Genomic DNA, 288,358 nt, shown 5'->3' with positions numbered 1-288,358 from the left:
GGACATGATAGTTGGAGCTGCATTATCTCAACTATCCAATGGACCAATCTTCTTCGATTTGCATCCTAATTATGTCATCTCAGTTGATGATCCTTATCTTCTTGATCTATTACTTCTCCATATTCGTACTTCTGGTTTGAACATGAAGGCTTCTTCAACCCATCTTGCTATACAGTATAGAATGGTTTTTAGAGCTATGTATTTAGCCATACCTAGAGTTTTAGAAGGTGTGAATAGTGATAAGGATAAGTGCCAAACTATTATAATGAAAGTTGATGAAACAACCCAAAGGTTTTTGTCAAAATGTATTAATTGGTTTGAGATTCAACTTCCTACTACTGAATGACAGTTAGATATTTTATCCATTCAGAAGAAAGAGCTTGTGCCTCCAAAGTAGATTTATGTAAGAAACATCAAGGATAAAACTTTGATGCTCCCTGTTGGACATGTTCAACTTGTCAAAGAACAAAACACTGTTGCTGCTTCTTCGGTCCAACCTACTCTAAGAGTTTCCCCTTCACAATGGGCTAACTCCTTAAAGTTCTTGACACAACAATGTTCACATTCTCAAATCACAAATGGTGTGTGTCCTCATTGTAAAAATTTGATCGAAAAGGTTGTTGTGCATATAGTAAATGCTGTCACTGAATTCAACTATGAAGGACATGTCTATAAAGCTGCTCCTTATCTCCGTACTCAAGATGATATAAATTGGTCAGTAGAGCTACAGACTACCAATTGGACACATCTTGCATTAACTGGCTTAATGAAAATAATTGATAAGCTTGTGTTAATTTGTGAAACGTTGCAAGATATATTTCAAAATGTTTAAAGAAAATTGGATATTGTGCATCCCTCTCCTATTCACACTACTCATGCTACTATTTTGACTACCCTATTAACTACTAGTGTTTCTTCTTTCATGACTCCTCCTGATATTACTTGCGATGCATTCTTCGAAAAACGTCTCAAAAAAGGATGGAATCCTCTCTTTAGTTCCTCACAATCTGGTTTTTTGAATGTGCATACTGTACTTCCTATAGACAAAGGTAAAGCCCCTATGCAAGAAAATGATGATGTAGATGTAGAGACTTTATTGTCACAGATCCAATAGATCTATATACCTCTCTACCAAGATCAAGTTGTCCCTACCTATTCTACTGAAACTGGTCCTTCAACTTCTCAAAGGCTTGTACATTCTGACTGTATTAGATATGCTTTTGGGGTACCTCTCTCTAATCAGTTTACAAAATCGACTAACCAGGCATTGCATGAATTTTTAGATCAAATGTATTCTACTGATTGGTATGATGATGAAGCTGAAGTAGAGCTGCAGGAACTCCTTCAAGCTCAACAACAAAAGGAAGATGCTATACTTAGAGCAATGCCCCTTAAGGTGGATCCAGAAAGAGCTGACATGGATGATGATAGCCGCTATATTAACAACAAAATGGATTCCAAAATTATGGGTGAGTCTGTGGAATTCATAGCTAAAAAAAGATTGCATGCATGGTACTATATAGATGCTAATGCATCCCATCATTGGATCTACACTATCTCCTCTCAGATGAAGATGGTGATAGTATCATAGATGATGATGTGGTGGATGATTCCTTCCAATCTATCAGTCCCCATCGAGGAAATCATAATGAAGCCCTTAATGCTCATACTTCCTCCTCCAAATCCTCCAAAGACTTAGATAAAAAGCCCAAGAAACTCAGTGTTCTGGAGAAAGTTGGAAACTTTCCTATTTGGTCAATAGATGGTAAGACACCTGAGGAAATTAAGCTTTTGATCTACATGATGTATGCATATGTAGGAAAAAAGTTATTGGATAAGCCCAATGCTAACTGTGTGGATGTGCTCAATGCCATGACACATGGATTTGTTGGTGGTCTAAGACAATGGTGGATGTCTATACATCCCCATATAAAACTGGCCATCGCTCAACAACCGGATCCAGTTAGTTTATTCTTTGAGTTATTACTTGGTGAACCTGTTGGGAACAAGTTAGATGAAGTTGTAGAGGCCCGTGAGGCTTTCTTTAAAAAAAATTATGTGACCCAAAGCAATATAAGGATTATCTTATTTACATGCGTGATTTATTGTATGAAGGCATGGGTGCACATGATGCCTCTATGAAAGAACATCTTGTGTGTTCTTTCTAGGAGCCTATCCCTTTCTTTTGCAAACAAAAGATGCAACAAGAGAAAAGAGAATTCAATGATAGTGTAGGTCAAATTATCCAGACCATTAAACAAACTATCAAAGAAGTGTGCCACCAATAGAAACTCATTACTCTTCAACAAAAATTCCCCTCAAATGTATGCAAACATAGTAAGAAATTCTATAAAGATTTTGGCTGTGATGATAAGTGCAAATGTTCCCCATGGAACAACTCTTCTTGGAAATCCTCTTCAAGAGATCCCTACAGATCTCATCACAGATCTTCCAGATCACATAGACATCACCATCAAAATAGATATTTTAAACAGTCAAGACTTGAGTCAAAAGATCGAGCCAAATACAAGTATAAAAGCTCTTGGTCTCATAGAAACCAAAAGGTTTTGAAATGCTATATATGTGGCAACAAAAATCACTTGGCCAACAAATGTCCACAAAAGGACAAAGACAATATCAAAGCAACCAAGAAGGATGATAAACCCAAAGTGGCCAATTTGCACCATTATTTGTCAAACTCTTCTACTTCTTCCAGTTCTTCCTCGAGCTACTTTGAGGATTCCTATGATTCTGTTTTACTGATACTGAATCCTCTTATGATGACACTAGATCTACCCTATCTGATGATGCTAGTAGTACTTCATGCTATGAATGGCATGACTCTCTTTCCTCTAATGATGATTTGACTTCAGATGATGAATATCAAACTACTCCAGCAAGCCCTAGTCGTTCAGATGAATCTATCTCACAAATGCAAACAATTAATGCTCATCATATATCATCCTTTTCGTCCAAAGGAAAAAAAAATATTTTTTGCTCCTTCCACATCTAATGGCCTATAGTCCTTGTCAGCTACAACATCCCTCCATGGCTTTCTACGAAGAAAGGACATCTCATCCTTAGCTTGCTCGTCCCATGCCACTACAAAGTAAAAAATATGGACGTGTATCTTCGTCCATTAGTCGATGTCTCATGTGGATGATGCATGACTTTCCGGGATTGGGAGAGTGCTCAGGTGAGCAGGCCTCCATTCTCGCTGGTAATATCTATATTTTATCTCATTCAATCAAGTATTCACTAGGTCGTGGTGTTGGAACAGGTCTGGTTACCTCAGGTTATCATGCATGTCCATTGTGTGAGCCACAGTTAGACTCCCGAAGGTCACGAACCATGAAGAAGATGGTATATCAAGGACACACTGCTTTCTTACCGGAGGATCATGAACTCAGGGAAGGTTTCCTTGAACGAGATCCAACACGTATTATACGAGTTGCCATATTGGACCCACTTACAGGTCAACCACTTGTTAGATCCCATGCATATTTTCAAGAATGTGGGCAACTTGTTATGGGACCACATCACAGGAAAGAGAGACACTATAGGGGCACGAATAGATTTGAAGGAGGTAGGTAAGATGGAGGCACTTTGGCCACAGTCGAGTGCTGATGGTCGCGTGCAGCTTCCTCGCACTCCTTGGGTTTTGTCCACTAAAGAAGAGCGCATTGCGAAGCAAGTAATCAAGTCTATCCGCTCTCCGACGAGTATGATGCGTTCTCTCAGGTCCGCATTTTCTAAAGACGACCAATTATCAGGGCTAAAATCCCATGATTGACATAAGATATGTCAGGTTTGTACTACTAATGGATTGTAATTAGCGTGAGCATTTTGCTATTTGGAATGTGGCCATTATTCATAATGCTTTCTCATTTGTGGCAGTTTGTACTACCGATCGCGATCGCAGGATGTCTTACTCCAGAAATTCGCGGGGCCATTTACAAGTTGTCGACTTTGGTGCAATGGATCTCACAGAAGGAGATTAAGACGTCCTCTATTGAATCCGCGAGGCGGGGAGCAGTGGAGACGGTCTATCTCTTTGAGAAATACCTGCCCACCATTATGCTCATGATACAAATCCACCTTCTTGTGCATCTTGTGGATGAAGTGGAGATTGCTGGACCTGTCCATACGCGATGGATGTTCTTCTTGGAGCACTTCATGAAAACCCTGAAAGGCTTTGTGCGACAACGAGCTCAGCCAAAAGGTAGCATGGCCGAAGGTTGGTTGGTGTCTGAGGCGCTAGTGCATATTTCACAATGGCTACCAACGGTGGAACCAGACAATGAAATGCTATGGTCGCGCTGAAGGACGATGATAGACTGACTGGAGATGTGGTGGTTGGAGATGGGGTAGAAAAAAGAATTGATGCCTCAATGGAAGAGAAGGTGAATCGCTTTTGTATGTTGCACCATGTCTCTATGGAGACGTGTCTCGCCAAGTACCAGATTGCTAGGCAAGATCGAGAGGAAGCACGTGCTGAATTCCGACGTAGTACGCATTATCGATCGATTTGATATCCCGAAGGCATGGAGGAGATGCCACGGTTTATGTCAACGCGATGGTTGCATGGAGCCTTGACCACAGCATCTCGCAAAGGGACATAGGTCTCAATGGAGGAGTGGGAATTCTCGAGGGGATGTAGTCCAAAGGTGATGAGGGGTTAGAATCTGTCGTATCTAAATTTTATATGCGACATCTAATTTGAGTGTTTCAATGTACAGTACAAAATATATAGTGCAGCGTGGTCGCGCGGACGGCATTTTCGTGTGGAGCGTATTGACAAAATGCACTCCACAATGGACTGTGGTGTCATGGCAAGGTTCGAGCAAGAGAGCCGGCGACGAGCAACAGATCCAAACATGGTTGTGGATGAGATGGAGTATTTTGGAAACTTACAAAGTATTATTACGGTGGATTACCGTAGCTTCTCCATGATACTATTCGATGTGGAGTGGTTCAAAGTGGTACTTGGAGGAGTTGGAGCAATAGTTCGACAAGGTCCATTTGGATTTCTCAAAATAGATTCCGAAAAAAAATGGGCGGATTTGCTTGACACCTTTGTGTTGCCGGCCCATTGTGAACAGGTGCATGGAGTCATTTGCTTGCTAATTGTATTACGACATGGTTTATGTCACAATGGTTTGAACTCTCTTATACGTGTTTGTGAATAGGTAATCTTCTATCCAAATCCCCGACAACCTCGATGGTGGTATGCTATACCTTCAACTCCCCGAAGTGCAAGAGTATATGATCAAAGCGATGTTCCGAGCATAGATGAAGATAATATGCAAATAGAGGGGTCGATATTGCAAGGGGTAGAGGCCGTCGAAATCTTAGAGCTAGCATAGACTAACAATGATGGAAATACAGGAGTCCAAGAATTCTTTGAGAACGAGGCAGACTCATTCTTTTGTGGTGACGTATCTAACGACCTTCCACTGTATGCGGAGTTGTGTCAGGAGATTAACATGGGACCATAGGATACTTCATACTTAGAGCATCCACTTAATCAATTCATTGACCAATCGCTTATAAGGGTACATAAGATATGTATTTTAAGTGAGATTTTTTTTAAATGATTTATATTACTGTGCTTTGTATGATTTAAGTTGATTATTCTAACATCATTTTTTGTCTGTGTAGGTGACATTTTCGGGATGAGTCGAGGGATGAGCGATGAGGAGTTACAGGACATCTTCTCACGCATGTCTCCAGACCAGATCGCCAGATTCAGAGAGATGGCAGACCAGGAGCTGTCTCGTTCTTCGTCAGGGGGCTCTGCTAGATCTGCTTCAGCGCGATCGGATGCTTCGGCTTCGAGCAGACGATCTCGACGCTCACGACTTGGACCAAAGTGAGGGAGTGTATCAGGATCAAGGGGATGCTGCAGAGATACAGAGGCAGTGAGCCCGCGATTGACACAGGATACAAGTGCGACTCCTCGCTCTCGTGGCTCAGGTAGATGCTGTGGAGACACGGATGTGGTGTCTCCATCTCGTCGTTCAGCTAGAGCTGCGTCACCTCCAGGATTTGTCACACCTATGGGGATGTCTACTCCAGTTACTCCGGCTTTTGTGCAGCCGTCAACAGGTGGCATCCCTTTGGGTGCCACTCCAAGATAGATTACCCCCGTCGGTACACCAGATGCAGAGGGGTCTCCAAGATATGCCCAGGAGCGTGGACATAGATGGGAGAGGTCCCATCTTAGGCATACTTCTAGGGGTTATGGATATCTAGTCGATAGTAGGTCAAGAGCCATCGTCATGAATGATGAGGGGAGGAGGGTGATGGCTCGCACGAGAGAGTTGTGCCAATAAGTTTTTCGGCACAACGTCTTGGATCATTGGAAGAACATACCGCAGGGGACCAAGGACTACATAGTAGCATCCTTGCATGAGGAGTTTTCGGTGCCAGCCGCAGTAGATAGATTCTCTGCAGGCTGGATGATGGATTGCATGCATGCATACATGTCACATAGATGATCTGACGCACGTAAGGCAATCAAGAGTGGGGCTGCAAAGCCCGAGTGGTTAGATGCAGACGACTGGCGCCGATTGAGAGAGGAGGCTACAGATTCTCCAGGATGTTGGAGTCAGCAGCGTGAGGCAGCGAGGGCATGACTCGAGGCCGGAGTGGTCCATCATCTTGGGAGTGGCGGTCACAGGACATATTTGGAGGACTTTGTAAGTTTTTATTTTGTTTTGCTTGTTTATTTTTTTGAAATATTCTTTGTACTGACAATCATGTTTCTAACAGTTAGCATTTTATTTTCTTTGCAGCACTCCATTACAAATCGCGATTCCTCTGGCCTTGAGACTCGATATGCAGAGAAGCACGGTCTCAATGCATTGATCGACTGATTGTATAGATGCGGCGGCCCTGTAAGTCACTCATCTTTCTTGTCCGTAGTTACCATGAGATATTTGAATGCATTATTGTATAGTGGACTGATGTGTTGTTTCTTTTTCTGCAGAGTCCGTTCGATGCTCTTTTGCGGTGGGACGAGCTTTCGGGGGACGAGGATGTGTAGCTCGCCCTTGGATCCCTGGAGCTCACACACCTTTATTTTTGAGTCGCCTGATCTATGCAGACATGTTCTATGTATTAGTGATATCCTGTCATGATTGTACCAATTTCTTTTTATGCGATCATGTATTTATTTCATGTATCAGTTTTATGATTTCAGTATACATTGTTTTTGTTTGCAAGCACATTGTACACAGTAGTGCAAAAACTATTTTGTATGGCTCTCATAAAGCACACAGTGCTATATCTGCCCTGCCACAAAAAAAAATTCCATGCTACCGTCGCTATTAGCGTCGCAAATTTTACTACACGCGTCGCTATTGGGGTCACTATGCACGCCGCAAACCGTCGCTATCAGCATCGGTATTGGTGTCGCTATACCGACGCTGATAGCAACGGTTTGCGACGTGCTCTAGCGACGCCAATAGCGATGGTTTGCGACGTGCATAGCGACGCCAATAGTGACGCTGATAGCAATGCCAATACCGACGTTTCTATGGCATCGTTAATAACGATGCTTTTTGAGACGATGGGGGAAAATTTTATTGTTTGTATTTTCGTCACTTTAAACATTGGTATAAGGCCTATATCTTGTAGTGGTATATGGATATAGATGGGGAAGTGTATATCGCCCTCAACCCAGGCGGCCTGGAGGGACGAGGGGATCAGGAGGTGTGGCAATTCTATTTAGAGAAGAGCTCCGAGATACAGTCCAAGTGGTACATAGAGATGTAGAGGCAAGACACATGTGGATCAGGTTACGTACAAGCAGAACTCGAGACATGTATATTGCCATATGCTATTTTCCCCCTGCATACTCTAAGTTTTCCCCTAAAGAGGCATCCCCGTATACACCACTATATGAGGACATAATGGGATACATGAGAATTGGGGATGTTCTACTAGCAGGAGACTTTAATGCACGCACAGGAAACAACCAATCCGCTTTCTTTGACACTAGTGATGAGATGTTCAGAGATATTGCATTAGATGAAGTGGGATTAGTTAGATCAGCCCAAGATAGAGAGATAACAGAATATGGAACACACCTACTGGCATTGGAAAGTGCACATGGTTTGGCCATCCTTAACGGGCTACCACAGTGGCCAAGATCTAATGGCTTCACATGTTGGAATAACAAGGAAGGGTCAAGCATAGTGGACTATTTGATTGGATCACCCAACTTGCTACCTGACATAAAAAGCTTTGAAATCTCAGACATACCAATTGGATTAGTAGTAGACCATGCTATTCTAGCTTTCACAATGCAATATGGGCATATACACGAAGCACAGTCACACATACCAAAATTACCACGCTGTGATTTTGTAGAAGCGACCTCACACATATACATCACTACTGTGCGAGATGCATTGAGGGAGCTAGACACACAGGCCTCTCTAGATGAGTTTACAGGACATTTGGCCGAGATAATACACACTTCAGCAGCATACGCTTTCCCACACTACACCGTCAGATAAACCTCCACGAGGTAATGCCCCACAGAATGGTTGGTATGATGATGAGTGCAGAGAGACACGAGCACCTTTTCAGCGAGAGATGGCACTTGGCATATGTACACATAAGCATGCTCAAACACTCTTCAGACTGTTGGTACGCAAAAAGAAGTGGGAATACCTGAGCAGACTAGAAATAGAAATGTATTCCATGTTCTTGGGGCAGGACAGCAAGAGAGCATGGAAAAAGATGCATGAGAACCAACCACCCCTACAAATTACTAGACTGGATGATTGGCATGGATATGCTTGCACACTCTATGATATTCCTGGCCAAGAGCCTATGCCACTCCCCTCAACCTCAAGACCAGCAAATTGCAGATTTTTCACAGAAAAAAAAGTGAGGAATGCCATATGGAAACTGAAAAATGGAAGAGCCCAAGATCATGATGGTTTAGTGGTTGAACACTTCACGCATGCCTGTGATATTCTGGCACCAACGCTGGCTCACATCTTTAATAGGGCAGTTTGTGAGGGATTTCCAACCTGTTGATCAGACCATATTATTGTGCCGCTCTTTAAGAGTGGAGACCCCGCGCTACCTAGTAACTACCGAACTATCATGATTGGACACATGCTGGCCAAGATATATGGCTCTATCGTGGAACAAGCATTGCATGAATGGGCCGAGATGCATGGCCTGAGATCAAAAGACCAAGCTGGCTTCAGGAGGGGATATACAACTCTAGACCATATCTTTACATTGAGGGCAATCATCAAAGAAGGCAAGGCATTCAAGAAAAAGATCTATTGTTGTTTTGTGGACTTTCGCAAGGCCTTTGACACAGTGCCACGTGCTAGACTCATGAGAAGAATGCAAAACATTGATGTGCCCGTAGAGATACAGTGGAGTATCTATGCCTTGTATGAGACCGTGACAAGGAGAGTACGAACACCTGAGGGCATCTCAGATACAGTCAATAGCATCATTGGGGTGAAACAAGGCTATCCACTTTCACCGACACTATTTGGGCTGTATATAGATGAAATTTCAGAATATGTGGATAGGATTGGTGGGGCCGGAAGCCTAGCTGGAGTGTTGATACCATTACTACTTTATGCCGATGATATTGTACTTATATCTGACTCACCTGAGGGACTAAATAAACACTTGGATGCATTATCAGCTTTTTGCAGAGATAGAGATCTTAAGGTGAACCTTGGGAAAACTAAAGCTATGGTATTTAGCGCTTCAGCTGCTTGGGTGACAAGAGTTGAGCACCAGTTTACTTTTGATGGAGAGCCAGTGGAGATGGTTTGGCAGTATGTCTATTTGGGGGTCACATTGAAGGGACCACAGTTCTCTTGGAGAGAGACATCAGAGGCTCGTTTGGCAAAAGCATATGCAGCCTTAGGTGCATTCGAGAGGCAATGTGCTCACATACAATTTCATGAGCCACGCACCAAACTGTGGCTTTTTGACACCCTGGTTACACCCACACTCCTATATGGGGTAGCTATTTGGGGTCCGAGTCTCTCTCACACAAGGAGACAGCCTTTGGGAGACCAGGATGGACCAGAGAAGGAATACTATGACGGATGGGAGCATATGGAAAGACCACTGGTCATGACGATCTCACGTATGATACGAGCGAAGAGCTCAACCCCACATGAGATTATCAGAGCTGAGTTGGGAGCATCACCCATGGTGGCTGAGGCCTTGGTCCAAGCAGTGACTTTCATACATAGACTATGGGAGCTCCCCCAAGATAGATACCCATGGCTAGCCCTGGCCTCTTCTAGACAACTAGCAGCAGACGGTGACAGACACTGTTGGTATGCTCAGATGAGTATATGGATGAGTCTACATGGGCTGCAGATTGACAGACTACCCCCCTTTGACTATAGCCTGGATTGCCCTACACTTGACCTAAGCCGATCAGAGCTAAACCATGTGATCAGAGCAGACATACTAAAGTTAGATACGGAGAAGGCCTGGATCCGACCCCCCTCCCCCCATGGCACGAGGATGGCACACTACCAGACCCACTTCCTTCAGGTATCTGAGGATGGTTTCATCACTCGACCCAATTACATGGACACACAGCTGCGTCATGGACTATGCACAGTTATTGGTCAGATCCACACCTCATCCCGCCACCTGAGGATTGAGACAGGCAGATGGGAGGGTATACAAACATAAGAACGCATATACCCACTATGCGACAGAGAGCCAGAGATAGAGGAACACTACATCTGCCGATGCACTGTATATTATGACATATGAGGTAGATACCACTGTCTGTTTCGAGAGGGTTTTGGACCCCTGAGACGGATCATGCAGTTTGAGGATCAGAGATGCTTGGGATTTTTCCTCTTGGAGCTCCAGAGGCGTAGAGCAACAATTCTACAGAGTAGGAGGCCCCCACAGCTCAGCTCATATAGATAGAGAGCAGTCACTGACTTTTTCACTGATACACGATAGAGCATGGCAGATACCACTACTGTTGCCACACAGCCTATAGGAGTACATCATCATTGGACCTCATCTTCTGTAGATGTCCCTTTGGATAGAGCAGTAGTACTTAGTCGGTCTAGGTGCCCACGTCCACCTGGACGAAGGCCTAGACATCCACACCACGGACAAATTAAAGCCATCATTGAGCACCACAGGAGACAGATGCCGAGACGCCTCAGCCATGCAGATATACACCTCCCTAGAGAATAGACATATCATTGATGGAGAGTTTTCCTTTCTCTACTCTCACTTTCAGATCACTGGCATGTTTCCCTTTTATAGGACACTATTTCATTCCTTTTCAGTCTTATAGGCATGTTTTTCATCTTTTTCTCGTTCCAGATGAGAAACACACCATCATTGTATGTACTACTTTGGTCTCATAGGCCACATTGGCCTTTTGGAGACGTTAATATTCTCTCTCTCTCTCTCTCTCTCTCTCCCCTTCCACCATAGCTCTTGCTCCCGCTCGTGCTTCTAGTTCAGGGCTCACCTCCCTTCAATTGGTATCAAAGCCTTCTTCTTCACGAGCTTAAGCTTGGTCCTCAACTTCCATTCAAATACCTACAATAGTCATCTCTTTGTTGGCAGCAGCCATAGCCACTTCGTTCGAGATTTCTATTAGTTGCATTCTTCTTGGGTACTCTTTGAGCCTTCTCGAGTAATGCATTCATGCAATCACAGGGCTATAGCCATAGTGTTATGGATCTGTGCTTGTACACAAAGAAAGCCCGTGATGGTTCATTATTGATTTTGGTACTCTATGTGGATGACATGTTTTTAGCAAGGAAAGCTTATGATGAGCTGGAGTATATCCATAAAGTCCTTGAGCGCTTCTATATGCAAGATGCGAAGCCTATTGGCTATCCATTGCCTTCTCATGTGAAGGTATCATAGGCCGATTGTCCATAGACAGATGAGCAGATGGCCCAGATTCCCTATGTATCCGCAATGGACAATCTTATGTATGCCATGATAGTCACCCATCCAAATATTGCATTTGCAGTTGGTGTTATGGCGCGTTATATGGCTACACCTAGCAAGAGGCATTGGGATGCCATGAAGGGTATCCTGAGGAACCTGAAGGGCACTGCTGATATGTGCATATGTTATGGTAGCCAAGATATAGGAGTCATGGAATATACTGACTCCGACTATGTAGGACATGCAGATAATAGGAAGTCCACTTTTGGCTATGTGGTCACTTTTGTTGGAGGTGATGTTTCATGGATGTCCAGGGTGTAGAAATGCACAGCCCTTTCTACTACAGAGGTTGAGTATATTGCAGCCACCACTGAGGCTTGCAAGAAGGCCATTTGGTTGGGTCGTTTGGTTGTTAACCATGGTATTGCAGATGCTATCCCTACACTACATTCAGATTCTATGAGTGCTATCCAGTTGGTCAAGAATCTAGTCTTCCATGCGAAGAAAAAACACATTGATATGAGGTATCACTTCATTCGTGAGGTCATTGAGGACAAGTCTATTGACCTTGACAAGATCTCAACTGATCAAAATCATGCAACTTGCTCACAAAAAGCCTCTCTACAGAGCGCTTTTCCTTTCTTAGGAGATTGATGTGGGTGTTGGATGAGATGTCATCTTTCCTCATCATGTTATATATATGTATATGTTGTACTGTCTTTTCTTTTTTATTTTCACTCCTCACTGAGGCAGATTCGCCTTTAAGTGGGAGATTTCTAGGTATAAAGGCACCTCTGCCTAGCTGCCCATGTATTACTACATTGACGGTACCCGTGCATGCATACTACAGGCGGAAGGTGCCCATCACTGTCACTTCAGTCTTTATTCTTTTAGTGACATTTGAATAAAGGGAAGGCTGAGTCACACATTGTATAACTGTTGGAGTTTCCACATTGTATGTGTCTCTCTCTCTTGCTCTTGCTCCTTCCACCATAGCTCTTGCTCCTACTCATGCTTCCACTTCAGGGCTCACCTCCCTTCAATGTACATGAATCTCCTTGTGGGTGCATAGACTTTAAGGATCCCAATGCATGAATCCCAAATGTAGCCTAATCAATATGACTCTACTTAGAAATATCATCCCATGATCTTGCATAGAAGATAGATGGCTCAAGTTATTTAAAGTGCATACTCCACCACTCCTACCATAAGTATTGATAGAGTATTTCGAATAGGTATGAAGTTTGTTTGGATAACTTGAGGTTCTTACTCACATGATAAACATGAAATTGATACCTTATTTGTGGAATCATAATAAGGCACAAGATCTTGAGATGTCAAGGTCCACATGAGCAAGCATCCACTACACATCTTGGAAATGTGGCACAACATTACTCATTGGGATGTTAGGTGATCGACATGGAGAATATACTAGTGATTCTATAGTTGGACTACACCCACGTAATCCACTTTTGGTTATCCTTAGTGATGGTATATACATATCTTTTAATACTTTCATATTAGTCTTTTTTCATGTTGTACACTAAAGTTCTTTTGTGTAGAAAAAGAAGATTTAAAACTTACTTCTCTGCATACTCAAGTCTCCATTATGTGTATGTGTATTAAAGTCTCCATTTACATGGTATTCAAGACATACCATGACTGCACATAGCTCAATCAAAGGCTAGGGTTAAGGCAACAGAGCATGAAAGTAAGTAAGCAAGCAACAGGTAAGAAACTCTTCCATCTTGTTTGAGTTTTTTGAGATATGGCCACAAGAGCTCTTGAAGTTGTTGTAATGAGACTTGATGAGCATGAAGATTAGCCTTTGTACCTCTAGATGTGACCTTTAGAGCATCCAAAAATGATTTTCGCCATCTAAGGTCACTTTGGCCTTTGTTTTGGCCTAATGAGTTGGTTGAAAGCAATTTTCTGAGTACAATATAGTTTCGGCTACACATGTATAGAGTTTGTATATTCTAAATTTAAGATTTTAGGTATTTTCTATGTTATAGACAGAGAGGGCATTTGCATAAAAATTGTAGTTATTGTTATGCAATTAGTAAAAAAAGGCTACATGTTTTGATTGTAGTACATCTATATTGGCTTGGTTGCAAATTGCAAGTTTTGCAAGGTTGCTTCTCTAGAAACATGTCCCACAATTTCAACTAGATTGTCATGGAGAAGCTTGATGAGAACAATTATCTTACATGGAAGTTTAGGATGACAAACGTCTTACATTTAGGAGAACCAACTCACCTTCTTGAAACTCAAAGAAAGCGCATTTTTTCATCATCATAAAGCTTCATGTGTTCATGGGCCTTCCCGAGATTTAAGTTACATTGCTAATGTAGGTCTTGCATGCAATCCAATTCTTCTCTTTCATTAGGGTTCAACTTCTTATTGAATATGACCATAGAAAGAGGCACCCCATATGCATACATGGCCTCAAAGGGGGATACTCCAATACTAGCATGAGTGGAGTTATTATAAACAAGCTCGGTCAAATGGAGCCACAAATCACACACATGCTATACTGCATGACAATAATGTCTCAAGTGGGTCTCAAGCCACTTGTTTACCCTCTCAATTTGGCAATCCATCTATGGGTGGTATGCTATGGATGGTACTAATTTGGTCCCTATGGAGCTAAAAACTATCTGCCAAAAATGGCTCATAAATTTGGCAACTCTATCATACATAATGATCTATGGAACCCCATGCAACTTAAAGACATGCTCCATAAACTAGTTGGTTGCTTGAGATGTGTTATATTGTGTCTTGGTGGGGATAAAATGGGCTGCTTTTGTGAGTCAATCCATTGCCACAGATATTATTCCAACCCTTTCTCATGGGCAAGCTAGTGATGAAATCCATCGTAATATATATCCATTTCCCCTCAGGAATAGGCAATGGTAGCAACAAATCCCCTAACTTTAGGGTGTTGTCCTTGTTTTATTGGTGTGGAACACATCTAGATACGAATTCCTTGACATCCTTCCATGGGCCTTCTAGTGGAAATTATTTTTGAATATTTCATATGTCTTAAAGATGCCCAAGTGACTTGCAATAGGCAAAGAATGCACCTCTTTCATTACTTTCTTTGTAAAAAGAGAAGTATGAGGGATTATAATCTTCCCATGTGACCTTATGTGGTCATTTTTGAGTTGATAATGGGAGTTCTCTTCCATAATACCTTGCTATAATTTCTAAAAGATAGGGTTGAAGTCATCACTTAGCAAGTAAGCCTCTTGAAACTCCTCTATCCAATCATTATGAAGCTTAGAAATAGATGATACTTTTCATGCCCACATACGAGAGAGTAAATCAACCATGACATTATCCTTTCCCCTAGTATGAGTGATCTCAAAATCATAATTATGTAAGGTTGCCACCCATCTTCTTTGTTAAAGAGTAGAATTTGGGTGTAATAGAAAATACTTGAGCACTGAATGATCACTTTTCACTCTAAATTATATGTCATAGGGATAGTGGTGCCACTTCTTGATAGCATGCAAGAATTGAATTCACACCATTTTATGGGGGCAAGGTGAGATCATGCCTTATGAGTAGAGAGGTTGATGTTCTACTCCCCCTCGTCTCTTACTCTCATTGAACCAAGTGTGGTGTTAGCTTACTTTTGACCACACAAGTGATCTATCTTAGATTGATACTAAATTGTTGTTAGGTGACTTAGTAGACTAAATCATATGAAACTCTCAAGTCCATCCCTATGGGTCAAGCTAGGTGCTTCTCCTCTGAAGTATATCTAGAAGTAACCTGAACAACTAAGTTTATGAAATCTAGAGGATTTAGGTGGTTTTGCTTAGGATGAGCATGAATTTTGGAGGATTTAGGTGGTGCCACTTAGGTCAAGCAGCTAGCCAACTACTGAATGATTCCTCTCTAGCCCCACTAGGGTGCAGACATGTCAAATATTATCTAATATGCATTTTAAAAATGATTTTTTTTTAAAAATAGAGAAAAATATATAATGTGATTAGTATGGCTTGTTATAAACCACTTTGGATAGGTTTAAAGGGCAAATATATCTCATGGATGTGACATGCAAAGAGAAGTCCAAAAAGGTGTCCAAGATAAATAATTTTTGCTCACCTTGCAAGTGGTATCCACTTGAATTTTGTGGAAAAGAGGGCTTGAATTTTTAGTTACACAAATGGAAAATACATAATTTGAGTCAAGAAACTCTCTAAAATTTCTAACTTAAAGATCTTTATATTTGCTACTAAAATGGTTTTGTGAATACTACTATGCATGGTGCTTGGTAGCCATTAATGAAATCATTCTATGAATAGTCGATGGGGTTGTAGTTGAAGTGGTCTAGCATATGGGGTGTGTACATAGGTACATGAGTTATAGTCTAAGATCCATTGAGAAAAACCATTCTATGAATAGCAAGACCAAAACAAAATATAATTTATTTGAATGCAAGATGATTTATGTATTGATTAAATATCAAGGGCTTACATTGATACTTGTAATTAGGGTATGCCCAACCCCTTGACCATGGATTTTACAATTGGTCCCATTACAACATCTATCTTGATGACTAGCTAAGTGGGGCTATTTTTACATCATACATTATACAAGATGCCATGCCATTGCCCATGAGAATGGAGCCCATGATGTTGGGTTTAGCATACCATTTCACTACAACTTGAGCTAACAATTCTTGGCACAAATGAGTCGTCATGTTGAAGTCATTAAACAAAGGTTAACATTGCAGGTAACCTGTTGAAACCTTATAAAGCGCCCTCCTCTTGGTATTTGATGCGCACCTTTTTTGTCATGACCCCACCCACACCATCATTTTCTTTTCCCAAGTCTGCACCCCTTCGACTACAAATACGTGAGTTTGCCTCTATCTCTCTCTCTCTCTCTCTCTCTCTCTCTCTCTCTCTCTCTCTCTCTCTCTCTCTCTCCCTCCCTCTCTCTCTCTCTCTCTCTCTCTCTCTCCATGTGTGCATGCTATCCCTACCATGACATGAAACCTATTGTGATCAGGCATGCATCTGCATGTTGGCAAAGGTATGCCCTCTCTCTATGCAATCTACCAGTGCCCCTAGAAAGAAAAAGTAGACTGATGTGCATTTGCCCTCCTTTCTCTATCAGTCTCCCTCACAAAATCTTTGTTTACTGAATAACCAAAGCCACTTTACTCCTACCCATCTTCATTGTCTCTAACATAAACCTTGGCAATATCCACTTTGGCATCAACACATAGGCTACAATCCATTGCTTCAAACAGCCAACTAGATACCAACTTCAACAAACTTCAACAACTCCTTTAACGACTCGACCATGCAATCAATTAATATAGATGTGACTATTGGTGTAGGCTCAAAGGACAAGCTTCATGCTCCTCACGTTGTTGCAAACCATGCTAGCATTGCTTGTTATTCTTGGCTAAGCTCTAGATATATGTACCCATCAAGCATGTGTCTCTTTGGATGATGAGCAAAGCAATGATGAGGATGCCCTCATGTAAAATTGTTTGATCTGGCTAGGAGTAAAGGCATTTGTGCCTATGCTACCCTGTATTTACTTCACACATCATGACCACACACCTATACACTGCAAGTGGTGGACACCCATCATTGTCACTTTATTCTTTTTACTTTGAGTGACTATTGAAAAAGGGAAGGCTGGTCACATATTGTGACTATTGGAGTTTCCACACATACTCTCTCTCTCTCTCTCTCTCTCTCTCTCTCTCTCTCTCTCTCTCTCTCTCTCTCTCTCTCTCTCTCTCTCTCTCTCTCTCTCGTGCTCCATCTACCATAGCTCTTACTTTGATCTTGCTTCCACTTGTGTGCTTCCACTTAGGCTCTACCTTTGAGCTAGTATTAGAGCCAAATAGTTAAGGAGCTTCTTCATCCTTTAGCCCAAATTCAAAGCTTTCAACTCAAGGTTTCATTGCAATCACTGTTTCTTCCTCCTAAGGCATGCATTGAGTCTTTTCTTCTCCTAGCTTGTTATTACTTCCGGCTTGTCAAGGATCTTCCATGGCTTAGCTAAGCTTTGTTTGAGTGATTATTAAACTAAGTAGTAAACATTCTATCCATTTTGAGTGGATACAGATCATGCTTTAGAAGTTGTGGACAACTATGTGGCAGCTTGACAACACTTTTGTACTTTGGCCATAACTTTTAGATATGGTATCAGATTCACGTGTTCTATAGCTAGAAACAAAAGAGTTCAACAAGAGCTACATCTAAGTACTCAAATTGTTGGTTTTATGTAGTTTTTACTTCTTTGTTTCACAGAAAAAATAATAGTTCTAGTTTGAACAACAAACAATAAATTCCATAATGCATGTTGGATGCTTTGAGGATGCTCTTTTGGTGCTCGAATGGTATGGTTATGCTTTGGGATGCTACTTAGATTGTTTAGCACTTGACTAGCTCAATTTTGCAAAGGTTTGTTGTTGTCATAATAGTTCATATAGCAAATATACAATAGTGAGCTTCATGCTTTGAATGCCTATTGTGCCTACATGGTATTTTGGGCATGCTACATGTCTAGGGTGATATCTAGCATTAATGTATGAGTGCGAATATGGTTGTGATATGCTTTGGCACTTGGGTTTGAGCTACATTTGATGTACTTAGGCTTTGGTCAGTTGCTTTAAGCTTGCATGCTTACTCACTTACAAGTATTGAAGCTTCATTGAATACGTATGCTCCCATATATATTTATGTACACTTGGGCTTGTCAAATGATGCTTTGATGTATATGTCTTGAGCTTTGCTTGCTCATTTTGTATTTTGATTCACTTTCAATGGAAGACACTTGTACGTACTTAGCAAAGCTTGGTTCTTTGAGACTATTAAAGGAAGTGTGCCCTAAGTGAAAACCCGCGAGCAAAAGTAAGAGCTATGGTGGAAGGACCAAGAGAGCAAGAGCAAGAGACACAAGATGTGATAACTCCAATGGTCACAATGTGTGGCATGCCTTCCCTTATTCTATTACCACTAAAAGAATAAATAATAAAGTGAGAGTGTGATGGGAGTACGCCACCTATAGTGTATAGGTGTGCGATAGGTGTGTGGGTATTATCAGCGTAACCAGAACCAAAATGTGGGAGCTTTCGCCCAACTGCCAAGACCCACGGACCGCTTATTGTTTCAAGCGTTCCAAGCCGAGCACTAATGGCTACCTCTCACATAGCCGATGCGCCATTCATATCTACGGGTGTAGTGAGCTTACCTCCATGCCGTTCGAGTTACCTCCTCTCCCGCACACTCCAGTAGCTCCACGATCCAAGTGCAAGCTTCAAGCAAGCTCCATCCTCAAGCTCCACGCTCCACGCTCCAAGCTCCATCACCGCGAACAAGAGAAGAGAAGAGAAGAGAAAAGAAGAGAAGAAGAGAGGAGAAGATGGAGAGCTTCTCCACCCCATGGTCCCTCACCCTCACACACTCACTCCCCCACACTCTCACACTCCCTCCCTCAAGCATGAGCTCAAGCAAGCAAGAACAAGAAGAAGAAGAAGAAGAGAGACACTTTTTGCCACACACAAGAATGAGCTTCTCATTCACTTTTCAACTTTATATACAAAACCCTAAATCCCTTTTTGGGCGGTCATCCCTTTTTCCTCTTTTTTACATAGCCGGCCGTAGCCTAGGCCCTTTTTCCCATTGTCCTTTTGTCTTCCTAGCTTCCTTTCCACCGCCCGTCTATATTTACAAATTGCACGGGTGAGAGCTCGGCACTCCTTAAATTGAACCCTGATGCGCTTGCACTCTTTTACAAAAGTTTTGACTTGCGCTTTTCCTTGTGTGCCTTTGTCTTCCGTTTCTCTTTGCCTTGGCCTTTGTCTTTGTCTTCTGTTGTTTTAGCTTTCCGAATTTTCCACTGCCTAGCACACTTTTACAAGATTTCAGGGTGCACCTTTATATTTTAAAATGTGTCTTTCCCCTTTTGCATTTGCCTTGGACTTTTTAAGGTTGCCCTTGTGCTTTTGGCATTTTCTCATTTTCTTTTTTCAGTCCGCCGGCTACCTTTTTTCCGCCTTTGCCCTGCGTCTTTTTTATTTCATTTTGCTTTCTTCATGTTGGGGTTAACATTACCCCCCTCCTAGACGAGTGCCAGTTCCATGGCACTCACCGTCATAGGTAGAAGGCGTTTAGCATGCACCGAAGATGTGGGTGGCAACAAGGACGTCTGTGGTTGCCATGGCTGAGTGTTGGTAGTGGTGGGGAGGAAGGTCGTTGGGGCACGTTGATGTGTGAAGTGGTAGGTGATAGGGCTGTGCTTTGGGGGGGTTGCACTAATGGAGTATAACAGTAGGTTTACAGGGTGCAACGGATAGGAATTGAGAGTTGAGTGTTGATGAAGAGCGAACGACACCCTCGTTGGAGTCTTCTGTACCTGCAATTGAAAACCTCTCATAGGTGATTTCTCCCTAGGAGGAGTGCTAGTCTTCTTTACCGTGCACATGACATAGTTCAATTAGTTTGGGAGACAGGTCGAGCAAGCTGAGAGTATTGTCCTGTACTTGAGGACCCAAACCGTGGATATACTTCGGTGCAGATATTATGTGAGTGCTCGTGCATACTTAGATATTACGTAGGTAGAAGACCGCAGGCTGGTTTCTCATAACGACGTGTGGATGAGGCAAAGTCGTCCGTGGTGGGAAGAAGTACACGGGAAGGTGGATGTGACCTCCTATGCATTGTGATTGCACAACGTAACAGAATAGACCGCAAGGATACTGCACTATCGATAGCTGGTAGACATGGGGCCTATGCGATGAGGACAGTGTACTGTTCATGGCCATTCATGCAGTGCTTCCACAATTGATTGCAATGGTATTAAGGCAGAGTGCAAGAGGGAATTGTGTGAATGGGTCAAGGTGACAGGTCTAACCATAAGTGAGACACTCTCCTTAGGTGTGTCCTACCCTTGATGTGCCTTGAACTATTGTGGGGAGTGTTAAGGGGTTAGGGGACTAGGGATGGAGCCACTCGACCAAGGTCACTGGACGCACCTAATTTGAGAACCCCTAGGTGCGGTGCTGTGATTGTGGGTGCTTCTTATCTTTCCATTCTTTTTTTTTTGCCTTGCCTAAGTACAACGATTGCAATATGTTGAGGCTATGGGAAATGTCAAGCTTTGAGAGCTCAAGAAATGGACATGACAATGATGATTGTGCCCTAGCCCCGTTGTTAGAGAAGCCGTGGTTGCGATGTTGGTACGATTGAGGTGACAATTGTCGTGAGCTCACTGTAGAGCTTGACCCAAGAAGAGAGTCTAGCCCATGACTATGCTTGGGTTCGTGCGATGTGGGCACTCGCAAGGATGATTTTTTACGTTCGACAGCGTGGCTTTGTTGCGGTTATTTGTGCGGTTGGTGGTCTTGCGGTGCTTGGGCATTGAACACGTTTGAGTGAAAACATGTTTCATCCTGCATCCACTTGTCACTTCATGAGAGTATATGCAAGTCGCATGCATCAAGTACAACGAACAAATGCAATCATGTCAAGATATAACTTTTCAAAATGCTATGATGCTGATTACAATGCCTATTTCAGTGCTTGTTGAAGACGTGGCATATATTAACGATAGGCAAAGGAAGTGTGTACAAGTGGGGAGCCTGCCCTTTTAATCATCAAAAGACAAAAAGTTAAGGCATGATGACTTGTCAAGTTGCTTGTACATCATAGGGGCTACTCGATTTGCACAAGGCAGGGTGAGTCTGGGTGGTCAAACGATTGAGGCTCTGCTGGTGCGGGGCTCCTGTGAGGTTGGGTAGGGAACATGTCGGCCGGGACATGAATGGTGTAATCTCTAGCCGCCACGGTTTCCAAGATGCCTTTGAACAATTCATTGAATTCTTCCTTGTCTCGAGCTGCCCTTTCTGCCTTTGAGCACCTGGTGCCCGAGCGTCCATTGGGGGTTTGTGCAACTAATGTTGCCACATCTTGTGTGCTTCTTTGAGCTTCGCCTCCCCTGGCTCGGGGATTCTTCGGCCTTCTTCCGGGGTGATGTCGCTTGGGACCTCGTTTCTTTGCATACCTTTTGAGGGTGGGCACGTAGCGCACCAGCGGAGGGGTGTGTGCTGCATGTTCCCATCATCCACGGAGGGCGTCTTTGCAAGCCAGCTGCCCTAAGTTCTCCATGTTTTTCTCGTAGGGGGACCTGCAAGATGTGAACCAAGGGTTAGGCCTTGATACAGAAATAAACCGTTCGCATGGGAGGGATTATAGTGTGGATTATCAAGAGCATATAACAAGAAGGGGAGAGGTGAGACGTGCGGTGCTTATTGTAGAGAGATGGCCCCCGTGATGATGTTCATTTAGCCTCAAACCATTAGCAGATCTTGGCTCACGCTAAGTTACGTGGATTGGTGGTCATGGATTGGGGCAGGGCTCATCCTCGGAAGGATAGACCAGAAAGGGAAAGGTGTATAGCAAAGGACTGCACCCTGCCTACATCATCAGAGATGCTGGTCAGGGCTTCCCATGGTGGCAACGAGAGTTGCATGCCGTCCACCTGGAGGCGAAAATGGTCACACCACTTTTAAAAGTGTGGTGAGAGGAGGACCTGAAGAGCTTAGCCTGTTGATCCCAACTCTTCTGCCTGCGCTTGACTATTACTGCTTGTGTGTGGTGATAGTGTCCATTCAGGGTCACAAAAAGTAATTGTTTATTTGTATATACATCCATGAATCCATGTCGCTTCATGAGGACAAAAACCAATTATAGAACTCTGGATTGTACTGGAGCGTGGCACACGCATCCAGTACTTGTGGCAACTTACTTAATACCGATAGATATTTTGCAACATCGAGTAGCATGGAACCTTGTCCGAGTCTACTGGCAACATGTAACTCCTCCTCAGTGAGAACCTTATCACATAGAGGGTTCTCTTGGCTAGGTTCAGCTAAGTCCATACCCCAAATGACAGTCAGCACTCGAAGGGAAGTTGGTGCCACATAGGTTGGGTCTCTTTGAGACCGCCATTTGGCCAATCGCTCCTCTGAGGCTGTCATGATCTGGGCTCTTAATTCGGCCATTGCAACGTGGTTTTCACACCAACGTTGTTCAAATTGACTTCGGCCCTTTGATAGTCGCTTTAGTTGCTCTATCTCTAAGAGATTTGGTTGGCAGAGTGCATCATTGAATGTGACCGTTAAGCGCAATTCTTCGGCTTCCTTGCCAGAGATGAGTCGCATGCATTCATACAGGAGCCTGTTATAGTGCTCGTCAAGATGTTCTTGCTCTTCCTTCCCAAGATAAGGAAAATGGCAAGTATTCTTCGAGCTGCTCTTTAGGGAATGCGCATATGTCTGCCAAGACATAGACACGTGCGAACACTTTGAGCTTAGCATCCAACTCAGTTAAGCATTCTGTGACACTTCTATGTTCAACAAGGGCTTGCTCGGTTGCTATCTCTTGTAAGGTTTTAGGGGTTTGCCTGGGCTTTAGCGTAGCTGGGGGCTCAGGCCTAGATGCGCAAGTTTGGCCAATGCTAGGATTTCTTATGCTCTTAGGGTTTCCATGTGTCTCCTGAGGCTTTGTTATTGCGTCATGGTTCTCCTTGGACATGATTGGTATAGGCTTGTCATCCTGTTGTGACAGCGTTATGTCCACTCTTGATTGGTCAATGCAAGTTCCAATGTTAGTGGATTGAGCATTGCAAGCAGCCATTGATGGTAACGACTGCTTTGATTTTCAGAGCACACCGATGTGTCTGAGGTTTCGTTGCCATTAGGGGAGGCATCAATGGGTTCATTGGTGGATGGACTCGATGCTTCATTCATCAGCTCTCCAGCGCTCTTCGTCTCGATGTTCTTGGGGTCCACAACCACCTCAATTGTCGTTGTTTTCGCTGTTTTCTCCTCTTTTTCTTGGTCAATGAAGGTGCATCTCTCAACAACTCAGGACCTTGGACTAGGTCAACCGTTGTTGTGCTTAGTTGGGCCTCAGCATTTCCTTTCTCTAGTGTGTCCTCATGGGACATAGCCATGGCTTGCTGATTAGCCTTGCCAGGTTGCGAGGGCACAACTGTCTCCCTTGTGGGAGAGTCTAGCTCTTCAGCCAATTCCCATGTGGTTAACTTCTCCAACCTAGGCTTTAGGCACTTTGGAAGTACTGGAGTTGTTAATGAAGTTGGTTGCGACACCTCCTCCATGGGTAAACTACTAGGGACACGTTCCGCAAGGGGCGCTGTCATAGCCAAGGGCCGTGACTGCTGTGATCCCTGATTTGAAGTACTAGCAGCTAGTTCAGAGGACTTGCTACTATTGGTGGATGGCGGTGTCAAGTCCTTAGGGAAATTGGAAGTGGTCGTGTCTTTTGTTGCCCTTAGAGCATTCACTTGCGTAGATCGAGTATCAATTGAGCTAGCCATTGCACAAGCATATCCTTAAGTTGAGAGCTAAGGGTGGTGTCATGTCCTGCCTCTCGGACATCTGGAAGCTTTGATGGAGGTAGAGATGGGGAGTGAACAAATGCCATTGACAACCGCTATTGTGCTTTCTGTGTTTGTCTGGAAAAAGAGGATGTAGAAGATCTAGGGCTCTCAGGTGGGCTTGGCACTGGTTGAATGATTTGCTCGAGGCTATTAGATGACTGTGCCATTTGCTTTGTTGAGCGATCAACCTTGCCATGAGCAATGTTGTGCCTATGATGCCTGTTATCCTCTTGAAAAATCAAAGGCTCTTTGGGCACTAATGGCTTTTGTGCACGCTCAATGGCTACATATGACATCTGCTTAGTAAGCATGCTAGGCTGAGGCTCTTTCTTTCGAACACTCGTGTCCGATCTCTTGCCTCGAGACCTAGAGTTTCTCTTAGATTTCCTCCTGTGCTTCATAGCTTTTGATGCAATCTTGCCTTCAGCTGTGCTGATAGAGATGGTTTAGCAGGGGATTTTGGTACCCACATCCATCGGTCACCTGCATAATACCCTTGAGCATGTAGCAACGCTTTGGATATCCATCTCGGTGTTGTGCTAACCTTCCATCGATGCCTTCTCTATAAGCCTTGGGCTTCTTTTGGGGTCTTCTACGATATTTATAAGTCCAAAGCCCTTCCTTGGCATTGTCTCTTGACCTTCTTGTTTCAAGTGTGGCCTCACTCACTGGTTCTCATTGTTCGACCTATGTGCTTGTATCAGCTCTTCCAACAAGTCCTTGCTCTCGATAGTAGGCTTGACTGTTACATTAGCACCTTCATTGCCTTTCCCTCAAGGTTCGATGAGGTCACCCTTACTAAAGGTTGTGACTATCCTCACACCCGATAGTGTCAGGTGTATCCTCTGTGCTACATAGTCAGCCTCACATTTGGTCACCCTTTTGAAGGATCTTCCTAGGAGGGTTTCCTTACCATATTTAGCACTATTTGGAGGAACATGAAATAGGATAGGCAAGCTTTCTGTTTCAATTGTTACAAGGATATTGCACTTCCTTATGAGTGCTTGTGAAGGTTCCCCATAAGGGCTAAGAGTTGCATTAGTCGGTGTCAGCTTTGGTTGGCCTAGTGGAGTCCATGCCTCACAGGTCAAGACATTAAAATCTGCTCCTTCATCAATCAGAGCATCGATAGTATGCTCTCTTTTCGCGGTGAATTTGACCCTAAGATAAGCAGGTGGTACTATGTCTTCATCTTCTGGGTCTTGGCTTGTAAATTTAAGCCTTTTGACAAATGCCCTCGAGTCATTCTCGCTATCATATCTAGTCATTCTCGCTATTGTAGCCTGAGGTTGTTGCCCTCTGCTTTGACTAGATGTAGTCTGAATGCAACACGTATGTGTTTTTGCAGTGTGGCCTTCTTGCCCTTATTGCTAGATTGGCCCATTGAGGTTCTAGGGTCTCTGTTTCTCTCAGTTCGGGTATGGGCTTTGGTTGTTCTTTTGTCAGTGAGGATCCATGTTCATGTAGAGCCATTACTACACTAAGGTCTAATTTGGGGGACCTGTCACAGCGCGCGTTTCCTTTCCAACCTAATTGGGGAAGGTGTGGAGGGGGCAGAGCCCCCTTTGCGGGGGTCCGGGGGGCAGTCCCCCCGGGCCCACAGGGCTGTTGATAAATGCCATATGTGATTTGAGAGACCGTTTATAGCCAAAATTTGAACTACCTGCTCTAAGATTCCACCCAGTGATCGATCTATGATATAGGTTTGGCTCTATGTGGTCTCTTGGTCAATTTCACTGTCTTCAGGTTAAAATTTGAGAAAGTCTAAATTCGCCAACAAGTCCGAATTACAAGGGCCGAATGCCCGATTCGGACCGTCCGAGGGCCGAGTAGAAGGGGCTGAATGTAATTGGTCCGAATGTCACATTCGGCCAGTCCGAGTCTGGACGTCCGAGGGCCGAGTGGGCCGAGAGTCGAGTCAGGAGGGCCGAGTCAAGTGGGCCGAGGGCCATTCCAAAGTTAGCCCAAGTGCTCAATTTGAACAAGCCGAGCGGTGGGTGTCCGAGTGGTAATGGGCCGAATGGTCTGAGGACCAAGTGGCCGAGGGCCGAGTCGAGTGGTCCGAGGTCCGGTCCGAGGTCCAGTTCTGGGACTCGGCCCAGAATCGCCGTCACTCGGACACGCCAAGCGCGGCCCGTTTTTTCACCAGACTTTACGAAATTCGTCGTGCTGAGTGTTGGAGGCCTTCCCCCTAGTCAAGCAGCTCCATATCCAACCTACTCATGTAGGGGAAGGTGTAGAATTACCTGGGCTGGGTAAATATCTTCCGGATGACAAGATCGAAGCGGATCTACTCAACGAAGCTTTCTTCTTCTCTCCTGCTCTCCTAAAACCCTGCAATGTACAATGTGGCCTTTCTTGCCACTCTTGGCCCCTTTTCACCCTGTCCAAGCCTGCACTCACCTCAACATTGCCTCCCTTACTAACATTTAACCCAAAATTTCATTTCTTGCCCTTCTTTTCCCTGTTTCAACCTATTACACAGCAACAAAAAACCCTACTGTTTGCTCCAAGTTTTGCTCCTATCCTTCCTAAATGCAGAAAAAATTATAAGAAACATACTTACACTACTCCATCATGCTTTCCCGAGTCCAAAACAACAAAAACCTACTTGCTAAGGAGATCGAATACCTCTTCAAACTCCCTCGCTTCCTACCTATCTACCTCAAGCACCGGTTCGGGGAAAACCCTACTTTAATGCTCGATTCGAAGCGCGCAAGTGCTCAAGGCTTGAATCCGTTGGTCCCGGCAATGGAACCAAAATGTGGGAGCTTTCGCTCAACCGCCAAGACCCACGGGCTGCTTATTGTTTCAAGCGTTCCAAGCCGAGCACTAATGGCTACCTCTCACATAGCCGATGCACCATTCATATCTACGGGTGTAGTGATCAATTGTCTCTTGAGTTGAAGCTACGACAACTTTCTATTGTAGATTTCTCTATGACAAGGGATTACATCCATAGGATAGAGGAGCTTTGGCATGAGCTTTCATTCCTTGGTACGGTCATTTCTTTGGAGGACCTAGTTGTGACACTTCTCTCACATCTTTCTACACTAGTATTCTCACTTCTCGTAGTTGAGAGACTCTTACTTGGGAGGAGCTAGTCCCATTGGTACTTAAGCAAGGTGCATATCATAGTGAGCTAGATTCTTGTGGAGCTTGTGTATATGGCTATGCTTATACTGCTTTATCTCCAAGTACAGGATAAGCCAAGTAGATGAAAGGGATAATGAAGAAGTTGGAATGACTTTGATACAGATTTTGTGGAGAAGCATAGAGGATATCCCGTGTATCCTCATTGTGGGAAGACCTCACACCCTCAGGAGAAGTGTTGGAGGATATACCCTCACCTTTGTTTGGGAGTGAAGGGCGGATCTACATTGGAGCCTTCATCTACCTCTACTTCATCACCTACTATTACCACCACGGAGAGTGTTTCTACACATTTATCAGGTGGAGGAGCCTTCTTTGATTGTCTCGTCTTCTTAGTAGCCTTGGGTCTCTGATGGTGGTGCATTGAGTCTTATGACTCCTCGAGGTGATCTATTGCAGGATCTCTATTCCCCAGAGGGTATGATCACTACTAGTGATATTTCTTTAGTGCATATTAGTGGTGTTGGCACCTTGCCTCTATTGTTTGATTGTACCTCAAGCTCCATTTCTGAGGCCCTACATGTTTCGTTCCCTCTCCTCTCAATTTTTGGTCTTCCTAGACTCAAGACCTACATTTTCTTCACCAAGCTGGTCGTCTTTGTTGAGGATTCATCTATTGAAGCCACTTTGTGATAGGTTGGTAGGAGAGAGGGCTATATATGCTCCATTCCCTTCCTTTGTGCATGGCCCTCCAAGGTAGCTTTCTATTGTTGTACCTATTCTCGCTTGTGCACCATTTATCCCACAAGTTCCATCCCATCTCCTGCTTTGGAGGTTCCCTTGTACCTCCCATTTCTTTTAGAGGGGAACAATGTTGTTGATTTGGCTATGTATTTCATGGCCCTTTATGTTTCAGAGGGGGTTTCCTAGGATCATGAGAAGCTTCTTGATTAGCTTTCTTCATTGATAGACTACATTGGCATTGACACTCTTCCTACCACCCTTAGATCCGCATCTCTTGTGGTCTTTTGCCACATCTAGGATCTGAAGGGGGGTGTTAGCAGTCATGTGTGTCTTGTGTGGTCATCTGCTACTTGTGGGTCTCAATCAAAGTTAAATGAGAACATCAGGAGATATGTGAAAGATAGAGCTTGAGTCGAAGCACACAAACAGAAGCAAGAGCAAAGCAAGTGCTATGACAGATAGAGCAAGAGAGCAAGAGAGAGAGACACTATATCTAGGAACTTCAATAGTCATAATGTGTGATTGGCCTTCCCATATTCAAATGTCATTGAAAGAATAAAGAACGAAGTGATAGGGATAGGCAACCACCACCTATCGTGTATAGGTGTGTGGGTATTGTCAATGTAATGAATATACAAGCTGTTAGGAAGAGGTACCTTTATCCCCAATAATCTCCCACTTAAAGGCGAATGTGTTCCTAGTGAGGAGAGAATAAGAAAAAAGAGACAAAGTACAAATATATATGAAGTATAATAGGATGAGGAATAGCCATGATCTCATCCTACATCCATTATCTTTCTAAGGAAGGAAAACGTTTTTGCTGAGAGACTTTTGGTTAGCAGATTTATAGGATTTTCGTTAGTCGAGATCTTGACAATCTCAACAAACTTATCCTCTATCACCTCCCTGATGAAGTGCTAGCACACCTCAATGTGCTTTGTTTTCATATGGAAGACTGGATTCTTGGCCAACTGAATGGCACTTATAGGATCCGAATACAGTGTAGGGACCACATCAGTAATACCAAATTTTAGAACGAGACAGTCTAACTAGATGGCCTCCTTGCAAGCCTCAATGGCTGCAACATACTCTTCCTTTGTACTAGATAGGTCCTTGCATTTTTGCATTCTAGACATCCAAGAAACAACGCCTCTAACAAAGGTAAAGACATAACGAGACTTCCTACTGTATGCATGCCCTACACAATCAGAGTCAGTGTACCCCACGACTACTATATCCTAGCTGAAAGGGAGCGACGGATTGAAGGTTGGACTCGAGAGCTATGGCGGGAGAGCAAGAGCAAGAAAGGGAGAGACTAGGGATAGCATCAATATCAAGGTCAGCAACTAAACGACCCAACCAAATGGCCTCCTTGCAAGCCTCAGTGGCTGCAACATACTCGGCCTTTGTAGTAGAAAGGGCCATGCATTTTTGCACCCTGGACATCCAAGAAACAGCACCTCTAGCATAGGTGAATACGAAGTCGGAAGTGGATTTCCTACTATCTGCATGTTCTGCATAATCAGAGTTAGTGTACCCCACGACTCCTGTATCCTGGCTGCCATAGCATATGCACATATTTGCAGTGCCCTTCAGGTACCTCATGATACCCTTCACGGCATCCCAATGCTTCTTGCCAGGTGTAGCCATATAGCGTGCCACAACACCAACTGCAAAGGCAATATCTAGACGAGTGGCTATCATGGCATACATAAGACTGCCCACTGCGGATGCATAGGGAATCTTGGCTATCTCGGCCCTCTGCTCATCTATCTGTAGACAATCAGCCTGTGATACCTTCACATGAGAAGGCAATGGACAGCCAATAGGCTTTACGTCCTGCATGCGGAAGCGATCAAGGACTTTATGAATGTACTCCCTCTGTGACAAGTAGAGGAGTCCCTGATGCCTGTCACGTCTAATGCGCATACCAAGTATGTGAGCGGCTTGTCCCAGATCTTTCATCTCAAAGCTCTTCTTGAGCTGAGCCTTAAGAGCATATAGCTCATCATGAGCTTTCCCTGCTAACAACATATCATCCACATAGAGTACCAAAATCAATAAAGAACCACCACGGGCTTTCTTTGTGTAAAGATACGGATCCATAGCACTCCGGTTGTAGCCTTGTGACTGCATAAAGGCATCAAATTTATGATACTACTCCCTAGGTGTTTGTTTCAAGCCATAAAGACTTTTCTTTAATTTACACACTAGGTGCTGTCTGCCAGGTTCTTCAAAGCCCTTAGGGTACTCCATATAAATCTCATCATGCAAGTCCCCATGTAAAAAAGCCGTCTTGACATCCATCTGGTATAAATCCAAGTCAAGCTGAGCAACCAAAGCCAAGACTAAGCGTAGGGTAGTCATCTTAACCACAGGAGAAAAGACCTTGTCAAAGTCGACACCATACTTCTGCTTAAAACCCTTTGCTACCAATCTAGCCTTGTATGCCGGCTTGGGGTGTCCAGGGGTACTTTTTAGCTTGTACACCCACTTGCATGGCAAAGCCTTCTTGCCCGTAGGCAAGGAAACCAAATCCCAAGTGTCATTCTTATGCAGGGAGTCTATCTTAGACTGCATAGCCCTCTCCCAGGAGTGACTGTTACCCCTGCGCATAGCCTCATCATAGGTGAAAGGATCTCCTACATCTGTAACCAAGACAATGCATCGAGGGTTGAAATCTATCAGGTGGATGTCTGTCTCTAGTAGACCGAGGCTCTGCTACCTGCCCAATTGTCTGTCCAATACCCTGACCATGAACATCTGCTGTAGCTGTAGGCTGTCCAATTGGCTATGCGGGAGCTCTCTGAAATATGACCCTGCGGATCTCAACAACTCTCTCAGGCTACCTATGCATTTTGTCTTCATGGAAGACTACATCATGACTGCGGATGACTTTTCGCACTTACGGATCCCAGAGATGATAACCCATCTCGCCTGCATCCCCATAACCAAGGAAAATGCATTTGACACTCTTGGGATCCAAGCTTACTTCTCTTATCCCTAGGCACATGGCAAAATGCCTCACATCCAAAGACACGGAGATGCGCATAAGAGGGAGGTTTCCCAGTCCATACCTCCTCTGCAACCTGGAAATCCAAACCACTAGAGGGTGATCTGTTTATGACATGCACAGCTCTGTGGTAGGCCTACATGGCTAAGCATACTGTGTACACGCTCCTGGATGGTTCTATTCATCCGCTCAGCCAAACCATTCTGGGGGGGTTTGTAGGGGGTGGTCAACTGACGCTTAATACCCCTCTCATCACATAACTGCTCAAAAGCACGTGAGACATACTCACCCCCATTATCTGTCCTTAGCCATTTTAGCCTACCAGACTGGTTCTCAACCAATGCAAGCCATCTCTGAAACACAGCCAAGACATCAGGATTTCAGCTTAATGGGATAAGCCCAAACTTTCCGTGAAAAATCATCTATAAACATAACAAAATACTTTGCACCACCCATAGACTGACAAGACATGGGCCCACAGACATCCGAATGTACCAATGCCAAGGGCTCACTCATGTGTGGCCTATCAGACTTCTTATGCGTAGACCTAGTCTGCCTGCCATAAAGACAATGCTCACATGAATCAAAACATGCATAATCAAGGGGCGGTAAGTACTGCAAACCAGAAAGCATTTTCATTCCCTTCAAAGACATATGGCCCAAACGGGCATGCCAAAGAGATACATGTGGGATAGAACCCACAGACAAAACATGATCAAGGGAAGAAGCTGATATAATCAAGGGGTAGAGACTGCTAGCCTTGGCACCTCTCGCAATCACAAGTCTGCCACGAGTGATCTTCCATGCAAAGTCTCCAAAACATTCATGATATCCTGTGCCATCAAGTTGTCTAGCTGACATGAGATTGCGTGTCAAAGCAGGTACATGACGTACATCCTGCATAACAAAACTGCTGCCAGAAGGAAACTGCAGCCTAACATCACCAATGCCCACAATATCAAGAGAGCTGTCATCAACCAAGCGCACAGAATCAGAAACAGTACGGTATGAATGAAACCACTCTCGGCAAGGTGTCACATGAAAGGACGCACCTGAGTCCAAGACCCAACACTGCGCATATATAGAGTGTATCTCTGTCATCTGCAAAGCACTAGAAGAAGCTGCTAGGATATAATATCAAGAGAGCTCTCATCACCCAAGCGCACAGAACCCATAACAGTACGGTATGAATGAAACCACTCTTGGCAAGGTGTCACATGAAAGGATGCACTTGAGTCCAAGAGCCAACACTGTGCATACATAGAGTGTATCTCTGTTATCTGCGAAGCACTAGAAGAAGCTGCTAGGATATAATCATCATCATCAACATTCTTAGGCTGTATAACATTGATCTCTTTAATTTTAACACTGGACTTTGCAGGTATTATGCTGCGATCAGAAGACTTATCTTGCACTTTGTCTTTCCCCTTATCTTTGCGCCTTTCATTGCGCAATTCATGGCATTATGGCCTAATATGGCCCTTTTTCCCACAATGGTGACAAGTGACATCTGCATTCCTGCCATGGGATTTGCTACGTGACTTCCCACGAGACTTAGACCGAGATTTCTGAGAATCCCGTCCACGGCCACTACCACTGCCATGCTTTCCATATCCATCATTCCTGCCTCTAACTGTCATAGCATGCGACACAGAGAGGCATCCAAATTCTTACGTTAACCTCTTCTTGCAGAAGAGTACTCTCAACATCAGATAATTTCAAGGTAGCAGTAGAGGCACATAATGCAATGTGGAATACATCCCATGACTCATTAAGAGTACCAAGCAAGAAAAGAGGAGTGACATCCTCTGCAAAAGTGATGTCCTGTGAAGTCAAGTTTTTGAGTATAGCATGGAACTGGCTCAAGTGAGCAGACATAGCCACATTCTCCTTCATGCGTAGATCCATAAGCTGCTTCAGCCAATACATTTGACTCATTGGACTTTTCTTGTCATAGAGATTTTTAATCTTTTCCCACAACTTTCATGCACTCTGTTCTTCCTCAAAGACATTATAGTGAACCTGTTCTGTGAGAGACAATACAATAGTGGACTTACATAACTCATCAAGCTCAAGCCATTCCTCATCTGGCATAGTTGCAGGCGGATGCCCGCTTAACCTCAAAGGTTTGATCTGCGATTTCTGCACCAACACGTGCCAAATCTGGCTCTTCCAATAAGAGTAATTCATAGCATCAAGCTTAGTGATGTTGAAAATAGCATGATCAGTGGACGAACTCGCCATAATGCAAGCTGAAAGACTGTAGACAGTTCAAAACCGCTTGCTGTTTACTACAGAAAATGACAAAAAAATCACAAAAATCGAGGGAAAATGGCAAGGAAAGTGGAACAAAGCTGCTGCCCACCAAGTACTAGTGAAAGTACATCATTTCAGAGTGTTTCAGCATGAAAAATCCATGTCAGTCCATACATATATGCTTGCTGCAATAAATTTCAGATTTCAGTAAAAGAGAGCTAACAGTGCCAAAATCGGATCCCAAGGCAATCAGATATTGCCAAGACCAAAGCCTGTATCATGCAGGCATAGCATAAGCATATGATGGCCGATAAGCATGAATCCAACACCCAAGTATGTCATACAAACATCTGCCAGTGAGTAGGCACACCCCCCAGGCAACGGGGCAAAGTGTTCCTGCCACTACCAAAACTTGACACAAGTAGGTGTCAATTCACAAAGATACGGATCCAAAACTGAGACTTAGCTCATAAGCATAGAGTGAACCAAGACATATGATGTATCATCCCAAAAGGTAAGAAGTCCCAAAGTCTCATGTGTCTGTAACTGCTCAATAGCATGTAATGGCTCAATGCATAAAAGTACCACCTGCTCAATGTCAAGAATGCTCCCACTGGCACAAAAGCCGTATGTACAAGCTCAAGAACTCAAGCCAAGGCAACGCACAGTGCCAATGACATAAGTCCAAGACAATACATCAATAGTACATCCCGAACATGTAGGCGATAGAGCATCCGTATGTAGCATCCATAAGCATGTAAGACATCAAGTACATCCCAAGATAAAACTCTGGCAAGCCAATAAATAGCTCAAGTAATCTTTGAGAATCCAAGGTCATGCTAAGACTGAGCTCCAGTAGCAACAGGCTCCAAACAATGTAACTAGCATGTAGTAATGGCATAGGCTAAGCATGTCAAGACCGGTCAGACATAAGCAACATACATGCTATAAGTACATCCAAGACGGAGCATCCAAATGCTTTGCAAAGAGAGATCAAGATCAACCAATGATCCTGAATCAAAACCAAGCTCTATGTCGAGCCCCAAGTGTCAATACATTACCATATATGTCCGAAACATAGCCCGAAAAGCATAGGCATAAGTATACATGAGTAAAATGACTTAAGCCCAACTGTGTACAGCAGTGATTTACTGTTCAAAACTGAGAACTTCAGCACCAAAATCAGCTCCAAATGGTTTCCAAACAATAGGCATACATTCCCCTAACATCCGGGCATCAAACGGGACCAACCGGGCATCAAATGGCAATACCAAACAAGCTGTAGCATCAAATGTTAGTGTAACATTGTTATAAACTGCATGTGGACTATTATGACAGTCCCAAAATAGTGTTAAATCAGTCCAAATACTATGCCAACACATCAACCATCAAAACCAAGCATCAAAGCATGTTCATATGCCCGAAATGGAGCCTTTTCAAGTGCCAATGGAGGGGGAGAGCTGCTGTTGTGACTGTCAATGCTGAAGACACATATGGGAGGGCTGCGTGATTCCACCAACTGTAAATGCTGGTCCTCGGGTTGCAAAAAATGGTGGCCAAGATTTGGAGGGGTCCGATTAAAGCCAAGGAAGGCCTCAAACAAACTCCAGTAAGTCTTGTTCAAAGGCAAGTGAGATATGAAGCAAGGGAGCTTCAATGGTGGCTACCCCAATCTTATTTATAGCTTGTGAGACCTGAGAACTGAAGTAAACCCTGAAGAAAATGATCAAATACCTCTGATGTAATGCCCTGAAGGTTCCCAACAATGCCGGGAAGGTGCTCGAGAAGCCGGGGAGTGACGAGAGCTCGAAGGAGTCAGATATAGCTGCTGGGAAGGAGACCCACTGCAAGTAGGGAGCCGATGGGATACCGAGAATGCCATGAACCAAGCTTAAGAGTTAGAAAGCAAAGCTTTGATACTAGTTGAAAGGGAGCGATGGATCAAAGGTTGGACTCGAGAGCTATGGCGGGAGAGTAAGAGCAAGAAAGGGAGAGACTAGAAATGGGAACTCCAACAGTCACAATGTGTGACTGGGCCTTCCTTTATTCAAACTGTTACTAAAAGAATAAAGAATAAAGTGACAGTGATGGGCGCCCACCACCTGCAGTGTGCAGTGGCGGTGACTGTCAGTGTAGTAATACACGGGTGGCTAGGCAGAGGCGCCTTTACCCCCAACACGAACCACCATAACATATGTATATATATGTAATGCCCTTAATGTACCTCATGATATTCTTTATGACATCCCAATATTGCCTACCAGGTGTATCCATATATCATGCCACAACTCCCACTGCAAATGCTATGTCCATGATGAGTGGCTATCACGGCATACATCAAACTACCCATTGTAGATGCATAAGGGGTCTTGGCCATCTTGTATAAAATCAGAGTTGGAAGCATGAGAGAGTGTGCACAAGAGAGAGAGAGAGAGCTCAAGTACAAGAAGAAGATCTTCCTTAGTAAGTTGTTCAAGGTACAACTAGTATATTCTCCTCAACTGTGAGGGTGTACTTTAGGCAGTTTATATAGCCTTTGGAGGAGTTAGGGAAAGGGTTTTCCCTTACTCCCTTTTCCTCCAATTCATTTACACCTAGCTACCCTTATCCTCTCCAATATAAGGAGAGTTCACATGCTTACTTCTCAACACCCCCCTCAATGCCAGATCGCATTGGATAAAGCATGATAAGATGTTCCCCCTTAATCCGCAATGAGATACCTTTATAAATCAGGGTACACAAAATGGTTATAGGTAGAGAGTGTTACAAGACTCAAAAAATTCGATCATCTATGGATTGGGAAGCAAAATTGGCCTCCAATTCCTTAGGTACTTCTGGAACACTAGGATACTTATACTAGTGATATGCCCTGGTCTTTTTGCATTTATTGCACTTCATTTTGTCAGGATATTTTTTCTAATATGCCCCTTTTTGTGACAAAAGGAGCACTTGGTAGAAGCTGTATGGACTAACACTTGCTCACAAGAAGTAAATGATGAAGTCTCTTCATTATGGTTCCTCTTCTCTTCATCTAGGCATGATTGGATGGTACTTGCTAAGGTTGGGTTTGGGATATTAGTAAAGGGTAGTAACAAGGGTTGGAAAGACCTTCTTCACAAACTTCAGAAGGACGGCAATGGCATCTTCATAATGAATGGGTGTTTCAACGGAGGCCAACTGTGCCATGAGCCCCTTCATATGTGAAATAGACTTGCTTAGATCTTCTTCTTGTTTATACTCCAAGCTAAAAAACTCAATCTTTAGAAAGATCTTGTAGTTCTTCCTTGTAGCGCCATAGAGCCTTTCAAGCTCATCCCACTTCTCCTTGGCAGTGGAGAGTTGGTCAATATGATGAATTAAAGATTCATCCAAATGAAGCATGATGATGGCTTGAGCTCTTTCATCATCTTCTACATCAAGGGGATTGGATGGGTCAATAATTTTGGTCCCTTTTATGAAGGGCAAGTAGCCTCGTTCCATCATTTTATATTTTACGAGGACTTGCTAGGGATGGAAATATGTTTCATTGAACTTGCGAATTTGAGGCCTTACATATGCATAGGCCATGACCATTATAGGAAGGTCTTACCTATTGCTTTAAGCAATGGCAGTGTTTAGTCCTTTACAGGTGGCCAAATGATAACCAACTTTAAAATTGTAAAGATGAAAAAGGTTGGAAATAATACATATGTAATATCTTAAGATAAGATTTTGGTGGCTCTATTCTGCGAACAACCCTTGATTTAAGTTTTACTGTTTTCTTAGGTTTCAATGAGGTGAACTTTGACTGGACTTCAGGCTCCTCCTGATAATGTGGCCTATTAGAGGAGTTCTTGGTGGAACACAGCTTATCAATCAACTCTATGCTATGGGATGAATCAGAGGAGAGAACAATAACACTCATTTCTCCAATTTACCAGTAGCAAATAGTAAGAAGTACTAGTTGAATGCATTAGTAGTGCTAAGAAGCACTCTTACAAACTTTCATTCTTGTACTCATAATGTAGGTTGATCTTTACGAGCTTAATATTGCCCATGGAATAAGCAAAACCTCTGCATTTAAGCTCCACAGGGCAGTAACAAATCTTGACTAGGGTTCTTTAGTGATTAAAATCACTATTGATAATGCCCAGATTGAAAAAAATGAGAATGAGTGAGCTTGAAGCTTCCTAGCTATGGCTGCTAGGAAACTCACAGTTAGGGTTTGACAGAGATCTCTTCCTAATGGATAGATATTTGAGGAGCCCTCTTGTGGGAGGATAGCCCACTAGGGAGGCTATCAAAGCCCTAAGGTAGCCACCATTGATTTGCCCTTAGCTGAGCACGCAAGTGTACGAATCTGCACGCTGCCCCAGATTGCACCTGCTTGCATTTTTTGACAATGTCGTCCTGCTGCGTGGCCAATGTTGGGGTTTGTGGTGCTAGGAAGGAGCATCTGATGCTAAGGAAGGTTTTTCCTAAAGAAATGGGAGGTTAATATGCCCTCTTTTTCTCAATATAGCCTTTGGAGGAGTTAAGGTTAGGGTTTCACTTACTCCCCTTTCCTCCAATTCATTTACACCTAGCTACCCTTATCCTCTCCAGTATAAGGAGAGTTAACATGCTTACTTCTCAACACATCTTGGCCTTTTGCTCATCAAACTGCGGATAATCGAGTTGACTAACATTCGTATGAGAATGTAAAGGACAACCAATAGGCTTAACATCCTATATATGAAATCGCTCAAGAACCTTTTGGATGTATCCTTTATTGATAAGAAAAAAAGACCCTTAGAGAAATCGTGTATGATATGCATCCCAAGATTATGCACTCAGTAATCAACATATCATCAACATAGAATACCAAAATCTCAAGGCTACAATCACGAGTCTTTTTTGTTTATAAACAAGGATCCATATCACTATGCGTATATCCTTGGAAATGCATGAAAGTATCGAACTTGTGGTATTGTTCTCTAGGTGCCTAGTTAAGGCCATAAAGACTCTATCTCAACTTGCATACTAGGTGTTTTCTACCTTTTTTCTCAAAGGCCTTAGGCTTCTACATATAAATCTCATCATACAAGCCCTTGTGTGAGAAAGATGTCTTGATATCCATCTTCTACCTTTTTTCTCAAAGGCCTTAGGCTTCTACATATAAATCTCATCATACAAGCCCTTGTGTGAGAAAGATGTCTTGATATCCATCTAATAGAGGTCCAGATTGAGCTATGCAACCAAAGCCAAAACCAAGCATAGGATAGTCATCTTGACGATAGGAGAGAAGGCTTCATTGAAGTCAACACCATGCTCCTTTTTAAAACTCTTAGCAACCAATTTGGCATTATAGACTGGCTTAGGGCATCTAGGGGTACTCTTCAACTTCTACACCCACTTCCATGGTGAAGCACACGAGAGAGAGAGAGAGAGAGAGAGAGAGAGAGAGAGAGAGAGAGAGAGAGAGAGAGAGAGAGAGAGAGAGAGAGAGAGAGAGAGAGAGAGAGAGAGAGAGAGAGAGAGAGAGAGAGAGAGAGAGAGAGAGAGAGAGAGAGAGATTGCACTAACTAAAGAATAATGTTGAATACAATGATGAGGATTGATCTGTCCTTGCATGCAGCCCGGAGCTTCAGTGACGGCACTATCTGTCCTTGCATGCAGCCCGGAGCTTCAGTGACGGCACTAAATTAGGAGAAGATGATGAAGGTAACATCAATGTCGAAGAGTGTTAGAGAGGAGTGTGGTGAAGACAACTTACACGAAGTAAATAAGCCATCAGTGAGGTGGCTATAAATAGACATCAGCCTCCAAATTTGGTGGATTGTTGTAGGAGGCCCTAAATCTGGTTGACTGTAGCACATGCATAAAAATAAGGCCACACATAATGATTGAAGTCATCAACAAAATTAGCATCAGATACTTAGCCTTCCCTAGGGAGGCTATGTCCATAGGTATGCAAAGGTTGGTGTGAACCACCTCAAGTGGTGAAGAAGCCCTCCATGTGGCAATCTAGGGATGTGGTTGTTGATGTTGCTTGCTACTCAAGAAACTAGGGCAGAGGGTGTGAATAGGAGGGAAATCAAGAAGTGCCTCCACCATCTTCCTCTAAGAAGACCGTCAAATTGTGTCTATGTTTAGATGACCATAACAAGCATGCCAAAGCAGCCCAAGCTTGTGGAAAGACCTCGCAACTTGTAACATTCCTCGCCCGCTGGAAAAAAACGCCCCCCTTTTATTCAAAATAAGTGAAAATATTTTTAATCCCCTACTCCCCTGTTGTCGCCAATAGGTGGCAGGGGGGAAGGACCAAATGGATGACGACGTGGAGGTCGTCAATGATGACGTGGGAAAGGAAGAAGGAGATAACATAGAAGATGACGTTGGAGAGGAAGAAGACGATGTCATCGCCAGCAATGTGGAGGAAGGAGACGTCAAAGAAGGAGAAGGAGTAGGTGATGAGGAGATGCGGGAGATGATGGAGAGGACCATGAGGAAGATGAAGTTGAGGGGGAGGCCACGTGGCCTACCATCCCATCGTAAAAATTTAAGGAGGGATATACCACCTCTTGTCTTCCCTCTTGCTGCCGTGAGAGAGAGAGAGAGAGAGAGTCTCCTTGCTGCTGGACTAGGGGAGAGAGAGAGAGAGAGAGAGAGAGAGAGAGAGAGAGAGAGAGAGAGAGAGAGAGAGAGAGAGAGAGAGAGAGAGAGAGAGAGAGAGAGAGAGAGAGAGAGAGAAGTAGAGGTGAGAAGAGGGAAGAGGAAGAAGAAGAAGAAAGAGAGGTGAGAAAGAGAGAGGAAGAAGAAAAAGAAGAAGAAGGAGAAGAGGGAGAGAGAGAAAGAGAGGGAGAGAGAGAGGGAGGGAGAGAGCCTTTTTGAAGGATCTCCTTCTCTTCTCCTCCTTAGAGGGTGATCACACGCAGTGTTCTTCTCCCCCTCGTTTTGATTGGATTATCTGTAGAGTATTTTTCTCCCTGATTGGCCCTACTAATCGAGCACAAGGTGTGAAAGTCTTGTGCGACTCGCATCCAGGGGAGACGAAGATCGGCGGGAATGGCCTTAAGTAGAAAATGTCACACACGAATGGTAATCCCTCTACGAGCAACGGAGCCTCAGGCGAGGACATCACTGGCAATCCAACTGCGGTACCGGTCGTAAGTGATGTATTTCCAAATTGATGGATACTTGCTTGATTTTCGCATGAGATACAATAGGGTCATACTATGTTGCACGAGAATGGGACACTGAAAATGATAAATTTCACCCCAAGTATTCGAAGATGGAGTTTGCGAAGTGCATGTATTAAGAGAAGTAGATTGCTTCTCGTTGCTATATGTTAAAATCCATGCATAGCATATAAGATTTTAAAGTACCAAGCATCAATAAGACTTCGATGACTATTTACCTAGGACAATATTGTTAAAGGTTCACAGATGCACATGGATTGTACATGCATGGGGGGGGGGGAGATTATGTGAAACTTACATCAAGATGATACGTGATTCCTTACCTTAGGAGAAAGGAAGATAAGGGCAAGTTAAAACGCTGCATAGTAGGGAAAGGCTAAAGGTAAATGCCATTTAGAGAAGAGGCATAAATGCTCTCGCCCTACCCAAAGGAAGGGAGTATTAAGTAAAATCGCTCTTTGATCCCAAGGGGGAGAGTGAATACACGATGTAAAGGTTATTGCGACTATTCTTGCAATGTTTGGAAATGAATATCATTGTTTTTGTTGATTGATCAAACAACGTCCTTAATGTTTTTGCATTAAACTGATTGTTGGATGTGGTTTGGATGATTATTTCAAGTACTTGTGTTTGATGGTAGATGCATGGCAGGGGTTAGTGATGACAAGTTGCCATGGAAAAATAAGGGAATGTTTTCTTGGAAGATGATATGAGGATGATTGCCTGCATTGTGCCTAATTCTTAATTGGATTAATTAAGGGAGGATATTTTGCGTGGTGGATCATCTCCAAGGTCACGCCGCATTTCAACCCGAGAGGGCATTGCTCGATTCACGGGTCGAAGATCGAGTGGTGAAAAGGCCAACCACAGAAGTTGTGTCTCACTCCTAAGTCGCTTGGGGTCAGTGGAGCTTTGGACACCCCTTGCCTAGTCTGGAACGGAGTTGTGGACTGCCGTGAGACCAACGTCCAGGGCGTTGGAAGATCCTATTCTAGATAATGGATGGAAATTATGGTGCCATGTGATTTGGACGACTAGGGACTTGTTTTGGACAAAAGGGATACATCATCTCTCCTGTATGGGCAGGAGACAAAGATTAACGTGAAGATAAGTTAAGAAACTTGTTTGCCAAAAAGGATTGCTTGCTCTGTTTTCGTGTCGGTGTTTTAAGTTACGCGAACAAACCCTGTTTCCTAAAAGGCCTAATTAAGGAAGCTGATTTTGAATGTCACACATAAATGTGATATGACCTAATTAGAAAACCAAAGCTATTAAGGGAAGCAGGTGGGCAGAACCCCCGACGGGTCCGTCTTATGGAAGGGTGGTCCTGGGAGGCTTCTCACAAGGTTTTATCGTTGTTTGACCTTTAGGTGTTGTCAAGTTAGAACCCGATTCATAGAATTTTAGGGGACCAAAATGGGACCAAGGCCTATGGACAGAGAGGTTGAGCGGCGGATTCCTCTTGTTTCCCATTCTCTTTGAACCAAGTGCAACATGGGTCTGCTTCGGCTTGGGTATCTTTGCGTAAAATAAGATGTCTAGGACTCAACACTAGAATGCTGTCATGAGACCTTGACCACTAGGGACTCAGATGTCGGGTCGATCTTGGTGGGTTTGGCCGCGAATGTTCCATTGCAAGGCGGACTCAAGAAACCCTAGGCAACAAACCCCGTAACATTCCATGGGAGTACTGGGCAACATCGCTTAGATTTGTCTCTGGTGGACCACTAAGAATGTGCTTGGACAGCCAATAGGTGGGCATGTGACAGTTGGTATCAGAGCAAAACTTTGTAATGATATGTGATAGATTTATGTATGGTTCATAGGCATATCCTAAACAAAATAACCTAAATGGTATGGCTTGATTGTCAGGCACCTTCTGCACCCATGAATGCTGACATGCAAGATAAGAAATTCCTTCTCAAGTAAATTAAGGCACCGAGTTTGATGGAGAAGGGATAGCAGAGGCGGAGATATGGATTGAGTTGATGGATGATTATTTCTCTGCTTCAGGATTTATCTCTACCAATCAAGCAATGATAGCTAAACTTAAGTTACTTGGCCAAGCTTGGATATGGTGGAAGCAATGGTGCAAAGATCAAGGTATTTTTGGAGCCGCTATCAGTTGGGTTGAACTGAAAGATGCTGTACGTGGACGATACCTTCAGCCAACTTATCAGACTTTGAGGATGAATGAATTCTTCAAGCTCAAGCAATTGGAATTAACCTTGGAAGTCTACTACTTGAAGTTTGTAATCCTATTAAAATACGCACTGCCTATGGATATTGCGCAGTAAGTATCCAAGTTTTGCCATGACCTGAACACTCCTTTAAACCACCGTCTTGAAGCAATGCATCCAATGGACTTGCAAGATGCATTAATTCGAGCAAAGCCAATCATCCAAGAATTTAATTTGGGCAATTATGACAAAGATGATTCTCGAGATCAGAGCAAGAGGAGGGCAAGAGATGCCACATGTGCGGAGAGATTGGGCACATCCGTAGGAGATGTCCCTACCGTCAATGCTTCCATTGCAATGAGCTAGGACACATCCAAGCAGAGTGCCCTGACCTAAGCCTTGAAGGCATTGAGCCTCCAAGTAAACGAAGCTGCACAAGTATAGTCTATGGATATATAGAGGAATCAGATGAAGACGAAAACCTAGAGCCCACTACACCTTTCCAGGATGATTAGCAATCCTAGAAGTTCTATCGACATGTAATACAACTTGTATTGGGAATAAATCCTACTCTTGTATCTATGGTTAATTTCAATAATATGAGTTGCACTACTTAAGTCATTACGAGTAGCGCAGCAGACGCATGGTGGGTCTTAACCCACAAGCCCTAAGCTCCATTAATGCTTGTCTTTTCTAGTTCTTCCGAGATGAGGACATCTCAATTTCTCTAAGGGGGAGAGGATGAAACATTCCCCACCCACCGCCCCCTGCCGTCATCGACAGATGGTGGGGGGCAAAATGACAAAAGTGGAGGAAGGAGATGTTGAAGAGGGAGAAGGAGTAGGTGATGAGGGAGACATGAGAGATGATGGAGAGAACCATGAGAAAGATGAAGTGGAGGGGGAGGCCATGTGGCCTACCATCCCCCCCCTCTCAACCAATTCGCAATGCATGGAAACAAGTGGTGGGTGGGGAAAGACCACCACCACACCACCACTCCACGTGTCCCCCCCTCCCCCCATTGTAAAAAAATTAAGGAGGGATATACCACCTCTTGCCCCTCCCTCTTGTTGCCATGAGTGAGAGAGAGAGAGAGAGAGAGAGAGAGAGAGAGAGAGAGAGAGAGAGAGAGAGAGAGAGAGAGAGAGAGAGAGAGAAAGAGAGAGGACAAAGAAGAAGAAGAAGAAGAAGAATAAGAAGAAGAAGAAGAAGAGAGAGAAAGAGAGGGAGAGAGGGAGGGAGGGAGAGAGCCTTTTTGAAGGATCTCCTTCTCTTCCCCTCCTTAGAGGGTGATCATACACAGTGTTCTTCTCCCCCTCGTTCCGATTGGATTATCTACAATTTATTTTGCTCCTCAATAGGCTCCACTAATCGAGCACAAGGTGAGAAAGTCTTGCGCGACTCGTGTCCAAGGGAGACGAGGATCGGGAATGGCCTTAAGTAGAAAATGTCACACACGAATGGTAATCCCTCTACGAGCAACGGAGCCTAGGACATCACTGGCAATCCAACCGCGGTACCGGTCATAAGTGATGTATTTCCAAATTGATGGATACTTGCTTGATTTTTGCATGAGATACGATAGGGTCGTACTATGTTGCACGAGAATGGGACACTAAAAATGATAAATTTCACCCTGTTTGCGAAGTGCATGTATAAAGAGAAGTAGATTGCTTCTCGTTGCTATACATTAAAATCCATGCATAACATAAGTAGCATATAAGATTCTAAAGTACCAAGTATTGATAAGTCTTCGATTACTATTTACCTAGGACAATATTGTTTGAGGTTCGCAGATGCACATGGATGGTACATGCATGGGGGGGGAGATTATGTGAAACTTACATCAAGATACACAATTCCTTACGTTAGGAGAAAGGAAGATAAGGGCAAGTTAAAATGCTGCATAGTAGGGAAAGGCTAAAGGTAAATGTCATTTAGAGAAGAGGCATGAATGCTCTTGCTAGAATGATTATCTCGCATTGAAATGATAGGACTTACACCTTGTACAGTGTTTGAAACCTTAGTGTATCTCATGTGGAAATCAAGCAAGCATCCATCAATTTGGAAATACATCACTTACGACCGATACCGCAATTGGATTGGCAGTGATGTCGTCACCTGAGGCTCCATTGCTCGTAGAGGGATTGCCATTCGCATGTGACATTTTTTGCTTGGGGGCCATTCCCGATCTTTGTCTCCCCTGGATGCGAGTTGCACAAAAATTTCGCACCTTGTGCTCGATTAGTGGGGCCGATTGGGGAACAAAATATACTACGGATAATCAAATCGAAATGAGGGAGAGAAGAACACCGTGTGTGATCAATCTCTAAGGAGGGGAAGAGAAGGAGATCCTTCAAAAAGGTTCTCTCCCTCCCTCCCTCTCTCTCCCCTTCTCTTTCTTTCTTTCTCTCTCTCCCTCTTCTTTTTTTTCTTCTTCTTCTTCCTCTCTCTTTCTCACCTCTCTTTCTTCTTCTTCTTCCTCTTCCCTCTTCTCACATCTCTTCTCTCTCTCTCTTTCTCGTTCAGTAGCAAGGGGGCTCTCTCTCTCTCACACGGTAGCAAGAAGGGGGGAAAGAGGTGGTATATTCCTTCTTAAATTTTTTACGATGGGGGGGGGGGGGGGAGTTTATATAGGGAGGGGTGGTTATTATTGGGGGGGGACATGGAGTGGTGGTGGTCTTTCCCTTCCCACCACTTGTCACTAGGCATGGCAGACTGATCAAGAGGGGGGGGGGGGGGGATGGTATGCCATGTGGCCTCCCCCTCCACTTCATCTTCCTCATGGTTCTCTACGTCATCTCCCACATCTCCCTCGTCACCCACTTCTTCTCCCACTTCGACGTCTCCTTTCGCCACGTTACTGTTGCTGATGACATCGTCTTCTTCCTCTCCAACATAATCTTTTGCATCATCTCCTTCTTTCTTTCCCACGTCATCATTGATGGCCTCCACATCATCATCCATTTTGTCCTTTTCCCACCCTACCACCTGTCGGCGACGAAAAGGGGTTAGGGGATTAATTTTTTTTCCCTTATTTTGAATAAAAGAGGGGGGGGTTTTTTTGTGGCGGGCGGGGAACATGAAAAAGGAAGATAAGGGCAAGTTAAACGCTGCATATTAGGGAAAGGCTAAAGGTAAATGTCATTTAGAGAAGAGGCATAAATACTCTTGCTAGAATGATTATCTTGCATTAAAATGATAGGACTTACGCCTTGTACATCGTTTAAAACCTTATTGTATGCCCTACCCAAAGGAAGGGAGTGTTAAGTAAAATCACTCTTTGATCCTTAGTGATTATGCGATGGAAAGGCTATCGCGACTATTCCTGCAATGTTTGGAAAAGGATACCATTGTTTTTGTTGATTGATCAAACAACGTCCTAAATGTTTTTGCATTAAATTGATTGTTGGATGTGGTTTGAATGATTATTCCAAGTGCTTGCATTTAATGGTAAATGCATGGCAGGGGTCAGTGTGATGACAAGTTTCCATGGAAAAATAAATGAATGTTTTCTTGGAAGATGATATTAGGATGATTGCATGGATTGTTCTTGATTCTTAATTGGATTAATTAAGCAATGATATTTTGCACACGTAGATTATCTCCAAGGTCACGCCACATTTCAATCCGAGAGGGCATTGCTCGATTCATGGGCCAAAGGTCGAGTGGTGAAAAGGCCAACCACGGAAGTTGTGTCTCACTCCTAAGTCACTTGGGGTCAGTGGAGCTTTGGACACCCCTTGCCTAGTCTCGAACGGAGTTGTGGATTGCCGGGAGCCCAACATCTAGGGCATTGGAAGATCTTATTCTAGATACAGGATGGAAATTATGGTGCCATGTGATTTGGACGACTGGGGACTTGTTTTGGACAAAAGGGATACATAATTTCTCCTGTATGGGCAGGAGACAAAGATTAACGTGAAGATAAGTTAAGAAACTTGTTTGCAAAAAAGGGCTGCTTACTCTGTTTTTGTGTTGGTGTTTTAAGTTACGCGAATGATCCGTGTTCCCTAAAAGGCCTAATTAAGGAAGCTGATTTTGAATGTCACACATAAATGTGATATGACCTAATTAGAAAACCAAAGCTATTAAGGGAAGTGGGTGGGTAGAATTTCTGTCTTATGAAAGGGTGGTCCCAAAGAACTGGGAGGCTTCTCACAAGGTTGTACCATTGTTTGACCTTAGGTGTTGTCAAGTTAGAACCCAATTCATACCATTTTAGGGGACGGAAACCGGACTATGGCCTATGGATAGAGAGGTTGAGTGGCGTATTCCTCTCGTTTTCCATTCTCTTTGAACCAAGCGCAGCATGGGTGTGCTTCGGCTTGGGTATCTCTTCGTAAAATATGATGTCTAGGACCTGACGCTAGAATGCTGTCAGAAGACCTTGACCACTAGGGACTCAGATTTTAGGTCGATCTTGGTGTGTTCGGCCGCGAACGTTCCGTTGTGAGGTGGACTCAACGAACCCTAGGCAACAAGGCCCGTAACATTCCATGGGAGTAACGGGCAACATTGCTTAGATTCGTCTCTTGATGGACCACTAAGAACGTGCTTGGACACAACCGATAGGCGGGCACGTGACAGTTGGTATCAGAGAAAAAATTTGTAATGATATGTGATAGATTTATGTATGGTTCATAGGCATGTCCTAAACAAAATAACCTAAATGGTATGGCTTGATTGTTAGGCACCTTCTGCACCCATGAATGTTGACATGCAATAGAAGAAATTCCTTCTCAATCAAATTAAGGCACTCAAGTTTGATGGAGAAGGGATAGAGGTCGCAGTAGCGGCGGAGATATGGATTGAGTTGATGGATGATTATTTCTTTGCTTCAGGAACCGCCTCTACCAATCAAGCAATGATAGACAAACTTAAGTTACTTGGCCAGGGTCAGATATGGTGGAAGCAATGGTGCAAAGATCAAGGTATTTTTGGAACCGCTATCACTTAGGCTCAACTGAAAGACGTTGTACGCGGACGATACCTTCAGCCAACTTACTAGACTTTGAGGATGAATGAATTCTTCAAGGTCAAGCAACTGGAATTAACCTTGGAAGCCTACTACTTGAAGTTTATAACCCTATTAAAATATGCACTGCCTACGGATATTACGCAGTAAGTATCCAAGTTTTGCAATGGCCTGAACACTCCTCTAAACAAGCATTTTGAAGCAATGCCTCCAACGGACTTGCAAGATGCATTACTTCGAGCAAAGCCAATCGTCCAAGAACTTAATTTCGGCAATTATGATAAAGATGGTTCTCGAGATCAGGGCAAGAGATGCCACACATGCAGAGAGATAGGGCACATCCGTAGGGGATGTCCCTACCGTCAATGCTTCCATTGCAATGAGCTAGGACATGTCCAAGTAGAGTGCCCTGACCTAAGTCTAGAAGACATTGAGTCTCCAAATAAACGAAGCTGCACAAGTGTAGTTTATGGATATATAGAGGAATCAGATGAAGACGAAAACCTAGAGAACACTACACCTTTCCAGGATGATTAGCAATTCTAGAAGTTCTATCGACATGAAATACAACTTGTATTGGGAATAAATCCTACTCTTATATCTATGGTTAATTGCAATAATATGAGTTGCACTACTTAAGTCATTACGAGTAGCGCAACAGACACATGGTGGGTCCTAACCGACAGACCCTAAGCTCCATTAATGCTTGTCTTTCCTAGTTCCTTCGAGATGAGGACATCTCAAGTTCTCTAAGGGGGAGAGGATGTAACGTTCTCCGCCCACCGCAAAAAAATGCCCCTCATTTTATTCAAAATAAGCAAAATATTTTTAAATCCCCTACCCCCCTGTTGCGCCGCCGATAGGTGGCGGGGGGAAAAAGGACAAAAGTGGAGGAAGGAGATGTTGAAGAGGGAGAAGGAGTAGATGACGAGGGAGACATGGGAGATGATGGAGAAAACCATGAGGAAGATGAAGTGGAGGGGGAGGCCATGTGGCCTACCATCCCCCCTCCTCTCGACCAATCCGCCATGCCTGGTAACAAGTGGTGGGTGAGGAAAGACCACCACCACACCACCACTCCACATGTCCCCCCCACCCCCCATCATAAAAAAATTAAGGAGGGATATACCTCTTGCCCCCCCATCTTTTTACCGTTAGAGAGAGAGAGAGCCGCTTTGTTGCTAGACTGGAGAGAGAGAGAGAGAGAGAGGTGAGAAGAAGAAGAAGAAGAAGAAGAAGAGGGAGAGAGAGAAATAGAGGAAGAGAGGGAGGGAGGGAGAGAGCCTTTTTGAAGGATCTCCTTGTCTTCCCCTCCTTAGAGGGTGATCACACACAGTGTTCTTCCCCCCCTCATTCCGATTGGATTATCTGCAGTTTATTTTGCTCCCCAATTGGCCCCACTAATCGAGCACAAGGTGCAAAAGTCTTGTGTGACTCACATCCAGGGGAGACGAAGATTGGGAATGGCCCCCAAGCGAAAAATGTCACATGAGAATGGCAATCCCTCTATGAGCAATGGAGCCTTGGGCAAGGACATCACTGCCAATCCAACTAATGAGAGCCACCTAGAAGAAAATGGAAAAGATAATGTTCCAGATGGGCTTCCATAGCACTATGATTGTGAAACAAACACTGCTAGATGATTGAGGGCCCATGGTACATGAATCTTAGTTAATATGGGCCGTGAGCAAGGCTATCATGTCACAGGAAACATTGAGACTAAGGGACATGATCTTGCATAGAGCAGAAAGATTTGTATGAAATGATGTAGATGACCTTGCAGGGAGATGTCTAAAAGAACTCAAGAGCATGTTTAGGGTACTTAGGCCCAGAGCTCATGAAGATAGCATGCAAGGCCTTTAGTAGGCTTTGACTTAACAACTCTTTATCTCACTCTATCATGGTAAGGGCTCTATTCCCGAGCTTATTCTTAGGAGGTTGTACATTTATCTTATCATAATTAATCACAACTTTTGGTTGCATTTTTGAAAAAGGTTTTAGAAGGAAGCACTTGTTTTGAAAGTACATAGACTTAGACATAATTTTGTGAGAGCATGAAGAAATGATATTGGATTCAAAAGCCTCCTCAATATGTGATGAGATAGATTCATGTATGGTTCCATACAAAATATTTTGTGAACCCCACCACATAGCCTTCTTTTAAGATAAAATCCATCAAATAAGGATAGGCCATCCTCTCATTGTTCTCAAGAAGCCTCTAATGTCACCCCTTGCCCCATCAGAAGTGTTAGTAAACCTCCCACTTTTTGTTTTGTAGTAAAAGAGCTTCGTGTTTATCTTGCAATAACATCATGCTACACTACATCTCTAAAGCTTTATATGACTATGGAAAAATACATACACCACATGCTCTTTTTGTCAAGGACCTTCACACAAGTTGTAACAAACAAAAATAAAGTTAGTGTGTGAAAAACTTAAAAGCATTCCACTACATCATGCAATAATAATGGAACAATTCAAACAAGTTATGCTAAAAAGGTCTTGCTTCTCAAACATATCACACATGAGTAAAACTATGCTCAATACACTATTCTAGAAGCTAAAAGCATTGAAATGCCTTCCACTATGTTAAGCACTTTGGAAAAAGCATCATGGAACAATTCAAATGTATATCCTCACATTCAAATAATGCTAAAGGGTCTTATTTCTCAAACTACAAAATACAAAAGTTCTCAAATTATGCTTAAGACTCTTATATCCTTATTTCTCAAAGTACAAAGTTCTCAAAGCCAAATGCATCGATTTTTTCTTAAATTATGCTAAAAGGGTCTTGCTTCTCAAAGTACAAAGTTCAAAAGTCCTCAAATGGTGCTAAAGGATATCATTACCCTTATTTCTCAAAGTACAAAGTTCTCAAACTAAAAACATTGATTTTTCCTTTTTTTGTATTGTACAATCAAGATAACAATGTGTTGGATTTAGGTTGAATTTCTAATGCTAGAAGTTCTATGAATCGCACATAACACAATACCTCAAGTTTTTAATGACTATCATAGTGGTCTGGGTTATGTCTCATGATATACCAAATATCTTGTTGTGTATCCTTTTGCTTCAAGGTGAAATGGGTTTAAAAACACATTAACTTTCTTAGCACTAGCATTTTTAATGTCAAATACATGAAATATTACACTATTTTCCATGAGTTTCATCTTAATGTCCAGATAGCCTCAGAAAATCATGACAGTTTAACTTATGGATTGTTTTTCCAACTATCCTTGGATTATCCATGTATTAGAAGCAGTCAAAAGGTAAGTGAAGTAAGGAAGTTGTTAACATATTTTGGTAGTGATATGTTTGAACACACTTATAATTGCCAATAACTTTTTAATCTCATCACGAGGCTTTTTTTGTTGGCTTTGCATGTATGCTGACTTGCTCTAGGATAAATTTAGTCTTGTAAATATTCTATATTGATACTTCACGATACATGTTTTTGTTGTGTGCTCTCAAGCTTCTTAATCTCCAAGTCATGTGTGTATTTGTATTCTTATGACCCTAAACCCAACATTTGGTATCAGAGCAATATTCAACTTCTTGGGTTGAGTTTCCATATCTTCCATTTCATCTCCTCTGATTAGGATGAGACTCAACAAGTAGTCACATGTTCATTTGTACTACGAGCTAGCCTACAGGGTTTCTTATGGTCAAAATTTTGTTCAAGTACATTTTAGGCTGTGTTTGCATCGTCCTCTTTTTGTATAGAATGTTTGACAATGTTCATTTCTACAAATAAGATCTTATTGTCTACTTTGTGATGTGGTATACATCACAAGGTTTTGTGTAAATTCTCATATGTACAAGTAACTTTTGCATCAAGTGTAGTTAATGGCCATAACTGATAACAATGATCTATTCCCTAAATTGGCAATTGAGGACAAGCAAGATGGCATCCAATGTGGGCTTATATGATGGGTCATGTATTCTTTGCAAAAGGATTGTGTAACATTGTGTAGGGGGCTTATATATATCTTGTTGTCGCAATGGAAGCTCCAAGTATAATAGAGCATGTGTTGTTTAGGATATTTTAGGTTCCAATTTCATCCCGCTTAGTGCTAGAACACCACCACCTATTGCTAACTAGGGTGATAGGGATAGAAAAGATACATAGGCTCATGCCTTGGTTATGTTATTTGTTAAATGTGTCACAATTCAACATTCACTCACACAAAATAGCTAAAGATGTTTGGCATACACTTGCACATATGTATCAAGAAAGAAATGGAGCCCATGTTGCTTACCTACATAAGTTACTAAAGAAAGAAACTAAAGAAAAGAACTCTACGGATAGCTTTTTTCTCAATAATCAAAGATCTTAAGGAGCAACCAATAAATGCACATCAGTTTTTGCCAAACAATTCACTCGTGCAAAATGCTCTCAATGAATAAATGCATGTCAATTTTTTCCAAACACTTCACTCTTGCAAAATGCTCTCAATGATCTTCCTACTTCCTATCAAAGTTTTGCATCTAGTCATCATTTAATGATGAAAGTCCTCAAGGACTAGTGGATCATCCTGTAATGTTGACAGGTAGAATAATGAAGTGTTGGGGATCAAGAGAAAGAGCAAGCCATATGCCAAGAGGCATTTGGATATGGAAGTTATCTTAACATTAGGACACCATCCTACACTAAATCAAGATGGATTATAGTAGGTAGCCATATAGGAGGAAACTCAACACCAAAATGCCCCATATGATGTTCTCAAGCATTCATTAGAATAGTCATATGACTTGAATATCAAAGAGCCTAATGGAGGACATACTAGCTAAAATAATATTTCAAAAAAATCTAAATCATTATAATAGGTGAAGAGTGTACATGAAGCAATTGTGATATTGTAGAAGTATTTGGTAGGCATAAATAGTGCTTTATAAAAGAGAAAGGGGGATAATACTAAAGTTACCACAATCAACTTTGGTAGTGCACTTACACAAATTATCATGAAAGCTCCCAATGACCATAATGCCCCATCTCTAATAAACCAAAACCCTACCTTTTAGGAAATTAGAGTATTAATTGATTAGGATAGATAAGAACAATGAGTAGCAAAGGAGCTAAACCAAGAAATCCTAGAAGAAGAAAGCTATAGAGCCTAGAAAAAAGGACAAACATAAAAAGAATGAATAGGATAAGTAAAAAGCATTTGAAAGAAGCACACTCAAATTGATAGCAAGCAGAAATTGACCTGAAGGAAACATTGGAGCAATCTAGAAGGAAACAAGAAGTTGACAAGCCTAAAAGTAAAACTAATAGGACTATTAGAACATCTTATGAAAGCATATAAGAGAAGAAAGAGCATCCGTGCAATAATATTTTGAGGAAAAACTAAAAAATCCCAAGAATAAGAAACAAGTGTAGGAAGGAAAAGTGAAAGGCACTCGAGGGAACGCCATCCTTTGAGTATAACATGCCTTATGAGATCCTTGACTTCCTATAGGGCCATGCAACAATAATGAAACAACTACATGAAAATATAGAGTTCTTAGAGAAAATCCATAGCCTGATCTATGATCCTTTGCACTCCAGCACCATCACTCTATTAGCATCTTTCATCAAAACCCACCCTCATCCTTCACAATTGAAGATTGGTTGACATTGAAATGGAAACTAGACACCGGGACCTAAAGTACATACTTGTGATATCATTATTGAAGACCTCCTCCAAGGGTTTCAATAGTATCATTACTAAGTTTTCAAGGAGAAAAAGGGGTGTAAAGGTTTCTTAATATGAGGAAAAAGTACTATATTAAGAAAATAGGCTTTGGCGAGCAAATATGTTTATCAAAATCAAGTCTTACCTTAAGGTGGCTTTTCTCAACCTGAGGTCATGGATCTTCATCCTCAAGTCCTTGATTTTCATGTTAAGGTCCTCAAGGTTCATCTTGAGGTCCTTATCTTCACTCTTGATTTAGATTTTTACCCCAATGTCTAGTTTTTCACTTTGAATTCTAGGTTTTCTCTATGAGGTGTGCTTGACTTTGGTACTCTTTGCATGACTCAATTGATATATCTCCACATAGTTTTCTTGCAATTACACAAACTTGTATGTTTGTAGAATTCTTTGTCGAATTTCAAACTTATGATTGATTTGTAATTCTTTGATGCTCTCTTATCTATTTAGATGGGCATCATAGGTTACTATATTTAGCATGGCTTCCCTTTTCCTATCTTGTCCCTTTGTCAACAAGTGCTTGAATTTTTGTGCTATTTTATGTTTTTTTTGGAATTTTACTCATGTACATACTTTTCAAGTCCTAGGAGGTAGCATTGGTAGAAATCTAGGTTGTATTTGTAAATAAATTATGAATAAATCAAGCATGTTAGGGATAGCAAATCAACTTGATATGTACGACTTTCCCCTTGAAAATAATTTATTTAAGAAGTGATAGTGTCAGATGTCATCTCTAAGGGCATGCAATGTACCTCCTAATATAATGCATTATTCTCAATCTTTGCTTGCTTGACTAAAATCCTCAATGTTTATGAGCACAATTTTATCTTGTTCTATTACCATATGTAGCATGTGTGAAGACCTTATGACATCCTCTTGCAACGCTTTCACATCCCTTTGTATTAGAGTTCAATGAGAGAGAGAGAGAGAGAGAGAGAGAGAGAGAGAGAGAGAGAGAGAGAGAGAGAGCATAGTGTCCTTAAAATATCCTCTATGACATGATTAACTCACTTTGTTTGGCCATCAGTTTGTGGTTGACATGCTATAATAAAGCATAGCTACATGCAAAAAGCTTTAAATAAGCTCTTCTAGAATTGAGAAGTAAAAAGAGAATCTCGATCACTAACGATCCTTTTTGGTAGCCCATGAAGCCTAAAAATGTATTTAACAAACAACCTTGTGATATTTAAAACCTTGTAATTTGTATCGAGTGGAATAAGATGAACAAACTTGTTTAGCATGTCTACAATCACCATGATAGAGTTGTCTCCTCATTAGATTGAAGGTAATCCTACTATGAAATCCAAGCTTAAGAATTCCCACTTCATCTGAGAAATATCAAGAGGTTGAAGTTTGCCTAACATTTTAATGCACTTTTCTATCACCCTTTGGCAACTTAGGTATTTAGTGACACACTCAAGTACATCACCTCTAAGCTTTTCCCAATGATAACTCTTACTTACTCCATAGAGTATCTTAATGTAGGAAAGATGTCCTATAATTCATGGCTAGAAGGAATGCATAACTTTTTCTTGAAGTATACAAGCTCTCCCTTAACAAAGAAATCTTGGTGACTTAGGGTCTCGATCTTTTTGTTTCACTTCCTTCCTCAACTATTGATACATAGGGTCCCTATTGGTTCCTCCTTTCCATTTGGATGATGGAGTTACTCAGCATTGATACTATAGCAGCTAATGATTCTACTCTCGAAGGTTCTTTCGTAATGAGAATATTAAGGAATGCCTTGGGACTTAAAGCATCTACAACTACATTCTCCTTGCTTGTCCTATAATTTATTTCAAAGTCATACTTTTGCAGTAAAACTTCAATCCATCTTTGTTGCCTTATGTATAAATCTGGTTGGGTAAAGATCCATTTGAGACTTTTGTGATATGTTATACCAAGGTAAATTTATTGCCAAGCAAGTAATATCTTCACAAATTGCGAGTGTGAGATTGGAGCCAATAACTTTTAAGTCATGAGTAGCATAGTTTCTTTCATGACTCTTTAGCTTCCTTGAAGAATAGGCGATGTGATGCCCCTCTTGTATGAGTACACAGCCTACTACGAGAGAGCTTGCATCTATTACAACTTTTCTTGAGCTGATCAAAGTTAGATTGCTCTATGAGTAGTCACTAAGCTTTTCTTGAGCCTACTTCTTTAGCAAGTGTGTAAGAGGTGGGGCAATCAAGGCGTAGTCCTTGATAAAAACTCGGTACCATTTGGTCAATCCTAGGAAATTACACACTTCTTTGAATGATGTTGGGGGTAGTCACTCTTGTACATCCTTAACTTTTGCAGGATCTACATCAATCCCTTCTTCTAGCATTATAAACCCAAGATATTTGATTTGCCTTTTGAAGAGTGTGCACTTCTTCTTGGCATAAAGTTTATTGGTGTTTAAATCATGGAGAACTAATGGTTTGGTCCCTTATTATCAAGAGAGGCATAAATCATCCCTCTTTTCATTTTAGTCTCTATTAGGGGTTCTTGTTCTTCATCCCTATGATAGTTATTGTGGCAGCTCTTCCTCTTCCTCTTGCCAATCTATTTTGGCTAGGACATTATCCTTGTCAAGGTGATTCATTTATTTTAGGGCATTGTCTTTTGTAGTGTCCCAGTTCATTGCAATAGAAACACCTTTGAGCACAATTGTTTTGATTTAATCGAATGAAGGTATCAGTTGTATTAACTTTTGCTTTCTTTCTTGTATGAAATTGCTATTGCCCTTGCGCTCTCTTTATGAATGCATGAGGTCCTTTATTGGGAAATCCTTAACTCCAATATCTTGTGTTCCTTGATTGTACTTGAAGACTAAGCGATTCATCTCTTATCAAGGGATCTTGTAGATTTGTGTTTCTAGCTAAGTATCCAAAGGAAGACTGAGGCCTTGACAGGCCATCTATTGGGTGATATCCATTGCTGGTGTACTTTTGAAGAGTTAAAATTAGGAGTAATACACTTCCAAGCTTAATCCTAGCTGGCAAAGCTTGAAGAACTCATTCATATTCAAGGTGTTGTAGGAAGACAAAAGATACCTTCCATGCACAACCTCTTTTATGAGTTCCCATATAGCAACAATTTCTGAGACTCTAGCATATGTACACCACTACTTCCACCAAAGACACACTTCCCCTATTAGTTTTAGCTTGGCCAATATGGCCTAATTAGGGTGCTCGTCTCTCCTTGCGATTTGAAAATAGCCTTGTATAGATATAATCAAAACTTTCGGGGTCTATTTCCATATCCTAACCCTTCCCATTGAATTTGGGAGGTTTAATTTGCTTAAGAAGGGATTTCTTCTTACAAATCAATAGGATCAATGATAGGTGGAGTATCTTGAGAATATGCAAGAACTAGTTTAATATGAGCATATAAATCCTTCTCACATTTTAGCTTAGTAATTTCTTTTAGAATTGTAAATTTTTTGCACAAAGTTGAAGAGAGAAATATATTTCATTCAATTTATTTTTTAGTAAAGCCAAAGACATTATGTCATGAATAGGGTTCTACTATAAAATTCACCCATGGAACTCTAATATATCAATAGTGCTATCAGATGGGGGTTCAGCAAATACATCTAGGATTCTATATTTGGATGGAAGGTTGGGGTAACCCTCTTTATAACAAGTATTGTGATGATAGTGGCCTAAAAAAATCAGTCTACCGATCGAGATTACTTTGGCTACTTCATCTAAATGTAACAAATTAAATAGATATCATTCTCCTATGAAAAGAGTCGGATTGACCCTTGACTCTTCAAAACTAAAATATCTTAATGACTTTCTAATTTTCCATCCAGTGTAGCCTTTTATGGCTAGTTCAGATATATGGAAGACTCTTGGCATCAATGAGGCAATATGCTCCATTTCACGTCCATCGTCTTTCATGATATATGGGGAAGGATTGTAAAGTTGGTCTATAATGTGCATAAATTGATCTCTCCATCCAAAGTTGAAGGAGTGCATAACTAATGTGAATATGGATCGAAATACAAGAAAACAAGTTCAGCCTTTATTATTATAGCAAAATTTTGTCAAATATTAGTAGGAGAATAAATCATTTTAAAAAACTTCTTAATTTGGTTCTCATCTAACTTTAATAATTCATAAATAATATCTAATATTTGCTTTGATACCATGTGATGTGCCTACCTAATGGATATTGATGGCATGTATTTTAGTAGCCGATCAAGAAAAATCAAGATTACTACCATCTAGAACTCTTTAGAATAACTGCACATTTGTAACCTTGAACTATTTGAGTCTACCTTGTAGGGGAAGCTCTAGTTTAATCCCATAAGGGTCAACCTAAAAATAAGAAACCCAATATAAAATTTCATAGTCTTCTATTAGCCTTCTAGCATTGGCTTTTGAGATGAATGTATTTTCTATCATCCCTCAAGCTGAAGCAAACCATTGCTCCACTTGGCTCAAAGAGAGTGAGAAATGAGAGGGAGTGATGCACATCAATTCCTTTACCCACATGATATAATCTCAAATTTGGCCCCCTAAAATGGCACTATTTGGTTTCTAATGATGACACACTAAGATAGTCAATGTTTGGCTCTTCCTACCTTTGCCTAATCTAACATTCAACTTATGATGAAAGCATCTCAACTAATCGAGATCACCCTGCTATTGGAAAGATCCCTTAGCAATCTAACAATCTATTTTTCTCAAAACATTTCTTTAATTTTTTAAAACTCTAACATGGTTTAATCAAATATATAGAAATCAACTTCCTTAATTGATTCTTTTAAAGAATACTCATTTGTATTATAACTATTCTAGTACGTATTTGGACTTCACTTGAAGGCCAAAATAAGTTGCCAAGTCTATCCTCAACTAGTATCGAGACCTTCTAGGAGATCCATTTGGGCTTAGAGGGGGCAGAATAGTCCTAGCATGCCCAAGGAATTACAACCAAATCCCATTGGCTCTCCTAGGCATCCCTAAGGCCTACAACGAGTCCCTACAGAGAGACCTCTCACATTTGGTGCCAATCTTAGCAATCCAAAGCGGTAAACTAGCTTCCTTAGTAGAGAGCCATCACAATTATCCTCAAAAGATGGCTAGTTCACTCAACCATTTTAACACCTATCTCATTTTTGTGGAAGGTAATGCTTGCTAGCCATCCAGGGTCTATTCCAATCGCTACCGTCTACACTCCATGGTCTAACTTGGTGGCCCTAGGTCTACCTTGGTGTATGAAGCACTTGGCCTCAACCCACAAGGATCAGTGTGAAGGTTCCTAAAATACCTCCAAGTGATCACATTGTAATCCATCAAGATTGAGAGTAGTCAATTGTTGCACTTGGTTCATAGAAAGTGAGAGATGAGGAGGAGTTGAAATTTACCTCTCTGCCCACAAGGCAAAATCATACCTCCTTCTAAAATAACATGTGATTGAGATCTAAGACCAGACCCTAGGAGAAGTGAACATATAACTCTTTGTCACCATAAACTTCCATATGAGGAAAACACTCAACTTATCAAGTCCACCCATCTATCAATCATTTTCCATTAGGAAAAGACGATTACCTGCTTTCCAATTTAATATGGTTTTCTTTAGTTTTCTAAACAAAGCATGCTAATAAGTTACTTGACATTCAAATGTAGCTTCCTTAATTACTCCTTAACAACGAGATCATTTCACATCTTTATTAAGCACAATACAAAACTAGTGAAAATAGTCATTTCAAAACATTTGCATTATTAATTAATAGTCTTTACATTAGATTCTTGCTCATATAGCACATACAAAAATCTACTCTCTTCTTTGGAGCGATAAACCAATTCATAATTCACTAGCTCTTAATGCTCACCGCATCATACTCGTATAGATTTCTTCTCCATTGTAGGACCAACTACATAATTACCTTTTTCCTACTAGATCCCCCCTAGTTACATGTTGCCATATAAGGAAACTCTTTGTATGGGTTCTTCCTACCTAGATGTTGGTTATATGCTCATAGATGGAACAAAACTATCTCAAATTGAGCCCTAGCAGAGTTACCCTAGGAGGAGGCATAACATGCTCAAGATTGTTCTTTTTCGAGGCATACGTAAAGATTTATTAATTTTTGATTGTAAATCACAATCAATGAACTAGTAACTAGCTAGTACTTCTCAAGTAGAATTTTATTGTTTATCGAAAAATGACATTTAAACTTTTAATATAACCATAATTTTCTGAATTTGATGGTTGAATTAAGTCAATCCTTTGATAAAATTTTCATGCGCCAAGAATTACATGCTTTTACTAATGTGTGAGCTCTATCATGCTAATAATCCAAACTTTTCATCTATTCTACCTAGCATATGGGTTGGATAATAATTGCAAGCTCTTTAGACCTCATGATTTTTAATTATTGGATATGTACAACCATTCCATTTTATTATTTTGAATATTATTATATATTATTTTAGAATATCCTTTAGTCCTTTGAGGTTTAGTTCATAACTACGAGAGTAATAAATTATAGTTTTTATGTAAGCAAGATGAGATGTTAAATATTGACAAAAATTCAGGATATGAATTAAAGAATTCAACTTGTTATCTATGCATTGTTTCTAATGCTTGACTCATACCTCATGCAAGATTGTTAATATCTTGACTTTTCTCTAAATTAGTGACGTGCTTGTATAGGAAATTTAATGTTCTTTCCTTTCTTTTGAACAAATACTATTGATGATGTACCCTATTTATGGTTAATTCCCATGGTTTTGACTAGGGCACTTCACCAACATATTTATGAAATCCAAATAGAATATCTATTATTTTGATAATAGTGAGGTAGTTAAGATATATTTATGTCTATTTTGTGAATTTTATCCATTAAAAATGGAGTTAATTTATTAGTTCCATAAATTTTTGTAAGGAGAATAAGGTTCACTTCAAAATTTGTGGATTGTGTGAATATTCAAGCATTAAAAAAAACCTGTTTTTTTACATTGGAATTGATAGCATCGTTGTTTGGCTATTGCAATCAGTGCTAAGTGACACTAAAGACAAACCTACCATGTTGAAAGGCCTTGTCTCATGAGACAAGTTGACCTTTTTGCTTTGCAAAGGGATATGATGGATGAAGAAAAAGAAAGTGGATAGGACAAGGCAAAAGGGTTTTGACTTTGAGGAAAGTGCGTCAAGAATTTTGGTCTTTGCCTTGTCTCTTGCTCTTGAACACTTGTATTTTATCACTCCTCTCTATTGGGAAAAGCTCTACTATCACCTACCTCTCTTCTAATTACTCTCAATCAATCTTCCTTTTATACTTGAGGAGGGGAGGGTGGTGGGAATCCCACTTATATCATGGGATTTTTGAGGTGTTAGCATGTGGTAAGTGGAGGAGAAAATATCTAAATGTCTTAATTTCAATTATCCAAGTGTCAACATGACTTAATTTCAAGGGAGGGAGGGAGTACAAAATATCCTTAGGATAAAATAATAAATAGTGGGAGTTTTGTCATTTGATTCTCAATAATTTGGGGAGAGGGGTACCCCATTTAATGAAATTCGGAGGGGGACATATCTATCTATCTATCTATCTATCTATCTATCTATCTATCTATCTCCCCCTCTCTCTCCTTCCTCTTCTCATATAATTTTTAAAAATGTAATTAATTGAAGCAGGGGCGGAGAAGAGTCACATCCATTAATGGGGAGAAGTTTTGATAGGATAATTAGTTAAAATTTTAAGTAAATAAAAATAAGAAGGGGTGCTGATTTGATAAGGAGGATGGGGAGAGGGAGGGGTAAAAAGGCTAGGCCACATGCTTATTAGATGGATGGGAGAGGAATGAGATAATGATGATGATTATAGGAGAGAGGAGAGAGACAATGAAGTGGCGAGAGGAAAGGATCATGGTGGCTATTCAATAACAAAGGGAGAGGGGGTATAATATTTAAATTATTTTTTAAAAAAGTAATGATTGGGAGAGGGGAAAATGGTGGCCTATTGCAAGCCACCCTCCTTATTCGTTTCATCTCCTCATCTTCTTAACCTTAATAAATAAGACCAATAATGTAGAAAATACACATCACAACAAATATAATCTGAGCAAGGAGTAGTAAACACACATTAAATACGAGAAAAAAAAAATACTTTAATTTCAAATGAACTAATACAAAGATGACTCTCCCCACCCATGTATTTCCATTGTAAAGCTTAGATAGATGGAAATCCGAATAGATGATAGACAAAGAGCTTTAGGATAGCTAGAAGAACTATGACTAGATAAAAGATAGATTGATGATGGCTTTAGAGGGGTCTTCCTTTTATAGCCCAGGAAGGTTGTCTGATCAACATATTCAACATATTATAGTCGGCTAGGGAATATTTCAAAGAATATTCTTTTTACTATGTTGGCAGGCCAGGGTGTTGTCTCGAGACCCCGTCAAGGGGGTTGCTGGTCCCCTTAAGATCCCATAGCTACCCAAGGGCTGCTTTCAAAACCCCAAGACCTCAAAATATGGGTCCCTGACAACTCCCACAACTCAATGCATTGTGCCTTGAGTTGCTACTAACACAATTGCATTTAATCCAAAGGCTAGATCCACAAAGATCACCTTTTTACCACTCGATCACATAGACCTCATCTAACATACAAGTTACGACCCAACTAATATCCATGCTCACACATGGCTTCTTCTCATAATGGGGGTCTTAAAACTTAGAGCACCATGGACCACTAGCAACTCCTTATCTTGTTGAACCAAAGAAATATAATAGAAGAAGAAGAAAGTATGCACGATCTTTTCTTTGACATAAACACAAGATTAGGTAAGCATGTGATGGCTAAATTACTTCTTCAAGCAACAATGATAGTGGCCTACTATCTTGAGCTTTTAGAGGATACAAATGTAACCAAATTTACTAATTGCAATCACCTTCTTTCCAACAATACTACTTATGACAAGGCTAGCCCTCAAAAGTTACATGATGAGCAATACTTGCATGGAAAAATATTTGAAGCTACTCCTAATAAAATAAAGGAGGAAAAAAGAAAGGAAAATAATCTATTCAAAAGAAACATAGGTGAACCCACTGTCACATCACCTAGGGGCCCTAAAGTTAGGCACATCCTATGGCCTTAGTTGTTAGTAGGCTCCATTCCCAACTTCCTAGCTATTTTCCCACCACACAATCTCAGAGCCCATCAAGGGTAAGACACCCCAAGGTCACTTGGTAAACCTGTCACCCTGAGTGATGCACCACACCTCGCTTTTCACCAACTAGGTCCTCAAGTGTGGGGCAACACTTTGAGCTTGTTTGGAGTTTGATCCATCTCCTAGTTGCATTTTCATGAATAGAAATCCTCACAACCCAATAAAGTAGCAACACCACCTAAGAAGTGCACAACTTCTGATTGCATGTTCATAACATGGACATGATCAAAAGCACCAAATACATCACTAGCCCTTACACCAAATAAGTGTGCTTCTTGCAAAGACAGGCATCACATGAAGATATACTACAACAAGGCTACACTTATTGAGACAAAGCATCCGATCAAAATAAATGACACTATCTTGTGATGAAAAAGACCACAAATTTCTATGTTAGAAGAAAAAGATTCTCCCGAGGTGATGGTTGGTTTTTAATGTACTTCATGCATGAAGTTCTTATGAAAGCAGAACTACATTAAGGTGCCACTTGCCAACCATCGTTTGCCCACTAAAGGAGGATTTTCTAAAAGTGGTTATTATTTTCCTCAAGTAGAAAATGCATTTCTACTCCGGATGTCATGCAATGGATGCAATCGATTGTCGCCAACTTCTTTGGAGAGGCCTTCATTTCTCTGCTCGTCGGTTACATGATGTATTGCTCGCCGACAGTCAATACAAACAAAAGATAAGAGCCACGCCATGCGAGGCCTGCAACTCGACCTGGCATGGTGATGACTAGCAAGGGCATCGATGCCACACCTTAAAAAATATATTCCAGTCAAAACGATAGACAATTGGGACAAGCTTGTTAAGATTCTCTCTGCTGCTACTGCATCCAAATGCCGATTTCAACCCATTGCAGGAAACAATGCCTAGACTACATCGCCTATCTACCTTTCTGCATCGGCGCCTCTCTCTCTCTCTCTCTCTCTCTCTCTCTCATAGACATGAACATGCCCTGCTACCATCACGGACAATCCTTCACTACAGCACGGCTCTGCGTGTTAACAAAAGCAGTCAAGAAAAGCTCTCTCTCTCTCTCTCTCTCTCTCTCTCTCTCTCTCTCTCTCTAAAATCACTGAACCATTATAAAACTACCCATTTCCCTTGCTTTCCATAAACCTTCCCAAATTTTACTTCTGGTTCAAGGCACAACCTCCGTTTGAATAACATAACATGGACAGCCATTCCCTCTTATCTCTGAACTCCAACAACCCTTCCAATGACGCAGCCATGCAATCACTTGATCTCGATCCACATCCACCGTCAAGGGCACAAACAACAAGCTTCATGCTTCTCATACTGCTCCAAACATTGCTGACGATGCTGTCTGTTCTTGGGCAAGCTCTTGATATATGCATCCAAAATGTTAGGTTCTTGGAAGATGAAGAAAGCGATGATGACAATGCCTTTATTTGCAACAGCGACCTTCTCTACGGTTGGCCTTCTGCATTGCCAAACATCATCCCTTGCAACAGCCACCTATGTCTTGGTGTGTGAAGCCAAGATCCTCAATCAATTGGTGGAATCATTATGTGTCGTTCATGCATACGGATGATGCCAAATTCCAAGAGGTTTTTCAGCTTCCAGTTGCTTTATTCGATCTAGTATATTCACTTGCCCACAATAACTTGCACCAAGGTCGGATTCATGTGTATCTTCAAAACTTGCCTTGTAGAATATCCTCAGAAGGTCCAGAAAGTGGCCATCACAATCCGTCACTTGGCATCTTGCATGCATTGCATAGATGTCTCTGAGCATTTTGGATGTGGAAGTTCAACAATTTTCAAAATTATTATTGCATTTATTGCAGTGGCCTAAAACAGATTCCAAGGTAACTGAGATGGAGAGGTTCTGCGCTCTCCATTCCTTTCCCGATTGTTGTGGTGTCATTGATTGCCACTCACCTCAAGCTAGACTTGCCTCCCCTTGAAGGTAGTGTTGATTGATACAATCGCTATTGATGCTATAGCATGATTATCCAAAGAATTGTGGACGCTGTCATACATTTTCTCAATGTTAACACTGGTCGGCAAGGTTGCAGTCACAACACAAAATTGCTACTAAACTCCACTTTCTTCGACCTTTGCCATGGCCAAAGAAGATTAATTGGCGCTCCCTTTGAATTTGGGGATCTCTGTATCACAGAATACATTGTGGGTGATGGAGGGTTCTTCCATGGCTGATAACACTTTTTCAACGTGATGAGCTCACTAACAATCATAGGTGCAACTACAACTACATGCAATCTTAACGATCATGGTGGAATGTGCTTTTGGTAGGCTGAAGCAATCCTAGCTGTACCTTGGTAAGACCATTCAAAACCCCGACTTAGGCTCATTGCTCAAGATTGTAAATGCTTGTTGCATTCTACATGATATACTAGTAGACCACAATGAAGAGGAGTTGGAGGCCCACGAGCATGTGGATTTGAATGATCATCTAGTTAACAATCCCCATCTATATCACTTCAACTTGGACGATGAGCTAGATATTTATGGTGACCTAACTACTAGGAAGAGAGAGTTGGTTAGAAATAGCATGATGAAGCGTGCCGACATTATGTGGGAAGAAAACGACCTACAATAGTTCAAGACAAATGTGCATGTGCATGTGCATGTGCTTGTGCACAAAGCATGTATCTACATACGCCTGAAATTTGAATGCACTCAGTGTGACATCTAAGATTAATTACTTATAAAAGTTCTTACTTTTTGTGCTCTAATTATGTGTTTTTTTATTGGTCCTTAGCCATTCTCTAGCATACCCTATTTGTTACTTGCCATTAAGGTTGGTAGATGCACGCTTCAATTGCATGGTTGCATGATGGTATTGTCTTGAAAAAGTGGTTTGTGGCTACAAGCAAGGTTTATGAAGTTGCACATTGGAGCTTCTGGTAGAGATGCAGGTTGAGAAAGAGAAGAGATATAGACACACGATTTGTGGTACTGAAGAGTACCTCAATAATGATTTTAGATAGGTATATGTACTATGTACAACCTGGCCCTTACAAGCAGACACGAGCACTGCCCTTTATCCCAACAACCCCCCCCCTAAAGGCAGTGTGCCCAAAGGTAGAGGAAAAGAATCAGCTAAGTATTTACAAAGCTAAAAAGACTATACCTATCCAATACCCATCATTTGCCGGCAATGGGCAAACCTCTCTGTTGGAAGACCTTTTGTGAGGTCTGTAGGGTTATCTCATCAGTGTGCACCTTGACCAGCTCAATGCTCTTGCTGTCAAGTACCTCTCTGATGAAATGATACTTCACCCGTATGTGTCTTGTCTTTGCATGAAAGACAGGGTTCCGTGCTAACATGATAGCACTCTCACTATCACAATGGAGAACAAGAACCTCAGCTTAGCAACCAAATGTGACAGCCATAAGGCCTCTTTGCATGTCTCAGTTGTAGCCACATATTCTGCCTCCGTAGTAGACAGTGCAACACACTTCTGCAGCCTGGATATCCAAGAGGCAATCCCCCTGTGAAGTTAAACACATACCCTGTAGTGGACTTCTTGCAGTCCACATATCCAGCATAGTCCGCATCCGTAAAGCCAACGACAGATGTCTTCTGCTTACCAAAGCAGATGCACAAATCCTTTGTGTCCTTGAGGTATCTCATAATACCTTTCACTACTTCCCAATGCTTCTTGCTAGAGTTTGCCATGTACCTGCTAACCACTTCCATTGCAAAGAAAATGTCGGGACGTGTAGCAACCATAGCATACATCAAACTGCCAATGGCTGAAGTATACGGAATCTTGGCCATTTCAGCCTTCTCATCATTAGATGTAGGGCTGTCCTCTGCATTGAGTTTCACATATGGAGGCGATGAAACTCCAATTGCTTTCCCCTCCTCCATATTGAAACACTAAAAAATCTTGGACAAATACTCCTGCTAAGATAGACACAGTAACCCCTTCGATCTATCTCTGAGTATCCGCATCCCAAGAATGTGATTGGCATCACTAAGATCTTTCATGTCAAAGTTGCCATGAAGACTTTGCTTCAATGAATCCAAGGCACAAGTATCCCTGCTAGCAATTAACATACAGAACCAAGATAATCAGGCTACCTTCTTGGTGTATAAGTAGTGATCAACTTGACTTCTTTGAAAGCCCTGACACTGCATGAAAGTATCAAACTTATGATACCATTCCCTTGGTGCTTATTTCAGCCCATAAAAACTTTGTTTGAGCTTACAGACCATCTTTTCTTTGCCCTTAGCAATAAAACCCTCAAGCTGTTGCATATATATTTACTCATGCAGATCACTATGTAAGAATGCAGTCTTTACATCCATCTGTATGAACTCCATATCTTCAGCTGCAACCAAGCCCAAAATGGTTCTTAGAGTAGTCATCTTGACTACAGGAGAGAAGATCTCGTCAAAGTTAATTCCATGTTCCTGCTTGTACCCCTTTGCAACCAACTGTACTTGTACTTTGGCAAAGAACCAGAAGTGACCTCCATCTTGTAAACCCACTTGCATGGAAGAGTTTTTTGCACTTTAGGCAACTGCACCAAGTCCCAAGTACCATTCTTATCAAGTAATTCCATTTTCAACAGCATGGCCTTGAACCACTTCTTGTTGTCCGGTCTAGTCATTGCTTCCTTGAAGCATGACGGTTCACCACAATCCATCAACATGACATAATTTGCAGCATATTGCGCACCAGGAATAAACATATTTGACTGCCTTGAAGGTCTGGTTGACCTACGCAGCAAAGGTTTTGCATTTTTTGGCTATTGGGCCTGCAAATCTGCATTTATAGGTTGCTGTCCTGAAATATAGGTCTGCAATTCTGCATGTACAGCTTGCTATCCTGGAATACAAGCCTGCAATTCTGCATGTACAGGTTGCTGTCTTGAAATTCCAGCATGCTGTCCTGACAGTTCAGGCTGTCCTAACTGCATGTTTTCAAGCTGAAACTGTGGTGTATTATGGGCAATACCTTGTTGGTCATTTCCAGCACCATTTCTTGCATTTTCAAGAGTATTTATAGCAGGTATACAATGCTGTCCACTGAGCACAAACGACAGTCTAAAAGGTACATCCTCCCTAAAAACAACCCTCCTGACTTCCTCAGTCTTCTCGGGCTGCTTATGCATGCGATCTTCACGAAAGATGACGTCATTGCTACATACTATCTTTCTTTTCTCGGGATCCCAAAGTCTATACCCCATCTCACCCTCGTCACCATATCCTAGGAATACGCATTTATAGGACTTTGGTTTCAGTTTGTTGTGTTCTTCTTTCCGTATGTGCACAAAAGCCTTGCAGCCAAACACTTGCAAATGAGCATAAGAAGGTGGCTTGCCTAACCACTCTTCCTAAGGGACTCTCCCCCCCAAAGACCTGTTCGATGACTTGTTAATTAGATGAACGATTGTCATAACAGCCTTTGCCTAAAAGCCATGGGATAATGCACCATGAGACAACATCGTACAGACCTTATCCTGTATGGTTCGATTCATGCGCTCTGTAACTCCAATTTGGGATGGATTATGAGAGGCAGTGAGCTCCCTTTTTATTCCCTTACTGTCACAAAATGCCTAAAAGGCTTTGGAGACATACTCTCCACCGTTGTCAGAGCCAAGACACTTAAGTGTCTTATCAGTCTGGTTATCAACCAATACCAAGAATTTTTGAATATGGTACATGCCTTACATTCTGAAGAGTTAAGACAAATCTTTCTTCTCTTCCTTATTGTCATTCGTCTTCTTGCCCTTCCCTTTTTCTTTCTTCCATTTATAGAAGTCATGTTTGAAGCGACCCTTGTTGCCACAATGATGGCATTCAACATCCTTATTACGTGATTTACTATGTCCCTTGCTATCACATTTGCCTTTCTGCTGTGATCTGACTCTAGTATGCAAAGCACTGGAAGACTTATTGGATACATTGTTTTGCCAATTCATTTCTTTCATAAGTAGAGTACTCTCTACATCAACATATAAAAGCATAGCATTAGAATTGCTCATAGCAGTCCTGAAGGTATCCCAACTCTCTGGTACAGTGCAAAACAAAAACGTAGCTTTGAACTCATCATCAATATTGAACTTCAAAGCGGCAAGTTGGCTGAAAATGGAGTTAAACTCACTAAGGTGAGTAGACATTGCAGTACCTTCTTTCATACACAAATCCATGAGTTTCTTTAGCTAGTAGAATTTGCTTGTAGCACTCTTTTGGGCATACAATTCTTCCAGTCACTTCCAAATGTCATAAGCAAAATCCAACCCTTCAATGTTAAACAGTAAGGCATCAGAAATCGATAGCTTGATGGTCGAGCGTGCAAGCTCATGTAGCTCATCCCAGTCGTCCTGCTCTACGTCAATTGGTTTTATTCCCTTTACTTTAATTGGCTTTGCTTGCTTCTTTTGCAACAAGATATTATAGTACTACTTTTGCCAAACTGCAAAGTTAAATGCTCCTTCAAGCTTCTTGATATGTATAAGATGATTGTCACTACTGCTAGCCATGATTCACAGCCAAATAATTATATGACAGCAAATGACAGCTAATGCCAAGCAATGGAAGCTCCAAGATCCACTCAGTAGTATGTTAGGAATATCCCCAAGTATGTAGCAGCAAAAATATACATCAGTTCATTGCCCAAAATGCCTCAAAAGCATTCAATGATAGTAAACATGTAAATTTCCTAACAAAAATAGAGTGCAGTCCTGAAATTCGTGACAATACAGGTGGTTGTATTGCAATTCAAGAGTGCAGTCCTGAAATTCCTGACAATATAGGTGGCTGTCCTACAATTTAGGAGTGTAGTACTGACATTCAAGAAAAACCTGTCCTGAAAATTCAGAACTAAAATAACCTCTTAGACTGACTAAGAAGCAAGACATAATGCATACGTAGTCAAAATGTCATTCAGCCTTGTTATTCCAGGAGTCAAATCTCTGTCAAAACCAAACAAAATGATGAATCTAATCACCTCAAAATGATCTTTAATCATGGACATAACATCTCCAAGTCATGTAGCACCAAATGGGCATTAGGTAGTCATTACATAAGTGAATCATAAGCATTATTTACTCAAGAAATAGTTGCTGCCCTATTTTCAGCCACAAATATGTTTGCAAAATGAGCCAAATCCTTGCCAAGTTTAGCTCAAAATGGCCTCAAGACAATGCCACATGGTTCCCAAAGCATCCAATATCAAGATACATCCAAATAGCTATCATATGAGAATCAATCTCAAGAGAGTAGGTGCTGCCCTGTTTATTACAGATTTGAATATTGTGTATTTCAAACCTGAAGGTGAATGTATACCAGCCCCGAGTGTAATACTACACTTTAATGCTCAATGCTAAGCATTAGATGCGAAGTATGGAGCACAACCATGATGCCAAATGAAGAGGAGCAGCTGCTGTAGGTCTTAAGCATGTTGAAAACCAAATTTGCATACCCACACTGATGGCGCCTTCAGCCTTGAAGACATTGGAATGCTGGTCCAAGTGTTGGAGATGATGGGGAGGATCCCCAAGTGGTCAATGATGACTGCCAATAAGCTCAAATGAAGAGCGAAGCTTCAAGCTTCAAGAAAAAGCTTCAAACCTTGCTGCCCTACTTGCAAACTCTTAATAACGATTTTAGATAGGTATATGTGCTATGTACAACCTGGCCCTTACGAGCGAACACGAGCACTGACCTTTATCCCAACAATGATTGATTCGGATCCTTAAAAAAGACAATTCTTGGCTATGTTTATCAATGGTTTTTAGGGCTTTTAAGCAATGAGCAATAGGGTTAATCTTAACATAAAATATATTACTAACAATATATTCAAGAAGGGCTCAAATTTTCCTCTACAATAAGTTATTCTAGCTCTTTGAATGTTCAACCTAGCTTAAATTCTCACTTCCACTTTCTCGATTGTGAGTCATTGGGATTTATAAACAATTTGATTCGACAATAATCTTGTTTTGGTAATCCTACATTTGACACTCACAATTTCATTGGTGAATATCTTAATCAATCTTTCTTTGATTCTCTTTTCATGAGATCGACCACTATATGTATTCACTTTTTTGGAGTGGTTTTAGGTGTGTTGCAGCCTTGCTACACTTGATACTTGTAAATTTATGTCTATATATACGTACATGCATAGATGAGTATATATGTGTACATATGAACAAAAGGACTTTCTATCTAGGCCAATATTCAAACATCCCTACAAATCACCTACATGTAGAGAGACATCTTATTAGAGGAGTAAATCTCTATTAGCTTACCCTTGAGGCATACAATATAATTTATCTTTATGCACAAGCTTGACATTATCTAAGATAGTTTGCATTTATTATGGTTAGATTCAACTTTAAGCTATATCCCAAGGTGTCATCTTTTGCTTAAAACAACAAATGTACTCAAATGGGCCATTCACTTACACTTAATGTATTGCTATGTGAGTATTTCCTCTTATTATCTTCTTTGTCACACTTCAGTCTAATAGACATGAAAGGCCTTCCAACCAACTCAACTATAGCCAAAGATAGTTAGAAAATGAGCTAATGAGTCACAAGACTAACATTACCAAAGACCATAGAACCCATTTGCCACAACAATCCCACAAACCCGACCAATGTGACCATGGTCTCCTCTATCTCTCTTTTTTTGTGAAAGAGCTTAAATCAAATGAAAGTATTCACATAAGGTCTTTTGACAACAATGAAAATCCATACTCTCTCGTTTTTTTTTTTCGTGAAGAATATTTACATCCAGCCTTCAGGCCAACCAAACAGAAAGGATACAAGTGTCACATTTTTACATCGAGATCATTAGGCTAGCAAAGAAAAAAACACAGATACAACTAAAAGTCTACCGCAACTCTAACACAAAAAAGTCACTCACAGACGACAGCTGGAGTGGAGCGAACAATACCCAGCCAGGGAGTAGCAATGTCACTAAAAACCACATCAGCTGAGACCATAGATGAGATCTGCCATAATACTAAACCACGAACATGGACCAGCTGTCCATGGATACCCTACTGAATAAAAAATGAAGGCATTCTAAGTACGCCAAATATGCCACAGGCTGTCCATCTAAGGAAATGGAAAAGGTAGGAATAATTTGAATGCAAAGAAGACGAGGAAACCATCTTTTCCATAATCCACGAACGAACTGATATCTGGTGCTAAGCATACGGGACACAAAACTCCAAATTTGTCTAGTAACATGGCAAGAGACAAAAAGATGAAGCACTATTTCATCGCATGTAGTACAGAACACACAACGACTAGCAAAGATCTTGCGGGCTAGCAGCACATCGCCAATTGGAGACTCCCAATTAGTAGCCTCTACGTGAACACTTTACCCTGATACCAAACCTTAGACTTCCAAATCTGGATGAATCTTTCCTTTCCTGGCTACTTCTAGGTTGTTGGATTGGCCTCATAAATATTTGCACAGAGATTAGTTTAATCGGATGGCTCGTTTGGGTTTGCAGACAGTCCTTGATGGTGTCATTCCTAGACAGGCTCGTCTTTATTCTTTTAAGCGTATCCGTCAACACTTCTGAGTACCTCACAATTATCATGACATTTGGTTGTCCTTACAAGACAGGCTTTTGAGGTTCTCCCCTTTGCCAATATTACAGCCGTCCTTTCCCTAGCGTGATTGGAAGTTTGTGATTCCTGATGATTTTGAGAAAAGGTCAGCTAACCAGATTTATCATCAAATGGTGGAGGCCAAGAGATGGGTCACGGAAAAGGCTAATAAAGTATGGCATACTCGGGATACCATGCTCTCTCTCTCTCTTTTTTTTTCGTAAAAGGTAATTGTATTAATTACGAAGAAAGTACAAGATTACATGATTACACGAGTACAAGAGGCACGAGGGCCATAGGCCAACGTGTGGGAAATCCCTGGACTAGGGTACTAAAAAGTTACACCAATCATGGCAAGGACCCAGAGGCAATTGCCAAATGCCAGGAATACAAATCCTCCCGAGGGAGCAAGTCAGAGTGCCTGATGAGATCTAGCTGCCAATGCAAGAGCCCTTTAAGCCTTGCAATATGTCGCGGTACATTAGAAGCCGAATCAAAGAGAAAAGCATTTCGGGTGGTCCAAATGTGCCAGCATCCCCAGTATCTGAAAAAATGGAATAAGATCTTCATATGTAACGGTGGTGGTGTGGGATACTTCGGGCGCACAAAAACCCAATCGAAGGGAGTCAGTGAAGACCCCACCACCGCGTGCCAGATTCGTGACAAGAGTGACCAGATATTCTTGGCGAGCGGGCAAGAAAGAAAACGATGTCAGGCCGATTCCGCCGAAGTGGTGCAGAAGAAGCAAGTGCCATTCGAGATTCGACGCTTGGAAAGGGCCGAGGCAAGAGGAAGACCACCAATCATTACCCGCCACAGAAAGACCTTGCATTTGAAAGGTGTCTTGTTCTGCCATCCCTCCATCAGCGTTGCCTGCCACCATGACAGTGATTTCCACAGGCCCCAAACAGCATTAACTTTCACGCCCAACCATTGGTGATCTTTAATGAGAAGATGATACACCTGATTAGTAGAGGCCTTTTCCAGACTCAATCGGCCTGCAAGGTCCCAGTCCTGCCAAGGGCGATCCATAGCCAGGGCAGGAAAGGGTTGCCTACCCTGAAGTTCCGAGGAAAGCTTTCCCCATAAATCACGGTATCCGCGCGGGATCCTGAAAAGTCTCCTAGCAGTCCGAAATGATGCAAGGACATTGCGAGTGGCAAGGGTAGCATCCGCAATCGAAGTCACACCCAAACGGGCCATGCGGTTAAATCTTGGTCTGAGATGATGTTTATCTTCCCATGAAAGTAATGTGGATACCGCCAACAATTCCAGCTGAAAAGAATTTGTCTGCACGCGGTCCCCTACAGGATGCCAACGGGCCTTTTGGAGCACCACTTTCCAAGAGCCGACCAAATGTACTAACAAAGAGGAAGAGGGACTGGAGAAACGAGCGTCAGCATTAAGGACATGCCACCATGAGGCTCGAAGCCGTGTGTTACCCTGGCGGAGGCCGCTGTCCTCAAGAAAATAACGGGCTATGATGGTCCACGGGTGATGATCCACACACATGGCATGAAACAGAGACCAACGAAGAGCCAGCATATGAGTTTCTGCATCCAAAATAGCTCCACCACCCATGCGCTTAGGGGTACATGCATGTGACCATGAAATCCAGGAAATGCCTGCCTGCAGTGAATCTTTCTTCCATAGCATGAAACGAATGGGATGAGTAAGAGCCTTCAAAGTACTGGGCGTCCATGGCAGTAATGGCAGGAAATACGTCAGCATTGGTAGCATAATTGTCTGAGCCACTTTGAGGCGGACATGGAACGGCCAGGCTTGCGACTTCCAATACATAAACTTCACGGCCAGTTTGTGTGAAATCCACTCTAGCAGGGCCTTTGGCCGTACATCCACCCCCAATGGGTATCCAAGATGCCTGACAATCGCGCCACGAGAAACCACCTGGCCCTGCCAGCCTAATGACTCTAAATCAGGCTCCGTGCAACTGAGAATGGCTGACTTGAAGGCATTGATGCGAAGACCAGAAGCTTGACCAAAGAGCGTCCAAACATCTAATGCCTTGCGAATGTTATCCCTGTCCGCCTGCAAAATCATAAAGGAGTCATCAGCCAAAGATTGGCTAATGAAGTGCTGCCCCAAAGGAAGAGATAACCCTGCCAGCTGGGCAGAAGCCGCCATGGAGGATAACATTGAAAGGACCGGGTGAGTCGCCAGGGCAAAGAAGAGAGGACTCAAAGGGCAGCCTTGTCTGAGCGAGCGTGCAAGGAGAAATGGCTCTGTGACCCCACCATTAAGCATAACTCTTGAAGAAGCCTCAGTACTAATGGTGTAGATCAATCGGGACATGCGGATCCCAAAGCCCATAGCAGACATAAGCTCTGCAAGGAAAGACCAGTCCACACAGTCAAACGCCTTTTCCAGGTCCAGTTGAATCAAGACCACTTGCTGATTGGAGTGCCTCGCATAATCAATAGCCATTTGCACATTCAAGATATTGTGCAAAATGTTGCGTCCCTTAATGAAACCATATTGGAGGGGGTGCACAAGAGCTGGAAGGTGCTTGTGAAGCCGATTTGCCAGCACTCTGGAAAAGATTTTATACATCACGCCCATCAACGAAATTGGTCTCCAGTGTTGCAGCTTTGACGGCGAAGGGACCTTGGGGATCAGTTTGATGAGGCCTTCTTTCCATGAAGAAGGCCGCTCTCTCTCTCTCTCTCTCTCTCTCTCTCTCTCTATCCATGTGTGCATATGTGTCCATGCATGCATGCGGTCGCATGTGGATGTGTGAGCATGCATATGTGTCCATGCTTGAGCACACTCTTAAGCACCCTTGTTAATGCTCAAATTGATTTTGCCTTGGGAAGCATTTTCTTTTGTCCAAAGTTGCCTGTGGCGCTGCCCCTGTGCACGAAAGTTCACGAAGACTGTTGCATGTCTATGAAGGCACCATATTATAGGTACGACCGCTTTTGTTTGTGTGAGGAGGACATATGGAGGAAACAGTTTGACCATAGCATTCTTTACAAAAGGGAGGTGAAGTTAGAGATCAATTTTTGGCAATAAGCACTTCTATGAACAGTCTATTTTCAGCCCAAGAAGAAAAGCTATGATACAATTTCACACGTTTACAGAGATGCATTTACATTTTGCTTGTTCACGTCCTCAAAGGGGATTCTGAGTGACCACCCAAGCAAGCACGTACACTGGCTGCTCTCAGAGCTCAAAAGAATAAAAAAAGGAATGATATGTTACAAATGGATAACATCACATGCATTTTTGTGGTGACATCAAGAGAATACTCCTTTTCAATACCCCTGAGAGACCGCTTATATGCTACTTGTGTGCCTCTGAACTGTGACCATGAGATCTTGCATTCTTTACAGGCTTTGCCATTATGCTATCAACTCGCTTATTGGACTCCGATCCATAACATCTGCAGCTTGCCTTGCAGTCTTGTGCAAGGAGGTATTGGTGTTTGGTAAGGACTCTAACTGCAGCACAGGTCAATCCATTCAATATAATCTTGGGTAAAACTCTTCAGAAGTTCATGTTCATAAATTTGTAGCAAGGGTTGACACAAGTACAAACATTGGAACATAAGGTATACTCACAACAAAACTGAGATTATAACTGATCAAGAGTACATTCTAGTAGTTAGTGCTTTGTCCATAAGCTTAGGCATAGAAATCAGGGTAATTCAACAGAGACATAAAGCTTCAGATTACCAACCTGAACAAGGAGGTCAATTGATCGCCTCAGCAATCGAGCAAGGTCACCTTCATCCATACTGCACTCTTCAATGAGCTCTTTCCAGGACACCCCAGAAGCCCATGCCTCCACCAAGCCAGCTAGTTGGTCATCTAGTTCACAAGGGATCTGCACTTGTGCAATCAGAGATTTGACAAGGGATGAGCATAGAAAAACGTGTTGTTTGGCAATCAAATAATTCCATAGAACTAAGGGTATTCTGTGCAATCCGATAAAATCAAGAAGGAAACACACCGAGACTTGATGCTTATTTTGAATCGCCAGCAGCCATTGTTGTGTTTCCCTCAATACACCAATTGATTGTTGCACTTCATTTGATGGTTTGTAGATGTCACTAATCAAAATGTAGACAAGACAAGAAAGAACAAATAAAAGTGGTCTCAAAACAAGTTCATTAACCTCTCCCCAGCTCCAAAAAATAAACCTTTCCCAAAAATGAACAGTGGCAAAAGTATTGACATACCTCACTATTGTATCACTGCGAAATTTGATGCCTTCTGAGACAAGACTTGCACAGACTGCTGCTAATTGAGCAGGACTGAGGTAAAAAATTACAGTGTTTGAAAAAGCTAGAGCTAACCACAACTCATTAACTCCCCGGAAAGCAGCAGCAATTTCACCAAGAGGAAGCATTTCATGAGTTCCATGCATGATAGCACCCACCTCCTCCAGAACATTGACAACCTGTAAGAGCCAATCCCCTAAAATTTGAGGAACTACTAGACAGTTCCAACCATATAAGTTGAAAACAGAAGCCCTAGAATCAGACAGCTCAAAGGCATTTTCTTCCTGTGAGAATATTCATGAAGAGCATCTTGTTTGGCTGAATCCTAATCTATAAATCGATAACAATGCAAGGTATGTGTATATCTGCAAACATTACATCTTGTAACACTTGAAGTTTCATAACACTCCATGCATAATGCACCAAAAAAAAAAAAAAAAAAAAAAAAAAAACAGTCAAACATGTGAATTGAACATGGTTATGAATTACCACCCACACCGATTATTTAATCATCCAAGACTGCTAATTTGTAATTATTGCTTGCAACTATGGCCTCCAACTAGTCTTGGATACAAGAATGTTTATAATTACTTCAGACCGTGACTGGGAGGCATCACTTTCATCCCGCAGTTGCATCTTGTTTGTGGATGAAACCATCCTGTCCAATCTCTCCAGAGTGGTTGGATCCATACGATCTGTCCAGGATCCATACAGTCCAGACAGGTCAAAGATCTGACCGCTGCCTGACAGACCAAAGGCACCTATTTGAACATGTGATTGTTTTTACATGTTTGAGGGGTTATCTTGTGTTCGTTTTTCACCAATGAGCCTGTTGGGCAAGGCTGCTTTCTTTTGAACGGCATTCCTCAAATTTATCTTTCCATCCTCAAGCTCTCAAGCTCCATCCTCTACCTCTAGCTTATCATATTGAAGCAACAAGTTCAAAGTTAATATTTAAATAAATTAACAATTCATTTTTTTATGTCTTCTTAAATCAACATATGAAGCACCATACTTTATCTGAATTTTTTTTGGGTGTACACTTGGTACTGTACTAAGTCCATGGGCTGGACACATAGGACACACTGTGTATGACTACCTTTGCCCCATCCATTGAGTCGAATAAGGAGTGGCCATCCACTTACTTTGAGTGCAAAATAAGCCAGGCTATGAAAAAATAAAACGAAACCCACCAAAACATGGCAAAAAACATTGTCAAAATGCATCAAACAAGTAACCTAATAAGCATCTATTAGTAAAACTTGAGTACTCTATTCCATGTGCCACTGTGCAAGGAGTCTTGTTCAAGGTGCCATGCAAGGTAAAATATTTTCCTTCATCTGGTTGACTGTTGGATTTTGGTAAAAGTCATGTGCAAGTGCGCAATCGACCTCTACTTTTGTAATGTTCCTATTTCTTACATTAGAGAAACATGAAGGGTAATTCACACTTACTAACCACTAACAACTACCTTAAGCACAGTGAGTGTTGTTTCCATAGGGTATAAGTAGGTATGGCTTTAGATATCAAATTATACTTTAGTGAATTCAGTTCCCATGCTTTAGTGAGTTTAATTCCTAAGAAATTAACCTATACTCCTCAATGAGTCTTCAACTCAGTGTTAAACTAAGTCATATATTTTCGCAAGCTTCACTTGATTTTTTGTTCCCTCATAATTTCTTGCTCAAAGTTCCATTTTGTTCTTTAACATTTTAGGAATTTTTTTAAAAAAAGAAGAGAGCTACCTTGTCATTTCACACAAGCAACTCATTAGTCCAATGCACCTTAGGTACACTTCATGATTGGACAAGGGATGAGGTGGGATGAGAGTGATGTCAGAGACATGGAGAACAACTCCGAGAGTGCATCATACTCCAGACAAATCCTGAAATGCAGCAAAAGCAGAACACCATGTGTAGACAATATCGTGACAGTAGTGGAGGGAGGGAGAGGCAGTCCTCCAGGACGCAGGATGTCTTTGATGACTCTAGGTACTAGAACACAGGTATGCTAACTGTATAGACAGCTTTACGAATGATGATGACTGCAGGCTGCCTACAACCAGCAGCCCAAAAGTGGGAATTGCTGCCATCACCAACACAGGGCACCAGGTTGCCAGGTGATGGTGGCAGCAGCATGACCTCTAGGTGATGAAAACAAACTAAGCTGTGGGTTGGCGATTGCAATAGGCGGCACAACAAAGGTTGAATGTTGATGTGACAGCAGCTAACACCTCCAGAAGGGCTAGTGACAGTTGATTAAGGCTGGGTGAAGAGTATAACAGCTGGGTGAAGGGTGTAGTAGGCTGGGTGAAGGCTGGTTGGACCTTCATAGTACAGCCTGACAATGACACGACATAGGAAAAGCTGGCTGGTAAGAATGATCAGGGATATTCTATCCCCACAACAGGCTCTATTTATAGAGGATTTTTGGGCATTTTTTTTACCTGTCCAAAATAAAGCCTTCTATTTTTGGTATTCAGCATTTAATGTTTTTTGGGTCTGTTTAAGGAGAATAAACAAGGCATTAATGCACATTAATTATTTTATTAACATGTGCCTTGCAAGATGAAGAGAAAGTCACTTCTCCACCCTTGTTTTTACTCAAAAGGTTCCACCTTAAATAATTCTAGGCATCAGATGGCAGGAGGCCTTGTTGGGCTACCCAAGGGCCTAACATGATCCCTTTGAAGGGAATATATGAACAACAAGGGTTAAATATTATCCCCCATTAAAAAGAATTGTTGCAAGGCAAGGGTGTTGGTGAAGAGGTATAGTAGGAGGACGAGATGAAAAGGTAGGATAACAGTAAGTTGTTGTGAAACCATAGTGAGACTGCCAACAGTAAATCCTGTGAATATGGTAGGTCCAAGACGACCACTCTTTGATGAGATAAAAGGAAGTCTGCTCACTCAATGCAAGGGTTTTCACATTGGACAAATGCTTACTTTCATGAGTTTTCATCCATTCCAAGGACCTTTTGCACATATACACAATGCCAATGCATGGGAAATGCCTTACAGCTAGTTGTTGGAATGCATCAAGATCAGCCAATGCATCCAAAGTCTCCTAAATCTTTTGTTGGGTGCTCAATCGAAGTTGAAGCATTATCAATTGACATATCATGAAGTCTCCTAGGTAGGCAGAAAGGCAAGCCACAAGTACTTTTGCTTGCATGAAGAGATTGGATACCATTTCTTCATTGTATTTGAGAGAGTTAAGCTATTGATGATGCGATCCTCAGAACTTTCCAAGTAGGTGCCCTTGAGAAACTTGTTCTTGCGAGAAGTCCAAGTGATATTGGCTATACCACTTTACCATTGTGTTTTCTAATGTAGGAAGGAAGACCACGAGGAAGGCAACTTCCCTATCTACCCTCTACGCTAATATGAGCTCGGAATCATCATGCATGGTCTTCAAGATCCTTTGTGGCTAGTCCCTTCAATGTGGGAAAACTTAATCTTTATTCTTCCAAGCGCCTTGTGGAGAGGCTCAAGGCCCCCATGACCCACTCCCAAGCGGCAAGCTGGTGCTCTCGCCTTCCTTGTAGTTTGGCAACAGAGGACAACTTCCTCAAACTTGACGCCTATTTAAAACCCGAAGTGGAGTATTAGGAGTGAAAATAAGAGTTGCCTGTGAGGATTTGCCAGAGTGGGTTTTGTGTCCCACCTTGATTGCCGAAGGGTATGTGTGTGCAGTAGAGGTGGGTTCCTCAAAGCAATACACTAGCTCCTTATTCAGCCATAAGAATTATCTCCAAAATGCAGAACACACAATGACTCTACGCACTCAAAAAGGGTCTCAAATGTCTTAGAATCACTACCAAAAATGCTGAAGAATTGCCACGAATAATGACTCCACACACACTAAAAGGTCTCGCACTAAACTCTAGAAGGTGCTATAGAGGGGTCCAAAAACTATCATAGGGAAGTCAAAGAAGTGTTGCAGAAAAGGTGAGAGGGCCTTACGAAAATGCAGAAATCAATAAAGAAGCATGAGAAAAAGTTTAGGAAAAATGCAAAAGTCTACAGGTAAGTTTCAGGAAATGTAAAAGTTCATAGAGAAGTCAAAAGAAGGCCTCTCAATAAGTTTGGAAAGTTGGAGAAAAGTCTGAAGGAAATGCAAAAGTTTGGAGAGAAGTCCGGAGGAAACACAAAACATCAAGAGAGAAGCCTATTAAAGAGAAAATACAGGAGAGAGTGAAACCAGCCTTCCTTCCTGGACATATTCACAAATCTGAAAACGATACCTTACCCAATTAAATTTAGGAAGTTGACAGCCAATCGGCCAATTAACTGGTGCCCGCCCCCTTGGACACTATGGTGATTGACTTGAACGGACTAAAATTACAGCAGAGCAACAAATTCACAAATCTGAAAAGAATACTTTAACCAATTAAATTTAGGCAGTTGACACCCAATTGGCCCCATTAAGTGGTGCCTCTTGTGGTATTTCTTTAACTTGTGTTTCTTGAACTTGTAGCACAAATAGAAATTGGTGGATCTCTCTACAAGTTCCAACACAATGGGTTGTTACAAATGACCATCATCTAGAATCAATTTGCACCCTGATTTGACAACAAATTTGGCACAAATTGGTCATTAAACTCTCCATGCAAGCCAAATCAAATGAGGATGGCCAAACCTATTCGATGAAATGGACAGTTCAATAGACAAGAAGTGGAGTAGATAGTGAGAGTGAGAGTAGACACAAAAAAGCATACAAGAGGCATCTCACAATCTCACATCCCCATGATAGCAACTCAAAGGAAAATACAAGGTGTATTTAGCAAACCCCCCTAAAGTGAATGATGTGACTAAAACAAGGATATCACAACTCAAATCTCCAAATAAGCCAAGAGATGTAAGCATCACCAAGAAACAACTTCTCCTGAAGGACACTTGCGTCAAAACACCCTACCCAATCACTATCAATAAGAGCATGCAAGGAAGTGGCAATGCTGCAAGGGTAAAACAGCCCAAAAGCATGTGTGCCTTTCAAGTATCGAAAGTTGCACTTAGCTATTTGCCCATGCTGTTGTCACGAGTCAGTAGAGAAAAGAAACTTATACCCCTTTAGCTACACACATGTACAGCAAGTATGGGTACAAGAAACCCAAGCCCAATACACTATATAAACTTTGCTTTCTTTATAAGGGACCGACATCCTACATTACAATGCTTTTCTTTCCATCATTGTTTGTTACAAGGGAGAGAAGCAAGGCAACCCATTTACAATATAGCAACACAACACCAAGAACCAAAATATGCATCTCAAATAACACCAACCAAATAGTACACTAGCTTTATGCCTTGTTACAAGACTTTGTATCCAATGAGTCTTGAGTCAATGTCTCTATCTTTGCATGGTATCTTCTCAAGGAAGTGCATCTATGCAAGATCATGCTATATTTTTGAAGCGCATGTAGTTGAGAAGTTTTAAAATAGTGGTGACTCATGGGAACAAGCCATTGAGTTCCATGAAGGCAAAGGCTTAAGCCTTAAGCCTTAATATTCATCTTAATTGGCTTAGACTATCGAATGGAGAAAAAACAAATGAAGCAGGAGCTTCAACTTGCCATGGCAGGTCAATTCCACACCCGGCCTTGAGTTGGAAGGCTCCGTTTATAGATTTCCATCTCTACTACATTTGATTGCTTTCTCATTATTTGCAAAGTGTTGAATATGCAATACACACAAATAAATAATTGATTTATCAAAGTCCATCTCTTTGGCATCACTAGGTGGCCAAGGCACACACATGCTATTATTGTTGCAATCCGATGCATCTCACTATGTTTGAAGATAGCCCATGATACCACGCAATACAATTGATATAATTCTCATCATTAAGCCTTATTACTAAGGCTTCTAAAACTTAATCAAATAACCATAGGTGCCCCATCACAGAAGGCCTTACACCACTATATTTTGGCCACAAAATAGCCCTCATTTCCACTACGGGTAGCAATCCCCTTGCTTGTAGTTGAAAACATCCTTACAAAAGACAAGTTTTAAACAATTTACTTCAAGCTTTTCTCCTTTCACCTCATCATACCATCACTTTGTGAAATCAAGATCTACATTATTTCTTGGAACCATGACCCATACGGCATTGCATCTTGACACATGTTTTGATATCATACACAAGTATACAACACAAACTTGTTTTACACACTTCCACCTAGACTGTATACAAAACCCAAAGTATTGACAAGATATACAAGAGGCTTCCCGTCTTTTTCCAAATATTGTGATACCATGAGGCTAAGCTATGCATCAATCTGCTCAGTTGGAATACAACACACTGAATGTCCGGATGTGTATTGCACAAAGTGTCAAATGGATCACTTGCATCCTCAAGGAAAAACAAAAGTTAGACTCAACACGAGTAGAGACAAGTTTGCAATCCTCAAACTAAAAACACTGCAGTAACTATCCAATGTACTTGAACGACCTCAAAACAACCCCCGTTCGGCAGCCCCCACTCATGTATTCCGTCGGGATCCAGCCATCTGTGGAGACTAGTGCCTCCCCACTGGCAGAAAGAAACATCTCCTAGTACAATGGTTTTACAGTGGCGGCTTTCGCACTCCACAACAAGTTCCTTAGACACCCGGTCACCCTACTCTTCCTCGGACTGGCGATAGAGTATCGCTAGGTGATAGAGTATCGCTAGTTGGTGGAAGACTTGGATAGCTCTTTGGCACTGTCCTTCCCGCCTCTTTCGTGGACACAATGACAGTCACATGAGTCCCAAAGGTACGGGTGGCAATGAAAGAGACAAAGAATATACCACAGTTTCTAGAGATCGAGGCAGGCGAACACTCTTTCAAGTAGCAGGTTATTGTGACTGGGCAGCCAGGGCAGTGCATGCGTTGCCATGACTTTGGGTATCAGGCAGTAGAGTGCACGCGTTTCAGAGCCAAGGCGGCCTCGCCGATAGGCCCATAGGTGGATGCGGATGGCTTTACCACGGGTCCAGAGACAACAGAGGGGGAGACGGCATGGGGTGCCACAGTCAGCTCCTCGAACATAGCCACAGTAGCAGGGTGTAGGAGGGCGAGCATCTCCCTCCGATAGAATGCGACGTGGGCCCCCCTCCCCGTCCCACCCGGTAGGACCACAAGCCTACACACCCACCACCCATGGAGGCGTTATAGGCCACCACCCACGGAGGCATCATAGGCTACCACATGAGTTTTTTTGCAGCGGGCCGTGGTTCTACTTCAGAGTGGCAGAGTGCGAAGAGTTCCCACTACCACTGGAAGTGGGAATCTTCGTGGTACACAAGTCAAGAAGTGGCAAGGTCCTTCTATTAGCACCACCGGATGGACTAAACTACGCTTTCTTCCTCCAGACCTCTCACACGGGAGATTGGATGATGCCTCAGATAGAGGAGGAGGTGAAGAGCCAAGTGGCAAATCACATCTCCCAGTGGATGGGAGAAGAAGAACTGGCACTTTTCTCCCAGCAGTGGAGAGCTCCAATGGACGTGATCGAGTGGCCCCTAGTGCAAGCAGCCCGGTTCTATGAGTGCACATAGTCCTACCCCTCAGCCTAGCTGATAGATGCCCTGGTGGTACCACCAGGCACATCCATCACCCCATGGTTCGCCCAAGGGCTACCATGGGGGAATGGAGTTCACCGTCCAAGCCGGCAACGAAGCGTATTCGCATGCCTCATAGCTCCTCTTCTTCGTCAGCATGCTCCACACCGAACAGATGCTTGTTTGGTCAGTCACAGGTTTCCCTATGAGCTTACATCTTGCATCTTGGAATGTGAACATCATCCACTATAGTGGAGCACATGGTTCCAGGAAGTTGATCGCGGCAGGAGCTGCAGCTTGCCCTTGCCGGACAGATTGACATCTTATTGTTATAGGAGCACAAGCTCACTCCCGCCGAGGCCCACCAAGTCGGGAAGGTACTCCCGAGCAAGTCATACACTTACTGGGAGCACTCCATTGGTGCCCACGACAGAAGTGGAGGGGTATGCATCTTGATTGGCCCGAGCCTCATTGCTTGTGTGCGGGACCATGGGACGATTGTGGCAAGGAGGGTTCTATGGATTAGATTGGATACTGGGGACTCGTGCCTTGGAGTCCTCAATGTCTATGCCCCCACGGAGGTCAGGGCACGTAGCAAGTTCTGGGTGGAGATTGCAGCAGGACTCCTAGAGGTGGACTCTTGGATTGTTGGAGGGGACTTCAACAACCTTGAGGCCTTATAAGGGACCAATAGGGTAGAGGCAAAAACTATCAGAGCATGGTTGGGGAGGAGCAGGAGGCATGGGAGGTCTTCCCAATCGCAGTAGGAGCTCGCGACGCCTGGAGAGACCCAGCTTTCCACAGGAGGGAAAGGTCATTGGACTTCTCACGGGGGTACAAGCGGCTAGGCAGAGTCTTGCTAGAGTGGTTGGATGTGGGAGAGTGGGGATGCTCTTGCGGAGGCCAGATAGGGCAGTTGACTGGCACCACTCCGTTCAATCACTGCACAGTCCTCCTGACACTCGATCCCCCAGCATATTTCCTAGGTACACGATCTTGTCAGATCCCTGACTCGATCTACAGGAGGGAGGAGGTGAAGAGACAGATTGAGCAGATTTGGAGTAGGGAGTGGGGCAGGAGGGATAGGATCGCAGAGGAGGTTGTAGAGGTCCTAGCTGAGTTGAGCAGCATCTGCCAGGAGGCAACCCTACAGCCCAGGCAGTAGAGTTGGGAGAAGGAGAGAGCACTATGGCGGCACCTAGCAGCCACGCAGAGATTAATATAGGAGACACCAGGGGATCCCATACTCCACGCACAGGAGGTGCATGCACGAGTAGCCATTGCTGGTCTAGAGGATAGGCACTCGGAGTTCTCTTTCCGCACCTCAACAGCCTTTTGGGCGCAGAAGGGGGACACGATGTGCAAGGAGTTTTTTCAAGCACACCAGCGCTGCACCACAGGAGAGTAGATATGCAGCCTTCGGGATCAATATGGGAGGATTCGCTCTAGCCCATACGAGGTGATGGAGATTGCCACCGACTACTACAAACGCCTTTTCTAGCACGAGTCAGCCTCAGCCAAAGGACAATGTTGAAGACAGCAGGTCTAGGATCACATCCCGTCCCTCCTCACAAAGAAGATGGGTCACTCCTTCTAGACCCTTTCACAGAGAAGGAATTAGAGGAGTCTTTCCATACATACGATGAGCAGAAATGCCCAAGAGAGGATGGCCTCTCTAAGGCCTTCTTCACCACCTTAAAGGAGGTCATGAAGGACCCCTTACTGCTGGCTTTTCAGGAGATTTTCAGTTTAGGTCGGATGCCAGAGAGTCTATCGGGAGGTGTTATCAGTCTCCTTCCCAAAGGGGAAGACCGGTTGGAGCTATCCCAGTGGAGACCGATCACCCTGTTGCCAGTGGACTATAAGGCACTAGTAAAGATGATTGGTAGGCAACTCTGCCCCGTGCTTCTAGACATCATTCATGATACACAGACAAGCTCTGTCCAGAATAGAGCATCCTAGACACAGTCTTTACCTTCTTTGAGGCGACAGAGTAGGCCCAGCACAGTGGTCAGGGATTCGTTGTACTACTCCTAGATTTTGAGAAAGCCTATGATAGGGTGGATTGGGATTTCTTGGAGGGAACCATGGAGAGGTTGGGCTTCCTCCACACATGGATCCATGGGGTCTCCACACTCTATAGATTGGCTACCAGCAGGGTTCTCATAGGTGGCAGGAGATGGGAGGAGTTTCGGTTGGAAAGATCAGTACGGCAAGGCTGCTCATTGGCCCCGTATCTGTTACTAATCTTTGTAGAGGCGATGTCTCACTTCCTCACATCACGTGTGAGCGGGTTATGTGGCCTCCAGCTTCCGGTGAGAGAGAAGAAGGAGCTGTTAGACTCACAGTATGCAGATGATACAATACTTTACATAGAGAACGATGAGTTGATGCTAGAGAGAGCGAGACCAGCTCTCGAGGTGTTGTGTATTGCAGAGGGAGAGAAAATCAGCTGGCGGAAGTTGGTTGGTTTCCTTACAGACCTGGACTCTACTATGGAGTGGAGCGTCCACTTGGGATTTAGATAGGTGTGCAGAGTACAGACCGTCCTAGGGTTCTAGGTGGGACTCGACATTACTCCTACCTAGCAGTTTCTTCCAGTCCTTGTCTCTATTCAGAAGAAGCTGACCTATTGTAGTACCGCTCGCCTTTCCCTAGCAGGCCGAGCCCTGGTGGTTAACCAAGTCCTCCTAGCGACGGCTTGGTACATCGCCTTGTGGTACAACTTCACTGCCTACTAGCGCGGAACTTTCTTTGGGTTGGGTTAGACCGCTCCAAGGATTCCCAGGCCAAGGTGATATGGGAGACCATCATCTGGCATCGGTCAGAGGGAGGGCTTGGGATCATAGATCCAGAGTATCAAAGTATGGCCCTCTTGGGCAAGCTAGTAGTTCGTAGCCTCACACCAAGAAGGCAGACCTGGAAAGTCCTTTTGTTGCAGAAGGGTCTCCAGGAGTGTAGACCGAGCCTTCAGGTGATTGGAGGCCGTCCCTGAGATGGATCTTCAGGACAGCCTAGATCACCCCCCCCAGATCCCTCTTCCTATGCAGTTTGCTTCATGTGTGGCAGGGCTTCCGTAAGGCCCTAATTAAGAGGCCCCCAGGCTGCCAAGAGGAGATAGAATGCCAGAGGGTGATATGGAACCCCAAGGTCAGAGATGAGAAGGGGGTACAGATTGGTGAGCGTCCCTGTATCTAGTGGGCTGGGTGGGAGGCTAGCCCGGCTCGTACCATTAAGATATGGCAGGAGGTGTACAGGATGATGGACGAGGGGGTGTTGCAGCGGGCATCATGTTGCTAGAGAGGAGTGGAGCTGAGAAGAAGGGGGATAGACGCAGCTATACCTCAAGAGCAACTTGCACCCCCGAGATGAGAGTCGGTAGAGCCTGGGGAGATATGGGCCGCCAGGTTTTTACCAGAAAGTATCCCCCTATAGGTGGCACATAGAGTGGAAGGCGCCCCGCATGGGACTTTTCTTCACCGTACAGAAGGGGGGGCGTCTCGCCCTTGACAGAGGATAGCAGGATGAGGGGATAGTTGTCCTTCCATAGAGGAGGATTCGGGTGGTTGGCCTTCAAGGAAGTGGCGTCTCTGGATTTGGGAGGGCATGCCACTTGATGAGCTGGAGTGGGATCCATGAGAATGGCTATGGCCGGCCACTGCGGTCGCCACGAAGCCACTGAGGTTCTTGGAGTACACAACCAAGATTAGCAAACACGTACTGATGCAGGAGGACACGGATTGGGTGCCGTCGCGCAGTAGGCACTGAGTGGAGCATAGCGTCACGGAGGCTTTCCGACAGACCTTCTGACATCACCTATGGGATAGCTGGAGGCCAAGTAGGGTATTGTATTTCCTATGGCTGGTGGCACATGGAGGCCTGGCGGTGGGGAGTTGGTTAGCCCAGATGCAAAGGGGAGAGGTTGAAAACGTTGCACACAACAGCCTCTGGAGTCCCCAAAGCACTACCTTTGGTCATGTGAGGTGGCACAGCTTGTGTGGAGAGGAGCATGCCACATCCCCCACCATATAGCACATAGCCTTGGATATATATCTCATGGGGAGCTTTCTGCTAGCATGCAGTCAGCCAGGGTTGTCACCTTCTATACGAGGCTGGGAGCAGGACATGGTATTCATTATGGAGACAAGGCCGTGCGCAGTGATCGATCTGGAGGCTCTACCCATCCGCCAGGTATTGGAGCCCACAATAGACCGCTTTGATGTATGGGAGATCATTGGGAGTCTTACTGGATGGCATATCTGGAAGGCGCGGTATCAAAAGGTTTTTGGTGGGGAGAGTCTTTCAATATAGTCGACCTTAGCAGAACTTTGGACCTCCATCATCCACTCCCTCCATGGTTGATGGGATTAGGTGCAGGGCGAGTCTCAAGCTTGACAGGAGCTCTGATCTCATTTCATGCGCACTTGGGGCGGCCAGGACCTACTGCCTCACTAACATAGACTTCCTCATTCAAGTAATCATGTAAGTAGCAGTCTTAATGTCAAGTTGATGCATATTTCAGCCATGATGTGCAATCAAAGCAATGATTAAACAGATAGTCACCATCCATGACATGGGTGAAAAGGTCTCATTATAATCAATGCCCAATCTTTGGGCATGGGACCCTTTGCCACAAGTCTAGCTTTGTAATAATCAATGCAACCTTCTACATGAGATTAAAGCTTAAAGAGCCACTTTGTGCCCATGGCATATGTGCCTTTAGGCAAGTAACATAAGTCCTAAGTACTATTATCTTAAATGCTCACATAGCTTGTAAGTATTGTTATCAATTATCACCATGAAAATTGAAAGAGAGAGAAAGAAATCAGAGTCCACATCACGTTGAGAGATTGAACTGGCCCCTCCCCCTTTAGAAGAATTTATGAAAACCAACCACAAGTACCAAGTGCCTAATCCATATCCAAAAGGGCTGATTTGCTACAATGCTGAAAACTAAGGTTTTGAAACCCTAATTTCTGCATACTCCAAGTAGTAAGCTGATTTTCTTCTTTAGTGTTTGGATTAGATCAAGCTAAGTAGAACTTGCCTTTTGGATGAGTGATAGATAGGAGAGTACAAAGCATGTGGCTCAGATTTCAGTATGAGAGCTTTATTAGAAATGAAAAAAGAGACCTCCAATATATAGGTGTGGGCCTTGGGTGCTCAAAAGTGGAAACTAGAGGCTATAAATGACAAGTATAGGGACACTTAACTCTTCAAAATGACACGTTTTATTCTGGATACCACATGTTACTTTTCTAGACAATTTGAGATAGCTACTAAAAGAAAATTGTTCCTAGTCAAATTCCGGAGCCTTTGATGCGGACATTAATTCTATGTAAGTTTAGCTTCCAAGAATAGTAACCTCCTAAATTTGGTTTTGCCAAATTTAGCTTTTGGAGAGCTTCATTATATAGGTTCACAAGCTCATGGTTTGTTTCTTTAATTATACGCATCTCGTTTCACTTTCTAAAATCACTCATTATGTCGGCTTCTAGTCAATGTGACTACCATGTGTTAAAAGCCTTAGTCATCTGCGCTTCCTTGTCAATCTGTTTGCCCAACTAGACTTTTGATTTCTCTTGGTATCCTGTCAATGACGACCCAAGTATAATTATAGGGCATTTTGGCCATTGGCCGCCCTTGAATAGAGAGATGAACATTTAAGCATAATTTCAAACACACTAATAATACAAATCGCCTTTCAAAGTCTAAGCATCAAACTAATTTCAATCATTAAGTCAATATGTCTTGGTAACAATTAATTTACAAAAGGTTGGTTACAATCTAGCCAATGTGCATCCTCCAAGGCGTCTTCAACATAGAGACTCTTTACTAGAGGTAGTGGCCAATAAAGCACAGTCTATGAAGTTCCTTAATGCTTCATGAGAAGCTCCTCTACTACATCCAAGATAGGGCAGCTGATCTACTGCCTGCAAGGTATCCAACAACCATCTAGGCATTATCTTTGCCTTGCAAATAGCAGCCCTCTCTGTGTTCTCTACATTATCATCATCTACTACCTCAATTCGGAATAATGGCATAAGCGTATCAAACACACCTTCGCGACCAACAGTTGACTGATTTTTAAAATCACACAAATGTATTTTTGAATTTTCAACAAAGACAACATCTCTATTGATAGGGACTTTGCCTGTAACCAATATTTAATTGCTTTGTTCTACAATATGTGTCTCTTTTGAGATGGAATATGAGTATAGGCAAGACATCTAAAAGTATGCATGTGTGCAACCATTCGCTTTCTATCATTCCATGCCTCATAAGGCATGATAATTTTTAATGCCTAAATAGGTGAACGATTCACCACTCTAGCAATCGCATCCAACCAAAACTTATTTGGCAAAGACTTTTCTTTAAGAATACATCCGCCATCTCCATACGAGACAAATTCTTGTGCTCAACACGACCATTCTATTGCATGGCATTAGACATTGTACATTGATGAATAATCCTATAGTAAACAATAGTGGTTTGAAGCCCTCCAAGTGCAAGTGACAAGAAGCCAAGGTCTTTCTAGTGTGGATGACAACACAAGGAAGGGGCAACAGTCTTTTTGGTGGTTCTAATCTGTACGTGATAGCTTTCATGATTGTTTGAGCAAGACAACAACAATTTTTCCAGCTCTCTATCGATGAAACTCTAAAATTTCTCTAAACAACTTTCTCTCTCATTCTACAGCCATCTCTCAAGTTATCTTAACAAAATCAAACCATTTGAGTCATCAGAGGTGGAGATGCGTACTCACCATTGAGGGCCTAGGACTTGAATTTCAATAAGCTGAAATTGAGAAATTTCAAGGATATTCAAGAGGGCAACAAGCTACTACCAAATTTGGGGCTGAATTTGTCTTTCAAGGAGCAAGGTGAAGGCTAATCTCCAAGTAAGCCAAGGGGCAAATTGGCTTGAAGATTTACTAGTCAATTTCAACAACAAGAGATATTTGGATTAACAAAGTAGATCGAAGAATCTCGAATGTACTCCATCCATTTGCAATAATAGCTAAAGAAATACCACAAGGGGTGAAGTGAGCAATGCGCATTGGCGATGCAATGTCCGGCAATGAAAATGTTTGGTAGAGAGCAAAACGTGAGCAAGAGTAGAGAGTGAGAGTCAGGGAGAGAGATGCACGATGTTCTTGGGTACAATTTATTGTGTATCTCTTTAGGTTTTAGATAGATATATATAAAAGTATAAATGTGCTAAGGGTGTGTTCACACTCGTGCACATATAAAAGGCACGATGGCTCTTTATTCCCAGCAACCTCCCACCTAAAGGCAATGTGCCTTAAGAGGAGAAAAGAATCAGCTGATTCTAGGTATGTACAAAGCTGAAATACATATACCTATCCAACTCCCATCATCTGTCGACAATGAGCAAACCGCTCTGCTGGAAGACCCTTCATGAGAAGATCTGCAAGATTATCATCTGTATGAAATTTGACAAGCTCAATGCTCTTGTTGTCAAAAGTACATCTCTAATAAAGTGATACTTCACTTGTATGTGCTTCGTCTTTGCATTAAAGACGTGTTTCCGTGCTAGCATGATAGCACCCTGTCTATCACAACAAAGAACAGGTAACTCTGTAATGTCAAGCTCTCCCACCAGATGTGAAAGTCATAAAGCCTCCTTGCATACCTTAGTAGCAGCCACATACTCAACCTCTGTAGTAGACAATGCAACACACTTTTGTAGCTTGGAGATCCAAGAGATTGCTCCTCCTGTGAAGTAAACACATACCCACAAGTGAACTTTCTGCAGTCCGCATGACCAACATAGTCTGCATTCGTAAAGCCAACAACAGATACCTTCTCCTTTCCAAAACAGATACAAAAATCCTTTGTGCCTTTGAGGTATCTCATAATACCTTTCACTGCTTTCCAATGCTTTTTACCAAGGTTTGCCATGTATTTGCTAACCACTCCTACTACAAAGGCAATGTCAGGACATATAGCAACAATAGCATACATCAAACTGTAAACAGTTGAAGCATATGGTATCTTGGCCATTTCAGCCTTCTCATCATCAGATGTAGGGCTGTTCTTTGCACTGAGTTTCACATATGAAGGCAATGGAATCCTAATTGTTTTCCCTCCCTCCATATTGAAATGCTGCAAAACCTTGGAGATATACTCCTGCTAAGATAGATAGAGTAATCCTTTTGACCTATCTCTGAGTATTCGCATGCCAATAATGTGATTTGCATCACCAAGATCCTTCATGTAAAAGCTACCATGGAGACTTTGCTTCAGTGAGTCCAAGGCATGTGTATCCCTGCCAGCAATCACTATGTCATCAACATACAAAACAAAGATAATCAGGCTGCCATCTGCTACCTTCCTGGTGTACAAGCAATGATTCACTTGACTTCTATGAAAACCTTGAGACTGTATAAATGTATCAAACTTATGATACCATTCTCTTGGTGCTTGTTTCAATCCATACAAACTCCTTTTAAGTTTACATACCATCTTTTCTTTCCCTTTTGCCACAAACCCTTCAAGCTGTTATATATATGTCTTCATGCAGATCACCATGTAAGAATGCACCCTTTACATCCATCTGTATGAGCTCCATATCTCCAGCTGCAACTAAGCCCAAAATGGTTCTCAATGTAGTCATCTTGACTACAGGAGAGAAGATATCATCCAAGTCAACTTCATGTTACTCCTTGTACCCCTTCATAACCAATCTTGCTTTGTACTTTGGAGAGGAACTAGAAGTGACCTTCATCTTGTAAACCATGGAAGGGTTTTCTGCCCTTTAGGCAACTCCACCAAGTCCCAAGTGCCATTTTTCTCAAGAGATTCCATCTCTGACAACATGGCTTTATACCATTCCTTGTTGTCCTGTCTATCCATTGTTTCCTTGAAGCAAGACGGTTCACCACAGTTTGTCAACATGACATAATCAGCCACATTGTTTGCACCAAGAACGAATCTATCAGATTGTCTTGTAGCCCTAGACGATTTCCTAACCCAATGATCATTGTTTGCTGGCTCTTGAGCCTGCAAATTTTCATTTTCAGCTTGTTGTCTTGGCATTTCAGCTTGCAAATCAGCATTAACAGCTTGTTGTCCTAGCTCTTCCGGCACATCCAGTGGCTCATCATTATGGGCAATGGCTGGCTGATCATTTCCAATATTATTTTTTGCATTTGCAAGTTCATTTACAATAGGTATTTGCTGCTGTACAACGGGCACATTTTACTGTATAAAATATATTTCTTCCCGAAATATTACCCTACGGACCTCCTCAGTCTTTTCTGGCTGTTTATGCATGCGATCTTCCCACAAGATAACATCATTGATGCATACTATTTTCCTTTTCTCGCGATCCCATAATCCATACCCTATTTCACCCTCGTCACCATATCCTAAGAAAATGCATTTACAGGACTTTGGCTCAAGTTTGCTTCATTCTTCTTTATAAATGTGCACAAAAGCCGCGTAGCCAAACACTTTCAGGTGAGCATATGAAGGTGGCTTGCCCGACCACGCTTCTTGAGGGATCCCCCCCCTCCCCCCCAAAGACCTGTTCGGTGACCGATTAATCAAGTGAACAGCTGCCATAATAACCTCTGCCCAAAAACCATGGGGTAATGTAGCATGAGACAACATAGTACGGATTTTATACTGTATGGTTCGATTCATACGCTCTGCAACTCCATTTTGGGGTGGATTATGAGAGACAATGAGCTCCCTCTTTATCCCTTTGCTGTCACAAAATGCCTGAAAGGCCTTGGACACATATTTCCCACCATTGTCAGAGCAAAGACACTTAAGTGTCTTATCAGTCTGATTTTCAACCAATGCCAAGAATTTTTGAAACTTGTCAAGTACTTCGTCCTTGCTACAAATAGAGTAAACCCATACTTCCGTGTAGCATCATCGACAAAGGTGACAAAGTAGATAACCTTGGCATCTAATATACATCGGAATGTACTAACTCTAGAGGAGGAGATTTCAACGAAAGAGACTTCTTATAAGACATATATGCATGTTTACTATATACACAATGATCACAATGCTCAAAATTAGCATAACAAAGACAAGGCAAGTAACCCAAACGAGAAAGTACTTTCATTCTAGTTTTAGTCATGTGTCCCAACCAGCCATGCCACAAAGAAACACTTGGTTGCTCGATCACAGCAACAACATACACACACTAGATACATGGAGAGAATACAAGGTATCACTTTTACAACCTTTGGCAATCACTCTAGATTCCTTACAGATCTTCCATTTCCCATCACCAAAGGTGGTATAAAATCCATTGTCATCTAGCTGCCCTGTGCTAATCAAGCTCTTCTTGAGCTAAGGTACATGCCATACATGCTGAAGTGTGAAGGCAAAACCATGCTGAAACTGCAACTGCACATTGCCAATACCTGCAATGTCACATACATAGTTGTCCCCAAGATGGAAAACACCATGTCGACCCCCTGTATAGTCAAAAAACCACTCATGATGAGGGGTGACATGAAAGGAAGCACCTGAATCTAGAATCCAAGTGTGCATGTCATCTTCCATATCTGCAAGTAAAGCATGTGTACTAAAGTGTGAAGAGACAAAGAGTACGTCATTCTCACTATCATTGTCATGAGTGACTACATTCACCTCTTCAATTTTGATACTGCTCTTCTAGAACTTCTTGGTTCTGCTTTGTCCGCTTTGGTGGGGATCAGGTTTCACTTGATAACCATATTGCCTTGGAAGGTGATATTTGTGAGGTTGAGGTTATAGATGTTATGGATAAAAGTCCTGATTGGGACGGCCTCGTTAATGAATTCTTTGAGGCTTATACTACTTGTTTGGCAAAACCCTTGATAGCCATGTGTCAATACGTTTGGGAGATTCAAGTGCTTCCTTTCATGCACACAATTCTAGATTCTAGAATTATGTATATGTATACACTTGGATTCTAGATTCAGCTTGCAGAGAGAACCAAGAAGTTCTAGAAAATAGTTTTGTACATACACACAATTATCGATGGATTTATAACTTCGACTCTCTGCAAGCTAAAGTGTAACCATGTTCTCTTGGGTAGGAGAAGCATGCAAACCTCAAAAGATTTTACGAGACTGGTTGGAAGTATCTTGCAAAATTTCTAGTGCGATTTTTCAGTTTAGCATACTGATAAGATCTCAACTAAAGTTGTTGAATAAATTCTACCAACCTCACAACCAATGGAAGCAAAAATGAATCATCCAAGGATTCAAGCGACAAGGAACGAACCAAAGACAGTAATTCTTCAGCAGCCTGCCAATGCTGCTTGCAAACGGAGACATGATGAATGTCATACTGGAGTGCAACCCTCTGAACATTGTAGATCGGTTGCTCAAAAGTGTGAGTGCTCCTTGATGGAAAGTGAAGCAAAAATTTGTCAAGTAACTGCACCGTATAACAATTAAAAATTGGATGTTTCAAGTAAAGTGCATTGAAGTGTAAGGGGAGCTTGCTAAGAAACTATGCAAAAGGAGCAATGACTTGTGCAAGCATCTCAAACTACAAGGGAAAGTACTTAGACCACAGATATTGTTGCAATACTCGCATTTCCAAAATCTCTTGCAATAAGGCGTCATCTTGTATAGTGTATATACAATCCAATTGAGACCAGGTAGCCATATGCTAGGCCAAATGAAAAGTGACTCCCAATACAGATGGGCAAAGCCAAAACCAAAGGTCTTGCTTAAGAATGTCAAAAACAAAATCATGTCAAGTATGACTCTAAAGTGCATCCATCATCAGCTGTTCAAAGTAGATTGCAAGGGATCAATGCATGATTAATATCCCCCCTCTACCTAACAATAAACGTGCTTTTAGCCTAGCCCATAGATTGCATCTAGACAAGGATCATTTGGGGCATAGAACCCAATCAACCATAGAACCTCCCCTTCAAACAAAATATCCTGTTCATCCACCACATTGTCAATCATCATTCTACCCCCTCCTCCTCGTCCTCTATCTGCACCTCCACTTGACCTCCTATGTCTCAATCCATTTCCTCACCACCATGTTCCTTTTCTTCTCTTCCCATCCATGCCAATAGTTATGTCATTGCCAACATTAGTAACCCTCTTTCTTCATATATCCAAGACATACTTTTTTGGTGCTATCCCTTTCCCTCTCCTTCGCTCCCTTGGCTCAAAATCATGTTACACAGACAAGAACCTTTTTAATAATTTCTTTGGAATTATTAACTTGTGCAAAAATGAATATAAGTTGAAATATGGGCCACTGTGATAGGAAACCCCTAGCTTAGGCAATGGGGTCGGTCATTGGAAAAAGTTGTGGTGGAGAGGTGCTAGTGAGTGCCTAGTGTGAGATCTTGGTCAAAGACATTAAAGGTGCCCTTGGAAATGAATTTTGGTGTCTCCCCAAGTTTGCTAAATCAAGAGGCAAGTTGGGGATAGTTGTTGTTGGTCATTCAAAGCAGCAAAATGTTCCAAATTTTGTAAGAGATTGCACTTAACCAATAGAGAAAGTTGGAAACTCTTGGCGTAAGGCCTTCTATCTTCTTGGGTATCCGGCCTCTCTCTTGATTGTACAATAAGATCTCAGAATCAAAATTGAAGAAGCACCACAAGGGGTGCTAGTTTTGCAGCAGATCAGTGCTAGCTATCTCTTATGCTTGGTAAAGTGTAAATTTTGTTTATCTTAGACTCTTGCTTGCAGAATCAACATCCACAAACCCCCTTCCAAGAGTATCTAAGCCACTCATGGTTTCAGCCTCAGGTATCCAAGGTATGGCAATGCCTCACCAATTCTCTCCATCGCATGGAGCCAGCTCAGTCTATCATACACACCTTGCTCCAAGACTTGCCTACCTTACCTGCGATGATTACAAAACTCTCTCAAGAGATGGGGACTCTCCTTGCTGACCTGGCAAAGTATCATCAGCAGCTTCAGACTCATGATCAGCAGTTGATCGAGCTACAGTAGCTTTTGCTTGGGAGAGAGGTGCAGCTAGCTGAGCTGCACCAAAACCTGTCAAACCACAACTTGAGGATTTGCACTCTTGAGACTGAACATGCTAAAGATTGGGCATATTCAGCAAGCCCATGACTTCTTCTGTGTGGCGTCAAGCAAGAATTTTAGTGATGCGCTCACGAGTCCAGTGGTCGGCGACTCGTACACCACTCATGTATACAATATAGAAACAAGCTTTTGTTGATTTGTACACCACTTATGCAAATGACATAGAAATGGTCTTTTCTTAGGATGTATTAGTTGTTTATACATTATTTTTGTAAGGCTGTGACTTGACTTTTCCTGAGACTTTTCTACGGACTTCTCATGGTACCTTTTTTGGACTTGCGCTCTGAAAAATTTTGGGTCCTTTTTTGGACTAGAACTTTGGAAACTTCTCTAGATCCTTTAGGCTTTATAGAAACTTGACTTTAGAAACTCTCTCAGTCCACATTTCTCTAGGAAGAATTCTTCTCCATGGACTTTTCTGGGTCTAGAAGTTCCCACAAAATTTTCACCCAAAGTTGTCTCTAGAAGGAAGCTTCCTTGAGTTGGTTCCCACAGAGGATTTCCAAAGAGAGAAAAATTATGAGAATTTTCGTATCACCCTCCTCTTCTATGATAAGAGAAACACTATTGTAAAGAGGATCATCTTTGAATAATGAAGTATGTTACTTTCAACTATGTACTCAGCATTTCTCTCCCGCCTTTACTCATCATTTCTCTCCCCCCTCTACTCCATTGCACTTCACTCTCTGCTCCATTCAACTCAACCTCATGGGACTCCACCCCATTCCCCCTCACACCGCCTCACCTTCCACAATCTCTCTCTTCTCTGTCTACTCTCTATCTTTCTCTCTCCTATCACCTCCCTCTAGCATTCTCTCTCCTCTCTGTTCTCTTTTTACTAAGCTCCCCTCTCGACCTCCACATTTCCTGCATGACTCCCTTTCCAAACTTTTGCATTTCCTCCGGAATTTTCTCTAGACTTTCTGAACTTTTTCTGAGGCCTTCCCTAGACTTCTCTGCAAACTTTTGCACTTGACTTTTTCTGCAAATTTCTGCATTATCTCCGAAACTTTTGATGAGACCTTCCCTAGACTTCTCTATGGACTTCTTTCTTGAGGTCCTCTCACCTTTTCTGCAGTACTTCTCCATTTTAGCTATGGCAGACTCTTCCACAACACTCTCCAGGCTTTGCTGTAGCATTCCAGACCTTCCTTGAGCGCCTAGAGTCATCCTTCATGCAACGCTATGGCTGAAAGCAAAGTGAGCATACTGCAGTGAGGAACGCACCAGCATTGCCTACATGTTCCGTATATTAGGTGCTCATTGATGTAGGAAGTGCAATACATTACTCATGAATGTTCAAGATTCAACTTCATTAACATGTTGTTCAGACTTCTCTTATCACACTTGTGAATGTAGGGACCGGTTAGGCATGGAGATCGAGATAGCAGAATGTCGCTATGCACAGTGACAGACAGAGAGAGAGAGAGAGAGCAGAGTAGAGAGTGAGCACGTTTTCACGTACAATGACGAGTGTGTACCTTTAGGTTTTTAGATAGATATATGTGTAAGTACAAGTACTAAGGGTGTGTTCACACCCAAGCACATTAAAAAGGCACGAGGCCTTTATTCCCAACAACCTCCCACCTAAAGGCAATGTGCCTTAAGAGGAGAAAAGAATCAGCTAAGTCTAGGTATGTACAAAGCTGAAATATGTATATCTATCCAACTCCCATCATCCGTCGGCAATGAGCAAACCACTTTGCTGGAAGACCCTTTGTGAGAAGGTCTGCAGGGTTATCATCTGTATGCACTTTGAGAAGCTCAATGCTTTTGATGTCAAGTACATCTCTAATGAAGTGGTACTTCACCTCTATGTGCTTGGTCTTTGCATGAAAGACAGGATTCCGTGCTAGCATGATAGCACTTTGACTATCACAATAGAGAACAGGTAATTCTGTGATGCCAAGCTCTCCCACCAGACGTGAAAGCCATAAAGCCTCCTTGCATGCCTCAGTGGCAGCCACATACTCTACCTCCGTATTAGACAATGCAACACACTATTGTAGCCTGGAGATCCAAGAGATTGCTCCTCCTGTGAAAGTAAACACATACCCAGAAGTGAACTTCCTGCAGTCTGCATGACCCGCATAGTCTGCATCCATAAAGCCAACAACAGATGCCTTCTGCTTTCCAAAGCAAATGCACAACTCCTTTGTGCCTTTGAGGTATCTCATAATACCTTTCACTACATCCCAATGCTTCTTGTCAGAGTTTGCTATGTATCTGCTTACCACTCCCACTCAAAAGGCAATGTTAGGGCGTGTAGCAACCATAGCATACATCAAACTACCAACAGCTGAAGCATATGGTATCTTGGCCATTTCATCCTTCTCATCATTAGATGTAGGGCTATCCTCTGCACTAAGTTTCACATATGGAGGCAATGAAACTCCAATTGTTCCCCCCCCTCCATATTGAAACGCTACAAAACTTTGGAGATATACTCCTGCTGAGATAGATAGAGTAAGCCTTTCGATCTATCTCTAAGTATCCGCATTCCAAGAATGTGATTTGCATCACCAAGATCCTTTATGTCAAAGCTGCCATGAAGACTTTGCTTCAATAAATCCAAGGCATGAGTATCCCTGCCAACAATCAACATGTGATCAATATACAAAACCAAGATAATCAGGCTGCCATCTGTTGCCTTCTTGGTGTACAGAAATGATCCACTTGACTTCTATAAAAGCCTTGGGACTGCATGAATGTATCAAACTTATGATACCATTCTCTTGGTGCTTGTTTCAACCCATACAAACTCCTTTTGAGTTTACATACCACTTTTTCTTTCCCTTGGTCAACAAACCCTTCAAGTTGCTGCATATATATGTGTCTTCATGCAGATCACCATGTAAAAACGTGGTCTTTACATCCATCTATATGAGCTCCATATCCTCAACTGCAACGAAACTCGAAATGGTTCTCAATGCAGTTATCTTGACTACAAGAGAGAAAATCTCATCAAAGTCAATCCCATTTGCATTGAAGGGTTTTCTGCCCTTTGTGGGAGCTTTCGCTCAACCGCCAAGACCCACGGACCGCTTATTATTCAAGCATTCCAAGCCGAGCACTAATGGCTACCTCTAACATAGCCAGCGCGCCATCCATATCTATGGGTGTAGTAAGCTTACCTCCATGCCGATCGAGTTACCTCCTCTCCCGCGCACTCCGGTAGCTCCACGATCCAAGTGCAAGCTTCAAACACGCTCCATCCTCAAGCTCCACGCTTCAAGCTCCATTGCCGCGAGCAAGACAAGAAAAGAGAAGAGAAGAGAAGAAGAGAGGAGAAGATGGAGAGCTTCTCCTCCCCGGTCCCTCACCCTCACATACTCACTCCCTCACACTCTCACACTCTCTCAAGCACAAGCTCAAGCAAGCAAGAACAAGGAGAAGAAGAAAAAAAGGAGAGCCACTTTTGGCCACACACAAGAATGAGCTTCTCATTCACTTTTCAATTTTATATACAAAACCCTAAATCTCTTTTGGGCGGTCATCCCCTTTTCCCCTTTTTTACATGGCCGGCCGTAGCCTATCTCATTTTTCCCATTGTCCTTCTATCTTCCTAGCTTCCTTTCCACCACCCGTCTACATTTACAAATTGCACGGGTGAGAGCTCGGCGCTCCTTGAATTAAACCATGATGCGCTTGCGCTCTTTTACAAAAGTATTGACTTGCGCTTTTTCTTACGCGTCTTTCTCCCTTATTTAGGACTTTTCTCCTTGTGCATCCTTGTCTTCCATTTCACTTTGCCTTGGCCTTTGTCTTTTTCTTTAGCTTTTCCGGATTTTTCACCTTCGTTCGTTTGAGGATTAACACCCTTTAGACAACTGCACCAAGTCCCAAGTGCCATTTTTTTAAAGAGATTCCATCTCTGACAACATAGCTTTATACCATTTATTGCTGTCCTATTTATCCATTGCTTCCTTGAAGCAAGACGGTTCACCACAGTTTGTCAATATGACTTAATCAGCCACATTAATTGCACCAGGAACAAACCTGTCAGGTTGTCTAGTAGCCCTAGACGATCTCCTAACCCAATGGTCATTGTTTGCTGGTTGTTCTTGCAAATTTCCATTTTCAGCATGCTGTCCTGGCATTTCAGCCTGAAAATCAGCATTAACAGCTTGTTGTCTTGGCTGTTCTTGCACATATAATGGCTCATTTTCATGGGCAATAGCCGGCTGATCATTTCCAGCATTTACAGATTCATTTACAGCAGCTATTTGCTGTTGTACAACGGGCACATTTTGCTGTCCAAAAGATATTTCTTCCCGGAATACAACCCTACGGACCTCATCGGTCTTTTCAAGCTATTTATACATGCGATCGTCCCGGAAGATAACATCATTGCTGCGTACTACTTTCCTTTTCTTGGGATCCCATAGTCTATACCCCATTTCACCCTCATCACCATATCCTAGAAAAACGCATTTACAAGACTTTGGCTCAAGTTTGCTGTATTTTTCTTTACGAATGTGCACAAAAGCCTCGCAGCCAAACACTTTCAGGATAGCATATGAAGGTGGCTTGCCTAACCACGCTTCTTGGGGACCGATTAATTAAGTATACAATAATCATAATAGTCTCTGCCCAAAAACCACGGGGTAATACAGCATGAGACAGCATCATACGGACCTTATCCTGTATGGTCTGATTCTTACGCTCTGCAACTCCATTTTGGGGTGGATTATGAGGGGCAATGAGCTCCCTCCTTATCCCTTTGTTGTCACAAAATGCCTGAAAAGCCTTGGACACATTCCCCACTATTGTCAGAGCGAAGACACTTAAGCGTCTTATGTGTCTGATTTTCAGCCAATGCCAAGAATTTTTTTAACTTGTCAAGCACTTCATCCTTGCTACGAATAGGGTAAACCCATACTTCCCGTGTAGCATCATTGACAAAGGTGACAAAATATTTCTTTCCCCCTAAAGATAATCCTGGCATTTGACATACATCCGAATGCACTAACTCTAGAGGAGAAGATTTCAAAGAAAGAGACTTTTTGTGAGATGTCTGTGCATGTTTGCCATAAATGCAATGATTAGAATGCTCAAAATCAGCATAACGAAGACAAGGCAAGTAACCCAAACGAGAAAGCACTTTCATTCCTATTTCACTCAGGTGTCCCAATTGGCCATGCCACAAAGAAACGCTTGGCTACTTGGTCACAGCAACAACATGGTCACACACACACAGATAATGACATCCATACCTGGATTCTTGATTCAGGTGCTTCCTTTCATGTCACCCCTCATCGTGAGTGGTTTTCCACTGATACAGGGGGTCGAGATGGTGTTGTCCATCTTGGGGACAACTATGCATGTGAGGTTGCAGGTATTGGCAGTGTGCAGTTACAGTTTCAGCATGGCTCTGTCTTTACACTTCAACATGTACTGCATATACCTTAGCTCAAGAACAGCTTGATTAGCACAAGGCAGCTAGATGATGATGGTTTTCATACCACCTTTGGTGATGGAAAATGGAAGATCTATAAGGGATCTAGGGTTATTGCCAGAGGTTGCAAAGTGATACTTTGTATCCACTTCATGTATCATCCCAATCATCCTGATCCATGTCCGCGGGCTTTGCCCCTTTGGTTTTGATCGGCTTGGCTTGCTTCTTTTGTAACAGGATATTGTAGCACTGCTTTTGCCAAACTACAAAATTGTGTGCACCTTCAAGCTTCTTTATGTGCATCAGATTACTGCTGTCATTGCTGCCAGCCATGATTTTCAGCCCAAATGTGACAAAAAAACCAGCAAATGCAGGGCCAAACTATCACCCAAGTGACCAAGGTACAAACAAGTATCAATTCAGCAAAAAATGACCATGCGGAAACACAGATTTCAGATCTGTAATTAAATTTTCAAAAGCACCAAACCATGTGCTACAAGATTATCCAACTGATTATAGCTGTTCCAAGGGCATGTGCATCACATTACATGAGGAACTCCAAAATTTCAGCTGCAATTTTTGTTGTACATGGGCATAAAATTTGACATGAACAGTTAAAAGCCCCAAAATTTTGTGCTCAAAGCATCGAACACACATCTGCATTTCCTTTGTCATGCACAGGACATGCCAGTTTTGCCAAAATAGAGCAATTTCAACAAAACCCCCAACCCTCAAATTTTACCAAGTGTTGATGTCCAAATTGCACGGAATTCAACCTGCATGTACATAAAATGACCAAATGCTGCACAAATTTTGCCCAAACTGCAAAATCCCCAAATTGCATGAGGTCCAATGTGCATCAATGTCGAGAAATTGGGTAAATTTCAGCCCAATTTGCGCATGTACATTAAAAGCCCCAAATCTCGGGGACAAAATGTCACAAATTCCTGCAATTTCCGAGACAGATTTCATTGTTGCATCTTGCTCGCATCAAATCTAGACAAATCCCCAAATTTTCCAAGTCCTGTGTGCACTAATTTCAATGAAATTGAAAGAATTTAACTAAAATGTGAAAAGCCCCAAAATTCCCGGGCAAATGTGCACCGACTTTGCAATTTCTAAGTCAGATTGTCCAATTCTATGTTAAGATCCCCAAATTCGAGAAAAGCACCAAATTTTTGGGCCTGAATCTGCCCAAAATCCTGACAGCGCCTACACGCACAAATGCCCGTCAGTGAGCAAAGGGCTAATTTGCAGGGAACCTTTGAAAAATTTTAAAAATTTTCGCAAAGGAAAATGGCGAATCTGCTCCCGTTGACCAACTGCCTGCCGTCGTGACCTGTCGCCTTGCAGAAACTGCCGCCTGATGCCACGGGAGCTGTCGCCTACAAGTGGAAAGCTGTTGCCAATCAGTCGCTGACCTGCCACGTACCTGAAGACTGTCACTTGCAGCCTGTGCTTGTTTGCAAGGAACCTTTGAAATTTTTTTAAAAATTTTGCAAAGGAAAATGGCGAATCTGCTCCCGTTGACCAACCGCTTGCCGTCGTGGCCTGTCGCCTTGCAGAAACTGCCGCCTGATGCCACGGGAGCTGTCGCCTGCAAGTCGGAAGCTGTTGCTAGTCAGTCCTCGGCGCTGACCTGTCACGTACCTGAAGACTGTCACCTGCAGCGCGTTTCATCTGGTGTTGCGTGCAGCGTGTCTTCAGACCTAGTCTGGTCGTTGTCACCAGGCTGTAGTGCTGGACATGAAGTCCAGTTGTCCCCCTTAAGGGCTAAGAGTTGCATTAGTCGGTGTGAGCTCTGGTTGGCCTAGTAGGGTCCATGATTCATAGGTCAAGATATTAAAATCTACTCCTTCATCAATCAGAGCATCGATAGTATGCTCTCTTTTCGCAGTGAGTTTGACCCTAAGATAAGCAGGTGGTACTATGTCTTCGTCTTCCGGGTCTTGGCTTGTAAATTTAAGCCTTCTGACCAGTCGCCTGGTCCTACCCGTGTCGCTGATCACCTGGATTGTTTCCTCTCTCCTGTCTGGCGACGGATACACACTCAACTGCTGTACATGAGCTGCCTTAGACCTTAGAGAGCGTGCGCTCTGCTCTGATACCAGTTTGTAGGGACTGGTTAGGCACGGAGATCAAGATAGAATGTCGCAATGCGTAGTGAGAGACAGAGAGAGTGAGAGAGAGCAGAGTAAAGAGTGAGCACGTTTTCAGGTACAATGACGAGTGTATACCTTTAGGTTTTTAGATAGATATATATGTGTAAGTATAAGTGCTAAGAGTGTGTTCACACCCGAGCACATTTAAAAGGCCTTTATTCCCAACAGTGAAGACAATATGCAACAATGTTGTGTTCCTTAAATGTGAACAAATTCAATTGGCACGCAATCTATTTACACTGTTAGAATCATTTCTACATTCTGTACCATGGGTTGGCACAACAATGGGGGACAGGTTTGGGCATTTTCAGCTGGCATAAAAGAACAGATGAGAAGGGAAATTCAAAGGAGGTTTGCTGTTGGTCTGTCCATAAGACTTGCGAGTAAACAAGGAATAGGTTTGAAGGACCAAGTTCACAGATTTTTAAGATGAAGAGGTCAAGTCTTCCAAGCCTCTAGTGTGCCAGCAGGTGCCCTTTGCAGATGATATGTAGAGGGCCTTTGAGTCTTGACATGTATGGAAAAGGTTTTCATTGGCAAGTTGAAGCAACTAGCAGTTAAGGGGATCTAGGATCTAGGAGCAACATCTCCTCACCGATTCTCCAAACTACATGTTAGGAGGCCCATCTTGGCAAATGATATGCCATAAGTAACAAACTTCCAAAGCAGGAAGACTTCAGCATGTGAAGTTATAATCTTGGAGCTGATCATGGAAATGGGGTGCTCAAATTGTTAGAACATCCATATGCCTAAGCCAACCTGAGGTGATTGGAATGCCCAATTCTATACTGGCATGTTCATATGCACTCCTTTCACTTCAAGCTCTTCTACTGCTCACGTTCCCTTGCCTTCTCTTTGCAAGAGATGCGAAGAGTACCTCTCATTTTTCTGGGTGTTCTATAGCTTATCTCATTTAGTTTCTTATCAACACGGAGGGGAGTGTGGCATCCCTTGCAAACTCAGACTTACAGTAGCAGAGATGTGACCGCTGGATTTCTGGTTGATATTCTAATAACTAACAGAGATAAGCCCCTAACTGACTACCTTATTTCACGACACTGTGAGGGGAGTGCTCCATGCCTTGCAAACTGTGACCAGATTTCTAGTTGATATTCTACAGCTTAAAGAGGTAAGCCCCTAACTGGCATTTACCTGCACAAAGCCTAAACTCCAATCGATGTTCACATCTGTTCATCTGACAGTGGCTTTGGCAGACAGCGACATTTATGTGTATTTCTTTTCCTTTTCAGAAAGCACTCTAATTTCTGTAAGTTGTCTATGAGCAGCAACTGACAAAAGTGAATGATCATAACACTTTAATCTGGAAATAGCACATTAACTCTCTTCAACCCCTAACTATGATTTTCTTTACAAATCCTGCGAGGATCACATTCTTGAAAACACAAGAAAGTACCTGAAGAAATTCTGGCCAGCCTGACGGTTGCATTTGGCTTATCCGCGTTAATATTTGGGACCTTTTCTTTTGCAAATGAGTTACCTTTGCACGGCGTAATTTATCCAAGGCCAAAGCCTGCAAAAACTCCTTGCTTGCTTTTGTGGCTTTCATCTGTTTCTTTAGCTTTAGAATGATCTTCCGTTTCTCAAAAAGAGCATGCTCCATCTCCTCTACTTCAGGCAGCTATACCAAGCAGGAATATTTTTAAAATACCATAGGCAAAGAACCTTTTTCACTTAAACCAAGGAGAACTTTCCTAGTCTACAACAGAAAGTTCACCTATCAAAGTCAATACTAGAAATACGAAAGGGAACATTATAATTCAGTATTACACAAAATTACAGTGTACATGCTTGGTATGCTTGTGTATCTTATAAGAAACAAATATTGAATTATAGCCTGACAAAAACAGTTACTCCTTCAAAAGCATTGATTTCACCATCTGTCCTTAAATATTTCTACCATTCCACATGTTATTTGCGTGCCAGTACAGCCAACTAAGCTATGAATACTATAAAGGAAGTAGTACACTCAAGAGTAAGAGGTACACACAGTGAGTCTCAAATCTTTTCTTTTATCAATATGATTGTGCTGATGCCACCATTTACAGCATATCTGACCTTTAAATCTAAGCTAGTTACAGAAAGGACAGATACTTCCAATCGAATTAGAAATCTGAAAACACAGTGAATGAGGTAATCTTTTCAGCCTATGTTACCTTGTCATATGTGTTTTGTGTGTTTCAGTAACACTTTCTACACATGGCCATTTTATCATGCTTTGACTAGCAAGATTTTCTAAAAGCCACAACTGTAACATCTTCAAGTGACAAGACACTTTGGTTTCAAATCATCCAAGATTCAATTCTTTTGGCAAAGAGAGGCCTAGTTTTGGTCACGGTTAGAATATGCATCTTATAGGGTAAAGGGACAATCAAATGATGTCTCCCTATAACACCACATATTATACCCCAAATTAGTGACAATTTTGTGGGACTACAGTTCATATTTTTGGCTCATAAGATGATGTTCACGTCAACATGTGTTAATTCAATATATGTTAAACATATATAACAATTTTCTCGTTAAGCATCACTTCAAGTCCCAAACCATTGGTCCTATAGTATCAGCTAAAGTCTACAAACCATTGATCCTATAGTATCACTTTTTTTTCTTTTTTTTGCAAATAAAGTGTGCCTAATTATATTACTTCAGAAAAACCTGAATACAAGGAAGTGCTCACACTCAACAGACTAGCTGGAGCTTGCTCCTAGGATGGTCAGAGTGGGGTGTTGATGGGATTGGCCATGATATGAGAAATGGTAGCTTATGGAGTTGTGAGAATGAAGGATTCCAAATGAAACTATAGAATGTTATGAGCCAATAATCATATAAAATACTCTCAAGTTTTGTATGTGGAATAAGTTTTATCTAGAGAATGTTTTTAAGCTATATGAGAGTTCAAAGAAATTAACCCTTAATTTGAGATTAACTTTTAGGCTAATTTTAAGGCCGCTTAACACCCCATCTTGCTGCAGAGTCACATATATATCAAGTGTACAAGCCTCTCAGGGTGGTCTAGGGGGGATGGGGGCAAGAAGCCATGGAGGGGGGGTGTATCGCCATCTGGGGCTGCCTGCCTCCATCATGAAAAACAGGTCTTGGGCACCCCAAGTGCGCATGAAATGAGATCGGAGCTCTTGACGAGCACCAGACTCGCCTTGCACCTAGTCCCATCAGCTGCAGAGGTTGTGGATGATGGATGTCCAAAGCTCTTCTAAAGTCGCATGTACTAAAAGTCTCTCTCCGCCAAAAACCTTCCGACACCATGCCTTCTAGATCCCTATTATCTCCCATACCTTAAAGCAATCTGCTATGGGCTCCAATACTTGGCGGATGGGTAGAGCCTCCGAACCGACCACTGTGCATGACCCTGCCTCAATAATGAATATCGTATCCTGCATCCCAGCCTCATACAAAAGGTGATGGCCCTGGCTGACTGCTTGCCAGCAGAAAGCTCCCCATGAGATACATCCAAGGCTGGGTGCTATACGGCGGAGGATGCGGCATGCTCCTCTCGACACGAGCTGCGCCACCTCACACGACCCAAGGCAGTGCTTTGGATATTCTAGAGGTTGCCGTGTGCAGCGTTTACAACCACCCTCCTTTTGCATCTGGGCTAACCAACTTCCCACCGCCAAGCCTGCATGTGCCACCAATCATAAGAAATACCATACCCTCCTCGACCTCCAGCTATCCCATAAGCGGCACTAGGTCTGTCGAAAAGCCTCCATGATGCTGTGCTTTGCCCAGTACCTGCTACGAATCATGATCACATGCATATCGGAGAATGGTGCTTTCCTCCATAATCATTAAACCATGAACTTATGCTAGCTCTTCACTATAATGATCAAATGCATATGGTGGAATGGCGTTTTCCTCCATGAATATGAAACAATGAACTTGTGCTAGCTCTTCACCATGCTAAATAAGGAGCATGTTTGTGAGCTTAAATTTACCATTGTTTGATTGTGAAAATATTAAAATATCAAAGCTATTGCCTTATAGACTTTGAATAAGTCTCTTGTTTGTTTACAACGCAAGCTCACGAGAGGGGAACATGCTCAATACTTCTTAGCTCCATTAGATTGCAAACGTATTTACTCCAATGAACACCTCAAAAAACATATGTTTGATATCCATTTTATAAGTTTGAGCATAAAAAACTAGACTAAACTCGACTAAAATATTTGAGATCAAGTGCTCAAGAAGATAGATACAATTATTCAATATGACATTTAGTTATTCACATCTATTTGTGTGATACATAAAGTTACTCCTACTTATATTAATACACTATTGTAGAACAATGAACTTTGCACAAGTGTCAAATCAAAAGCCTCACTGAGATCACCTAGAGGAAGAAAAGGCCATGGCTTTGAGAAAAATATTTTTGCTTGTAAGTAGCCCAAGATAGACATCATCATAAAGAAGTATGGATTCTGTAGTACCGACAAAGAGGGCGATAGCCGCCATGTCTTCCCCTGAAGACCAACCACCTGAATCCTCCTCCATGAGAGGACAACTATCCCCTCATCCTGCTGCCCTCTGTCAAGGGCTAGACACCCCCCTTCTTGCATGATGAAGAACCTCCCATGTGGCACGCCACCCGCTCTACCTGTCACCTGTAGGGGGATACCTGCTAGTGAAAACCTAGTGGCCCATACCTCCCCGGCCTCTACCGGCTCTCGTATCGGGGGAGCACGCCACTCTTGAGGTATTGTTGCGTCAATCTTCCTTCTCCTCAACTCAACTCCTCTCTCGCAGCCTGATGATCGCTTCAGCACCTCCTCCTCCACCATCCTGTACACTTCCTGCCATGTCCTGATGGTACAGGCCGGTCTGGCCTCCCAACCAGCCCACTAGATGTGGGGGCGCTCGCTAATTTGTACCCCATCCCGATCTCTAACCAAGGGGTTCTAGATTACCACGTGGCGGTCTATCTCCTCCTAGCTGCTTGGGGGGCTCTGAATTAGGGCCTTACCGAGACCCTGGCACACAGGAAGCAGGTTGCATAGGAAGGGGGATTTGGGAGGGGTGATCTGGGCCGTCGTGAAGATCCATCTTAGAGACAACCTCCAATCACCGCCAAGCCTCGGTCTACAATCCTGGAGACCCTCCTGCAATAGGACCTTCTAGGTTTGCCCTCCTAGTGTGAGGCCATAGACTACTAGCTTGCCCAAGAGGGCCATACCCTAATACTCTGCATCTATGATCCCAAGCCCTCCCTCTAACCAATGCCAAATGATGGTCACCCACGCCACCTTGGCCCGAGAATCCCTACAACCGTTTGGCACGGCCCTAAGCAAGTTTCGTACTAGGCAACGAAGTTGAACTACACAAGACAAGGAGAAGCACCAACATGAGGCAATGTGCCAAGCTATCGCTAGGAGGACCTAGTTAACCAGCAGGGCTCAACTTGCTAGGGAAAGGCGAGTAGTACTCCAGTAGGTCAACTTCCTTCGAATAGAGTCAAGGACTGGAAGAAACTACTGGGCAGGAGTGATGTTGAGTCCCACCTGGTACCCAAGGTAACGGATGGTTTGCCCTCTACATACCCATCTAAATCCCAAGTGGACGCCTCACTTTGTGCTAGAGTCTAGGTCTGTAAGAAAACCAACCGACATTCGCCAGTTGATTTTCGCTTCCGCTGCAATACAGAACACCTCGAGAGCCACTCTCACTCTCTCCAGCATCAACTCATCGTCCTCTACGTAGAGTGTTGTATCATCTATACACTCTGAGTCTACACGTGACCTGACGAAGTGAGACATCGCCTTTGCAAAGAGTAAGAACAAGTACGGGGCCAGGGGGCAGCCCTGCCATACCGATCTCTCTAGCCGAAACTCCTCCCCACACCTATCACCTATGAGAACCCTATTGGTGGCAGATCTATAAAGTGCGGAGACCCCGTGAATCCAAGCCTGAGGGAAACCCAACCTCACCATGGTGCCCTCTAGGAAGTCCCAGTCCACCCTGTCATAAGCTTTCTCAAAATCCAAGAGTAGTATGGCCAGTCTTTGCCCACTGTACTAAGCCCACTCTGTCACCTCAAAGAAAGTGAATACATTGTCAAGGATGCTCCTATCTTGGACAGAGCCTGTCTGTGTGTCATGGATGATGTCTGGAAGCATGGGGCGTAGTTGCCTACCAATCATCTTTGCGAATGGCTTATAGGACACTAACAAAAGTGTGATTCGTCTCCACTCGGAAAGCTCCAACTGGTCTCCCTCTTTGGGGGGAAGACTAATAAGGCCTGCCGAAAGACTCCCTGGCATCTATCTTGAAGTGAAGATCAACTAGAAAGCCATCAGTAGGGGGTCCCTCACCACTTCCCCGTAGGTAGTGAATAAGGTCTTAGAGAGGCCATCCTCTCCCGGGCATTTCTTCCAGACCTGTGTATGAAAAGCCACCTCTAGTCCTTCTCTGTGAAGGGGGCTAGGAGGGAGCATCCCATCTCCTCTGTGATGAGGGACAGGGACCAGGTCCCAGACCTGCTATATACATCCTTGTCCTCTAGTTGAGGCTCTCTCCTGTTGGAAAAGGCGTCTGTAGTAGTCGGTGGCAATCTCCATCACCTCATCTGGTCTAGAACGAGTCCTCCCATACTGACCTCGAAGGATGCGTATCTGTTCTCCTGAGGTGCCGGGCTGGTGCACCTGGAAAAACTCCTTGCACATTGTGTCTCCCTTCTGCGCCCAGAAGGCTCTTGAGGTGCCAAATGAGAACTCCGAGTGCTTGTCCTCTAGGCCGGCGTCGGCAGCTCGCATGCGCATCTGTGCGTGGAGGATGGGATCCCCTGGTGTCTCTTGTAGTAATCTCTGTGTGGCTAGGTCCCGTCGGAGTGCTTTCTCCTCCTCCCAGCTTTGCTACTTGGTCTGTAGGGCTGCCTCTTGGTAAATACTACTCGACTGGGCTAGGACCTCTACCATCTCCTCTACAATACGGTCCCTCTTGCCCCACTCCCTAGTCCAAATCTGCTCAATCTGTCTCTTCACCTTCTCCGTCCTATAGATTGAGTCAAGGATCTGACAGGATCGTGTGTCTAGGGCAGATGGTGGGGGATCAAGTGTTAGGAGAACCAGGCAATGATCAGGCAGAGTGGTGCCCACCAATTGCCTTACCTGGCCTCTGCGAGAGCATTCCCACTCTCCCACATAGAACCTATCCAACCACTCCAGCGAGACTCCACCTAGCTGCCAGTATCCCCAAGAGAAGTCTAACAACCTCTCCCTCCTCTGGAAAGCTGGGTCTCTCCAAGCATTGCGTGCTCTTACTGCCAGTAGAAAGACCTCCCATGCCTCCTGCACCTCCCCAACCATGCCCTAGTAGTTTACGCCTCTGCCCTGCTAGTCCTCTAAGGCCTCTAGGTTGTTGAAGTCTCCTCCAACAATCCAAGAGTTCACCTCTGGGAGTCTGTTGTGATCTCCACCCAAAACCTGTTGCGTGCCCTAACCTCAGTAGGGGCATAGGCATTCAGGACTCCAAGGCACGAGCCCCCAATATCGAATCTGATTCATAGAACCCTCCTTGCTACTATCGTCCCGTGGTCTCATACACAGGCGGTGAGACTCGGACCAATAGAGGTGCATACACCTTCACTCTTGCCGTGGGCACTGATGGCGTGCTCCCAGTAGGTGTGTGAACTGCCCAGGAGTACCTTCCCTACCCGCTAGGCTTGGACATGAGCGAGCTTGCGCTCTTGTAGAGGTAAGATGTCGATCCGTCCAGCAAGGGCAAGGTGTAGCTCCTGCCGAACAATCAATTTCCTAGAACCACGTGCTCCACTTTAGTGGAGGCTATTCACATTCCACGATGCAAGATGTAAACTCATAAGGAAACCTGTTACTGACCGAACATGGTGTGGAAGCTGCTGACAAGGAAGAGCGATGAGGCATGCAGATATGCTTCGTTGCCGGCCTGGACGGTAAACTCCACTTCCCTATGGTAGCCCTCGGGCGCGGACCATGGGGGTGCTAACCAGTCAATGTCCATCATGCAACTTGGCCACTGCTGGGAGAAAAGTACCAATCCACCTTCTCCCATCCACTAGGAGATGTGGTCTGCCACCTCACTCTTCACCTCTAGTCTCCTGTGTGAGAGGTCTGAAGGAAGAAGGCATAGTTTGGTCCATTCGGTGATGAACTCTCTGCACTCCGCAACTCTTAGGTAAGACCACGGCCCACTACGAAAAAACTCCTGTAGTAGCAGCTGCACTTGTCTCAGAAAAGTGTGACGGGCAACATGGACGGATGAGGTGGTGCCTCTTAGGATGGGGGGGAGGGGGAGGGGGGGGAGGGGAGGGAGGCTCGACTATCAGTGAGTGGAGGATGTCGATGTATGGGACTCCTCCTTGCCTATGGGGGGTGGGGGGGATCACCTATACTGGGTGGGGATCAAGTGGGATGGTCGGTGGGCGTGATGATGGGAAGGGCAAGGATGGAGGGGGGTGGTTGGATGCACAAGGCGAGTGTGGGGGAGGGCTGGTAGCTCTAGAGAGGGGGAGCTGTGGGCTTGGGGGGGGGGGGGGGGGGGGGGGGGGTGTGGACCCACAGGTGAGGTGGCCTGTGACGCCTCCGTGGGGGGTGGGCCTATGGTCGTTCCACGTGCGGCGAGGAGAAGGGGCCGCATGGTACTCTGCCGAGGGGACAACGCTTGCCCTCCTGCACCCTACAACCTGCTATTGTGGCTATGTCTGAGGGGCTGACTGCAGGCCCACCTATCGTCTCCCTCTCTGTCGTCTTTGGACCCGTGTAAAGCCATCTGCATCTACCTTTGGGTCTATCGGCGATGGCGCCTTGGCTCCAAAGCCCATGCACTTTATTGCCTGATGCCCAAAGTCATGGCAACGCAGGCACTGCCTTGGCTACCTAGTCATAATACCTAGATCTCTAGAAATTGTGGTATATTCTTTGTCTCCTTCACTGCCACCTATACCTTTGGGACTCTCGCGGCTATCATTGCGTCCCCAAAAGAGGCGGGAAAGACAGTGCCGCAGAGCTATCCAAAGTTTTCCACTAACTAGCGATACTCTATCGCCAATCCAGGTGAGCGTAGGGTCACCAGGTGTCTAAGGAACCTATTGTGGAGCGCGAATGCCTGCACTGTGAAACCACTATACCAAGGAACCATGTAGATGATTCCCTTCATGAAAGCATAGGGTGAACTGGCCAATAGCTCATAGACTGCATCTCCCAAGGTGAGCTGTACCATGAGAATCCCTTGACCCAATAGGATCCCCTCCACGATCTATGTTGTGCCGATGTGCAATGTGAAATGAAGCCAATTCCAATTTTTGCGATGTGCCAGAAGTGCCAGAACTCTGTGGAGCATTTTTCACCTTGCTGTTTTTGCCTTTCTGTCTTGCTACAAAAGCCTGCTCAGAGACTATAGCATCCACACCACTATTTTTCCGTGTTTGCTCCTCCTCTAGAAGCAAACTAACCAGCTGAATAAAAGTGAGTGGGTGCTCAGCAATCCTCATGGTGAGGTTCAATGCAGTATGAAAAGACAAGTACGAAGGAGGTAAGAAATTCAAGGTGGTGGATATCAACTGTGCATCCGAAAAATACTCATCTACATTCATGAGCTACTCCCTCAAGTCCTGAATCTTGTTTAAGTGATCCTGCATAGAATCACCCTCATGCATCTTCAAAGTTTCCAACTCTTTCTTCAAGAAAGAGATTCTAGTCTCTTTCTTTCCTGCAAACATATGCTCCAAAGTCAACCATGCATCTCGTGAAGAAGATGCCGAACGAATGTGAGGGATGATGGACCGTTGAACTACCAGAGCAATCAACGACAAGGCCTGTGCATCACGTGTATCCCAAGCTTTTTGAGCTGCAGTTCTTGGAGGAAGTGGCTGAGGTGGAGCGGGCTGAGGTCCCCGTTGTCCACGTGCGCCATGGGGAGGAGGAGTAACAGGAGCTACAACTCCCGGTCGAGTTTTCCTCTCCACTGACATAATCCCATAAATTCTTGGCCACTAATACATTCTTCATCATGAATGACCAAAGCGAATAGTTGTTTCCGTCCAATCTGTCTTCCTTGGATACATACGTAAAGACATCACCTCCCTGATTTGCCATGATGAAAAATTTCCAAAGAAAAAATGAGCAATGTCAAAGCAGTATGGACTGGAAATCTGCAAATTTCCAGAAATTGCAGCAAACACGCTTCTGCAATTAATGTGCAAGGGCGTACTCTGTCAAAAAACTGTCTTTTAATGTACGCTTCCCAAGGTGCAAACAGTGCACAACAACATTGTGATATCAAAATCCCCAAAATTTTTCCCAAAATGTCTGTCAAAACAGTGTTTTTGTGACTGTACCAGCAATTCATATGCAACTATCCTCAAAATACACAAAAGCCCCAAAATTTCTGATGATCCAGTCTAGAAATTTGCATCAAATTTATCCCATACCTGTGCTGTGCCTGCCGCGTATGAACCTCCTCTTCCAGAGCTTTGTTTTGGGCTAAAATTCAAAATTTTTGTTTAAAATGTACCTGACGTGGAGCAGGCTGACGTGCTTGTCAGACGGTGTGGGCGGACTGCTGGTCGCTGGTCAGACGCAGGTGACAGTGCTGACGTGTAGCAGGCAGGCGGCGCAGGAAAAGGGGCCCTTACGTTTGACGACGTGGAGCCCTGGCGTCTGACGACGTGGAGCCCTGGCATCTGACGCCGAGAAGGAGGCTGGCGGTTGACTAGCGGGAAGCTTTCGATTGACCGTGCTGGCGACTGGAGGCGACGTCTGAACCTGCGCGCTGGCAGACGTCTGCGCCTGTAGCTGGAAAGATGCGCGCTGTAATCTGGAGCTGCGCGCTGGCGTGAGAAGCTGCACGCTGTGCAGGCGCAGGGCAAAGAGTGGCTCTTGGCTGAGATGGCGGTGCCTGCAGATGCAGCGGTAGCACGCAGGTACAGGGCGAGACTGACGGGAGCTTACGAACAGGATCAGGCGTTGCTGGCGGGCAGATGGGCTGCAGCTCGACTGCGCAGAGCTGGCAGGGGTTGCAGACAGCAGACTGAAGACTGCTCTGATACCAAATGTGAGATGGAAGGATCGAGGTGCAGCTGAGATTCAGTAGACAGTGTGAGAGTGAGAGACAAAGTTGAAGCACGACACCCAAGAGAATAGACTGAAAGAGTGTAACCTGAAAGTACAAAGTACAACCCTTAAACCTTAGGGTTGTAGGGGGTGTTTACACCCGACACACACTAAGTGCCCATAAGTGTGTAACATAAGCACATAATCACATGCGACAATAAGACTATAAGTCTAGGGGAAAAAACCTCTCCTACCGAGAGTAAAAAGTGCCCCAGTGTCCTACTGATCACCGACACTCCCATATGAGCGTAGGCGTAAGTGAGGCGTGAGTCAAATACCCAACACAAAGGAGATCTCAGCCATTCAAAGGAGATCTCAGTCATTTTTGGTGGGCTGATCTGTAATTTCTGCAGTAAACCCTAATTTACAACAAATATTAGGGTTTAAAAGTCACCTTGGGATCTGTGCCAGAGATTGAAGGCTCAAGGGATTGAAATGATAATTGAAGATTATCAAGGGATTTCAAGAGCCAACCCATCCCAAATTGATTTGGGGCAGCATTTGGCCAGCCAAGGGTCAAATTGGAGAACAAGTCCTGGGTGACTCAAGGGGCAAATGACCCAAAAGGCTTGCTAGTCATTTATGATAGCAAGAGCAATTGGTTAGCAGGAGGAGATTGAAGAATCTCAAGTTGTACTCCTTCCCATTGAATGAAAGCTAAAGAAATACATCAAGAGGCGCCAATTTTGAGGCCAACAGGGTGTCTACTGTCCAAGAATGTTATGGTAAAGTGTGTATTTCATTTTATGTGCATTTATTTATTGCTGTCATTAACGCTTAAATTAGGTTATCACCACCCATTCCAAGAAGGAAGGCTGATTACAGCGAGGGCGGCAGGTGGAGTAGGTGGGGCGGCAGTTCAGGCTCAGGCAGAGCAGGCGGGGCACCAGGTCGAACGCAAGTGGCCTGCGGCCAGGCTCAGGCGGGGACGTGGCGCGATGGTACAGGCTGGGGTGGGGGCAGCATTCACGATGCAACGGAAGGGAGCGTCAGTGTAGGTCTATTCCTTTTTTTTTAAACCTTGAGCCCTCAGCAAGTTCAAGTGATCCTATAGTATCACTAAATTGGTCCTAATCTGCAGCTACTTTCTCTGCTCTATTTTGAACTATGCCTACTTAAATAAAACCAACCGGTCCTAAATGTTTCATGACAGGATGGCATTGACGCACATATTGAAGAGGCATATGCAAGAATTCTTACTCCCTCTCACCAGAAATACTTGAGTTGGAACCCCTAAATGTCACTACATTCGCCCCCTCACACTAGGACCTTCTCAATCTTCTCATATTCAACCTGTACAGTGATTTGACACAGATTGACAGACTAAAGTTAAAACCAGCGATGAGCCCACCACTAACAGACACTGTTACCTTGATTATTTGACATGAGCCAAGATGGATCAATCACAGACCTGCGTATCCTGAAAAAGAACTGAGCAAATGCAGCTTAGCCAGGTAAAAGTGCCAGATGTACTCAGGCCCTGGGATCATCTCAAGCTCCTGTGAAAACTGTAGTAACGCTGTTCATCTTTTTGCAGTCACCAGGAGCAAAACCAATAGTTAAGCTGAGGAATTAAGACCCACATCATTCTTGAAACAATGATCAGATTCTCAGTTTTTGTTTCCAAAATCAGGCTGCCTAATTTTGTACTTTTGCCTCCAGATAATTTTTTCCTAGGGGGAACTTTTAATAGAATCATTATTCTTTCTGGGCAACCAAGCTGAGGAATTAAGACCCACATCATTCTTGAAACAATGATCAGATTCTCAGTTTTTGTTTCCAAAATCAGGCTGCCTAATTTTGTACTTTTGCCTCCAGATATTTTTTTCCTAGGGGGAACTTTTAATAGAATCATTATTCTTTCTGGGCAACCAACCCACACCCCCCCCCCCCCCCCCCCACCCCCACAAAAAAAAACAAAGGTTGCACTGAAATAAGTTTTTTTCCCCCAAGGGAGGAAATGTATTAATGAGCACCTCCAAAAGACTTCCTACTGTGAAGGACAAAATTAAGTCTTGTATAGGACTTCAATGATACATCAAGTTACATTATACACTCAAAAAAGAACTCCTACGAATGTGGTCACATATTCAGGAAATCAAGTATGCAAGCCAACAGCAACCATTGTTGGACCACAAACAGACTATAAAGACGCACAATCTCTTAATACTAAATATTAAACAGGTCGAAAGACAATTGAAGGCAAGAGACACAATCTCTTAATATTAAACAGCTTGAAAGACAGTTGAACACAAGAGGCACAATCTCTTAATATTAAACAGCTTCAAAAGATAGTTGAAGGTAAATCTCCGTGCCACTGTCAACACAACACACCCCCTGAATCTGGCTAGACCATTACCTGTAACTGTTCCATTGCACTATCAAGGGGAGGCATATTGGTAGCCCAACACCAGGTATCCATTGAGCTTGGGGAAGACCATACACCATCAAAGGAGCTGGTGCCTGATTTACCAACCATTTGCCAGGACCCCATCTTATTCTGAAGCTTTCTTAAAAGAATGTTATTCACATCCATTTCCTCTGAACCAACAGAGCTCAAAGGTAAACCAGTTTTGAACACTTTCTGCACAGATGCAGCACTAAAGGCATACCAATAATTGTCCAATCCAAGTGCTACATAAAGAGCCCCTGACAGTGACTCTGACTTCACATTGTCAGAAGAGGTATTGCTCTCTGATTCTACAAGAGCTTCAGTCATTTCATCGTCAGAAATCTGTGTGCTTTCCTGTCATTCACAATACATGGAGCAGTGTGAGTGTCATGGGTGATCCACTATTACCTATGAAATTATTATCTGACAAAATAGTTTTAAAACATATATCCAATCAATGATGCTGCTTACATTTCGTTATACATGAATCCAAATCTGAAGACCATCCTCATTCCATGGACCTGTTATTTGTGAGAAAGTGGTCGCCAATGAACAAATGTATGTCCATCCCAGACATCATCTTATAGAGATAAATGCAAATTGTCTTCTGCAGGTGTAAATCTACATGATGCAATGTCCCATTCCTAATCCCAATCTCCCCATAACCAAAAGGGAAGATAAAGATCGATCACTATTTGCCCATAAAGCATGGAGTAAAGCCTAGAGCCAGTCAAGTGAGTCCATCTCCATAATGCACACTATCAACCACAATTGTACTCAGCATATTGAGACCACTTAGGAAATCCCTCGTGACCAGCACTGACATTTGCGCTAACTAGTCTCTACTCTCTGACTGTATTGTCACCCAGCTACACTCCACATCTAAAGTTTACACCTTATGGATCAAATATTCATATAACATGATCACAGCATATCCATAAAGTGGGTTCAGATCTTCAGCCTAGAGTGCAGTCATGTGTTATGAGTGTTCTAAACATTTAGAATGTGCTCACAAACTAAGAGTGTTACAAACTCCACCTGAGGGCATAGTTGAGGGAAACGACAGAATTGGAATGGGAACGTCAATTTTCAAAAGCAGCAAAATGGGAACGGGAACACCACATCATCAGGGGGATACGATGGCTGCATGTCACATAATATCCTTCTTAAGAATATTTTAAGATGTGTATACCAGAAAGCTCTCTTTATTAATATTTTAAGATGCGTATACTAGAAAGCTTTCTTTATTAATATTGCAAGTTTCCATAAAGTGGGTTCAGATCTTCAGCCTAGAGTGCAGTCATGTGTTATGAGTGTTCTAAACATTTAGAATGTGCTCACAAACTAAGAGTGTTACAAACTCCACCTTAGGGCATAGTTGAGGGAAACGACAGAATTGGAATGGGAACGTCAATTTTCAAAAGCAGCAAAATGGGAACGGGAACACCACATCATCAGGGGGATACGATGGCTGCATGTCACATAATATCCTTCTTAAGAATATTTTAAGATGTGTATACTAGAAAGCTCTCTTTATTAATATTTTAAGATGCGTATACTAGAAAGCTTTCTTTATTAGTATTGCAAGTTGAAACTTGGAAGAAAGAGAATGAAAACACCATTTTGAATTAATAGAGGCAAGACCAAACTTACGCAGAAAGTACAGCCACAACTTAAACGCGAAGACTAAGACAATGACTCAAACCCTTAACAAAAAACGCAAAACACAAAAACGCAAACACAAATAGAGGATAACGAGAACTTTGAAGTGAATGAATGAATGTTGTAAATAAATGAGAGAATGTATAAAATGCTCAAAGGAAGAGCTGTGCAATAGTTGGTGGCTCTCATGCAAATGGGCTGAGGGAGGTGTCAATGTGTATCGTCCACCACAGACGGATCTTGAGTGCAGTAACCACTACTTAGAGTAAAGGCTGATGAAGAAATGTGTTGAAACCACCAAATGGACCACATGAAGATGATGGCAACTCATTACCAACAATAGTGGGAGACTAGGTGATAACGTAGACCATGTACCAACAGTCACTAGGGGCTAGATGGCTAGTGGAAGATGGCTGATGGTTGAAACCTACAAGACAAGGATAGGGCTAAATGGTGGGTAGCTTGTCTATTTATAGACATGGGAGGATCCTTCCAAATTAGGGTTTTGCATGTGGGATATAGAAACTCTCTAGAACGACTCCCCATTTAATGAAAATTTTGATAATAGGTTGTTTTGGGGCTTTTTGAAAGAGCTAATTCATAGGTAATAAATTTTTAGCTCAACACTTACTACCCAAAGGATTGCGTTTTACTCCCTCTATAGTGCAGATTCCCTATAAGTGCTACTGCGTGATTAGACAAGACAATGTAGTCATCTTCAAAGCTTCGGCTCCATTGTACCAGCTTGGTTCACTTAGCATGATTCACTAATTCATCATTCTTCTTTTGTGTTTTCTCTAAGTTTCTTCTTCTCTCAGTGTTTGCCATACACTATGTTTCTCCTTGCAAATACTATTGTCTCGCTAATATAGTATGACTGCACACCGCTCCATCACATTATTTTGATAGTAGGTGCCACTCAGGAGATGGAGAAAACGGGAAGAGAGAGGGAGCTAGGGGGGCGAGGGAGGGGGAGTTGTTTCTCAACATCCTGCAACTTGACAGAGAGGGAAGGCACACGCACACACACACACACACAGTGGGCATCATAGTGGCTGAAGCAATTTGCAGTGTGGAATCCTCCTACATGGCCAATGTGTCTCCCGTCACGAGCGTGATAATGTGCCAACTATTCATGTTACGTTTAATCATTAAAGAGAAAAGTTTTCTACTGAAACACATTGTTAAGCATCTTTTAAAACGCAGGAAAAAAAAAGTTTCATAAAGCTAAAATGTTTCAGTGGCAACACTTCATGAGATGAAACATCATCCACAACATTTCAACAAGTCCCTGGAATGCCGCGTTTGGACCAAAACGTTTCATCTACTGGAATACATTTCGCCAGTCTCTTCTCCCATGTAGACTTTTTAACTTGTCCTGGAGTCATTTCATATAATTATGTTATGTTCACTAACATAAGCTTTCTAACATATCAAAAAGAGTGAGATTCATTACCTCTATTTGGCCTTCAATTGAAAGATAAAAAATGAGAAGAACCTTAAAGTGGTTCCCAAGTTCTCAAATAAAGGAAGCGTCTTCTGAATTTGGAATCTCTATCTAAGATGACTTCAAGGCATACCATGTAATCTAAAGGTCTCTTTAATGAAAAGTCTTGTAGCTTGTGAGGATTTCAATGTTTTAGGACATTGAATAAAATGTGATTGCTTGTTGAATCTATCAATTATGCCCCAAATTATACCATGACCTTGAGGTGTTCTTAGAATACTTGAGATGAAATCTACTGTTGATAGATTCCCATGGAGCATTAGGCACTACAAGAGATTGTAGCAATCTTGGAGTCTTTCGGCTATCATACTTGGATTTTTCAAATGCTAAGTAAACTTCAATGAAGTTGTGTGTATATCTTTGCAATGTTAGCCAATAAAAGTAACATTCAATTGCACTTCAAAGTGGCTATCTTTCCTCTATGCCTTGTAGGTTCATGACTTCTTTAAGCACCTGTTGAATCAAGAGTGACACAAAGGCGATTATTAGTGAGAAGGTAATCGCCTTTCATTAAATAATCTTGATGAGGATCTCCTTGTTGTACATTTGCCCAAACTACTGCAAAATCAACATCTTGGTCATAGTATCTCTCATCCTTTGGAAACCTTCATGGTGAGCCACTATAATAGTTGCAATGTGACACACTCTAGAAAGTGCATCAATAACTATAATTTGTTTTCCTAGAGTTTACATAATTTGAAAATGGAACATACATAAGAAATTTTTCCATCTACCATGTTTCTCCTACAAATGTTTTTAAATATTGAAATACTTGAAGCTTTGATGTGATCAGTTTTAATAAGAAATTCATTGCCCAGAAGATTGTTAGTTTTATTTATTCTTGTGTGTAAGCACACATTATTGTGTGTAAATCTATGTTTAGGTGTAAATACCTTTTACTTCACTTAGCATTAAATAAGGGTCAAATATGTAGGTGGCATAGTACCTCGAAACGGCGTTTTAGGAGTGCCGAAACGGACCGTCCATTTCGGACCGAAACGGAAATGGCTGACCGGCATTTCGGCATCCTGCGGTCCGTTTCGGGCACTCCAGCTCCCGCCACCGCGGCTGTCTCCTCCTCCTCCTCCTCTTCTTCTTCGTCTTCTTCATTCTCTTCCTCTTCCTCTTCCTCTTCCTCCTCTTCCTCCTCCTCTTCCTCCTCCTCCTCCTCTTCTTTTTCTTCTTCTTCCTCTTCTTCTTCTTCTTTTTCTTCTTCTTCATCTTCTTCTTCATCTTCCTCTTCCTCTTCTTCTTCTTCTTCTTCTTCTTCTTCTTCCCATTACCTAAAGGCTAATCATGGCGCCGTCACTCCAATCAAGCCTCAAGGGATATGAGGGCTCCGGTGGATCAAAGAAGTGGCGCTGCAACTATTCTGGATTGGAGAAATCAGGGAGTGTAACACACATGAAAGACCATTTGGAAGTTGACATGCGTTCCCAACAAAGACATCGGGCCTTGTTGTCCAGACTATAGTTGCCAATTGTTCATTGATGTTGATACTTATTACTCAGTAGTTACTAGAGTCTAGAGACTAGTACACAGTGCTCAGTGCTCACTAGACTTTGGAATTTTAACTGATTATTCACATGACACAGTTACATGTATCATTGTATCTTGATTTCACTTATTATGCATTTTGATTCTTGTTCCATTGTTCTTGATATCAGTCTTCACTGTTCTTGATGTCAGTCTTCACTGCTCTTTAGATCATAGATGATTCACGAGTCATAAATTATAATTCATTTGTTGCCTTAAGTCTTGAAAATTGAGTCTTAATTGTGTTAAGCTGTCTTAAGTTTCAACCATTGAGTCTTGACTCTTCAATCTTTACTCGTGAGTCGTGACATATGTAATGAATCATGATTTCAATCATATGACATGGACTGAAAAGTTTCATATGAAATTTGGGTACATGTTGTTGTAGGCATTGATATATTTACATACCCACATAATACTGTATTTATTTTAGTGCACAATCCGAAATGCCGTTTCCAAAATTTGGCCGAAACTCCGAAACTCCGGTTTTTCTCGTTTCCGTTTCCCCCGTTTCCGAAACTCCCCAGTACTATGGTAGGTGGATACCTCAACATATATATTGAGGCCCTATCACTTGTATCTCACCTATCATTATCAATCTATTTCTTTCGATTTACATAAATACAAGAGTTCACACATACACACACACACACACACACGTTCTCTCTCTCTCTCTCTCTCTCTCTCTCTCTCTCTCTCTCTCTCTCTCTCTCTCTCTCTCTCGTAAAAGGTAATTGTATTAATTACGAAAAAAAAAGGTACAGGTTTACAAGGTTACAAGATACACGATGGCTCTAAGCCATCGCGTGTAATCTCTCTCTCTCTCTCTCTCTCTCTCTCTTGTAGAATCCCAGTACAAAGCTACAAAAAAGTTACAAGTCATGGCAAAGACCCAGAGGAAATTGCCATATGCCAGGGAAGTAAGTCCTCCCGAGGGAGCAAGTCCAAGTGCTGAATGAGATCTATCTGCCAATGCAAGAGACCTTTAAGCCGGGCAATGTGTCTCGGTACATTAGAGGCGTAATAAAAAAGAAAGGCATTCCGAGTGGTCCAATTGTGCCAGCATCCCCAGTATCTCAGAAAGTGGAATAAGATCTTCATATGCAATTGTGGCGGTGTGGGGTATTTTGGGCGTGCAAAAACCCAATCAAAAGGGTTTAGTGAGAACCCCACCACCGCGCGCCAAATCTGTGACAAGAGCGACCAGATAATCTTAGCGAGCGGGTAAGAAATAAATCGATGTCGAGACGATTCGACAGTAGTGGTGCAAAAGGAAGACCACCAATCATCACCCGCCAAAGAAAGACCTTACATTTAAACGGTGTCTTATTCAACCAGCCCTCCATCACAGTTGCCTTCCACCATGACTGAGATTTCCACAATCCCCAGACAGTATTAGCTTTAACCCCCAGCCATTGATGATCCTTAATCAGAAGATGATACACCTGATTAGCAGTGGCCTTTTCCGGACCCAACCGGCCAACAAGGTCCTAGTCCTGCCAAGGACAATCCACAGCAATGGCAAGAAAGGGTTGCCTGCTCTGAAGCACTAACAAGAGCTGTTCCCACAAATCACGGTATCCCCACGGGATTCTGAAAAGTCTCCTTGCAGTACGAAACGATGTGAAGACATTACGACTGGCAAGGGTGGCATCCGCGACTGAAGTCACACCCAACCGGGCCATGCGGTTAAATTTTGGTCTGAGCTCATGTTTGTCTTCCCATGAAAGTAATCTCGAGACTGCCAACAATTCCAGTTGAAAGGAGTTAGTATGCAAGCGGTCCTCCGCTGGATGCCAACGCACCTTTTGAAGCACCACTTTCCAAGAGTCGACCAAATGCAATAACAGAGAGGAGGACAGACTGGAAAACCGAGAGTCTGCATTAAGGACATGCCACCAAGAGCCCCGAAGTTGTGTATGTATTACCATGCCGAAGCCCGCTGTCCTCAAGAAAATAACAGGCTATAATGGCCCACGGGTGATGATCCCCACATATGGCGCAAAAGAGAGACCAACGAAGTGCCAGTATATGAGTTTCGGCATCCAAAATAGCTCCACCACCCAAGCGTTTGGGAGAACATGCATGTGACCACGAGATCCACGAAATACCTGCGTGCAATGAATCCTTCTTCCATAACATGAAACGAATGGGGCGAGTGAGAGCTTTCAAAGTAGTAGGAGACCACGACAGCAATGGCAAGAAATATGTGAGCATTGGCAGCATAATTGTTTGAGCCACTTTGAGGCGGACATGAAAGGGCCACGCTTGCGACTTCCAATACATAAACTTAGCTGCTAGTTTCTGTGAAATCCACTCCATGAGTTGCTTTGGCCGAACATCAACACCCAACAGATACCCAAGGTGCCTGACAGTGGAGCCACGGGGAACAACCTGACCCTGCCAGCCCAATGACTGTAAATCAAACTCCATGCAACTGAGAAGGGCGGATTTGAAGGCATTGATACGAAGACCAGAAGCATGACCAAAGAGCGTCCAAACATCTAATGCCTTGCGAATGTTGTCCTTGTCCACACGCAAAAATCATAAAGCTATCATCAACCAAAGATTGGCTAATGAAGTGCTGTCCCATAGGAAAAGACAATCCGGCCAACTGAGTAGAAGCTGCCATTGAAGATAGAATTGAAAGAACCGGATGGGTTGCTAGGGCAAAGAAGAGAGGACTCAAAGGGCAACCCTGTCTCACCGAGCGTGCAAGGACAAATGGCTCTGTAACACCACCATTGAGCATAACGCGCGAAGAAGCCGCAGCACTAATGGTGTAGATCAATCGGGACATCCGAGTACCAAAACCCATAGCAGACATAAGTTCTGCAATGAAGGACCAGTCTAAATAGTCAAAAGCCTTTTCCAAATCCAATTGAATCAATACCACTTTCTGACTAGAGTGCCTTGCATAGTCAATCGCCATTTGCACGTTTAAGATATTATGCAGAATGTTGCGGCCCTTAATGAAACCATATTGAAGAGGATGCACAATAGTTGGAAGGTGCTTATGGAGCCGATTCGCCAGGACTTTGGAAAAGATTTTATACATCGAACCCATCAAAGAAATTGGTCTCCAATGTTGCAATCTTAACAGAGAAGGAACCTTTGGAAGCAGTTTGATAAGTCCTCTTTCCATGAGGAAGGCATGACTTCTGTTTCCCACACCTGCTGAAACATAGCTGCCAATGGCTTCACCAGTTGGGTAGCCGAGCTCTCAAAGAATTCATTGGTGAGACCATCCCAGCCAGGACTTTTATCCCTAGGCAGGTGTAACAAAACCTCCTAAACCTCCTCCTCACAAATATCTGCCTCCAAAGTAGCTTGCATAGCAAGTGGAACTTGATGGCAGACTAGATCATAGAAGACCGAGCGTGCATGCGTAACCTGGTCAGAAGGCGACGAAGAAAAACCAAGAAGATCCAGAAAATAATTCCTGCACATATTGACAATGGTCTGCGGATCGGTGACCATTCGACCCTCTGAATCCTGGAGTCTAGTCTATTTTCTCGCGCAGGAGAAATATGCAAGGTGCGAAAGAACTTATGAGTCTGACAAGCACTATCTTGCAAATTGTCAGTCAAGTTGTGCAGTTTGGCCTGCTAATAAGATTTCAACTGAAATTCTTTAATAAGATCAACCAAACGCCTCACCAGTGACAGCAGAAATTCATCGTCTGGGATATCCGCCAACAACGAACGAACCAAGGCTAGTATATCCTCCGCTGCGTGGCGACGACGCCGACAAATAGAGGCATGATGGATCCCAAACTGCCGAGCAACCCGCTACACATTAGAGAGCAGTCGTTCAAAGGAAGCCGAGCCCTCAAAGGCGAAGTCCAATAAAAACCTCTCAATCAATTGCTGCATATGGCCCCAAAAGATTGGATGCTTCAAATAAGACGAGTTGAAACGTAAAGGAGTCTATCCAGCAACTGCATAAAAGGTGCAATGGGTTGTGCAAGTATCTCAAGTTGGAGAGGGAAATGGTCCGACAAGGCATACTGCTGCAAGACTTTCATTTCCAGCATCTCAGGAAGAAAATCATCATCCTCCATGATATACATTCGGTCCAGCCGCGACCATGTAGTTGCATATTGTGCGGAATGAAAAGTAAACCCTGTAGAAGAAGAGTGGAGCCAAGACTATAGATCTTGCTTGAGAACCTCAAGAGCAAAGGCATTCCACACCCGACTTTCCGGAGCATCCATCATCGAATGCCCCGAAGTGGACTGAGAGGAGTCAACACACATATTGAAATCCCCCATCGAAAAACCCCTTCTACCAAGTGACATGGAGCTCTGCAAAGTCTTCCACAGATCCCGTCGGGATGAAGGGTCATTCGGAGCATAAAAGCCCAACAACCATAAGATCTCCCCTTCAAATAAAACTTCGATTACCACAAAACGGCCTTGAATATCATTTTTAATAAGAATAGGCTGGTATTTCTCATGGACAATTATAAGCACGCCAGAATAGTGCATAGCTTGTGTCCCTGCATAAAACAAACGAAACCCATGGCAATCCACAACTTTTCTTGCTTCACCATGACTCTTGTGCTCAACCGCACACAAGACATCCCACTGATTCTCATGCAAGACAGTCCACATGGCATGTTGCTTATGGCAAGAACAAATGCCTCACACATTCCACGTGGCTATCTTCATATATCTTCAAAAAGAAAATCAGGAACGAGGCACCGCTTGCCTCGATTTAACCTTGTCTGCTAGAATGTCAAGGTCACCTTCATCCAGAAAATCTGCTAACACTGCAAAAGAATTCTGACGGCCTGCTTTAGAGGTAGATGGAATTTCCACTGCCTTGGGAGTGAAACGGGGATAACAACGATCCCACGGTGTAATCACATTACCTCTCGTATCAAATGCCAACTTAGCAGGTGGGCCCTTTGGACCGTCTGTATATACTTTCCTCGTAGACTGATTGCGGGGGGCAAAAGGAACCATAGCACGCGCAGCATGCTGTGAAGAGAACATTTCTTTCCTGCACATATACGTGCGCACGGAATCCTGCGAAACATTAGGCCCAGAATCCGCCAGGCCAACATCCAACTTTTTACCTTTTTTGGAACAAGCCTCTAGCCAGTCATTGTCACGGGAATCCAAACCCAGGACCTGTTGTTTGCCTTTATCCAACACATTAGGTGGCTCAGTGGCCTCCTGTGACGGAGCATCGAGAACCATATCATCCATAGGCAGCACAACATGCGCATCTTCTGAAGATGGTTGCCGCTCTGGGCATTCGGCCATGAAATGCCCCAATTTTCCACACGAAAAGCAGTGTCCTACAAAGTTGCCCCATTTCAAGCGAAAGTGCAAAGGATGCATGCCAGAGCAATTAAGGCGAAGCCACGCAGGCCTTTTCCTGGCAATGTCCCATAACATACACAAACGGTTGCGATTCATGGCCCTTAGGCTTGGGGGAACTAGCACCGTTTCCACTACGGCCATGGCATCCTTTAACAAAGGCCAATAGACAGCCGGACAATTTTCCACTTCAACCCACACCGGGCATCCATGCTAAAGCAGGCGCTGAAAGTCTGCCATAGGGCGCCATGGCACAACATGGACCAGACGGTGATCAAAGAAAAATGGCAGTTTGGACAAGAGCTCAGCCCGATGCTTCTCCCGATTTCAGCAACACCTCATAGAAGCCTCGGGGCCCAAGAAAGATCTCCTCAACACACTCCCCTTGTAGTAAATGGTGCAGCCACTGGTGAATATGGGAACGCACTGGGATCCTGCCACCAGTGAAGAAGAGTATAACCGCACGGTCATAAAACACCGAAAAAGAGTGCAAGATAGATTTCGGGTCCACCGTGGCTTCCAGAACGTCTTCAATTCCCGTGTTAGAAAAAGCTTCATGATTATGTTGGACATAATCGCCAAGCAGAGTATTGGCAAACTCCAGAAAATGTTCCTAGTCAATCTCCTACGAATCCCCAGAATCAGAGGCCACCTGCGCATAGGAACGTTCCTGATGACCCATTGTCTCGTCAGAAGTATGCTTGGAGCGTTTGCCCGCAGGCGGAAAGTCAGAACCGGGAGGCATCTCCTCTATGCAAGGAACCATATCCTCCGGTTTCTCCGTATCCGAATCCGGACCAAGGGCTGCCACCGTCTGGTCGATGTAAGCCATATCCAGGCCAGCCATGTTTCTATCCTCCCTCTCTGTTTCTCACTCTCTTGCTGTCTCATTGACGCTCTCTCTCTCTCTCTCTCTCTCTCTCTCTCTCTCTCTCTCTCTCTCTCTCTCTCTCTCTCTCTCCTTTTTTTAACCTCCATGGAGTTCCATCCACCATAGCCTACTAGTCACACACAAGCTCCATACCCAACAATGATATTAGAGTGGGTTCTACTCGTCATCTCAACCTACACGTCTCAACCATCTCACATCAATGTTGCCATGGCAGCTCTACCATGTTCGTCTATAATGGTAGAAGAAAAAGCTCAAGAAGGAGAAGAAGATGTCCAATATAGCTAACCTACTTGACCAAATTGATGTAAAGACACCTTCTATCTGTGAATTTGCTATGCATCACCTGCAATAGATGCCATCAGATATCTACAAAAATCATAACTGCCTGACATTTGTCTCCGCGGTGTAACACGTGATCCGCACGCTATGAGCTGCCTCTTGTTCGTCATTGCTCGCCACATCAACAATGTCCCTCCTGTACACTATCATCATGGCTGATTTGACATAGCTACCTCTATCTCATCTTCCTATCACGCACGAATTTCCATCTCTTGCATTGACCATTACCCACATCATCATCATAGTCAAGTATCTACAATCCACATGCATCATCTTTAAGCTACCCGTATCAGCCACATCTCAATTTCCTAGAGATAAGGTTTTGTTTAAAACCTTAATTAATTGAATTTTTCAAATTCTTAATGAGCAATTCACACAAAATTGGAGTCTTTTTATTTATATCAAAGTTTATTGTTATCTACTCAATAAAAATTAGGGTTTTTCACACTCGCACCCTCCGAAATCCAATCAAGGTGTTTGGCAACGCATCTACAACCACCCAAGCGCTCATCTTTGACATAGGGTAAAAAATTTACCCACAGTCGTCCAATGCTTGGCGATGTCATCGCAAGTGTTCAACATCAACTGCATCATACTCAAGATCTACATTAAGGGGAGATTTTAGTGCCTTTAGAATTTTTAAAATTAAAAAACAATAATTTAAAATTTAATCAACCGTTGTGGTTGTTGTTTGGAAAATCATGGATTCTTGGCGGACTTGTTGTGCACCTTACCTTGGTCCATATTCATGGGCTGATCCGACAAGGTGCTCTTTTAGGTAGGACATTTGGCCATAAGGCATAGTTGCATGGAAATGTGTTTCCCAAGGTAGAAAAAGTAGGAAAGAGTAAGAAATGTTTCTTATCTTCTTGAGGCATTTCTTATATATTAAAAAAAGTTAGTGGCTAGAATGTGACGTTTTGGCCCAAAAAAGTGTGCCCTATCATGAAAGAGTCATTTTTCCTTGTGAAAGCACCAAAAAGTGGCATCTTTCCCCTTGCAATCATGCCTTCTGCCTAAAACCTTGGGATTCATGAATCATGATAGGCTACAATCCTTCCAATCAGTCCATGACAATCTGCACTCTATGAACTTATGAGAAGCTTATGATGCCTATTCGAGCAACAAGATACAACAATTTATACTCATAATGCAACTAGCACAAATACCGTTGCAGCTACTGATGAGGATCCACTTGAGAGTTCCAACTCTAGCAACAAGAGTGATGAGGAGGATGAGGAAATGGAGGATAGTGAGGAGGACATTCAGCATGACTCATGACTCATGATCCATTCTCTAGACTTAGGATTGACTTTTAGTAGTTTCCATAATCCATTTATGTATTGAATATTTAACAAGGTTCATGAGGCTTGTTCCTTCTATGATTCTATTCACGTTTGCAACTTTTATCCTTGCTTTAAAATGGTATTTAACGTTTCCTTTAAATACTATGTTGATAACCATTGATAATGATGTTAATAGTTATAAATTGAAATGTGATTCATAAATGGTCAATGACGCCTATTTTCTTGAAGGTTTGACATTATTTGCATGTTTCTACTGTACAATTTGATCACTGGTCATGTAGATAATGGATAGGTAGGATTCTCTCTTTGAGTATTTCATGTTTGTGGATTCTATGACCCATATTTTTTACTATATAGGTAGAAAACGTTTTTAGGTGTTTCCTAAAAATTAATACTATCAGAAACTTGTTTGAAACCTGCTTCCAACCTTACCCTTTCTGAAACTCCTGGCTACTATGACATGAAGTGGCCCAGTTGACCGCACGAGAAACAATGGCAAGAAAAAGTACCCCACTTGAGCTAGAACCAAAGAAGCCACAACTCCTAGCTACTATGCCATGAAGTGGCCCAATTGACCGTACAAAAAACAATGGCAAGAAAAAATGCCCCACTTGAGCTAGAACCAAAGAGGCTGCATGCCATTGCAACTGAGACGTAACCAATTGGGTCTCTTTCTAGCGGTATCCCACAGCATTCACGATCGATTGCAATTGGCTGCATTCAGACTTGGAGGTACTAACACATGGTCAGCTGTTGCAGTCATTGCATCATTTGAAAAGGCCCAATAAACAGTCAGGCAAGCAAGTATTGAGAATCTACTTGAGGATGCCAAGAGACAATATACACCAACTGTCTTTCAAAGAAAAGGGGCTGCATATGGACAAGGAGATCCTCTGCTAAAGTAAAATGAACAAGAACCTCATAGAATCCACGTGGTCCTGCAAAGATCATCTCCACACAATCCGACTGAAGAATAGCTCTCAACCAATAACGGATCCTCACAAGCATAGGAATCCAACTAGCGAAGATGAGAATCACACCTCTCTTGTGAAAAGTGGAAAAGGGGCAAAGAACATCCATGGTATGCACTTGCGTATACGAAATCTCCTACGCACAAGTAGGAATAGCTCTATGATTATGCTTGACATATTCCTCAAGAAGGGAGTTCGCAAACTCAAGCAGCTGGTCCCAATTGGGTTCTGGCAAGTCCTGTGAAGTAGAAGCCACTGCATGCGAGCAAGGTGAAGAATCACCCATTCAGGGGCCTGAAGGAAATTCAGCCTGAAGATACTTGCTGTGTTTGACAAATGGCCAAACCTCAGGGGGGAGTGAAGCCATCTCACCAGTGTAGGGCACCATGTCTTTTTCGACGGCATCTTCCACATCCATTTCTAGTTCCAGAACTGCAGCAGACTCATCCATATCTTCCCCGGTCTGTCCCGCCATCAAAGAATAGGGATTATCAACATATCACCTGCTCTATGCCAGTCTTTCTCTTCCTTCTGCGACCTGTCCATGATCTGCACAGTCCTTACACAGAACCTGCAGGTGAACAGAACAGAAAAAGGCCTGCACTGCCTGAACAAATCTGCCCAGCCTGGGGGTGTGCAGGACAGGACAGCACATTGACGCTTCTCTCCTGAGCTTTCTGGCAGCTCTGCCTACAAGCTTTGTTGTGGGCCTGTTTGGGACACATACGCAGGGTGTAACAGGGGTGCAGGCAGACGGGGCCCTGTGGGACCACCGTCCTGCACGTGACATGCTGAACGCTGTTGCTGTATGGGGCAAAGAAGCCTATGGTTTCTACGAACTACAGGACAGTCATGGTTGGCCACATGCTAGCCAAGCTTTATGGATCAATACTGGAGCATGAGCTGAGCAAATGAAGTATCAACATCGGGCATGTAGACACAAAGGGTTTAGGGGGGGTTACTCCATTCTTGATCATATCCTCACACTCCGAGCCATCATTGAGGAGAGCATGGCACAGGGAAGGCAGGTGTACTGCTTTTTTGTGGATTTCCTTAAGGCCTTTGACAAAGTACCATGCGCTAGGCTCATGCAGAGACTACAGGAGTTGGAGGCCTCGATGGAGATGAGATGGAGGATATTAGCACTGTATGCGTTTGTTACACGGTGAGTACGAGCACCACGAGGGCTGAAGGAGCAGATCACCAACACCATTGGGGTGAAAGAGAGATCCCCACTCTCACCCACTCTGTTCGACCTCTATATTGATGAGATATCAAACTACATTAATGGACTTGGAGGGGAGGGAGCATGCCTAGGGGGTCATTGATACCCATACTATTGTATGTCGATGAGATAGTCCGCATCTCTAGCATATTGGAGGGATTGCAACACCACCTAGATGCACTACGGGCCTTCTTTAAGGACAAGGATCTCACAGTGAACCTTGGGAAACCAAGGTTATGGTGTCTAACACTTCCTCCCAATGGATTCATCAATCAGTACCCCATTTCACATATGGAGAGAAGATAGTGGAGGTGGTCCAAAGATAGGTTTACTTGGGGATTACATTCTCAAGACCAAGATTCACTTTGAGGAGAGCAGCAAAGGATACATTGACACAAGGCTATGTGGCTCTAGGGGCAATGGAGAGCCAGTGTGCACACATACAGTTTTAGGAGCCTTGAACGAAGATCTGGCTCTTTGACACTTTGTTCACACCAACACGTCTGTATGGGGCCCCCATATGGGGATTAAGCATCTACCACACAAGGAGAGCCACACAAGATCAGCCACTACCAAGGGGAAAGGAGATATATAAAGGGTGGGAACACATGGAGAGACCCTTAGTACTGATGCAGGCAGGACATAGATGACACCTCCTAAGCATTTGGGGACGAAGATGGCTTTCTATCAGAAGCATCTTCTACACATATCCCCTAATGGTTTGTTGCCTTCGAGGAGCTGGAGTATGTGGACTCTTATACATACCTATTAGTCTTATTCACAGGGCCCACCCTTTCTATGTGAGAGGCAACAGACACTACACTAACTTGCGAATACATGCCACTAGGTGATTTGGAGAGGATATGCTCACAAGTGCAATTCCAGGAACCGCAAACCAGGCTATGGATCTTCGATACACTAGTCACATCCACACTACTCTATGGAGTACAGATTCGGGGGACTAGTCTTGACCATCATAGCAGATCAGGGCACACTTATGACGGATGGAGGTCGATGGAGAAACCCCTAGTGTCCAAGATATCCAGGATGATCAGATCTAAGGTGTCAGTTCCACATGAGATCATCAAAGCTGAGCTAGCAACTACACCGATTGTGATAGAGGCCCTCACCCAATCGGTCCCATACATACATAGCCTATGGGACCTACCCACACAATTTTGCACGGTTGGCTCTTGAGTCCTCCAGATAACTTGCCAGAGAGGATGATACTTCATGTTGGTATGCACAGATGTTGGCCTAGTTTGAGCTACACAGCTTTAGTATGGACAAGTTATCCCCCTTCCAGTACTCCCTTGATACACCATCTCTTGATTTAAGCAAGTTAAAGATTCGCAGGATCATCACGATGTTACCCAATTGGATATCAAACAGACATGGTTGATGCCAAGGCAAGAGCTAGGGACAAAGATAGCTTTCTACCATGAGCATTTCCTTCATGCTACAGATGATGGATTTATTATTCGCCCCAGATACATAGACACCACATTCCCCATGGCATCAAATGTACTATTGGCCAGCTACACACATCCTCACATTAGCTAGAGATTGAGAGTGGCAGATATAGATCCATCCTAATAGAGGAGCACAAATGCTAGAAATGTCAGTTAGAGCCAGAGAAAGAGGGGTATTATATCTACCTACTACCCAACGTATTATGAGATCTATGGCCATTTCCACTGTCTCTTTAGAGACTAATTTGGACCATTATCTAGAGTCATGGATTTTATTGATTAGCGATGCCTTGGCCTCTTTCTCCTTGAGATACAACAGCTTCGTGACATGTGTCTTAGGAGTACAGTCGCTCCAGGACACCGAGGCCCTTTACAGAGAAACCTCACAGACTTCTTTGCAAAGGAGACTCAGGAGACTTCAGTACACTTACAGTCCCAGTCCACATGAGAGACTCTCTCACCACCACAGTCCACACATAAACAACGAGAATTGATTGATTGGGCCGTTCAACTTAGCCGATCCAGATGTCCTAGGTCTTGACATAGACACTGAAGACACCTTCTTAGACAAATACACGGGATTAATGCTCGGGCTAGATCTAGGCCCTTCATACCTACATGAGATTGTACCATCTACAGCTCATTGTTACTAGATAGAGCTTTATGTTTTACACCTAGCCATAGTTAGTTTCCTTTCTTATTTTTTGTGCTACATATTTTGCCCATACAGTTATACCAAAATACACAAGATTGTAACTCATGGTCTCATAGGTCATTTCGGCCTTTTGTAGACGTTAATATACATATCATATCATTTCATTTCATTTCTCTCTCTCTCTGTTCCATTTGCCATAGAGTGATGGTCACACACGAGCTCCATACCCAACAAAGACCATGTTTCCATATCTTCAAAGCATGAACCATAGCTAGCACCTATTTTTTATAAATGTCATACATTTTCTCCACATCATACTTTCTTGGTTTGGTAATGTACCAATACAATTACCACAAGTATCCATTCTATCACAAATGGTTTTACCAATTTGGAATGTTAAGAAGAACTCCAAAAGTGAGAACTGTCTTTCCCTTTGTGATGGCTACCTTATCTTTCTCCTTTCATTGAAAAGGGATCTTCTTCTTTGTAAGGTCATGAAGAGAAGAAACTATATGTGCAAAATGCTTGATGAAACACTAATAGGAGCACAAGTAAAGAAAAGATCGCACCTCATGTATATCACAAAGATCAAGTCATTCTTGAATTATCTTGACCTTTTCAGGATCCATCAAAATCTCTTCACAAGAGATGATGTCCAAGTTTTCTTTTTAATGCATGAAAAAATTCACCCTTTTTATTATTTATCATCATTTTGTCAAAGTAGTTATAGAGCTCTCTCTAAGTGTTGATGATACTCTAAACACAAAAATGTCATCAAAGAAGATACTGACACATTGTCAATGATCTGTAAAAGCGTGCTCCATTATTCGATTAAAAGTGGATAGTGCATTGATTGATCCAAAAGGAACCACCAAGAATTCATAAAGACCAAATGAAATGTAGAAGGTAGTTTTGTATATATCTTGTGGAATTACACTGATCTCGTGATAACAACTCTTCATATCAATGCAGTTGAAAACCTTTGAGCATCCTAGATGATTCAAAATGCCGTCACTTCTAGGAATAGAAAATCGATCCTTCACAATGATCTTATTGAGGGCTTGATAGTCAATGCACATTCTAAATGTATCATCCTTCTTCCAAACAAGAAGCAGTGAACAAAATGGTGAGCTACTTGGTCTAATTAGCCCCCGGATGAGTAGACCTTTAACCTGTTTTTTATTTCTTCTTGCTGAGGGTGCTCACATGGTATGGTGCTATATGAAGAGGAGAATTGCTCATAATAATATGAATATGGTAGTCTTCTCAGCTTTCTAGGGAAAGTTGATAAGGAATAACTTTTGAAAAACAATCGTTATATCTTTCCAAAAGTTTATTTTCAACATTCATGTCATCTTTCGTATCATTGACATAAAGCAAACAACATTGAACACAATCCTCCTTAATTGCTCTAGAGACTTGCACATTACAATTTGAATCTCCTAATTTCTTGTCATTGTTTGTGAAAAAACATCGTGCATGTTTTCTTTTTAAGAAGCCACATGAAAAATATTCATTTCACAAACCTATTTCACAAATGAAACAAAAGACAAGGCTGAAAAAACGCTCCTTCCTATCGTGATATTGCCCCACCATCGCACCAACTCTCCTCCCCATTCATCCGCCCTGTTCCCCCCTTGTGGCACACTGTCCCCGCCTTGTCCCCCTCCCCCCGCGCGCTGCCCCCACCTTGACCCCCCCCCCCCCCCGGCCGCCAGGCAAGGTCCTGCGCTGTTTTCCCTGCCTTGCTTCCCCACACACTGCCTCCACCTAGCAGCCCCTCCTAGGAGACCCACCACTGAGCCGGCATCTGTGGCATCCAACACCTCCCCCACCATCACAAAACAACATCTCCCCCTCCTCGCCATCACCCCCCCCCCTTTCCAGTTGCTCCCTCTATCTACAACAACATTCATCCCTCCGGTAGCACAGTAGTGTGATTGGTAGGTTCTCAACAAGGACGCGCAATGGAAACCTCTGGTCAGACGCCGGTGCATTTTGCGAGTGCCCCCCAGTCAAACACCTTGCGCATCGTCCTCTCTGAGGAATAGCTCTTAGTCGTCCGTGCCACAAAGCTAGAGCTGAAAGAAACAATGATATTTGGTTAGGTCGTAGGACACTCCCCATCTAGGGCCCAGCTTCGAGATTGGCTTCACTCCATATTGCGCATTGGCACAGCGCAAATCGCGGAGGCAGTTCTCATGGGTCAAGGGATCTCCATGGTTCGACTCACCTCTGCGGACGCAGCTCGTGAGCTAGTGGATAGCTCACCCTATGCCTCCATGAAGGGAGTCATTTACATGGTTCCTTGGTACAGTGGCTTCATTATGGAGACATTCGTGCTCCATAACAAGTTTCTTAGACATTCGGTCACCGTTTTGTTCCCCGGACTGGCAGTAGAGTATGGCCAGTTAGTGGAGGACTTTGGACGACTCTTCGGCACAGTTCTTCCTGCCTCCTTCGCGGATGCAATGACAGCCCGCAGAAGTCCCAAAGGTACGGGTGGCTATGAAAGATACAAAGAACATACCAAAGTTTCTGGAGATTAAGTCAGGCAAACCCTCCTTCAGGCAGCAGATTATTATGACTGGGCAGCCAGGGCAGTGCTTGTTGCGATGCAATGACTTTTAACATCACGTAGCAGATTGCACGCGCTTTGAAACCAAGGCAGCTTCGCCGACAAGCCCGCAGGTGGACGCTGAAGGTTTTACACAAGTCCAAAGATGACAGAGAGGGAGACGGAAGGGGGGGCCTCAATCAGCCCCTCAGACAAAGCCACGACAGCAGAGTGTAGCAGGGCGAGCGACGGACCCCCAACAAAGCACCCCGTAGCCCCCCCTGCTCATACCACTCGGCAGGATCACAGGCCTCCACATACACCACCCATGGAGGCATTAGGCTACCTCACCCGTGATTCCAAAGCCCCCACCACCCACCCGCCCTCCCCATGGATTCCCCCCCGACCCTAGCCCACAGCCCCCCCTTTCCACAACCACCCCTCCCCCCCCCCCCAACACCTGCATCGTCTCTCCGACCACCCCACCATCCCTCAATCTTCCTCCTCCCCACCATCTCCCCCGCCGATCAGTCCCCTTGATCCTCACCCAGTACACGGGACCCCTAGTCTACAGAGTCACGCCTCTCAGCCTGGCTGATAGATGCCTGGTGGTACCACCTAGAGTATCTATCACCCCCACGGTCCGCCCGAGGACCACCATGGGGGAATTGAGTTCACCGTCCATGCATGTGGCAAAGTGTATTCGTATGCCCCATAGCTCTTTTTCTTCAACAGAAGCTTCCACACCGAACAAATGACTATTCGATCAATCACAGGTTTCCCTATGAGTCTACATCTTACATCCTGAAATGTGAATAGCCTCCACTACAGTCGGGCACGTGGTTCCAGGAAATTGATTGTTCGACAAGAGTTGCAGCCTGCCCTTGCTGGACTGATCCACATCTTACTTCTGCAAGAGCACAAGCTCACCCCCATCTAGGCCCATCGGATAGGAAAGGTACTCCCAGGCAGTTCACACTTCTACTGGGACTACACCATCGGTGCCCATGGCCAGAGTGGAGGCGTATGCACCTCTATTGGCCCAAGCCTCACTGCCTGTGTACGTGACCACGGGACGACTGTGGCAAGGAGGGTCCTATGGATCACATTGGATATTGGGGACTCGTGCCTTGGAGTCCTCGATGTTTATGCCCATACTGAGGTCAAGGCACATAACAGGTTCTAGGTGGAGATCGCAGCAAAACTCCCGAAGTTGAACTCTTGGGTTGTTGGAGGAGACTTCAACAACCTAGAGGCCTTAGGGGACCAACAGGGCAAAGGCCGAAATTACCAGGGTATGGCAGGGGAGAAGCAGCAGGCATGGGAGGTCTTCCTTCTCGCAGTAGGAGCACGTGATGCTTCAGTTTTCCACAAGATGGAGAGGTCGCTGGACTTCTCTTGGGGACACAGGCGGTTGGGCGGAGTTTTGCTAGAGCGGCTGGTTAGGTTCTGTGTAGGAGAGTGGGGGTGCTCTCGCAGAGGCCAGGTAGGGCAGTTGGCCGGCACCACTTTGTCTGATCACTTCCCAATTCTCTTGACACTTGATGCTTCAATTTCAGCCCTACACACATGATCCTGTCGGGACTCGATCTACAGGAGGGAGGAGGTGAGGAGCCAAATTGAGCAGCTCTGGACTAAGGAGTGGGACAGGAGAGGGACCGGATCGCAAAGGAGGTTGCGGAGGTCCTAGCCGAGTCGAGCAGGATCTACCATGAGGCAACCCTATAGGCCAGGTAGCAGTAGAACTGGGAGGAGGAGAGAGCACTCCAGTGATACCTAGCACCCACACAGAGACTACTACAAGAGGCATCAGGGGATCCCACTCTCCACGAACAAGAGGTGCATGCACGGGCAGCCCTCGCCGGTCTCAAGGACAAGCACTCGGAGTTTTCCTTCCGTACCTCAACAACCTTTTGCGCACGAAAGGGGGACACAATGTGCAAGGAGTTTTTCCAGGTGCATTAGCCTCGCACCTTAAGAGATCAAATTCGTAACCTCTGGGATCAGTATGGGATTTACTCTAGCCCAAGTGAGGTGATGGAGATTGCCACGGACTACTACAGATACCTTTTCTAGCATGAGGTTGTCTCAGCCAAAGGACAGCGCTGTAGACGACAGGTCTAGGACCACATCCCGTCGCTCATCACAGATGAGATGGGACACTCCCTCCTAGACCCCTTCACAGAGAAGGAATTAGAGGAGACTTTCCATGCACAGGACAGGCAGAAATGCCCGAGAGAGGATGGTCTTTCTAAGGCCTTCACTACCTACTAGGAGGTGGTGAAGGATCTCCTACTACTGGCCTTTCACAAGATTTCCAACTCAAGATGGATGCCAGGGAGTCTATCGGCGGCAGGTCTTATCAATTTCCTCCCCCAAGGGGGAGACCTGTTGGAGCTATCCCACTCGAGACCGATCACCCTGTTGTCAGTGACCTATAAGGCACTAGCCAAGATGATCAGTAGGCGACTCGACCCCATGCTTCCAGACATCATTCATGACACACAAACAGGTTTTGTCCAGGATAGGAGCATCCTAGACAATCTCTTCACCTTCTTTGAGGCGACTGAGTGGGCCCAGCACATTGTTCAAGGATTGGTCGTACTTCTCCTAGACTTCGAGAAAGCCTATGACATGGTTGATTGGGACTTCTTAGAGGGCACCATGGTGAGGTTGCGCTTCCCCTAGGCATGGATCCGCGGGGTCTCTACACTTTACAAATCGGCTACCAGCAGGGTTCTCATAGGTGGCAAGAGGGGAAAGGAGTTTTGCCTAGAGATCGGTCTGGTAGGGCTATCCTCTTGCCCCCATATCTGTCTCTACTCTTTGCAGAAATGATGTCTTAGTTCCTCCGCACACGTGTGAGGGGGATACGTGGCCTTTGAATTCTGACGAAGAAGGAGACAAAGTTATTAGATTCAGAGTATGCAAATAATACCGCGCTTTATATAGAGGATGATGAGCTGATGCTAGAGAGAGTGAGACTAGCTCTGGAGGTGTTTTGCACTGCAACGGGACCAAAAATCAACTCGCGAAAGTTGGTTGGTTTCCTTATGGGCCCAGACTCTAGCACGGAGTGGGGCGTCCACTTGGGATTCAAATGGGTGTGCAGAGGGCAAACCGTCCGATACCTAGGGTTCCAACTAGGACTCAATATCACTCCTACCCAGCAATTTCTTCCAGTTCTCGACTCTATCAGGCAAAAGCTGACCTACTGGAGTACTGCCCGCCTTTCCTTAGCGAACCGAGCCTTGGTGGTCAACCAGGCCCTCCTAGTGACGGCTTGATACATCGCCTCCTATTGGTGCTTTTCCTCGTCCTGTGTAGTTCAACTTCGCCGCCTAGTGCGGAATTTTCTTTGGGCCGGCTAAGACAGTTCCAAGGATTCTCGGGCCAAGGTGGCGTGGATAACCATCATCAAGCATCGGTCGGAAGGAGGGCTTGGAATCATAGACCAAGAGTTCCAGAGCCAGGCCCTTTTGGGCAAGCTAGTAGTCCACGGGCTCACACCAAGAGGGCAGCCCTGGAAGGTCCTGCTGCAGGAGGGCCTCCAGGAGTGCAATTGGTGGTGATTGGAGGCCATCCTTGAGATGGATTTTCGCGACGGCCCAGATCACGCCATCTTGATCCACCTTCCTTAGCAGCCTACTTTGTGTGTGGAAAGGCCTCCATAAGGCCCTAATTCTAAGCCCCTAGGATGCCAGGAGGAGATAGACCGCCAGCCGCTGGTCTAGAACCCCCACGTCAATGACCGGGACGGGATACAAATTGGCGAGCGCCCCCACATCCTGTGGGCTAGTTGGGAGGCTGGCCTTGCTTGTACTATCATGACGTGGCAGGAGGTGTACAGGATGGTGGATCATGAGGTGTTGCAGCACGCATCAGGTTGTCAACAAGGAGCTGAGCTAAGGAGAAGGGAGATTGACACAGCGATACCTCAAGAGTGGCTTGATCCCCTAATCCGAGAGCCGATGGAGTCTGGCGAGGTGTGGGCCGCTAGATTCTCACCGGCAGGTACCCCCCTACAGGTGACAGGTAGAGTGGCCGGCGCCCCTTATGGGATTTTCTTCACCGTGCAGGATGGGGGGCGTTTGGTCCTTGACAAAGGGCAACAAGATGAGGAGATCATTGTCCTTCCTTGGCAGAGGATTCCTGTGGTTGGTCTTCAGGGGAAGACCTGGCATCGAGACCCTTATGTGTTCTGGGAGGAGTTCCGGGAGTGGTGCCTCTGGATATGGGGCACGCCATTTGATGAGCTGGAGTGGGTCCTGGAGAGTGGCTATGGCTGGCCACTGCGGTCGCTAAGAAGCCACTGAGGTTCTTGGGGTACACAGCCAAGATTGGCAGACATATACTGATGCAGGAGAACATGGACTGGGCGCCTTCACGTAGCAGATATTGAGTGGAGCACAGCATCACGGATGCCTTCCATCGGACTTTCTGGCGTTGCCTATGGGACAGCTGGAGGCCGAGGAGGGTATCGAGTTTCCTATGGCTTTTGGCACATGGAGGTCTAGCGGTAGGGAGTTGGCTAGGCCAGATGCAGCAAGATGGAGGGTGTAAATGCTACCCACAACAGCTTTTGAAAACTCCAAAGTACTGCCTTTGGTCTTGCGAGGCGGCACAGCTCATGTGGAGAGGAGCATGCCGCATTCTCCATCATCGGGCACCCAGCGTTAGTTGTATCCCGTGGGGAGCTTTCTGCTGGCAAGCAGTTTGCCAGGGCTGTCACCTTTTGTATGAAGCCGGGATGCAATACACGATTTTCATCATTGAGGCTGGGTCTTGGGCAATGGTCGGCTTAGAGGCTTTACCCAGCCGCCAAGTACTAGAGCCCACAGCAGACCGCTCTGAGGTATGGGAGATCGTAGGGAGTCTTACAGGATGGACATCTGGAAGGCACGCTATTAGAAGGTTTTTGGGAGGGAGTGCCTTTTAGTACATGCCATTTTGGAAAAGCTTTTGACTTCCATCATCCACTCCCTCCAGGGCCAGTGGGACCAGGTGCAGGGCGAGTCTCAAGCTCTTCATGAGCTCCGTTTTCACTTTCTACGCACCTAGGGTGGTGAGGAACTATTCTTCATGATTCAGGCAGGCAGCCCCAGATGGCGATACATCCCCCCCCCAGATCACCTTGAGAGGCTTGTATACATTATGTATTTGTGACTTTGCATCAGCTCCAGCTAGTCTGTTGAGCATGAGCACTCCGTTGTAATCAGCTTTTTGAGTAATATAATTAGCCACACTTTACTTGCGAAAAAAAATGAAACAAAAAACTTCGTGTATTTCAAGGTTTCTCATTTCCTCAAGGCAAAACAGGTATTTGGGGTTACTATGCTTCAAACCCCCTTGTATCCTCTCCCCTTTCCCACAAAGAGTATAGACAAATCTCTATCTAAATCCTAGAGAATCTTTGTAGTGGACATAGCCAATAGATCTAAAACATGGCTACATCTAGTGATCTCTGTATATGAAGCAATAATGTTTACTATGAACCCTCATCAGTGATAATGCCCTCGAGTACACATTGTCTATAAAAATCTAGCATTGTAATCTTGCTCAAAAGCTGCCATGAGACAAGGTAGGCATGACTCCCCTAAACATCCTCATATCCACAAGCTAGGCCTCTATCTGTGACCCACGCAACTGCCCTCTTGTCAAAATCATAGACCAAACCAAGTACCACATGCCAGAATCATGTGCGCTAACCACAGAAAAAGTGAGATCTTTCCAGGTCAAAAGCTGTCCTCGAATCTCCTCCAGTAGTTAGCAAGAGAAGGTGTTGTGATACACTCTGTGCAGTCCAATGCTGAGCCACCATGGGCATCACTCTGATCCTACTCATCTGGCATTCAGATACAGTTTATTCAGGACTCCCTATAGTGATCAAGTTATCTGCAGACAAGTCAATGATAATGCATTTAAACCACTCATAAGACACTAGTACCAAAAGGCAGGTCGTCTTTTAAACCCTTTCATAACCTACATACCTTAGGGAAGGACATCAAAGGTTTCCAAAAAGCCTTAAGACTTATGAGGCTGTTGCTGAGTTATCAAGGCACAAAAAATAATGTACTCCAGATATTTTAAGTTGACATGGGCATTGAATCTAATACAAAGCTAGCAGACTGAACAGGTTAACTGGAGATGCTCCAGCTTGTATATACCCTTTGAACAATTCCTCAATACTTCCATATTTTCCCTTATGGAGAGAATTTGTAATGAGGAGCTTAACATTAAGACATAATTTATACATTGGAAGAGCAAGCCAAGAGACTCGGGCACCTTTTTCCACACTGCCCCTCAGATGGTCTGGCATGATATCCCACCAGATTAGTTGTTCACACAACCAATGTATATGTGATGTACTTAGCACCTTTTGTTGGAGTTCCTTCAAGGGGATTATGTACCCTTTGAATAATTCCTCAATCACATTTCCACATTTCCCCCTAATGGAGAGAACATGATAAGGAGCTTAACATTGAGACACAATTTAGACATTAGGAGAAAGAGCTAAGCATGGAGCCAGGCACCTTTTCCATACTGCCCTCAAATGGTCTAGTATTATAGCCCACCAAATCAGTTGTTGACACAGTCATTTTGTTATTAATAGAATTTTCTTTTCTCACAGAAAAAAGAAAGAGCTAACCAGCCAGAGGGCTAGGTGAGCCTATCACATAAGGCTGCAAAAAGGTTCAATAATGTAGGCCATGCACACTCAGTCTGATCATACCTCAGTTCTTGCCAATCACACAACAGGTCAAGGCTACAAAGCATGTTTGGGTGTCCGTCGAAGGTACCAATAAGTCTGAAGGACTTTCTGTAAGTTTATCACATGACAACTATGTGCCATGGTCAGTCATTTGGACCAATGATTCTGCCACCAGCAAAAATATGGATTGGTCTGTTTTAAGAGAAAGTAAACCATGTCCACATATATTTCACTAATCATCAACCTAGAATAGCCCTGCAAGCTTGCTAGAATTGCCAAATCTGGAGAATCCACTACCATGGAATGCACAAGTACAAAATCCAGCCATGATGGCATTGTCTTGTGCTTCAGCTGTTTCCACAAATCGTGTGTTTTCCATGAGTGTTCTGGAATTAAGCCATCATCACCTTGCCTTGTGTTCCACAAAGCCATGCATTTTCAGTGAGTACTTTGAAATTCTGTAGTATTCAAGGGAGTGTGAGGATTACACAGGGATACAAAATGTACCTTACAAGAAGGCAACATTACACAAAGGTCTTCTATGAGAAAAGTGGAACTTTATAGGCTACTAACCCTAGAAGTGGGTGTCCTCAAACCGTAGGGCACCTGAATATGCAGTGGTTATAACAGCTCAGATGTACTCTCATACCACTATTCTTCCCTTAATTTATCCCTCTCAGCTGTAAGAACTGGATTTCATACCTAGAAGATGTCACAATACCAATGGTTTCTGTAGATATTCAATTAGCTCTCTGTTCTTCCAGGCATCATGAATGCACTCATATCCAAGCACTTAAACGTGCAAATAATTAAGGAAGATAGCAACTGAAAGCTTGCAAAACTTATTATAACTAGCATGAGTGGACAGAGTTTTACAAATAGGAACTATTCCTAATTAAAGTTAGAGATAAGTATGTGCATTTTGAATCAGATTTCTTTGCCAAACAATTAGACAAAAGTTTGTGATCAAACTATTAATATAACAAAACCTCAAGTTTTTCCAATTTGAGAAAAGCTTGTAATAACGAAACTACTTAAACAACAAAACCTCAAGTTTCTAATCAGAATTAAGACATTTAAACTCATCCTATCATACCGCATTTTCTTGCAGGACACAAGATGGATCCTCTAAAGTACCAATGCACACGGCAGAAACATGTGTCTCCTTTCCAGAGTGGGTATCATTGAACCGAATAAAAATAAATGGCAAACAGTCTTTCAACATCTCTGCCAAAATCGGTTGCACCACCTCCATCCTTCTCTCCTGTGCCTTGGTTCTCAAAATCTTCAACATTTTTTTTTCATCCTAGCATGAGTACAAGCTCCTAGTTAATTTCTTCAGATCATCACAAGAACAACAAATCCCACTTTTCCTCACATGTCAGAGAAGAAGATTGGTCATCTTATTAACAATTAAATAGGACAGGCATATGTACAAGTATGCATGTGGGCACACAGGCACACACAAAAAAGGAGGGATCTCGAGTTGCAGAGTACAGTCCAAACTTAAGAGATGTGTGTGTGTGTGTGTGTGTGTGTGTGTGTGTGTGTGTGTGACACAGAGAGAGAGAGAGAGAAGGAACAAGTATACTTATTAATAATGTGACACAGACAAATAGAGAGAAGAAGTAAACTAACATGACAGGTCTTCAAAGGCCATGATGACCTATGAGACAAAAAACATTCATACATGTGAGTGAATGATACATAATGGAAATGAAAATGTGTATCATGTGTGTGAGACAGAGAAAGAGAGAACCCTACCTTCAAACGCTCCTTCAGCTTCATATATTCATCAATTTGTTCTGTTGTCAATTTGTTCCTGACATCAAGAATATCTTCTTGCTGCAGTTTATTGATCTTTTCTTCAAGCTTGGATACTTGCTGCATGGCTTCCACCTTAACATCATTGCCAACATAGTTACCAAAACTTTGTTCAATAAGAGCCCGTGCTTCTTCCAGTGTTTTGCCTCGTCTCAATATTTTCCCTTCAGGTGATTTCACACTCTGCCAGCAATATTAATTACAAAAGCCAGAAAGCCATCATTAGAAAAGGGAGTCCTCTATAAAGCTCATTACAAAGTTCCGTAACTTCAGCTGAAACATGTTCAAAAGCCTACTGCAACCAACAAATGTATTGCAATACAACTAAAATCACATGTACAGAAACTCATCTGTACTTGCAACAACAACATTTACATTGGACGTGATAAACCCCAATTGATAGTCCCACTATATATGAAACGTGGCTTAACTATATTAGTTTTGAGGGGGGGGGGGGGGGGAAAAAGGACAGCTGGAGCATCAAGTGGAAAGGCCCACATCCCATAGATGGTAGATACAAGCCTCTCAGCCAACCATGGTGGGATAAGACAAAGAAGACAGGGCAAGGGATTATAGCTCTAGCAGGGGGCAGCATTCCCTAGCACGAAGAACATGCTATGATATCCCAAAGAGAAGGAACACATGTATGAGCTCTTGCCAAAGCTACAAGTCTCCTTGCAACTGCTCGCAGCATACTCAGGTGAGTGGATCATCAAAGAGCAAAGCTTGGTGAGGGTGTCATAATCATCCATCAAGATGCCTTCCTGATATCCATCACACACCTGTACTCTGTATCCACAAAGCACGTCTCTGCCCGATCCAGGAAAATCACAATCAAACTTCACCCAGTCTCGTGTAGCCAAGAACACTCCATTCTGTGCTCCTCGAATTCCTCGCTCACACTCCATAATGAGTAGCTAGAAGAAGACCTTGATCACAATTCACTCCAAATGACTTCTTGCTCATGATGATATGCTGACCCTTGCAACGATGATCACTATCAAGAGATCCAGGATCCTTGATGTTCCAAATCTCCGTGCCCCTTCCGTAGCTGCTGGAAACTGGTCATAAATAGATGTCACCATTTTATTGCCAGACCACTTCAAAATCCACATCATAAATGACAGCCAACCAAACATTTAATAAGGTTTTCCCCTTTAGTGAAAATGATGCGCTACCAGAGCACACACATGACCTGTTCAAACATGATGATTTGCTATGTGAACATCCTTCCTGTGATCACTCCGATTGTTGTGCTGCCATCCTTCCAGCAATCCACATCACCAGATGCACTACATTCTCCCCCACTAGAACTGCAAACATCTTCACCTGTGCTGCACTGTCAAAATCCACAAACATGCAACCAATGTCTTGAAGAGTGTCACCAGTCTTCTAGTCTAATGTCTAAACTTTTGCAGTGTTTCCTCTCAAGTGCCTGTCAATACCACAAGTAAAAACCATGACTAGATTATTAGCTGGTTATGTCAAGTAGCTTTTGTGCTTTCACTCCTCCCAAGTAACTGTAAAACCTAAAAACTCCATCTATGTCATATCAGCATCCACGTGTCACAAAGAGTCCTCTACACCACCAACTCAAAACCACCCAATTGGCAAACTAACTTGCTGGCACTCCTCCATGGCTCACACAACCAAATCCTGATTGTCTCCCCCACTAGGATTAAACAGACCCTTTGAAGAGCACTCATTAGCCTTTATCCCTCCAAGAGATGCAAATTCCGCACCTATGTCCTAGCAAACATCATACTCCCTATGAAGCAAACTGATTACTACATAAGAAATCCATCTTAAGTGCAATCTCATTGGAACAAGAGCCATGCTGCAACACCTCCAATCCCATGTCATCAACATGTCACTATTCTTCTACCTCCTCTGCCATTCTCTATGAAAACATATCCTACACTGAAACTCCAGGTTACTACTCTCGAGCAGTGACAACTTGGGTTCGAACAAAAACCATAACCACGCCACAATAGCGAATCTTGAACCTAGGATTTAAAACCGGTGTTGCACTGTCTCGGCCACTACCTGAACCTAATCCCAAATCACTGGCACTACCATGAAGAACTAACTCGTCTATTGAACTCTGTCCAATCACATCCATTAAGGACAATCTTGACATCTATGACCCTTTCCTTACAAACAAAACACTACCTCTCCTCTTGCAACTGGTGATGGCTGCAAGGGTATTGCAGGCAAAGGTTGTGAGATCGAAGGATCGAGGTGCAGCTCAGAGTTCAGTAGACAGTGTGAGAGTAAGAGAGACAGAGTGAAGCACAACACCCAAGAGAATAGACTGAAAGACTGTAACCAGAAAGTACAAAGTACAACCCTTAAACTTAGGGTTGTAGGGGGTGTTCACACCCGACACACACTAAGTGCCCATAAGTGTGTAGCATAAGCACATAAGCACATACGACAATAAGACTATAAGTCTAGGGGAAAAAACTTCTCCTACCAAGAGTAAAAAGTGCCCCAGTGTCCTACTGATCACCGACACTCCCATATGAGCGTAGACGTAAGTGAGGCGTGAGTCAAATACCCAACAAACCCCCCTGGAGTGAAGAGTGATCAAGAGTACAAGGATCATCCGCTACCAAAGGATATCAAATTTAAAGCATCGCGAAATGCTTCAAATTTGTCACGAGGAAGAGCTTTGGTGAAGATGTCTGCCACATTACTGGTGGTAGGACAATAGGCAAGGCTGATATCACCTGCATGTAGCCTCTCTCTAAAAAGTGATAATGGATCTCAATGTGTTTGGTGCGGGCATGAAACACTAGGTTTCGTGCCACTGTAATGGCACTCTAATTGTCAGTGAACAAGGGAGTAGGCTCCGTAACAGATACATCCAAATCAGCTAGCAAGCGTCTAAGCCATACGCATTCAACTGTGGTAGTAAAAGCTGCCTTGTATTCAGCTTCACATGACGATGTGGCAACAGTGGATTGTTTCTTGCTAAGCCAAGAAATGCAAGAAGAGCCAAGAAAGAAACAATTGCCACTAGTGGAGTGACGTGTATCATAATCACCAGCCCAATCAGAACCACTGTAAGCATGTAACTACAGTGGTCCCCCCTTGGCATAAAGCAACCCAAGAGATCGAGTACCCTGCAAGTAACGAAAAACACGCTTGACAGCTTGCCAATGTGACATACGTGGCTGATACATATACCTGCTCAAAGCTGAAACTGCAAACTGTATGTCTGGCCTAGTGTTGCATAGATAGATAAGACATCCAACTGCAAGAGCATATGTATGTATATCAAACAAATCACTCTCATCATGTAATGACAGTTTCAGTCCAGGTTCCATGGGAGTACAAACTGGCTTGCAATCCTGTAAGCCAAACTTCTCAAGAAGCTGCCCAATATACCTTGACTGTGATAGCCCAATACCTCGAGCATCATGTATGAATCTGGATGCCCAAGTAGTAATGCAAAACTCCCAAGTCAGACATGTCAAAATTTTGCTGCAAATATTGTTTGAATGCTGAAATCTGATCAACATGTGTTCCAGTGAGCAAAGGGTCATCAACATAAAGACATATAATCAGCATAGATCCCCCTTCTTTACATACGTAAAGGGTAGACTCAGATGAGTTGTTTAGAAACCCCTGACCAAGCAAGAAAGCATCTATTTTTGCATACCAAGCTCTAGGAGCTTGTTTCAAACCATATAGTGCCTTTTTGAGCTTGCACACCAAATGTTCTGAGCCTTCAACTACAAAACCAATGGGTTGCTATACATAGACTTCCTCCTGAAGTTCTCCATGTAAGAATGCAGTCTTGATATCTAGCTGATGCACTGTCCAACCATAATGTGCAGCCAAAGCAATCATAGACCTGATGGTCGTCATACGGGAAGTAGGAGCAAATGTCTCCTCATAATCAATGCCCTTTTTCTGTGCGTAGCCTTTAGCTACAAGCCGTGCCTTGTATTTATCAATGGATCCATCTGCTTTCCTTTTCAGTTTATAGACCCATTTCGTTCCAATGGCTTTCTTCCCAAATGGCAAGGACACCAAATCCAAAGTTTGATTCTTAGTAATAGAATCTAATTCAGCTTGCATTGCTGCCATCCAATGCACACTGTGTTGTGCATCCTCATAACATTCAGGCTCTTCATTATCAAAAGTACTTGTTGCCATAACAAACTCCATGGTATGTGCTGAATCATGCAAACGAGTTTGCCTTCTAGTACGAGCAGCCATGGGTGCATCCAAAGGACAATCTTGCATAGTCTGCAAATACCATCTAGGTAACTGTCTAGCTTCCTGACTGTGTGCAAGCTCTTGCTGAATTTCAGTTTCAGCATTATGCTGAATATTCCGATCAGCCAATGGCTGAATTTCTGCACTTTCCATAGGAGCAGCTGGCTGAACATTAGGTTCATTTTCTGAAGCTCCAGCTGAATCACCAAAAGTAATGGGCAGCAACCCTTCAAAAACATCACGGGCAGCCTGATATGTGTCCAAACCAGCCAAGGATAATTCTGATTTTTCATCAAAAACAACATCCCTGCTGACAAAAACCTTCTTTGTAACGGGATCATAGAGTCTGTAGCCTTTGCTCTCATTGCTATATCCCATAAAAATGCACTTAACAGCCTTGTTGTCCAACTTTTTTCTAAGTACCTGTGGAATATGGGCATAGGCAAGACACCCAAAGGTACGAAAGTGGCCAACAGAAGGTTTACGGCTGTTCCAAGCCTCAAAAGGTGTGATGGTCTTCAAGGCTTTGGTAGGGCATCTGTTCAAAATATGGCAAGCACACATGACTGCTTCCATCCAAAAACTATAAGGCAAGCTCTTTGCCTTCAGCATACATCTGGCCATCTCCATGAGTGACCGATTCTTCCTCTCTGCTACCCCATTCTGCTATGGAGTATAGGCAGTAGTATACTGATGGACTATGCCTTTCTGCTGCAAAAAGGAATTCAGCATAGAGGACATGTATTTACATCTCGTGAAGAAGATGCTGAACGAATGTGAGGGATGATGGACCGCTGAACTGCCAGAGCAATCAGCGACAAGGCCTGTGCATCACGTGTATCCCAAGCTTTTTGAGCTGCAGTTCTTGGAGAAAGTGGCTGAGGTGGAGCGGGTTGAGGTCCCCGTTGTCCACGCGCGCCATGGGGAGGAGGAGTAACGGGAGCTACAACTCCCGGTCGAGTTTCCTCTCCACTGACATAATCCCATAAATTCTTGGCCACTAATACATTCTTCATCATAAATGACCATAGCGAGTAATTGTTTCCATCCAATCTGTCTTCCTTGGATACATACGTAAAGACATCACCTCCCTGATTTGCCATGATGACAAATTTCCAAAGACAAATGAGCAATGTCAAAGCAGTAAGGACTGGAAATCTGCAAATTTCCAGAAATTGCAGCAAACACACTTCTGCAATTGATGTGCAAGGGCGTACTCTGTCAAAAACTGTCTTTTAATGCATGCTTCCCAAGGTGCAAACACTGCTCAGCAACACTGTTATATCAAAATCCCCAAAATTTTTTCCAAAATTTCTGTCAAAACAGTCTTTCTGTGACTGTAACAGCAGTTTATATGCAACTGTCCTCAAAATACACAAAAGCCCCAAAATTTCTGATGAACCAGTCCAAAAATTTGCATCAAATTTATTGCACACCTGTATCCTGTATGTTGCGCCTGCTGCGCATGAACCTCCTCTTCCAGAACTTTGTTCTGGACTAAAAATTTAAAAAAAATTTAAAAAATACCTGACGTGGACTGCAGGCTGACGTGCTGGTCAGACGGTGTCGGGCGGACTGCTGGTCACTGGTCACATGGTGTCGGGCGGACTGCTGACGGTGGCGTTGGCGTCGCTTCAGACAGACGAATGGGCTTCAGGCAGGCGACGCAGGAAACGGGTGGCCCAGGCGCTGGCGTTTGACGACGTGGAGCTGTGCAGGCGGCGCTTGAGCTGGCGTCACACCTCAGTCAGGCGGAGCTGGCGCTGGAGGCAAACGACGAGCTGGAGGCTGACGATGAGCAAGAGGCTGACGACGAGCAGGAGGCTGATGACGAGCAGGAGGCTGGCGACTGACGAGTGCCCTGTGCATGCTGAGCAGACGCAGGGCTGAGAACACGCTTCGCTGGATGGCGGCTCCTACAGGTGCAATGGAAGCACGCAGGTACAGGGCGAAACTGACGAGGGCTGCAGATAGTGGGAGCTTCAGTCTGCAGACTGCAGACTGTTCTGATACCAAATGTGAGATCGAAGGATCGAGGTGCAGCTCAGAGTTCAGTAGACAGTGTGAGAGTAAGAGAGACAGAGTGAAGCACAACACCCAAGAGAATAGACTGAAAGAGTGTAACCAGAAAGTACAAAGTACAACCCTTAAACTTAGGGTTGTAGGGGGTGTTCACACCCGACACACACTAAGTGCCCATAAGTGTGTAACATAAGCACATACGACAATAAGACTATAAGTCTGGGGGAAAAAACCTCTCCTACCGAGAGTAAAAAGTGCCCCAATGTCCTACTGATCACCGACACTCCCATATGAGCGTAGGCATAAGTGAGGCGTGAGTCAAATACCCAACAAAGGTTGCGATGATTGATATCAAGAAAATATGTACAAAGATGGAGTCTATGGCTATCCATTTCTAACAAGTGCATTCGGTGCCAAAAGTTTGGACATCAAACACCAAAGTGCACATAAACTCGCCCAACAAGAGACTACTTGTCACACGTTGCAAGGTGTTCCACCAAACCTCAACTACCTAGTGTCCACACACATGGCACCTAAGACTTGGCATGCTTGCAGCTTGCCAAGGGACGATGATTGATCATGGAAATGGTGTCACAATTGATCTCTATGGCAATAGGGATCCTCCTGAGGTTTTAAAAACTTAGCCAAACCCTCAATACACCTTCCCTAGACATGACATCAATAAAGGATGCTCAAATATTGTATTAAAGATGCATCTAAAGTCATCCACCACAATAGACAAACTCCTTCACCGCCACACTAGGGAGAAGGTGACTGATGGTGACATTCATGATGATGCAAGTCAAACTTTATGACACTAAAACCATTGTAATATGTACAAAGGAACCATATAAATAACTACATTCCCAATGCACTCAAGGATTAATTAACCAACTCATGTCTAAGAAGCAAAGATCCCTCTTCCTAGAGTGTAGTCTTGCCAATGTGCAAGGAGCCAAAGGAGAGTGGATTCTAGCCAATCTCGAAGCTAGGTGGTATTAAGCTAAAAACGGTGTATTACACATTAAACCTTAATTAGCTCATTAAAGCAACCCAATGTGCAAGGAGCCAATAAGGAGAGTGGATTCTAGCCAATCTCAAAGCTAGGTGGTATTAAGCTAAAAAGGGTGTATTACACATTAAACCTTAATTATCTCAAGAATTAAGAAAGTATCTCTATCCCATGAGCAAAAACCCAAACTTTGGGGGGATTACACATCTATAGATAGGAGGCTGCCCAACCACTTGCTCTGTCCCCTTTTTTGCAATATGCATGTCCACAAGAAGTGCTCTAGCTGCTGTGTTTGTCGATTTGCCACCTTGTGACTGCATCCAGCCCACCTCCAGCATGTCGTGACTACTCCAACTCAGCAGGCGATCAGTTTAGCCCTGCATCCTATAGATAGGATGCTGCCCAACCACTTGCTCTGTCCCCTGTTTTGCAATATGCATGTCCACTAGAGGTGCTCCAGCTGCTGTGTTTGCCGATTTTCCGCCTTGTGACAACCTCCAGCGTGTCATGACTGCTCCAACTCAGCAGGCGATCAGTTTAGCCCTGCATTCTGTATTTCTACGGGCTGCCAGACATCAGACATTAATCTTCTAGCTCTAGTGTTGCGAGTGACCAGCTGCACTCTTCTTCAAGTGGTACACTGCTGCATTTACCAATTCCAGGCCTCCAAACAGCTACGTTTTTATTTCCAGCCTGCTGTCCTTCCATTTTCAGTATCATTTCAGCTCCGATTAGAGGTTACCGCACCCAAGATCTATCTCCCATGAATGACACACATCAATGTCTCCTTCAAAGTTCAGCCCGCTCCTATGAGATCCACCAACTATTGGAAAGCTCTCCCTTTGAGTCTTCTATACATATTTATTCATTATTCATTCATTATTTAGTTATACTCATTATTGCATTTTTCAGTTTCTGCATTTGAGTCCATTGTGTGTTAGTCATGGACAGTGGTTGCACACCATATTTTCTTTTGCAAACCTTAGCATATCTCTACAAGGGGGAGTGATCCACAATCCTACGAAAGACTTGTTGAGCTAAGAAATGTCATTAGCCACTTAAACAGCCCCAAAAAACTTATTTTATGCCTATTTTAGGCTTATTTCACTTGAAACCCTAAACTGGGGCATGGTTCGAGAGAGTTAGGCGGGGGCTCCAAAACTTCCTAAAAATAGGCAATCTGCCCTCCACTCTTCCCAATCTCCTTTTTGCAGATTTCAGGTCTTTCAGCTTGCTACCCACACCCCAGATGTGGAGGACATCGCGATCCAAGCTGGCCATTGCTGTCTACAATAGTCTGGAGCCTATTTCCAGCCTTCCACCCACTGTTCGGAGCTAATCTCAGCCACGTGACTGCTGCTGCTGTTTTTTCCTGCTGTCGCAGCTTGCCTTGTCATCAACCAGCCTGTGTTTTGCTGTTGGAGCTCTCACCTAATGATTTTTCTCTCTCCTCAGCCATCGTCACACTGTGCAGGCTGTTGCCCAGCCTCTACTGACTGTGTTCACCAGCTTTTCTCTCTCCTGCAGCTGTCACCCAACCTATATAGGCTATGTTTTGTTGTTTTCTTCACTCTGCATTTACTACATATTCTCTCTCCTCTTCCATCTGGATCGGATCAAACACTCACATTGCTGCGTTTGCTAGTGTTCGACATCCAAAGGCTGCCTTGCTGCATTTCGAGATCCGTTCAGAGTACGAGAGGGGCAGCATGAGGAAGAAGCATTGGGAGGACATGGCCACACAATGTTGTTCAAGGAAAAACAACAAAATGACCGACAAGGAAAGAAGAGAGGGCAAGGAGGATGACAGCAAGGCACCTATTTCTATGTTTGGTGGTGCTGCTTTCAACAATTGCAGCCTCAGAAGGAGCTAGCAACTGTTGTGTTTCAGTGGACAGCCACCTAGAGCAGCTAAAGATTTTACACTCGTTATGGACAAACACCTACATTAGCCAACCACATATGCATCTTAGTGGACACCACAATCGCCACCTAGAATCTCTGCATTTGCAACATTCAAGAAGGTGTTTTCTGAATTTACAGCAATTGCTTCTCTACCTCATCTTCTTGGCCACCTACAATGGTTGCTAATAATGTACACTATACCCCTTTCCTTTCATCAGCATTGTATATCTTTATTCTCCCCAACCTACAAAAAGATCAAGAAGTTGGATGCCACTGACTATTTCCTTTGGAAGATGAATACCAAGCCATCCTTAACACCTAGGGACATTTTAGGTTTCAATGCCAGGCCTATTCCCCACCCTGCACCTACCCTTGATGGTGGTGGTTCGATGGAGAGGGGTGTAGGATTGGATCAACGCTTGAGCAATCACATTCTTTTCTTGATTGTAGCGATGCTAATATGGTTAATTGATGCAGCTCATTCTCCCTCACCAGACATGGACCAAGTATGACAGACTCACTTTAAAGACGCAGTTGCAACTTGTAGCAATCGTCCCGTTTAGAGTCTCCCACTATGAGGGAGACTACCAACAAGATTGAGCAACTATCAAGTGAATTGGCATCCTGCTGGAAGAAGACTACTTCAAAGAATATGACTAGTGTTGGCAGAGGTACCTCCACCTTTGTCTAGCAAATACCACAGCAAAGGAACCCCCTTCAGAGGCATTCATAGCCATAGAGACCACTTTTTTCACCTATAATATGCAAAGGAGATTGCTTTGGCTACTTCAGAGCCAAAGCCCTCGTTGGTGAATAATGCAGCCACTACCCATATGACCTTTCACAAGAATTGATTGCAGGACCTACAAGACAAAGCAGGATTGGTCACCATAGGTGACAACTCTATCATGCCAACTCATTGTGTCACCATATCTCTATTTCTCAACCAACATTGCACAACAAGGCAAAAGGATATCTTTGTCAGCCAAGATGTTCGGGATGTACACAAGCCTCTCTATAGCAGTACATTTGTCAAGAGAACATAGATACATACAGAAAATCCACATCCTAAAAAGCATAGCAGCCATCCTAAAAAGCATAGCAGCACATATGTCCCAAGCCTCCTTTTGAACAGTCACATATTAGGGAAGCTTTTTATAGATGTTTCCCGTGTTCATAAAAGCAGAGACTATTAAAACACTTAATTACATTCACAAACTGGGCAAGAATCACTTAAACATGAAACCTAATGTCACTGGTCAGAATGATCTGAAAAGTTCTTTTCCCGTGGATGACAGTCTCATTGATAGAAAATCTGAGACATTAAGTGGCACCAAGATCCACTTGCATACCATGAATAAAATTTTTACATCAAAGAATTACTCATATACAGGACATTATGCTAAGTCATCCACAGAAATACAAAAGTTGGCTTGGTATTGTTTCTTAGACCCAAAAATCTGTTCTGATTAAACCATCTTGAATATAAAAGTACACCTAAAACAGTGAACAATAAAATCTCAAAATCTTCATGTACGTACCGCTAAAAGATTAAGTACCATTCCATACGATGCTGTAAACTGAGAAACAAGAGCATCCGGACCAGCAAATAGCAGTCTACAGGCTGTCTCTGCTCCTTCAAATGGTGTTTGCATAAGGACAACATGGCCATGCTTGTCCAGACCCCTGCGGCCTGCCCGTCCAGCCATTTGAAGCATGGCATTTGAGCTCAGTAAAGAATGGCCAGCATCCCCTCTTTTACTGAGGGAAGCCAAGATAGTTGTCCGAGCAGGCATATTAATCCCTGCAGCTAGTGTTTCTGTCGCAAAAACCACCTTGATCAAGCCTTTCTGGAAAAGATCTTCAACAAAGGACTTCCACAACGGTAGGCAGCCTGCATGATGGGAAGCAAAGCCACACAGAAGGGATGGTATTGCTGATTCTCTGACTGCATCAGCACACTCCTTTCGAAGATTAATTAATGCTTCATTCACCTGTCTTTGCTCTTCATTACATAACAGTTGCACACCCTCCACGTACTTAAGGGCAGTGTCACAACCTTTCCTGCTGAAAATAAACCAAATGGCTGGTAGCATTCTTCTGTATCTCAGCTGACTTAAAGTTTCTTCCATTCGAGGAACCTTCACAAAACCATGCTTATTTCAGTATAAGGTACTAGATGGTGCTTGCTGACACATTTTAAAAGGGCAGCAGAATGAAACAGCAATTCATTTATTTGGTTAAAGCTTGTGTTAGTTTGAATGATTGCCCATTGGAAGTCTAGGCAGAAAATATCCATGATTTTAGCATCTACTATGTTTCCATCACACTATTCCAATTGAGATTTCTCTTCAGGTCAAGAGTTGCTTAGTACTCCAGTACAATCCGAGACAGTGACTGTCTATGTTCAGCATTCTCATAATTCCAGTCAAAACTTGGAATATCAGCATTCCTGAAGTCGAAAGGAATATCCATTGCTGTCAAATTATTGTTTGTACTTCTTATTGCCTATGCCTTCTATCCAGACACATACATCTACAAGTAATCGACTTTTACTCAAGCTAATGGAGATATCTATGATCCATTTTCAAAGCCAAGCCCTTTAAGACAAAAAAGGTGCCTGTATAAGATCATCGAAAGATGCATGTCCATTCATGAGCACATTAAATACAAGATTAGGCTAGACTTATAGAGCACAGAGCTTTCAAACAACAGAATGTTCACATCTATCTTTGGAGCTTTACATATCTCTGTTCAAATGAAAGCACCTATGCCCTCTCACCTGACGCCTCCGCAGAAACTGTAGCTCCTCATTTGACAAAGGTAAAGGCTGCCCCCAATTGTCCCTTCTGTGTTGCCTGCCTTTCTTTCCACTTTTCTTTTGAGCCAAAACTTGATTCTTTTGAAAATGAGCCAGTTTGTACTTTACTCTCGTGTCACTTCCAACATCATCTTCTAAATGCCCTGTTAAGGAAAGATCCCTGAGACCCAAAGAACCATTGTGATTAAGTACCCACACTTTTTACTGAGCTGGTCTTCAGCTGAACACCATCATGCAAATTCCACACTGGAAGGTATACAGCATCTAAAAATTAACTTCAATTTGATAACTTGACATCCAACTAAAAATAATTAGACCCTTCCTAGCTTCTATCACTTGCCTGTAAGAAAGCCCAATACAAAGCTAACCTTAGAACACTGGTTCACTGGTATTTGGCCAAAATTTTCGGAAATAAGACTTGGTTCTCTGTGGCCATTTTAATGGTTAAAAAGTGGGATTTGATGATTTGGCCAACTTTTTGTTTATTTTTGAGACTTGATCTACATAGTACAGCATGTCCATTCTCACATTATCCTGCAGGGGCACAGTTCCTGCTATAAGGACAGCAGACTGCAAATAGATCACAGCCAGATTATACATCCATCATCCATGTCGTACAGTCCAGGTCTTAGGAGCCACAACCCTAACCTCTACTGAGAGTATCATGTGAACTTCCAATGATGCAAATCCTCTCTCCTAATTCTGCCATCCTCATTTACTAAAAAGGTAAAGATTCTCTCTCCACTCAAAGCCACCACTTGGGAACAATGTCTCATACCTCTTCACCACTTCTTTCATTTGTGGCTGACACCCTTGACGGGTGGTTGGGCTAGTCTTTCCATTTTATGATGTTGGATTCAATGCCCCCCATGGGCACAGTCATTCAATCTTAGCAGGGTTCCATCATCTTAGCAGGTCTTCGTAAGCCATTGGGCAGCCGCCGAGCACCCTAGTGTGTGTCCATGTATTTCCAGCAGACAATAAATCCATCATCTTTAGTATGAAGAAGACGCTCTTTATAGAAATCCATATTCATCCCTAGCTCTTGTACCGGTGCAAACCATGTCCTTATGGTGTCTAAGGTAGCTTGGGATGTCATCATCCAACCTAGATCTAGGGGAAGATTGGGGATTATTGACCCACATGGTCAAGGTAGAGCATTGACAGTAAGGCTCATTGTCAAGGGCCTTCCGAGCAAGGAGCCATGGAAGGAGCTACTACTATGGAGCATAGTTGCAATCGTACGTTGTACAGTACTATCTCTACCATACTATTCATACCGTACACTACTGTACATATCCATACGGTTTCGTACGATAAAACAGGCCTTTATTGGCCATTGTGTTTCCTGTGTCTCCTCACGTCTTGTGTGTATCGCCTGTGCGTGTCTCCTACGTGGCTTTTTCTTTTTCTTTTTTTTTGGGGGGGGGGGGGGGGGGGGGGGGGGGGGGGGGGGGGGGATACTTCAGTCCACCCCCTTTTCCAACTATGCACTCCTCCCCCAGCCCCCCTTGGATTCCATCCAACTAGCAGCCATGATCGACTCTTGACCCCTATTTGACTGTTTGACCCTTCTCTCATCCACAAAACATGCTCCTCTCCTCCATGCTTCCACACCAATTCGACAAGCATTTTCCATTCTCTACCTCTCTTGGATCTTGAATTGACTTGTGATTCATGAAGCTCTAGCCTCTCACTCTCTCCTCTTTCCCCCACCCTATCAAGGCTCAAGGCTCAAGCCTCTCCAAACCCCTCTCTCTCACTCTTGCTCTTTCAACTTTACCCCAACCCTCTCCCTCTCTTTCAAGTTTCAACTTTCAATCTCTCTGTCTCTTTTTTCTTTCATGAAGATAATTGAATTAAGTTAATACTTTACAACAAACCATCAGGTCGGCTTAGAACTCTCTCTCTCAAAAATATATACATCAGACCATCTGGTCAAACAATAGTTGACCATGGGCAGCAATGTCAAGAAGAACGAGGTCAGCTGATATCATAGAAGAAATCTGCCATAGCACTAAACCTCGAATACGGGCCACATGACCATGGATGCCCGAGACTGAATCAAAAATAAAGGCATTCTGAGTACGCCAAATATGCCACAAGGCAGTCCATCCCAGGAACTAGAATAGGCAAGAATAATCGAAATGCAAAGAAGGCATGGCGGGAAGCTTTCCCATAATCCATGAACGGGCTGTTATGCGTAGCTGAGTCATCAAGAGCCACACATGAGAAATAAAACACGAGATCTATCGTGCAACTGGACAAGAGGCAAAAGGATGAAGCAATGTTTCATCACATGTAGTGCAGAATACACAACGACCAGCAAAGATCTTTTGAGCACACAGTACCTCTCCAGTTGGAAGACCACCAATCAGCTGTCTCCACAAGAAAACTTTCCCCTGATAGGGAACCTTGGACTTCCAAAGCTGAAGGAATCTTTCCTGCCACTTCTTTTTACCATCCCTAATATGCCATAATTTATTCACCTTTGTAGTGACCCACCATCTCTTGGCCTCCACCATCTGATGGTATATCTGGTTAGCAAACCTCTTCTCAAAATCATCCGATATCACAAACTTCCAATCACAGCATGGATACAATGGCTGTAGCACCGATAAAGGAGAGAACCTCTGAAGGTTGGCCTGTATGGACGACTAGATATCACCATATCCTCGGGGTACTCGAAAGTGGTGATGATTACGCCGAAAAGAGTAAAGCCGCACACTCATTATTTTTATTGGTTCACAATTTAGAAGGAGATGAATTTTTCTGAAGCTTCATTGGGGGGGACTAGAGAACACAATAGTGGATCTCAATGAGGATGATATTTTGATAAGGAAGGCACTATTTTGAAGATCATAGTGTAAAATACTAGGCTAGAGGATCACAAAATGACTAAAATGTAATAAGGGCATGAATTTAATAAAAGAACATTGAAACACCATGATCAACATTCCTAACTGTGGGTCTGATACCATGTTAACAATCCCAGTGTGGGATTAATCATGGTGTGTACAAGATGATTTCACACAATTACAGTGGATTATTAAAGACAAGGAACTTCACAGCTAGAGAGAAGGTACATCGTATGCACACACAATTTTATTTTCCATTATCATTACATACAATGGCTACACTTTTATAGAAGGGATAATACCTCATTTATGTAGCCTTACACTTCCATGTGTGTCCCCATGTGATGCACTATTACTCAGCCTCGAGAAATTAAGCACATGCCACCAAGAGGCACGAATGACCATTTTACCATGGGAGATGCTAGTTTTCTCAATGAAAAATTTGCAATGTCTAACCAAGGATGACTCTATACACATAGCGCCTACAAAAGGGCCAACCTCAAGGCTTTCATATGCAAATTAACATCTCTCTCTCTCTCTCTCTCTCTCTCTCTCTCTCTCTCTCTCTCTCTCTCTCTCGGATCGCCTCTCCATCCCCGTCATTCGCACCATGACTTGTGAGAAGCACGAGACCTTCAATTTGCACACGACCCATGTGAAGAGCGACACAAAGAAGTCCAACTCCCACCATTAGACGTGGAAGTATTGCAGGAAGCACCATACAAGTGGTGCAACCCAGCTTCTCCAATATCTTTCCAAGACGGGGGGGCAAGTTACTCCATGCAAGAAAATCCCTCAAAACATTGCAAATGAGACTCTCACCAAGATGAGAGGGGAATCCACAAGAGGAGAAGAAAGTGGCTTATCAGCATCAACTCCTATGCCTACTAATGAGGAAGCATCAAATGTGCATGTATCTTCAATGGTCAACCAATGCAGGAGAGGCCTCTACAATTGGTGGTGGGGGCTCCACATCTACATCCGACTCTGACAAACGACAAAGAGTCAATGCTCATGTGGCACCAGAAAGACAATCCTCTCTCTTTCAAGCTCCCAATCATGTGCATGTACCAGCTTCCTTTCCTAGAGAAAGGCAATGACTTGCAGACATTAAAATTGCACGTACAGTGATTGAGTGTAATCTTGCATTCAATGTCCTAAAGCAAGAGCAATGGAAGAAGATGGTAAAAGCCATTGCCAATGTGGGTCCATGTGAAGGATGGACCAATGTCACATACAACGACATGAGAACAAAAAAGCTTGATGAAGAGGAGAGCATTGATAGAGCCCTTGATCCTATTCAGGTAGCATGAATAAAATATGGTTGCTCCAATCCCATCGACAAATGGAGTAATCGTAAGAAACAAGCCATCATCAACACACTCGTCTCATGTCCACTCGGCACTTACATTTTGCAAGCCATAAATACTAGCAAGAGGGAAAGAAAAACAACATGCGCATTCATCTACCACCACATTCGGCAAGCTATCATTGAAATATACATTGCATTTTAAATTTGTTTCACTTTCTTACATTATAATTTATGCCTAACTATCTATCTCCCTATTCTCTCTAATATCTATCTCCATTCTCTTTTTCCCCCCGAGCCCCAACCCCCATCTCTCTTCATTCTTGAATCTTGAAAGTTGAAACTTAAAAGGCTCAACTCTCTCTCTAACCTCTAAGTATTGTTACTTGTAATTTGCGGTTGTACATGGGCCCCTCGAATGTGGTGCAAGTTGTTACCGACAATGATCGAATTATCGACGCATGGGCCATTTGCTTAAGGCCAAGTTTCCCACGATTGTGTGGACTGCATATGCAAGTCATTGTTTGAACTTCCTCATGGAGGACAATGGGAAGCTCAAGTAGGTGAAGAGGGTGGTCCGCATAGCTACATCAATGGTCACCTTCTTCATGGTAAACATAAAGGTGTTTGTGATATATCATGAGCATAGCACACTCGACTTGAAGAAACATTCTTCAACTCAGTTTGCTTAATGTGGTATTGCTTAAGCGTTGGAACCGGTCTATGACTCACATAAAGCGGTAGTCCCTTCAATTAACACTTGGTCTTTTCACAAACACTGACCTCACTCCCTCGCTCAACACTAGATTGGCCCCAAAGTCCGGCGCCCCTTTCAATATTTCTTTATCAATTAAAAGATGGAAAGTTACAAAAATGAAAAGTTCCAAAGTACAAAACCTATAAACAGTTGGCTATCACACACACAAGAGAGGAAGAAAACAGCTGAACAGAAGGGGCAATCCCTCAAGCAACAAGCTAGCTGACCATGCTGGAGCCAGAGCTGAATAACACACACGCACGAGGGGAAGAAAACAGCTGAGCAGAAGGGGCAGTCCCTCAAGCAGCTAGCATGCCAGTAGAGGTCAGAGCATGCAGGTGAGGGCAGGTGAGGGCAGGTAAGGGCAGCAAGTACAGCAGGGATGGCTGAGACAGCAGCAGCCAACAGGAGGAAGAGTGGTGGGCAGCTAGCGGGTGGCAGGAGCAGGCTGGTGGTGGTAGAGGGCAGGGATGGTCAGAGAAGCAAGAAGACATGCCAGTGGCAGAATTAAAAGCCAATGATAAAGGTAACTTTGTAGGCAATTGTTTTGTAATTTTGTCAGAGGACAGGTAAGTGGAGAAGGATTCTGGTACCCGAAAAATTATCTAATGTCTATCAAAGGACGTGAAGAAGAGGAAGAAGATAATGAGGACCTTAAAGAAGGCAACAAGTACTTTTGAGAAGGTGAACCACAATGTCCTCTTTTGGGACATCCTTTCTAAAGTGCCACAGATACGCCATCATAAGCCTACAACAATCACTAAGCTGTACACCACATCAAACCTAGGCAACCACCCCTAGTCACTTGTTCTTATGAGCCAAACTTGACCAAGACATTATATTTCTTACACTTAGTCTAGGGTAGTGTCCTAGAAGAGGATAAAAATATTGCAAATAGTTACGTGTACTGAAAGTGAAATTTGACCAAGTTATGATCCTTACACCTAATCTAGGGTGCTGTTTGAGAAGAGGGGCCAAAAATCAATGCTGTATAGTTGCTTTATGTGGCAACCCCCTAAGCTTGTGAAGCAACTAAAAGATGACTTGTTGCATATTTTGCATATGTTAGGGTTTATTGTGCATGGACTTGGGTTTTCTGTAGATGTCCTGCATTAACAAGAACCCTCCTCTAAATCAGAGCCTAGAGACCCTAAGCCCACTGCTGTAATGACACGTGTGATGTGATTATGAGATGTCATGTGCATATGTATATGATATGGATACAGTTCCATGTCAATCTATGATAATGATTCATCTGAAGATCAAAGAATTGCAATACCAGTTAGTGACATGACATGATATCATGTGGCACATGTCACATGACAGCTTACCAGTGGCTGAAAATTTTTTGAAATGTTAACGATTAACCAACTCATGCATGAGTTTGGAAAATATATGAACCTGAAGAATTGGCTATGCAGACCATATGACAGAGAAAGAAACTAACCAGGAGCATGGCAAAACACCATTGCATGAAAGCATTATCAATTGGGCATTCAGATGGATGTATGGATTTTATTTTTCAACTTTGTGGGCTTGTTGCAACTTCTCTGAAGTTTATTTTTTATGACTGTCTTAGAGTTGGCCCCTCTAAGAAACAATTGTGCTGTGCGATGCATTTCATATGACAAGTATGACCCATCTGCAGGTGGTAAATTTTTATTACTTTAGATTTATGCCTACAAACTTTGCACATATTACAAATTTCCTTAGATGCTTTTGGCTAATGGTACATCAATATTTATAGCTTATTCTTGGCAGACTGCAGGAAATTATCTAGGAATGTCCATATGCTACAATAGCCATTCATAATCAGTGCATAAGAAAAGGAATACTTGCTAAAACAGCTGCTAGAATAAAGCAGTATCAAGTCCTCAAGCTGACTGTTTATCAACCCTATCAAGTGTCCAAATATGTTAAACTGCAAGCTTGTTCACAGTATCTGCATGCAACTAATCACATAACCCATTAATTGTTACCAAAGAAGTATCACTATCCTATGTATCATAATATGGAACATGACCAACAAAAACAAATTGAGAAGAAAAAGGATCACCTGTTCATCTTGGTGCCCTCCTCATTGAGTAATGGTGACAAAGAATAGCGAGTCGAAAAGTACCATGTCAAAGGCACTGGTCGTCGTCTTGATGTTATCAGCTCTGTAGGACCATGCACCTACAAAGGACGACTGAGGATGGATATTAAATCAATGCTATAGGCAGTTTGTGTAGCACCAGGTGCACACAAGGTGAAGATATTTGAGATCAAGATTTGTGTCAATACTTGCAACAATGTTTCCCTTTTTAAAAATCTTCCACAACGGCAATCATGGCCCATGTCAATAACCTGATCTCAGATCCTCTGAAACTATAGAAGAATTCACCTGTGCAATCCACCCAGCAAGTTCATCCGAATTTGCAACAGTTGCAGAGAGGCATATAAGTTGAATTTCCTTTGGGCAATAAATAACCTGCAAATTACCTTCTCACCTTGGTTACCACCTTACCAATTTACAGTTTACAAGCATTCATTCTAGAAAACTTATGAGCACATACAGTCTCCTCCCAAACAGTTCCACGCGAAATGTCACTGAGATAGTGAACTTCGTCGAGCACAACGGCGACCACATTCTGCAATCGACTCCCATCCTCTTGAATTCCAACACTGCCATCCACAACAGAAAGGAATACACTTGCTTTAGAGGCCTCCTGAACTTAGATGTAAGAGAAGATACAGTTTAGATATAAGAGAGTATACAATTTTAGCAAGTAAATACAGCCATTCAACAGTTCAAAAAGTCAACATCATAAGGCATGGATATAAGAGTAACTAAGAATGCTTGAGATAAGGATGCTTTATGCCAGCATCATTACCAATTGACAATAGATGTGTTCTGACTAAGAATGCTTGAGGTAAGGATGCTTTATGCCAGCATAAGTGCCAATTGACAATAAGTGAGAGAACTCTTGAACTTCATGAAAAGACAACCTCCCACCTTCAGTCTAAATGCTCTACAGCCCAGGCCACCAACCAATACTCTACAGCCCAGACAACCTCCCACCTTCAGTCTAAATGCTCTACAGCCCAGGCCACCAACCAATACTTGCAACACACCCAGTATGTCAACCCAATTCCAATTTAATCAGCACACATGGTATGTACAACAATTCCAGTGCAATGTGTGAAGATACCTCACCATTGACCAGTGAGTAAGTAGTTGTATGTGCGTTATGCTGAAATGTTTCATCCATTTCGTAACAGAAGCATTGTGTACCTAAAATGTCCCTGTCATGACATGTGCCTATCGGTTTTGACATTTTAAAACCACCCTACACATTGAATACACATATTCTTCTTGTCATATCATCTTAACTTCATGTGACCCGTTCACATAACTCATTACAGATCTGTACTCGACTTTGAATCCAAAGATAGAATCCATAAGATCTGGAATGCTTACATGTTCAAGCGAATAGCTCCCTCTTTCTGAAGACTCTTCGGAGCAATCATTCATACAGGTCAACATGAAGTTGCTCAAACTGACTGTCACACTACCACCCTGCTTGCCGCCACCACCACCTTAACAGCCCATTCCTGACCCCTGCCCGCCACTGCCTTCACAGATCCATCCCCTGCCTGGTCCTCTGCTGCCTCTCAGCCCCTCCACACCTATGCAGCTCCTCCCCCCTTGCTGCACCACCATCTGCTGCAGCAGTTGCCTGCAACACTGCTCCTCCCCCAAGCCAACACCTGCCTCATGCTTCACATGCTATCCTCTCCCCAGCAACCCACCTCCTGTTTGCCTGTCCTGACAACTGCCCCACAGCCCCCCAAAAAACCAAACACTCTCTCCTTCCCTGCTGTCCCTGCAGCCAGCTGGGTCTATTGTAACAGCTCTGCCTCTTCACCCCACCTTGCCACCCCTCCTCTCAGTTGTATATGTGCTGCTCCCTCCTTTGTAGCAGCCTTTGCCCCATCTTTCATCCAGCCAGCAGCTCGTTCAAGAGGTCCTATGAGAAATGCAAAGAAATGGAAACCTTTGGTCCAATGCCAGCACAACTAAAAGGTGCACCACATCAAACATCTCACTTGTAATTTTCTTCAAGGAACAGCTCCAAATGGTAGGCCACTGAGGAGGAGTTTGAGGAGAGCATTGTCTTTAAACAAGGTGTGGGCAACTCACCGGTTGAGCTAAAAATGCATTACATGCTGATTACCCACTTAAAACAGCCCCAAAACAAGCCTAATTAATCAAATTACCGAAACTTTTATTAAAACAAACAAGATAATAGAAAATGTCTATGTCCCACAAGCCAAACGCTAATTCGGGAGGACCCAACTATCTATAAATAGACAAGCTACCCATTACTAAGCCTTAATCTCGTTTTTGAGGCTTGCAAGTGCCATCACTTTATTGTCCACACCCGGTTAATGGAGGATCTCTTAGTTCGAGCTCTGAATAACGACATAGTACGGACCAATCTATTCCATGTGATCCATGTGGTACAGTACGAGGAGGAGAAAGTGGTGTATCAGCACTAACACCTGTGCAAACTGATGAAGAAGTATCAAATGTGGGCATATCTTCAATCAATGCAGGTAAGGTTTCCACCATTCGTAGCAAGGGCTCTGTGTCTGCATCCGGCCCCAGCAAAAGACAAAGAGCAAAGGCTCATGCGGCACCAAAGAGGCAATCCTCTCTCTCTCTCTCAAGCTCTCAATCGTGTGTGGATCCGTTGCCTTTCCTAGAGAAAGGCAACAACTTGAGAACATTAAAATTGGATTCACCATGATTGAGTGCAATCTTGCATTCAATGTCCTAAAGCAAGAGCAATAGAAGAAGATAGTAAAAGCCATTGCCAATGTGGGTCCATGTGAAGGATGGACCGGTATCACAGACAATCACATGAGGACAAAAAGATTAATGAAGAGGAGGAGAGGATTGATAGAGCCCTTGATCCTATTCAGGCTGCATGGACAAAATATGGTTGCTCCATTCTCACGGACGGATGGAGTGATCATAAGAAATGGAATATCATCAACATACTCATCTCATGTCCACTCAGCACTTACTTTTTGCCAGCCGTAGACATCGGCAAGAGGGGCAAGAAAACGATGAGACATTGTCTTTCAAATTTATTTTTTTTTCCTTATTCATAATCATCTCTCTCCCTATTCTCTCTAATATCTACCTCGATTCTCTCTTCCCCCCCCCCAAAAAGTCTCTAGCTCTCGTGATTCTTGAAAGTTGAATCATTCAAGGCTCAACTCTCTCTTTCTCTCTCTAAGTAGTGTAATTTGTGATTGTAGGTGGGCCCCTTAGATCTGGTGCAAGTTGCTATCAACAATGCATCGAATTGTCCATTTGCTTGAGGCTGAGTTTCCCACGATTGTGTGGACTCCATATGCAAGTCATTGTTTGGACTTGCTCATGGAGGACATCCAGATGCTCAAGTGGGTGAAGAGGATGGTTTGCAAAGCTATATCAATTGTCACCTTCTTCGCGGTAAAGATAAAGATGCTTGTGATGTTTCACAAAATAGCACACTGGAGTTAAAGAGGCCTTATTTAACTCACTTTGCTTACATGTTGTTGTTGCTCAAGCCCCTTTATGAGTTGCGGTCCGACAGTGGTATCCACTCTATGGAATGAGTGGAATGAGCATGAAACAGAGGAGGCCAAAGCCATACAATGCTTGCGCCTCAATGAGCAGTTTTGGCAAAAAGTCCGTGCCATTGTCATTATCGTGACTCCCTTTTACCGAGTGTTACATCTGAGCGATTGTGAGAGCTCCACCATGGGCCTTTTCATTCACTTCTTTAGAGCGGCATTGGTGGAGACATATGCTTGCACAATGATCACAAAGACACAGCATGCACCTACAACGCTTGTGCCTCAATGAGCAGTTTTGGCAGAAAGTCCGTGTCATTGTCATTGTCATAACTCCCTTTTATAGGGTGTTACGTATGAGTGATTACAAGAGGTACACCATGGGCCTTCCTATTCACTTCTTTAGAGCAACATTGGTGGAGGCACGTGCTTGCAAGATGATCACAAAGACACAACATACACATGTTCTAGAGATAGAAAAAAGAAGATGGGCATGGATATATAAGTCCATCCATTGTTTTGTTGCATTGGTATATCCCGCCTACAAGTCACGGGCAATCATAGACGACAAAGAGCTTCATTCGGACTAACTTCCATATTTGACTCGTGTAGTCCCCATGGATGACCACAATGTAGTGCTAGAGAAACTAGGATACTATGCAAATTAGAGAGGGCATGTGGTTCTTCCTTCTCCCACTTGTTGGAGGAGAGAGTCACTTGTGAAGCCTCTATTTTGGTGCCAAATCTTTGGGTACACATTACATATTCCTTAGCCCTTAGTCATGAGAGTCCTTGCTCACGATTACTAGTGCATATGAGAGAAACTAGAGTGTCTATTCTCACTTTCACACGAAGATTCGTAAGCAACTTAGGACATGACAGTTAGAGTGGCTAGTCTATTGCTGCACTAACTTATGCATGATGAGGGCTATGATGCACATGGGTAGTCCAAAGCAAGTAAACACTTAACCATAAAATTTAAATTTTATTGTTTGAAATTTTAAATTTTATACTTTACAATTTAGACTTTAGTATCTTATGTGCATTATGTAGGTGAATGTTGATACATTCGAGTTGACGAGCAACATTCTTCCGAGTGTAAATCAAGAGGTGGATGAGGAGGATGAGATAATCCTTGCAAAGCTCTATAAAGAGCTTATAGCGACAGATACTCGTAACACTCGCACTCGACATACTCGTGGGTGAGGAGTCCGAGTACATGGCAGCAAGCGCATCGTCATTCGGTACCCTCTAATATCGAGGAGGGATGGTTCGAGTGGCCTGTAGACATATGTAAGATGCGGCTCTAGTAGTTCCCATCTTGTGCCTCATGATGAAATCCCCCCCTTGCCTACAAAACTACAGCCTAGGATTGATGATGATGGCAACCTTATCGGTGAGGATGAGTATGACTATCTTATCATCCGATGCTAATGAGTCATCTTAAGACTCTCTTGATAAGCACTCAGATAGTTCTGATGATGATGATAGTGATGCCTCATCATAGATTCATAGGTCTCTCTCTTTTTCGTATCTACTATCATTGTATCTAGATGCCACTATATGATCCATCATCCATATATATACTAGACTCTAGTTGTATCACATGTTGCATGCAGTGCATGCAACCACGAGGACCATCCTCATGTATTCATCTTGTTTTGTAATGAGATGGCTATTTTCACTTACATGTGTTCATCGTTTAATGATTTATGGTTTTTTTTTTAATCAAGTTTTCTTTTCATATTAATATGGCACTATACCTTATAAAATCATCAGGTACCATTTAGTACCATATTTTATTGTGCCTTTCATACCTAACAACTATGATGTTAACAATCACCAACAATAATAGAAGTGTTAGATATGGACCTCACTTGTGTGACCAACCAGCTATGGAGGGTGAAGCTCCATGATATGGGGAGAGAGAGAGAGAGGGAGAGAGAGAGAGATTGAGGTAGAAGAGAGAGAAAGAGAGAGAGAGAAAAGAGAGGAGGGAACGATGGCGGGGAGAGAGAACGGAGCTCTTCGCTAGACCTAAGCGGGGGACGTTCAGCGCCTGTCGCCTGTGCATCCCGTCGCCCACGTCGTCATCGCCTGGCGCCTGTGCATCTCGTCGCCACGTCGCTCGCCGCCTGTGCAACCCGCCGCCACGTCACCTGCAGGTCTGCGCGCCCCGTTGCCTTGCCGCCTGTCGACTGTGTGATCCGTCGTCCACGCGCCAGGCTGCCCCGTCGCCACGTCGCCAGATATCCTACCCCTGCCCCTGCCGTCGCCTGGACCTGCGCGTCCTGACAGATCGTGCCGTTGACGCCTCGGGCTTGCCTGCCTGTCCCGCCCCTGTTCGCCTGTGCCAGCCTGCACCTGCTCGCCTGATGACTGCCCGCCCGAGCCGCCGGTGATCGTTTCCCCTGCGTCAGCGTGTAGCACCCTGTGGCCCCGTCGACGCCCGAAGTTTGAACGCCTTCCGTTTGCAGAAACAGGATCGATCTCAACTAACCTAGCTCGCCCTTTACCAGGACGAGTGTGAAGACAGCAGTATGGCTGGCCTGGATATGGATTTTCTTGACCGGACGGTGGCAGCCCTTGGCCCTGATTCCGATGCAGAGGAGCCGGAAGATATGGTGCCATGCACGGAGGAGTTGCCGCCGAGTTCTGAACTGCCGCCTACCGGCAAACGCTCCAAGCATACGCCTGATGAGCCAATGAGTCCTCACGAACTCTCCTATGCGCAAGTGGCCTCTGATCCTGTGGACTCGCAGGAAATTGACTGGGAGCACTTGCTGGACTTCGCCAATACTCTGCTCGGCGATTATGTCCAGCATAATACCGAATCTTTTTCTGTTGCGGGAACGGATGATGTGCTGGACGCCACGGTGGACCCCAAATCAGTCTTGCGATCCTTCTCTGTGTTTTATGACTGTGCAGTTATACTTTTCTTCACGGGCAGGATCCCATTGCTTTCGCATATTCGCCAGTGGTTGCACCATCTATTGCAAGGGGAGTCTGTTGAGGAGATCTTCCTTGGACCTCGCGGCTTTTATGAGGTCCTGCTGAAATCAGAAACGCATCGCGCTGAGCTCCTGTCCAAGTTGCCGCTATTCTTTGATCGCCGCCTGGTTCATGTTGTGCCATGGCGCCCCATGGCCGACTTCCAACGTCTGCTTCAACGCGAATGCCCGGTGTGGGTAGAGGTGGAAAATTGTCCGGCGGTCTATTGGCCCATGTTGAAGGATGCGATGGCTGTTGTGGGAACAGTGCTGGTTCCCCCAAGCCTCAGGGCGATGAACCGCAACTGTTTATGCATGCTATGGGACACGGCCAGGAAAAGGCCCGCGTGGCTTCGTCTCAATTGTTCGGGCATGCATCCTTTGTATTTTCGCTTAAAATGGGGCAACTTTGCGGGCCACTGCTTTTCATGTGGTAAATTGGGGCATTTCATGGCCGAATGCCCTGAAAAGCAATCGTCTTCGGAAGATGCGCAGGTTGTGCTGCCCAAGGACGACATGCTGCTTGAAGCCACGCCCCAAGAAGCTCTTCAGTCTCCTCATGTCATGGATAAAGGCAAACAACAGGTCCTGAGTGTGGATTCCCGTCGCACTGACTGGATTGAGGCACGTTCCAAAAAAGGTAAAAAGTTGGATGCAGGCCTGGCGGATCCTGGGCCTACCGCGCCCCAGGATTCCGTACGCACATATACGCGCCGGAAAGAAATGGCCACTTCATAGCAGGCTGCACGTCCTACGGCCCCGTCTGCCCCCCGTAATCAGTCTCCAAGGAGAGCCTATACCGATGGCCCCAAAGGCCCACCTGCCAAGCTGGCGTTCGATGCCAAAGGAAATGTTATTACACCCTGGGATCGGCGTTATCCCCGCCCCCCTCCCAAGGCAGTGGATTTCCCTTCTACCTCCAAAGCAGGTCGCCAGAATTCTTTTGCTGTATTGGCTGATTTTCTGGATGAGGGTGTCCTGGATGCTCTCGCGGAAAAGGTGAAATCGAGGCAGCAGGCGCCTCGTTCCTGACTTCCTTCTTTCAGGATACATGAAGATAGCCACGTGGAATGTGCGAGGCATTTGCTCTCGCCATAAGCAACATGCCATGTGGACCGTCTTGCATGAGAACTAGTGGGATGTACTGTGTGCAGTTGAGCATAAAAGTCACGGTGAAGCAGGAAAAGTGATGGATTGTCATGGATTCCGTCTGTTTTATGCAGGGACCCATGCTACGCACTATTCGGGCGTGCTGATGATTGTCCATGAGAAATATCAGCCTATCCTTGTTAAAAATGATGTGCAGGGCCGCTTTCTGGTGATCGAAGTCTTATTTGAAGGAGAGATTTTATGGCTATTGGGCCTCTATGCTCCGAATGATCCCGCATCCCGACGGGATCTTTGGTCCACTTTGGAGGGCTCCATGTCACTCGGCCGAAGGGGGTTTTTGATGGGAGATTTCAATATGTGTGTTGACTCTTCTCAGTCCACTTCAGGGCATTCGGTAATGGATACACACGGAAAGCCGGGTGTGGAGTTCCTTTGCTTTGCACGTACTCAAGCAAGATCTTTGGTCGTGGCTTCACCCTTCTTTTTCAGGATTTTCTTTTCATTCCGCACAATATGCAACTACCTGGTCGCGACTGGACAGAATGTATATCATGCAAGGGGATGATTTTCTTCCCGAAATGCTGGATGAGGGTCTTGCGGCAATATGCGTTGTCGGACCATTTCCCCCTCCAGCTTGAGATGCGGGCACACTCTATTGCACCCTTTGTGCAACTGCTGGATAGGCTCCCGTTACGTTTCAACTCCTCTTATTTAAAGCATTCAATTTTCCAGGGCTATATGCAACAGCTGATTGAGAGGTTCTTATTGGACTTCGCCTCTGAGGGCTTGCCTTCGTTTGCACGGCTGCTCTCTAACGTGCAGCGGGTTGCTCGCCAGTATGGGATCCATCATGCCTCACTTTGCCGCTGACGTCGACATGCAGCAGAAGACTTACTGGCTTTGGTCCGTTCCTTGCTTCTAGATTCCCCTGATGATGATTTTCTGCTGTCTCTGGAAAGGCGGTTGGCCCATCTTATTCAAGTGTTTCAGTTGAAATCTTATCAACAGGCCAAGCTGCACAACTTGACGGACACATTGCAAGATAGCACCTGTCAGTCTCATAAGTTCTTTCGCGCCTTGCATGCGTCTCCGGCTCGCGAAAATATGACCAGACTCCAGGATTCGGAAGGTCGCATGGTCACGGATCCGCAGACCATTGTCACTATGTGCAGAAACTATTTTATGGAACTTCTTGGTTCCTCTTCCTCGCCTTCTAGCCAGGTTACGCATGCCTGCTCGGTCTTCTATCATCTGGTCCGCCAGCAGGTTCCAGTTGATATGCAAGCCACTTTGGAGACGGATATTTGCGAGGAAGAGGTTATGGACGTCTTGTTGCACCTGCCAGAGGATAAAAGTCCTGGCTGGGATGGTCTCACGAATGAATTCTTTCAGACCTCGGCCACGCAGTTAGTGAAGCCATTGGTGGCCATGTTTCAGCAGGTGTGGGAAACGGGGGTCATGCCCTCCTCATGGAAAGAAGGCCTTATCAAACTAATTCCAAAGGTCCCTTCGCCGTCAAAGTTGCAACACTGGAGACCAATCTCTTTGATGGGCTCCATGTATAAAATCTACTCCAAAGTGTTGGCGAATCGGCTTCACAAGCACCTTCCAGCTATTGTGCATCCTCTCCAATATGGTTTCATTAAGGGCCCCAACATTCTGCATAATATCTTAAATGTGCAAATGGCTATTGACTATGCGTGGCACTCCGGTCAGGAAGTGGTATTGATCCAATTGGACTTGGAAAAGGCGTTTGATTATGTGGACTGGTCTTTCATTGCAGACCTCATGTCGGCTATGGGCTTTGGTACCCGAATGTCCCGATTGATCTACACCATTAGTGCTGAGGCTTCCTCCAGAGTTATGCTTAATGGTGGAGTTACAGAGCCATTTGTCCTTGCACGCTCGGTCAGACAGGGTTGTCCTTTGAGCCCTCTCTTCTTTGCCCTGGCGACTCACCCGGTCCTTTCAATGTTATCCTCCATGGCAGCCTCTGCTCAGCTGGCCGGACTGTCTCTTCCGTTGGGTCAGCACTTCGTTAGCCAATCTTTGGCTGATGACACCTTTATGATTTTGCAGGCGGACAGGGACAACATTCGAAGGGCATTAGATGTTTGGTCGCTCTTTGGTCAGGCCTCTGGGCTTCGCATCAATGCCCTTAAGTCAGCCATTCTCAGTTGTACGGAGCCTGATTTGCAGTCCTTAGGCTGGCCAGGCCAGGTGGTTTCCCGTGGCTCCATCATCAGGCATCTTGGATACCCATTGGGGGTGGATGTACGGCCAAAAGACCTGCTGGAGTGGATTTCACAAAAACTGGCGGCGAAGTTTATGTATTGAAAGTCGCAAGCGTGGCCATTCCATGTCCGCCTCAAAGTGGCCCAGACAATCATGCTTCCAATGCTAACGTATTTCCTGCCTTTGTTGCCATGGACGCCTACTACTTTGAAGGCCCTCACTCATCCCATCCGTTTCATGCTGTGGAAGAAGGATTCACTGCAGGCCGGCATTTCCTAGATTTCATGGTCACACGCATGTACCCCTAAGCGCATGGGTGGAGGAGCTATTTTGGATGCACACACTCATATGTTAGCTCTCCGTTGGTCCCTTTTTCGTGCCATGTGTGTGGACCATCACCCATGGACCATCATAGCCCGTTATTTTCTTGAGGACAGCGGGCTCCGCCATGGCAACACACGGCTTCGGGCCTCCTGGTGGCATGTGCTTAATGCTGACTCTCGTGTTTCCAGTCCCTCTTCCTCTTTGTTACTGCACTTGGTCGGCTCGTGGAAAGTAGTGCTCCAAAAGGCCCGTTGGCACCCAGTAGGGGACTGCTTGCAGACTAACTCCTTTCAGCTGGAATTATTGGCAGTCTCGAGACTCCTTTCATGGGAAGATAAACATCAACTCAGACCAAGATTTAATCGCATGGCCCGTTTAGGTGTGACGTCGGTTGCAGATGCTACCCTTGCCACTCGCAACGTCCTCGTATCGTTTCGGACTGCTCCGCGACTCTTCAAGATCCCGCGTGGATACCGTGATTTATGGGAGCAGCTTTCGTCGGAGCTTCAGGGTCGGCAACCCTTTCCTGCCTTGACTGTGGATCGCCCTTGGCAGGACTGGGACCTTGCAGGCCGCCTGAGTCTGGAAAAGGCCTCTACTAATCAGGTGTATCATCTTCTTGTTCAAGATCACCAATGGCTGGGAGAGAAAGCTAATACTGTTTGGGGACTGCGGAAATCGCTGTCATGGTGGCAGAAAACGCTGATGGAGAGCTGGCTAAATAAGACACCTTTCAAATGCAAGGTTTTTCTTTGGCGGGTGATGATTGGTGGTCTTCCTCTGGCCTCGGCCCTTGCCAAGCGTCGCATCTCGAATGGCAATTGTTTCTTCTGTACCACACCGGCGGAATCGGCCCGACATCGTTTTCTCTCTTGCCCGCTCGCCAAGAATATCTGGTCACTCTTGTCGCACATTTGGCGCGCGGTGGTGGGGTCCTCGCTAACTCCTTTCGACTGGGTTTTTGTGCGCCCGAAGTATCCCGCACCGCCACAGTTGCATGAGAAGATCTTATTTCACTTTTTCAGATATTGGGGATGCTGGCACATTTGGACCACGCGCAATGCTTTTCTCTTTGATTCGGCCTCTAATGTACCGCGACATATTGCCAGGCTTAAAGGGCTTTTGCATTGGCAGCTAGATATCATCCGACACTCCGACTTGCTCCCTCGGGAGGATTTGTATCCGTGGCATATGGCAATTGTCTCTGCCTCGTTGTCATGATTGGTGTATCCTTTTCAGTGCATTATTACGGGGCTTCCCCACACTTGGCCTAGGGCCCTCGTGTATCTTGTAATCAGAAAACAGAGAGAGAAAGAGAAAGAGAAAACCTCTTCACATGATGGCTTTGGGTCATCATGTATCTTGTAATCCAGTAATCTTGTATTTTTTTCGTAATTAATACAATTACCTTTTACGAAAAAAAAAAAAAGAGATTGAGGTAGAGAGAGGAAACTCTTGCAAGTATACAACAAAGCTGAAAAGATTAATGTAATAGATGTTGATGAAAGTACAAGTGATAGGGCCTAACTATATAGGCTAAGGTATCCACCGATACCTTTGACCCTTATTTAATGCTACGAGGTGTAAAAAGTGTTCACCTCTAAACACGCACTTTTACAGACAATAATGTGTGTGTGTTCACACAAACAAAGATAAATAAATCTAACAAACCCCCCTTCGGGTCATGGGTGACTAAACCCGTGATAGAAACATATGAAAAAAGAAAAAGGGAAGGTCTTACCTCAAAGAGACTGTGTCTAATCCCGTACAATGATTCTAGAAAAGCAGATACATAAGAGAGATACAACGCGAGATAGGTCATGACATGGTCTACTGAAAAGCTCAGGGACCCTAAGTAAGACATGGTTCAGAGGTGCATGTGCATGGCTCAGAGGGTGATCAAAAGCCAACATGGCTCAAAGGCACTTGGCACCTGATCACAGGCCAAATACATGAGTATTGCTTTCAGGATCAACTTAGAGATTATACAATAAGTGGTCACAATCCCCATTTAAATATAGCTCCTAATAGAATCAAAAAAGGAAAGTACAAATCTTTTTGGATAAAAATCCAGGTAAAGTATCCCACACAATAAATGGATGTGTTTGGAAAGGTCTTAATTCATGCATTGGCATTGTCAATGTCTAATTCCAAAACACATTATTTATTTATTTATAATCTAATTCAAAACACATATTGATAGGGTTCAGCATTGCCAAGAGACAATGATTGAACAGATACATTAAGGTCCTTGTCAAAAGTAGTAGGTGGCTCATCAAGGTTACTATCTCATAAGGTATTAGCAATGGCATATTGGACGTGTTGTTTATCTGGCTACTTGCCTTTTTTCTTATAGCATTGGTCAATAGAGTGGCCAACACGCTTGTTATATCGACACTTGGGCTGTTGTTTCTTAGTATAGAAGATTGCCGGTGCTATGTCAACATATTTGTTGTGCCTTTCATCATCCAAAAAGATGGAGACCATTTCTTCATATTTCATCTCTCAATCACAATTTCATGGAATTGTGCTTCCTTCATCAAGCTATTAAGAAGTTCAACATTTTTATCATCATCATCTAGATGGCTATTGAGAATGATCAACTCTTGGTAAAGAAGACTTAAATGATTGAGATGCTACTTAAGAGTCTCTGAAGGATTGTAGGAGATACCAAACAATTGCATCTTCACAAATAATTTGGAATTATTTTCTATCTTCTCACAATGTGGTTTGAAGGTTGTCCAATGCCTCTTTTTCCGTTTTTGTAAGATCAAGGTGATAACAAAGGTTGTTAAAGAGACTAAGCCCAATGATAGCGAGTGCATTTTCCTTCTTCTCAAGCCATTCTTAATGAAGTTGTGTGCTGCCCCAAATATGCTCCTACTCATTAGTGGAGAGCACATTCCATGTGCCTTCTAGCATGAGTATGAGACTAGAGCTGGATCTTTGTCTTTCAAATGGAGAACCCGATGCTCGAGAATTCTTCAATGGTGATGCCATATCTCGACATCCAAATGATAGATGCCATGGAGAGCTAAAATTGAAAAAGGGTCAAACTTTAATAAAGAAATTTGAAGAAAGCAGGCTCAAATTTGAAAAACCTTAATTTTATTGGATGGATGACAATAAATTTGATAAAAATTAAAATCCTCAATTTCATGTGAACTGTCCCTAAGCTCAGAGAAGAAATTTTGAGAATTCCGGCTCAAATTGAAAAGTTCCTAAATTTTGTTCATGAAATTTGAAGAATTTTTTATCACAGCTAAAAACACCCAAATTACGTGTCACGAACTACTTAGAAAGAATAAAATTCACCTTAATGAAGGTTTAAATTTAAATCTTATTCTTTGTACGGTCAAGACAGAGACATGATGGCACAATGACAATCGAGCCACATTAAATTTGTGGGGCGACGTGGCATGCAACAATCATCTCAAGCAAAGGCCAACAAGGAGAACAAGCGCTAAGCGACTGAAGAGATGAAGCAAAATTCTAGAGGAATACAGTCCAACACTCAAAGGGCACAAGATCCTTTTTTTCCTCCCAGCCTTGCCTAGTTATTGCTAGCAACTCTCATCGTAATCCGATTGCCAGCCGTCACTTGTTGGTGAGTCCTACTATTCCTGGACTCTCTTTAATTCTAGGCTCCCCTAAAACCCGTTGGGGCGCCCAAGGCCCCGGACGGTCATGCCTCCTGCCTGTTTCCCGTAATTTACCTTATAAATATAACATTTCCTTCCCCTTAAGAATCGGTTTCGTCCTCGAAAACGATACTTGGAAGGTCTAACTGTAAATTGGGAAACCTTTTCTTTAAGGTACTTACTCGCTCCCATGTTGAGCTTTCTTCTGAACAATCTTTCCACTTAACCAAACATTCTTGATAAATAGTATTCCTTGTTCGTCTATTACTAACATTTAATATTCTTTCTGGTTCATGTGGATTAGATTGGTCATTTAATAGCTCCTCAATATTATCATTTAAGATTAAATTATCCAAATCACCCAGCTTCTTCCTTAACTTACTTACATGAAAAACTGGATGTATTTTACTACCAGCAGGTAGTTGGAGCTTGTAAGCCAGTTCTCCCACCTTTTTAAGTATTGTGAAAGGACCACAATACCTGGGTGAAAGCTTTGGACATTGTCCCGTTTTCATGGTTTTCGTTTGTTCAGGCACCTTAAGATAGACCAATTCTCCTTCTTCAAAGGAGATGTCTCTTCGGTGAGGATCTGTATATGCTCTAGCTCGATTTTGAACTTTTTTAATATTTTCTTGAGCAAATTTTAACATACTATTCATAATCCTCCAAAAAATCCTTAACTGCCTGAACCTTTTCCTGCATGGCATAAGGAGCTCTGGGCTGAAACCCATACATTAACATAAATGGACTATATCCAGTGGAAGAGTACTTGGCACTATTATATGCAAACTCTGCTATCGGTAGATGCTCTTCCCAATTAGTTTGCCTTTTACTTACATATGCCCTAAGCATATCTTCAAGGATTTGGTTAACCCTTTCAATTTGCCCATCAGTTTGCAGGTGATCCGCCGTACTCATGCTAAGTTTAGTATCCAACTCTAAATACCGCACGCCAAAATTGACTATCAAGTTTCCTATCCCGATCAGAAACTATATTTGCCAGAAGGCCATACAATCAGTATATGTTCTCTACGAACAATCTAGCCAATTCCGGTGTTTTAACATCAGTTGAAGTTGGAATAAACCTAGCCATTTTGGTTAACCTATCCACAATCACCCACACAGAGTCGTGCCCCCTCTGTGTTCTAGGTAAAGCAACAATAAAATCCATGGAGATACTCTCCCATTTTCCCGAAGGAATCTCTAGTGGATGGAGAAGTCCTCCCATTTTCAATCTTTCAGCTTTATTAACCTGGCATTTATTACATTTGACCACATAGTCAAGGACGTCCTTATTCATTCCAGACCAATAGAACTGCCTTTTAATAAGACTATAAGTCTTATTAACTCCTAGATGTCCCGCGCTAGGGGTATCATGACACTCAAAGAGTATTTGGCACCTTATTTTTGTATCTTTCAGGACACATACCCTACCCTTGTAGAGTAAATAACCATTATCAATGGTAAAATTCTTCCACTTGAATCCAGTTTGAGCAACCCCTAATGCTCCATTTCCTTGTTGAACATCCTCAGATATTCCTTCCTCAGTAGAAGCACTTTCATTTGGATCCCCATTTTTTATTGCTTCCCATATGTTGGAATATGCTGGATCAACCTGGCATTTCCCTTTTAAAGATTCAAGCAAGTTGAAAGTGAACTGAGTAAAACTCAATTCATTTATGATGGGCATTCTGCTGAGTGCATCAACTACTATATTATACTTTCCTTTTCTATATCTTATCTCATAGTCGAACTCTTGGAGGAGTTCGGCCCATCTGGCTTTACACCTGTGTAAATCCGGTTGATCATTAAGCCACTTAATGCTTTCATGATCCGATAAAATCAAAAGTTTGGCACTGTACAGATAGTGCCTCCATTTCTTCATTGCATGTACTATTGCATACAGCTCCCTCTCATAAACGGAATAATTCTGTTTTGCACGGTCTAATTTCTTGCTTTCAAAAGCAACTGGTCGACCTTCTTGTAATAAGACCGCGCCTATCGCCTTATCATTGGCATCGGCTTCAACCACAAATGGTTTATTGGGATCCACTATTAATAATACTGGAGCTGTAGCAATAGCTACCTTAAGTTTTTGAAAACTTTTATTTTGGTCTGTTCCCCAATTAAAGCTCTTTCCTTTCCCTTTAAGTTGGTCTGTCATTGGAACAGCTATTTTGGCATAATCTCGAATGAATCTACGATAAAATCCAGATAAACCTAGGAAGATCTGCAGCTCTTCCAGGTTCCTTGGAAATGGCCATTCAATAATTGCCCTAACTTTTTCTAGATCCATCTTGATTCCCTCTTTCAAGATAATATGCCCCAAATATTTGACCTCTTGTGCAAAGAATTCACATTTAGTTTTCTTCGCATAAAGGGAATGTATTCTTAACAGTTGGAATACTAATTGTAAATGTTCCAAATGTTCTTCTCTTGATTTACTAAAGATCAAGATATCATCCAAGAAGACTACTACAAAATGTCCTAGATAGGGCCGTAAGACACTATTTATCAGCTTCATAAAGGTAGCTGGTGTATTAGTGAGGCCAAAAGGCATCACCAAAAAATCATAATGCCCGTATCTAGTACGAAATGCTATCTTAGGAACATCCTGTGCCTTAATTCTTACTTGGTGATAGCCTGATCTTAAATCTATCTTTGTGAAGAATTTTGCCCCTTGCAATTGATCAAAAAGATCTTCCATTCTGGGCATAGGAAATTTATTCTTCACTGTTATTTTATTAAGTGCTCTATAATCAACACAAAGTCGCATAGAACCATCTTTTTTCTTTACTAATAAAATTGGCGAAGCCCAAGGTGAATTACTGGGTTGAATAAACCCTTTATCAAGGTAATCCTTAATTTGTCTTTCAACTTCTTGGTGTTGTGTTTCACTTAACTTATAAGGTGGTTTAGAAAGAGGGTGAGTATCCTTATTTGTGTCAATTGGGTGATTTATATCACCCCTATCTGGTGGAAGGCCGCTTGGTAAATCAGAAGGAAACGCATCTTTAAATTCATCTAACAAACTACTTAATTCATTATTTACATTCAACTCACAAACATAAGAAAATTGTTGCTTTATATTACAGAAAGTAAAAGTGTTTTGTACAGGAAGAGACCATAACATGTATACCTCACAAACTTCCTTCTTTATCAGCTTCTGAACCTCAGTGGAACACAGCAAAGGATTTTCAGATACTTCATGTTCACCTTGAATGACAAAAGTCTTACCATCCCTTTCAAATTCCAGTGTATTATGATGATAACTACGTTTTAAGGATGGTTTCAATCCCCATAGCCACTCCCTCCCTAGAGCAATATCGGCTCTTTCTATGTTCATAATTTGGAAATCAAGTTTATCTTTATATCCTTGAATCTCAATTTCCAAATTGAATACCATTGTATCCCATATTTTATTATCTTGACCTTACATCATACGAACAACATATTGATGCCCACTCTTTTGTTGGGGAAGTTGCAATTTTTTTACAAGTGAATAATTTATAAAATTATGTGTTGCAGAGTCATCAATCATGACTCTAACCCTCTTTCCAGCTATCAATCCATGCACTCTAACTAAATCATGTTGGCCAAAGATAGGCTGCCACATAGAAGTTGACATACAACACTTATGTTGTACATCCATGTGCAAGACCTCTAAAGATTTATACCTTTCATGCCCCTTTAATTCTAAGGTCTGCACTACATGGATTTGTTTTTCTTTTCCCTTGCCCTTGTCCTTATCCTTTCCTTTGTCTTCCCCCTTTTTCCTTTGAGGGCAATTCCAAGCAGCATGGTTAGGGGATAGGCAATTGAAACACAGCTTTTCTTTTTTCGCTTTATCAAAGTCATCTGGACTTAACTTTGGCCTCACATATTGTTTCTTTTCAAAAGGTTGTTTTTTGCCCTTTAAAAATGGCATTTTCCTTTTAAATTTGCCCACAAATTTTGAGGTTTCCAATTCCTTAGACTTGGGCTCCATATCAGTGAGACTAGTGAGTGTATCTGGACGCATACTATCTTCATTGATTAATGCAAATTTAATTGCCTCTTCCAAGGTCTTAGGTGAACTCCTTTTTACTTCCTTTTTACAGGCCTTATCTAGTCCCCTAATGAATCCTCTTGCCTTTTGAAATTCATCTATTCCTTCCAATTTGAGGATTATCTCATGATATTCCTCCAAATATGTCAGCAGGGGTCTTCCCTTTTGTCTGATATAATCCCAATCTTCCCAATTTCTTTCCATTTCATTTTCAAGAAGGAATTCTTTCAAAAAGACGGATTCAATTTGAGCCCAAGTTTCAGGTATTTTATTTGCCTCCTTTAAAGTTCGCCACCATTTATACGCTTTGGGCCCCAAAGTTAAACTAGCCTCGAGTCCTTGGAGATGTGGTGGAGTATTTTTAAGTTTATGTAAATCTTCCCATTTTTGGAGAAATTAAAGATTGTATCTTTATTTCTATCTTTTTCCTCCCCGTGAAACTGAGGGGGTTTCATATCTTTTAGAACTCGATTATCCCTCAACTTGTGGTGGGGTTCCTTAGGATCTCGCATAGTCACATCTAAATCTTTCGATGAAGATGGGATATCCGAGGTTTCTATCTTATTTTTATCCCTTTCTAACAATAAAGTTAATTGAGATTTTATTTCAGTGAGTGTTTGAGTTAAAAATTTCATTTGAACCCCCTCAGCCTCCACACAAGCAGTAAGATCATCAAATTGTTCTCGTGTAGCAAAGAATTCTTCCCACTGTTCTTCTTGTATCTCCGTTTCATGGGGATCTACCATAGGGTGGTCCCCAGAACTAGAACTTTCCATTACTCCCTCTTTGCTTTTTTCTGCCATTAATACACTAGAATTGGAAAGCAAAGATAAGAAATTTGCATACAAGGTAAAGCACTTCCCTGGTTATAATGGCAGGGCAACTGTTGCTGGTTTTATTAATAAGCCCGAAGAGTAAGGAAAAATTTTTGTCTTCCCGGACTAAACCAGTAAACCAGTCACGCTGGAAATGAAGTTCTTTGGCAGAAACGGAACAATCACGTGAACCACCGGTATATCTTCTATGTATAAAGCGGGTCTGACTGACTTCAGTCAGCTGGTAACGATTTAACTCCTGGCTTCAGTCGGGTGAAGACGAATCCGCTGTAAAACTGCTCCTCGAAGACAGCCGTGTGACGTGTAGGACCTGAAGTATCATCTCACGCTTTTCGTTACGGCTTACAGCAGTCGCCTCACGCTTTTCGTCTCCCTGCTGCGTGTCACATTTTCGTGACGTCAGATGACCACGGTTTACAACTTCGTGCGGTGACTTTAAATGACTGACGGATGACGTGTCAGACAAATCATCTGGCCCTTGCACTTGTAATCGCCTGAAAAAGACTTCACGAATGACTAGCAAGATTAGAACCCGACGGCTCCAGCAAGATGCGATGGCGGCTCTGATACCAATGCTAAGCGACTGAAGAGATGAAGCAAAATTCTAGAGGAATACAGTCCGACACTCAAAGGGCACGAGATCCTTTTTTTCCTCCCAGCCTTGCCTAGTTATTGCTAGCAACTCTCATCGTAATCCGATTACCAGCCGTCACTTGTTGGTGAGTCCTACTATTCCTGGACTCTCTTTAATTCTAGGCTCCCCTAAACCCTGTTCGGGCGCCCAAGGCCTCGAACGGTCATGCCTCGTGCCTGTTTCCCGTAATTTACCTTATAAATATAACAAGTCACAAACGTCACAACATAGCACTCAATACACATGCCAGTCTAAAGTGTTAAGGACCATGCTCACCAAGGGCAAACAAGGACGGGTACCATGCATGTCAAGATCACACGTCAGATGTTCCCTCTCATTCCCTCATGTCAGCTGCTCCCTCTCGTTAGCCCTAACATGCAAAACTCTAGAGTGAGAAATAGCAAGCCAAGAGCCAAAAACAGCCTCGTATGGAGTCTTTTTAAGAATTGTCGCAGTTGGACATCGGTTAAGTATATATATAGAAGTGTTAACAGCCTCAACCCAAAGGCACTCAGGGAGCTCTACTACAAACAACATAGACCATGCCATATTCATGACTACCCAGTTCCTATGCTTTATGACTCCATTCTATGTCGTGGAGTTTATACAGGTGAGCTAGTGTGTAATGCCTTGCTCCTATAGAAACTCAAAAAAATCATGGGAGGTAAACTCACCACCAAAATCACTCCTAATAGTACCCACCCAATGACCAATCTAGTTATGGACCAGTAGCATCCAAGCACTAAAATAAGTGAAAGCATATGACTTGTGCTGTAGGAAGTACACCCACATATATCTAGAGAATTTATCCAGTATCAAAAACAAGTGCAACGCATCATTCAAGTCAATAGTGGATGTGGGACCACAAAGATCTACATGAATGAGCCTAAGAGGTTCAACAGCACGAGTGACAGACTGTTGAGGAAAGGGTGTACGATGTTACTTACGTAGATGACGTGCTTTACAAACCTCTCAAGATAGTTTTAAACGTAGAAGTTCCTCAACCATCCCCTGACACCACAGCACATAAAGAAAGTCGTAGCCAAGATATCTTAAGCGAAAATGCCAAAGATGCTTAGTGTCCTTAGGCTCCCATGTGCATAGTTGTCAAGTACAAAAGATACGATACGGTACATTATGATAAAATATGGTACTAAATGGTACCTTAAGATTTTATAAGGTACGGTATGATATTAGTACAACAAAAAAATAACTTGATTATTTTAGACAAAAGATAATAGAATAGATATTTCAAGTCTAAATAGCAATGCTATTAGAGCATATAAGATGAGTACTTGAGGGTAACATGCCAAAACCTAATGCGGAATGTGCAACATGAGCTACTACTACCTACAACTTATAACTACATAGATAGGAGTGGATACATCATACATGCATGATTATACAAGTAAGAGAAGTGTGAGCTTGAGAGAGAGAAGGCTGAGAGAAATTGTTTGAATCTCAAATAACCTAATCTCATGGGAGAATCATATTAATATAAGGAGCATTTAGCTCGTCCCAAAGTGCAATTCGAATGAAAAAGATGCATCCATTAAGCTGGTACCTTATGGTACTAATACGTAAGGTACGGTACCTAAAGTATAGTATAGTATCAAACCTTTCGTACGTGGTACTAGTGCAACTAGAGAGAGGAAGAGGCTAGAGAGAAAGAGAGAGAGAGGAGAGGTGATAGATGACGGAGAGACAGATCCACAAAAACGATGAAAAGCACGAGTATCCTTCTCCTCCCAACCACGCCTAGATAAGTGATGGCCCTCTACCCGGATTCCTTTGCCAGCCGTCAACTTCCTGAAGTCCTACTATTCCTGGACTCCCTTACTCTCTAGGCTCCCCTTAACCCCGTTCGGGCGCCCAAGAGCCCGGACGGTCATTCTCGTACATGTTCCCCTAGATTTACCTTAATGTGACATTAAATGTCACTTTTAATGTCACATTCCATATTTATGACCTTAATGTGACATTAAATATCACTTTTAATGTCACATTAATGTCACATTTCCTTCCCCTTAAGAATCGGTTTCGTCCTCGAAAACGATATTTGGAAGGTCTAACTGTAAATCGAGAAACCTTTTCTTTAAAGTACTTACTCGCTCCCATGTTGAGCTTTCTTCTGAACAATCTTTCCACTTAACCAAACATTCTTGATAAATAGTATTCCTCGTTCGCCTATTACGAACGTTTAATATTTTTTCTGGTTCATGTGGATTAGATTGGTCATAGAATAACTCCTCAATATCATCATTTAAGATTAGATTATCCAAATCACCCAGCTTCTTCCTTAATTTGCTTACATGAAAAACTGGATGTATTTTACTACCAACAGCTAGTTGGAGCTTGTAAGCCAATTCTCCCACCCTTTTAAGTATTATGAAAGGACCACAATACCTTGGTGAAAGCTTTGGACAATGTCCCTTTTTCATAGTTTTAGTTTGTTCAGGTACCTTAAGATAGACCAATTCTCCTTCTTTAAAGGAGATGTCTCTTCGGTGAGGATCTGCATATTCTCTAGCTCGATTTTGAGCTTTTTTAATATTTTCTTGAGCAAATTTTAACATACTATTCATATCCTCCAAAAAGTATTTAGCTGCCTGAGCCTTTTCCTTAAGGAGCTCAGGGCTGAAACCCATACATTAACATAAATGGACTATATCCAGTGGAAGAGTGCTTGGCACTGTTATATGCAAACTCTGCTAACGGTAAATACTCTTCCCAATTAGTTTGCCTTTTACTTACATATGCCCTAAGCATATCTTCAAGAATTTGGTTAACCCTTTCAGTTTGCCCATCTGTTTGCGGGTGATCCGCCGTACTCATGCTAAGTTTAGTATCCAATTTCCTAAATACCGCACGCCAAAAATGGCTATCAAATTTTCTATCCCGATCAGAAACTATATTTGCCGGAAGGCCATACAATCGGTATATGTTCTCTACGAACAATCTAGCCAATTCTGGTGTTTTAACATCAGTTGAAGTTGGAATAAACCTAGCCATTTTGGTTAACCTATCCACAATCACCCACACAGAGTCGTGCCCCCTCTGTGTTCTAGGTAAAGCAACAATAAAGTCCATGGAGATACTCTCCCATTTTCCCGAAGGAATTTCTAATGGATGGAGAAGTCCTCCCATTTTTAATTTTTTAGCTTTATTAACCTGGCATTTATTACATTTGACCACATAGTCAAGGACGTCCTTATTCATTCCAGGCCAATAGAACTACCTTTTAATAAGACTATAAGTCTTATTAACTCCTGGATGTCCCGCACTAGGGGCATCATGACACTCAAAGAGTATCTGGCGCCTTATTTCTATATCTTGCGGGACACATACCCTACCCTTGTAGAGTAAATAACCATTATCAATGGTAAAATTCTTCCACTTGAATCCAGTTTGAGCAACCCCTAATGCTCCATTTCCTTGTTGAACATCCTCAGATATTCCTCCCTCAGTAGAAGCACTTTCAGGTGGATCCCCATTTTTTATTGCTTCCCATATATTGGAATATGCCGGATCAACCTGGCATTTCCCTTTTAAAGATTCAAGCAAGTTGGAAGTGAACTGAGTAAAACTCAATTCATTAATGATGGGCATTCTGCTGAGTGCATCAGCTACTATATTATACTTTCCTTTTCTATATCTGATCTCATAGTCGAACTCTTGGAGGAGTTCGGCCCATCTGGCTTTACGTCCGTGTAAATCTGGTTGATCATTAAGCCACTTAATGCTTTCATGATCCGATAAAATCAAAAGTTTGACACCCTACAAATAGTGCCTCCATTTCTTCATTGCATGTACTATTGCATACAGCTCCCTCTCATAAACAGAATAATTCTGTTTTGCACGGTCTAATTTCTTGCTTTCAAAAGCAACTGGTTGATCTTCTTGTAATAAGACCGCGCCTATTGCCTTATCACTGGCATCAGCTTCAACCACAAATGGTTTATTAGGATCCACTATTAATAATACTGGAGCTGTAGCAATAGTTACCTTAAGTTTTTGAAAACTTTCATTTTGATCTGTTCCCCAATTAAAACTTTTCCCTTTCCCTTTAAGTTGGTCTGTCATTGGAACAGCTATTTTGGCATAATCTCGAATGAATCTACGATAAAATCCAAATAAACCTAGGAAGATCTGCAGCTCTTCCAAGTTCCTTGGAGGTGGCCATTCAATAATTGCCCTTACTTTTTCTGGATCCATGTTGATTCCCTCTTTCGAGATTATATGCCCTAGATATTTGACCTCTTGTGCAAAGAATTCACATTTAGTTTTCTTCGCATAAAGGGAATGTGTTCTTAACAGTTGGAATACTAATTGTAAGTGTTCCAAATGTTCTTCTCTTGATTTACTAAAGATCAAGATATCATCCAAGAAGACTACTACAAAATGTCCTAGATAGGGCCGTAAAACACTATTCATCAGCTTCATAAAGGTAGCTGGTGCATTAGTGAGGCCAAAAGGCATCACCAAAAAATCATAATGCCCATATCTAGTACGAAATGCCGTCTTGGAAACATCTTGTGCCTTAATTCTTATTTGGTGATAACCTGATCTTAAGTCTATCTTTATGAAGAATTTTGCCCCTTGCAATTGATCAAAAAGATCTTCCATTCTGGGCATAGGAAATTTATTCTTCACCGTTATTTTATTAAGTGCTCTATAGTCAACACAAAGTCGCATAGAACCATCTTTTTTCTTTACCAATAAGATTGGTGAAGCCCAAGGTGAATTACTAGGTTGAATAAATCCTTTATCCAGGTAATCCTTAATTTGTTTTTCAACTTCTTAATGCTGTGTTTCACTTAACCTATACAGTGGTTTTGAAATTGGGTGTGTATCCTTATTTATGTCAATTGGGTGATTTATATCACCCCTATCTGGGGGAAGGCCACTTGGTAAATCAGAAGGAAACACATCTTTAAAATCATCTAACAAACTGTTCAATTCATTATTAACATTCAACTCACAAACATAAGAAAATTGTTGCTTTATATTACAGAAAGTAAAAGTATTCTGTACAGGAAGAGACCATAGCATATATACCTCACAAATTTCCTTCTTTATCAGCTTCTGAACTTCAGTAGAACACAGCAAAGGATTATCAGATACTTCATGTTCACCTTGAATGACAAAAGTCTTACCATCCCTTTCAAATTCCAGTGTATTATGATGATAGCTACGTTTTAAGGATGGTTCCAATCCCCATAGCCACTCCCTCCCTAGAGCAATATCAGCTCTTTCCATGTTCATTATTTGCAAATCAAGCTTATCTTTATATCCTTGAATCTCGATTTCCAAATTGGATACCATTGTATCCCATATTTTATTGTCTTGGCCTTGCATCATACGAACAACATATTGATGCTCAGTGTTTTGTTGGGGAAGTTTCAATTTTTTGACAAGTGCATAATTTATAAAATTATGTGTGGCAGAGTCATCAATCATGACTCTAACCCGTTTTCCAGCTATCAATCCATGTACTCTAAGTAAATCATGTAGCCCAAAAGTAGGCTGCCACATAGAAGTTGACATACAACACTTATGTTGTACATCCATGTGCATGACCTCTAAAGATTTATACTTTTCATGGCCCTTTAATTCTAAGGTCTGCACTACATGGATTTGTTTTTCTTTTCCCTTGCCCTTGTCCTTTCCTTTATCTTCCCCCTTTTTCTTTTGAGGGCAATTCCAAGCAGCATGGTTAGGGGATAGGCAATTAAAACACAATTTATCTTTTTTGGCCTTATCAAAGTCATCAGGACTTAACTTTAGCCTCATATATGGTTTCTTTTCAAAAGGTTGTTTTTTACTCTTGAAAAATGGCATTTTCCTTTTAAATTTGCCCACAAATTTTGAGGTTTCCAATTCCTTAGACTTGGGCTCCGTATCAGTGAGACTAATGAGTGTACCTGGACGCGTACTATCTTCATAAATTAATGCAAATTTAATTGCCTCTTCGAGGGTCTTAGGTAAACTCCATTTTACTTCCTTTTTACAGGCTTTATCCAATCCCCTAATGAATCCTCTTGTTTTTTGGAATTCATCAATTCCTTCCAGTTTGAGGATTATCTCACGATATTCCTCCAGATATGTCAGTAGGGGTCGTCCCTTTTGTCTGACATAATTCCAATCTTCCCAATTTCTTTCCATTTCATTTTCAGGAAGAAATTCTTTTAAAAAGACGGATTCAAATTGAGCCCAAGTTTCAAGTATTTTATTCACCTCCTTTAAAGTTCGCCACCACTTATATGCTTTGGGCCCTAAAGTTAAACTAGCCTCCAGTGCTTGGAGATGTGGTGGGGTATTTTTCAATTTATGTAAATCTTCCCATTTTTGGAGGAAATTAAAGATTGTGTCTTTATTCCTATCTTTTTCCTCCCCGTAAAATTGAGGTGGTTTCATATCCTTTAAAACTGGATTATCCCTCAATTTATGGTAAGTTTGGAGTTCCTTAGGATCTCGCATAGTCACATCTAAATCTTTCGATGAAGATGGGACATCCGAGGTTTCTATCTTATTTTTATCTCTTTCCAACAATAAAGTTAACTGAGATTTTATTTCAGTAAGTGTTTGGGTTAAAAATTCCATTTAAACCCCCTGAGTTTGCACACGAGCAGTAAGATCATCGAATTGCTCTCGCGTGGCAAAAAATTCTTCCCATTGTTCTTCTTGTATGTCTGGTTCATGGGGATCTACCATAGGTTGATCCCCCGAACTAGAACTTTCCATTACTCTTTCTTTCCCTTTTTCTGCCATTAATACACTGGAATTGGAAAGCAAAAATAAGAAATTTGCATACAAGTAAAGTACTTCCCTGATTTTTAATGGCAGATAGTGGCTGTTGATTCGGAAAGAAACTCGAAGAGTAAGAAACAAATTGTATCTTCCCGGATTAGAACAGTGAAGTAATCATGCTGAAAATCCAATTTCCTGACTTCAATTGTATATGACATTCTTCTGTCCCTCTCACAGCAGTCGCAGTCATATCCGTCTCAGGAGCAGTCGCATTTACCCGTCAGCAGCAATCGTGACAGAATCACATGTTTTTTTATGACCCACGTCTAGTACTGGCGACTCCACGCCTGATCTGGTCCCACGCCTGGTCTGGTCCTCGCGACCCTGGTCCTCACGACCCACGCTTTTCTTTTTCTTTCTCTGCCCGTAACGTAGGATGTCACATTAATGTGACGTGGCGCTTCTCCCCTTTTGTTTTCTTTGACGGCCCGTCGCGTTTTTACGGCGCCTGGTTCCAGATACTCACGCGATGTGGCGTGGCGCTTCTTCCTTTCGTTTTTCTTCACGACCCGTCGCCTGGTACTCACGCGACTTACAAAAGACTGACGGCCTGACTGGCGACTGACAACCTGACGGATTTCTGACAGTTTGACGAATGATTAACGATCTGAGACATTGAACCATAGGCTCTGATACCAATGATAGATGACGGAGAGACAGATCCACAAAAACGATGAAAAGCACGAGTATCCTCTCCTCCCAACCACGCCTAGATAAGTGCTGGCCCTCTACCCGGATTCCTTTGCCAGCCGTCAACTTCCTGAAGTCCTACTATTCCTAGACTCCCTTACTCTCTAGGCTCCCCTTAACCCCGTTCGGGCGCCCAAGAGCCCGGACGGTCATTCTCGTGCATGTTCCCCTAGATTTACCTTAATGTGACATTAAATGTCACTTTTAATGTCACATTCCATATTTATGACCTTAATGTGACATTAAATATCACTTTTAATATCACATTAATGTCACAAGAGGCTTGGGGGAGAAATAAGAAAGAAGGAAGGAAAAAAAAAGGAAGGAAAAAGAAAAAAAGAAAGTTGTAGACTTAAAGTAGAGTGGCCAAAAAGTGCCCATTTTTTCGTACTAAATCGTATGGATACGTACCATACCGTACGGATCAGTCCGTACTATGTACGGAGACAAGCCTGCCCATGTGGTAACCAAGGCTTGGAAGGGATAAAACTCTAAATCATCAACAATCGGCTCAACAAGAATGTGTGTCGTGTGGTAAAGGCCATTAGGCTATGCCTTGCCATGAGCAATCACTAAATCAATCTAAGAGTCTAAGACCTCGATTGTGCTTGCGGCGAAGAAAACTACTCGCCCCAGCTAGCAAAGCTGTTGAATGGACAACAAGTTCAACCCAAGCAAGGGGACATGATAGACATCATCCAATAAAGCAAGATTTGAACCTGTGTCGATGGGAAACCTGGCGCGACCCTAGGCCCAAATCTTGAGCGAGGAGTTGTTTCCTACGAGAACACTCTTGATTGCAAGGGCTCAGGAAATGAAAATGTCCGCTCTAGGAGTCATGTGATGGATAGCTCCATTATCCACAAGCCAAACATGTACTAAGGTGCTCGATTGTTATGAGTGATCCTCTGTCGGCACCTCATCAAGAGTCAACTCACAAATGTGAACAAAACTCGCATCCGATATATCTAAAGAGATGACGTGGGCCTCTGCAAACCGATCAAACAAACCCTCTTGAGTTGAATAATTTGCCGACTATGATAGCTGACCGATGGCAGTATGGTTTTGGCCTCACCATTGCCCCTGCTGGGGGTTGCCACCACCCTACTTCCCTTGCTGCTAGGGATTACCTGACTAGGATGCAGGGGTCTAATTCTTGGATTTTGGCTATGTGCCTCTTGTCTTAAATCAACACTCCTCATCATAATGACCAACCTTTTAACAATGTTCACAAAACCTATTCTTCTTAAGTATATTCTACCACCCAAGTTTAAGAGTAGATTGAGTGGTTCCTTGGGATTCAATAGCCCTATTTTGATTTCTATTTTGATTTGAGGTTTCTTTGCCCTTGCCTTTTCGCCCCTTTGAGAAGATGCAACAATAGCCCACTCTATCAAGGACATGTTATGAAATTGATCAAACAACCATACATAATGCAACAACAAACACTCAAACTCTTAAAATGTGGGCATTTGGGATTGTGAAATCACGTGCTGCATAAAATGAAAATACTTTCTTGGCACGTTTTTAAGAAACTAGGGTAACCTAATTGCCAAAGACTTAAGAGCCCCAGTGGTTAAAAACTCAAAGAGAAGGCGCTAATACTCAGCAAACTTGACTTTCAAGTCATCCTTGTCTGTGATTTTAAAGTTTTGGACCTCATGATCCAAATTGATGCAACGAGTCCTATCCAGAGCCACCTATCCTGAGCCACATAGCGGTCAATCAAGTGTGCCTAACGCTCGGATGCTAAGTCGAAATGCTGAAACTCAGAGTGAAACTAGATCAATAAGCCCTACATAAGCTCATTAATAGCGGACGTATTATGAGCCTTCCATAAGCAAACAATCTTGTATGGAACAACTACGTGACAATGTTGGGATTCCAACACCTGCACTAAATCCCATAGGTTCTGAGAGTCTAAGACACGCCTCATCAAATTTAACCAAGTAGTGTAGTTTGATCTATCGAAATGAGTCTCATCATTAAAAGCGTAATTGACGAATGAGAAGCTAGAACCATGAGGTGTCTGTGAATATGGATAAGGAGGATAAGATGGAGAATAAGCTGGTGGTGGAGGTAGTGAATAAGAAGGAGTAGGGGATAATGGAGGATAGGTAGAAATAGATTGCTGATGTCCAATGAGTGAGAATTGTTGCGAAGGAACCAAAACAAACATATGTCCATATGATACCGTAGATGGGGGTGCTCGGACATGATAGCCCTCTCCAAATGTCAACTAGGGCACAACATAATGATTGAATGGTCCACTAGGTAATGCCATAGAGGCAAACTACAATACCAAATGATCCACACAGAAGTATGTTTGGGATGCACTCCCAAAGGGATAACTCGAAAGTGTGTGTAAAAGGTTGAGCCTCCATCACTGCTACACCATCCGAAAACTAGTATGTAGGTCCTAAAGGGTCTATCTAAATATGCAAAACTCCCCGATGTGGTATGTCATGGATAATGTGTTGCACTTAGTGGAAGTGGAAAGGAAGATGCAACGGAACATGAGGAAGGGATGGGTAGGAGCCCAGATGGATTTGTGATGGATGTTGTTGTGGCAAACATGATAGATTCTCTTTGACCATCAAATGCATTAGATGAAGATACACCTCCTCCAAATCGACCATGAGAAATTAAATCATTTGAGGCAAAACGAAGGAATAAATACTTGAAAGTTTTTCTTTCAGCTTCTTACCTAGTTCTAAGTTCATAAAGAAATACATATCTTCCTCATTACTCAGAAACCAATGGATGTTTTAAAGAGTCCCTTCTTAACGAGCATCTCCCGATTCAAAAAAAAATACAAAATCTGTAAGAATAAAATCAGAAATAATAGGATTCATACATGGCATTAGAGAAAAGATATACTGTAAAAGTGGTGTGTGATCCAAACAAGGTTCCACTTGCAGATGGCCGATTCGTAGTGTGGAGATTCCAAAGGTCTTGCAAGATCATTAGTTTTGTGCACCAAATCTAAAGAAAAAAACTCACACTTACCTTCAATCTCCATTGAGCCCTATGCATAAGGATAAGATCATACTTAGCGGCAAAAGTCTGATATGGTCTATGGACTCCATGGTAGTCCAATAGTTCTCCATCCATGCCAGATTGGATAGAAGCAAGCTGGTAAGCCCACTCCTAATCCTTTCTATCCATGTTTGGCTGTGGAGACATGAATAGTAAATGTGTTCCAAGTCATCTGACCCTTTTGTTATTCCTGCCTCAGCGGATGAGCTTTCCAATCAAAGGCCAAGGTTTCTCAGAGAGGATCTAGCTCTAATAACATGTGAAGAAATGCCCTAAATGCAAAAAACACAAAATTGATTGTAGAATAAAGCATTGACTAATAAACACAAAACACAATTAGGGTTAGGGTTAGGGTTAAGCTAACTCAAAGAAAGTGAACACAATGAATAATAAAGTGAAGCAATATTGAATGCACAATACTCATGCAGCAAATACTACGCAATGAATATTGAACCTCGAACTCTCGTATCTTTGGAATCAAGGCAAAGGTTATGAGCTGGAGAGAGTGTTGCACTCCAAACAGATGCCAAGACGCAGCAAAGCAGCCTCTGTGTATCAAACACCAACAAACACAACCAGGGAATGGTGGATTTGATACAGACCGCAGAGTGCAGAAGAGAGAAAGACTAAAAATGCATGCACCTAAGAAGAGAGAAAAATTGGGCGACAACCACAATCAGCACGCAACTGTACAAAAGATATAGGCAACAACTGGAGGAGAGAGAAACTCAACAAATGCAGATTTTGGAGATTGCAACAGTGTCTAATTGATTGCGACAGCACCAAATGATGACGTCAGCAACAAATGCAGCAATTTGATAGTAGGCAACACTACCAGATGATGACGTCAACAGCAAACGCAGCAATCTAATGGTAGGCAATAGCACCAGAGTACCAACTGACATTGTAGGGTGAAGTCAAGCGCCAAATGGTAGCAAATGGGTGGGAAGCTCTGACCGCGATGTCCTCTGCAAATGGGGTGTTGGTAGCAAAGATACGGCTCCTAAAACCTACAAAAACGAGATTAAGGAAGAGTGGTGGGTGCATGCCTATTTACAGAAAGTTTGGGATACTCAATTTAAGGTTTTGCATGTAGGACACAATAACTCTCTTTGATCATGTTTCTTTTTAAAATAAGAAGGTTTCTTCATTAATTAAGTCTGCTTTGGAATTGTTTAAGTCCGGCTAATGCAGTTTTTGCTCAACACCTCCTGCTCCATCTCCCAGTGAGTAAAGGGATTGGCATTCAAGGTGAACCATGGCATCAATCCTCTTCACCTCATCCCAAAATTCCATGTCCTCAGCTGTGACCATGCATGACACTCGTGTAGGAGTAGAAGCCAAAGGAGAGCTCCTAAACTCATCACTAATGAATACATGTCACACTACACTGCTACACCTCCTCAAAACAACCTAGTATCAAGAAGTTGTAAGCAAAGCATGTGTCAAAGTACTTGAGGAGAATCCTTTTAGACTTCTTTGAAAATTCATAGGAAACATACTAATGGTTAAACACAAAGGTCACCATCTTACTAGCTTTGGTGATTATCTGCTCGATCCATGAAAGCTTACCAATATCCTTGAGAAGATTATGTAAATAGTGAGCTATGCAATAACAAATTGTAATGTGAGGGGTAGTTGAAAACAGCCTTCCTTCCGTAGATGGGTGGTAAATATAACTTAATTATAGAAGCAAACAATAAATACAAATCTGAAAATACAAATTTACCTACTGATCTTGGACAATGCACACCCAATTGGCCCCAAAAATGACGCCACTTTCGGTATTTCTTTAGCTTTAAAGAAGAATTTTTTGATTTACAATGGGATTCTCCCGATCCCCTTTGCAACTGACAAAGCTCCTAATTACAACATCCTTATTTATGATATATAGATTGCGATTTATCAATCTAAACTAGTCTCACCAAATGTAGTTATTAAACCTTATGACATACCCAGGGAGGTCCGACTTAAATATATGTATGTATCACATGGGTTTAACATAAGGGATTTTTTAAATACCATTTTTATACATTTTTTACATAGAGAAGGGTCCCATATAAAGTAATTACTTACTGATTAAATAGAAAAGGGTTATGTTTTATTAAGAAAAAATCCACAGATAAAGAATATTTATAAATAGGCCTTGAATGCACGTAATATAGAGGGTTTACATATAGTGCATTCCCCAAGATGACATATGAAAGATTCTTTAGACTATAGAGATTGAGAGCCTTGTCATTGTTTTTTATAGAGAGATTTTGTTTGGAAGAACTTTCAAGTGTGTAACCAAATGTATTATGGACTATGAAGCACATTGAATATATTTAAGCTTACCAAAAGTTGAGATTGTCACTACTTTCAGCAAAAGGAACCTTATCTCTTCTCCGAGGAAGAGCAAGCAACCTATCTTAGAGTGAGATAAAAAAACCTAGTGACAATAACCAAAGATTTCTAAAGGAGTTGCTCACAGAACATGCATTGATGACTAGAAAAATTGTGCAAATAAAGGCACAAAAATGTGCTCTGCATGCAACCAGTCAATAAAGTGACCATAAAAAATGTGGGTGCAGGTCATGTGATTGATGAATTTACAGAGGCTTTAGCAGACAAAGAGATCTATTCTTTGGGTGATCTTTACTCGAGGTATGTTTAGTTTCAACTTGCAATTGAAAGCACGGATATCACAACCATGAAGACTCCTTTAGGGTTAGTTCGGATGTATACTCTCCCACAGGGTACAACAAACTCAGTGGCACACATGACAACTCAGGGATTTTATACCACAATTGAAAATGCCCTTCTTGGATGATGTTCCAATCAAAGGGTGCACTGTGGATGAAAAGAATGAAGAGATGGATGCTCATGGATACAGACAGTCTGTTGCAGACCATATTGTGGATTGTGAGAGGATTTTGACACGTCTAGAAGGGGTGCATTTAACTCTTTTTGGACAAAAGTCTGTCTTTGGAGTTGAAGAGGTTTTGATTGTTGGGGCCCCTTGCTGTCCAAAGTGACCAACAAGTCTTCAATCTATTTTGCCCCTTGATTCAGGCACTTAATTGGCCTTCACCCACTTTATAGACGATGAAAATGCCCCAAATTCAATGGCTAGGTTGTCCTCCACCTGAGTTTAGCTTAAATTCACCTTCAATCCTGAAAAATCCAAGTCTTGGAGCTTCCAATTTTTGGCACGCTTCTTGAGGCGATGCAACTAAACCCTAATTTCTGTTGTAAATTAGGGTTTACAGCAAGAAATTCACAATTTCTCAGCCTCCAAGGGTCCAAATGCTGAGATCTTCGGAGCAAGGCTGTGAAATGGTTGGGAGATGAGAGAGAAAGCTGTAGAGAGAGAAAATTCAGAGTTTTGTCGCGAAGAATGACTCAAAATCAGTCAAATGCAACTGCTGCCCTGCCACAACAGCATTAAATGTTGTCCCCTATAGCTGAGACATCCAAAACAGCTGTAACCTTGTACCTAGATGCAATTGCCCAACTGGTGGAGGGTCAGAATCTGCAATCGCCTCCTCAAAACTCACTCATGGCTGGCTACAATGGCTGAAAATAGGCTAGCCATGGCTCCTCAAAGCTCTCCCTCCTTTGCTACAGCAAGAATGATCTCGTTTTTCCTCTTTTCAGCCTCTTACCAGCCTGTATGGGCAAGTTTTGCCAGATGGCAGCCTTCCCAAATGGTTTTTTGAACATTATCCATCATTAAATATTAATTGTCGGTCTTTAATTACTGAAAATTAATCTAATAATTATTTCGGTGCCCAAAAAAATAATCTAACTGACCATTAGTTAAATTGGCTAGGCATCTTCCACTCCCAAGTCTCTCTGTGCCATCTTTGACCATTAGATCGGTATTAGGTACCATTAAATGCCACATCTCTTGTGTCACCAACTGACACTTATGGCCAAATGAATGGCCTAGGCCAACAATTGACACCAGATACCACCAAATATCTGTGCAACATAACTTATAGCAACTTTTGCCTTTGACATCCCGTGATTTTTCTCGGGTCCCGAGCTCATAAATTTACTCTAACCCCAGTTGCACCTCACACGTGCAACATTTACTTAATCATGTGATTAAAAATTAATCCACATGTTAAGTGAGGTTTCAAAAATACATGTCCTCATGACAGGTAGTAGCTCTCAACTATAGCCCCAATAGCTCTACCTGTTGGCTCACCATCTTCCATGAATGCCACAACATTTTATGGCCCAACCATCTCAATGTTGTCTATCCACTTGTAGGCAAGTACATCGGCACTCTTGCCTATACCTAAAGCATCATGCGATGAAACAAAGTACATATTGCCACGAGAATATGCTACTAGCCCATGAATAGATCTCCTGCCAATGTCGCCCTATGCATCTGCAATTGATGTCACACCATGGCGCATCCAAAGCCACCTAGTATCCTCTACAACCTGCTCAACCTTGCACCTCTCCCTCTCCAAGAGAATAGTACACAACTGCTCAGATGATGGTGGTATTAAGCTAAAACATGCTTTTCAGCTGATTAGCATTCTTAAACATCCCCAAAACACACTAAATTAATGAAAAACCCTAAAATGGGAAGCAATCCAAGAGAGTTTTAGTGGTCCCCCAAAAACCCTAATTCTTTGGAGCACTCTTCAACATCTATAAATGGACAAGCTGCCCCCATTCAACCTTATTCCCGTCTGCGCAAGTTTCACATCCTTGAGTGCAAATTTCAACCATCAGTCTATACACATGTGGCTGTCAAGCCCCAGACACTACTACCACACCTTCTACTGTTGTGTTTACTCCTTTAGTGTGTAGAGGCGACAGGTGTTTGCCCATCTCCATCATCAAGCGATAGCTTCTCCACACCAAGCAATAGCTACCCACCCTCTTCGTCATCTATCCAGCTTGCATTTGGTGCTCCAAGTTCTCCTTAGACCTGCATTTGCTGCATCCTCTCCATCCTACACTCCCATTGGTGGTCACAAACTTGGGATCCGTCTCCGATGGACGTCACTCTCCAACACATTGCTCTGCCCTTGAGTATATGTACACTCTTACATTCATTTGCAGTATTCATTCACTTCAGAGTTGCGTTCTTCTTTCCCTTCTTCTATTTGTGTTTGAGTTTTGCGTTTAGGATTTGAGTTCTGAGTTTTGAGTTTAGGGTTTGAGTTTTGTTTTCCGTGTTTGTCTCTTTGTGTTTCTGTCGTGATCCTACACTCTGTGTTTGCTTCGTACAAACCCTAGCAGTTTTCTTCACATGGTATCAGAGCCAGTGCTCTTATAAAGAGTATCCTGTGGATATTGTGGAGAGCTAGTATTTGTGCAAGGCACACAATACGACTCATAACCAAATCACAATGTCACGGACACCTTCTTCTCCAATTCCCATGATGTCCTATTAGGCTTCTTCGTCACTGCAGACCCTGAGACGGCGTTATGGACTCCATGAGGAGGACGACACTTTAATTTCACCTTCACGTTCCTTTTCTACTCCTATTCCAAATTTCACTAACATGACTGAGGAGGACTTTGAGGAGTACTATCGCAACAACTACAGTAATGTTTACACCCCTCCTACAAGCTTTACTACCACATTCAGACTGGTTGGTGAGGCTAGCCACCTCTCCAATTATGGAGGACATGCATGTTAAAATGCATGGATCTAGAACATGGCTATGGAGGTTGAAAGAGGAAGAGTGAGCTCATGAGGACATGGACATTAAGACTGACTATCACACAAGTGATTTAGGTTCCAAGATTAAGACTTGGACTCATAAACATAATATTGTGTGTTGACAATGGCACAGACACTTTGCTGGAAGGACAAAAGTACTATGACATTGCATTCAAAAAGAGAGCAAGTACAATGCTTTATAGGGATAGACTGGGTTGCACTTTCCACCATTGTGCATATGGGATTATGCATCCTGAGCCCACACTGCTCCATACAAAGAGGCTAAGCTGGGTGTGATTGCCAATATCTCAACACCCCTCCTCAATCACAACCAGAGAAGTACAAAGTGTGTAGAGGCTTTAGTGAGCAACCACCTGCAAAGTGAGGGCACACCACAAACATAGTAAACACCAGAGGTTGTCGCAAAAAAGGCCAAGTGTGGGTACCAAAGACATGGTGGACATACAGAGGCTGTAACAAGGGCCTCACAAAGTATACAGAGGCTATAACAAGGGCCTCACAAAGTGTGCAGAGGCTATAGTACAAGGTTGCATGAGGAGTTTACAAGCTTATGTCAAAAGCATTAGGGCTAGACAATACAAGGCTAAAAAAGTCTATCAGAATAGGAATAGAAGGACTGATAAGGCTTGTCCTTCTCCTGGTGGTCTTCTACTGATTCTTCTTTTGCTCCATGGTCTTCTTCTTCTTTAACAGCAGCTAGATAGGCCTTTTGAGACCTCTTCCCAGCATGACAGAATTTCTCTGTGAGCCCAATCTTTTTGCAGAAGTCACATACCAGCTAATCTTTCTTGCCCTTATACATGTTACCGACACATAACATTTGTTCATCTTTAGAGGTGCTTGGTTCTTCTTTGGATTTTATATTATTTTCTTCTTCTAGTAAGGAGGCCTTAATGTCAACCAATTTAGGACTAGGCATGTTGATTAATGTAGTTGAAGTCAGAAGGCAGGCTTTTTAACAACACACCAATACAAATATCTTCATCCATCTTGAGATTTATCCCTGCAAGCTGGGTTAAGAGACTTTCCATGTAGTTCAAATGAGATGCTAGGGATGTATTAGGTTTCATGTCAAGTTGAAAGAATTCAATCGGGGCTTTTTTTCTTGTCCATTAGTAATGGCCCATAGGCCCTTCTTCATTAGGATGAGTTTGATGCGGGTTTGCCAAGTGTGAAACCCGACTCCATTGAATCGAACAGTTGGACAGTCTTTGCCCATGTTGGAGTGGCAGAGTCAACAGAAAATCAACTCCAAAATTATCAAATTTGAGGAACAGAAGAGTTGATTGAGATGTGTCAAAAGACACAAGTGCTAAGAGCACTAAATGAGTGTCGATGGACACTATGTTTCTTCCTTGAGTCTTCCAAATCTGCAAAATCCTTCGAGTTCTTCCAAATCCAAATATTTCCCTCCTTGATTTGATGTTGGGACCTTCAGATCTGAGTGACAGAACCTTCAATGTGTTGGAATCATTAAGTAGATGAAGTTAAAAAAAAGCTTCACTGAAAATGAGCTATGGCAAATTAGGGTTTTCAGGACAAAGGTCTGATTTTTTGGTTGGGGCAGCTCATAGAGATGATCATTTGGGAAGCCCTCTTAGTGGAAGGTAGCCTAGGTATGAAGCTCCAGTTGCTCCATGATCTCGACTAGAATCACGACTTGCACGATGTGCGCCATCAATACGAACAAGAACAAGCGCAAATAGGGCAGTGATGGTGAATTTCAGCAATGCTGGAAGTATACTCAACCAATGTCAGCAACTAAAGTGCCATAGACAAGCTTTGGAAGTAGGAGAACAATTCTCCAAAATGACTCAATGAGATATGGCCTGATTTGAGGGATATGAAAGCTCCAAGCAAGGTAGGTACAGGCTGGCTATGGCTGCCAAGAAAGGTCAAGTGGAGATAGAGGTGGAAGATGAAAACTTTAGCTGAGCAATGATGAAGAGGAGCTAGAAGAGCAAAGAAGGAAGCTGAGATGAGCTAGGCCATGCCGAATTGGGCTCTAATACCATGTTAAAATGCATAGATCTAGGACATGGCTATGGAGGTTGAAAGAGGGAGAGTGAGCTCATGAGGACATAGACATTAAGACGAACACTCACACAAGTGAATTAGGTTCCAAGGTTGAGACTTGGACTCATAAACTAATTATTGTGTGTTGACAATGACACAGACACTTTGCTGGAAGGACAAAAGTACTATGACATTGCATTCAAAAAGAGAGCAAGTACAATGCTTTATAGGGATAGATTGGGTTGCAGTTTCCACCACTCTGCATATGGGATTTTACATCCTGAGCCCACACTGCTCCATACAAAGAGGCTAAGCTGGGTGTGATTGCCAATATCTCAACAATACGGCATTTGCAGCGTCAGGCGATCCATCTTCATCATTTCAACCAGGTCCAGTGTCAGATTTGTACAACCCTTTTGAGTTGAATGAATCAAAACCCTCGCATGTTTCCTCTTTTGAGGTGCAGGATCCGGATGGCCTTGCGCATGTGAACTTTAATTAAGGGGGCTCACGAAGCAGACAGAATTCAGGTACATCTACAGCTTCTGTTTCATTTGAGCATGTAACACACACCTCCACCCTTGATCACCTCTCTTCATTCTATCAAAATCTCCGATTACACTCAACATCCGCTTCACACACACTAAAAGTTGGATCTTCCATCTCCGCTCCTAGCACCTTCTCCTTCTCTACCCCATTCTCTACCTCTACCCCATTCTCTATCTCTTTGCACCATGATACTTCGTTAGGAGGATGCCACCCTTTAACACAAAGCCTCTCACCCAAATTCACCTCTCACATGACCACTCAGATGCAGGGGATTCCATCCTCCGCTTATGGTGCATCATCCCACTTACCTTGGGTTACACCTACACAGGGATTTCCACCTTCTGCTCCATGTGTTCCCTTCCCACCTCCACCATGGGCTACTCATACAACTACCATGCCCATGCCTAGTCAATCCATCCCTACCTATGGATCCACCTTGCACACTACCCGAATGCTTGGTGGGCCCTCTGGGGCCCATTCCCAAGTGCACTCCCCTCCCCCATCTTACCCCCATTACACCTTTTCACACTACCCATCTCCGAGCACTACCACTTCTATTGCAACGGCCAAGCATGCCTTCATGGATAAGACTCATTTTAACGGGTCGAATTTCATGCAACAAGTGCTTGAGTCTTAGGGTCTTTGGGACCTCGTCATTGGTCTAGAGCCTATGCTGAACCCTTGACTAGCTCACCCTGACTATATCCATCAATGGAGAGTCCGCAATGCCACAGCCAATGTTGAGCTGATGCAAGGATTTCTTTCTAAGTTTCACTCTCAATTAGAGCACTTCCCGCTCGCGTCAGAGCATTCGAGTCACCTTCTTGACCACTATGCGGCCCAAGATCGTACTCGGCACATAGATCTCAACTTTGAGCTTCAAGAGCTCTCTATTAAGGAAGGGGATGATCTGAAAGTCAACCAAGCTGAATACAGGCGGTTACTCGCCGAGTTTGCCACTATTGGCTCTCCAAAGTCAGACGACGATCAGGTTACATTCTTCTTAAATAAGTTGCTTGAAAAATACTTCAATTTCATTCAGCACATCATTTCACAACCTCGATTGCCAACCTTCTATGAGTTTGAATGCCAGTTCTTGCATTATTCGAGGCTGCATGATCAAGTCCACAAGAAATCACCATCACAGCCTTATTCAAAGAGCAGAGGGGATTGGTTGCCTCTTCGAGAGAGAGAGAAAACCAACACTGACAAGAACTCGCAAGATGTGAAGGCAAGCCAATCAAAGGGTGACTCCTCTTTCTCAGATGGAGCCAAAGAATCTAGACCTATCTAGCAGCAACCCTAAGAAAAACTAGCTTTGCACACACTGCTAGAGAGCAGGCCATGTGGACGAGGAGTGTCGCTCCAAGGTCCAAGGTCTTCCACCTAAAAAGCCTCAACAGGCCACTATGACTGGACAATCCAGTGGGGCTACGCCTTCCGTTGCTGCTTCATCTGCTCCTTTAGCACCCGTTGTTGCTACTGGACATGTGGCTTGCGCTCAGCCTCAGCAGACAGTCTCTTTCACTACCCCTAAGGGACTAGCTGATTGGTCTGCAAGTCCTAATCCTATTGCATTTCATGCATCCATCTTACCTTCTTCTCCAGCTCGTCAGGCATTCCCTTGGCAGAGCCTTGCTACTGAACGTACGCGATGGTAGACACCTTCTTAGACTAGCATGTCTCTAGGTCCTTTAGGATACCCTAGGTCAATCTAGCATCCATTTTTCGCACTCTGAGAGTCGAGCCCATAGGATTCATTGTCCTTAGCTTTTCCATTCTTACGTCTTCCATTGCATTTACTCACACACGTACACATTCATTGCATTGTCTTTTTAGTTAGATTTTCTCTCTGTTAGTTATGTTTTGCTTTAAAGCATCTCACCACTGACCTCTGTGTTTGCAGATTCTCATCTCTTTTGCAGGGTTTAGTATTTCAGTGTAGGGCTAACTTGCAAATTGCCTTGGTCCTACCTCGGCTAGAGACATGGAAATGCGCACCGTTTCTTTCATGGTTTCATCATCCTAAGAGTGCTTGCTCTTCTTCTAGCATGGCGATTTCCCCTCCCGAGACAGATCATGCAACATCTCTCTCGATGCTATCATGGCAGTGACTTCTACCCTGCTCTTCTAGCAGGATGCTTCATCCACTTCATCTTCATCGCCTTCTTCCATTCCTTATGGTTCTCAACACCACACGAAGACCGACATCAAGCTTCTCTTCCTTCTTCGGCATCTACATCCATGTTGAGAGGGGGTTCCTACCCTTCTTGGTATTCTACAAGCTTTAACACTTTGTCTTCGACATCCGCTTCTCCCCCCTGTTGTACCTTCCCCTTTGCACTGCATGAGTTCATCATCTTTATACTAGGGTTCTTAGGCAAGTGAACAATTTTCCCACGAGGAACACTGTCCAAGCTGCATGAGCATTCTTTAGCATGTAGCATACTTTGCATCTCATTGTGCAAAGCACCACTTGAGCAGATCCTAAGCTATTTCCACTGGCGGTTTTTACACCACACCACTATACTACCTCATCATATTTTCCCTCGTCGTCGACACCCTTGAGTGGATGGGTAAGCTTGTATTGTTTTGTGATGTGTTGGGTAAACCCTCCTTAGTCCCGTCTTCTAGATCACTGTTACTCAATCGGCCGCATCCCATAAAATTTAACTCTGACTTTCTTTTTTCTTCTTTTTTTAAGTTCAATGTGGTTCCATCCGTCTTTATAGGGCTTGGTAGGCCACTGGGCAACCGACGTGCACCCTTTGTCCGATACCTTATTCTCTCTAGGGTGACTACTTGGACTCCCTTGGTACGATAACCATCGCCTCTGTAGTCTTGGTAGGCCATTGGGCAGCCGATGTGTACCCTTTGTCCAATGCCCTGACTGCTTTGGGGTGGGACGTCTTGGGGTAAGTACAAATCAAAGTGGCTGTCCTACCCTTTCGGCTCCTTTTTAGGCCAGAGAGGGGGTGTTGAGCTAAAACATGCTTTCCAGCTGATTAGCATTCTTAAATAGCCCCAAAACACACTTAATTAATGAAAAACCCTAAATCGGGAAGTGGTTCGAGAGAGTTTCAATGGTCCCCCAAAAACCCCAATTCTTTGGGGCACCCTTCAACATCTATAAATAGACAGGCTAACCTCATTCAACCTTATTCCCGTCTATGCAGGTTTCACATCCTTGAGTCCAAATTTCAACCATCAATCCACACACACGTGGTTGTCCAGCCCCAAACACTATTGCCACACCTTCTACTGTTGTGTTTACTCCTCCAGGTGTATAGGCGACAACTGACAACCCACCTCCATCATCAGGCAACAGCTTCCTCTATCAAGCGAGAGCTTCTTCACACCCTCTTCGTCATCTGTCCAACTTGCGTTTGGTGCTCCAAGTCCTTTTGAGACCTGCGTTTGCTGCATCCTCTCTATCCTACACTCCGACTGGTGGTCACAAACTTGGGATCCGTCTCCGGTGGACGTCACTCTCCGACACACTGCTCTGCCCTTGAGTATCTGTACACTCTTACATTTATTTGCAGTATGCATTCACTTCAGAGTTGTGTTCTTCTTTCCCTTCTTCTGTTTGTGTTTGAGTTTCTGTGTTGGAGTTTTGAGTTTTGCCTTTAGGGTTTGAGTTTTGAGTTTTGAGTTTTGAGTTTGAGTTTTGCTTTCTGTGTCTGTCTCTTTGTGTTTTTGTCATGGTTATACACTCTGTGTTTCCTCAATGAAAACCCTAGTAGTTTTCTTCACAGGTGGTGTGTACAAGGGGCCATATTCAACAACCTTCTTTAGCATTTCCTTGAAGAAACCCGACCTAATCGATGATTGAACACAATGCACATCATGATTCATCAATAATCATACATGGAGTATTGCATTATGCATAGTACATACATATTACAAACTTCAAAGATTGAAATCATGATTAAAGATTTACAATTAAAATTTATTCAAATTTCCATATATAAATAAACAATGAAGTTTTGACTATTTATTATTTCTCAAAATTTACCTCGCAGTATAAAAGGCAATGTGATCCACATAGAAGTAGCGAGCGACGGTAGCATCAATCTCCTCCTTCGGATCCCATGAAGCCTGAAGGTATTTTGTCGTTGTATGCAAGATGCATCAAAAGTCGATGCACTGATCTCGTACATACTCTAATTGTCACTGATCCATGAGCACTAGTGGAAATAGATGTTGTGGCATTAGGAGTAGATGCTACTCTAGATGCTTATGGAATAGGTGTGGCAAGATTAACAACCAAATGTTGCCTTGAATGTGCCAAGGCATCTTGATCTGCTGCACACACCTTGAGCTCTCACCTCTTCTTAGGCGGCAATCATGTGCAAAAGCGCACCTCTTTTTCTTCCTCTTCCAAGAAATGGGCATATGCCATACACCTTATGAGCTCCACTTGTGCAACCCTAAGAACATAGCTTGCACGTCCATCAATGTGCTTCCCCACCATAAGCAGTGCATTCTGCGTTCACTTCATCCCACCATGACCAAGCCCAACCTTGAAGTTGAGTCTCGACTCTTGAGACACGAGAGAGAGAGAGAGAGAGAAAGAAGAAAGAAAGTTATATTAACGTCTACAACAGGCCAAGTTGGCCTATGAGACCAAAATGTTGCATACAAAATGTCCGGGAGGTTTCAAAAGTCCCAGTGAAGCTAACATTTATGCTATGTTGAACTAAATTGAGTAGGTACAAAATGATATCTAGACTAGATACAATCTAGAGGTACTCCCATTGCAGTGTGGAACTGCTCCTGGGGTGTTCATCCTAGGATGTCCCGCATGGGTCGGTCTAGCATGGAGAGACTAAAGCGGCGGGGCAGGGCCCTCCGATGGCGGCGTAGTATTCCTTGTATCTTCGACGTGTGTCTTCTGCGGGGACGGGGGCCGGCGGGGCGTGGGCGCCAGGCTTTGCCTCTCGCTGTGGCTATTTCTAAGGTGGTCCCCCGAGGTCGGGAGGCCGGTTGGGCTGGTGGGGGCTCGGTGGTGGGGAGGGTAGCTGGTATTTGGTAGAATTCGTTGAGTGTGCGTTGGTTGGTGGCTCCTTGTCTTTGCTCCGTGGTTCGTAGAAGGTGGTCTCTGTGGCGTCGTATTTCCAGTAGAAAGAGCCCCAGGCATCTCTGATCTTTGAATTCCATCACCTTGGAGAGTGGTCCGAATCCTTCGCTGAATAGGCAGTGGAAGCATCCGCGGATTTCGTAGTACCCTGGGCATCTACAGATATAGTGTTCCTTTGTCTCTAGCTCGAGATGGCAGAGCTGACAAATTCCTCTTCTGGGGGGAGGGGGTTGGCCCCGTATCTGCCCGTTTTGACCCGTAGTTGGTGTGAGGACGTGCGGATCTGTCCGATGGCACTTCTGACCCCGTGAGACAGGTGTGTGTCCAGGTAGCTTGGGCGGGTGATGAAGCCATCCGGGGAGATGTGCAGGAAGTGCTCTCGGTAGAAAGCCTTCTTGGTTCCTAGTTCCGACGTGGGGGTCACCCATGTCCTGGCTGTGTCTGTCTGGACTATATCCCTTCTAATGATGCGATTCACCTCCTCTCGGCTGAGCTCCAGGTGTGGGCAGTCTAGGCTGTAGTGTAGTGGGGGGAGGTGGTCCATGTGCAGGCCATGGAGCTGTAGCCAGGTCTCTGTTCGGGCATACCAGCACTCAGTGTCCCCTTGTGTTGCTAGCTGTTTGGATGACTTCAGGGCGAGTCTGGGGTACCGGTGCCGAGGCAAGTCCCATATTTGGCGCAAGAAGGTCACGATCTGGAAGAGGGCCTCAACCACGAGGGGCGGTGCCCCCAGCTCTGCGCGGATGATCTCGTGTGGTACGGAGGGCTTGCTTCGGATCATCCGTGAGATCATAAGTATTAAGGGTCTCTCCATCTGCTCCCATCCCTCATAGGTGGCCTCCTCCTTAGGCAGTGGCTGATCCTGTGGGGCCCTCTGCGTGTGGTAGAGACTGGACCCCCATATGGGAGCCCCGTACAGGAGGGCTGGTGTGACCAAGGTGTCAAAAAGCCAGAGCTTTGTCCGGGGTTCCTGGAACTGTATGCGGGCACATTGGTTCTCCATTGACCCGAGGGCTGCATAGCCTCGGGTTAGTCTATCTTCTGCGGCTTTTCTCAAGGTAAATCTCGGTCCAGAGAATGTAATCCCCAGATAGACGTATCTTGGGACCACGTCCACGGTCTCTCTGCCGTATGTGAAGGGGGGTACCGACCGTCGGAGCCATTGGGTTCACGTGTTGAACACCATGACCTTGGTTTTCCCCAGGTTCACAGTTAGGTCTTTGTCTTGGCAGAAGGCCTGTAGTGCGTCCAATTGGCGCTGTAGCCCTTCAGGTGTGCTGGAGATGAGAACTATGTCGTCCGCGTATAGTAAGATGGGTATCAGTGTCCCTCCTAGGCTCGATCCCTCCTCGCCCAATCTATCTATGTACTCTGAGATCTATTCAATGTAGAGGCCAAATAGGGTGGGTGAGAGTGGGCATCCCTGCTTGACTCCGATGGTGCTGGTTATCTCCTTTGACAGCCCTCCTGGTGCCCGAACTCGGCCCGTTACCGATTCGTATAGTGCCAGTATCCCCCATCGCATTTCGGTTGGTACCTCCAGTTCCTATAGTCTCTGCATGAGCCTCGCTCGTGGGACTGTGTCAAAGGCCTTGCAGAAGTCCACGAAGCAGCAGTACACCCGTCTTCCATGTGCTCTACCCTCCTCTATGATGGCTCTCAGTGTGAGGATATGGTCAAGGGTGCAGAACCCCCTCCTAAACCCTGCTTGTCCTGCCGCCCGATGTTGGTGTTGCTCTGCCCACTTGCTCAGCTTGTGGTCCAGTATGGATCCATAGAGCTTGGCTAATACATGGCCAACCATGACTGTTCGGTAGTTCGTGGGAACCATGGGGTCTCCGGCCTTCAGGATAGATATTATGGTGTTGGTTGACCAGCTGGCAAGGAAGCCTTCACATAGGGCTCTGTTGAACATGTGTGCTAGGAGAGGTGCCAGTATGTCTCTGGCATGGGTCAAATGCTCTGCTACCAAGCCTTCGTGGTCTTGGGCACGGCCATTTTGGAGTCTATCAATGGCGTCCCGAACCCGCCCCATGCTGAAGAATGTGGATGATCCGGGTCTGCTCCTTGGGGGCCGGGGTAGCTGGGGCTGCTTGGGTACTTGGTATAGTGAGGTTGCATATGCATGCCAAGTGTCCAGGGAGGTGATGGGCGTCTGGGCTCGGGGTTCCTGAAATGCCTTCCATGCCTCTTTGTTATCCTGTCCTATGAATAGCTGGTAGAATTCGTGTTCCACTTTGGAGAGGTAGACTCGTTTCTTCCGTCGCACTAGACGACGGAAGATCAAGCGTGCCGTTTATGCGTGTGTACTCCCCGTGCTTCGTCCTATTGAAGACGGAGCCGGGTTTCCCTGCACTCTGCGTCGTACCAGCTATTCTGTGGGACATTCTTGTTCGGAGGGGTGGAGTGGGGGGATGTGTGGGGGAAGTATTCGGCAGTCGAGGTGTGTAGTGTGTCCGCCAACTGTGCTATAACCTCCTCGAGGGGTGCGTGGGGGTCCATTTCCTACAGGCTCCAGTAGAGATGGTCGGAGTATGCGCTCACAGTTAGCCTGGTAAAGTGGTACCTGGGGAATCTTGGGGGGTTGCTTGCTGGGGGGGGGGGTTAGGTCATACCGGCAGGTTATGTCAAATTGCAGGTAGGCATGGTCAGCAGCCACTGCGAGTGGGCGAGGTGATATTTTAAAGGACTGGATGTCGGGGATAAGTGATAGAGAGCCGAGGATATAGTCCACTGTGCTTGCTCTCAGTTTCTGTGTGGGTGCTCCATGTGCCCCCCATCCGATGCAATTGGCCGCGTGCTTGTGTGGAAAGCATGTGAGGGCATCCGACCCGGGCCATCTGTCGAGACCATTGAGGATGGCTAGTCTGTGTGCCCCCCCTAACGCTGTCAAGTGTTTTTCTGAAAACTGAAAAGCCCTAGTCAAATTGTAGTTAGGTTTGATTTTTGCTAGCTTAGTTATTTACGTGACAGTTTGTTTTGTTCTTTCGTAGTTGGATTTCTTGTGTTTGTTTAATCTAGGTTTTGTTTCTGTCATTTTGTTTGATTTGTTGAGTGTGAAACTTGATAGCCTTGGTCGAGCTTGGTATTTTTTTGAACAGGATAAAGTTGGAATTTGCTATTAGCTACCGAACATTGCGGAGCTAGGTATGTATTCTTGTTGAGACTCATGCACATCACAGGGATTATGGATTCACAAGCACTTCACGTTGCACTTGTTGATGCACTACACTCGGGGGTCGTCTCTTGTTCCTATCAAATACTTCCATGCCATGGGTTGGGGATTATGCACTCTTGCACCATCATTGAGCACTAGCACGGCATGAGGTCCGCTGCAACTATATGCAGTAAATCTTAGATGCACGCGCACATGAGAGAGTACCTGTCATTGAGCACGCACATTTCTTGCACGCACCATTTGGGATGTTCATCACAAAGTTAGGAACCTCTGGTTGAGTGAGTAAGGAGGTTGGGTGAGTTAGAGGGTCGTGAAGGACGCCACTAATTGTGAGATGGGTTGTTCTTATCTCGTCAACATCTTGAGAACCATCTTTTCTAGAGTGATTGTGAGATTTTGGATGGGTGGAGCGGAGTATATCATATCTTATTTATGAGAGTTGAGAGGTGAGGATAAGGATTTAAATAATCAAGGAACTTTGTTGCATTTTGCATAACGCACGATCACATCTAGATAGGCTAGGCACAATTCTTCCAATGCATCCATATTTTTGCGTGTAGCATCGATTGATTGGTTGCATATCATGGATCCAACATTGCATATTTTTCCAAATCATGAATGATTGGGCACGGAGTTCTCTTTCATAGCATATTCTTGTTAGGGCACACAGCATTAAAAAAACAGGTTCATATCTAGAGAATATTTATTTTGAAGACTCAAGGATCAAAGGAAAAGATCATACGTTTTACATCGTCAGCGAGTATTTCTTGAAGAAAAAGAGGACATGTGTGTTGAAAGTGTATGCAATCACAAGAACAGTAGGCCAAGGAAGGGAATAAGTCGTCCAAGTTAAAAGATGGAGAAAAATGATGAAATTTACGAATATCGAAATTTTTGCTCGATTTTGATGGATTTTCGTAATTCTGCCCGCGTTGGCTTATCGATCAGATGCGTTCCGATCTTTTTAAGTACCCGAATGTCTATATTCGGATCTCAAATGACGAAGTTATGATCCAAACAAGTTACAAACAGGCATAAAGCAGAAAAAACGAAAATAGTGAAAAGCAGTAGAAAAGCAAAAGCCAAAAGCTGAAAGCAAAAAGCCTAATGTGTGTGAGTGTGGATAAAAAACTATATAAGGAGAGGAGATTGGAGAGTTAAGGGCCTTCCCCCTCTTGTACAATTGTATTATGTGAGAGAGGAGAGAGGAGGATCGCATACTAGAGTGAGCTCTTGTCATGCTAATTTGGAAGTTGGAGCTTTTGGGTGTCAAAGCGCCGAGCACCGGCTCAAGGTTGTTAAGGTACGAGAATATATTTATCTTGGTTTGTTTTCGAAGTATTGGTATTCTCATTGTGTAGTTGTGTGATGCTCTATCCGCATACGAGTTTTGAATTTTTTTTATCTATAAGAGGCATTGTGTATTATCTTGTTTTCGTGTGTGGTTCGTGGTGTATTGTCGAATATTTGAATTTTTCGAGTTATGTTGTGCATCCCACAAAGTCAATTACCCCAACCGGCACTCCTTAATGTCTCGTTATCGGGTTGTGAGTGAGGCTTGCTCTCGATCACCGCTCGCGTAACAACGCCAGTAGGTGTTCACCATATTCGGTGCATTCAGCTGTGTCCTGTGATGCCCGGTTGAGTCCTATCTCCTGCGGTGCGATCTCTTTGTACATGTGGTCTTCGCTCTCGAAGAAGGGGGTCTGCCTCTGTGCTGTGCATGCGTTGAAGTCTCCGGCCAACATGACATCCCCCAAGCTGGAGTAGTGCATGATATCTTCGTACAGTGGTAGGTATGGTGACTCGCCCTTTGGTGGTGCGTATGGGGAGTGTGCTGGTGGGAAATAGCACACCGCCATGTATATGTCTCGGGGGCGTTCTGTGTGTATCCGGATCCACATGAACCGGGCTTCCTCATCTTTCCGCATGAATTGCACCATGGGCTGTAACTCCTCCCTGTACAACACAACCACCCCTCCGGACCCTCTGGTCCCTCCTTTTGTTCGGGCTCTAGGGCGGCATGCCGTCTCCCATCTATATCCCCTCACTTCTGGTAAGTAGGTGCCTGGGCTTTGGTGGGTTTCTGTGTAGAGGACGATGTCCTTGCCGCTGAAAGTCTCCTGGAATAATCCTGCATCTATTTTCATAGCTCCGATGCAGTTCCACACTGCAAACCTCAGGTGGGTCTCATAGGCCGCGCCCCGTCATTGGCGTTTATCTGTGATGATGACATGACCATCTCTGTATACTGCCCATTTTCCAGCTTTGCGAGCCTCCAGGATCTGTGGCATGCATTCTTTACAGTGTGCCACCTGTGCGGGTGTGAGGTCATCCTCCAGGTAGACTTTTTCTCCTTTTAGAGCTGTCCTTTTAGAGAGGAAGGCTCGTCTGGATTCTAAGTTGGCAAATTTGAGAATAAGAGGCCTTCCCTTGGTGAGATCTTTCCCTACGCGCCATGCATTCTCCACTACTTGAGGGTCCTCTACTCCCAGCTTTTCACATATCTGCTTGGTGTCTGCCAGGGGGCTATCCCCTTCCTTCCATCCAACCACCCGGATGTGGAGCGCTCTAAGCTTTCTCCTTTTCTCCTCCTCTAGTGCTGCATTCACAAACTCCTCCTTCTTTGTTGGTGACTTCTTGGCTACCTCAATCCATTTGGAGTTCTCGGCCACTTCGGCTTGTGCTTGTTTCACTATATTCGCCCATGTGTTGAGCTCCTTTGTTACTTGTGTCTTTAGCTCGTTGATCTCGGTTTGCACCTTGGTGGGCGTTGTTTCGGTGATTTCTCCTTCCTCCTTCTTGAGTAGGTCCAGCTGGTTTCTATATTCATCGAGCTCGTGCCTCAGTTCTTCGATCACCCTATTTCTCTCCTGGAGGGACGTTTCAATGTCCACCTTCCAGGAGGTGAAGTGTGATGTGATCTCGGCATAGATTTCGTTCTTCCATTCTTGTACTTTCGTGCTTATTTCCTCCTTGATTTGGTGTGCCGTTTCCGCGCACATTGCTGCCATGATTTCCTTGATGTTGCTGATGTCTTGGTCATGCGCCTTGCATACATCTCGGAGGGCCTCCGTGCCTTTCCTTGTGTGGTAGTCTGTCACCTTGTCAATGCTGCTCCAAATCGCTGAGTATTTCTCATTTTTCTCCCCTCTTTTGTGGTTGCCTCATGACGGGGATGTCTTGTTCGAGCCCATCCCTTCCTCAGGGGATGTGTGCATCTGGCCTCATTGTGGTGGCGGATGCGTGATGGGCGGTGGTGGGAGGTGGCGGAAAAGTCGGGTATTGACGTGCCGAGTCCGGGGCGTGAGGGAGGCCTGTAGCAGGGCGGGGGGGGGGGGGGGGGGGAGAGGAGGGATGGCGACTGCTCGGACGAGGAGCGTGGACACGTGGAGAGGGGGCGTCCGATTGTGCGGGGACTCGGACGAGGGGCGTTCGGGGCAGTGTCCGAGTCGGACGAGGGCGGGGACTCGGACAAGGGACGTCTGGTTGTGGGGACTCGAACAAGGGGTTTAGTCCACATGGCAGAGTCGGACGAGAGGGCATCCGATTGTGAGTGGACTCGGACGAGGAGTGTCAGGGATTTGGACGAGCGGTTGGTCCGAGTGGGCATCGATGGCGTGATGGCAGAAGCAGGAGAGAGAAACTTTGAATGTGTGTGTGTGCTCAAGCCTCACTGCTAGCTGCTTGCCCTGGTTGAGCTAAGATGAGAGAGAGAGAGAGAGAGAAAGAGAGAGAGAGAGTGTGTGTGTGTGTATCGGATGTCCACTTGTGACTCAACACTCTCGAGCCGGTTGCAGTAGAGTCGCAAACTACAGCAACTGACTCACGACTCACGGGCCACGGCGGAGTCAACAACCAAGCGGGGAGAGAGAGAAGACAAAAAGCGCACTGGAAGAGACGAAAAAAAAATGTCAATAAGTCTTTGGAATCCAAATCGAAAAAGGGGCCACAAGGTGGACTTGGAACGCCACATTCCCAACAAGGAACACTAGCCAAAAATGTTCCATCTTGAGGAAGGTGGCAGTGCGAACGCTTGGTTGGAACGCACCACTCCCAATAGGCAACACCTGGTTGGAATGTTCCAAATCAAGGAACGTTGTGACATGCAAAGCTTGGAATGTTCCTCCGTGTTGGAACGCATTTCCCGTTCCCCTCTGTTATGAAACGGCATTCCGGCGTTCATAGCCCTTGTTCTGTCCATTCCACATAGCTATGAATTAGACGTTAATGCACCATAATTATATCTCAGTTCAAGCACTATTATTAGTGGCTCTATAGCAGACCCATTTGATGCAACTTAGCCTTTTGCACCAATCAGATCTAGAAAACTTATGAATATGACAATATCATACTCATAATAGATAAATTGCTAAAAAGAGTGATAATATGACAATTTCGTGCTTACAATTAGATAAAATCACCATTGATTCACTCATAAGAGTGAAAATATGAAAATATAATGATTGCTATAAGATAAAATTACTCAAAAGAGTGGATTTGTGCAAGGCTTGGGTATACAATCCAGGCAACATAGGATCATGATAAGTCTCAACAAAACCAATATATTAGCAGGGGAACATTGGCAACAGTTAGCTGTTTTATAATGCTATCCATATTTTGAAATTTCTGGCAAGAAATTACGCATGATCTTGCATTGAGAGACCTGCAGAATATTGAAACCCTAGACAAGGGAGTGGGCATATTCTCACATAGTGATGTATCTCACATTGTTATCATAGATTACAGATCAGTAAGAATTCACTACACCTGACAAGTTAAAGAGTTTTGCTACATGAAGGTATGCTTTGGATTGAAGAGTAGGAGGTTTACTTTTACAGATGCTATCTTTTAGATATTTATGCCATAAATCACCAAATCAATGAAGATGTCATCTCCTACTAATTTTTACCTGAATTCTTTAAAATCAAAAAATCGAAATTTTCTGGCCAGTTATGTACCTTGTTGCTGTGCAGAAAAGAACCATCTCTATTTACTCCAAGTCAACGGCTACCACTAAAGGACGTTAAACTTCATTTAAGTGCCACTACCTAGTGCCAACAAACTAGCAAGGCAAAGATAAATTTCCATCCTTTGCATCTAGACCACAATATATGTTAATTACACATGCCATCAAACCTATATTAGAAAGAGGGCAGTCAAGACCCTATCATGACCCTAAGACACAATTAAGCAAGATGGCTTCTGTCAAGCAACAGGCATAGATCAGATGCACATTTTTGATGTGGATGGTACTTATATCCTGTCTCCCTAAACTGATCCTCCTTTTTTTCTAGAAATTGTTTTCTTTTTGTTTCAAATGTGCCATCTGACAATTGTAACTCTCTCAAATGTGACTTATCTATGGCAACAGCAGCATTGTACTCAATCTAGCTCTACGCACATGGTGGTCCTCTGGGTCTTGTGCATTCCGATGTATGTGGTCCCCTGCCTTGTCAATCATTGAATGCCACAAAATATTTTGTAACATTTATTTATGATTATTCACATAAGGTCTGGGCCTATCCTATTTAGCAGAAATCGGATATTCTGGCTACATTTAAGCACTTTGTTGCCCTTGTTGAGAACTAGTCTAGGTATAGGCTTAAATGCCCGAGGTCTGATAATGGGGGTGAATGTCTCTAAGGCATTTGAGCAGTTTTGCAATGAACGGGGTATTAAGCATCAGTTGACTGCCGCATACACCCACACACTAGAATGGTCTTGAAAAGCGCATGAACAAGACTATTCAAGAAATAGTCCATAGTATGCTTGTGACAAAGGGAAAAGACCATAGTTACCAGGAATGGGAAACAGGAACGGGAATGGGACCCCTCGGAACAAGGGGAATGCTTAGGATTGGGGAACGGGAACGGCATATATACATATATAATTCAGTCAACCCATTGGAAATGCCCCAAATTTGCGGACATTGCAGTCAATGCCATGCCCCAAATCCTTGTTGAAAAAGCCCCAAATTTGGGGCAATGCTTGACCTGAAATACCCCAAAATTGGAGACATTGCAGCCAAGTCCAATGCCCCACATCTTTGTTGAAAAAGCCCCAAATTTTGGGCAATCCTTTTGGGGACATTGCAGCCAATTCCATGGCCCAAATCCTTGCTCAAAAAGCCCCAAATTTGGGGCAATGCTTGATCTGAAATGCCCTAAAATTGGAGACATTGCAACCAAGACCAATGCCCCAAATCTAGGGAACGGCTGAATATTTTTTGCCCCAAATCCAGGGACCAGGGCCCCAAATCCAAGGGATAGTGCAGTCTGAATCCAAGGAACGGCTGCTGGAACAGCTCGGAACAGGGTTGGAACGGGGCTGGGAACGGGCAAGAACGTTCCATGGGTGTTTCGCTGGTAGACACATGCCGGAACGCGTTAATCCGTTCCTAAGGCCCGGAACAGGCATTCCCTGTTTCTATGGAAAAGACATGTCAGACACACTATCATGTATCTTTGTAAACTTCAAAACAAATCGACTTATATAACATCATTTTCTGAGCAAACTTTAAAACACATAAATACACCAAGTACCTCTGATAGAGCATATTACGCAAAATCTCTGTTGTCATTATCAGAATGGAAGCATCAGTATTTACAGCTGCATCTCCAGTGACAAGACCCACATTTTCTTCTCCAAACATCTCCCTAATAAATTAAGAAACTGTTATGACTGAGAGGTATACATTATCATACATCAAATCAAAGCAGATCAGAGAAATTGTCTTGAAAGTTTAACAGGCATTTGAATAATATTTTTCAAGGTAATGTTGAAACATATGTCCAATCTTCAAAACTTAAAACTTCCACACACAATAAAAGCATGTTTGCCGAGTGGAACTTCAAAAGAACATGTCCCTCAAAATAACATGTGTATAATTTAGTTAAATATAAACTTACCTTGGTTGAGACCCAAAGAGAAGTGTTGTATATGTGACTTTGAGTCAAACTGAGACACACATGTTTGATAGTGAAATAGATAAAGGAGAATTGTCCCAAGGAAAAGAAGCCCAAATTTTCAAAGACTAAAAAACTTGACAAGGCAATCAACAGAAAGCTGTTTAAAATTATTTGCCATAAGGAGAATCCCAATAACAAATTGACCATTAGGCCCTCATTTCCATTGATGCAATGCACATTAATGGCCATGACATGCAAATGTATTGATACAAATGTCTGGACTTAACACATCAATGGGCTAACATGGCACATTAAAGTATGCATGTCACTCACAAGAGAGATGAAAAGTAATGATAAGAAATTGTAATATAAGTAGACATTTACAAGGGGCATTGGGCAAGAGTAATCTAGAGGAAAATGTTCCAATGACCAAGGTTCTTGTAAATACACTTGTTAAGAAAAAAAGACATTGAGCAACAATAGAGCACTGAGATAAGGACCATTGAAGGATCTGATTTCCTCTTTTCAGGAAAAGAAATTCCATTTAAAAATCTCAATATTAATCTTCACTGAGGTAAGTACAGAATCACATGGGTCAACAACTGCCTCATTACCTACTCAAGGCAGGTCTCTAATAGAACTTGCAAGACACATACATGCACAAGAGAATAGACAGAGTCAAAAGAAGGGGGCTGACAACCCAAATTATCAGACAAGGATACATAGTTGAGGTAATATTAGTACGCAAAATAAACATATAAACATATAAATACATTAGTGCATAACTGAAGATGACCAAAGATTGAAAACAACCTATTTGACTTGGGACTATAAGTGATTTCCAATATCCAAAACTCTTGAGTAAGTTAAAGGGTAGATCAAAACTTTACAAATAAATAAGCTCTCAAGCCACCAATCCAATCCAGTCCATGCTCACTAAATGATGCCTAGAAGAGTGGAGAAGCAAAAGAAGAGAAGAATTTTTTCCAAAGAACTGTAAATTGCAGAAATCGCAGACATTGCTTTAATTCGATGTGTATGAAGTGAATGCTTAGTAATTCTGTGCATAGTGTGTGACTACAATTAATCATGGGGATGGATGATGCAATGAGACTGATCATCTCTCCAATCATGGAGGATATATGACATTTGGGACTACTGGCATTCCATCTTCTTCATCACAGCCAAGCCCAATGTCAAGTTCATATAACCCCTTTGAGTCATATGAATCAAACCCACTCCTTTACTGGCTCACCAAAGTTAGACGACGAACAAGTCACATTCTTCTTAAACAAGCTGCCTAAAAGATACTTCCATTTCATTCAGCACATTATCTTGTGTCCCTCATTGCCGACCTTCTATGAGTTCGAGTGTTAGTTCTTGCATTATGCAAGGCTACACAATCAAGTCCACAAGACCTAGATATTTGAGATGGTCAACTATTCTTCTATAGTAAGCTTTTGGAGCTTGCTTTAATTGATACAGACTCTTTTTTAGCTTGTATACCAAATGAACTTCAACTATTGCAACATAGCTATCTAGTTGGTGTATGTAGACCTCTTCTTCAAGTTGTCCAATGAGACATTTTTGAGCCAATCTGTTGGGTTTTACTCACGCCTACACTCACACAAAAGTGTGTGTGATCCGCACATAGGACATTGGGGCACTTTTTACTCTCCATAAGAGAGGTTTTTTCCCCAAGTCACACTATTCTTTATTTGTGTATTTATGTTACACAACTCGGTCACTTACTGCACATTATACACTTTCATGTGCGAATGCACCTTAAGCCACTTACACAACCCTAAAGTCTAAGGGTTGTACTTTTGTACTTTGAGTTACACACTTTCTAATCAATCAAGTGTCAAGCACTGTACTCTCTCTCTCTCTACTGTCTACACGCTCTCAAGCTGAGCTAAGTTGCTTGCAGCTATCACAATCAACAAGTGGTATTAGAGCAAGGTTCATCTTGGCTACTCGGTTCGCTCGCCAAGGGTACAGCAGCCAGCTCTTTGTGCCGCAAGTTCAACGTCTACCCAACCAATGCCCACCTATCCAGCCAATAGCCGCCTCCTTGCAGGTCGCCCTGCCGAGTCTAGCGGCCAGCTGGGCAACCTGGTGGACAGGGAGGCTTTTGTATTTTTGGCAGACACTGGCATATGTACTAAAGTTTCAGTCTGAAATTGACTGAAATCTTGCACATTGGACAGTCAAATTTTAGCGCTTTTGTGTTTTAGTGCTCCTGAGCACTTTTTTTGAATTGGGCAGTGTGTTCCTTGCTGAAATCTGAAAATTTTCAGCACATTGAGACACTACTAGTGAGTGACACGATTTACTTGATTGCACCTTGGCATTCGCTGTAACTTCTGAAAATTTGCAGATTTCCAAGTCAGGCCAGCTTTTGTTATCACTCGTGCAGTTGAAAGAGTGACATTTATCATGGCTAATAAAGGACGGAGTGATGTCTTCACTTATGTATCAAAAGAGGATAGATTGGATGGCAACAACTATTCTCTACAGTCCTTCATGATAAAGAATGTGCTTGTTGCAAAAAATCTTTGGGATTATGTCAATGGGGAAGAACTCTGTCTTGGTGATATGGCTCCTACAACTCCTCCACAAGGAGGCCATAGTCAAGGGCAAGCTCCCATTCAGCCACCAACTCAAAGAACATCCGCACAGAAGGCTTGGGACACTAGGAATGCCCAAGCATGGTCACTTATTGCATTGACAATTCAACAGTCTATAATCCCACATATCTAGTCTACTACTACTTCACGAGTAGCATGGCTTACACTTGAGCATATGTTTGCTGGAAAAAATTATACTCGCATTCCTTTTTTGGAGAAGGAGCTCAAAAATGTGAAGATGCAAGAAGATGATGCTATGTAAGATCACCCTTATAAAATTCAAGATTTACACAAACAGTTGATGAATGTAAATGAGTATTACTCTCATGCTCAAATAATCTCTATGACTTTGAATTTTTTGACACCTTCTTATTTGGCCTTCCATACAGCATTGAAACTTACAATGCAAATTTCTACGCATCCACTTTTCTTCAGTTGGTTGGCTTATTGTTGAAAGAGGAGCAAACAAGAAAGAATAGTGGGGTGGATCTTATAGCTTTGGAACAAGTTTTTATGGCAAGACAAAAGGGCAAGGTCAATCAATCCAAGAATGCTCCATAGAGTTCTGAAAGTTCTCGAACTTCACAAAACAACAAGAAGCAGGGGGCACACAAGCCAAGAAGGGCAAGTGCCACTATTGTAAGAAGCTAGGTCATTATATCACAAAATACAAGAAACGCATTGCCAATGAGAAAAATGAGTCTGGGATGTCAATTCCAGATACACCTTCTCCTATTACTGTCACAAATTCCATGTCATTCGTCGATGATCGTGACTACTATTTTTACACTTGCAGTTATGATTCTTCTTGGGCAAATAGAGCATTTAGCTCTACAAAGAATGCTAGCACTTGGTTCTTTGACATTGGTGATTCTAAGCACATTACATCCCATAGGGATTTGTTTACCTCTGTTGTTACAGCTCCTGTTGGCAAATCAATGCAGTGTGCCAACAATGCATCTTATCCTATTAGAGGTGTTCAAGAGATTGTCCTAAAAGCCATTGATGGCTCTACTCTCCGTTTGCAAGATGCTTTATATGTGCCAAGGATAAAAAAGAATTTGATATCCATTTCTTCTTTAGAAAAATGTGAAATGCAAGTCACTTTTGATAATGATAAATGCATGGTCATGGATAATTATGAGTTAGGTGCTCATTCTGTTGATCACTCAGTTTATTTGGCATCTACTATTATTCTTGCTATGTCACAAGCAAGGTTATGGCATGCTTGCATGGGGCATGTGAACTATGGCAATTTGATGCTTATGTAGCACACTCAAATGTTGGAAGGCTTACCTCTCTTGGAGAGACCTCCTCAGCACATTTATGAGGGATGCATTTTGGAAAAAACGCATTAGTTTTCTTTTCCTCGTGATGTTGCTTTTAAAGCGACGGGCAGGTTGCAGATTGTGCATTCAGATGTATGTGGACCCATGCAAACAAAGTCATTGGGTGACTGTTATTACTTTGTCACCTTCATTGATGACTTTACACGTTTTTATTGGGTTTATTCATTGGTAAAAACGTCAAAAGTGTATGATGCATTTTTGGCTTTTGCTGCACTTGTGGAAAATTAATCTACCTTTGAGATTAAGACTCTTCGTTCGGACCAAGTAGGGAAATATATGTCTTCCTTGCTGAATTGCTTTTTGAAGCAAAAAGGCATTGCACATCAATATACTACTACATATGCTCCACAACAGAATAGAGTTGCAGAAAGAAAGATTTGGTCACTCATGGAGATGACCAGATGTATACTGAAAGCTAAAAAATTGCAACATGGATTTTAGATAGATAGTAGTTATATGTGCTTGTCACGCATTGAATAGATGCCCTACTAAGGTACTGAAAAAGATAACGCCTTTTCAAGCTTGGAACAGTTGTAAGCCTTCGACTGGTCACTTTCGTACTTTTTGGTGTCCTGCATATGCTCATATTTCCAAAGTATTGACAAAGAAGTTGGACAATAAGGCAGATTGTATGATCTTGTTTCAAAGAAAGTTTTTGTCAGTAGAGATGTGATTTTAATGAAAAATCAGAATTATCTCTTGCTGGTTATGACACATATCAGGCTGCAAACGATGTGTTTAAAGGGATGCTACCTATTTCTTTTGGTGATACAACTAGAGCTTCATTAAATGAACAAAATGTTAAGCCAGCTACTCCATTAGATAATGCAAAAATTCAACCTATGGCTGATTTCAATATTTAGCAAGATGTTGAGCATGAGGTTCATCAAGAGCATGTACACAATCAGGAGGCTAGACATATACCTAGATGGTACTTGCAAACTCTGCATGACAGTCATTTGGATACTCCTCTTGCTAGTCATACTCACAGACAAACACCTTTGCATGAGCATGCTAATGCTATGGAGTTTGTTATGGCAGCAAACACACTTGATGATGATGAGCTTGATTGTTTTGAGAATGCACAACATAATGTGCATTGGATGGCATCAATGCAAGTTGAATATGATTCTGTCATAAAGAATCAAACATGGGATTTAATTGCATTGCCTGTTGGAAAGAAAGTCAATGGTACTAAATGGGTCTATGAGCTGAAAAGAAAAGCGGATGGATCCATCGATAAGTAGAAGGCCAAGCTTGTGGCAAAAGGCTATGTGCAAAAGAAGAGCATTAATTATGACGAGATATTTGCTCCTTCATCTCGTATGACCACTATCAAGTGTGTGGTTGCATTGGCCACCCATTATGGTTGGATTGTGCACCAGCTTGGCATTAAAACCGCATTTTTTCGTGGGGAACTTCAGGAAGATGTGTATGTTCAACAGCCTATGGGTTTTACAATTGAAGGATCTAAACACTTGGTATGCAAGCTGAAAAAGGCTTTGTATGGTTTAAAGCAATCTCCACGTGTCAAAAGATGGCGTGCCAGCAAGACAGTAGGGTTTGCAGGGAGGAACACAAAGTAAACTCGGCAAACATGGAGAAGAGAAGAGAAGAGAGAAAAAAAATCCTGATGAATGGAATGATGAAGTTCTGAATCATGGAGTGAATGTGATACAAGGGAACAAGGGTGCCGTAGCACAAGGAAGATGATGAAGACAGCCACGAACCATGAACCGCAATGTCCTCCTAAAGGGGTGTGAAGGTAGTGGAGAGGCTGGAGAGAAGAGGTAACGGACTGAATGAATCAGCCGTAGGAATGAATGAGAGAGTGGCATATAAATAGACAAAGTCAGTCTAGGATGGCGCTCCTTTTTGGGGCTTGTTAACCGTCAGACGAACAAGGTGGAAAATCTGGAAAAGCTAAAGCAAAAGACAAAGGCCAAGGCAAAGTGAAACGGAAGACGAATGTGCGCCAAGAAAAACCTAGAAACATAAGAAGCGTAGAAAAGTCCTAGATACGAGAAAAATACGCACAAGGAAAAGCGCAAGTCAATACTTTTGTAAAAGAGAACAAGCGCATCATGATTTAATTTAAGGAGCACCAGGCTCTCACCCGTGCAATTTGTAAATATAGACGGGCGGTGGAAAGGAAGCTAGGAAGATAGAAGGACAATGGGAAAAAGGGCTTGGGCCACGACCGGCCATGTAAAAAAGGGGATAAGGGGATGACCGCCCAAAAGGGATTTAGGGTTTTGTATATAAAGTTGAAAAGTGAATGAGAAGCTCATTCTTGTGTGTAGCCAAAAGTGGCTCTCCTCTTCTTCTTCTTCTTCTTTTTCTTACTTGCTTGAGCATGTGCTTGAGAGAGGGAGCGTGAGAGTATGAGGGAGTGAGTGTGTGAGGGCAAGGGACCGGGGAAGAGAAGCTCTCCATCTTCTCCTCTCTTCTTCTCTTCTCTTCTCTTCTCTTCTCTTGCTCATGGCTATGGAGCTTGGAGCGTGAAGCTTGAGGATGGAGCTTACTTGAAGCTTGCACTTGGATCGTGGAGCTACCGGAGTGCGCAGGAGAGGAGGTAACTCGATCGGCATGGAGGTAAGCTCACTACACCCGTAGATATGGATGGCGCGTCGGCCATGTGAGAGGTAGCCATTAGTGCTCGGCTTGGAACGCTTGAAACAATAAGCGGTCTGTGGATCTTGGCGGTTGAGCGTGAGCTCCCTCCACATTTTGGTTCCGTTGCCGGAACCAACGAATTCAAGCCTTGAGCGCTTGCGCGCTTCAAATCGAGTATTGAAGTAGGGTTTTCCCCGAACCGGTGCTTGAGGTAGATAGGTAGGAAGCGGGGAGTTTGAAGAGGTATTCGATCTCCTTAGCAAGTAGGTTTTTGTTGTTTTGAACTTGATAAAGTATGATGGAGTAGTGGAGGTATTTTCCTTATGATTTTTTCTTGCATTTAGGAACGATAGGAGCAAAACATTGGAGCAAAGAGTAGGGTTTTCTGTTGCTGTATAACAGACTGAAACAGGGAAAAGAATGGCTAAAAATGAAATTTTGGGTTAAATGTTAGTAAGGGAGGCAAGACTAAGGTGAGTACAGGCTTGGGCAGGGTGATAAGGGGCCAGGAGTGGCAAGAAAGGCCACATTGTGTATAGCAAGGTTTCAGGAGAGCAGGAGAGAGGGAGAATGCTTCGTCGCGTAGATCCACTTCGATCTGGCCATCCAGGAGTTATTTGCCCAGCCTAGGTAATTCCACAGCTTCCCCTACATGAGTAGGTTGGATTTGGAGGTGCTCAGCAAGTAGAAAGCCCTCGATTGCTCGGCGCGACGAATTCTTTGAAGTATGGCAAAAAATCGCATCACGCTCGGCCCGTCCGAGTAACGGCGATTTTGGGCCGAGTCTGAGAATCGGCCCTCTGCCCCCACTCGACTCGGACGCCCACCACTCGGCCCTTCCGAGCGACCCAATTCGGCCCTCGGCCCGCGCAAAACTCGGCCCTTGGACAAACCTGTTCGGCCCTCGGCTTGTGTGCCTTGGCCCGTCCGAGTAGACTCCCTCAGCCCGTCCGAGTGACCCTATCCAAGTGGACCTTTTCGGCCCGTCCGAGTCCACCCTATCCGAGTCGTCCATTCGGCCCTCAACCCCTACAATTCGGACAAGTTGGACCGAGTGTGGACTTTTCCAAATTTTCCAAAATTTTGACCAGACCCAGCTAGAGCTCAGCCGCACAACCTGTCGCAAGTCCTCCTGTCGCTCAAAACTCCATTCTGGCGCATGGAATAGACAAAATCGTAAGGCGCAACCGCTTCGCAGTTTGCGTAGGCTATCGCGAGACCTAGAGTCCTAGAGACAACCCGCTGAGCCATAAACCCCCTGAACCCCCGCAGAGAGGGCTCTATCCCCTCCGCACCTCCCCCAAGTAGATTGGAGAGAAAACGCGCGAAGTGACAGGTCCTCCAAGTTGGACCCTAGTGTAGTAATGGCTCTATACGAGCATGGATTCTCACTTGCAAAAGAGCAACCAAAAGCCCATACCCGAACAGAGACAACCAGAGACCCTAGAACCTCAATAGGCTAATCTAGCCAACAAGGGCAAAAAGGCCACACTACAAAAACACGTACGTGTTGCATTCGGTTGGTCAACGCAGAAAGCAACAACATCAAGCTACAACAGCGAGAATGACTAGATATGACAATCCTAACGATAGATACACCTTGAATAGCACTGCACAAGCAATGCAAGACATCAGTGGAGAATCCACATTCAGTTGTACAGTTGGGGACTCCAAGAAATTTGTTAGAAGGCTTAAATTTATAAGCCAAGACCCGGAAGATAAAGACATGGTACTGCCTACTTATCTTAGGATCAAACTCACCGCGAAAAGAGAGCACACTATCGATGCTCTAATTGATGAAGAAGCAGATTTTAATATCTTGACCTATGAGGCATGGACCCTACTAGGCCAACCAGAGCTCACACGGACTAATGCAACTCTTAGCTCTTATGGGGGACACCCACAAGCACTCATAGGGAAGCGCAAAATCCTTGCGACAATTGAAACTGAAAGCTTGCCTATCCTATTTCATGTTCCTCCAAATAGTGCTAATTGCGGCAAGGAAACCCTCCTAGAAAGACCCTTCAAAAGGGCGACCAAGTGTGAGGCCAACTATGTAGCATAGAGGATATACCTGACACTACCGGGTGTGAGGATAGTCACAACCTTTAGCAAGGGTGACCTCATCGAACCTTGAGGGAAAGACAAGGAAGGTGCTGACATAACAGTCAAGCCTGCTAACGAGAGCAAGGACTTATTGGAAGAGTTGATAGAAGCACAGGTCGAACAACGAGAACTAGTGAGTGAGGCCATGCCTGAAACAAGAAGGTCCGGAGCCAATGCCAAGGACAGGCATTGGACTTATAAATATCGTAGAAGACCCCAAAAGAAGCCCAAGCCTTATAGACAAAGGCATCGATGGAAAGCCAATACAACACCTAGATGGATATCCAAATCGTTGCTACGTGCTCAAGGGTATTATGCAGGTAACTGATGGATTTGGGTACCAAAACCCCCTGCTAAACCACCTCTATCAGCTGAAGGACAGATTGCATCAAAAGCAACGAAGCACAGGAGGAAATCTAAGAGAAATTCCAAGTCACGGGGCAAGAAACCAAACATGAGTGTTCAAAAGAAAAAGCCTCAGCCAAGCATGCTTGATAAGCAGATGTCATATGTAACCATTGAGCGTACACAAAGACCACTAGTGCTCAAGGAGCTTTTGACTTCCCAAGAGGATGATGAGCACTAGAGGCACAACGCTGCTCGTAAGAAGGCTAATTGCTCAACAAAGCAAATGGCACAATCGTCTAACAACCTCGAGCAAATCGTTCTCAGCCACTGCCAAGTCCACCTAAGAGTCCCAGATCTCCTACACCCTCTTTTTCCAAACGGACACAGGAAGCACAACAGTGATCGTCAAGAGCAGCTGCTCACTCCCAATCTCTATCTAAATCTGAGCTTCCAAATGTCTAAGAGGCAGGACATGATACCACTTTTAGCTCTCAACCTGAGGATACGCCTGTGCAATCCACCGTGGCTACCTCAACTAATGCTCAATCTACACAAGTGAATGCTCTAAGGGCAACAAAAGACACGGCACTTCCGATCGCCCTAGGGACTTGACATCACAATCCACCAAGCTTAGCCAACCCACTGGACTAGCCTCTACCACTTCCAATCAGGGATCACAGCAGTCACAGCCCTTGGCCGTGACAACAACCCTTGCGGAACGTGTCCTTAGCAGTTCACCTAGGGAGGAGGTTAGCACTTCCAAAGCGCCTAAAGCCTAGGTTGGAGGAGTTAAACAGAAGGGAATTGGTTGAAGAGCTAGACTCTCCAAAAAGAGAGGAAGTTGTACCCTCACAACCTAGAGAGGCTATTCAGCAAGCCGCGGCTATGTCCCATGAGGACACACTAGAGAAAGAGAATACTAAGGCCCTACCAAGCACATCAACGGCTGACCTAGTTTAGGGCCCTGAGTCATTAAGTTATGCACCTTCACTGACCAAGAAAAAGAGGAGAAAACAGCGAAAACAACAGCAGTTACAGGTGGTTGTGGACCCCAAGAACATTGAGACCAAGAGCACTGGAGAGTTGAGGAATAAAGCATCGAGTCCATCCACCAATGAACCCATTGATGTCTCTCCTAATAGCGGTGAAACCTCATACACATCCGTGTGTTCTGAAAAATCAAAGCAGCCATTACCATCAACGGTTGCTTGCAACACTCAATCCACCAACAACAGAACTCACATTGACCAATCAAGAGTGGATACAGCACTGTCACAACAGGGTGACAAATCTATACCAGCCACATCCAAGGAGAACCATGACAAAATAACAGTAAAACCTCAAGAAAAACGCACAATTCCCGAGAGCATAAGCAATCCTAGCGTTGACCAATCTTGCTCATCTAGACCTGAGTCCCCCAGCTATGCTAAAGCCTAGGGAAACTCCTAGAACCTTGCATGAGAAAGCAACCGAGCAAGCCCTCGTTGAACATAGAAGTGTCGCAGAATGCTTAATTGAGTTGGATGCTAAACTCAAAGTATTCGCACGTATCTACATCTTTGCGAACATGGGTGCATTCCCCAAGAAGCAGCTCGGGGAATACTTGCCATTTCCCCTATCCTGGGAAAAGCAAGAACATCTTGATGAGCACTATGATAGGCTCCTGCATGAACCCATGCGACTCACCTATGACGAGGAAGCCGACGAACTACACTTAACTGTAACATTCAGTGATGTGCTCTACCAACTAAACCTCTTAGAGATAGAGCAACTAAAGCGACAATCATAGGGTCAAAGTCAATTTGAAAAACGTTGGTTTGAAAACCGCGTTGCAATGGCCGAACTAGGAACCCAAATTATGACAGTCTCAAAGGAGCGATTAGCCAAATAGCAGTCTCAAAGAGACCCAACCTATGTGGCACCAACTTCCTTTCGAGTGCTAACTGCCATTCGGGGTACGGACTTAGCTGAAACTAGCCAAGAGAACTCTCTATCTGATAAGGTTATCACTGAGGAGGAGTTACATGTTGCCAGTAGACTTGGACAAGGTTCCATGCTGCTCGATATTGCAAAATATCTATCGTTATTGAGTAAGTTGCCACGAGTACTAGATGTGTGTGCCACACTCCAGTACAATCCGGAGGTCTACAATTGGCTTTTATCCTCGTGAAGTGACATGGATTCGTAAATATGTATATAAATAAATAATGAATTTTGTGACCTTGTATAGACAATATCAACACACACAAGCAATGATAGTCAAGCGTAGGGAGAAGAGTTAGGTTTGACAGGCTAAGCTCCCTAGGTCCTCCTCTCCCCACACATTTAGAAGTCGTGTGACCATTCCCGCCTCCAGGTGGAGGGCATGCAACCCTCATTACCGCCATAGGAAGCCCTAATCAACATCTCTGATGGTGTAGACGGGGTACCGTCCCTTTTTATACACCTTTCCCCCTTTCCGGTCTATCCTTCTGAGGATGAGCCCTGGCCTACTCCATGACAACCAGTCCATGCGACTTAGCATAAGCCAAGATCTGCTAATGGCTGGAGGCAAAATGAACATCATCATAGGGACCATCCCTCTACAACAAACACTGCATGCTCACCTCTCCCCTCCTCGTCATATGCGCTTAATAACCCACTGTATAATCCCTTCCATGCAAATAGTTTTATCCTACTTCGAGGCCTAATCCTTGGTTCGCATTTTGCAGGTCTCCCTATGGTAGATGCCATGGACCACATAGTGCAACTGGCATGCAAGGAAGCTCTCCGCCGTCGGAAAGAGCATAAGGCACTAGCACCCCCACCAGAATGCTACGTGCCTACTCTAAAGAGGTACGCGCCGAAAAGAGGCCCTAAACGACACCACCCAGGACGCAGGCCGAAAACCCCCCAAGCCAAGAGGACAAGGGCTCAAGGGAGCACACGGGGTGTGGCAACACCAGCCGCATAGGCTCGTACCAGACGCTCGGGCACTGGGTGCTCGAAAGAGGAGAGGACAGCTCGAGACAAGCAGGAATTTGACGCATTGTTTAAAATGCATTCTGGAAACAGTTGCGGCCAAGGACTACACCATCCAGGTCCCAGCCGACATCTTTCCCGCCCAGCCTCACAGGAGCCCCTCACCAGCATAGCCTCAGCCGCCCGACCACCCGGACTCACCCCGCCTCGCGCAAATAGAGTAGCCCCTATGATATATAAGCAACTTAACAAAGGCTATCTTGCCATAACTTTTTGTCTTTAAATGGTTAAAGGGGCAGGCTCCCCACCTGTATACACTTTCCTTACCTATTGCTAATATATGCCACGTCTTTAACAAGCACCGGAATATGCATCGCAATCAGCATCATAAGATTTTGATAAAGTAATATCTTGATATGATTGCAACTGTTCGTTGTACTTAATGCATGCGACTTGCACATACTCTCATGAAGTGACAAGTGGATGCAAGACAACGCAGGTCTTCGTACGAACATGTTCAATGCCCCAGTCACCGCAAGATCGCCAACCTCACAAAGAGCTGCGACAAAGCCACGCTGCCGAAAGTGAAAATCACCCTTGCGAGTGCCCACGTCGCATGGCCCAAAGTATGATCTTAACCACTTCCTCTTTCTGGGTTACACTCTACGCCGGGCACTCACGACAACTGTTATCCCAAATTGTACCAACATTGCACGTTCCAAAGAGAGTTGCACTATCTTAAGTGTATCTCCCCATCTCAACAACTGCTTCACTAACAACGAGGCTAGGACACAATCATCACTATAATATCCATTTCCTGACCCTTCCAAGCTTGACATTTTCCAACCCATTGAAAGGCTGATAGCCTCAACATATTGCAATGGTTGTACTCAGGCAAGCCAAAAAAAAAAAAAAACCCGAAAAGAAAAAAACAGAAAAGCAAAAAAAAAAAGAACGAAAACATATGAAGCACCCACGATCACAGCACAACACCTAGGGGTCCTCAAATTAGATACGTCCAGTGACCTTGGTCGGCTCGCTCCGTCTCTAATCTCCTAGCCCTTTAGTATCACCCACAATTGTTCAGAGCACATCAAGGGCAAGACATACCTAGGGAGCTTGTCTCGCCTGTGGTTAAACCTATCACCCTAACCCATTTGCACGATTCCCTCTTGCACTCTGCCTTAATACCATTGCAATCAATTGTGGTAAGCACCGCACGAATGGCCATGAAAAGTACACCATCCTCATCAAGCAAGTCCAATAGCTCCCAGCTACCGAAAGTGCGGTATCCTTGTGTTCAATTATGCTACGTCATGCAGTCACAACGCAAAGGATGTTTCATACACCTTCACGTGTATTTCTTCTCAACATGAACAACTTTGCTTCATCCACACATTGTTACGAGAAACCAGCCCACAGTTTTCTAACTACGTAATATCTAAGTATGCACGAGCACTCATATAATATCTGCACCGAAATATATATACAATTTGGGTCCTCAAGTGCAGGACAATACTCTCAGCTTGCTTAGAGTTCGACCTATCTCCCAAACTAATTGAACTATGTCTTATGCATGATAGAGAAGACTAAAACTACCCCTAGGGAGAGCCCAACTATGAGAGGTTTTCAATTGCAGGTATTGAAGACTCCAACGACAGTGTCGTTCGCTCTTCATCGACACCCAACTCTGAATTCTTATCCTTTATCATCCTGCAAGCCCGCCAAGAATCGTCATGTGTAGAATCCCCAACAAACCAACACTTGTACTGGCCATCAGTGCAATCCCCAACAAAGAACAACCCTACCACCAACTCTAACAACCCTACCACCAGCCACCTAGGCCACCAACGTGCCCCCAATGACCTTCCTCCACACCACCACCAACAATCCTCCACCGCAACCACCAATGTCCCTTCCACCCACATCTTCAGTGCAGGCCAAAGCCTGCTACCTACGACGGTGAGTGCCATGGAACTAGCACTCGTCTAGGAGGGGAGTAATGTTAACCATCAGACGAACAAGGTGGAAAATCTGGAAAAGCTAAAGCAGAAGACAAAGGCCAAGGCAAAGTGAAACGAAAGACGAAGGCGCACTAGGAAAAACCTAGAAACACAAAAAGCGCAGAAAAGTCCTAAATAAGGGAAAAAGGCGCACAAGGAAAAGCGCAAGTCAATACTTTTGTAAAAGAGCGCAAGCGCATCATGATTTAATTTAAGGAGTGCCGGGCTCTCACCCGTGCAATTTGTAAATGTAGATGGGCAGTGGAAAGGAAGCTAGGAAGATAGAATGACAATGGGAAAAAGGGCCTGGGCCACGACTGGCCATATAAAAAAGGGGATAAGGGGATGACCGATCAAAAGGGATTTAGGGTTTTGTATATAAAGTTAAAAAGTGAATGAGAAGCTCATTCTTATGTGTGGCCAAAAGTGGCTCTCCTCTTTTTCTTCTTCTTCTTCTTCTTCTTGCTTGCTTGAGCTTGTGCTTGAGAGAGGGAGTGTGAGAGTGTGAGGGAGTGAGTGTGTGAGAGCAAGGAACCAGGGAGGAGAAGCTCTCCATCTTCTTTTCTCTTCTTCTCTTCTCTTCTCTTCTCTTGCTCGCGGCTATGGAGCTTGGAGCGTGGAGCTTGAGGATGGAGCTTGCTTGAAGCTTGCACTTGGATCGTGGAGCTACCGGAGTGCGCGGGAGAGGAGGTAACTCGATCGGCATGGAGATAACCTCACTACACCCATAGATATGGATGGCGCATCGGCTATGTGAGAGGTAGCCATTAGTGCTCAGCTTGGAACGCTTGAAACAATAAGCAGTCCGTGGGTCTTGGCGGTTGAGCGTGAGCTCCCTCAATAGGGATGCAAACCCTAAACGCAAACCCTAAATGCAAAACGCAAAAACGCAGAAACGGAAACTACGAGTGAAGGGTGAAGGGTTTCTCAACACCCCCTCTCAAGTCCAAAAAGAGGAACAAGAGAAGAGTGAGGTGGAGATGCAATGCTTATGCAGCAAGTGCCACTTGGACAGTATCCCTCGTGGAAAAATTGTTCACTTGCCCAAGCGCCCTAGTACAAAGATGATTAAAACATACAATGCATAGGAGGAATGTCAGACTTTGTGTGGTACCGAGAACCATAAGGATATGCCTATACTTGATCTCGGGAAGCGGCTCCATGCTGACCGAGGGATGAAGACATGTCCTTGACTCCTAGAACCTATGGGATATTGTATAAGGGTTCAAACCCTAACCCGATCCCGCACTTATTCCTAGAACCTATGGGATATTGTACAAGGGTTCAAACACTAACCCGATCCCACACCTATTCCATATGAGGTCATCTACTCATGGAAGGCTAGGAATGCCTCCACTATTGTTGAGTTGATATAGGGCTTATTGTCTAAACTTCATTCTCAACTTCAACATTTTGATTTAGCATCCGAGAATTGGGTACACTTGTGACTGACTACTATGAGTTTAGGGATAGGACCCAGTGCATAAATCTTGACCATGAGCTCCAAAACATTAAAACGACTAACTCAAATGACTTGAAAGTTGAATTGGCAAAGTATCGCTGACTTCTCGTCAAGTTCTCTACTACGGGGACTCCTAAGTCCTTGAACGATCAAGTCACATTGTTCCTTAACAAGCTACCGTGGAAACACTTCCTTTTGTGCAACAAGTGATCTCACAAAACACCATACCCACATTGTCAGCTATACTGTGTTACACTGAATTGTTTGATCAATTTCATAGTATGACCTCTACAAAGGAGGCTCTTGTTGCTTCTTCTCAGAAGAAGACGTAGCAAGAGAAGGATAAACAAAATCAAAATTCAACTCAGAAGCAAAAGCATAAACAAAATCAACATCAAAATCAAGCTCGTAAGACCCAAGGGAACACCCAATCTTCTCTTAAATGTGAGTGGCAAAATGTACCTAAAAAGAATAGATATTGTCAACAATGTCAAAAGACTTGCCACTTTGACAACGAGTGTCAATCAAAGGCAAGAGACATAGCACCAAAATCCAAGACTTAGGCCCCCGCCCCCAGTCGAGCAACCCCCAGCAAGGGAGACAGGGTGGTAGCAACCCTAAGCAGGGGGCTATGGCGAGGCTAGACCCACGTTGCCACATGTTAGCCCTACCATCATAGTCTACATCGTTCTCAATACAAGAGGTCACGTTAGGTCTGGAGAGGCCCATATCATCTCCGTAGAGACATTTGAGGATGCAAGTCTTATCCACATCTAAAAGTTGCATCCGGACGAGGTAACTACAAAGACCCACTCGTCACAGTCGAGTACTGCAGCTACTCCTTGGATTGTGGACAGTGAAGTTACTCATCATATGACCCTCATCTTGGACATTTTCATCCCCTTAGCCCATACAAACGGGATACTCAGTTAAGATTCAAGCTTATGGTCGAGTTAGTTTTACCACTCACGAAGGCCCAAATCGCGCTATGCTGGATGATGTATACTATGTTCTCCAACCTAGGGTGAACTTGTTATTCGTTCAACGACTTTGTGAGCTAGGTCGTACAATCTTCTTCATCACAACCATAGTTGCCTCTCAAATTGGTTTATAGATTGCTTGCAGTGAGCCACAATCTAAAGGTCTACACCACATGACACAATTGCTTACCAAGCCGACAACCGAGGACTCTTAAGTTTCATTGCTTCCAGGCTTTAACCATTGAACGGGAGTCTACGGACACTAAGCATCTCTAGTATTTTCACCAAAGGATATCTCAAATATGACTCTTTTTATGAATTGTCATATCATCAGATGATTGACGGCCTTCAATGCCTAAAGCTATCTCGAGATATCTATAAAGCATGTCAACTCATGAAACAGCACCGTGTATCCCATTCCCTCAGTAGTCTACACATAGAGCTGAGGCATCTCTTAAATTGATTCATGTTGATCTTTGTGGGTTGACATCCATTGCAACCTTGACAGATGGAGATACATATGAAGAACCATACTTACCAATTTTCTTCCACATTAATTTAAAACACACTGACCTAGCAATATGAAACTGAATATGTTCATGAAAGAAAAAACTAGCTACCAATGCATCCACCTCTTTCTTCTTCTTTGGATCCCAACTAGCATTCTACTTTGTCTACATATGATATATGGCACTACTAATGGCATGGGTGATGCAAAGGTGCCAAGCGATGTGCAAGGAGCACCCCCTAATACTAAATCTACTCTAGATATATCAAATGCCAATGGTATCACAAAAGCTATAGGGTTAACTCCAACACATTGTTGTCTAGAAGCAAGATAAGCTTCTTGACCCACCACACGGTCACAAAGATTCCTTTGCTTCTCCAACTTCACATTGGTATAAAACTGCACCTTACAATTTGGCTTATGAAGAAGATGTGTTTGAATCTAATTATACATATGAGAAAAGCATAAATAGAAACAATCGGCAATCTCTATTCTAACTCTATTGTCTATGAAATTTGGAAAAACATTTAAGATAGAAATGCTCAGTTTACCTTATTTGCTCCACTATCTCACTTGTATAGGCAAAGCTTGTATGTCCACAGTCTATGATCCTCCACCATTCAATAGGTGGTCAGCGTTTACCTCCTCCCACCATGACCAATCATCCAGCCTTCTTCCTCAACCACCGGAATGATACGCAAATGGGAAAATGATGCCATGTCGGCACTGAAAGCTAAAAAGAGTTGAAGACGAAAGAGGTTTGAGAAAGTGGCAGAGATAAGAGAGTTCTTAGATGAGATTCAAGAGAGAAGAGAGCAAGAAGGAAGTGTGGCTGAGTGAAAAGATAAGAGGAGAAGGCTGAGAGAGAAGAGGCACTAGGCAGGTGGCAGAGATAAGAGAGAGAGAGAGAGGACTGAAAAGGTCACAGCCTGCAAGTGGTAGCTGAGAGGCAGGAGAAGGCTGGCACGTTACAAAGGCAGCCAAGACAGGCTAAAGCATCACAAAGCAAGTAGGCCAGGCATCACAAATCCCCCAATAGGAACAAGCCCATGCAACAAGAAGAAAGATAGCATCACGGGCTGCAGCTCAAAGGTAAGTTGACCATTCCTTGTGACGTTCTAGACAGGTAAGTGGTGTTTCCAAATGCATTCCAGCCTGATCCCTTGTAAGGGGCAGGAGGGAACATCTTGCCCAACAAGAATGAATTTCAGGCCTAAATTCAACAAAAATGGCACTCTAGCATCCAGGCCCCTTTTCCAACCATTCTCTCTCACTATGGTAGTATCTTTGACTACAAGCACATCTAAGCCACACTGAACTGAATATGGGGCCTATGGGATGAGAAGATTAAAGAAGTGGAGGAAGATGCTTGGGTGATGAAGTGCAAGAATGCTCCCATTGAGAAAGAAGAGACTGCAGGAGAGGAGGCTGAAATTGGGGGAAGACACTTAAACAAAAGGGAGCTGCTGCACTAGAGCTGCAGGCAGCTGAGGGAGTAGCACCAACAACTGCAAAGACGTGCAAGAAGAGGTTGGACAGTCAACAAACAGAAAAGGGCTAGGCAGGCAACACATAGGCGCAGGGCATGCGGCTAATGGGCAGCATGTGAACAGGTGAGCAGAGCTGGAGACAAAAGGAGCAAGTAGGGTGGTAGTTATGACAGGGTAATGGCAACAGATGTGGCAGTCAACCTAGGCATTGGGGGCACCATGTACACGGCAGTCAACATCACGTCAACAAAGTCAAATCTTGGCCATCACAATTGTCAGGCATCACATCGGCAGGCATCATATCTTAGGCATCTACCTTCTCGTGAAATCCAGCTTCAATTGGGTGCCTCCTTGCTGATAGTAGCAATTTAGGAACTACCATATTAAAGGCCAAGAGACATTTCATATCTTGGAGAGCAGAGACTCTAGCCTTGCCTCCATTGCTTTTGCAGAGCTATTATTCTCATTCCACTTGTCTTGTATGACTATTCAACATTCTATAGAAACTTTGGATTCAATTCTCTCATCCCAACACCTTGTTCCACACATCCTATGGCCTACAATCCTGTAACATAATGCTCAGGGCAAGTATGCTTCCAGTTCAAGTCATCCCAATCAGGACAGACAGAGCTAGATTGCCTCTATAAAATTGAACAAATTCACCCAAAACCCAACACCAAATTAGCATTCCCATTAGGCATTGGTTTGGAATACAGGCAGAGCTAGATTTCCCTGCACAATTGCACATATTCACCCAACCACCAACACCAGATTGACACAAAACCATTACGCCCCTTGCAGTGGTTTTAGACTATCGTCAAGAGAATCAAGTACAACAAATGGCTGAACATGCTATTTGATCTCTATAGAGAACAAGCACCACAAGCCAGCCAATCTCCAAGCAAGGTTCCCAAAAGAATGCCTAACAACCCGTTCTCCTTGAGTAGAGAAATCCTGGGCTGCCACTTGCAGCCTTGAACAGTACAGAACAAAGAAATCTCCTGGAACTTCCACTCTGTCAACAACATCCTAGATCCCTACATAACAGCTCCAAACCAACACACAGAGTGTGCAAATCAACACCCTATGCAAGTCCAAACAGTACCATGCAGCACTTAATCTCTTGCCACATGTCCAAAAAATGATGTGCCACATCAGTACCAATTTGCAGTGCCACATCAGCACAACCATACCATCATGATTAAACATGGAGATGTCCCTGTTTTGGAATGCTCTTTCCAAATATGGAACTTTTATGAATAAATTCCATATGTCCTAGGAACGCAATTCCTCATTTATTATTGTTCAGCTATACTCAAATCTCTTGCCACACGTCCAAGCAACAGTGTGCCACATCGGTACCAATTTTGAATGCCAAATAAGTATGACCACATCATCATGATTAAACATGGATATGTTGCTCTTGGAATGCTCTTTCCAAATATGGAACTGTTATGAGTAAAATCCCTCAAGTTCATTATTGCTCAGCTATATCATCCACCATACAACCTTGTACACTTATTAATCTCTTTTCCCTGCCATTGATATAATTAGGTACATTAGGGTTAGGGTTTATATACAAGGACGATGTATAGAATCTAAAAACATCAAATGAAGCTCTTATACAAAATAGATATCTGTCTAAGACAAATAGACCTTGAATACCCCCAACATCAGCAACCCCTCTAAAATACACAGTGATAGTCTAGTGATCAATTCAGAATTCAACCTGGTAGAGTTGCCTACTCTTGAAATCTGATCAAGTGAAGTAGTTTTCTAAATTATCAATGGACAATACAATTTCCAGTTAGTAGCAGCTGAGTTTCATTGAAACTTGAATATGGCCAATGAACGCTTGAAAGGTTTTCAAAGATCGCTAACCAAAGCCATTTCGGAATCAACAGCCCCACAAGAACCTAAGATAGTAGTATATGTCAATGGAATCAAAGTAGTATGTTATATTAAACAAACCTTGGACCTAATCGTAAACACCTATACTTATCCACCTGGTCATATGGGACACCCACCATGAACTTAAGGACAAATTTTGCTTACCTAAATTCACGAAGCTTTTGGTTTGATAGTGCTTTCAGGGGTGTGGTGTAAAATAAACGCCTTCGCATTGCCAAACATGCCACAGCAGCACACTCAGCAATCAGGGTCTTCCCACTGCTTGTTGGAGCACAAACAACCACAGACGAACCTTTCAAAAATCCTTCTATGGCCAAACGCTGCAAGGAAAAACCGATATGTACTGTGATAAAAGCTTCAAAACAGTGAAACTAAATCAACGACCAAAGACATGTCAAACAATCATGGAACAACACCTAAAAACTCTCTTGATACTTTGCAAATCTATATAGAAAACACCCTGATAAATATATGAAAAGTGCTATGATGTAAGTATAAAATAGTCACTAAGCTTAAGAAGCATTTCAAGAGGGCCTGCAACAACATTGATTACAAATTGTCAAAATGTCACCAAAATGTGAAACACAAAAGTACTTTTAACATTTTCATTAAAATTCACCTAATTCACCCCACTGTTATCACCGTGGGAAGACGGGCCACCTTCGCAAGGATTGCAAGGAACTAGCAACATCCCAAAAGAAGCATGAGAAGAAGAAGAAGAAGCAAGAGACATACTCTTCCAATGAGTCATCATCCTCATCCTCCCCCAACTCCAATTCAAATCCTCCAACCAAGGTGAAGGTCAAGGTGCAAAGGGGTTCATCTGGCTCCTCCTGCCTACACACAACTGATGGTACCTGGCCAAACTGCCATACGAGAGTGCACAACTACATGTGACTGCTCTAGAATGCCCAGATTGACAAAATTTGCATGTAATCTCCCCATCTTTGATGAATGCCTATCCACGGAATGACCATACCTTTAACACCCCCTCTCAAATCCTAAACACGGCATAAGACTAAGGGATCTAGAATCCTGCTGCAATAAAACCTCTGGAAGCACATTCATAAACAAGTGTGGAAGATTGTCCTCGGTCTTGCAATACACCACATCGATAGTCTCATCTAGACGCTTCTCCCAAATGAAACGGTACTGTATATGAATGTGCTTCGTCCTAGCATGGAACACAAGGTTCCATGCCAAAGCAATGCAACTCTCATTGTCGCACTGAAGAGTAGTAGGACCTACCTATGGGCAGCCAAGCTCCTCCAATAACCTCCGAAGCTATAGTGTCTTGCAAGTGGTAGAAGACCCCGCCCGATACTCCACCTCAATTGAAGATAGGGCAACCATGGGCTACTTAATACTGCTCCATGAAATAGTACTAGCACCTAAGGTAAGGCAATAACCCGTCGTGGACTTCTTGTGATCCACATCTCCAACCCAATCAGAATCACTCCAACCTGTAAGCACAAGATCCGAACCATCTACACTTGCTAGATAATAGATCCCTAGATCGGGGATCCCCCTCGAGAACCACAAAATCCTTTGAGCAACCTGTCAATGCACCATCTTTGGTTCCTGCCGACAAACCTACAACAAAACACGAGTCAACACGAGTGTTGAGAAGTCAAATCAAAGACCCAATCAACTGCCAATAACAGGTAGCATCCACCAAAGGAGAATGTGCATGGGTTGTGTTCAGTTTTCCACCTAATCGGTTCTCCTCAAAGAGTAACCAATCCTTGAAGTGGGAGAAAGCCTCCCAACTTCAATTGCAAAAATAAGCCCAGGTCATCCTGCTAAATTATCCACAATTAGCATGAAATACAAGCTACCCTTAAGATACTCAATCCTCATATACCCACAAGGATTCAAAGAAACAAGCTTTAAGGGTTCTGAAGACCACCTCAAAGCCTTGTTGGGAATGGCACCACAATGTTGTTTTCTACGAATGCAAGATACACATGCTTGTTGGCTCTCCACAATGTCCAGCATACTTGGAATAAGCTATCCCCTAGACGCCTTTCGAAGATAATTATAATTTAGATGGCCAAACCAAGCATACCAAAGCTTAGACTATGTCTAAGAGGCAAAAAGAAGAGAAGTCAAGGCAGAAGGAGACCTTAGTTTGTAGACTCTATTCTCCTCATAACCGAAAGTAAGCACCTATCTCAATTCACGATCAAGAATCCGAAAGGAATCCTTATCAAACTCAACCAAGAGGCTGAGGACACAAATCTTGTGTACTAACAACAAATGATAACCCAAGCCTGGCACATAAAGCACCTCTAAAGTGTGGGCACCACCCTGCCCATTTGGAATAAGCTACATGTTATCCCTCCCTTAAATAGGAACAGAAGAGCTATCACTAATGAGAATCTGCCCACGCGAAGGCTGCCAATGGGTAGCACCAACTATAGGAGTCATGTGCTAAGAGGCACCACTATCAACAATCCACTCACAAGGGTATGGGACCATCAACACATCATCAAAAGCACTAGGGGCCGATGCCTCTATCACCTCCAAGTGAAGAAAGGCAGCTAATGAGGGATCAACCACCAATCCTGAATCCTTTGAAGACTCCCTCTTCTTCTCCTTGTCCTTTTTCTCCTTGTCGAGGCAATCCTTCTTCCAGTGACCTGTCTCGTTACAAATGTGACAAGTGTAATCCTTTTCTTTGTCCTCTTTCTTCTTCTTTTGATCCTTCCCTTCTTCTGAGAGAACTGACTTGTCAATGCCTCCAATTTGAAAGCATTCTGCCCTTTCAATTGCTCCTCTTGGTCCAAAACCATAAGAACTAGCTCTCCTAACGAAGAGTCTCAATCCACCCTAAAGCAATCAAAGAGAAGTAAAATGCACTAAATCTAGGTGGTAACTGCAAAAGGAGCGCTACTGCAATGTCTTCATAAGTGATTACCTTCCCCACGTTCTACACCTGCATTTGTAGCTGCCTTAGCTTATCCACATGCTCCCGCATAGAAGATGATTTGTTGACACCCACGGTCCTCATATGTACCTCCAAAGAGACACATTTCATAATGGTCATTTTATTATACATCTAATCAAACTCCAACCATATCTCCCTAGCCACCATTAGGTGCTCTATATAGGCGATCATGGATATAGTACATGAAAGAAAGAAAAGTGAACAGATAGAGACATTCAATTTATCCCAAGGCACTTGAACCTTGGCCAACTCCAAACGGTCTGCGGTAGAAAGTTGGACTCATCTCTTGATGAAAGACAATCGATAGCCTCGGTCACAAGCTCCGCCAAATCATAGGACTCCAATATGGAAAGCATCATAACGCACCAAATACAGTAGTTCTCACCATCCATCTTTTGATCCAATGAAAGAGCCGATAGGACGGGTACCTTTCGGTCCATGATCTCCTGAAACTCTGTGTCAGCCTCAAAAGCCATCTTCACCTATAATGCTTGCAAAAACACAAAAGCAGTCCCGTCTGACTACGCAAACGTAACCTCCTAAGGTTCTTCTCTGCTTGTCCTACACCTCTTTCACCCGCCGGAGGCGATGAAATGGTAAAATCTGTCAAGGAGGGCTGAAAATGCAGCCTTCGTCCTTCAAAAACAGCAAAAATCAGCAACAAATTCCGATAGTTTACTCCTTTTCCGCACGCCCAGGCTCACCTCAGCCTTGTGTTGATACATATCTCTCCCACTTGCCCTCAAATGCTGAAAACGCAGCCTTGTGTTGCATTGAAATCTCCTCTTCATGTCTGCCGCAGATCAATCAGTCCTTCAACCTACTCCGATACCATGTCAGAGTGCACTGGTGGGGAAGCGTATGACTGAGACTAAGAGATAGAGTGAACACGGAGAGAAGAGAGAGAGAGAGAGAAAAAAAAATACAAAAGAACACGGAAGATCTGCAACAAAGGAACGTTGAATAAGGGAAGCAAATATGTATGCAGGTACATTACGTATGTTTGCGTATCTCCAACTTGACAATCTCACCCTGCTGTGAATCTTGAAGTCTGCACCAATCTCCACATGCTCAACCTAAAGATCTGCCAGCTAATATGCTAAAGTGTGGGTTGGGGGGTTAGGTATAAATAGTCTGAAAAAGCAATGTCATAAAAAGCAGGTCGGCTGCATTTAATGCAGCCGACTGCACATGTAAGATCAAAAAACTGCCGATTACTATGATAAAAGTGTCAACTACCATCATAAATGCATCACCTATTGGCCATCACACATAGCAAATGCTGCCAACCAATCCTGGCTTGTTCAACTACTCACGTGTAGGAAATCTATTGCGATAACATGTCAAACATGGCACGTGGCACCTCCTCCTTGCCCACGATTGAAGGTACCTGCCCAAATTGCCATATGAGAGTTCACAATTGCATGCCACTACTCTAGAACGCCCATACTGACAAGAAATGCATGTAACCTGCCCATCTCTAATGAATGCTTGATAACCATATCTCTAACATCATGCTCCTCCTTGTGCATGGCATAGAGGGATTGATGCTACAATTAGAGCAATGGCGTATTTCTTTTATTGGCCTTCTTTGAGACACGATGTTGAACAGTTTGTTAGGACATGCATCGTATGTCAAAAAGTGAAGTATGATAGGCAAAGGATGTTGGGTTTATTGCAGCCCTTGCCTATTCCAAATAGGCCTTGGCAGAGCATTGCTATGGATTTTATCTTTGAGCTTCCTAGAACACCTATAGGAAATGATGGATATGGACCATTATTTGCAGGTTCAATAACTAGACCCATATCATTCTAGTGAGGAAGAAGATAAAGATGGATCATATGGCACGCTTATTTTTGTTGCATGTGTTTAAGTATCATGGCATACCAAAGTTGATCATCAGTGATCCAAACCCTCAGATGACCAATTTATTTTGGAAGGGGCTGTTTGAAAATATGGGTACTATGCTGAAATTCTTCCTGTCTTTCCACCCGCAAACAAATGGTCAATCAAAAGAGGCAAATTCTACAATGCATGGTCTCTTGAGATGCTATGTTTTTGAGCATAAGCCACAGTGGGAGAAATATTTGCCTTTGGTAGAGTTTGCATACAATAATACGTGCATAGTTCCATTGGTAAAGCTCCATTTGACGTTGTGGAAGCTGATAAGAAAGAGCCCCCTATTTTGCACACAAAGAACAAGATCTTTGAGGCTAATCAGCATATAGAAAACATGGATGCAGCCTATGCATAGGTTAAGTATGCTCTTCAGAGATCCCAAAGAGAAGCAAAAGAAGGCAGTTGATCACCATGAACATGCTTTGCACTTTGCAGAGGGCGATTCTATGTTGCTTTGTTTTGAAAAGATAAGGCTGAAAAGATGAGAGGTTGTATCCAAAGCTGAGTATGAAATATTATGGGCCCTTTCACATGTTGGAGAGGATCAACCATGTTGCATATAGGCTGAAATTGCCTCCACACTAGCGGATACACAATGCCTTTCGTGTGAGCTTGTTGAGGCCTTTTCTGATGATGTGCCTCAGGATATATTTGCTGAAATTCAGCCAATGGTTGAGGAGCTGGATGAGATTTTGGTACCCAAGTAAATTTTGGCACATAAGAGAGGAAGATAGAGGAAGATCACAAGTAAAGTTTCCAATACGTATGTGGTGAAGCTTCAGAGCTATTCACCAATGGATGCTAAGTGGATGGAAGAGGGCAACTTAGCAAACCATCCTCAATTGTTGCAACTTTATCTCCAGTTGGGCTCAGTCAAGTTCAACAAAGCAAGGGTCCGGAGCATTGCCTGATACTCAAGGGGGAGGTAGCGCTTCCACTCTTAGAGTGATGTACAACTCTCATGTAGAGCAGATCTCTCATGTATTCAACGTGCATCCAAGGTACTGTGCTCACAATATGTCTACCATGAGGTCACTATTCAGTGTACTAGTCACTGCAGTTGGTATACAAATGGACATGGTCTTCACTGTAGCTTTGAAACTATACACTTGCATCAATATGTATTAGTTTGCATCAATCTATGATCATCAAAAATTGATTATCGGTCGCTAGTTTTCGAAGGAGGATCATCAGTTTTTAGTGGTACTCAGTTGGTTTCGTGGGCAGCAGCATGTTTTATGAATGCCATTGATAGTTCAGCAATGATCCATGCTCAATTTATGCTTTGCTATGGTTGTTTGGCCAAAACTATTCATATATGCTTATGAGAAATGCATTCTATGGGTCCTTGGTAGTAGTTTTAGATTCTTTACAAGTCTTTTGTTGTGGTTTATACTGGCTGGAAATTTTCCGCATGTGTTTGACATTAGCATGGTTAAATAGCAGTGGCCAATGTTGTTTGAATTATGATACCTTTTGAAAATTTTAGTGCGATATGTTTTGCTTTGGCACACGCAGTGCAATCAAGGACGATTGCAAGGATTTCAAGGGGATAGTCTTATCACAGGAGGGCATGAAATTATTGCTTTGCTTAGCATTTGATCAAAAGTTAATCAAATGTGCAAATGTAACTTGCACATGTGAATTATTTCACAAATGGGACCAATGACCCCGGGATATCAGTTGGTGCCAAAGATAAAAGTTGTAATTAGTTATGCTTCATAGGTACTAGGTGATAACCAACGTTAGATTTGAACCTAGACTAATTTATTGGCCACTAATGTTAGTGGTGACATTAGAGGCTAGACATTAATTGATAACTAATGCCAACCTAACAATCAATAATTGCTCAAGGATACTTGAGAGCCAAATTGGCTTAGCCAATTTAATTACTAGCTAGTGAAATTGAATTTTTAAGCATTAGAATAATTATTAAATTAATTTTCAAAATTAATAGTTTGATAATCAACTTAATAAGTTGGATAATACTGGAAAATGGGATTAGAAGGTTGCCCCTTGGCAAAACTTGCCCATGCTAGTAGGAAAAACGTTTTAGGGGCCGATGGAAGTCTATTCTAGCCATTCTGAGAGAGGAGGAGGTTGTTGGAAAGAGAGGAGAGACTATTGAACTATTCTACAACATTGGAGACCTGCCCAAAAGCTGGAAACAACTGTTTGAAGGCCTACATCAATAGGTGACAGCAGTTTGAGGATTGTTTCAATCAAGCAACATCATCTTCAAGGTGTTCCATTAGTGGAGACAACTTTCATGCCTGTCTAAAAAGGGCAGCAATTGATTTCTTCCATTTTCTCACAATGGAAGTCTAAATTTTCTCTTTAGCATTCTCTCTAATTCTCTAGCCACAATGGAAGTCTAAATTCTACCTATGCCACACAAGACGGATCCCCCTTTGATGTACTTTATGAGGATATCATGAGATATGCTACCATTGGGGACATTATTATTAATAGGAGATTTCAATGCACGCACTGGAGATAGACAGAGTGACTTTTATATGCATGACAATGCCATGTTCAAAGAGATCGACATAGATGAAATAGGCCTACACAGGAGAGCCTAGGATAAAGAAGTGAGTACCTATGGGACACACCTATTGACTTTGGGAAGTGCACATAGACTAGCCATCTTTAATGGTCTGCCACAATGGCCAAGATCTGATAATTTGACATGTTGAAATCACAAAGGAGGAGCAAGTACTGTGGACTACTTGATAGGCTCACCAGCATTGATACCAAACATCCAAAACTTTAAGATATCTAAGAGACCAATTGGCATAGCAACAAATTATGCTATTTTGACATTCATGCTCTCTTGTGTACATATGAAACATGAAACACCTTGCCTCCCTAAACATTCCAAATACTACTTTACAGAAGACACCTCACACATCTACAGTGTTTCTCTGCAGACTAGTTTACATACATTGGACTTGAGTAGATCGTTGGAAGAATGCACAAGGGATTTAGCAAAGGCCATACATGGATCAGCCATGTGTGCATTCCCACAAACCTTGCCCCGATGTAGACCCACACAATCTACTGCTCCCCAAAATAGCTGGTATGATGATGAGCGTAGAGTCACCAAAGCTCACTTACAGAGAAAAGTGGAGCTAGGCACTCAGACACATCGCCAAGCAAAGGCGTTCTTCAAACGCCTTGTGCGGAAGAAGAAACGAGACAACTTAGCGAAAGCAGAAGCAAAGATATATCAGCTATTTTTGGGGCGAGATAGCAAGAGCGCATGGAATATGTTTCATGAAAGACAGCCCCCGATACAGATTACATCACCATATGCTTGGCTTGACTATGGGAGACAGCTGTATGACCTGCCAAGGCAGCCACCTATGCAACCCCCACAAGTTGTAGACCAACACAGTGGTCTTTCTTTACATGGAAAATGGTTAGGGATGCAATTTATAGATTACAAAATGGGAGGGCACAGGATGAGGATGGACTAGTAGCAGAACATTTCTCACATGCTTGTGACATATTAGCAGCCATATTAGTATATATGTTCGATAGAGCAGTATGTGAAGGTTTCCCTATGAGTTGGTCAGACAACCCTATCATTCCGCAATTTAAAAGTGGTGATCCCCTGATTCCTAGCAACTACAAGACTATCATGATCGGTCATACTTTGGCCAAGATATATGGATCTATATTGGAGTATGAACTCGATGAGTGGGCTGAAATGCAAGGCAAGAGAGCACAAGGACAAGCAGGTTTCAGACAAGGATATACCACGCTGGACCATGTTCTCACACTTCAGAGCCATTAATGAGGAGGGTCGAGCCCAAGACAAAAGGATCTATTGTTGCTTTGTAGACTTTCGCAAAGCTTTTGATACAATGCCTCGTACACGCATCATGCAAAGATTGCACGACATTGGAGTACCAAAGGGTATACGATGGGGTGTCTATGCATTATATGAGGCAGTGACACGTCATGTACGGGCACTTGGGGGGCTATCAGAGAGGATTGACAGTACCATAGGAGTGAAACAAGGATGTCCTCTTTCACCCACATTGTTTGGTCTATACATAGATGAAGTGTCTGATTACATAGACCGAGGAGGAGGAGTTGGAGCTAGCCTGGCAAGGGTGCTGATACCAATATTATTGTATGCAAATGATATTGTTCTCATTCAGATTCACCAGAGGAATTGCAGTGCCATCTAGATGCTTTGCACATCTTCTGTAGAGATAAAGACCTCACAATGAACCTTGGGAAGACCAAAACCATGGTTTTTAATACTTCAACAGCATGGGTCACTAGATCTATGTACCAGTTCACATTTTGGGGAGACATACTGGAGCATGTGAGGGAATATGTCTATTTGGAAGTCACCTTCTTTGGACCACGTTTTTCATTAAGAGGGGCATCAGAGGCATGTCTAGCACATGGATATGCAGGACTAGGGGCACTCGAGAGTCAATGTACTCACATACAATTCCAGGAGCCCCGCACCAAACTCTGGTTGTTTGACACCCTAGTCACACCTACATTACTATATGGAGAAGAGATATGGGGTTGCAGCTTGTACCACAGGCGTCTTAGCCCACTCATGATCTGATTGGAGTAGAGAGGGATTATTATGATGGTTGGGATAGCATGGAAAGGCCATTGATCATGATGATAGCATGCATGATTAGAAGTAAGCCCTCCACCCCACATCCCATTGTCAGGGCAAAGCTAGGGGTAACACCTATAGTTACAAAGGCACTCTTCAGGGCAGTGACCTTTTGGCACAGACTATGGAAACTTCCACGCCATAGATACTCTAGATTGGCACTAACCTCATCTAGACAACTAGTAGCAGGAGGTGAGAAAAACTGTTGGTTTTCACAAATGGCTATTTGGATAAACCTACATGGTTTATTGACCATCTTCTACCTTTGGATTATACCCTTGACTACCCTACACTTTCTCTCAGCCGATCAGAGTTGAACCAGGTGATCAAAGCTGATATCTTGAGGATTGAAACAGCAAGGACATGGATCCATCCACCACTACCTCTACGATTGAGGATGGAGTTCTACATGAGTCATTTCTTGTGTCTCTCTAATGATGGTTTCACTATTCAGCCAATATATATGGACACACATCTCTCCCATAGTGTACGGGTTGCTATCGGACAGATTCACACCTCCTCACATAGGCTTTAGATGGAAACGGGCAGATGGACAAATACCCTGGCAGAGGATAGGACTTGCCAGCTTTGTGGTCAAGAGCCTGAGACAAAAGAGCACTACATATGCAGATGCATAGTATACTATGACATACGATGACGGTACCATTGCCTCTTCGATGATGGATTTGGACCCCTTCGTCCCGTCATGGAGTACGAGAACTAGAGATGCCTAGGTCTTTTCCTCCTAGAGCTCGAGAGACGTCGAACTGCACTACTACGAGACAAGAGGCCAATTCACCCAGAGGGACACACACAGAGAGCAGTGACAAACTTCTTCTACAAAGCCGACCCTACTAGCACTACCCTAGCAGAGACAGAGCCACCCCGCCAGACACCTTACAGGCCACACCGTTGAGCCACATTGGATAGAGCCACTTCCCTTCGTCGAGCACAACGACCCCGTCTACCAGGACCACATCCGAGGAGGCCACACCATAGTCAGATTAGAGCCATTATCATGAGACACCGAAGACTCACCACCACGCATATCAGTGAAGCAGCTAGGAACCGCATCATAGCTAAGATCATGTGCACATCTTGAGATCAACTACAGCCCATAGTCTCCACCACAATTTTGCACATAGTTCTATCAAATCTGGTTCTCCTTTCCTTTCCTTTTCTTTTCTATCAGTGGAACAACACTACACATGGTTCAACCCTAGTATAGTCCCATCATATAGTTATTTTCAGTATTGTTTCATAGGCCACCCACTTATTTGTAATGTTATCTTTACCTTACTGATGAGATGACATTAGACATGGATGTACTCTGGATTTTGTCTCATAGGCCACATTGACCTTATGTAGACGTTAATATAACTTTCTTTTTTTCTTTCTTTCTTTCTTTCTAGCCATTTCTTAGCTCCCCTCAGCATTTTCCAGCAGTTTGAGTTATCAAAGAAAGAGATTTCAATCAATCTCCTAATTTACAACAAATTTAGGGTTTTGACACTTTCCTCAAGATGCATGCTCAAAATTGAAGGCCTAGATCTCGAATTCCAAGAGTTAAAATTGAAGAATTTCAAGGAGATTCAAGAGGCCAACCAACCAATTTCAATTTGGGGCTAAAATTTGTCTCGCAAGGAATAGGGTGAAGGCCAATTGCCCAAGCAAACCAAGGGGCAAGTTGGCTTGAAGGCTTGCTGGTCATTAATGATAGCAAGTAGAGCTTGGATTAGCATAGGAGCCTCAATTGTACTCCATCCATTTGCAATAAAAGATAAAGAAACATTGAAAGCAGCGCCAGCTTTGGGGTCAACAAGCTATCCATTGTCCAAGATGTAAGAGGTAAAGTATGCATTTCAATTTACGTAAATTAATTGCTTGCTGTAATTATTGTTAAATCAAGTTATTACCACCCTATCCGAGGAGGAAAGCCGGTTTCAGTTTAGAGCTGGTCAATGCCAACCAACCTAAGCTAAAGGCATGCTTAGCCTAACTTGAACATTGTGTGTATCTATTTATACTGGGGGGTATGAACGTGAGCATCCTACTTGTACTTTGTAAGCAACTCAATAAGCAAAAGTAAACTCTTATACTACATTTTTGGATCTCTATGCAAATGTGCAATTAGCCTACGCACAACAAGATTAGCATAATTGTTTAGTCTATACATTGAGAAAACCTATCCATTTAACTCTTATTGTGCACACGACGCTAAGCATGCTCTTGATAACCATGGTGAGTTTGCAAATGATGTTTTGGTTTTACCTTATCTACATAGAGGTTTTGTATTTAATGTGTTGCATATGGGCATGTGATTGTCTATTGTCTCAAATTAAATACACTTTACTATGAAATCTATTTTTCTTGGAAATTTTTTACTTAATGAGATAACGAGCATTGGTTTTACAAAATCAAATTGTCGAAGAGAGTCAAATCTTACATCGAACTAACAAAAAATTGCATGTTTATGAGAATAACTTCTGATTGTTATCCATGATCTTGCTATCTTTAGGCATCATCTTCTTCGGACTGATTTCACAATGCAATTAGAACATCAGACTTTGAGATACTTCCTCGCATGGTCTAAGCCACCAAAAAAGTACATGAGTTGGCCCAACTTCTTGTCTATGTCCACTTTCAAAGTGTGCATGTGTATGTGCTTGCTAATGGCTTGCAAAGGAAGCCACAATTTTCACTACTCTCTAATGCGTTTCACCATGAGCTTGATGAGAATGAAAAAACCTTATGAGCAAGATGAGGATATCAGCAAAGCCTTTCATCAAGATTCAAATGTCTGTAGAATAACAACTTGATCACTAAACTCTCATAGATGGTTTTCTCATGATGCATGGAAAATTATGCATTATTGGCTCTTTGAGGTTGAAGGTCATTACTAAATGTCACGTGCCACCATATGCACAGTATAGGGGCATTGTTGAGGGAATAGTGAAAGTATTGAAGGCTTCATTTCTTGGCCTACTTTGGAGCAAGACGCTATTGCATTTGTACAGTAAAAGGTGAAATAAGACAAGAAAAAGGTTCCATGTTTACCTCAACCTCTCTCAGTGCCAAATTGATTGCAGGAAAGCATGGATGTGAATTCTATTTTGTATCTTCCTATGACTCAAAGTGGGAATGATGACATCTAAACAACGAGATAGGTTCAAAAAGTTATCACATTGCAGTGAAAGCGGAAGCATATGACCGGACTAAGAAAGGAACATGGAGAAAGAAAGAAAGAAAGAAAGATCTATTAACATCTCTAGAAGGCTAGAATGGCCTATGAGACCATAACTAATAGGCCAAAATGGCCTATGAGACCAAAACTAATACAACTAATATCATCATCTCTCCTTAGAGAAGAAAACAAAATTGTGTCTAGGTCTACATGATAAATTGAAATGGAAAATGATAAATATGGAAAACTGAAAAACTGAAAAGAGTATAGAGTATCTCCCTCTCCGTGTATGGAATCCACCAAGACTTTGCAAGCTACCTCTGATTGAGTCATTGTGGTAATCTTCATCTATAATGAGCAATCATGATGCAAATGTGTCGCATATGAGCATGCCTATGTTGCCGAGCAAGTACCCTAGGGCTTTGTGCTTTGCATAACATTGTAGCTACATCTATTGTGATGCCGCTTGATGATGTCCCTCGATGGCACATGTCAGTAGGAGATGTAGTGTCTAAGGTGGCAGTGGCCGGGGGGTCAGCTATACTAAAAATGTCTGTAACTGCTCTTTGGAGGGGTGGATGTGGCTAGGGTTGTCTCCAATCCTATAACAATACCGCTCTGCACCATTGGAGCTCCAATAAGAAAGGACCCAAACATCTCTAGTCCTCATAGTTCATCATTTGTCTCAATGATCCAAAGGCCTTCTTAAAAAGGCAATGATAGCAGCCTCAAATATCATAGTATACAGTGCATCTACAAATGTAGTGTTCCTCCGTCTCTTGCTCCCATCCAAAAAGTTGACACATCCTCTCGTTTGCTGCAACATGGCTCCATCGACCTGTCTCAATCATCCGCTAATGTGATGAGGTGCGGATCTGTCCAATAGCAACTCAAAGCCCATGAGAAAGTTGAGCATCCATATACCTCGGCCTCACTATGAAACCATCATGCGAAAGCTGCAAGAAGTAACACTGGTATTGTGCCATCTTCGTGTCTAATGGGAAAGGGGGCCTAGACCAAGTCCTCTCTGTCTCCGAGTTAGTGATGTTTGCTCTAATCACTCTATTCAACTCTGAACAACTGAGACTCAAAGTGGGACAATCAAGGCTGAAATCGAACAGTGGCAATCTGTCTATATTCATGCCATGCAAGTTCAGCCACGTGCTCATATGTGCAAAACAACACTGTCTATCTCCCTCTGTTGTAGCTGTCTTAAAGACTCCAGAGCTAGTCTAGGATATCGGTCTTTGGGGAGCTGCCATATCCTCTGGAGGAAGGTGATTGCCTCGAATAATGCCTCCACTACCATGGGTGCTGCACCCAACTCTACTCGGATGATCTCTTGTGGTACTGAGACTTTTGCCCTTATCATATGTGCTATCATCATGACTAGCGGTCGCTCCATATGTTCCCAGCCATCATAAAGTTGTGCTTCAAGCCAACCAAGCTTGCTCCCATACCACCCCATCTTTGTATGTAATTTGAAATCTAGTCAATGAACAATCCAAACAGTAAAGGAGAGAGCAAACAGCCTTGCTTTACACCAACCGTAATAGACACTAAGTTTGTTTTGCCTCCAGGCACTTATACTCTACCTGTCACTGTGTCATGAGGACATGTATTTTTGAAACCTCACTTAACATGTGGATTAATTTTTAATCACATGGTTAAGTAAATGTTACACATATGAGGTGTAACTGGGGTTAGACTAAATTTATGAGCCCGGTGTCGAAGCGTTTGTAGTCGAAAGTCTACCGCGTGGGTAAGAGCCAGCAAGGTGAAGGGAGATTCAAGGAGTGGAGTAGATGGAAGAGAAGGGGTTGAAAGAAAGACAAGACATGAAAAAATACTCGCAAAAAGAAATAAAAGACATAGAATAATACTCACAGAATTGAAGCCTGTCAGTTTATTTCTCCATTATGAGAAGACAAATCTCTTGTACACAAAAACGTACACAAAACAATATCTTCCTCTATGCTGCTCAGACCGCCAATCTGATGCCTCCATTGGCTCCGAAAGGAGAGTAAAATACCAACACACCTGGCCAGAATTCTGTCAGATCACTCCTTTATCTCCCACTTCGGAGTGCTATTCACTGCCTGAAAACAGTGATCGCGACACGCACAATTTCGTCCATCTCTCTTTTTACAGAAAATCCTCACAAATGGTTGAAAGCTACATGCTTTCTTTTGCATGTCATCCTAATCTAGAAGTTGTCTACAGTTTTTGGAGTTTTTACAAGAGATAATATCTAAAATATCATAAATTGGCTACACTTGTCCAAAAAACTAATATGTTTGAACCATAGACACTAACACTAATGTCTAAAATGGCATTGGCTCTCTAGATCAATAAGAAAGCCGCACTTTAGAGTTTTTCACATGGTATGCGCGTAGCGGCATGACACCGGGCCAGGAGAAAATCACGAGATGTTAAAAGCAAAAGTTGCTATAAGTTATGTCGCACATGTACCTGGTGGTATCTGGTGTCAGTTGTTGGCCTAGGTCATTTATTTGGCCATAAGTGCTAGTTGGTGACACTAGAGAAGTGACGTTTAATAGTGCCTAACACCAATCTGATGGTCAAAGATGCCGCAAAGACACTCGGAAATGAAAGTTGCCTAGCAAATTTAATTATTGGCCAAACAGATTATTTTTCAAGGCACCAAAATAATTATTAGATTAATTTTCAATATTTAAAGATTGAAAATGAATATCTAATTATAATGCTGAAAAAACCACTTGGAAAGGCTACCACTTGTAAAAAATACCCATGCAAAACTGAAAAACGCCTTTAGAGACTGGAGAGAGGCATTTTTAGTATATTCAGTCTGGAAGAGAGAGAGAGCAGCTGCTGCTAGTCTGATTTGCAACCATTGGAGGACGTTCTAAGGCAGCCAAGGACAGAAGAAGACCAATCAACAGCAGGTGACAACATCTATAGGCTGTTGAGACACGATTGATTTTCTTTAATTCTTTGCATTTACAAGCTATTGAGATAGGTCAGCAGAAGTAAATGACAGATTTTCTTCAATTCTTCGCAAAGAAAGTCTGAATTTTCTCTCCCCTCAGCATTCTCTCTCATCTCCCAACCTTTCTATAACCTTGCTCCAAAGATTACACCATTGAGATCGCCAGATGTTGAGAAATTTCAGATTTCTCTACTATAAGCTCTAATCTAAGCAAAAATTAGGGTTTAGCAACAAACTCAGGAAGCATACCAGAAATTGGAAGCTCCAAGACTAAAATTCAACAAGGTTGAAGCTGTTTTCAATCAAATTTAGGTAGAGGGACCAGCAAATCAATGAATTTGGGGCATTTTCCATCTCCATCAAAGCAGTGAAGGCCAATCGACAACCCAAATCAAGGGGCAAATCAGATTGAAGACTTGCTGGTCATTTTGGACAGCAAGGGGAGTAGGAATACCAAAAGGAATTGGGAGAATCCCATTATATATCAACTTCTTCTTCAATTAAGCTTAATAAATACCGAAAGGGGCGCTAGTTTTGGAGCCAACAGGGTGTCCACTGTCCAAGATTGTAAGTTAATTTGCATTTCTCAGTTTTGTAATAAATGTTATTGTTGTAACTAAGTTGTAATTAGGGAATTACCATCTATCCACGAAAGGAAGGTTGGTTTCACACTGTCTCACACAATGTATAAATACACCACTGCATATCCTCTGGGACCCCAATGGTTCGCAACCTCTGCATGAGTTTTGCACGTGGTGCCATATCAAAAGCTTTGCAGAAATCCATGAGACAACAATAGATTTTTTGCCTTCATGATCGTCCCTCCTCAATCAAGGCCCTCGTTGTGAATATATAGTCTAATGTATTGTATCCTTGGCGGAAGCCACCTTGTCCTACAGACCATATCCCCTTTGTTTCAGCCCACCAACTCAATTCATACTCCACAATAGAGGCATATATCCTCACTAGCATATGGCCAATCATGATAGTGCGGTAGTTGTTAGCAATCAATGGATCTCTGCTCTTAAAAATCGGCAATATTTTGTGGTCATACCAACTTGCTGAAAACCCCTCACATACGTCTCTATTGAAGATATTTTACAAGATAGGGCCAATGCATAACATGCATGTACAAAGTGTTCTTCCACAAGGCCATCTTAATAATGTGCTCTCCCATTCTTTAACCTCAAAATGACATACCTCACCATTTTTTCTGTAAAGAATCCACATTGTGTTGGCCTAGAGTTTGATGGACAGGGAATTTGCTCTTGTGATGGAACATCATACACTGCACTAGCATGTTCATGCCATACCGTAGGTGATGTCAACTGAATTGGGGGTTGTCTACCATGAAATTTTCTCCATGCCTTCTTGCAGTCCCTGCTCAAAAAGAGCTGATACATCTCAAACTCTAGTTTGGCTAGATAATCTCTCTTCTTTTTCCGCATCCCTCTGCGGGTCCTAGTTTGTCTGCACTCATCATCATCATACCAAGCATTTTGAGGGACAATGCATCTATGTGGTGCAATAGAGCCCATCTTACATGGGAATGCCTCTATAGCTACTGTATCTAAAAACTTTGCTAGAGATTTAGTGACATCCTCCAATGGTTCATGCTGGTCTAGCTGGCTTAAGCCATCACATACTCCATCACTATAGATATGCAAAGTTTACTCTAGAAACTCATAGTGCGGAAATGTGTATACCTGTATGCATGTTTCCTATATTTGACCACATGCTAGGGTGAATTTTAGGATTGCACGATCGGCTACTAGACCGATTGCCTTGTTCGATATCTCAAAATGCTTAATTTCTAGAATTAACGCTGGCGAGCCCATTACATAGTCCACAATGCTCGCTCCCTTTTTGTTGTTCCAACAAGTGAAAGCATCCGCTCCCGCCCATCTTGATAAGCCATTGAATATAGCTAATCTGTGAACACTTCCTAATGCTAGCAAATGGCATCCATATGCTGTCATCTCCTTATCTTGAGATGTCTTATCAAGCCCTTGTTTGTCCAATGTCAACTCCTTAAACATATCGTGTTCAATATCATAAAAGGCTAACTACTCACTTCTTGTTTAGGCATTAAAGTCTCCCATGATGTCATGGACATGCCATGATCAAGTGTACGGACTAATTCTTGCTCATGCATATAAATCCACACCCCATGCGAACGCACCCTTAACAACACATCTTCGAGCCAACCATGTGAACCCACCCTTGCCATGTCATCATAGAACCTTCTAGAAGATATGCCATTTTCATTGGCTGCATCATCAATGATGTCATCATGGAACATTCTAGAAGATATTTAGCCACCCTCCAATACCTATAAAAGAAGGGGCTTACCATAGAGCTCCTCATGCCAATCTTGGGAGCTCAAGGAGTCAAGACCTCCAAGTAAGTAACTTCAAGTTCCAATTCCAATTCTTGTCTAGTCATGGTATCTAGTCTTGTCTTGTCTTCCATTATACTCCAGTTGTCTTGTCACCTTGTAATCTCGTAGTATGAGATCTTGTCTTGTATTTTGTTCATCCCTATCTAGGGAGATCTTGTAATTCTCATATCTTGTATCCATACCTACAATCCTGGGATGTGGAATCCTTCATATCCTATCGAGTCTTGTTCCTGTTATCTATATCTATGGTCCCGAGTTGTGGGATTTTCCGTATCTTATTAAGTTATCATTGTATCTTGTGCCCCTACATGGAATTATCTTGAAATCAGAATCCTTGTAACAAATCTTGCATCTAGTCTAGTCTCTCGAGCACAATCTAGTGCTCTCATAACAGTTATGGCAATACTATTTTCTAGCCCTACTAAGCACCATAGAGGCGACCCTTGAAAGAATCGTTGCCTCCCTTTTAACTTCCAACAACAAATTCAAGACTTGAATAAACGACAAGTGCAACTTTAAATAGAACACCCTATGCATCTAGACCCTGTACTTCAAGAGATGCAAGACTAGATCCGAGACTTACAAAACAACAAAGGAAGTGATCAGATGTTTATCAACCCCCAACAAGAGAACCCAAGATCAGCATGCCAGAGAAGTTCAATGGTGACTGTTCGAAGTTCAAGGGATTCCTGCTAAAAGTAAAGCTCTATATCCGCATGCAACCAGATAGATATCCGGATGATGCTTCCAAGATGGGATTCATTGAGACTTTGCTTTGTGGTCAAGCTTTATCATGGTTCCCCTCAATCTTGGAAAAGAATATGCATGTACTTCATAATTATGAGGCATTTCTTTGCAAGCTCACTTCCACATTTGGAGATGCAAACACTTGTCAAGTAGCAAAAACCAAACTTCGGAAGCTACAACAACGTAACCGCCCTACCTCTGCTTATGTATCTAAATTTAGAAAATTAATATATGACCTCACTTGGCATGAGGAGTATTTTATCAGCCAATTCAAATGGAGTCTATGACATCAAGGACCTCATGCTCACTATGCCTAAGGTAAAAACACTCAATTATATCATACAAGCCATCCAGTGTGATAATAGATTGTTCAAGAGAAAGTAAAAATTTTGAAAAGAATTAAGGCCTTGTCAACGGAACCAAGTTCCACTCAAAGACCCAATCAGAGAAGAAACCAAGATGCAAATAGATAATACCAAATTCCAGCCCCTAAACCCACAGGAAAAGCAAAGACGAAGAGAGAATCATCTATGCCTATATTATGGAAACACTGGACACATTGCCCTAAATTGCCCAAATAAGAGAGCAAGAACCCCAAGAGTTGCTAGGATCATCCTCGAGTAGGAAAATGAGGATGTTCGATTGTAAAAAGAGATGACACAACCGGACCTTGATATAAGAAATGATCTCTTAATCCCAACCACAACATGAAAACTTTCCTTGTCACAATCCAAAAACTTTCCTTGTCACAATCCAAATGATACTACCGAGAAAGACCCTTTCCCTCAAAGCCTTGATTGACTCCGAAGCCTCTGCATGTTTCACTGATGATGGCTTTGTGAATAGATCCCAAATTCCAATACTCCAAAAGACCAATCTTGCACCACCTGAAGTCGTGGATGGAAGACCTCTAGCATTTGGAGATATTAACAAGGAAACCTAACCATTCATGGTAACTCTTGGCGATCACAAATCTTGTGTATGCTTTAATGTCATATCCAGTCCCACAAATCCAATCATCCTTGGGATGCCTTAGCTAAAGAAACACAACCCAAAAATTGATTGGATTAAGCAAAAGATTGCACGTCATGAAAGTCAAGGAAAATCGGTATATCTAGGAGCCACACAACAAGGCAAGAACCAACCTACATGTTATATCATATACTAGCTCAAGAATCTAGTAAGGATGAATCAATCAAGCTACCAAGCCAATATCAAGAATTCCATGATGTCTTTGAAAAAAAGAATGCAAATCCCTTGGCCGAACACATGCCATATAATTGCGTTGTAGAACTCTATGAGGGGGCTCAGCCACCTTTTAGGCCCATCTACAAGCTATCCCCTGATAAACTAGCTAAATATGCAATAACATTAATGAGAACTTAACCAAGAGGTTCGTTAGGCACTCGAAGTCTCCTACTGGAGCCTCATATGAGCATGAGCACCATGTAAAATTAGTTTTGGAAAAGCTCAAAGAACAGGGACTATATGCAAAACTTGAGAAGTGTTTTTTCCATCTAACAGAAGTGGAATTCTTGGGGTACAATGTCTCCCAGAGAGGAATCTTCATGGACCCCAAGAAGATCGAGACTATTCTTGACTGGCAGACACCCACATGTGTCCGCAATGTCCAATGTTTCCTTGGCTTTGCCAACTTCTACAGGATATTTATCAAGGATTACTCAAAGATAGTCACACCACTCACCAAACTCACAGGAAACTCAAAGTTCTTATGGACCCAAGAAGCCGAGAAGGCCATGGACCCTCAAGACCACTTTCACCACTACCCTAATCCTAGTCCACCCAAATCCTACCAAGCCATTTTTCTTGGAGACTGATGCATCAGACTATGCCTTAGGAGCCATCTTGTCCCACCATGGAGATGATGGTCATATGCATCCAATGAATGGCATTCCACTCAAGGAAGTTCTCTCCTCCAAAGAAAAACTATGAGATCCATGACAAAGAACTCCTTACCATTATAGACGCCTTTGATATTTGGCGTCATCATCTAGAGGGTGCAGCCCATAAAGTTATCACCTATACAGATCACAAAAATCTAGAATACTTTATGACAACCTGCATCCTCAATCAAAGACAATCCCGCTAGGGTAGCTTATTATCTAGGTTTGACTTTGTCATTACCTATCGCCCAGGACACCAACAATGCCAATCGGATGCTTTATCAAGAAGATTCTACTTGGCACCTAAGCAAGGAGAAAAAGCTTTTGATTAACAACGAGCAATACTACTCAATCCAAAGCACCTCCAACTGGCAGCCATCTCCAGTTGTCACCGAGACGACCCTACCTTTATCCAATTGATCCATGAAGCCCTGCCACATGATAATTTGGCCAACAATGTCAAGAGAAAAAATCAAGAAGGAAAAGAAAATGAAGTTTGTGAGTTTCAAGAAACTAATGGATTGTTATACTATAAGGATCTTCTTTGCATCCCTCCAGAAAAGCCGAGACTCCAAGTACTCCAACAATGCCATGACATCTCAATAGTAGGACACTTTGGAGTTAATAAGATCTTAGAGCTTATTTCAAGAGATTTTTGGTGGCCCCAAATATGGAAATAAGTTAAGGAATATATAAAATCATGTGATACTTGCAACAAGGCCAAGGGACCTCGTCACAAAGCACATAGCCTCCTGCAACCCTTGCCCATTCCAGCACTTCTGGTTTTCAAGGTGGACCTCTAAGGCTTGTTGACAAAAAAGTCAATCCTAAGAAGGATGAGGAATTGCAAAGAAAGAAAGCAAGAGCTAAAAAAGAAGCACCAAAGCCGGTCTTGAGACCAAAAGAAAGAATGGTTTGGCGAGAAAAGAGAGCTTTGGCTACCTATCATGATTTTGATTTAGCAAGTTCTCTTTGCAAAGTCAAACTAGATGTAAACCTCTTACAGTTGATTAAATTATCTCCAGGAGTACGCAAGGAATTCAAGAAGATCTTGCATATTGGGTATATTGTAGAACCTTCGGGCATAGCATGAGTAGGGGAAGATTGGTTTGATCATGCTGAAAAGAATTGCCCTAGGGTTCCAACATACGTGGATGGAATTTTAGTGGAGCATGCTATCGTAGACACTAGGTCCTCCCTCAATATCATGAGTTCAGAGTTGATGGAGAGGTTGGGTCTAGGCATCCAAAAGATGGCTCCACCCTTCTTAGAAAGGCTGATGATAGTCTAAGGCAACCAGAAGGTTGCGTTTTTCCAACCATTTATTGAATGATGAGGGGAGGAGAATGATGGCTCACATGAGAGAGTTGTGCCAACAAGTTTTTCGACAAAACATCTTAGATCATTGGAAAAACATATCGGAGGGGAGCAATGACTACATAGTAGCATCGTTGCATGAGGATTTTCTGGTTCTAGCCACAGTAGATAGATTTCTATGGGCTGGATGATGGACTGCATGCGTGCATATATGTCACATAGATGATCGGATGCACGAAAGGCACTCAAGAGTGGGCTGCAAAGCCCGAGTGGCTAGACGCGGATGATTGGCGTTAACTGAGGGAGGAGGCTACAGATTCTCCAAGACGTTGGAGTCGGCAGCACGAGGCGGTGAGGGCATGACTAGAGACCAGAGTGGTCCCAGATATACACCAAGACTCAAGCAACAAATCCGAAAGGCTCAGAATCAGTACAAACACTATGTAGACCAATATCATCCCCAAATCCAACATACAAAGCTGGTGATAAAGTATCATTACTCAAACATAACCTTCTAAAAACGAGGCCCTCCACCAAGCTAGATTACCAGAGATTTGGGCCCTTCACTGTCGTAGCCCAGATCAACCTAGTTGCTTACCGACTCCAACTCCCCAACACCATGAAGATCCACCCAGTCTTCCATGTTTTCTTGCTCAAGCCATACCATTGCTCACCACTGAGGGGGGAGAGATCAAATCCCCCACCACCTATTCAGATTGAATATCGTGAAGAATTTGAGGTCGAGCATGTCTTAGACTCGAGAATCTCCCGAGATAGATTGCAATACCTTGTTCATTGGAAAGAATATAACATCAATGATCGCACTTGGAAACCTACAGAATATCTCCAAAGAGCACCTCTCAAAGTTAAAGAATTTCACAAGAGGAATCCAACGAAACGTGGACCAAACCACCAAGCCGCTCCTCGTGCAACTTGTTGCTAGAGGAGAAGGTGATGTCACAGACATGCTATGATCAAGTGTACGAATTAATTCTTGCATATGCCATATAAAACCATGTTGGCAGATTAGTCAGTTCATGGTTGAGTTTGAACTTGTGGTACAGCAAGCTGGGCACAGAGACATTTTAGGCATTTTATTTGCCATTTTTTATTATGATTTAGGCATTATTTGCAGCCAGTCGGCCAGCATTTAATGCTGGCCGACCTGTCATATTTTGGGCATTTATTTGTTCTATATATTGTCTGGCTCCCTCCTCCACTTATTCATTCATCATTGGACAGTTCTTGGAGAGAGGGAGTAGGTGCCAATGCCTCCACAGCCGGTGACACACATTGTATCTGTACTTCTCATGTCTTGGTATATGGATTCCATTTCCCGAGCATACATCTAAGTTCTCATCTATATTGTGTTATCTCTTTCTTTTCTTTTGTCTTGTGTTCAGCTGTTTATTTCAGCACATGTTTATGCTTACACTGCTGCACCACTTCTGACAAACCACACCCCATGCAAATGCACCCTTAACAACACGTCCTCGAGCCAAACATGCAAACCCAGCCTTGCCATGTCATCATAGAATCTTCTAGAAGATATGCCATGTCATCGCTTGCATCATCAATGATATCATCATGGAACATTCTAGAAGATCTTTAGTCGCCCTCCAACACCTATAAAAGGAGAGGCTCACCATAGAGCTCCTCAATCTTGCCTATGTCAATCTTGGGAGCTCAAGGAGTTGAGACCTCCAAGATAGTAACTTCAAGTTCTAGTTCTTGTCTAGTCATGGTATCTAGACTTGTCTTGTCTTCCATTATACTCCTGTTGTCTTATCACCTTATAATCTCGTAGTATGAGATCTTGTCTAGTACTGTCTTGTATTTTGTTCATTTCTATCGAGGGAGATCTTGTAATTCTAATATCTTGTATCCATACCTACAGTCCCGGGTTGTGGGATCCTTCATATCCTATCAAGTCTTGTTCCTGTTATCTATACCTATGGTCCAACGTTGTGGGATTTTCTGTATCTTGTTAAGTTATCATTATACCTTGTGCCCCTACTCTTCCCAAGTCTTCATCACAGCGCTACTTTCTGAAACTAAAGCATTGAAAAGAGTGACTAATTCCTCCTTTAGGACCCTATCTTGCTTGATTTGCTTAGCCCTTGTTTCCATGTCAATCATATCTTCCTTATCCCATTTGTTTCTAAGAAAAAGGATATGACCTTCATTGATCTCCTCTTGTAGTGTAAGGATGTCTCCATCCTTTAAACCCATAAGGCAACAAAATGCAGCAGGAGAAGGTTGCCTTCCCTTTTTTCTCAAACTCTCCTCTTGGGATATAAGTTCACCTCTAGAGTATCTCTTCATGATTTTGATCCAACTATCAAATATTTCTTGGGAGCTAACAATCATATGGCAATCTCTAGATGCACAATTTTCTCCAATGTATGCCACAAATCTCTACAAAAAAAAGATCAAAATAGCGAGCATAGAACAAAAGAAAGAGCATCACACTAATCTTCACAAAAAAAGAAGGTAAGCTTATATATGATTACCTGCCAAGGTACTCTTTGAGAGCTAAATCCATCGTGGAACGAGTTGGACTGGGCCTCACAACTTGCTTCTCAAGCTCCTGACATGGCCGAACAGACATTGGACTACCATGGAGTTCCACGACCTTACGAGATCACTGCAGCTGAGTAGGATCTCATTTTGATGCATAGAGCCCAGCAATAGATAGAAGGTAAGCTTGAATTTCACCCTTTAGATTCAATGCACCAATCTATTGATCATGCACGAAGGGCGGAATCTCCACTTAGGACTGGCCGTCCGCAAGTGGAAACTAACATAGAGTACACTCCATTGCCTTCGTATTTATTATCTCGGGTGCCAAGTATGTCTACCATTTCAAATTCTGTTGATGACGATTCCCCTTCTCCTATTGGTATGAATGATTTTCACGATGAAAGATGTATGCAAAACAATTTCTAGTTTATGAGTAATGGGAAAGGCAGATATTTCTTTATGAACTCAAGACTAACTAAGCAGTTGAAACAAGAAACTATGAGTACTCCTTCCTCTTCTTTTCCTTCAAACAATTTTATTTTCAAATGTCAAAATGAAATAGATGCATCTTTATCATCATTATTTCAATTTAATGCATTTAATGGACAAAAGGAACCCACATTATTTCCCACATCTACACCTGTCACTGAGAGAGAAGAGAAAAACTCAAAAACACGATGATGATGCATTGAATTATGCTCTAAGAAGAAAAGCTAATATAGGGGAGCCGAAGATCAAAAGATAACTACACTGAATCAGGTGACAACACCTCTGGGAGTCTACACAATGAAGAGATTAAAACGTAGTCCTCCGAGCAGTAGGCTATTAAAGTAATCATTGGAAGGTGAAGCACGGCTACCGAGGCAGTGAACCACAATCCTCTGATGCTGTTGGAGATGAGAAAGATTACCACCAACTATCGAGGGAGCAAAGCACAATCCTCAAATGCCAGGAAGATGGCATGGGCAGCAAATGTAAATCCCAAAGTGTGTCAAAGTTGTCAAATGCAAGGAGAGCAGTCTAGATGTTGATGTCAAGGGATGGATAATGACGCCAAATGAAGGGATAGAAAAAAGGAGGGTAAACACAGCCTGTGAAGACCCATCAACCCAAAAATGCAAGTACCTAGGGCTAAGAAATTGATACCAGATGTGGGGTAAAGCCAAGCAGGAAGATGCTAATGCCAAACTAGGGAAGGTGATGCCAAACGTGGAGGAGGTCTCCGCGCAACCAAATGCAAATCTGGTGAAGCCTAAAAGAAGGGGATGAGGTTGCCAACTATGGAGGACTAATACCAAGGTAGGAGTGATGTCATTAACTACAGGGAAGATACACCAGGTGAATAGGAGGGTGACTACCACCAAAACAAGCCCAAAAGATGGTGAAGGCTAGCACTTGATAGTAGGAGGCTAAAGACGGAGTAGGCAACCATGAACCATGAACCGCAATGTCCACCGAAAGGGGTGTGAGGGCAGTGGAAGGACTGGAGAGATAAGGGAAGGGTGTCTAAATGACAAAGGAAGAGGGGTAAAGAATGACTAAAGTGAGTGAAGAGCGAATGAAGTGACAACCTATTTATAAGCATGAGCTGTATAGGGTGGCGCCCACTTACGAAATGACCAAAATGTGGACACCAACCCTTTTTGGGGCTGTTAGTGCAAAACCCTAATTGAAGTGTGTAAACTGAAGAAGTGGTATCTCAACACCCCAACATAAAGACGCACTTAACTCCAATCATCTTCCTATGAACAGGCCGCAACAAAATATCCCAAGTGCCATTCCATTCTATAGCCTCCAACTCCAAACAATAGTTAGTATTAACAAGCTCAATGGAATGTGCATGATTCCTCCAAGATCACCACAAGTCCTCTTGCAGCTACCACTCCTCAAGAACTCCCTCAATCCCTGCATCACAGAGTACATCATGTGCCCAATGAGGAGGAGGCCAATACTCTCCTCGTCACTTTGTCTCTAAAGAAGTCTCTTGAATATTTCCTCGTGCCGGCTCTATGGGTGAATCCAATAGTGAATCAATTTTCTTCTGCACTGATGGTGGGGATTTAAGAGACATAGGTTCCAAAGGCACTCAGATCTCCAGGTATGGGGTGCTCTATACTCAATGTCCTTTGTCTTGGTTTTTCCTGGTACTGCCTCTTAATCTTGTGGAAGCACTTAGTGGTTTTGGATACATTTGGTACTCTTGAAACCCTTTCAATACCATCTAGTGCTCTTTAGAACTCTCTAGCTTATCCCCTTACTAAAAAGCTTATTGGTACAAACTTTGGCTCTTTTGGTATATTTTGGTGTTTCTTGTACTCTTTGGTACATTTGAACGTGTTTGATACATTTGGTTCTCTTTGGTGCGTTAGGTTTAGGGGTTGCATTTGGTACACATGAAAATGTAGGGTGCATTTCATGGTTTTTGGTACTCTAGGATTATTGAACCTTTGGTGGAATTGGTGTTTTATTGCTTCTTAATCATTTTGGAGCACTTGGTTGTTTTGTCCCCCTCTGCAATTGGAAACTCCACAAACCAAACATCACGACTCATGTAGACCTCTTATGAAATGGGATCATAAATCTTGTATCATTGTGACTATGTGCATTATACCAACATCTATCTTTTGGAAGCCGGCTCGAACTTCTCTCTCTTTTTCTTCCAGATGTGAACATAGGCATCACCATCACACCCGAACACTCTAAGATAAGGCACATCCAATTTAAACCAAAGTAAGCCTCAAAAGGTGTCGTACCAACCATGCTTGATACAAGTGACCAATTAAGGATGTGGGCAGCAATGGCTACTGTCTCTGCCCATAGACACTATTGTGTGTGCCAATACTCCATCATAGTCTGCACCATCTTGATTAGGCTCTAATTCTTCCACTCCTATATGCCACTCTCCTAAGGTATATTTTTTCACTTAAACACCCCCAAAACATGCTTAATTAAGGAAGAAACCTTGTTTATTTAAAAGAAATGTGTTCCTAGAGAGTGTTTGTATCCCATAAGTACAAACCCACTTCGGAGGGCCCAAACTTTCTATAAATAAGTATGCTGCGTTTGCAGGCCTCAGCTGCCGCCTTGCCAGTTTTCTCTCTCCTATCAACTGTCGCTACTATTTTCTCTCTCCTCCAGCTGTCGCCATCATCATCTCAGTCTGCTTTTGTAGATGCTCTCTCACCTCAACCTGCATTTGCACTCTCTCTCCTCAGTCTACGTCTATAGCACACTCTCTCTGTAGACTGCCATCTCCATCAGGTCCAGCAACACATAAGCATCGTTTACTGTTGTTCGACACTCGGAGACTACCTTGCTACAATTCGGGATCCGTTCAAAGTACGACATACTCTCCAACTCATTGTCCCTGCCCTAATCCTTGAGATACAAGAGTTCGAGATTCAGTATTCATTCACTGCATAGTGTGTTTGTTGCATGAGCATTGTGTATTCAGTAGTCATATCACTTCATTCATTCTCTCTGTTCACATTGTCTCTGAGTTACCCTAACCCTAACTGTGTTCTTCTATCAGTCTGTGCTTTGACGTATAGTGTTATTTGTGTTTCTGTGTTAGGGTATTTATTCACACTAGTGAACGCCATAATCTACACAAAACCTAGCAAGCTCATTGGAGACTGTCAAATCGCAAGGTCTTGAGGTTCCTACCACACCCATTTTACTCTAAGATCAACCAATCCTTGAAATGTGAGAATGCTTCAAACTTCAACTCTAAGAAATATGCCCATCTCATCTGACCAAAATCATCAACAATGATCATCGAATATAAACTCCCCTTAAGGGACTCCGTACTCATCAATCCACATAAGTCCATTGAAACAAACTCCAAGGGCTCCTTTTTCCTTCGCCAAGCCTTATTGGGAATCACATATCTATGTTGCTTGCCAGAATGCAAGATACACATGGTGGGTGGCTCACCCCAATCTCCAATAATCCACAAACAAGCCATCAAGGAGCCACCTTCCTAAGGTACTCATAATTGAGGTAGCCAAACCGAGCATGCCATAGCTTAGTCTATGTTTGTGACGAGCAAAGAACAAACTGATAACACAAGACACAGTTAGAGTTAGGGTAACTCAAAGACAATGAACACAGATAATAATGAAACGAATGACTACTAAATATACAATGCTCATGCAGCAAACACGCTATGCACAGAGTGAATACTATACCACAAACTCTTGAATCTCGAGGATTAGGACAAGGGTAATGAGCTGGAGAGTGTGTCGTACTCCGAACAAATCCCAAAACACAACAAGGCAGCCTTTGGATGTTGAACACCAACAAAAGTAGTCAAGGCTAGATCTAATGCAAACGACAGTGCATAAGAGAGAGAGACTAAAAATGCAAATGAGGAGCGAGAAAACAGCAAAACGCAGCCTGTTTAGGCTACGCAACAGCTGCAGGAGAGAAAATTGCCAAACGCAGCCAGCAAAGGCTAGGCAAAAATCTGCAAGAGAAGGCAACAGCTGAGGAGAGAGAAAATTGTGCAGGCGGTAGCTCCTTACAGCAAATACAGACTCGTTAATGACGTGGCAGGCTAGCAACAAGAAGGAAAGCCAACTTGGACCGAGATGTCCTCCGCAAACGGGGTGTGGGCGACAAGCTGAATAGCCTGAAATCTGCAAAAACGAGATTGGGAGAGTGGTGGCCTACATGCCTATTTATAGAAAGTTTGGGTCACCCAAATTAGAGTTTTGCATGTGGAACACAGTAACTCTCTAGGATCCCATTTCTTTTTAAAATAAAAGGTTTTCTTCATTAATACATGCCTCTCGCCAAAGATGCCTCGTAGGGAGTCTGCAGAGCAACTGTGGGCCTTGGTTGAGGATGTACACTATAGTGCTAAGAGCCTCAACCCATAAATGATCAGGTTGCTCTGCTGCGAACAACATAGAGTGTGCCATGTTTAAAATTGTTCAATTCCTACACTCTATGACTCCATTCTGGGAAGGGGAGTTGGTAGAGGTAAGCTGGCAAGAAACTCCTGTAGAAACTCAGAAAACTCATGGGAGATAAACTCGCCACCGCTATTACTCCTCATGGTACCTATACGACACCCAGTTTGGTTATGAACTAGTAGCACCCAAGCACTGAAATAGGTGAAAGTATCAGACTTGTGCTTGAGAAAGTACATCCACATGTATCGAGAGAAATCATCCACTATCAAAAAGAAGTAAAGCGCACCACTTAAGGTAACGCTGGGCGTCGGGCCACAAAGATCAACGTGAATCAATTTCAATGGAGTCTCAACTTGATGAGTAGACTGCTATGGGAATGGGTTACGGTGTTGCTTACCTAGCTAATATGCTTTACAGACCTCTCGAGATAGCTTCAGGTGAGAAATGCCATCAACCATCTGGCAACGCAACAACTCATAAAGAGAGAGTTGTATCCAACATGTCCTAAGTTGTAATGCCAGAGACGCTCAGTGCTTGAAGGCTCTTGTGCAATGGCTAAAGCTTGGAAGCAATGGAACTTCGAGTTCTCAGTTGTCAGCATGGTTAGAAAGTACGTTAGGTGATAGAGGCCATAAGGCTATGCCTTGCCGCAAGCAACGACTAAACCGGTCTAGTCATCAAAGACTTCGACTGCTGTTGATGTAAAAAAGACTGCTCACCCCAACTAACAAAGCTGCTGAACAAACAATAAGTTCACTCCAAGCTAGGGGACATGATAAACGTCGTCCAATGTAGCACGATCCGGACCCTCATTAGTGGCAAAACTAATGCGATCACAAGCCTGGATCTTGGCCGAGGAATTGTTCCCTACTCTGACTCTCCCAACTGCAGGATGTTTGGTGAGAAAAATGTCTTCTATACGGGTCGTGTGATGTGTAGCTCCACTGTCCACAATCCAAGTAGGAGCAAAAGCGCTCAGTTGTGACAAGTGTGCCTCTGCAACCGTCTTCTCGAACAAGGGCTCACAGATATAGACGAGACTCGTATCTAATGCCTCTAAAGAGACCATGTGGGCCTCTACAGACTAATCAAACAAGCGCTTTGGCGTTGAGAATGTTGTCAAATGTGATGGTTGACCGGTGGCAACGTGAGACTGAGCTTTCCATGGCCCCTGAGATTGGTTGCCACCACTCTGCTTCCCCTGCTAAGGGTTACCCTACTAGGATACGGAGGTCTAAGACTTGGATTTTGGTTGTGTGCCTCTTGCCTTTGATCGACACTCATCATCACAAAATGGCCAGCCTTCTAACAATGTTAACAATGTTTCTTGTCCTTCCCTTGTTGCCACTTCTCAGTTTGTTGCCACTTCTAAGAAGTGGTAACACGGGCTCCCGCTACAAGAGATGCCCCATGAAACTGATCAAACAGCCTAGAATACTTCAAGAGCTGACACTCAAATTCATAGAATGTAGACATAGTGGTGGGCTATGATATGACCTGCTGCACAAAGTTAAAGTATTTCCTTGGCAACTTGTTTAGGAACAATATGACCTAGTCATCAAGGAACTTAGGAGCCCTTGTCATAGAGAACTCAGCGAGGAGTCACCAATACTCAAAGAACTTGACCTTAAGGTCATCCTTTTCATTAATGGTGAAAATCTGAAGCTCATGGTTAAGATTAATGTGACGGGTCCTATCCCGAACCGCATAGCAGTCAGTCAAGTATGCCCAACGCTCTGACACTAAGTCGAAAAGCTAAAGCTAAGAATGAAACTTAGGTAGTAAGCCCTGTAACAGCTCAACTATAGCAGAGGCATTACGAGCCTTCCAGTATGAGACAAGTGCAAGATCATGTTGGGGTTCCAAACCTTGCACAAGATCCCATAGTTTATGGGAGTCTAGGACATGCCTCATCAAATTAGACCAACTAGTATAGTTAGACACGTTGAAACAAGTCTTATAATTAAATGAGTTCTTGGCAGATAAGGAGCTAGAACCACGAGGTATCGGTGAAGGTGGATAAGTGCGATGTGGTGATGGATAAGATGGTGGAGGATAAGGAGGGGGATAAGAAATAGGGTAGGCAGAAATAAGTTGCTGATGTCCAATGAGTGCCAATTGCTACAGAGACACTGGAACAAAAGTGTTCCATAAGGTGCCAAAGATGGAGGTGGAGGCATTATGGCACAGTAGCCATGTCTAAGAGTCAGATGAGACACAACAAAATGACCAAGTGATCCACTAGGTAAAGCCATAGAGGCAAACTATGGTACCAAATGATCCACACTCGAAGAATGCCTTGGAGGGGAAAAACTCAAAAGTGTGTGTGTGGAGGGATAAGCTCCCATCACAGATACACCACCCAAGTGGAGAAAGGAGTCCTAAAAGCTGTGCCTAATGGAGGCTGAAAAAGATGGAGGCTGAAAACATAAGTTCACTTAATGGAGGCTGAAAAAGATGTGCAGCGGAAGATGAGGGAGGGATGGGTGGAAGCCCAAATGGATTTGTGATGGGTGAATATGTGGGAAACAGCATTGGTTCCTTTGGTCCATTAAATGCAACAAAATGAGATGTACCTACTCCAGTATGACCATGAGAAACAAAATTATTTGAAGAAAAAGGAAGAGAAGGGACGCTTACAAGTTCTTGCTTCTTTTTCTTACCTTGTCTGGAGTTTTCAAAGAAATATCTATCTTCCTCATTACTTCCAAACTAAAAAATGTTATGTATTACCCGTTCTTCAAGAGAATCTCCCAAACCATGAGAAATAGAAGAATCAGATACCATAGAATCAAAATGTGCATACCTGAAATTGGAGAAAAGAAATAAGATGGAAGTGGTATGTAATTCATGCCAGTTTCCACTTGAGGATAGCCAATCCAAAGTGGAGATTCCATCGTACATGCATGGTCAATAGTTCTATACGCCGAATCTAAAGAGGAACTCAAGCCTACCTTCAATTTGCTGCTGAGCCCTATGCATAAGTATGAGATCGTACTCAGCACAGCTGAAATCTCATATGGTCGATGGACTCCATGGTGGGCCGAAGTTTCTCCACCCATGCCAAATCTAGCCAGGGTAAGTTGGGAGGCCCACTCCTGCTTGTTTCTTGACATGCTTGGCTGTGGAGTCTGGAGCAATGTGTCAATGTTCAAAGCCATCTGAACCTCTTGTAGTTCTGTGGGAAACAGCGTTGGATCCTTTTGTCCATTAAATGCAACAAAATGAGATGTACCTACTCCAATACAACCATGAGAAACAAAACTATTTGAAGGAAAAGGAAGAGAAGGGATGCTTAGAAGTTCTTGCTTCTTTTTCTTACCTTGTCTGGAGTTTTCAAAGAAATATCTATCTTCCTCATTACTTCCAAACCAAAAGATGTTATGTATTACCCCTTCTTCAAGAGAATCTCCCGAACCATGAGAAATAGAAGAAGTAGATACCATAGAATCAGAAATGAGATTGCTGAAATCTCGTAAGGTCGATGGACTCCATGGTAGTCCGAAGTTTCTCCACCCATGCTAGATCTAGCAGGGGTAAGTTGGGAGGCCCACTCCTACTTGTTTCTTGACATGCTTGGCTGTGGAGTCTAAAGTAGTGTATCGGTGTTCGAAGCCATCTGAACCTTCTATTGTTCTTGCTTCTACGGATCAGCTCTCTGATCAAGACCAAGGTTTTTCAAAGAGAACTTGGCCCTAATACCATGTGACAAGATGCTCTAAATACAAACACACAATATTAATCATACGACAAAGCACGAATTGATAACACAGAACACTGTTAGGGTTAGTGTAACTCAGAGACAATGAACTTAGAGAATAATGAAATGAATGACTTCTGAATATACAATGCTCATGCAGCAAACACACTATGCAAAGATTGAATATTGTACCACAAACTCCTGTATCTCAAGAAATAGGGCAAGGGTAATGAGTTGGAGAGTGTCATAGTCCGAACAGATCCCAAAGCACAGCACAGCAGCCTCTCAATGTCGAACACCAACAAAGGCAACCAAGGAAGGCTAGATCTGATGTAGATAGTAGTGCAGGAGAGAGAAATACTAAAAACGTAGATGAGGAGAGAGAACACAGCAAAGCACAACCTGTTTAGGCTGGGCAACAGCTGTTGGAGAGAGAGAACTACCAAACACAACCTGTAGGAGAAGACAACAATTGAGGAGAGAGAAAATTGTGTAGGTGGCAACTCCAAACAGCAAAACGCAAGCTGGTTGATGATGTGGCAAGCTGGCGACAGTAAGGAAAACCAGCAGCAGCAATCAACAAGCTAAAATCAGCTCTGAACAGTGTGTGGTAGTTTGCAAAAAGGTGCCAATTTTTTGTAGACAGCAATGCATGCCTATTTATAGAAAGTTTGGGTCACCCAAATTAGGGTTTTGCATGCATGATACAATAACTCTCTAGGATCGCGTTTCGTTTTAAAATAAAAGGTTTTCTTCATTAATTAAGCATGTTTTGGGGTTGTTTAAGTCAAGCTAATGCATTTTTAGCTCAATATATGTTTGGGAAGAGAGAAGAAAGAGGTTAAGGCCAACAAAGTCCATATCTTGTAGAATCCATTCTCCTTGTGAACTGCACAAAGAACCTCTCTCAAATCTCCATCAAGAAGTCAAAAGGAGTCCTTATCAAACTCAACCATAAGACCACCATACACCTTGCTCACCGAAAGTAGATGATATCCCAAGCCCAGCACATAGAGAACCTCTGATATGTGAGCACTACTATGTGTTGAGCTAAAAAATGCATTAGCTTTACTAAAACAGCCCCAAAACATGCTTAATTAATGAAGAAACCTTGTTTATTTAAAAGAAATGTGTTTCTAGAGAGTGTTTGTGTCCCATAAGCACAAACCCAATTGGGAGGGCCCAAACTTTCTATAAATAAGTATACTGCCCTCCATTCAGCCCTCAATTTCGTTTTTGCAGGTTTCAGGTGTTTTCAGCTTGCTGCCCACACCCCTTTCGTGGAGGACATCGTAGCCTCAGCTGTCCCTTGCTGTCATCTACAATCTGGCGCCTGTTTCCAGCCTTCCACCCACAGTTTGCAACTGTTTACAGTAGAGTGACTGTAGCCGATCACTCTCCATTCAGAAAATAATCTCGTTTTTGCAGACTTCAGGTATTTCAACTTGTTACCCACACCCTGGACGCGGAGGACATCGCGGTCCAAGCTAGCCATTGCTGTCTATAACAGTCCGGTGCCTGTTTCCAGCCTACCACACACTGTTCAGAGCTGATTTCAACATACTGACTACTGCTGCTGGTTTCTCCTACTTTTTAGTCTTTCTCTCTCCTGCAACCTGCGTTTTTAGTCTTTCTCTGTCCTACACTGCCATCTGCATCAAATCCAACCTTCCTTGGCTGCATTGCTGGTGTTTGACATCCGGAGGGTTCCTTGCTGCGATTTGGGATTTGTTCAGAGTACGACACTCTCTCCAGCTCATTACCCCTATCTTGATCCTTGAGATATAGGAGTTCGAGATTCAGTATTCATTCACTACATAGTGTGCTTACTACATGAGCATTGTATATTCAATACTCATATCATTTCATTTATTCACTGTGTTCATTGTCTCTGAGTTACCCTAACCCTAACTATGTTCTTTTATCAATCTGTGCTTTGTCGTACGATAATTATTTGTGTTTCTGTGTTAGGGTATTTCTTTACACTATGACCATCAAGAATCAACTACAAATCACATATGCCTTTCATAGGAACCGAAGAGTTGTCACCAATGAGAATTTGCCCATGCATTCCATCTATCAAAGGAGTTGTGGCAAGAAGCACCACTATCCACAATCCACTCGCGAGGCTATGGGGTTATGATTATTGCATTAGAAGCCACCGGTGTCGAATCTTTGATCACCTCCAAATATAGAAAGGCTGTTGATGAAGGAGCAACCACTACTCCTAAGTCCTTCATAGATTTCTCTTTCTTGGTGCCCTTGTCCTTGTCGATTCAATCCTTCTTCCAATAGCTTGTCTTGCCACAAATGACACAAAAAGACTCTTTGGCTTTGTCTTACATGGCCTTTTTATCTGTCTGTTCTTCCCCTTCTTTTGAAAAGATTGACATATTAGCAACTCCATCTTGGGAGCATTATGTCCTTTATGTTATTCCTTTTGATCCAAGACCGTCAGAACCAACTCCTCCCACTTAAGGGTGTCTATTTTCCCTAAAGGAATCAAGGCAGAGTAGAATGCACTAAATCAGGGCAGTAACTACAAGAAAAGAGTTATTGTTATATCCTCTAAGGTAATCATCTCCCTATGTTCTCGACTTGCATCTACATTTTGCCCAAACTTATTGACATGCTCCCACATGGAAACAGACTCGAGAAGGTTCAAAGTCTACATCGGTACCTCCATAGACACTCGCTTCGATATGGTCATCCAATTGTGCAACTAATCCAATTCTAGCCCCGAGCAACAGTCAAATGGTCTATATATGCTATTACGGCTGGTGTGAATGAGAAAAATAATAACAATCATATGCAGGTATTTAGTTTGTCCCAATGTGTCTACATCTTTGCCAACTCAATTTTTTCATCTAAAGAAAGTTTGGATAAGTCACAGGCTGTAGGATGGTCTATGCTCAATCACGAGCTCCGCAAAATCATAGGACTCCAATATAACAAGCACATTACTTGCCTTGTGCAGTAATTCTCCCCATCAAGTTTCTAATCTTGAGGAAGAGATAGTAACATGGGGACCTTATGGTCCATAATAGCCTTGAACTCCATGTCAAGCTCAGAAGACATTGTCATCGGATTAATGTGCACAAAAGCACAGCCTATTAGGGCTTCCTCCGCTCATCTTGAACCTGCTTCAACCAAGATAGAGGCGATGAAAACTCAAAATCTGCAGCACAATGCTGAAACTTCAGCCTTTTCTCCTTTACAAATAGCAAATACCTGCAAAAATCAACAACTTTACTTATCCGCTTGTTTCAGCCTTGTGTCAATGTGCAGCCCTCTCACTCACCCTCGAACGCTGAAAACACAGCCTTTTATCACATTGACATCTCCTCTTCAAGCCTCACCCGAGACTGAAAGGAAGACAGCAACATGGAGAGAGAGATAGAAAGAGAGAGAGAGAGAGCGAGAGTAGAATGCAGAAATCTGCGATGAATGAATGCTGAATAAAGGAAGCAGATATGTACAACGGGCTGTCAAGTGTATCCGCATCAGAAATCTCTCTCAACCTACAAATCACAAGTGAGAATGACCACGGGCAGGCCTGCCATAAATAGGCAATAAAAAATGTCAAAAACAACCAAATGTGGTTTAATCAATGGCTACTTCAATCAATCTTGCAAAATGGGCCACTCAGGGAGTCCTTTTTCTAGTGTCTCAACTATGCTGATAGCAAATATCATGTAATATGTACCTTGAATAATAGGGCTTCTATTTTAAAAATGTGGTTCAGGGAGATTTCCATCCAACTGACAGCAATTTCTTTGCTCTTGATTTAGGACATGTAGTTGTTCATGTAGAATTGCTCTTTTTTTTCGTGAATGAGTGTATATTAATATTGGAATATTTACATCCGGCCTTCAAGCCAACCAAGAATCTCCTCTCTCTCTCTCTCTCTCTCAACCATGGAAGAATCAAATTCAAGCAACAATTGCACTTGATTTATTAAGGAGATAGAGCAAGACTTGATTATCTAAACAAAATATGAATGGCAAATGGGACTTGATTTATTAAGGAGATAGAGGACGACTTAATAGTCTAAACAAAATATGCATGGCCTATAAGAAGCCCTACATATCAAGTGCATTCAAGGGATGTTTTAGAAATCTTTCTATTTAAATGAATAAAGGAATTTGTTCTAGAGAACATTGTTTGAGAATATGAACGCAACTTTGAAGTTCCTTCTGTGCATCAAATGCATTTCTTCAGGATCAAAAGATATACAGCACTATCCATGGCAAAACCGGTGCAGGGGTAATACCTGAAATTTGTCAATGCGAAAACTATACAAGGAAGCAAGGTCCTCAACTGTAACGGGGATTTCCAGGTCTGAAAGTTTCCGTGCAAGAAGATCCTGAACCCTTTTCCAGATATCTAACCTGTCTTTTGTATTATCAGTCTGATTGTCAACACCTTCATCATCCTCATCTTCAGCCGGAAGCTCATCTTCCTCTAAATCCAGCATGTCATAGGCAATATCTTCTCCGCCTTCATCATCATCTTCTTCCTCTTCTCCTCCTTCTTCCTCTTCATCATCTTCTTCTTCTTCATCACTTGTATCCTCGATGTCATTCTTAGCTATAAAGGAGGTTCTGTCGGATGAGGAAGAGGCCTCGTAGTCCTGTGCAAAGGAGTAGTTGCGGCGTTCTTGTGAGAGGACTCCGGCCCTTTGTTTGAGCACTCTGTGTTGGCCGCGAGGAGCTTTATTTATCGAGCCGGTCTTGGCATGCAAACGATGCGAAGAATCCTCATTGGAAAGGCTTCGTGCGGCTCCATTTCGCGCAGGAATGCAGCCATTATGCCAGAAGCTTCTAAGCAGTTGGGAGATGAATACGGTGTGCGAAAGCTTCGAATTTGTATTGGTTGTATAGAAACTAGAAAAGCGCAATTGTCTGGCGGAGAGAGCTGCAACTAGGCTCCCCTGCCGAGAGAGACGAGGCTCTTGCCCGAGCAAAGAGGAAGGCTCCTTCGACAGCGCCATCGCTACGAAGCTCCTTCAAACTCACAAGATGTTGTCACTCGGCCATCCTTCTAGATAGCGCGGGTGCATTTGCACGGTAAGATTTTTCTAGTCAACGTAAGAGCCACGCCACGCGTGGGCCAATAACTTGACTATAAGATTTTTGCAGTCCACGTAAGAGCCACGCCACGCGTAGGTCGATAACTTGACTAGAGCAGTTCAAAAGTTAAATTCACACTCAAGTAAATTATGGCTAGTCAACTACAACGTGTGTGTGTGCGTGTGTCTACATTCACGTTTGTCACCATCTTGCAACAATGGAGTAACTAACACCTTATATATATCTAGCAACAAAGTAGGTAGGTGTTTGCAAAAACCACCCCTCCGCGCACACACACACACACACACACACACACTCTCTCTCTCTCTCTCTCTCTCTCTCTCTCTCTCTCTCTCTCTCATATGGTGACTATCGCAATTCTATGCAATGTCACATTCCACGAGTCTCACACTTTGGAGCTACAATGAATCTATTATGCAAATTAAAAAACAACTCGCACACACTGTCACTCCCTTTCTCTGTCTATTATAAACCAATCAACTTTTTGTCCCATTTCTAAATTTTCCAAAGACTCTTGTCAATCTAAGAATTGAGCACAACCTTCCTACTTCCATCCTTCACAAATGGACGCTCTTAGCCCCTTCTTTGCAAATATTGATAACTCTTCAAGCTATCAACATGTAACTTTTGGCCAGGACGCAAATAACCACCTTCACACTCTTAATAGTTCTTCAAACCATGCTCACATTGATGCCCATTATTGGGAGAGCTCTTGACCTTTGTGTGCTTTCAATGTCACATAATTGTAAGATAAAGTAAGTTGAGGGAGAAGAGACTTTGAAGCTTAGGCCAAAGGAGATTGTTGAGGATAGTTGTGGTCGTGGAGCAAGTGCCCATGTAAGTATATGATATTGATTAGTCATCATGTAGGCTTTTCCTATGTGTACTTAGATATCCTCATGCTCATCATGCTATACAATATTTTGTATTGAAAAGTCAATGTTTTCTTGGAGGATATTGTTTATACATTGAGTTATGAAGGTAAGCCATGTATGATTGTGGCCAAGCTAGTGTGGGTAGGATTTCCCACCCGACTCAATGTGAAAATGATGGAGTTTGTAGAATGTCTTGTGTGGAACCATTTCTTGGCTTCGTTTTGACAACTATGGCTACCTTTGGTAATCTTTATATCGTGGATGAGGGATGGTTCATCACATGCATTCTCGTGGACCACTTGCTAATAGGCATGAAGCGTGCAAGGAAAGTAGGGTTTGAACCTTGCCCTTGATGCTATGACATAACCACATATATGAAAATGAGGAAGAGGTATGAAACACATTCTTTATGTTGAGTTTGACCTGTGATGTTCTAAATCATGTGTTGATATGAGTGAAAGCCTATTTCTCAATGTCGAGGTGAGGAACTTGATCGTTATTATCTTCTCAAGCAAGGAATGTCCCTAACCAAACTTGCAAAGGGATAGAGGCACAAAAGTGAGTCCCATCCTCTTCAATGTAAATGCAACATGCTATGGAGCAAAATAAATTTTTACCATGCTCATGAGTGCTTCAAAGTGGGGGGTTAGTATCTATGAGGAGGGTTAGCATGATCCTCCCACTTCTACAAGTAATGTCTATATTAAAAAGTGTAAGTGAATGAGTGTGTAACACTTTATGGAATGGACTTCATGATATCTAATGGGGTTTTTTGTGTATGTGGATGCTATCCACATTTACTAGGTAGAGTGATACAATGATCAACATGTTTGCCAACTACAGTGAGCTAGGTTGTTAGTACAAGGAGTAAGGCAAACACTATGTGAACATAAAAAATGATGATCATGTTGCTTTTCATACTTTGCAAGACATATAGATTGTTTGAATTCATGTGAACAGTCTTCATGTGGCATGTGCTAACTCGATAGCCTTATATATGATGGGTTTTGCTTTTCAAATTGTAACATTGTATATTTTATAAATTTTTCTATGGTTGGTCTATGATAATTACATACCAAGATTATGGGTCTTTTTCAAATTGTGTCATTGTATATCCTATGGTTTGTTTATGGTTGGGTCTATGATAGTTGTAATCTAAGATGTATATATTCATTTACTTGGGAATCTTGAATTTAAATTGTATGAAAGCTCACCTTGTTAATTCCATTTCTCAAAAGCTTACCTAGGTAAGCTCGTAAAAAAACACATGCATCTAAAACAATGTTAATTACTATTTTTGGTATCTCGTCTACTATGTTATGACCTTTATTCTATGCAATGCTCCATGATTTTAGCAAAGAAGAGCTGATATAACATTTGCTAATATTGAATCTAATTAACCCAAGGTTTTCATTGATGACTTTAGTATTGCTACTATTTCTGAATAACGATTTGTTGTGCTATCTAATGCTTTGAGAGATGTCACTAGAAATTCATTTCCTTACATGTGACAAAGTGTGTGTTTGGAATACCTTATGGTCCACTTTTGGGACATATAGAGAGTTTTTGCTAGAATCACCACATATCTTGCAAAAGTGAAAGTTATCATAACAATGAGCCCATCTACCATCCTTAAAGATGTCACATGGATTATAATTCTAGAGATATAAACCTATTGGTTGAGTGAACATTACCATAAACAACTCTATTAGCTTGTAGGCATATGCTTGATTAGTATGTTCCATGTGGGATAGACTTGGAAGGTATTGATCAATAGTTGTCCAATACACTAATCCTTAAAGCATCTAAAAGTGGCAAAGTTTTCTATGTTTTTTGCAACTTTCAACATTTATAGTATAAGTTCATGTCTAGCCATAGTTTGGATGATATAGCTTTATTATCCCATTACATTTGTAAGTTAGAAGTCGAGAACTTTTGAGATACATTGCAATCATCATAAAAAGCTATTCTTGGCAATGCCTTTTTCTACCAAGAAGGTGAGGCATTACATTCTCTTTGAGAAGGTGGTATTCTTCATCAAGGTAGAGATGTTACATTTGCTGCTTAATAAGCTTCAACCTATTGACTGTTTGACTAAATGGCATGTCTCTTTATAAGAGTTTGATATGAGATTCATTGTAAGACACCAAAGTTGTAGGGCATTGTAGAGCACCTTATGAGCTTTGGGAAGCCTAAAGAAGAATGGGATAATCTAAGGGATTGTACGGAGATATGTAAGATTGATATAACCTTGATTTTGTTTTTGTATCCATCAATAATATAATATCTATCCACTTGGTATCCTACATTCGATCCATCAAGGGTGAGTACTATGAAATTAAACAGTGACCTTTGATTCTCTTTAATAGTTGTGGGACCTTGTATTGGGATAAGATTGATGAAGAGGTCCCTTAAACTTTGAAGGAGTGCGATGATTCAACATATGGAGGTCATTTTGAGATACGAGTTACCACCCAATAATCTTTACATGTCAAGGTTACTGATGGCCTACCATTTTCCATAATGCATTTTGCACATGTGAATTGTGTTACATATATCAAAGGCATGATATGTAGTGTTGGAATTTTTTTGTTTCCACCCATAATCATGAGGTGGAAAACATGGCTATGGAGGATGGTACCATAGAGTGCTCATGATTGTGTACCATACATAGTGTTGGAATTTTGGTGTTTCCACCCATAATCATGTGGTGGAAAACATGGCTATGGACGATGGTACCATAGAGTGCTCATGATTGTGTATGAGAGAAAATGTGCATGTGGAAAGAAAAGAGAGAGCAAGATAGACAAGCTAGATACAAAAAAGAAATGTATTCATATTTATATATTTGAGTCCTATCCATTATAATGAGAATGAGCCTCTTATATAGGCTTAAGCAAGTGGCTATCATTAGTGATGTCATGGGTCCAACTACTTTTCTCAAAAGGGTCCAAATATAACTTCCCCTTTTCAACTAGAGGAGGACTCACATGAGCTTGTTAGAGAGGCCTATTTCCAACACTTTTCCTAGCTCAAATAATGGGTAAGAGATAGATAAGGTAGTATAGAATAGATGGGATAGATGTGGGATAGGTGGTACTCATCCTGACAAGGCAAAATAACATTTGGAACTTGAAAACAGGAGGTCTAAGATTATAGAATTCAAATTCCTTCTAGTACCCATGAAGACTAGGATTACTAAGAAAGACTTTTGGAACTTGCATCCAAGAATACTAGGAAAACAACTTTTGGAACTTAAACAGTAAGTTCACAATTACACAGCAAAATACTTTTGGAACGTAAATAGTAAGTCCAGGATTACAAGAGGAGATACCAAAACAAAACCTAGCCTCTACAATGATAGTCTTCAAATTCTCCAATTGAGTATAGTTTGTCAATGAAGAATTTATTTGTTGGACATCTTTATTGAAGTTCCCAATGATGCATCAACTTCTTTTGCATTGTTGCTCTTCATGGAGTGGTCCAAATAGCTATGCTTGATAGCCCTCCCTTGCTTTGAAGATGCAAGCATGCTCTCCTCTTAGTCACATGCTCTTATGGTTGTGAAAGCACGTCATATGTTGACTCCATGTTGATATTGGGGGTGTATTTCTTGTGGCCACTAATATTGAAAAGAAACTCAATACAAGTGACAAAAGACACTTGATGGCAAAGTGGCTTAAGCTATGAAACAAGGCTTATATAAACTAGTTGAATTTTTGAAATGGTATTTCTTGAGACATGTTTAGCACTTGTATGGTGAGCACAAGCTTATGAGCTAGCTCAAATCTTCACCCATGTGAATGGGGGCTTAGCAAGCTTCTTAAGGTTTTAGAAAGCCTTAATACAAAGTTTCCTAAAAGCTATATAGCTGTTTTCATCTTGGATGGTGCCAATTTGGATGTTGTTGATTGTTGCAATGATGGTGGATGATGGCGTGAAATAGAGATGCTACCGTTTGCATGCTTGACCTTTTATGTTGGTGCTAATGGACACTGATGATTGTTGACCTAGGTATGCATGCTTGAAGCTTACTTTGATTGTCACTGTGGACTTTTAGCTGGAAATTGATATCTGCTAGAGCTGTGGAATGAGGAGATTGACCTACTACTAGTTGCCATGCTAAAGGCTTTCTAGAGCATCTTGTTAGCTTTAAGAATGGGGTAACACTATTTTGTAATCCTGGCCATACTTCATTGGGCTTTAATTTCAAGTATATCCTCCTACTTTCTTGAACTCAGCATGCCTTTTGATAAGTTTTCATATCTAGAGGGTTCAACTACTTTGTAGCAATATTTTTAGTTGTTCATATGAGTAGCCATATAGTGCATAATGGGAGTGGATTTCTAAATCTCCTATCCTCATTTATCTAGAAATCAAACTTGATAAAAGGGCTAGTCACTTGCTTTTCCTAGTATTTCTATATTGTCTCCTCTAGGCTTTCTTCCTCTTCCTATGGTAGGATCTCAAGGGAATTGGATTCTTTGTTATTCTATATGGCTAAGCTCGTAAAGTCTAGATCATGGGCATGTAGGCCTCCTTTTACTTTAGATCTTCTTCTTCATATATTGGGTGCCCTTATGACTCTCCTGTGTTAAAATTAGGTAAGTTTAGGGAAAATTCATGGGGGGTGCACAACCATGCGTGGCTCTAAGGTGATAGGAGAGGTTGATTAGGGTGTTTCAAATTGCATCAGACCTATTGCCTTGAGTTTATGCTCATCATAGTCTTTCTACCTCAGCTACTAGATTAGATTGATCTTCCTTGGTTTGCCCTTTTGTCATCAGATTGATTTATTGAATTGTCTCTATACTTTCCAGGGTATTGGAGAGTAATCCAAGTTGGGCTTTAAGCTCTTCTGGACTTTTAGATTGAGGCATGAATATTGACATCAAGGTGCTATCATAGAGCCTTTACATATCATTTTCTACCATACTCATGGCCCCTAAACAAGTTGCTGGAGATGGTCACCTATAGACATGCATATGAGACACTCCATTGGACATGTATCTACTAATGCTCTAGATGCCAACTCTATGTGGATCTATCTTTGCCACTTCAATTTTAGTAATGGTGAGCTGGTTGTGGCTGATTTTTCTTAGCTCGATAATTTCTATCATTTAGCTTTTGAGTGGCTAGTCTTGCTCCTTGAGTGTGGCTTGATAATTTCTATCATTTAGCTTTTGAGTGGCTAGTTTTGCTCCTTGAGTGTGGCTAGTCTTGCTCCTTGAGTGTATCTCTTGAAGCTCGTTCACGACAGTCTCTTGTTTTTAAGCTAATCTTGAAGCTTTTTAAGCATTGGGTCACGCCGGTTCAGTTGAGTTTGACGCTATTACACTTGTTTTTCTTAAAGGTCTTGAACACACTTTCACTCTTCTTCAATTGGTTCTACAGATCTACGAGTGTCAAGTCACACTCCTTCAGCTAGTTTTGGAATTCTTGCTCATGCTTCTCTTGAAACTCCTTTAGCACCTTATTGCATTCCTTCGATTGAGCTTGGACCTCCTCAACTTGCCTTTCAAATTCTATCAAGAAGCTTTTATATTCATCTTGTGTTCTTTACAAGCTACCCTAGAGCTTTTGATTGGCCTTGAGTGTATTGGCTTTGTCTTCTTAAAGCTCTTTGTGCATCGCTCAAGAGCCTTTGTTCCTCTTGCTACACTCAACCCCTTGGAAGACTCCTCAGCATTCTTTGTGACATTAGTTGGGTGAGAGTTCTCTTTGGGATTAGTTATGGTGACTTCGGGTATGGGTCTTGCTTTTGCCAACTCACTAATTTGTGCCTATATGGTCCCTATCTTTGCCATCAACTCATGGAGGGTTACACAATCATCAGTTGGCTCCTTTGTCATCTTATATGTTCTTTTACTCGAGATAGTTTCTTCTTTTTGGCCTACAAGGTTTACTACTTGTTGTGCAATGGATTGGTCCTTCTTGCTGTGCATGGACTCTTCTATAGATGTTTTGATGGCTCTTTCATATTGTTATTGTGATTGCCTCGTTTTGGATTCTAAGTTTCTCTATTCCTTCCTTCACCTCTTTTAGCAGCACAGACAATTAGTCGCTCCTCTTTTATATCTTCTTTGTTAGAGTCCTCCAAGGGTGAGCTTACTTCTGAAACACAACAAAACCACATAGATCAAACAAAACTATTCAAACTCATCAAAAACCATTCAATGCATATCCAAACATACTCAAACAAAATATTTTAGAACTTGAACATCTCAATAGTACAAAAAATAGAACCAAGAGATAAAATCAAAACATATCTAAACCAATCAGACCATCAACAACAATACTTATCAGTACATCACAACTCAACCAAAAACTTGTATAAACTAATAAAATATATTGAACCACTATCAAAACTCTTCAAAACACTTTCAAAACCATCCAATTAACACAAAAAAAAACCAAATCAATCATGGAATAAAACAATCAATTAACACAAAAAACCAACAAAAAATAGTAAAAAGTACAGTTTGTTTCACCTTTAACATATCTCCACACTTAAATTAGGGAGCATCCTCATGACATTGGAAAAAGAGAATAAAAAACTCAAAGAGCTAGTGATATTTTCTACAATTTGGCTCAATCATTTTCTCAAATACAACCACAGCCCCATCCAATATTTGTAAATAACATGGATCTAGAACCATAGATGTAAGGAAAATTTAAAAGTCCATAAACCATTCTATTAATTAATCAAATAAATTAGATAAACTTGTAAAGGATATAAGAGATTTCATGCTCGCACATCCATCTTCCAATTATCTATAGCTTTAACCACCATCCATTTAAATCAACTTTCACTACCTCATTTGCACTACATTCTCTTCAACCACTTGGCAAGGATAACACACACACACAAAATACAAGACATCCGCATAAATATTGAAACTCACATATGTACACACGATGCAATAATATAATGTGAATGGCAAAAGCCCCCAAAAATGGAGAGAAAAAGGATAGTATCATTAAAATTCAAAATATAACTAGGCTAATTTGCACATTTGCAAGGATGTAAATAAATTTTTCTTAAACCTCATGCTAAGCTTGAGTTTCTCCATTGCTCAACTCTCATCCACAAAATTGTTGAAATGTCGAGTGCTCTACACGAATTCACATCCACTATGCATCTTAATGATGTGGTAGGATATTATTCACTAGCATGTTAAGTGACCAACATGAGGATATGCCAGTGATTCTATAGTTGGACTACGACCACACAGTCCATCCTTGGTTATGGCACATTCATCATGCCACCTCTTCTTTCCTTAGCAGGTTCACACTTAGTGACCATGTGTACATACATTGTGGTACTTTTATATTAGTCTTTTATCATATTATAGACTTGTTCTTTTGTGTAGAAGAAAAAGAAAGAAGAAGAAAAAGATTTTAGCCCTATCTCTATACATGCTCAAGTCTCCATTGTTTTGTATATGTGCTCTTAGTTCCTTTACCTCTCTCCCCTCTTGTTTGTTTTCATAGTATCAAAGTCATCTCATAATTGCATGGAGCTCGATTGAAGGCTAAGGTGATGGCTTTAAGGGAAGAATAGGTTGCAATAGCAAGGCATTGGTTTTGGTGGGCTCTCCCATTCATTGTGATAGGCATCACAATGCTCGCAGTAGTCATAGGTATCCTAATGTAAGGTCAGCCACCACTAGTATCCTGTAAGCAAAGCCTTCTTGGTTATTGCTTCTTCTGTGAAGTGTCTGCCACATGGCTCCTTGTGGCATGCTTTCAAAATGATCCCAATCTCATCTCTTATAACACATCATCACAATACTTCATCCTTTCCTTTTATGTATAGTTCACTACTTAGCAAGGTATAAGGGGCTAGTTTCCATAGAACTTTCTTCCTTTCTTATGAGGGTACTACTGTGTAGCCAAGAGATTGGAAATATCTACATATCATGGGGTTACAATCTTCACTTTAAATAGAGAAGCATGAGAGGGAGGTTCGGATTATCTTGCTCCTCCTTTTTGCCTTGAGGATTCTCGATAGATAATTGACCAAAACATGGCAGTGACTAGGCTTTGTCACCAATTCAAAATCAAACTCCTGGAATAGGAGTAGCCATCTCATCATTCTTCCTTTTGCATCGGCTTTGTTCATTAAGAAGGTAGAGCCTCACGATCCACATAAAACTTAAATTGTGTTGACAAAAGGTAATATTGAAACTTCTCTAAGGCACACCATTGCCAAGCACTCCAATTGTGTCAAAGTATAGTTCATTTTTCTATCATTGACTTTGTGGCTTGCATAGTAAATAGGTTGATTGAGTTTTGAAGACCCTTTTTCTAGAAAAGGACCGTGCATAATAATTTGATTGAGGCGTCAATATACACATGGAATTCTTTCATCCAATCAAGAAACTGCAGAGTGTTGAAAGCTTCTTCACAATCATCCATCCATACAAACTTTGTATCTTTCCTCAAGATCTTGTCCAGGGGGTTGCCTTTGTAACAAAGCGCACAATGAACCTTCTATAATAGCCCACATGGCCAAGGAAACCTTATAGTTGTTTGAGATTGGTTGGTGTGGTTAGAATTTCCATCTTCTCGATCTTTGTTGGATCGGTTGAAATCCCTTGTGTAGAGACGATGTAGCCCAATAGAACACCTAAAGACACCCCAAAAATGCATTTATGAGGGAGCACCCCACATCAATCAAAGCACTAATGCAAGTTTCCCTAATATTTGTAGAGTAGGCAGAAGAAACAAAAATGATCATTGTATACTTTTGTGAAACTATGTAGATGGTTTTGAAATATGGCGATCATAATTGGCTGAAAGGTTGCTGGGGTATTGCAAAGCCCAAATGGCATCACTTTGTAGGCATAGGTGCCTCATTAAAGATTGTCTTAGGATAATCTTCTTTTGTAATTTGCACAATTTCAGAGGCTACTTTGGGATCAAGCAAGAGGTATTCACCCATCGATAATGATTTTGATTCATGTGGGAGTTGACTTATAATGCCTATTGTTAGGGATTGTACCTCTGTTTTCTTGAGAAAGATTTGTTTGATAGCTTCTTCATCAACTGATGTTTCTTTTGCAGCTTTGTTAGAAGAGTAAAACATGACAATGAAAGTGGATCCATTCTTGTTTGTGAACCATAGAGCTTCAACACCACTTAATTGAGTCCCATGCAAAGGGTTTCACCATATAGCTTCAATGCCACTTTATTGAGTCCCATAAGGATTCAATTTCACCACTAAATAAGTCAATCGATAATCTATTCTAGCCAAGGTAGTCTTGACATAAGGAAGAATGCCTAGAGGCCGAATTCTACTTTGATCTACTAGCCTAATGAGTCATTGAGTAGGTTGCATGTTGTGCATTCCAAAATCTTTCATTGTCACATCAATTATTATGTTCACTAAGGACCCTCCATCTATTGATGCATTTGTGATGAAGCAAGCCTCTATCCATACGCTAGTCTTTGGTATCCCAAGATCCATGAAGATGTTGGCCACACCTAGTTCTTTCATAGGCTTTGGGGCTTTGTTGGCCTTTGACATAAATGCCAAGTTGGCAATCCCCAATCCATATCTTCATGTTGAAATGCTTTTGAATCTTTTGCAACAACATGGTAGCATCTATAGCATTGGAGTGCTCTTTACTACACCATCTTGTACTATACTGATCTGGGGCTCTATTGGAAGCTTAAACTTCACAGTTCTAGGAGTATTATTTTCTTTTTGAGTTATTAATTTGTTCTTTTTATCACATAATCAAGGCAACATCCAATTCTCCCAAATTAGATACAAATTCTTGAGCCTTCGACTGATAATTAGTGGTGGTAGCCCTCGTCGATTAATAATCAGTGGTAGATTAGGACAATCTTTGGCAGTGTATGGCCCTTGCCTTTGCATTTATTGCATAGAGGCTTGTAATCCATAAACCTTTTAGGGCTTGGACAGTTTGGGGAAATATGACCCTTCTCTCCACATCTACAGCATTCCACTTTGGATCTTCAACCATCTCTTGGTTGTCTTTCTCTATAGCTTTGAGATGGAAACCTCCTTGGACCAAAGTTAGATCCAAACTCCCTAGATTTTAGTATGATAACTTGGGTTGTCATCTTGGATTCTAGTAGATTGAATCTTGCTTCATTCTTTCATGCATCTCCTTTAGAGAATAAATGTTCTTAGTGCCATTCTTCCTTAGATAGTATGAATAGAAAGCTCCATGAATGGTGGGTTTTTGGATACATTCAATCGCTAAATATTCTAGTTGGTGACATTTTCTACACCAAGTATTTGACCTTAAGGTGTCTTGAGCTGCTCTTGTGGGATTGGAGATACTGGTAGCGTTCACCTTCAGAGTCTACAACCACTCTATTATCACATCCATTAGTTCATTCTTAATGTTTACAACTAT

The 288,358-nt window shown here is 43.0% G+C and overlaps 2 protein-coding genes, 1 long non-coding RNA gene and 1 pseudogene across 4 annotated transcripts; 1 reads left to right on the top strand and 3 right to left on the bottom strand.

Annotated features, from left to right (window-relative positions):
- The first annotated feature begins 1,288 nt into the window (after positions 1-1,288).
- Positions 1,289-10,673, top strand: LOC148037323 (uncharacterized). Its single transcript, XM_087677093.1, has 4 exons — positions 1,289-1,469; positions 1,568-2,009; positions 9,444-10,478; positions 10,631-10,673. The coding sequence occupies exons 1-4, from the start codon at positions 1,289-1,291 to the stop codon at positions 10,671-10,673; spliced, it is 1,701 nt and encodes a 566-aa protein (XP_087533219.1).
- A 52,581-nt stretch (positions 10,674-63,254) lies between these two features.
- On the bottom strand, positions 63,255-277,037 carry EMB25 (DEAD/DEAH box helicase). Of its 2 annotated transcripts, none has more exons than XM_087676228.1 (16): positions 276,270-277,037; positions 238,974-239,149; positions 218,100-218,213; positions 165,622-165,730; positions 165,450-165,536; positions 165,123-165,241; positions 158,104-158,302; positions 156,863-157,462; positions 146,093-146,335; positions 145,425-145,634; positions 118,132-118,518; positions 106,067-106,291; positions 76,446-76,666; positions 76,217-76,316; positions 75,944-76,090; positions 63,255-63,669 (listed from the first exon to the last, which is right to left on the bottom strand). In XM_087676228.1, the coding sequence occupies exons 1-16, from the start codon at positions 276,987-276,989 to the stop codon at positions 63,640-63,642; spliced, it is 3,687 nt and encodes a 1,228-aa protein (XP_087532354.1). In that variant the 5' UTR covers positions 276,990-277,037; the 3' UTR covers positions 63,255-63,639. The 2 variants fall into 2 exon arrangements, with proteins under 2 accessions (XP_087532354.1, XP_087532353.1); XM_087676227.1 differs by lacking the exon at positions 63,255-63,669 and adding an exon at positions 75,282-75,705.
- LOC148037322 (uncharacterized) lies at positions 76,918-77,650 on the bottom strand. The gene is made up of 3 exons (XR_015690632.1): positions 77,503-77,650; positions 77,275-77,405; positions 76,918-77,182 (listed from the first exon to the last, which is right to left on the bottom strand). It is a non-coding gene; the product is annotated as an uncharacterized LOC148037322 (long non-coding RNA).
- LOC148037321 (uncharacterized) lies at positions 208,067-209,526 on the bottom strand (annotated as a pseudogene).
- Positions 277,038-288,358: the final 11,321 nt, after the last annotated feature.

The sequence above is a fragment of the Lygodium microphyllum genome, chromosome 4, assembly GCF_053477565.2.
Source record: "Lygodium microphyllum isolate KBCC chromosome 4, Lygodium_microphyllum_v1.1.10, whole genome shotgun sequence".
Lineage (NCBI taxonomy): Eukaryota > Viridiplantae > Streptophyta > Polypodiopsida > Schizaeales > Lygodiaceae > Lygodium > Lygodium microphyllum.
This window is presented reverse-complemented; position numbering and strand designations above follow the sequence as displayed.

What these genes read in the sequence shown, in the direction of transcription:
- EMB25 (XM_087676227.1), bottom strand. Translation starts at nt 276,989, where the DNA reads ATGGCGCTGTCGAAGGAGCCTTCCTCTTTGCTCGGGCAAGAGCCTCGT. An exon ending in TGGTACTTAATCTTTTAGCG is followed by an intron (nt 146,336 to 156,862) that starts GTACGTACATGA and finishes TATTGCTGGCAG; the next exon opens with AGTGTGAAATCACCTGAAGG. An exon ending in AGCTGAAGGAGCGTTTGAAG is followed by an intron (nt 145,635 to 146,092) that starts GTAGGGTTCTCT and finishes TACTCATGCTAG; the next exon opens with GATGAAAAAAAAATGTTGAA.
- LOC148037323 (XM_087677093.1), top strand. Translation starts at nt 1,289, where the DNA reads ATGTATTCTACTGATTGGTATGATGATGAAGCTGAAGTAGAGCTGCAG. An exon ending in AATGGATTCCAAAATTATGG is followed by an intron (nt 1,470 to 1,567) that starts GTGAGTCTGTGG and finishes ATCTCCTCTCAG; the next exon opens with ATGAAGATGGTGATAGTATC. An exon ending in GGTGAACCTGTTGGGAACAA is followed by an intron (nt 2,010 to 9,443) that starts GTTAGATGAAGT and finishes GACCGTGACAAG; the next exon opens with GAGAGTACGAACACCTGAGG.